Source organism: Podarcis cretensis (assembly GCF_951804945.1).
Source record: "Podarcis cretensis genome assembly, chromosome: 11".
NCBI lineage: Eukaryota > Metazoa > Chordata > Lepidosauria > Squamata > Lacertidae > Podarcis > Podarcis cretensis.
The window spans coordinates 13,409,019-13,678,065 of NC_137180.1; the positions used below are offsets into that span (position 1 = coordinate 13,409,019).

The window sequence follows — 269,047 nt, forward strand, 5'->3', positions numbered from 1 at the left end:
AATCTAAGCATTGCCTAGATCTTTTCCCCCACTGCCCCCTTTCCTCCTGTTAAGAAGAAAGTCTTTATTAGCATCAACCTTATTTATTTATTTATTTATTTCTCACTCACTGCCCTCCCATCATCTCATCCCTTCATCTAACAAAAATGGAACAATAAAAGCAAAAGTGGAACCCCCTATGCAAAATACAATACGCAATAAGAATAAACATTGCATTCTATAAAATGGTGTTGCCAGGGAACTGCCATCGGAGCTCAGGGTGGTGGAGAGGCTCTCGGATGCTGGGAGACCCTCGGATGCTGAGGAGGGAACCAGCAGGGGGAGAGCGAGAGTTTCCGCTGAAGAAGGAGGGAAGGAGGAGACAGCGTCGGAGGTGAGGCTCAGAGACGCTTCAAGCGAGACCATGGTGAGAGCTCAGGACCTCCCCTTGGAACGCCCACTCTGCGCAGAAAGCTGTCGCGCAGGGAATCAAGGAGGAGACTTTCTGTCAAAGAACTTTTATGTTGGAAGAAATTCAGGAAACGCCCACTGACGGATTCTGCCAGTGATTAAGGCAGCCACGCACTTATGGCTGTCCGGTTAGGGAGAGTTTAAAACTAACTACAAAACTGGGAGCGTTTTAGCGCTTACGCACAAGCAACCCCTTATCCCATTACAGGTGTCTTTCCGAAAGCCTTCCAGAATGAATTCATCTCAAACGGCCACCTGAGTACTCTGGGTTTCTGCTGCGATGGAGCTTCATCGGTGGGTGGCTGTCATTGAGAAAGCCCTGTCCCTTGTAGTGACGCCTCCCAAGCCACATTTCCTCAGGGCACCACAAGCGGGGTCTCCGTCGCAGGAACGCTGCCAACAGTGCATGGAGTTTGTGGGATGAGTGATCTTGCGAGAGTGTAGGGTTCTTCTGGCCTCCATGTATCCACCATGTATCCTCCAAAGAGATGTAGCCCCTAGCAGAAAAAATAGTTCCCAGCTCCTGTGCTACACTAACATCTCCGAAACGATCCCTGCTAAATACCTCTGTGTATTTGATTGCTGCCGCCTCATATCATGGGTGGCACAATTTTTTCCCATGCTGCTGGCAGCTGCCAACACAAATGCAATGCGCCTTGCACACAAACAGCAGCCAAGCTGAAAGCAGAACAATACCACAAATGGACTCATGCAGTAACCTAGCAATTCTAAAATATTGACGCGCTTTTACTCTCGCAAGATTGAATGTATTGCCCTCGGCTATACTTGAGGGACAATTCCAACAGATTCCATACAGAAAAACGCTTCTATCCCTGTGGAGATGGCAGTACCAAATCGGCTTGCACTCTGTTTTATAAAGACTTGCGGAATGAGATTATCACCCCTCTTTTATTGTCCATTCTGGGCCACCCAACCACTGCCACATTATCCTTTCTCATGGCAGATCAAGATGAGCAGGTGACAGCAAAGGTTGCAAGGTCTTTAGCTGGGGAAATCAGAATAAGAGCCACTACAGTGGTACCTCGGGTTAAGTACTTAATTCGTTCTGGAGGTCCGTTCTTAACCTGAAACTGTTCTTAACCTGAAGCACCACTTTAGTTAATGGGGCCTCCCGCTGCCGCCGCGCCGCCAGAGCATGATTTCTGTTCTCATTCTGAAGCAAAGTTCTTAACCTGAGGTAATATTTCTGGGTTTGCTGACTTTGTAACCTGAAGCATATGTAACCCGAGGTACCACTGTATTTGACTATCGATTCAAAATCCTAAAATGTATTTTATATAACTGACTTTTTATTTCTATTCTTTGTATATCGTATTGTTGTTTTATTGCTATGGCCGATGGCTGACGCAAATAAATAATTTTTTTTTTTTTTAAATCCTGCCCTTCCCAGCCAAAGCCAGGCTCAGAGCGGCTAACAACAATAAAAGTAACACAACATTCTAAAATCCATTCGTTCTAAAATCAATTCAAAATCAAATTAATGACAACCATTGGGCTAGAATTCTGTGAGGATTACCAAAGGAGGGGGTCAGACTGTGCCTTGGCCAAAATCCTGGTGGAACAGCTCTGTCTTGCAGGCCCTGCAGACAGATGTCAAGTCCCGCAGGGCCCTAGTCTCTTGTGATAGAGAATTCCACCAGATCGGGGCCACAATCGAAAAAGCCCCGGCTCTGGTTGAGGCCAGCCTAACTCCCAGCAACAAATGCCCCAGTCAAACTCCCTACCAGAGCAGGTTGTGGTGTGTATTTTTTTCTTTTTGTAAATCTACCGAAGAATAAAATAAAATGCAATCGGGATTAAGGGGTTTTCTCAAGACAGTGGAGACCGTGTGTGCCGTGTCTCACTGGTGAAGTGGTGACAGCACTTTCTCTTCTGATATGAAATGCTGGTGGGGGGGTGGCAAAAATAGGGGGTCAAGGAAGGTCAGTTGTGGGGAGGGGAAGTGAGAAATGTCCCTATTGTCATCTGAGGAATGTTGGAGGGTATGCCCTCGTACTGAAAAACGTCCCCCACCTCCACCATATATGTACTTCCACGGAAGCCAGTTTGCATGAACATCCTCAAGCATGGTCTACACAGTATAATAAAACACATTTTTCTCCCAAGCTTGTATCCCAGGCTGAGCCTCCACAGACCTCTGACTGCAGCTTAAGTCTCTCTTTCCACCCTACTTTGCTCCTATCAATAAATAAGGATAACGTCTTTTGGATTCCTTATGTTCAGTATGTCTCCACCGTGCCAAGTAACCTGTAAGAAATATATTTGACCAACAGATGGCAGCCTTTGAATGTATATTGTTTCTACTCTGCTTTTAATTCCAACTTTTGCTTTTTTTAAAAAAAAAGAACCACCACCACTCCGCTTGGTTAGTGGTCTATAAACTTTCAGCAAACCATGAATGCTTTATAAAAGCAATGAAGGCTCAAATACACAAAACAAGAATAAGTAACTTTCTGTCTATGAAACAGTATTGGAAGGCTTCCCCGATTCCCATAGCCATATATAAATATAAAATATAAATATAAATAATATAAAAATAAATATAGTGGTACCTTGGTTCTCAAACTTAATCTGTTCTGGAAGTCCGTTGTTCCAAAACCAAGGCACGCTTTCTCATAGAAAGTGATAGAAAACAGATTAATCCATTTCAGACTTTTAAAAACAACCCCTAAAACAGCATTTTAACATGAATTTTTCTATCTAACGAGACCACTGATACATAAAATGTAAGCAATAACCAATGTACTGTACTATAAAATAAGTAAGACAGTATTGTCAATGATAAAAATTAAAATTATTATTTTTTCCCACCTGTACTGATGATAGTCACTGTTTGGATGGTTTTTTTTTAATCCATTTCTACAGTCACACATCAGTCAATCAGTAGCTGAACTGGATTCCACACTGTCACAAAAACAAATTAACAGTGGACTCGTAATCTGGTGAACCGGGTTCGCTTCCCCGCTCCTCCACATGCAGCTGCTGGGTGACCTTGGGCCAGTCACACTTCTCTGAAGTCTCTCAGCCCCACTCACCTCACAGAGTGTTTGTTGTGGGGGAGGAAGGGAAAGGAGATTGTTAGCCGCTTTGAGACTCCTTCGGGTAGTGATAAAGCGGGATATCAAATCCAAACTCTTCTTCTTCTTCTTCTTCAAAAACAGAAAGGCAAAATAAATAGCAAAAACAAATACAGTGGCACCTTGGTTCTGGAACGTAATCCATTCCGGAAGTCTGTTTGACTATGAAATGTTCCAAAACCAAGGCACGGCTTCTGATTGGTGAAGGCGCCCCGGAAACAATAGCCGACAACCGCATCGGACTTTTGGCTTCCGAAAAAAATTCAAAAACTGGAACACTTACTTCTAGGTTTTCAGTGTTTGGGAATAAAGGAGTGCCAGGGCATTTGAGAACCAAAGTACCATTGTATAAATAAATGTGCACACACACCAGTTTAATGCATGCTTACTCGTAAAAACAAAACAAAAAAAAACCTCTTTGAAATCAGTGAGGCTAATTCCCAAGTAAGTGTGCACGGGCTCACACACTCACCAATGGAGTAAACCCCACTAGGCATAATGGGGCTTTAATGGCAGTTTATTCTGTTTTTCTGACACTTCCTTAACTGTTGCAGCGGTTCTCAACCTCTGGGTCCCCAGATGTTGTTGGACTACAACGCCCATCATCTCTGAGCTCTGGCCTTGCTAGCTAGGGGTGATGGGAGTTGTAGTTCAACAACATCTGGGGACCCACAGGTTGAGAGGCAAACTAAGGCCCGGAGGCCGGATCCGGCCCAATCGCCTTCTCAATCTGGCCCACAGACGGTCCGGGAATCAGTGTGTTTTTACATGAGTAGAATGTGTCCTTTTATTTAAAATGCATCTCTGGGTTATTTGTGGGGCATAGGAATTCATTCATTTACACACACACCCCAAAAGAATATAGTCCGCCCCCCCCACAAGGTCTGAGGGACAGTGGACCAGCCCCTGCTGAAAAAGTTTGCTGACCCCTGGTTTAAGGGGTACTCCAGGCAAGGAGGCAGGGAATAAAAAGGAGCAGGAATCAAATAATTGTCCCATGTGAGGCATGCTTCAGATGAAACATGCTTTGGCTCCAGCTGCACAGCCGCAATCTAATAGGAAGTGCCACTGTGTTCAACGTGGCAGACTTTTATTTGGGTGTCAATTTTAGCCGACATATACTACCGATTAGGCTGGCATGTACTCTGACAAGGGGGATGCAGTCGCCTGCAGTGAATTTTTCAAGGGGAACAGTTAGAACCAGAGTCCCTAGCTTGCAAGGTGTGGGGGTTGATGTCATAGGTGTGACGTCGCGCACGTGTGAATTGCGCCTGCCTCCCTAAGCGGGCAGAAACTTCCTGGGATTTGCGAAGAGGTGCCAGGGCTCAGACAGGATGCTGCAGCCCTCCTGCCTCCTTCCTCCTTCCAGAAACTGGGTGGGCTTTGGGAAGATGGCAGGACAGATCTTGGACCCACCAGAGCCTCGCACCTCCCTCCCTAAGCCGGGCAAAAGCTATCCATGCTTTAGGCAGGCAGAACATTTAGGTAAAGGTAAAAGGTAAAGGACCCCTGGACAGTTAAGTCCAGTCAAAGGCGACTTTGGGGTTGCGGTGCTCATCTAACTTTCAGGCCGAGAGAACAGGCGTTTGTCCACAGACAGCTTTCTGGGTCATGTGGCCAGCAGGACTAAACTGCTTCTGTCACAACAGAACACCACGACAGAAACCAGAGTGCACAGAAACACTATTTACCTTCCTGCCACAGCAGTACCTATTTATCTACTTGCACTGGCGTGCTTTCAAACTGCTAGGTTGGCAGGAGCCGGGATAGAACAACAGGAGCTCACTCCATCACAGGGATTCGAACCACCAACCTTCTGATCGGCAAGCCCAAGAGGCTCAGTGGTTTAGACCACAGCGCCACCAGCATCCCTTTAGTCCAATGACTGCATGCCACTGGGTGCATGAGGTATGTTTGTTTGTAAGCAGGCAATCCAAGGCAGCCTGTCTTCCAGCAATTATTTCTACATGCACATCTATAATCGAAGTTAGCAGAAGCAAAATGTTTGCAAATTTTGTTTGTCCTATTTTTCAGTAGCGCGCATCTTCTTTCAGAGTGATGTGTAACTGGGCTGCCCTACCACCTGCATAAAAACTAGTTTAAGCTCTTGGATTTTGTCCAAGAGGACAAGAACTTTTAAAAAGAATGGGGGGAAATTGTTATTTATTTAGGAGACCACTGTAAGCAGATGAAAACAATAGCAGGATTTTAATCATACTTGTAACAAAGACTACGGAAAATTCAGATTGATAAAAAATGTGGATAACGGAATGATATGCAGTTGAAAACGTTGACAATAGGACCCATGGAGGGGATGGGGGGAAGTCTTGAGATTCAGAGAAATCTCTTTCTATGATAGGTAATTGATTTTGTTATAAGTTTATATTTGTAAAATCAAATAAAAAATATTTCATTAAAAAAACAGTTTAAGCTAAAGGCCAGTTTTACAATATATGAGGACAGCAGAAAAAGTCACATTATTGTTGTTTTTATCATCATCATCATCATCATCATCATCATCATTGAAAAGAATTGTGCCAAACAGCTATTTCCAAGAAAGCTGATTGGTGAATTTTCAGTTTCCCATAAAAGCGCTGTGCACTTATAATCCCTGCCGCTGGCTTGGCCTGTATGATCTTGCCAGCAGCAGCTATTGGTGCATGCAATTTCCTTATGCAGTTGGAAGACCTCTGCAAAGCTGCTTCCATGCATATGAGGCTTCCCGGCTGGATCAAGACAAACACAGATGCATTGGCTGCAAATGTAGTGATGTTCTATATGCACAAATAAAAACAAAGCATTTTTTCATCTTCTAGGGATAATTTTGCCTGCAAGCTCTCAGCTTAGCAACGTAAGAACATCAAGGCACACGCAGAGTGCTGTGTTCTCAGACCCTGGATTAATTCCAACCATTTAAATGCCGGTTTGTGAGTCATTTTTGCTCTTGTTCCTGCTGTGAGTATGGAGTAGGAGAGACTAGGAAAAGGCGGCTATTGCTGGAAGCAGAGTCCATGGCCACTAGCAGCTATGAAATATTATGCTTGCTTGGCACTGAGCGCGTAAACAACACATGGATTTGACGTGGAAAGCAGAGTTCTCAGAAAAACGCTCTCTTGATTGTCTCATCTAGCGTGAGGGCTATTTTGGACAATATCCTATTATTTTCTAATTTACATGCGCTTTGCTTGAAGTATTGTGCAGGCAGCACATCATGTACTGAAGCGAGCAGCTCTAAGAATGCCTGCTCTGCGTTCCCTACTCAAGGAGCTCAGTCATAAAGCGCAAGGCAGATCTCTCGTCTTCTTTTTTTATTGCCCAATCTGTTCCTCTTTTCTTTCTCTCTTCCTTGCTGCTGTTGTGCAGCACAGTGCCGGATTTACGTATAAGCTAAACAAGCTATAGCTTAGGGGCCCCCAAAAAATGTAAAGGGGGAAAAGATAAAAAACAAATAAAATAAAAACTACATACAGCAACAGTGTTTTGTATTATGTAGGCTCCTGTGATGTAAATAATGTACCCTGTCTGCTAGCCTGCTTCCTAAAATATCACTGGCTTGCTCATTTCTATATACAGTGGTGCCCCGTAAGACGAATGCCTCGCAAGACGGAAAACCCGCTAGACGAAAGGGTTTTCCGTTTTGGAGGTGCTTCGCAAAACGAATTTCCTATGGGCTTGCTTCGCAAGACGAAAATGTCTTGCGAGTTCCTGCGGGCTTTTCCCTCCCCCCCCCCTTTTCTAAGCCGCTTATCCGCTAAGCCGCTAAGCCGCTAAAAGCCACTAAGCCACTAATAGCGCTAATCCGCTAAGCTTGCTTTTTTTCTATTTTGGTGTGACCTTATTCTTAGAAATTCTATACCCTTGGCCATACAGTGTGATTTATTTACTTTTTACAGAAAGTAGCTTTAATGCTTCATACACTTAAAGTACCTAGGCCTATACAATTATGTGTAACAGCATGTGAGGTGGCCTTGATTTAAACAGTTGACGTTTCTATTTTTTTATTTAGTACATCACCTCTTCAGATGTCTTCTAAAAGTCAGGTAGTTGTTGTTTTCCATGACAGCTGGTGGGAGAATGGTCCGCAGGGCAGGCGCCACTACCAAGAAGGCCCTCTGCCTTGTTCCCTGTAGCCTCACTTCTCGCAGTGAGGGAACCGCCAGAAGGCCTTCGGAGCTGGACCTCAGTGTCCGGGCAGAACGATGGGAGTGGAGACACTCCTTCAGGTATACTGGGCTGAGGCCGTTTAGGGCTTTAAAGGTCAGCACCAACACTTTGAATAGTGCTCAGAAATGTACTGGGAGTCAACAGAGATCTTTCAGGACCGGTGTTTTATGGTCTTGGCGGCCACTCCCAGTCACCAGTCTAGCTGCCACATTCTGGACCACCAATTTACTGTGAAACTGAAGTCAGTGTTTACACACTAACATTAAGAACATTTGCTGGGGGTGGACCATACTAATCTCAATCATCATCATCATTATCAAACCTTTATTGGCATCACATACAAACATTCAGAATAAATAGGCCAGTGCAATCTCATTGCCACTTCAACAGTACAATCATTTGCCGATGGGAAGAAGAGGCGAGCAATCTATTTCATCTCTGTGGGTCTCCAGCAAGGGCAGGATCCTGTAGCGTACTTCAGCGACAAAAAATCAAATAGAGGAACTTAGCTACTGTCTTGGTGAGCTCCTGGTCTCTCCCCTGTAATAAGAAGCGTATAACCTCTGTCTCTGGTTTCCATGTTGGAATACATAGATGGTCTAGAAATTGTTGGCAGAGATCATCATACATTTTACATTTAAGGACCATGTGAGGTAGAGTTTCCACCAGGTGGGCATCGCATGGGCAGATCCTATCTCCTTCTGCCATACCCACAAACCTATCCCAAGGGAGGTTAGAAGGGTTAGAATTGAACCTAGCCAGCGAAAAAGCCCTTCTTTATTGCAGGTTAAACAAAAATTGTAAATAATTAAGGTTATTAATCTTTGCCCAAGAGAGTCGAAAATAAAGAGGGGAACATGTTTTTTCCGCAGCTGAGAACTAATCTCAATAGTGCTGAATTCCCACTAGGACTTCAACCCCATGTGGAGTTCTGCCATCTCTTTGAACAATAAAAGGGAAGATGGTTTCAGGGAGGGGGACATTTTGAACTTCATACAGAGAGAGTTGCATAACCTAAAATCCATCGCAGAGACAGACCTTTCTAGGGAGATAGACTAGTCCAACAATAGTGACTCAGGGTGATTGTGGTTGAACACATTTAGACGGCTTTAGGGCCTATTCTGTGGTGGGGAAAACAGCAGAGGAATCTGACCTCTCTAATATTATTACATCTGCTTAGTGTTGCGTGTCGAGGTCCCCAAGCCACCCCCGAAATAAGTCACAACGCACACTTAATTTTTGTTTAAGGTTTTTGGCATAATTTTGGCCACAACTTTATTTAAATACAAAACCGTGAGTGGTTGTTTAGGCATTGGTTAAGACTATCTGTCCCCCCGCCTGGGGACAGAACTGACTTCCGGGCACCACCGAAAGACAGTGCGGGGGAAGGCAAGTCGGGGAGAAATGGAGCTGAGTCACAGATCCTCAATTCTCATCCGCATGCTCCCCGAAGGCTTGCCGGCCCTAGTCCCATTCCAGGGATTGGACGAAAAGATGGCAAGCCCCAGGATTCCTTTAACAGAATTCCGTTTCCACAGCAACCATGGAGGGGCAGGCCCAGCCTATCCTAACCCCTCCTCCACCAATTTATAACCAATGCCTAACCGCAACCTTACAAGTTGTGGCGATTTGCTATGCAGTAGGCAAAAACCAAATGGCCAAGCCAATCAGCCAGATGGACAAAATTCCTACCAGGCCCCTGCTCCAATGGCAGACGACCCCATGACAGGCATAGCAAGGTCAATGCAACAACCCCTTACTCAAGGGCGGGTGGGCGGGTGATCCGTTGCATGCAGCAAAGAGAAAGCTCTAAGCTGCATGCAGAGTATTTAAACATTTTACCCCTCCCACCCAGATTGCAACATAACTTTTACCCCAGCAACCCAGTGAACCAATCGCTGCCCCAGGGCATCTTTAGAGACTCTGCCTGGTAACAGAGGGGTGGCTCAGCAGACCCCACCACAACACGTGCTCTCCATGAAGGAGAACACGCTTTGTTCATTGGAGCTCTTCCAGGTATTCAAAGATCTTCAATGATCTGGCCAAGGCAATGGAATGATAGAACCATCAGTGGCCTGTTGTGACCACTTTTTGGATATCAAATTGCTCACATTAGCTCCTGGATAGACATTGGAAACAAGATGGAGAACGTTTATGGTGCAATCTGGAAACAGTCCAGCCTAAACACCTGGAGAGCAATAGGGAGTCAACCATCGTCAACATGGAGCCAGGCAAACTAATGGTCCTATGTCCCTATCTTGTTCCTGTTGTCTGGTTCCAAGGATGCAGTGGAAATTATGGTAGCAAATCAATAAATTAATAAATAAGGAACCCATGTTAGCTGTAATTCTGTAAGCAATGAACTGCCAACCCCAAGCAAGACTGCCCTTATTACCCTTCAAACATACTATTAGATGAGACTTCAGTAGCGCTCTGTCCATCTCTAATAGGTCTCCAAACCTGATCTGCAATTCCCTTATATAAAATTTCCGTGCTGCCTTGGAAGTAGGATTAAGAACAGGTACAGGTGCCCTAGAAATGGGGCTCAGGTGTGCTCATCCTTTAGAATTCTTTGGGGTACTTTGTTCTTTGTTTAAAGGCACTATCCCAAAAAACCCAGAGTCCTTTCTGTTCAGGATAATTCAGACTGAAATTCCCAGGTGTCAGAAAAGGTTATTTATGTATGCAACAACTGTGGCCGGTGTTTTGTTAGCCCCAAAATGAAAAATGAGCGAGGTCCCAACCAAAGAAGAAGGGTAACTTAAGTATGCACAACTTGCAGACTTCACATATAGAATAAGAGAACAAGAAGAACAAACATTTAAAGAAGATTGGAAAACATTTATTGAATATATAGGAAATCATTGTGTACAGCTGAAAAGGCTGGCAGCATTAAGATAAATTCAACAGTGTCAACAAGTTCTGATGGATGCAATAATGGAATACTGAATGGTATAGTTTTTGTAAAATATGCGGGGATTTATTATATGTAAAATGAACCATGGAAAGAGAAGAAGGGAAGTCGTTAATATCTGAAGGATGCAAAATGAGTATTTTAAATTGTAAAACAGAAAAATTAATAAAATTGATATTTAAAAAAATAAAATAAAATAAAGTATACCGTAATTCTTTGGGGAAGAGCTCTAGCTCATTGGTAGAACATTCACTTTCCATGGAAAAGGTCCCACATTCAATCCTTGACAATCCCATGTAGGGCTGGGCGAGATCCCCACCTTAAATGCTAGAAAGCAACAGGCTTACAGTGTAGATAACACAACAGTCTGACTCAATATAAGGCAGCTTTCTAAGTTCCTATGAATCAGAAACTTTAAGCAAAAGCCAGCATGTTCCACCAGCAGAACAACACACCATCTGTGTATTGTACAGCACTTTAGTCTTCAAAGAACAAATTGTAAAGCCCTCCAGAAAATGCTTTTATTAAAGGAGCATCACACAGAAACACAACAGGCTAGCAATAGACTTGCTCATGCTGCTCTCATGCTGACAATCTCACCGTGTTCCATTTATATCCAACATCACTGAAACAAAGTCATTTTCACATATCTTGGAAGTGGGAATGAGGAGGGCTTTTAGAATGGAAGCTAGCGTGCAAAGCCAACAAATGTCATTTGTTTAGCTTGCTACATTACACACGGGTAGCGCTGTGATCTAAACCACTGAGCCTCTTGGGGTTGCCGATCAGAAAATCGGCAGTTTGAATCCCCACGATGGGGTGAGCTCCCATTGCTCTGGCCCAGCTCCTGCCAACCTAGCAGTTCGAAAGCACGCCAGCGCAAGTAGATAAACAGGTACCATTGCGGTGGGAAGGTAAACGGTGTTTCTGTGCACTCTGGTTTCCGTCATGGTGTCCTGTTGCGCCAGAAGCGGTTTAGTCCTGCTGCCATATGACCTGGAAAGTTGTCTGCAGACAAACACCTGCTCCATTGGCCTGAAAGCGAGATGAGTGTCACAACCCCATAGTCGCCTTTGACTAGACTTAACCGTCCAGGGGTCTTTCACCTTTACCTTTTTTAATTATTATTACATTAGGTACTTCAACTAATTAAGTTTGCCAGGCAGCTATAACATTCCACATCACCATATCTGTACAATGGCGTTCAACTCCCTTGCAACAAGCAGAGCAACATGTTCTGCAAACCCCCTTTCTGCCATGTGCCTTCTCTTGGGTTGTGCGGCACACCGTGGGCCAGACTTAGCTGAATGGCACTGCCATTCTGGTCCTTTTCTATGATTCAGTGAAAAATCTAGGAATTCCGCTTAAATGCAGTTGCGTGCCAAGGCAACTGAGCCACAAAGTTCCCTGGGGAACAATAAAGCACATGAAGTATTTTGGTTTATGGGTTCAAAAAGACCACAACTTTATTGGTTACAGATGAGAGCAGTATGGCTTAGGCACTGGGGTGAAGCCAGGCTATACCTTGACTCCTGCCTGTCTGCAAAGAGTCAACTTAAGGATAAATCCGTGATAGGGGGTGCCCTATGACTTACATCAAATAGGGACACCCCGAGGGGTCCCTGTAGGAGCTGTGACATGGCCCTAGCCTACGCCCAGGCTTCAGACAGGATTCACACACTGGATCCGTTTAACAGGATACCCTTACTGAGGAGGGGCAGGCGAAGGCTACAACCTCCCTGAAAAACCTAAGAGTCCCGTTCAAATGCAGTTGCTGGCAAGCCAAACTTAATATCAGGAAGATAAAGGTGGGACATGGGTGGCACTGTGGTCTAAACCACTGAGCCTTTTGGGCTTATCGATCAGAAGGTCGGTGGTTCAAATCCCCGCGATGGGATGAGCTCCCGTTACTCTGTCCCAGCTCCTGCCAACCTAGCAGTTCAAAAGCACACCAGAGCAAGTAGATAAACAGTTGCTTTTGTGACATCACAAGAAACCCACAGCCAATGGCAACAGCTGAGGAGGCATCATTTTCATTGCTTTGAGCCTCACAATGGTGGGTGGACTTATCAGTGATTGCGTGGTCTAAACCACTGAGCCTCTTGGGCTTGCCGATCAGAAGGTCAGCAGTTCGGATCCCCGTGAGGAGGTGAGCTCCCGTTGCTCTGTCCCAGCTCCTGCCAACCTAGCAGTCTGAAAGCACACCAGAGCAAGTAGATAAATAGGTACTGCTGCAGTGGGAAGGTAAGTGGCGTTTCTGTGCGCTCTGGTTTCCGTCATGGTATCCCATTGTGCCAGAAGCAGTTTAGTTATGCTGGCCACATGACCCAGAAAGATGTTTGTGGACCAAAGCCAGCTCCCTCAGCCTGAAAGCAAGATGAGCGCTGCAACCCCATAGTCACCTTTGACTGGACTTAACCGTTCAGGGGTCCTTTAACTTTACCTTTTAACCTAATATCAGGAATGAGGAAACCTACTGGGGGAAACAAGATAGAATTTAGACTGTGCCTGCCCAGGCGCTAGTCACAGTTTCTATCTGTTACCTCCAGCTTCAGACATGTGAAGTCTCCCTATACCAGCTACAGGAGAAGACAATCAGGTGAGGGCTGCTGTGGTTATGCCATACTTGTGAGATTTCCAGGGGAATCTGACTGACCACTGTGAATACAGAATTCTGCCCTGACTGGGCCTTTGATTCGGTTCAGAAGTGTTTGTCTTATGTTATTAGGTGCCAAAGGCATGAATGATGAATTAGCCGTGTCTTCAGCAATTACTATCAGCCAGTTGACCCAGTGGAGGAAAACAATATTCCTATCCCTCATATGCAAGTACAATGTAGGATATTTTTGCTTATTAACCTACCATGATGCCATGAATGATTCCCCCAAGTGGTTTCCCACCCAGGCAGCTTACAAGGTCAACCCTGCTTTGAGAGCCATGTGCAAGATGGGAGAGAAACTCAGTTCAGCTCCCCATTAAAAAGGAACCTACATTTTCCTAAACAATATGTGAATCAAAACACAGACATCTGACAAAGTTCACCCTTCTCTGATTTTTTTCAGTACAGTTCTGCAGCCAAGTAAGGTGTGCAAGCATGCATATATCAAGGGAAGTAATATGCAAAATGTGTTATATTATGGGAAAATGCTTTGCCAAAAACATGTATATTAGGTCAAATTGCATACAAACATGTATAAACGGTCATACCTTGGAAGTGGAAGGGGTTCCCTTCCACTTCCAAAACTTTTGAAAACCAAATCGCGGCTTTTGATTGGCTGCAGGAAGGTTCTGCAGCCAATCAGAAGCCGTGGAAGCCCCATCGGATGTTCGGGATCCAAAAGAACTTTTGCAAACTAGAACAATCACTTCTGGGTTTGTGGCATTCGGGAGCCAAAATGCCCAAGTTCCAAGGCATTTGGGATCCAAGGTACAACTGTATTAGGAAGAATTCACCTCAAAATGCTGATGAATTTTTAAGCAGACTTTAATAATAATAATAATAATAATAATAATAATACTCTAACTGATGTGTGAGTGTATAGAACTAAACTGACTGGTAAAATGAGAAACTATAATGGAAGCATTTGCCCATCCCAAGTTGTGTGTTTTATCTTCAGTCCAGTCATTAGGCCTCGAGAGTGATTACATGCAAGTGAAGGACTGCAGAGGACTTTACATGCTCAAATGCATTTGGAATTAACAAGAGCATCCAAATCTTAACGACGAATCGTAAGAAAAATACATCCTCTTTTTATCATTATATTTTTCGACAAAGACTTTTTGCTGTACCACAAATAGAGAAGATTTAGCGGACGAAAGTCACAAATCATTTGGGAAGCTTCCGTAAAAAAAAAAAAAAAAGCTAAGTCAAAAGTAGTTCCATTGACAAGTGAGAGAGAGAGACAGGGAGAAAAAATAGTATTTTACGCAACTGTTTTTTGTGGTGGAATACCAGAGGCTCGCTTCTGGGACATCTGCCGGATGCAAGGCACCATTTGTGGGGGGTTGTCACAATTCATTTGCCCTCGCAAAGCAGATGACTAAAGCCACAGCCTAGGACCGCATTTCAGGTATGGTTAGATGGAGGGGGAAACACCCAAACCCAGCTCCTACAGAGCTGATATCAATCAAGTTGTCTGTTTCCATCTGACACGGATTTTGTGAAAAGCCGAGAATGCAAAACCAAAGATGTATGTGTATTTTTATATATGCCATTCTTGTGAGAAATGGAGGGATGGCCTTATCCTTGTGGTACACATGTCCAGAACCACAGCATCTGCAGCTCCTAATTATAGGAGAAATTTGATTTTGTTAGCAGGTGTGTGTGTGTGTATGTGTTTATTGTATAGATATGTACAGAGATAAATACATGAAAACACATGAATTATGTGAAACCACAGTGGTTCAACAGTCAAAATTCCATCCCTGGAAACACCTTTCTTGGCTCCTTAGAGCAGTCATTTTGTTTTTGTTTCTGCTTCACGGTTGCTTTATTTTCAGTGCAAAACTTGGAAGCAAATCCCACTGAACAGCAGCCTCCATATGTTGTCTTCTCCAATCAGCCAACTACAAAAGTGATGGAGAAACTGTGCTCTCCCCCCCCCCCAATATTGTCGGACTCCAAATCCCATCAGTCCTAGCCAGCATGGCTATTATGCTCACGGATTATGGGAGTTCCCTGATCTACAAGTATTTTACTTCTCTCCCTGTCTCCCAGCTCCAGTATAAATTTGTCTAGTTTGAAGAAGAAAATGATCTGCGTTGTCTGTGATATTTCAAGGGAGGCTGTTGAATGTTTTGGCTGCTTGATCAAACCACAGAAATTCCTAGCAAAGTGTGTTTTCACTTAAGGATGATATCAGCAATTTAGCTGAGGACACTTCAATGTACATAAGAGGACGATGTTTGAAGTGCAAATGCTTTGATTTGACACAACCGGGAAACATTTATGAGACAATATTGAGTGAAATCCTAGTTAGGCTTTGGTTGTTCAGTTGCTTCAGGGAATGATAGAATAATTACATTATATCTTACTTGAAGATGTGTAGTATACAGCTGAGATGATGCAGTATATTAGATTTTAGCAGGGTGGGACTGCAAAGGTCTGAAAATAGAGGGACCGGATATTGATTATAACTGTAATGCTGCAGAAGAAGAAGAAGAAGAGGAGGAGGAGGAGGAGGAGGAGGAAGAGGAGGAGGTTTGGATTTGATATCCCGCTTTATCACTACCCGAAGGAATCTCAAAGCAGCTAACATTCTCCTTTTCCCTTCCTCCCCCACAACAAACATTCTGTGAGGTGAGTGGGGTTGAGAGACTTCAGAGAAGTGTGACTAGCCCAAGGTCACCCAGCAGCTGCATGTGGAGGAGCGGGGAAGTGAACCCGTTTCACCAGATTACGAGTCCACCGCTCTTAACCACTACACCACACTGGCTCACACTGGGGAACCTATGGCCCTCCAGATGTTGATGAACTCCCACCATCCCTAGCTAGTCTGGAATATCACTTGAGTAATGTTTGTGGAATTGGTGTCAAATCTGAAATAGAGGTCCTACAAAATAAATTTATGAGGCAGATTTGGAGACTTCCCTGAGGGACACCAGCAGCCCACCTCAAAGCTGAGTTGGGCCTTCCCTCTCTTGCAGCCAGAATTGATCTAATCTATCTGAGATACTGGCACAGGCTAAATGCCTTCAGGGATCATACTCTTAACTAATCTGCTGGTTAGAGCAACTAAGGACAAGGGCGCTGAGCACAAAAGTGCCAAGATAAGTTTAGGGTTTATAATCTCCAAATGGAGAACTACTTAGCCCTTAGCCCACATGACCTTAGAAATTGGATTTTTTGATCAGGATGCCAACCAAGACAGAGCATCCATCACTGCTGCCCATTGCTCTACTTGGTACCCCCAAATTAAGACCTGTCACTCAAGGCCCCATTGCCTTGAGACTCTGACCTTCCCACAACTATGCAGGACCTTTGTAGAACTAAGATTCCAACAGATACCTTCAGCATAATTAGAGGGGAATTCCCAATATGGATCGCAAATGTATATACGGATGCATTCAGGTAGAGGACATCACACACTATCTGCTGATTTGCCCCCTGTATACAACACCCAGAGGAAAATTTATTTCGCCAATTTTTAATTGACTTCCAGGTTGATCCGCACAGGAAGTGACAATTGAACTCCTAGGGGAGAGAGAGAGAGAGAGAGAGAGAGAGAGAGAGAGAGAGAGAGAGAGAGAGAGAAGCGGGGGGGGGGGGGGAGAGAAGAAAAGCAAATAGTAGCATGGCTTCTTTTTTATAATTTTAATAATTTTTATTAAATTTTCTGTTTCACAATTCAAATACACATTTTACACTCTTAAGATATCAATGACTTCTTCTCTTTCTGTGGTTCATTTTACATATCTTAAATTCCCACATATTTTACAAAAACTATACCAATCAGTTTTCCATTGTTGCATCCATAAAAATATTTGCACTGTTGAATTTATCTTAATGCTGCTAACATTTTCAGCTGTACACAATTATTTTCCATATATTCAACAAATGTTTTCCAATCTTCTTTAAGCATGTGTTCTTCTTGTTCTCTTATTCTATATGTGAAGTCTGCAAGTTGTGCATATTATGTCAACTTAAGTTGCCATTCTTCTTTGGTTGGGACCTCGCTCATTTTCTGTTTTGGGGCTAACAAAACACGGGCCGCATAAATAACCTTTTCTGACACCTGGGGATTTCAGTCTGAATTATCCCCAACAGAAAGGACTCTCGGTTTTTTAGGAAAGAACCTTTAAACATTTTTTTCAATTCATTATAGATCATTTCCCAATACATGTCTACCACGTATGAAAGAATGTTCCCCCTGCCTCTTTAAAATTCCATTTTTGTTTCTTCTCAGTCATATGCATTGCCCAAACCCCATTATTATCTGAAATGGTGGTAACAGCATTGGAGATTTTGGAAGGCTTTGACTCAAGGTCTTTACTTTCCAAAACATACTTCTCCCTCCCATACATAATTCATTTCATGTCAATGCTGATTTTATTTATATATGTATATTTCACTCGTGTATATTATACCTTGCGTATATTATACTCAGAGTGGTTTATACCCAACAAACAGAAATATTAGAGTAGGAAAATCAAAACTAAATTCACCTCAATCCTGTGTGTGTCAACTCCAAAGTAAGGCCCACTGAAATCAATGGGAGGGACTCTCAAGTCAGTGTTTATAGGATTACAGCCAACATATAACAAGAATGGCGGACCTGTGACCTGCACTTCCAAGGTTGTTGGACTAACTGCCTTCATCCACAGCCAGCCTGGTCAATGGTCAGGGATGCTGAAAACTGTATTCTAGCCAACTCTGAAGGGCTACAGGTTCCCCACCTCTATAATATAAAGGTAAAGGTAAAGGTACCCCTGCCCGTACGGGCCAGTCTTGACAGACTCTGGGGTTGTGCGCCCATCTCACTTAAGAGGCCGAGGGCCAGTGCTGTCCGGAGACACTTCCGGGTCACGTGGCCAGCGTGACATCGCTGCTCTGGCCAGAGCCAGAGCCGCACACGGAAACGTCGTTTACCTTCCCGCTGGTAAGCGGTCCCTATTTATCTACTTGCACCCGGAGGTGCTTTCGAACTGCTAGGTTGGCAGGCGCTGGGACCGAGCAGCGGGAGCGCACCCCGCCGCTGGGATTCGAACCGCCGACCTTTCGATCGGCAAGTCCTAGGCGCTGAGGCTTTAACCCACAGCGCCACCTGCGTCCCACCTCTATAATATATCAATATAAATAATATAAAACTTCATAATACAGAATACAGCATTTCGATATTTATGAAAAATTCTCATTAAACGATTCAACAAAGTCTAGTTAAGCATAGGATCAATCAGACCCATAAGGGAAGGGCCATAGCTCAGTGATAAATCACATATCTTGCACGCAGAAGGTCTTAACGTTCAATCCCCATCATCTCTATGTAGGGCTGGGGCAATCTCCCTACCTGAAACCCTGGACAGTCACTGCCAGTCAGTGTAGACAATAATGAACTAGCTGGACCATTGTTCTGAGTCAGTATATGGAAGTTTCCTATGTTCCGAGCAAGATCAATCATACAGCAGGCCAACTTATAATTACTAGATCATAACAGCATCTCAAAATCACTCAGTTAAAGCCTAAAGCAAAAAGATCACTGTATTTGCATGTCAAGGTCCCCAGGGCCACCCCAATAACTCACACATCACACCAATATTTTTGTTTAAGGTTTTTGGCATAATTTTGGCCACAACTTTATTAAAATACAAACATGTGAGTGGTTGCTTAGGCATTGGTTGCGACCAGCTGCCCCCACCGTGGGGGACAGTCTGACATTCCGCATGCCTGCAAAAGTCAGAAAAGGGGAATACACTTGGGGCTAGCGACGAAGCAGGGAACCTGCCCTCAGCTCATCCCAAATGCAGCCAGGAGCTCTTGCAGTGGCCCGAGCCCCCTTGACTGGGTGGACAAGCAATAGTTAGCCCCCGATTCCTTTAACGGAATCCCTTGCAGCAGCAGCATTAGAGGGGCAGGCACAGCCAATCCATGCCCCTCAACCAACCAAACCATAAACCAATGCCTAACCGCAACCTTACAAGTTGTGACGATTTGCTACACAATAGGCAAAAACCAAATGGCCCCAGCCAATCAGCCAGATGGACAAAATTCCTACTGGGCCCCTGCCCCAAGAGCAGACAACCCCATGACAGGCATAGCAAGGTCAAGCGAACAACCCTAATTCTAGGAGGGGGGGACGGGCAATCCGATGCACGGGCAAAAAGAGGAAGTCCTAGCCTCGTGCAAAGAGTTTTAGCATTTCTGGCTGTCAATCAACAAATGGCAACATTAACTTCTTCCCAATGACAAGGGAAGCCCAATCGCATCAGTGGCCAACGGTCAATTAGCCCGCCCCACAACTTTGGAGTGTCCTGGCGGCCCCCACCGCAACACGTGCTCTCCATGAAGGAGAACACGCTTTGCCAATATAGCAAGAAGTACCCAATTCATGCAGATTACAATAACTGTAAATACATAAACCTAAAAGCAAAACATTAACAGCCTTATAAAGCTAGACAGTATATTACAGACAAGTTATGCCTAAAAGTTACAGGACTGTGCACAACCTCTGTTTACGCTTCCAGGCTGGTTAAATGTAACATCGTATTCTAATCTCCTTTGGTTCTATTATAGTCTGGGTTGTAGAATCACTTATCACCTCCATCTGAAGTAGGCTCTTAAATCTTTCACTTCCCACGATTTACTTAGCCGATTCTAATCAAAACAAGGATATCTGCATTCACACATTGCTGCCGGGTCAGTTTGCAACTGAAAGTAACCTCGGGTTGAAATCAGCTTTATTTCACAGTTGGGATTATCGAAATCGTTCCCAGATACAATCAGTCTTGCCATCGACACTCAGTGAAATTAATTAAGCTCCCCATTTCTTTAATGTGCTTTCTAATTAACCTAGTCTGGAGAACAGCAAAACAACGTCCAGATTCTGTGAGCCCTTTTAAAGTTTGGCACCAGGGAAAAGACATTAGAGTCTCCATATAATTAGCTCCCCCCCCCATCCGCTCTCCTAATTGCTAAATTAGAGGTCTTCCGCATAGCAATAGATGCACCGTGTTTAATATTACAATAAAAGCATGCATAGGAAGGAATGCCATCACATGCAACACCCAGAAACATTATTTCTTTAATTAGGATTGTAATTATGATATATTTACTACTTTATAGTGCATTTGGGGCAACAGCTTCCCTGCCTGCAGGCTTCTCCTCCCAATTCGATGGAGCAGGGAGTTTCAACACAGTCATGTGTCCCACTTTACAGAGGTCTGTCCTCTACTTGGAAGGGTGCCCAACGCCAGTCCTGTTATTTAAAGGCCTCTTTCTTCAAAGGGCTCTCTTAGCAGTGGAACAGTGGTGAATTATGAAGTGTAGGAGCTCATTGTGACACAGTTGCTAAAGCCACACTCACAAGGGCTGCAGAGTGTGGCAAAGAGCTGCAGTTATTAAAATTATTATTATTATTATTATAGATGACTGGGTTGCCCCAGCCACTCTGGGGTACATAACGTACTTGTCAGGGATGGGCTGGATGAGGAAGAGTGGTGGGCCTAGAGCCCCCCAGGGACGACACAGAAGATGACTGATGATAATAATAATAATAATAATAATAATAATAATAATTTATTATTTATACCCCGCCCATCTGGCTGGGCCTCCCCAGCCACTCTGGGCGGCTTACATAAAAACCAAAAATACAGTAAAATATCACACGTTAAAAACTTCCCTGAACAGGGCTGCCTTAAGATGTCTTCTGAATGTCAGGTAGTTGTTTATCACTTTGACATCTGCTGGAAGGGCGTTCCACAGGGCGGACGCCACTACCGACAAGGCCCTCTGCCTGGTTCCCTGTAGCTTTGCTTCTCGCAATGAGGGAACCGCCGGAAGGCCCTTGGCGCTGGACCTCAGCGTCCGGGCAGAATGATGGGGGTGGAGACGCTCCTTCAGGTATACTGGACCGAGGCCGTTTAGGGCTTTAAAGGTCAGCACCAAGACTTTGAATTGTGCTCGGAAACGTACTGGGAGCCAATGTAGATCTTTCAAGACCGGTGTTATATGGTCTCGGCGGCCGCTCCCAGTCACCAGTCTAGCTGCCGCATTCTGGATTAGTTGTAGTTTCCGAGTCACCTTCAAAGGTAGCCCCACGTAGAGTGCATTGCAGTAGTCCAAGCCCCCAGATCGTGGTGGTGGGATACTGGGGAGCAGTCTGGGGAAGGGACGAGCTGGGAGGTGCTTTAAACAGGAGGTTTGAGTGATCAAGGGGGGTCAGAAGGAAGACCTTTCAGGACAGGGCTGGAGGCTGAGAGTCTCAGTGTCAGCGCAGAGTCAGACAGGGAGGAGTCAGAGATTGCTCCTGCTACCTAGTAGCAGGGCAGTCCCAGTCCTTCTAGATGGGGGCTCTGACACCCCGCTTGACGAGAGTCCTTCACGTTGCCGAGCAACGGAGCAGACAGGAAGGGCCCATCTCCTCACCACTTGGGGTGAATCCCGAGGGAGAAGCTAGAGGGCAAAAGTTTGAGAGATTTATTGCAAGTGAAGTCTGCTAATACAGTGGTAAAAGGTAAAGGTAAAGGTACCCCTGCCCATACGGGCCAGTCTTGACAGACTCTGGGGTTGTGCGCCCATCTCACTTAAGAGGCTAGGGGCCAGCGCTGTCCGGAGACACTTCCGCGTCACGTGGCCAGCGTGACATCGCTGCTCTGGCGAGCCAGAGCCGCACACGGAAACGCCGTTTACCTTCCCGCTGGTAAGCGGTCCCTATTTATCTACTTGCACCCGGAGGTGCTTTCGAACTGCTAGGTTGGCAGGCGCTGGGACTGAGCAGCGGGAGCGCACCCCGCCGCAGGGATTCGAACCGCCGACCTTTCGATCGGCAAGCCCTAGGCGCTGAGGCTTTAACCCACAGCGCCACCTGCGTCCCAATACAGTGGTACCTCGGGTTAAAAACTTAATTCGTTCTGGAGGACCGTTCTTAAACTGAAACTGTTCTTAACCTGAGGTACCACTTTAGCTAATGGGGCCTCCCGCTGCTGCTGCCACACTGCCACCAGGCAATTTCTGTTCTCATTCTGAAGTAAAGTTCTTAACCCGAGGTACTATTTCTGGGTTAGCGGAGTCTGTAACCTGAAGCGTCTGTAACCCGAGGTACCACCGTAAATCTTGTGCCCACACACTTCCTCTGGAGTGAGTTTTGCAGAGTACACAATGTTGTTGGAAGCCGATTGAAGTCTGAACGCTGTCCTTCTGGAAGAATGAAGGAAAAGACGTCTTGAAAGCTACAACTAGTGTTTATTGTAGTAAACATTAATAAAGACATAGATTAGTAAATACAGGGTGTTAACAGCATGTACACTCTCTCAGCAAACTGCCATTAAACAATCCCTCATACTCTCTAACCACCACAGAAAGGCCAGACTCTCTCAGAAGAACACAGGCATATATATAGCTGCTCTGTTACAGTATAACACTGATTGGCTAAGCAGCATTTTTTTTATATGTGTCTAGATTCCACCGTTGGGACGTGGGTGGCGCTGTGGGTTAAACCACAGAGCCTAGGACTTGCCAATCAGAAGGTCGGCAGTTCAAATCCCTGTGATGGGGTGAGCTCCCATTGCTCGGTCCCTGCTCCTGCCAACTTAGCAGTTCGAAAGCACGTCAAAGTGCAAGTAGATAAATAGGTACCGCTCCAGCGGGAAGGTAAACGGCGTTTCCGTGCACTGCTCTGGTTCGCCAGAAGCGGCTTAGTCATGCTGGCCACATGACCCGGAAGCTGTACGCCGGCTCCCTCGGCCAATAAAACGAGATGAGCGCCACAACCCCAGATTCGGCCATGACTGGACCTAATGGTCAGGGTTCTCTTTACCTTTACTTTAGATTCCACCATGCTTAAAGGTAAAGGTACCCCTGCCCGTACGGGCCAGTCGTGTCTGACTCTAGGGTTATGTGCCCATCTCACTTAAGAGGCCAGGGGCCAGCGCTGTCCAGAGACACTTCCGGGTCACATGGCCAGCATGACGAAGCTGCTCTGGCGAGCCAGCGCAGCACACGGAAACGCTGTTTACCTTCCCGCTAGTAAGTGGTCCCTATTTATCTACTTGCACCCCGGGGTGCTTTCGAACTGCTAGGTTGACAGGCGCTGGGACCAAAAGACGGGAGCTCACCCCGCCGCGGGGATTCGAACCGCCGACCATACGATCGGCAAGTCCTAGGCACTGAGGTTTTACCCACAGCGCCACCATGATTATATCCCTCCACCATGCTTACATCCCTCCACCATGCTTACGTTTCACTAAGTTTCTGTTTGTGCAAGTGTTAGAAACTCAAGTAGGTTGCCAGTGCCACTCTGTGCCTGTTTACTCAGAAGTAAGCCTCTTTGAGCTCAGTGGGACATACTTCCAGGTAAGCATATAGAGGATTGCAGCAGGTGTCTACAAGATGCTTCATATATCTGTGCTTTAAACTGAACTTTAAACTGATTTAGGTCTTAATTCAACTCTGATTGTAAATTTTGACCCAGTCCTCTTTTGCATAGTTTGCTTCTCTGGGACACGGAGACCAATTTATCTTTCTCTAGCTTCCAATAAAGCTCCTCCACTACTTTAGTTCTTTATACTGTTCCTGACTGAAAAAGAAAAAGAAAATCCTGCTTTTCAAGCACTGTACACAAATTAAATATTCATATCCCTTAAAAGCAATTAAATTTACTGTCAAGTAATTTGCAACTCTAAACAGCAAATGTACAAAAATAATTAGCCTGGTTGAAAATCAGTTAGTTTTCTGATAAGCTCATAAGCCCTTTTAATTAAAATCACAATATTCTTTTAATTGCCAAAGGGAATATTTTGTTTATAACAGAGGAACATTCCTAAGTTTTAATTTAAGTTTCACACTGATATTCCTGTAATTGAGTAACACCCTCTGGGGCCACGAATACCCATCTAGCAAAATAATGTGCTTCCCATCAGCACTATAGAACGGCATGCATGAAAATGGACCGTTCTGAAAAAAGAAGAAAATAAAAGTTATTATAATAGATCTGGTCATTGTCGTGAGGATTTCCATGGAGTGCTGTTCATATTCGTTTAAGAGGTTTTCTTATTTAGTCAAAAGGTTGCTTTGTTATAGTTCAATAATCTGCTTTGAGTACAGTGGTACCTTGGTACTGAAACGGCTTGGCTTCCAAACAAATCGGCTCCCAAACGCTACAAACCCGGAAGTGAGTGTTCCGGTTTGCGAACATTTTTTGGAAGCCAAGTGTTCGACGAACAGACTCCCCGAACGGATTAAGATCAAGAACCAAGATACCACTATACTTTTAAACAGTAGTTTGGATAGGCTTTGCTCAGTCAGAACCTACAACTGAAATCCTAACGGTCTATTCATAAATAAATACATCGAAGGCACCAGTTACAAACCAACATTCCATGGAACGTTTTTGCAGGTTTCATGCCCTGATGTGGATTTTAGGATTTTTCCTTATGGACCAATGTTACAGCTACCTTGACTTTAAGTACAGTGGTACCTCAGGTTAAGAACATAATTTGTTCTGGTGGTCCGTTCTTAACCTGAAACTGTTCTTAACCTGAGGTACCACTTTAACTAATTGGGGCCTCCTGCTGCTACCGCGCCACCGCTGCGCGATTTCTGTTCTCATCCTGAAGCAAAGTTCTTAACCCGAGGTACTACTTTCGGGTTAAGGGAGTCTGTAACCTGAACTGTCTGTAACCTGAAGTGTCTGTAACCCGAGGTACCACTGTACAAGAGGTAATGCAAACTAAACAGCCAACATTCAGATTTCGGGATCGTCCATGATTGTGTTGCAATCTTTTCTTAGCAAGAAAAAAAGCAAAAAGCAAAAAAAAGCTCACACTATTCTAGGCTGCATCAACAGAAGTCTAGTGTCCAGATCAAGGGAAGTAATAGTACCACTCTATTCTACCTTGGAATACTGTGTCTAGTTCTGGGCACCAAAATTTAAGAAGGATGTTGACAAGCTGGAACGTGTGCAGAGGAGGGCGACCAAGATGATCAAGGGTCTGGAAAGCAAGCCTTGTGAGGAATGGTTGAAGGAGCTGGGTATGTTGAGCTTGGAAAAGAGGAGATATGATAGCCATCTTCAAATATCTTAAGGGTTGCCACATGGAAGAGGGAACATGCTTGTTTTCTCCTGCTCTGGAGGGTAAGACTCGAACCAATGGCTTCAAGTTACAAGAAAGGAGTTTCTGACTAAACATCAGGAAGAACTTTCTGACAGTAAGAGCTGTTTGACAGTGGAACAGACTCCCTCAGGAGGTTGTGGACGCTCCTTCATTGGAGTTTTAAGCAGAGGTTGAATGGCCATCTGTCATGGATGCTTTAGCTGAGATTCCTGCATTTCAGGGGATCGGACTAGATAACCTTTGGGTCCCTCCCAGCTCTAAGATTCTATTATTCTTCTCTCTTCTTTCTCTTTTTCCTTTTTTGTTTTGTTTTTGAGAGAACTGAATCATTTTGGTTAGGTAATATGTTTAGTTTCAGCTCATTCACACTACACCACCCTTCCTGTGGTCTCACGCAACCATGACCCCCCCCCCACTCCACACACCCCTCTCCTGACAGAAACCTTTCCTTATATACTGACAGCCACGTGTTTAGAGAATACAGGTCCCAAAACTAGACCTTTCCATTTATTACCTGTTGCTGGCATTTTACCAGGAGTAAAGGAGCGATGTGCTTCTTTCTATATGCAGTGTGTGAAATAGTTAATATACTTTAAAAGCATTACCGGTACGTTTGCATTTTTAGATTTGTGAGATAGGTGTAATTTGCAACTTTGGCAACAGCATAAATGGGCAAGCTTTGCTGGAAAATGCAGAAATTTGAAAGCCACATTTTTCCCAATAATGTTTGAAAAAATATTTTCAAGAAGCTTGTTAGGATATTGAACGGGCTCGGGAGCCTACCAATGATTTATTTACATCTCTATTCTGTTTTGTCAACATGGACATGGTCATGAAGCTCTGTGGTTACTGCTATGTTTTGTTTGGTTTTATTGAGTCATCTAATATAAAGTACACCATGTTTGTTCCAGGATTAAAAACCTTATCTGCAGTCTCTATTTTTGAGAACTGTTTTGCAGTTTTGCTGCTATACATATTCCAATTTGTCTCTCCTCAGGCTGCTAAACCCTCAAAGGACAGAGCCAGAGAATTTAAAGGTCGAGTTCCTAATTTTAAAAAGCACCAGGCATTCAACTATTGATAGAGAACATGGAAGATGTTTGGATCTGGATAGATGTGATCACATTTTCAAGAATACATGTTTCAGTCAGAAAAAGGCAAGGATAGCTGTAAGCCCATCAATCCAGTCAGAGATGGCCCAAGACATTTTCCTACCTGAGATGAGGGTGAAGGCGGTGTTTTTTCCCATTCCACATACGGAAGCTAACCATACTGGAAGTTTCATTGCTTGCCAGTGGGGTAGGAATCCATACCCTCCAACATTTCTCTGATGAAAATAGGGATGTCCCATAATGATAATTTTACTACAGTGGTACCTTGGGTTACAGACGCTTCAGGTTACAGACTCCGCTAATCCAGAAGTAGTACCTCAGGTTAAGAACTTTGCTTCAGGATGAGAACAGAAATCATGCGCTGGCAGCACGGCAGCAGTAGGAAGCCCCATTAGCTAAAGTGGTACCTCAGGTTAAGAACAGTTTCAGGTTAAGAACGGACCTCCAGAACGAATTAAGTTCTTAACCTGAAGTACCACTGTATTTATACCTCTTATTGGTGTGCCCCAGCCATTCTGGGCAGCTTCCAACATATATAAAAGCATAATAAAACCTTTATTTCTTTTTTAAAAACCTCCCCTAGACAGATTCCCTTCAGATGGCTCAGAGGTCTGATAACTCCGTACCCTCCAACATTTCTCCAATGAAAATAGGGGCGTCCTAAGCAAAAGTGGGACATTTCAGGATCAAATCAGGGACATCCCTAGAAAATAGGGACACTTGGAAGGCCTAGCATTCTAGCTTGGAGGGTACAGGGAGGGCTAAGTACCCACACACAATTTGCAAATGGATTTTTTTCTTGAAGCAAGCATGGAAACGAGTACAGTGAAACCTCGGTTTTTAAACGTAATCCATTCCAGAAGTCGGTTCGAATTCCGAAACATTCAAAAACCGAAAGATCAATACAGAAGCCTCAAAACAGAAAAATTAATACGAAAAACTCAATATGGAAGCCGCCTCAGAAGTTTGACTTCTGAGGTATGTTTGAAAACAGAAGCATTTACTTCCGGGATTATGGCATTCAAGTGCCAAATCGTTCGGAACTGTATTAAGCTTGCGCTACATTCCATTATAATTCCAGAAATTGCTTTTGCATCGCATGAAAGCTCAAATCTCATGCAGAACTTAACAGGGGAAAAGTCATGAACACAGAAAAAACTGCTATTTGAAAGCAACCTTGGTCAGTTTGTGAAGCACCACAAAAACTGGCAAAACAGGGACTATAGTAAAGTAACTGTGTATAACACAAGCAAAAAAATAAAAAAAATAAAAAGCTGTACTTTTAACCCTGTGGAAAAAAAGATCTATCATCTCTCTACAGCCTGGAATTATTCTTGCTCTCTTACTTTTCTTAGCTCCTCAAGAGAAACAAAATGGCTGGTCAGCCACTGCTGGAAACATTTCTTATACAAACAGAATTACGAAAATAGATACATGAAATGGAAGACTAAGCTTCATAAGCCAGCAGTCTTAACTGCATGTTCCTTCTGGGATAATCTGTTTAATATTTCTGATAAGGTAATCCTTTCTTCTCCCTTCCACTTGAAATATGTCCAACTTCATATATCATTAGACATTGCTGAGGCCTCGTCTCTCTAAAGGACACTTGGTGGCACTAATTCAACATCCTTTTGGCTCCAGCCATGACAGCTTTAGCTCAATCTATGAATGAGTTCTTGATCGCTTCAAAGGTGTAAATAATTCTTAAAATTAAATTTGTTGTGTTTGTCTTACTACTCAGTGCAGTGGTACCTTGGTTCTCAAACGCCTTAGTAGTCAAAGGTCTTGGTTCTCAAACAGCGAAAACCTGGAAGTACTGTATTTTTCGCCCTATAGGATGCACTTTTCCCCCTCCAAAAATGAAGGGGAAATGTGTGTGTGTCCTATGGGGCGAATGCAGGCTTTCGCTGAAGCCTGGAGAGCAAGAGGGGTCGGTGTGCACCGACCCCTCTCCCTCTCCAGGCTTCAGGAAGCTATCCGCAAGCCGTGGGAGAGCTCAACGCTCTCCGCAAGCCATGGGGGAGCTGCCTGTTCTGGGGGCTGGGGTCAGGGGAAGCTTGGGCTTCCCCTGCCCCAGCCCCGCGCGTGGGGGGGGGATTAATTTTTTTCTTTATTTCCCCCCCCCCAAAAAAAACTAGGTGCGCCCTATGGGCCGGTGCGCCCTATGGGACGAAAAATACGGTAAGTGTTCCAGTTTTTGAACGTTTTTGGGGAGCCGAACGTCTGGTGTGGTTGTCGACTATTGTTTCTCGGGCACCTGCACCAATCAGAAGCTGTGCCTTGGTTTTCGAACATTTCAAAAGTAAAACGGACTTCCGGAACGGATTAAGTTTGGCGCTTTTGTTTTTGCTATTTATTTTGCGTTTTGGTTTTTGAGCCTTTTTCGGTTAACTTGTTTTTGTGACTGTGTGGAACCCAGTTCAGCTACTAATTGATTGATTGATTGATTGATTGATTGTGTGACTGCAGAAATGGATAAAAGCCGCTCCCGCCCCCATCCAAACAATGACCTCCAAACAATGAAGCTTTTAATGTTTGACGGACTATTGTATTTTAATATTTTGTTGGAAGCCACCCAGAGTGGCTGGGGAAACCCAGACAGATGGGTGGGGTATAAATATTAAATTATCAGCAGCAGCAGCAGCAGCAGCAGCGAAGGTAAGGGAAAAAAATACTTTAAATTTTTATCATCTACAATACTGTCTTATTTATTTTATAGTACAGTACATTGATTATTGCTTTCATTTTATGGATCAATGGTCTCATTAGATAGAAAAATCATGTTAAATTGCTGTTTTAGGGGTTGTTTTTAAAAGTCTGGAACAGATCCATTTTGCATTACTTTCTATGGGAAAGTGCGCCTTGGTTTTGGAACGCTTTGGCTTTGGAACGGACTTCTGGAATGGATTATTTTTGAGAACCAAGGTACCACGTATTTAGTCTGAAATGAAAGGAAGGTCTGCAAAGCCATAGCACATGGGTTTCATACAAATTTAAATCTTGGGTCAGCATCCACAGCTGGATTCAGCATCTAGTGGTTATTTATTACTGTTTTCACTTCTGGCTTGCGCCTGCACTTAAAAAAAACCCCAGGAGTCCATTGTGGATGTTCAAATAGCAATCTCCCCCAGGCACACCTAAGATATGACTAAACAACAATATTTATTCAACAAATGAGAAAACTGGTAGCACAGGCAAAATGACAAACGTATCTCCAAAATCAAAACATTCCCCTCTCAAGGTCTAGATGTGCTGGTGAAAGATTCTGCTAGAGTACCGTGAGAGTACCGTACTGCAACATAAATTACAATCTTCCGAGTGGTGTAGCAATAAAACTGCTAGAACATTCACAAAGGTAAGCAGGGTCAAGCAGGGTCTCAGATTGGATGAGGAACCTCTTGTTGAGATTCCTGCATTGCAAGGAGTTGAACTAGATCTGTGGTTCCCAATTAAGGGTCCAGAGCCCCCTGGGGGTCTGCAGAATGCACCCAGGAGGTCCAGGCCCCATCCCTTGCCTCCCCCCAATATTATTATTAATAATAATAATAATAATAATAATAATAATAATAATAATAATACCCTGCCTATCTGGCTGGATTTTCCCAGCCACTGTGGGCAGTTTACAGTATATCTAAAAACATAATTAAAACATCAAGCATTAAAAACCTTCTAATACAGATGTCTTCTAAAAGTTGTGTAATTCTTTATCTCCTTGACATCTGCTGGGAGGGCCCTCTGCCTGATTCCCTGTAACCTCACTTTTTGCAGTGAGGGAACCAGCAGAAGGCCCTCGGAGCTGGACCTCAATGTCCCGGCTGAAAGATGGGGGTGGAGACGCTCCTTCAGGTATACTGGGCTGAGGCTGTTGGGGGCTTTAAAGGTCAGCACCAACACTTTGAATTGTGCTCGTAAACGTACTGGGACCCAATGTTATGTGGGTGTTATGGACCGCTGTTATGTGATCTCAGTGGCCACTCCCAGTCACCAGTCTAGTTGCAGCATTCTGTATTAGTTGTAGTTTCTGGGTCACTTTCAAAGATAGCCCCACATGGAGCACATTGCAGTAGTCCAAGCGGGAGATAACTAGAGCATGCACCACTCTGGCAAGACAGTCCACAAGCAGGTAGGGTCTCAGCCTGCGTACCAGATGGAGCTGATAAACAGCTGCCCTGGACACATAATTGATCTGCGCCTCCATGGACAACTGTGAGTCCAGAATGACTCCCAGGCTGTGCACCTGGTCCTTCAGGGGCACAGTTACCCCATGCAGGACCAGGGAGTCCTCCACACCTGCCCACCCCGTCCCCCCAAAACAGTACTTCTGTCTTGTCAGGATTCAACCTCAATCCGTTAGCTGCTGTCCATCCTCCAACCACCTTCAGACACTCACACAGGACCTTCACTGCCCTCACTGGTTCCGATTTAAAATAGATGTAAAGCTGGGTATCGCCCGCATACTGATGAACACCCAGCCCAAATCCCCTGATGATCTCTCTCAGTGGCCTCATGTAGATGTTAAAAAGCATGGGGGAGAGGACGGAACCCTGAGGCACCCCACAAGTGAGAGCCCAGGGGTCTGAACACTCATCCCCCAACACCACTTTCTGGACATGGCCCAGAGGAAGGAGTGGAACCACTGTATAACTGTGCCCCCATTTTTGCATGGCAATATGACACATTTTACCATTTTAGAGCTGTGCAATTTCCCCATTATTGGCCAAAATCGGTTTTGAAATCACACCGCGATAACAATTTTGACCCAGCAATAGGCAGCGATATTTCACTCCTCGCACGAGGGAGAGCAGGGCAGCTGATTTCAAGGCACCACCGATATTGCACGGAGATCTCAGCCGATATCGCTGCTGATATGAGCTGCCTTCCGTCACGCTGAGGGAAAACAGGGCGTCCGATTGCAAGGCACTGTCTTCCCCTTACGCTAATGGAGAACAGGGCAGCTGATCATCGTCTCTTCAAGGCACCATGGCACTACCTTCTTCTGGCACTGAGACAGAGAAGATTTTCTCAGCAGGAAAGCAGCAGCAGGAGCCACAGTAGATCTTTGCTGGCTGCCCCACTGACAGTGGCTTGATGCACCCCCCCAAAAAAAATCCTCTTCAATTTCAGGCATTGTGATATCTCAGAATATCGTGATGTTTAGCTGCTGATATATCACAATGTTGGAAACCAAAAATCACTCAGCCCTGGGCTGCTGTTTAGTATACCCAAAATCCTTTGCTTATTAGGGGCTACCCCACATTTTGTTCAAAAAATTGCTTTCTAGAGGTAACTACCGCAGAGTTGCCAACATTTTCAAAAGTAGGGGGCCCGTGGCTTGGCTTTTGAAAAATAGGGGGTCCTCAGTAATCAGCTAATTGGAAGCCCCTGCACTAGATGGTCCTCCCAGTGGCGTAGTGTGGGGGGTGCAGGGGGGCCGGCCGCACCGGGCGCAACATCTGGGGTTAGGGGGCGCAAATCCACGGGTTAGGGGGCGCAAATTACTTGCCTTGCCCCGGGTGCTGACAACCCATGCTACGCCGCTGGGTCCTCCATGTCCCTTCCAACTCTGCAGTTCTATGATTCTGTGATTTTATGCTCCAGCAGGTGGCAGCAGATAACTTGGGTGTGTTATGAATGCCTCAGGCATCCCATGGCAGCAGCAAATTTCTATTCCAATCAGCAGATGGCATATGTCAGGGGTCAGCAAACCTTTTCAGCAGGGGGCCAGTCCACTGTCCCTCAGACCTTGTGGGGGGCCGGACTATATGGGGGGGGGGGGGATGAACGAATTCCTATGCCCCACAAATAACCCAGAGGTGCATTTTAAATAAAAGGACACATTCTACTCATGTAAAAACACACTGATTCCCAGATTGTCTGCAGGCCAGATTTAGAAGGCGACTGGGCTGGATCTGGCCCCTGGGCCTTAGTTTGCCTACTCTGAAGCATCAGCCAATCGGAAATGCAAGCAAGATCCCATCTGTCCATGTGGCCCATGAACCAGCCATCCTAATTAGCGATTTTGGCCTGGAGGAAGGAGACTACTTATTCACGATTTCACCCTGCGGTCTTCACTACGAAAGTGAGCAAGTCTCTGCTGTGGGCACTCAGAAGAGCAACAGTTCAGCTCAGATCCACAAGAGAGGAGGGTGGTTTCTGGTCTTAATCTGCTTTGCCTCACCAGAGCTGCGTGTCTGAGTTCCCAGTGCCACTACTGCCCGGGAAGAAACAGGCTCCTACTTTTTTTTTTTTACTTCCTAAGGGTGGCTGGGGAGGGCGACTGACCCAGTACCTGCTTGTTGGTTAACGTCTTGTTGTTGGCATCCGTCTGCCTTGAGAATCATAGAATCATAGAATCATAGAGTTGGAAGAGACCACAAGGGCCATCGAGTCCAACCCCCTGCCAAGCAGGAAACACCATCAGAGCACTCCTGACATATGGTTGTCAAGCCTCTGCTTAAAGACCTCCAAAGAAGGAGACTCCACCACACTCCTTGGCAGCAAATTCCACTGTCGAACAGCTCTTACTGTCAGGAAGTTCTTCCTAATGTTTAGGTGGAATCTTTTTTCTTGTACAGTAGTTTGGAACCATTGTTCCGTGTCCGCTTCTCTGGAGTAGCAGAAAACAACCTTTCTCCCTCCTCTATGTGACATCCTTTTATATATTTGAACATGGCTATCATATCACCCCTTAACCTCCTCTTCTCCAGGCTAAACATGCCCAGCTCCCTTAGCCGTTCCTCATAAGGCATCGTTTCCAGGCCTTTGACCATTTTGGTTGCCCTCCTCTGGACACGTTCCAGTTTGTCAGTGTCCTTCTTGAACTGTGGTGCCCAGAACTGGACACAGTACTCCAGGTGAGGTCTGACCAGAGCAGAATACAGTGGCACTATTACTTCCCTTGATCTAGATGCTATACTCCTATTGATGCAGCCCAGAATTGCATTGGCTTTTTTAGCTGCCGCGTCACACTGTTGGCTCATGTCAAGTTTGTGGTCAACCAAGACTCCTAGATCCTTTTCACATGTACTGCTCTCAAGCCAGGTGTCACCCAACTTGTATTTGTGCCTCTCATTTTTTTTGCCCAAGTGCAATACTTTACATTTCTCCCTGTTAAAATTCATCTTGTTTGTTTTAGCCCAGTTCTCTAATCTGTCAAGGTCGTTTTGAAGTGTGATCCTGTCCTCTGGGGTGTTAGCCACCCCTCCCAGTTTGGTGTCATCTGCAAATTTGATCAGGATGCCCTTGAGTCCATCATCCAAGTCGTTGACAAAGATGTTGAATAAGACCGGGCCCAAGACAGAACCCTGTGGCACCCCACTAGTCACTCTTCTCCAGGATGAAGAGGAACCATTGATGAGCATCCTTTGGGTTCGGTCAGTCAGCCAGTTACAAATCCACTGAGTGGCAGCATAGTCAAGTCCAAATTTTACCAGCTTCTTTACAAGAATATCATGGGGCACCTTGTCAAATGCCTTGCTGAAATCAAGGTAGGCTACATCCACTGCGTTCCCTTCAATGGAGTGCGCCTCTGGAGATGAAGTCAAATTGCTGCATTAGCAGCAACGAAACGACCTCCCTAGGGTGCAAACCTGGGCAGAGTGTATGGAGGTTCTGGGCTGCCCAGATGACAAGAGCCCCCTCTCGGCTGCGCTGATGTAGTCCAAAGAAAAGCAGAGCAGTACGTTTGGCACCAGCTTGGCTGCAGGAGTTGCTGGAAGAAGGCATAGAAGACACCATGCAACTGCCTTAAGGACTCCCACTTAGGGTTGCCACCTTTGTTGTGGCCAAATACAGGACGGGGCAGGGCAGCTGGGGGATTTTTTTTTTTTTCATCTGATGCTGAAGTGACTTCAAAACAATCCATTAAGATGTATTGCAGCCTAATGGGCTGCCCCCTCTTGAATTTCTTTCTCTCTCTCTCTCTCTCTCTCTCTCTCCCTCTCTCTCTCCCCCCCCCTCTCTCTCTCTCTCACACACACACACAAACACACACACACACACTTATAGATCTGTCTCTGCTTGCCTACCCAGAGCTTAAATACATGACCTTTCACACACCCTTTCAAACACATGTGTTTGGAGGGGTCCCAAACTTGGCAGAAAGAGAGAGGAGAGAGGGAGACCTGAAATACAGGACAACCTGTATCAGTACAGGACGTAGCATTTTACACTGAAATATGGGGAAATCCTGTATTATACAGGACAGGTGGCAACCCTAACTCCAGATTGATTTACTCCTTAGCCTTTTCTTCTCCTGAAGACATCTGTTATAAGAATTCTAAGGTCCTACATATAAAATAAATGTTCATAAATGTACAAGGCAAACACATACCGTACATAAGTATACAAACCATGTCTCTGAAATAGTACAGGAGAGCAATCCTGAAGCCATTTTGACTCTCCCAAATTGGCCTCAAATATTTCTCTGCAAGGAGGAAGGAAATGGGAAAGGCTCTCCATTGTCTTTTGCTTACCTGTCTTAAGGGCATATTTGTGTATGAATAGGGTGAGCTGGATTCAGGAACCAAACATATTTACCATCACAAAAGCGTGGCCAGGCTGCCCAGGTAAAGCAATCAGTGACCATTAACAGATATCCTGGCAGATATCCTACAAGATTTCTGCTGTAGACCACCTCCTGTGATGCATTTCTTCTGTAGGCTGCCCCCTTCTGTGATGTTTTGGAGGGTGGTCTTAGGCTACAGGGATGTGGGTAGTGCTGTGGTCTAAACCACTGAGCCTCTTCAGCTTGCCGATCAGAAGGTTGGTGGTTCAAATTCCTGCAACGGGGTGAGCTCCCGTTGCTCGGTCCGAGCTCCTGCCAACCTAGCAGTTTGAAAGCATATCAAAGTGCAAGTAGATACAGTCATACCTCGGGTTGAATATGCTTTGGGTTGAGCACGTTCGAGTTGTGCTCTGTGGCAACCCGGAAGTAACGGAGCGCATTACTTCCAGGTTTCGCCACTCGCGCATGCGCAGACGCTCAAAATGCCATCACACGCATGTGCGGAAGCAGCAAAACATGACCCACACATGAGCAGATGCACTGTCGCTTGTTACGTTTGCTTCAGGATAGAAACGGGATTCCGGAACGGATCCCGTTCGCATCCCGAGGTACCACTGTAAATAGGCATCGCTCCAGCAGGAGGGTAAACGACGTTTCCGTGTGCTGCTCTGGTTTCACCAGAAGGGGCATAGTCATGCTGGCCACATGACCCGGAAAAACTGTCTGCGGACAAACACCGGCTCCCTCGGCCAGAAAAGCAAAATGAGCGCCGCAACCCCAGAGTCATTTGCGACTGGACTTAACTGTCAGGGGTCCTTTACCGTTTTTACCTTAGGCTACAAGGTGGGCAATTTCAAATGCCTATATAAGGGCTTGTGGACCATTGCTTGGGGTTCCTCCTCCCTCCTGCGTGTGGTGAGTGAGGCCCCTGCTGCAACAGTTTAATAAAGATCAGGCTTACTAGCTGCTTTGCTTCTCAATATTCTCTGGTTGGCCTCTGTTATTTTCTCCTACCGATAGGCAACCCACTTAAGGACTCTATACAGGCTCTTGGATATCCCATAAGGGAAAAGGAGCAAGTTTTTTTCTAGAAAACATCCCACAAGGCAGCAGAGATTTAGGATCAGAGTTTTCCTTCTCCTAGATGAGCTAACTTCTCAGGTTGACAAGTCCCATCTGCCTCTCATTTCCCTCTACAGAACAAGCAGAGACCACCAGCTTGACTTCTGACAATTCAGCACTGTGTTGCAGCTTTGTTCAACGTGCAGCTATTGCTTCCTCATGGAGCTGTATCTTGAGTTTCTTGCAACAAGTGTTTCTTTCAACACTACCAACCTACAGCACCTGCCATCTTGTGTTTTTCTCTACAGCTTTATGGTTGCACGTCACGATAGCAAGTTCCCATTCTGCACAAATTCAGAAATCCATTCAGCACTGTCAATTCTTCATTGAACGTAAAGGCCTCGGAACGGTTTTGGACCGTTTCCTTTCGCATCGCATCGGGGCTTCTTCTGTGCAATTCATTTCTCAGCTGTAGGGCTACGCGTTGCTCGTGGTTTCTGTCTTGTCAAGGAATGAAACGTGAGACTAAAGGTGGCTGAGATGAAATAGCATGACACTGGGTGGTGTGGAAAGTTTGGAGGGTCACAAGAATTCAAATGCTGTGCAAATGCATGATGCTTGTTAATCATAAGAGCAACTCAAAAAGTAGGTCGGCTCATTTATAGCCTGCTGGCAGTACTTGTTTATGATGAATCACTTTTGTGACTGGATCAACATCAGCCAAGGTGACTTTTACTCACGTTCTACCATGCCAAAGTAATCAAATGAATCAACCCACATAAAGTACATGGAATTTAGGCTAATACAAGCCTTCAAAATGTTCAGATAAGTATTCACATGAAGTTGTCATATGTTGAAACATGTTCAAATGTAGCCAATGTTATTAGATGCTTGGAACATTACATAGTAGACAGTGGGTACTTATCCTTTGTATTAAGTTTTATTTACTTATGGTTATTGCATTCAGACTGTGAAATTGTGGCTGCTGTTTGCTGTTATTAGTAATATTATTTATATACTATTTTGTCCTGTCCTCAATTTCTTATTTAGCTACCTAAATATGCATATATATATATATATATACACACAAAAATAAAAAAAACAACAACAATGAATACAACAAAGAAAAATATACACAAAACCAATATCGATTCCACAAAATGGGATTCTCTGAATCCCGTGACTCCCCCCCCCCCAGTTCCTTATAAATAGGCTTTTTCTAATCAGATAACGTGTACTCCTCAAACTGCACTCTAAAGGGTTCACACAGGCAAAATCCACACACAAAAGATCAGACTAAAACTGCTGCCTTGCAACAAATGACTTCTGGGCTTTCTCCTTTTCTGGAGGCTGAGCTAACTCATCCTTTCCATTATCCTCTGCTCTAGTTGCACATAAAAGAATTCAAATTGCATCATTTGAATGCCAGCAAACCACACAGAGGTCACAACGGAAGAGTTAAGGAGGCCTCAAACAGCAGCAAATTATCCGCTAGATGGCACCATTGAGGCAAATTAGAGCAAGATGCCTTTTGGAGAACCTCAGACATGAGAGAGGACAACTGAAAAAGCACTCCTAAAGTTATTATGAAAACATCTTCGCCCTGGCATTTTCCACGCTTGCGGCCAGATTGATGCGTAGTGTGATAATGTGGTGGATATATATTTCTAAACTTCCAAAGAGTCTGAAAGGGCTCAGTGACCTGGATCGGGGAAGAGCCATGGTTTGTATTAGAGGAAGACACTGGAAAAATAGGTCATGCTGCTCCCAGGACCAGAAAAGAAAGTCATCTGTTTCAGCCATAGTAAGTTTAGGTTTCTATAACTTCTGAGCAAATGAGACCTACTGGGCCATTATTAGCAGGGCACAGAACAAGGCAGTGCCTGTTGCTGACATACCCTCCAACATTTCCCCAATGAAAATAGGGGAATCCTATTCCAAAATAATTATTCCTATTACGTAACCACTGAGCCTCTTGGGCTTGCCGATCAGAAGGTCGGCAGTTCGAATCCCCGTGACAGGGTGAGCTCCCATTGCTCTGCCCCAGCTCCTGCCCACCTAGCAGTTCAAAAGCACGCCAATGCAAGTAGATAAATAGGTACCGCTGTGGGAAGGAGGTAAACAGCATTTCCGTGCACTCTGGCTTCCGTCACAGTGTCCCGTTGTGCCAGAAGCGGTTTAGTCATGCTGACCACATGTGGACAAATGCCAGCTCTCTCGGCCTGAAAGCCAGATGAGTGCTACAACCCCATAGTCACCTTTGACTGGACTTAACTGTCCAGGGGTCCTTTACCTTTTTACCTTAATTTTATTATTTATACCCTGCCCATCTGACTATTGCCCCAGTCATGCCGCACAGCTTCGAACATGTATAAAAACTTCATAAAACATTAAACTTCTTTAAAAAAAAATTCACATCACCTTGCCAACAAAGGTCCGTATAGTTAAAGCTATGGTTTTCCCAGCAGTGATGTATGAAAGTGAGAGCTGGAACATAAAGAAGGTTCATCGCCGAAGAATTGATGCTTTTGAATTATGGTGCTGGGGGAGACTCTTGAGAGTCCCATGGACTGCAAGAAGATCAAACCTATCCATTCTGAAGGAAATCAGCCCTGAGTGCTCACTGGAAGGACAGATCGTGAAGCTGAGGCTCCAATACTTTGGCCAGCTCATGAGAAGAGAAGACTCCCTGGAAAAGACCCTGATGCTGGGAAAGATGGAGGGCACAAGGAGAAGGGGACGACAGAGGACGAAATGGTTGGACAGTGTTCTCGAAGCTACCAGCATGAGTTTGACCAAACTGTGGGAGGCAGTGGAAGACAGAAGTGTCTGGCGTGCTCTGGTCCATGGGGTCACGAAGAGTCGGACACAACTAAACAACAACAAGGAGAAGTGGGACATTCCGGGATCAAATCAGAAACCAGGACAGCTTCTCTAAATCAGGGACGTCCCTGGAAAATAGGGACACTTGGAGTGCCTGACATTCTAGCTTGGAGGGTCCAGGGCGGGCTAAGTAGCCACATCTTACTGGGTTACACCAGCCATTCTGGGCAGCTTCCAACATATATACAGACATAATAAAACATTAAACAACTTCCCTATACAGGGAAGTTCCCTATACAACTTGCCTTCAGAGAGCTCGGGGGTCGGATAACTCCATACCTTCCAAAATTTCTCCAGTGAAAATAGGGACATCCTAAGGAGAGGTGGGGCATTCCGGGATCAAATCAGAAACCGGGATGTTTTCTCTAAATCAGGCACATAGCTGTCAACTTACAGATTTGAAAATAAGGGACCAGCAGCCTCGAAAATAAGGGATCAGCAGCCAAAATAAGGGATTTTCCGGGCACAGGTATGTTCAACTTCTGAGCCCCTCCGAGCCAAAGGCAGAAAGCCCAGCCAGCAGCCAAACGAAGCCTCAAGCGGTGGTTCCCACAGCACAGCAACCCGGCAAAGGGGATGCAGCAAGGAAAACCACCGTCACCTCTCTGCTGGGAAGCGCTGAGCAAAGGCGAGTCCCCAGGCAACACGGCCGATTTGATCGGCACAAGGCATGCAAGCTCCACCCCCCAGTCGTTCTTAGACTCCTTATTGGGTGAGCAATGCAGCCAAGCAACACAGTTGGAGCCTCCCTCCTCCCTGGCCGGCAGGGAGGGAGGGAGAGGAGCTGCTTCTTTTGAAACCAGGGAAATTTAAGGGACATCATCAATAAGGGACAGCAGCGGGACACGGCGCTTGGATAAGGGACTTTCCCGCCAAATAAGGGACGGTTGACAGCTATGATCAGGTACATCCCTGGGAAATAGGGACACTTGGAGGGTCTGCTTTTGCCATCTGAAATTATTTGCCCTGCTGGAGCTCTAAGCAAAACCCAGCGTTGCTTTCGCTCCATGTTTGGGTATTGGTTTCTTATGAATGCACAGGGATGCTAAATTTTCTTTCCTAAACAGGGGCTCCTTCAGGGGCTTCGGGGCCTTTAAGAGGTTGTTTTGTGGTGCCTCACAAGGTGAGAGCAGTTGGCTGTCGTTCAGGAAAGTGTGGAGGCCTGCTGCCCAGATTGTTTAGGGACAGCTATTCTTTGAAGGAGGACTCAGAAGGCTTCGTGGCCTCCGCAAATGCTATGATTCAACACTGGAGCAAGTCCCCAAACTTACAAAGTTCAAATTCTCTTTATACGCCGAAGTATATATGAGACACTTTTCTCCACTAATGGTAATTTTCTTCTATCAAAGCTGTTATGTACTGAGTCAAATAGGATCCAAACTGCAGCAGTCTGATTGGTCCTAGAACAATAGGATCCAAAAGGCAGCAGTCTGATTGGTCCTAGAACAATAGGATTCAGAATGCAGCAGTCTGATTGGTCCTAGAACAATGCAGCAGTATGATTGGTTGGCAGGAACCACCCAGTCATGCTCCAGATTGAAGTGAATCCACAACCTGATTGGCTTACAGTAGAATTCCGAAATTAGCCAATCATGTGCAGCCCATTGTGTAAATAATGTATATAAAGCAGATACTTTGAGGGGACATTCATTCCTCCTCACCACTATGAGCTGAATAAAGAGCATGAAATCACTTGCGACTCTGAGTATATTTCACTGGCGACGAGGATGGGATCCCGCTGAGCTGACTGCCACACACAGCACCGCAGCACCGCCACCTGCCGCACCGCTGCCTCGCACCGTGTATCCAGGCTTCAGCTCCGGGACACAAGGAACTCAGAATGGCAACCGACAGCAGCTTCTCGCCGTTCAACCCAGCATCCGGAGACTGGGAAGCGTACGCCTCCCGTTTCACCTTCCTCCTAGAAGCCAAAGGGGTCACCGATGAAGAAGACGCCAAGAAGAGGGCAATATTCTTCAGCGTTTGCGGAGAGGAGACATTTGAAATCGCCCGGGCTCTCCTTGCGCCTGAAGACGTTGCTACTGTTCCATACAAAACAATAATGGAACAGCTGAAGGGGCACTTTTCGCCACAGCCCTCAGTGGTAGCTCGTCGAAATGCCTTCTATGCAAAGCGGCAAGCCCCTGGGGAAACCATAACTGGGTTTGTGACCTCTCTCCGCCAAGCCGCCCGGTTCTGCAACTTCTCAGAGCTGGAGAACATGCTTCGTGACCGCCTCGTCGGTGGCCTGAGGGATGAGAAGCTGCAACGACGCCTCTACGCTAAGAAGAACCTAACGTTCCAGGTCGCTCTGGAGGAGGCCCTGGCAACGGAAGCTGCCGAGAGGTCGACGCAAGAGGCACGGCCGAGCCAGCCATCCCAACCGAGGGTCCACCACGAAGACCTCACCGACGACTCAGGATCTGACAGGGAGGAGGTGCACCGAGTACAGCAGCGCACTCAAGCAGCCCACATACCACAGCTGCCTCGACGAGAAGGAGGGAACTGCGCAAGCTGTGGAAAAAGTCACGAGAGGAGGACCTGCCGTTTCCGCAACGCAGAGTGCAGGCAGTGCAGAAAAGTGGGACACATCGCCCGGGTGTGTCGGGCTCGGCCCACCCGATGCCAGGCATCAGATGACCAATCCAAGAACCCCAGGTCCCGGGGCCCAACGCACCAAGGCAACTCGACGGAGCTCACGGACTTCCAGGTATACCAGTTGCCCCACCCCAACGTAGAAAAAATTTATGTAGAGGTACAGATAGAGGGGGCCCCATGCCGCATGGAGCTTGACACGGGTTCAACTCTATCCATAATCTCGGCAAGGACCTTAAGGAAACTGTGTCCTACTGGGGGTCCCAAACTCAGGCCGGCCCCATTCACCCTCCGGGACTTCCAGAAACGTAAGGTCCCCACAATGGGGGTGGGGACCTTCAGGGTGCAATACCGAGGGCGGACGCGGCAACTGGACTTACTTGTGGTCAAGGGCCCCTACATTAGCCTACTGGGATTGTCATGGTTTGGACCACTGGGGCTAGCTGTCACCGGGGTGAACCACACTAGCTTACAAGTGGACGTGGACGCCATATGCAAGGAATTTCCGGGGGTTTTCGATGGGAAATTGGGACAGTATACGGGCCCCCCCATTGCTCTACAGCTTGACCCCGCAGTACGACCGGTCAGGCTCAAGGCCCGCCGGGTCCCGTTCGCCCTGAAACCCCGTATAGATGAGGAATTGGACCGGCTCATGGAGCAAGGAGTGCTGGAACCGGTGCCTAATGCCCCCTGGGAAACCCCAATCGTCACACCTGTCAAGCCTAATGGTTCAGTCCGCATCTGCGCAGACTACAAATGTACTATAAACAAGGCCCTCACGGCCCATGCATACCCAGTGCCAGTGGTCAGCCATGTCCTTGCCACCCTGGCTGGGTCGAAAATTTTTGGCAAGCTGGACTTGGCCCAAGCATATCAACAGCTGCCAGTAGATGAGGCCACAGCAGAGGCACAGACGATTGTGACGCACAGAGGAGCATTCAGGGTAAAGCGGCTGCAATTCGGTGTCAGCGTGGCACCAGGCATATTCCAGAATCTAATGGACTCTCTCCTTAAAGGGATTCCTGGCGTCACCCCCTTCTTCGATGATGTGTTGATTGCCGGGCCCACACCAGAGGAGTTTGAGGACCGCCTCCGCACCGTTCTGCACCGTTTCCAGACAGCAGGTCTCAAGGTGAAGCGGGAAAAATGTCTACTAGGAGTGCCCCAGGTGGACTTTCTGGGATTTATGGTGGACGCAGAAGGGGTCCACCCGACTGGGGACAAGGTACGGGCCATTTGTGATGCCCCAGCGCCCAAGAACAAGACTGAACTTCAGGCCTTCTTGGGACTATTGAACTTTTACCATTCCTTCCTTCCCCACAAGGCGGCGGTAGCGGAGCCCCTACACAGACTCCTGGACAAGCGGGCCCCTTGGGTGTGGGGCCAGCGCCAGGAGGCCGCATTCCAGGCAGTCAAGGACTTGCTTGTCTCAAACTCGGTCTTGGCACACTTCGACGAGAGGCTGCCGGTGGTGCTAGCATGCGACGCCTCACCCTATGGCATTGGCGCTGTCCTGGGACACCAACTCCCAGATGGAAGAGAGGTACCGGTGGCATACTTTTCCCAGACACTCAACGCAACTGAGCGGAACTACTCACAAATTGACAAGGAGGGTCTGGCAATCGTGAAGGGAGTTAAAAAATTCCATGATTTCTTGTACGGGCGGCCCTTCACCGTGGTGACTGACCACAAACCGTTGCTTGGCTTGTTTGCCCCCGAAAAGCAGACCCCCCAAGTGCTGTCTCCTCGCGTCCTCAGGTGGTCAATTTTCCTTACCAGCTACCAGTATGCACTGATTCACCGCCCTGGGAAGGCGATGGGCCATGCGGACGCCCTCAGCAGGCTGCCACTACCGGAAACAGGCCCTGACCCAGCACCTGCACAAGAGGTTATGAGCCTGGAGCTGCTTCCTGACCGCCCCATTCAGGCACAAGAAGTTGCACACCATTCCAAGAAAGATAGGGTCATCTCCCGGGTCCTGGACTGGGTGTGGAGGGGATGGCCCAGCAGCAGCCCCGGGCCAGAATTCGCCGGCTACACAACCCGCAAACATGAACTGTCGGCCCACAAGGGGTGCCTGTTATGGGGAAGCAGGGTCGTTGTTCCCCAGCCCCTCCGAAAAAGGGTCCTCACAGCCCTACACGAGACACACCCTGGGGTAGTAAGAATGAAGGCCCTTGCCAGGAGTTATGTGTGGTGGCCGGGGATTGACGGAGAGATAGAGGCCTGGATCAAACACTGCCAGGCCTGCCAAGAATCCCGCCCAGATCCCCCAAGGGCCCCAGTCCAGTCCTGGGAGTCCGCCCGAGCACCATGGTCACGACTGCATGTGGACTTCGCTGGCCCCTTTCAGGGGAAAACATTCTTCATAGTGGTGGACTCCTACACCAAATGGCTGGAAGTCGCACTGGTACCGTCCACTTCTACGTCTGCAGCCATCCGGGTACTACGCAGGCTGTTTGCTACCCACGGGCTCCCTGACACTCTCGTCTCAGACAACGGGACTGCATTTACGTCAGGAGAATTCCAAACCTTCACAGCGCAGAACGCCATCCGCCACATCCGTTCGGCGCCATTCCACCCTGCCACCAATGGCCAAGCAGAACGCATGGTGCGGACCACCAAGGAAACCCTTCGCCGCATGACGCAAGGGGATTGGGAGTACCGCCTTGCCACATTCCTTCTAGCACAGCACAGCACCCCCAGCTCAACAACTGGCAGGAGCCCCGCTGAACTACTAATGGGTCGGCGCCTTGCAATCAGATTGGACCGCCTTCACCCCGATAGAGCTCAGGATGAGGTAGTGGTGGGGGAAGGCAGGAACCCCCGGACCTTCGAGGCCCAGGACCCAGTGTACGCAAAGAATTTTGGGGCAGGCCCTGCATGGGTACCCGCCACAGTCACCAGGGTCACTGGCCCCGTGTCGTACGAGGTGCTAACAGATGGGGGGCAATGCTGGCGCCGCCACTGCGACCAGATACGCCGACGATTCCCGGGAGAAAACCAGGAGGAGGAGGACAGGTCAGAGGAGTCCCAAGGGAACAGTGGGGCAGTGAGGCCCATAGAGCAGCAGGGGCCAGCAGGAGAGGCAGAATCAGTAAATACAGAGAGGACCCGTGAGGCTGAAAGGACACCGGAACCAGAACCACGACTGAGCGAGCCGGTTGCGCCAGACCAAACAGCCCCATCACAGCCAGCATCCTTGGAACACGAGCCAGAACCTGAACCCCGGACCAGGGAACACCCCAGGCCGCAACGCACACGTAGGCCGCCAGCGTACCTTGAGGACTATGAATGCGACCTCCCGGGCAGGACTGGAACTTAGAGGGGAGGGGTGTTATGTACTGAGTCAAATAGGATCCAAACTGCAGCAGTCTGATTGGTCCTAGAACAATAGGATCCAAAAGGCAGCAGTCTGATTGGTCCTAGAACAATAGGATTCAGAATGCAGCAGTCTGATTGGTCCTAGAACAATGCAGCAGTATGATTGGTTGGCAGGAACCACCCAGTCATGCTCCAGATTGAAGTGAATCCACAACCTGATTGGCTTACAGTAGAATTCCGAAATTAGCCAATCATGTGCAGCCCATTGTGTAAATAATGTATATAAAGCAGATACTTTGAGGGGACATTCATTCCTCCTCACCACTATGAGCTGAATAAAGAGCATGAAATCACTTTGCGACTCTGAGTATATTTCAAAAGCACTTTCAGTTTAGCAGAACTGAAATGCCAAGGAATTAACACCTCCCACACATAACAAAAGGGTCGTGCATTTGCTAGCAACTGAGATAACTTAGCAAGAGAAAAACATAGAATTGTAGCGTTGGAAGGGACTTCCTTCCTTATTATGTCTATATACCATCCCTCTGACAATACTGCCAAAATTAGTTTACAATTTAAAAGGCTAACTTAAGATCACAATAAAATTGGGCTGCTGGAAAGTAACAGAGGGAAGGGAGTTTATGCTCCAGTCTCAGTGCAACTTGAGGAGAGGGGACGCTGATTCCTTTCCAGACATGTGGCAGCTTCAGCTAAATTTGGGGTGGGGAAAATGGGGGCAACTTATTGGCATTGTAGGTGCCTTCGCACCAGCCCAGCCTTGCCTCTGCCCTGCTTTCCCAGGATGTGTCAATGATGCTACTGCTGGGAACCAGGTCCATGATGGTGCCTCTCTCCTCTGTCCGCTCCTACTTCTTCTTCTTTGGCGGTCACTTTTAGCCAAGTAAGATGGTCTTCCATAAACATGGTTACAACAGTGAGTCCATAAGTGACTGTGGAGGCCAATTCTGGATCCACACGTCCTTCCACAGTGGGGACATAGGTTTCCAGGTGGGAGTTCAACACGGTGAGGTTTTGCCAAGCGTGCCTTCCTCTTAGCACGTTTCTCCCTTTCGTCCTGAGATTGAGCGTCTTCAAAACCCATGACACATTTGGTCAAGGCTGTTCTCCGATTAGAGTGCTCGCATGCCACTATTTCCCAGTTGTCAGTGTTTATACTACATTTTTTGAGATTTGCCTTGAGAGAGCCTTGGAATCTTTTTTGTTGATTATGCATTACGCTTTCCATTTTTAAGTTTGGAATAGAGTAGTTACTTTGGAAGATGATCATCAGACATCTGCACAACATAACCAGTCCAACGAAGCTGATGTTGAAGAATCATTGCTTCCTACATACAATCCCTTTATAGCACATTCGAAGCACTTTATTACCCTCAAAGAATTCTGGACACTGTAGCTCAGCCCTCAGTGGCAGAAAAGTGCCACTGTCATTGGCACTGATTTTGGGCATGATCTCACCCCAAATCAGCACAATATTGCAAAATTGGATTGAAGACCTATACAAACCTATGAACTTGCATTTAAACACAGACTTACCATAGACAAATTCAATGATATTTGGAATCCATTCTGACAAACACTGTAATAGGTTAAGACCTGGTGAAGGACAATAACAACCTTGTAAAATATACAGTTTTGGGTTCCCCCCCTCCCCCTTAATTTCCCCTTCTACACGGTTCTGTTTCTTTTTCTCTTTCTTTTATTTATGTTCCACCATGTTTAGTGCACATATAATTATGTACTTTTTAATTTTCAATATAGATGTCTGGTAAATATATATATATTGCAAAAAAAAAGTAGAGTGCGCAAGATCTCACATGAATTTGGTTGCACCCAAATCAGCATGATCTTACCCCAAATTGGCACCAATGGTGGTGGTGTTTTTACACCAGCGGCTGATGCAACAGGGCGCATAGCAGCAGCAGAGCAGGCAAGCAGCGGCAGGTGATGGCAGGAGGAGTTGCAGGAGTTTTCAAAAAATGTTTTTCCGCAAGTTAAGACGTCAAGGGCGAATTGTTTGTCCTGTAATAAAAACCCTTCTGTTTCCACCACCAAACCTTTCAGAGTAGCGTTTACAACACTTTGGCACCATTTTTGACTGAATGGGATAACGTCAGATTTTTGGTGAAATTGTGACCGCGCGGCTTAGGGATTTTTTCAAAAAAAATGTTTCTCTGCAAGTTAAGACGACGGGGGCTAATTGTTTGTCCTAATAATAATAAATAATAATAAATTTTATTTATATCCCGCCCACCCCAGCCGAAGCAGGGCTCAGGGCGGCTAACAACAATCAAATAATCAAACTATCAAATAATCCAACATTTTAAAAACATTTCATTATAAAAATTAATTAAAATCAAATTGATGGCAACCGTTAAGCAAAATTCTGTGCAGGTTGCCAGAGGAGGGAGTCAGGCTGCGCCCTAACCAAAGGCCTGGTGGAACAACTCTGTCTTGCAGGCCCTGCGGAAAGATGTCAGGTCCCGCAGGGCCCTAGTCTCTTGTGACAGAGCGTTCCACCAGATTGGAGCCACAGCCGAGAAAGCCCTGGCTCTAGTTGAGGCCAGCCTAACATCTCTGTGGCCTGGGACCTTCAGGATGTTTTTATTTGCAGACCGTAGGTTCCTCTGTGAGGCATACCAGGAGAGGCGGTCCCGTAGGTACGAGGGTCCTAGGCCGTATAGGGCTTTAAAGGTTAAAACCAGCACCTTAAACCTGATGATAAAAACCCTTCTGTTTCCACTGCCAAACCTTTCAGGGGAGCATTTGCAACAGTTTGGCACCATTTTGGAGTTAATTGCAGAAAGTCAGATTTTTTCAGAAATTGTGACCCCAGGGCTTAGGGATTTTTCCAAAAAAATGTTTCACTGCAAGTTAAGACGTCAAGGGCTAATTGTTTGTCCTGTGATAAAAACCCTTCTGTTTCCACCACCAAACCTTTAAGAGGAGCATTTGCTACAGTTTGGCACCATTTTGGAGTGAATTGGAGAACGTCAGATTTTTGGTGAAATTGTGACTGCACAGCTTAGGGATTTTTTCAAGAAAATGTTTTTTCGCATGTTAATACGTCAAGGGCTAATTGTTTGTCCTGTGATAAAAATCCTTCTGTTTCCACCGCCAAACCTTTCAGTGGAGCATTTGCAACTGTTTGGCACCATTTTTGCGTGAATTGTATAACGTCAGATTTTTGGTGAAATTATGACCGTGCGGTTTAGCGATTTTTTTTTTTTAAAAAAATTGCAAGTTAAGACATTGAGGGCTAATTGTTTGTCCTGTGATAAAAAAACCCTTCTCCTTCCACCACCATACTTGGCCAGGGATAATTTTCAACTTTTTGAGTGAATTGGATAATGTCAGATTTTTGTTGAAATTGTGACCCTGCAGGTTAGGGATTTTTTCTCAAAAATGTTTTTCCGTGTGTTAGTGCACCGAGGGCTGATTTGTTTGTTTTATGGGGAAAATCCTTCTGTTTCCACTGCCATACTTTTCATGTGATAATTTGCAACATTTTGGCGCCATTTTTGAGTGAGTTGGATAACGTTAGGTTTTATGCTCATATTGCTGTACTCCATCATGCCTTGGGCGGAGCTAATATCCCATTGTTGTTTCAGAAGTACTCCATCCCTCTCTCTCATGCTTCATTGCTTTTACAGCAGCAGCTGTAAAAGTAACAGTGTCCCAATAAATATACTGTTTTCGTCATTTCAGTTTTTACAGGGGTGGCTGCTGACGACTAAGCATTCTGGCCGTAGCAGTTCATGATCCTGGGATTGCATCATTATTCTGATTGCAGTGTAATTTCCAGTATGTTTGTCAGTATCTTCTCTCTGTCCAGTGGTGGTTGGTGCTCATTGGCTGGAATGGTTGGAAGGCTGAAAGAGCAGCATTCGCTTAAACCAGAACCAAGGGCAGGGAGATTCAGAAGCAAGAAAGAAGTCCGGTGGAAGCAGGCTCAAGTTGTTTGGGCTATGCACTATTCCTACACTTAACTCTGACTGAGACATGCCTGGGCTTCCACTCTTGTTCCTGATCCCTGAACAGCCTCAGCCCAGTAGACCTGAAGGAGCATCTCCTCCCCCATCGTTCGGCCCAGACACTAAGGTCCAGCTCCAAGGGCCTTCTGGCAGTTCCCTCACTGAAAGAAGTGCGGTTACAGAGAACCAGGCAGAGGGCCTTCTCAGTAGTGGTGCCTGCCCTGTGGAACGCCCTCCCATCAGATGTCAAGGAAATAAACAACTATCTGACTTTTAGAAGACACCTGAAGTCAGCCCTGTTTTGGGAAGTTTTTAATGTTTGATGTTTTATATTTTTTTAAGTATTCTGTTCGGAGCCACCCAGAATGGCTGGGACAATATGAGAACTGACACACCAACCAGCATTCGGTAGTTGTCTGAATTTTGCAATGCAGGCAAGGGTTGTTGTTGTTTTTAATGCATATACCAGGGTAAAATGTGCATAGAAATGCACTTAGAAGTGAAAACAGCATACCCCAAAATGTGTTATAATAGGGAAAATTGTGTTAGAGCACAGGTCTTAATTTGTCTTGGATCTTGAGACATGGGTACAATCCTAAGAATGAGATTTTTCTTTTCTTTTCCAAAAGTAGAAAGAGGAGGAAAAAAATTCTGCTGCCAAAGTTTCCTAGCTTAAGATGCTCACCCTTCAACCAAGGACCCTGCAAAATTTCTCTTCAGCTCAAAGGCTTCCTTAGCAATTGTTTGCTCTCCAAATGAAAGCACCTTAGGCATTTTCTTTCCTCCAGCACACTGAACTGATAAACTCTAGGACAAAGGTACTCTTACAAAATATGGATCACAGTGACTTTTGCATTCTCGTTGACCTCAGTCAATATGTAGGTGGTTTGGAACTTGCCCGTGGGCTCACCAGATAAGTAAACCTTATATTGCCTGCGGTTGCTTAGCAATGAACATATTGACGATGCAAAGCAAGTGTACAAAATGTCAGAACTACAGAGAGATTAAGATTATTGGTCAGACTCTTATATCGAAATACTGTGCTTTGATCTTGGCTTAATGGCAGACATAGAAATGCTCTGTATGTATGGTGCCATGGAAATTAGTGCAAGTCTGTCACTATTAAATTGTATAAAAGAAGAGTATTGCCAATAGTGGTTCATACTGTTATGATTTGTGCCCCAATTTGCCAAGTTGTGAGAATGTAATTGCTTCAAGTAGCTAATGGCTGCCCAGGCTGAGTTCAAGGGACTGGTTTTGATTTAGAAAGCTTTATACAGCTTGGAACCAGGGTACCTGAAAGATAATCTCATTCCTTAAATTGCCCATTGATCGCTGCGCTCTGCAATTGAGGGAGCCGAGGCTGGATTAACCATTAAGCAAAATAAGCACATGCTTAGGGAATCAAGTAGAATGAGGTTCACAGCATAAAACACCCCAACAGATAGAGTCCACTGCTCCCCATCATATTTTCTAGGGGGAACATCTAGGAGATCTGTGATCTACAGAGTCACAATTTCCTACAAAGAACAACTCAGCCCTGTGGCCTTCTTTCATCCTGATGCAGTCTAAATCTGCAGCTTTTATGATATCATTACCTGCAGCACGGGTGGCACTGTGGGTTAAACCACTGAGCCTAGGACTTGCCGATCAGAAGGTCAGCGGTTTGAATCCCTGTGACGGGGTGAGCTCCCATTGTTCAGTCCCTGCTCCTGCCAACCTAGCAGTTTGAAAGCACGTCAAAGTGCAAGTAGATAAATAGGTACCACTCCGGCAGGAAGGTAAACGCCGTTTCCGTGCGCTGCTCTGGTTCGCCAGAAGCGGCTTAGTCATGCTGGCCACATGACCCGGAAGCTGTATGCTGGCTCCCTTGGCCAATAAAGCAAGATGAGCGCTGCAACCCCAGAGTCATCCGTGACTGGACCTAATGGTCAGGGGTCCCTTTACCTTTACCTGCAGACAGAAGGCAGCTGGGGGGGAGAAGGAAATGCCCCATCCCAGAAGGAATCTCCAATCATTGTATTTTTATTTTTCCCTGGCTACTGTCAGAGGCAGAAATAAAATAAAATGAGATTCTAACAAGCATCGGTCACCCCTAACCAATTTCACTGCTAGTAAATATACTAACATGGTTCATATGCAAGATATGTGATTACGCTTTTGTCCTGTTCCCACTACCGTGAACTAATAATCACTTGTAATAATCTCATGCACTGTCTTAAAACAAGCAGAGAGAGTTGAAATGTCAAGTAATGAAAGCATGCCCTTTTATACTAAAAAGAAAAGAAGAAAAAAGTGAAAGTCTAATTCCATTAAAAGCCTGATTTCCTATTAAGTTCAGCAAGATCCTAACAAAAACTCCTGTCTCTAATACCAGTGTCAGAAAAGAACACAGAACTGATCCCCCTAATAATTCCAAAAAGCATCACTAAGGATTCTGACTTTTGCCATTGTGCATTTAAAGTACTGTGATACCACTTTCAACAGCCGTAGAATCCTGGGAATTATAATTTGTTAAAGGTGCTAAGAAGTTGTAGAGGGGAGTTCTGGACCCCTTGCAGAGCTACAATTCTCCAAGTGGCTTCACAATCAGTCCCTCTTCACAAGGAACTCTGGGATTTGTAGTCTCCTAACAACTCTCAGCACCCTCAATAAACTAGAGTTTTCAGAATTCTTTGAGGACAGCCACAACTGGCATCATGGTGCTTTAAATGTATGGTTGTGCATCTTGTCACCTGTTAGTGCCACCTGCTAGTTTATATTGAAAGGGATGGTGACAACCTCTTTGTTCCATGTTTTCCAGACATCAGTGGATCTCAAACCACCACTGGATAAAAGGGAAATGGTAAAGGTAAAGGACCCCTGGATGGTTAAGTCCAGTCAAAGGCGACTGTGGGGTTGCAGCGCTCATCTCTGCTTTCAGGCTGACAGCTTTCCAGGTCATGTGGCCAGCATGACTAAACCACTTCTGGTGCAGTGGGACACCGTGACGGAAACCAGAGCACAGTGTTACCTATTTACAGTGGTACCTCTGGTTATGTACTTAATTCGTTCTGGAGGTCCGTTCTTAACCTGAAACTGTTCTTTACCTGAAGCACCACTTTAGATAATGTGGCCTCCCACTGCCACCGTGCCGTCACAGCGTGATTTCTGTTCTCATCTTGAAGCAAAGTTCTTAACCCGAGGTACTATTTCTGGGTTAGCGGAGTCTATAACCTGAAGCGTATGTAACCTGAAGTGTATGTAACCCGAGGTACCACTGTATCTACTTGCACTGGTGTGTTTTCAAAATGCTAGGTTGGCAGAAGCTGGGACAAAGCAACAGGAGCTCACCCCATCACGGGGATTCGAACCACTGACCTTCTGATCAGCAAGCCCAAGAGGCTCAGTGGTTTAGATCACAGCACCACCCGCACCCCACCACTGGAGAACGAGCAAGAAAAACACAGTGGTAGTACTCTAGCTTCAGTTATAGGTGCCAACTCCATAGGGCTGAGATGTCTTCAGCCCTTTCCCCCGCCAAAGTCTGTTGGGATGGGGTTGAGCTCCATCAATCTTGATGAGCCAAGTCTCACAGCAGCAGACCTTACCATATCCGGTGGCAGGCAGTGTGGCAATCATGACATGATACTGTGTGTCAATGCGTGAGGCATCACATGTGTGCAACGGGTTCCCCCGCAATGTTGGGCAGAACTTGGTTGGCCCAGAGTCAGCCACTGGAGCAGAAGCTGGGAATCTTAAGGCTGATGAGACTGTAGCCATTTCCTCAAAAATCATTTGTTCATTCATTTTTACAGGGAATCCAGACAACATAGATGCTAACCCCTTCCATTCTAGTGTTTTCCATGTGCTCTCTCTCTCTCTCTCTCTGGGCAGGGGTAAAGGTAAAGGTAAAGGGACCCCTGACCATTAGGTCCAGTTGTGACTGACTCTGGGGTTGCAGTGCTCATCTCGCTTTATTGGCCGAGGGAGCCGGCATACAGTTTCTGGGTCATGTGGCCAGCATGACTAAGGCGCTTCTGGCAAACCAGAGCAGCACATGGAAACACCGTTTACCTTCCCACTGGAGCGGTACCTATTTATCTACTTGCACTTTGACTTGCTTTCGAACTGCTAGGTTGGCAGGAGCTGGGACCGAGCAACGGGAGCTCACCCCATCATGGGGATTTGAACCTCCGACCTTCTGATCGGCAAGTCCTAGGCTCTGTGGTTTAACCCACAGCGCCACCCACATCCCTTCAGCAAAGCACTACTGACCCTTTTATTAGGAATTTCCTCCTTGCCCCTTTCTTTTAAGACAGCTTCTGGTCTTAATTACTTTCTTTCTATCAGCTTGTGTTGCCTCGGCATTCTTGAACAGGGTCTTAATTGTAATTACTTAGAGGGTGCTTTAATTACTGGTTTCCTCGTCGCAGCCAGAGCAACTGCCCGTTAATTCTTCCCCTCCTTCTCCTTGGATTGCATTTGTGAACCATGCAACCATTCAGTGGCGTAGCGTGGGTTGTCAGCACCCGGGGCAAGGCAAGCAATTTGCGCCCCCTAACCCTGGATTTGCGCCCCCTAACCCTATCCCTAACCCTAACCCCCAGATGTTGCGCCCGGTGCAGCCGGCCCCCCCTGCACCCCCCACGCTACGCCACTGCAACCATTTCAAGCTTTGCACCATCCCAACCAGTGGGTCAGTTGGTAGAGCAAACACACATGAGTTCGAGCCCCATGTTGAACAAAAGATTCCTGAATTGAAGGGTTGGACAAGATGACCCTTGTGATCCCTTCTAAACCTACTATTTTATGATTCACTTATCCAGTGGTACCTTGGTTCTTGAACTTAATCCATTCCAGGAGTCCGTTTGACTCCTGAAACTGTTCGAAAACCAAGGTGCACCTTCCAATTGGCTGCAGGACCTTCCTGCACTCAAGCGGAAGCCGCATTGGACATTTGGCTTCCGAAAAACTTTTGCAAACCAGAACACTTGCTTCCGGGTTTGTGGCGTTCGGGAGCTGATTTGTTCGGGAGCCAAGCTGTTCAAGTACAAAGATACCACTGTACACACTTAGCTGAGAGTAAGCTCACAATCATGGGAGCTGTAGTTTATCCCTCACATAGTTATAATTTCCAGCACCCTTAACAAACGACAATTCCCAGGTTTCTTTGAGGAGGAGAGGTGTGTGGTTTAAATAAATGATGTGCTCACAGTCCCAGTTGTTAAGTTGTGGGCGAACATATCAGATGACACAGCGATTCTTCAAACAGCTCTTGTTTATTCAAAGGCCAGAACAGAACTGAACTGAAGGGCTCAGTCAGCCTGCTTATATAGAGCTCCAGTACCTTGTTACTGTAACAACTTTCTAGAACTATCCAATCACTGAACGTCACTTTCGATCCTTCATTTGCATACAAACTATCCAATCACTGAACGTCACTTTTGATCCTTCATTTGCATAACTATCTACAGTATCCCCCTGCTAGCCCAGGGTGAGAACTTCAGTACATAACACCAGTGAACTCACTTTGGGCTTACTTTTGACTAGAGATGCATAGATTTGCACTTTAAATTCTGCTTCCATCTGATTGCAGCAAACAACTTCCCAGGAGCACACAGAGTCAGCCTTAATACACACCCAACTTTATCCATGGGCCCTTTCTGCCAAATCAGGGTGCTTTGTGTGAAATCTCCTGATAACAACAACAAAAAATCCAGCTGCTCAGAGGAATGGTCAGAAACCTCTGAGAAACCCAGTGTGAGGTGTATGAGGTGGCTATAGAATAATAATATGTTTTAAAAAGATAAGTATTTCCATCCAGGACATTTTCCTCACTCAGACTTCATGGCTCTTGCCAAATGCTGGTGTTGTACTGTTACCCAGGTCTTTAAATAGCTAGCTGGAGATCAAAGGGTGTGAAAAGATTTGACGGGGAAAATGTGTTTATAATTAATGATGGAGATATTGGAGGAAGCCCAACAATGAAAGCAATTCTTGTTTTCTAACCTAGGGAACAAGCCTTATATAAACACTCACGGAGAAAGGAGATTACCATAGTAATGAAGCAGAGCAACGAAGTGAAACAAGATACACATACTGTACTTGAAAAGGTCTCAGACTTGTAGCTATTCCCAGCCATGAGATGAGCCAGCCTGTGCACTTAGATTTTGGATGTGACACTGATGCATATCTGCAAAAGTAGGGTGGGTGTGGAGAGACCAAACAGGAAAAGAGCACGATTCGGTTGTTACAGTGTGAATATAGTCCTTCCTTGCCTGAGTGCTTTGCTCTTTCCCATCATTATTCCCGAAGGAGATCTTGCCTGTGAACAGTGGCGTAGCATGGGGGGTGCAGGGGGGGCCAGCCGCACCAGGCGCAACATCTGGGGGTTAGGGTTACGGGGCGCAAATCCACAGGTTAGGGGGTGCAAATCCACGGGTTAGGGGGCACAAATTACTTGCCTTGCCCCGGGTGCTGACAACCCACGCTATGCCACTGCCTGTGAAACCAGCAAGTGAAGGAAGCATACACACCCGAGTTGGCTTCTTAGGCGCCCGTGTTAGAAGTCCTGGCATGCACATCACAGACTTTTAAAAGCATAGCAATCGCTTCTTGCCTTCATCTCTTCAACTTAATGCTATTCTCAGATATGGAGCAGGCCTCTGGGAGGTTGGGGAGGGAGAAGGAACGGGGGCACATCTGCCCACATGGCTTCCTCTCAGGTGCCTTCAAAGAAACAACATTGCTCACCTCATGTCTCTGAGTGGTGGGGAATTCTAGGCAAGCAACACTTACCCCGGTTTGGTTTCCTGTGGAAGAAGGTCCATTAATGCATCTTGTAATATTTGAGTTCATTTAATGTTTTACATGTGGTTTCACTTGCATCGTGCTGATCTACGACCGTAATAAATGTCCAACAGGATATTTGACGGCAAATATACAGGCAGAGCATAGGAAGAGGCGTGGCTTCAACATTCCAGCAGACAGCTTTAGGTCTGTCATATTTCAAGAAGTGAAAATCCAGACACAATTGTGAGCTTTTTTTGAGCGATCTTCCAAAGTTGTTGTGCTTTTTGGGGGGCGACCGGCAAGTGCGCCAATGATTAAGTGACCTCTCCACAGCACTTCTGCTTCTGGCCTAGAATAGAGAAATACCCAGACATTTACTATTAAATTAAAAATTCTGCCCAGGTATGCAAAGATGGCAGCGAGAATGCTACTAGCCCAGAGATGGAAGGATGGAGAAGTACTAACAAAAAAAGAATGGAAGGCAGCAGGGGATTAAAAGGAGGCTGGAGAGGAGTAGGCGGTGGCAGGTGTGGAGGACTTGGCAGCAAGCAGTGGCAGCAGGTAGAGGTGGCGGCAGTAGTGGCAGGCAGGTGCAGGCAGGTGCAAAGCATTAAGAGCATCGGCTGGCAAATATCTTATAAGAAGCATGAGTTGCAAAACCTTCCCTCTTCACCTAGCATAGAAAAAGCCCACAAATTTGGAAAGTTGAAAAAATGTTTACTTACAAGCTCTCCAAATTCATGTGCTTTTCCATGCAGCATCCAGAAAAAGTTGCACAGGCAGTAAAGCTTAGTTTAGTTCCAAAGTGGTGAAAGTTCCTAAATTATTGGTGTACAAACTCAAGAGTGGCTTGCGAGTGCCATGTGGTCTGAACAGGGATAACCTGCTCAGATCTCCTCACGCATTGAGCTTCACAGGGTGGGAGGAGCCAAAGGTTTGATTGCCTAGTCCTCCTCAAGGGGAGCTAAGGCAGGACAGCTTACTCTATGGTCTTAACCCCTTCATGCTTTAATTAGACTTAAGCATGTTGGTTATATGAGGCTGGTTATCCCACACATTTATCATGCAATGCATATTATCTAATATTGAGCTATGGTCTTTCACAATGAATACATTCTATTGAAGCCAGTGGTACTTGCCCATTAATGTGTCATTTCAGACACAGTTGATCTTTTGAAATTAAAGAACTGTAGGGGCTTACTCATTCAGTTACACCTTTTGGATTCATCTGAATTTATTCTAGCCATGCTATGAGCAAAATAGGGCTGGCTGTTTCTCTTCAGTGACACAGCTTCTATTGCCAGAATGCGTAGCTCCAGCCAGTGTCAACCTTGTAAGTTGGCAGAAGAAGGAGCAGTCCTTTTCTTCCATTTATTTATATTGACACTGGAAATGTTTCTTTTGCCTTCCCTCAGCTGCAACAGTCATTTGTCTGCTGCAGCATATTTCTGCTCAGTAGATATATTTATGGCAAGGTCTTTAAATAGATGGTGTACCGGGGCTGAAAACTTAACAAAACAAAAGAATGTGCCAAAGATATCAGTGCCCATATTTCATGCTCCATTACTAAACCATGAATTCTACAAAAAAAAAAAATTGTCATTGCAAGCAGACAAACAGCAAATACTGTAAGCTGTGAGCAAGAGAAGACTCTTTGTGACTCGGCTGCAAATCTTTTGCAGATGAAGATGCCCTGAACTGAACACAGTGTGCAAATATAAACATGTTAGGGGCTGCAACCCCTGCTCAGCTGGCTCACTAGCCCCCCTGTCATTCACCCCAGTTTAACCCCATAGAACTTCCCCTTCCCAACCCATGCAAACTCTAATATCACTTTTCACCTTCCTAACCCCATTTCCAAAGTCGCTTCCCACAAAAGTGGTGTGATATTGTTTTGTGACATTCTGTTGGCATAGCTGCCTCTTCCAGGGGTGCCAACTACAGTGGGCAAAAGGGAATTCGGCATTCTCGGTGGGCCGGGGGTTGAGCTCCGCCAGTATTGAGGGGGACGACATTCCCCACCGGGGTAAGATCACCCTCCACCCATCTCACACCCACCTTGCGGCGTCATGTGACAAGTCATGTGGCCAGGCCCCCTCAATTGGGGGGGAGGGCAAGTTGGTGCCCCTGGTCTCTACACTTCATCGTAACCATATCTGTGTTGGTATCCCAGTACAAGACAGGCTGTGACCAGTTTACAACCAGTCAACACCCTTGATTGCTCATGTTTTTTGACCATTTTTTAACATGCCTCATCTCTAAAGCTGATAGGCTCTCAGATACGCCACATGGGTTCCTAAATATCCATATGGAGTGCAGGCCTCTATGGACATTATTCTGATTTAGAGAAAATCTATCCCTTAGAATTATTTGGACCTTGTCTGTGTCAATATGATGCATTTTGTCTGGTTGGTTAGCATTTTTCAAAAGCCATATTCAGTTAACCATAAACGCCCATGGCTGTAAATGCACTTTGCAGATTAATCCACAGGGAGGGCTTGGAAGCTTCTAAATTAACCCACAGACCTGGATAGCAAGTCTCTGGGTTAAGCATAAGTAGAAGAAGGAAAGCTGCTGCATTGAGGTTAATGAGATGCATCTAGGTTACCAAATCACTCTTGCCAGCTTATTGTATAAATCTGTCAACTGAACTAGTTAGTCATGTTGCCTAGCAGCATTTTCCAGTGGGCCAGGAGAGAGGTATACATCCCTCATTCCTTTCTCCAGGTTCAAATGTGCCTAACCAGTACGTGCCAGCTGGGCAAACAACTGCTAAAATGTGCAGTTTATAGGCTGGTTCACACCTTCCGGTTATTTTAGGAATTAAAATGAAATTGCCCATGGCAGTGCAAAACAAAGTGGGCCGGTGGCCAAGGCAGAGGGGAGTTAGGAAGTCCGACTTTGGGTTCTCTCTTTGCCCTAGGCTGCCCTAAGCTGCAGAGACCATATAACACCGTTCTTGAAAGACCTACATTGGCTCCCAGTACGTTTCCGAGCACAATTCAAAGTGTTGGTGCTGACCTGTAAAGCAGGGGTCAGCAAGCCTTTTCAACAGGGGGCTGGTCCACTGTCCTTCAGACCTTGTGGTGGGCCGGACTATATTTTTTTGGGGGGGAAATGAACGAATTCGTATGCCCCTTAAATAACCCAGAGATGCATTTTAAATAAAAGCACATATTCTATTCATGTAAAAACACCAGGCAGGCTCCACAAATAACCCAGAGATGCATTTAAAATAAAAGGACACATTCTACTCATGTAAAAACATGCTGATTCCCAGACCGTCTGCAGGCCAGATTTAGTAGGTGATTGGGCCGGATCCGGCCCCCAGGTGTTAGTTCGCCTACCCCTGCTTTAAAGCCTGAAACAGCCTCGGCTCAGTCTACCTGAAGGAGTGTCTCCACCACCATCGTTCAGCCCAGACACTGAGGTCCAGCTCTGAGGGACTTCTCTGGTTCCCTCACTGTGAGAAGTGAGGTTGCAGGGAATCAGGCAGGGGGCCTTCTTGGTAGTGGCGCCCACCCTATGGAACACCCTCCCATCAGATGTCAAGGAAATAAAAACTATCTGACGTTTAGAAGACATCTGAAGGCAGCCCTGTTTAGGGAAGTTTTTAATGACTGAGGTTTTAATGTATTTTTAATCTTTTGTTGGAAGCCACCCAGAGTGGCTGGGGAAACCCAGCCAGATGAGCGGGGTATAAATTATTATTATTATTATTATTATTATTATTATTATGGCTATAAATATATAAAGTAAAGAGTGTATTTGACAGGTATGTATTGTACAGAAAAAATCAGCAGAAAATGGCGGCCTTTTGAATTTAAAGTGCTATATTAAGTGTTACTAGCGGTAACACGGGCAGCAGGTCAGGTGAATCAACAGGCAATTTCACAGTGAGCTGAACTAGACTCGGCATGCAAAGCTGCCATTCCAAACTTGTGAAAACTTGTGCATTCAAAGTAAGGCTTTGTGCTGCCGCTAGCATCCCATAGATTTGCTCTGATAGCCATTGGCACATATAATGAGATGTTTGCACTCATTTCGAAACAAATAAAAAAATAGAACTGAACGGGGCCCCTGTGGCTACATTTTCATTTGTTCTTCAATGAATTCATTGAGTACCAAATAGGTGCATAATTTCTAGTCATCTCTCATTTATGGCATATTTATCCCAAGCAGCAACAATAACAGAGCTGCTTTATTCCCCTCAAATCCCCCAAACATTGCATCATTTTGGGACATAGAACTAGAGAATCATATAGTTTGACCCAAGGGTTATCTAAACCAGTGCCAGATTTACGTATAAGCTAAACAAGCTATGGCTCAGGGCCCCACTCTGAGCCATTTAAAGGGGAAAAAATACCTGGATGTACATTTCCAAAATATAAGATAAAAAACAAATAAAACAAAACCTACATACACCAACAGTGTTTTGTGTTGTCTAGGCTCCTATTTGTTATGTGCGAATGGCTTTAGATACCTATTAGGTCCATAAATTACCATATAGCATATATTCAACACAAAAAACAGTGACATTTTGTTGTTGATAAAGGATAGCTGGATATATAAAGGGTCCCATCACCTTCAGTAGCTTAGGGCCTCATCAAACCTAAATCCGCCCCTGATCTAGACCAACTCCTTGCAATGCAAGAATCTCACCTAAAGCATCCATGACAGATGGCCGCTCAGCATCTTTTTGTGTGTGAGAGCCAAGGGAGAGAATAGAGACTACTTTTTAGGTGCCAAAATACCAAAGGAGCAGAAAAGACTATTTCTGTATGTGACCACGGCTGCGTGGATGTTACTGGACCGAAGATGGAAAGAAGATAAAGTCCCTACCAGAGAAGAATGGCAGTTGAAGTTAATGGACTATGCTGAAATGGCTAAAATGACCGGAAGAATCAGAAATCAGGAAGACCAAAATTTTAATAAGGAATGGGGAAAAATTATAATTTATCTTAAAAACCATTGTAAACAGCTAAAACCATTAGTAGGATTAGAATAACACTTGTAGTTTAATGGTGAAATTTGGACATAATGGAGATGTATAATATATGCAGGAGGAAATAATTAGCAAAAGGGAGGAGGAAAGTCCAGGCGATTCTTTGAAATCTTGTTTTTATGTTGTATGTGATTGTAAAACTTTAAACTGAAAAACCAAATAAGTAAACTAAACGAGAGAGAGAATAGAGACTACTTTGTGCTGCTTTAAATTTTATATCATGTTATTTTCTGTGTTTTTTTAAGCTGTTTTATTGAGTTTTGCACATCACGAGACACATGTGGAATGGTGAATAAAAATAAATATATGTGGCATTCTGGGAAAATTCAATGGTGGTCATGAAATTTAGCTCTGCTGCTACCATAGGAAGACAAATGGGGAAAGGTAATTGTACAGTACCAAAAGATAGATAGATAGATAGATAGAGAGAGAGAAAGAGAGAGAGAGAGATGATAGATAGATAGATAGATAGATAGATAGATAGATAGATAGATAGATGATAGATAGATGATAGATAGATAGATAGATAGATAGATAGAGATAGAATAAAAAATTAACAAAAAAATAATAAATAACAGTAAAACAAAATACCAAAATAAAATGTAACTAACCCAACAAATCTCTGGAATACAATAGCATAGAGAAGACTGTTCTCACCACACACTCTCATGAAGTACACACGCTGTGTGAGTTGTTCTCATGGGAATAAAAAGGTAAAGGTAAAGGACCCCTGGACAGTTAAGTCCAATCAAAGATGACTGTGGGGTTGCGGTGCTCATCTCTCTTTCAGACTGAGAGAGCTGTCATTTGTCCACAGACAGCATTCCAGGTCATGTGGCCAGCATGACTAAACTGCTTCTGGCGCAACAGGACACCGTGACAGAAGCCAAAGTGCACAGAAACGCTGTTTACCTTCCCGCCGCAGTGGTACCTATTTATCTACTTGCACTGGCATGCTTTTGAACTGCTAGGTTGGCAGGAGCTGGGACGGAGCAATGGGAGCTCACCCCGTCATGGGGATTCGAACTGCCGACCTTCCAATCGGCAAGCTCAAGAGGCTCAGTGGTTTAGAACAGAACACTACCTGCATCCTTAACTTTTCTCATGGGAGTGCTGAAATGCAGATCAGGTAAAAGTTTTGGGTTGGACTGCATGAGCTTCAGTTCCCTCATAGTTCTATACAGTGGTACCTCGGGTTAAGTACTTAACTCGTTCCGGAGGTCTGTTCTTAACCTGAAACTGTTTTTAACCTGAAGCACCACTTTAGCTAATGGGGCCTCCTGCTGCTGCTGCGCTGCCGGAGCACGATTTCTGTTCTCATCCTGAAGCAAAGTTCTTAACCTGAAGCACTAGTTCTGGGTTAGCAGAGTCTGTAACCTGAAGCGTATGTTGTTATGTACTGAAGTTCTCACCCTGGGCCAGCAGGGGGATACTGTAGATAGTTATGCAAATAAGGGATTGAAAGTGACGTTCAGTGATTGGATAGTTTTAGAAAGTTGTTACAGTAATGTTGTACTGGAGCTCTATATAAGCAGGCTGACTGAACCCTTCAGTTCAGTTCTGTCCTGGCCTGTGAATAAACAAGAGCTGTTTGAAGAATCGCTGTGTCATCTGATATGTTCACCCACAACTTAACATATGTAACTTGAAGCGTATGTAACCCAAGGTACCACTGTATTTGCATGCCTTAACTAAGAAACGTAAATGAGTAATAGCTCACTTGCTCAAGGTAACGCAGTGAGTCATGGAGCTTTTCAGTGTCAACAATGCCCCAAAATGGCCCCGGTCCCTGAGAGATCCTGGGAGAAGACAGAGCTGCCTCCTTGGTCTGAGGGAAAGCGATGAATCAGGCTGACCTCAGCCTTGCACACACCCCCCCCCTTACATAATGTTATTCATAACGTTAAGGGGGGAAATAGGGCACCAAACTCCTCCTCTGGCCTGATGACTAACAAATAAGGCCAGGGAGGGCATGTAAGTCGGTGCAAATCGGCTACATGCCCAGCCAGTCGCATGTGTGCCCCAGATGGATTTATAGAGGAGCCAGAAAAAGAACAGAAAAACAAGTTAGAGAATCTACATGAAAAGGGGAGGGGGGACAGAAAGGGAGACAAAAGGAACTTCACAATGCAGATTACTCTGAAAAAGCAAAAACAAAGCCTTTCTCTCTCCCTTTGATAAGGCATTGGCTAATCTGTACATAAATAGAAATAACAGCCCTATGAAATGACAATGATTTGGTTGGAAAACATTAATTACAGGCATCCTGCAATTATCATTACAGCTTGGCGGCAGCTAAATCCTAAAATGCTCAGGTCTTTGCCATGTGAAAAGCAAAGCGTTCTTTGGGAGGGGAGAGGAAACCAACCAAGAACACTATATTTAAAATCTGTGCTTGGCGACATGAATGGCACTGTGTGCACATGTGTGCGTGCGTAAGGGCTGTATTATTGTACACGTGAGTAGCTCGAATCATGTCCTGCTCTTTCTCCCCCACCCACCCACCCACTTTGTTTGGATTATGCAGCCTGGCTGGGCAGCCATCCAAAAGATTCACATTAAATTCTAGCTATATTCAGCACAAAAAGTCATCTAGCATCAGAGGATCAAAGTTACATCAACCAACAAGCACTAAGGAATTGATAAGCTGCTAAAATTAGGTCATCTCCTAGCAGCTGCTTTTCATAGATGAAGTGGAATTTAGCCTCAGGTTTTCTATTTAAAGATCTGTTACAGCATCTTTTCCTGCAGCTACAAGGAGAAACACAGCAACGTATAATGCTTCTGATTAGAGGTTTAATCATTACTTGTTTGCTCTTCTGATTGTTTCAGCCCTGCCACAGATTCCTAGCACGTCACATTTGCAGCTATTTTAGCTACTTTGAACTCACACTGACATGTTCAGAAGGATTTTTAAATTACTGAGATCTAAGTCCATCAAACACTGTTTTTTCTCCCCTTCTTTGTTGGAGAGACGCTTTCGCAGAGTTTGTGTTTCCAAGAAAAGGCATCTAACGTCCAACGGTGACCTTAACAGTTGCCATAGCTTAAATTTTCCTTAATAGTGTTTCCCTTTTAAGAAAAGAATAATCTAATGCTCCATCACAGAGAATGTCTGAATGTTTTTTCTTGCAGACCTACTGGGTGAAATAGCTCTTGCGCTGTCATCTCCACAGAAACAGTAAGCTATTCAAGTGCTTTTGTAAAAGCAGATTATTAACTTTGAGATAACAGTGTTTGACCACAGTGGATTCGGTGTTCAGATTGCTGCCTCAGGGGCATGGGGTGGGCAGAAGGGATGCTGAGGCTGTAATCAAAGACACAATCACCTGGGAGTAAGTGCTGTCAAACCCATTGAGGCTTACTTCGGAGGACTGCACTGGGAGTCTTCCTTATAGTGGGGAAATATTTGCCTACTTGGCCATAAATCCTATTGGTTCCAATGGAACTCAGTTTGGTGAACCTGATGCTTAGGATTCCGTCTGAGGCACCAAAGGCATTGCTACTTTTTATACTCCTCTAGGGACGTGGGTGGCGCTGTGGTCTAAACCACTGAGCCTCTTGGGCTTGCCGATTGGAAGGTCGGCGGTTCGAATCCCCACAGTGGGGTGAGCTTCCATTGCTCTGTCCTAGCTCCTGCCAACCTAGCAGTTTGAAAGCACGCCAGTGCGAGTAGATAAATAGGCACCGCTGTGGCAGGAAGGTAAGTGGCGTCTCCGTGCACTCTGGTTTCTGTCACAGTATCCTGTTGTGCCAGAAGCAGTTTAGTCATGCTGGCCACATGACCTGATAAGCTGTCTGTGGACAAATGCTGGCTCCCTCAGCCTGAAAACGAGATGAGCGCCACACCCCATAGTCACCTTTGACTGGACCTAACCATCCAGGGGTCCTTTACCTTTTACCTTACACTCCTCTCAGTTTGTTGTGTTGCGTTTCTGTTCAGTAAGCACAAATCTGAGGTGCACACATCCACATTGGCAGAGAAGTGGGTATGAACGCATCACCAAACAAGCAAATGAGGACAAAAGAAGGTATCATTTTTGCATAAATTTTGTGTATGGTATGAATTTTGCATAAACTTTGCATATGAATAGATGCAAATGCAGAAGCAATTACTATAAATTAAATCAAAGCACCATACACCTAAACCATCAAGGGGGAGACTGTAACCGGGTGGTCTGTGTACCTGCTGAATCTGCTGCCCGGGTGCTGTTTTGGAGGCAATTTCAAGACCTTCCCTGCTCTCTCTTTCTTTCGTATTTTCAAATCAGACTATTCAAATCTAGTCCAACCACCTGCAATGCAGAAATCTCAGCTAAAGCATCCATGACAGATGGCCATCTAACCTCTGCTTAAAAACCTCCAATGAAGGAGAGTCAATAACCTAATATGTTCAAGAAACTAATATAATTGTCCATATGCTAATACATTCTGTGTCGAAAAAACGATTCTTCAACATCAACTTCGTTGGACTGGTCATGTTGTACAGATGCCTGATTATTGTCTTCCGAAGCAACTACTCTATTCTCAACTAAAAAATGGAAACGCAGTGCCAGTGGTCAACAAAAGAGGTTAAAGGACTCTCTAAAGGCAAATCTAAAAATATATAAGTATAAACACTGACAATTGGGAAACACTGGACTGCGAGCAATCCAATTGGAGAACAACCTTTACCAAAGGTGTCATGGACTTTGAAGACGCTCAGACCCAGGATGAGAAATATGCTAAGAGAAAGGCACATTTGGCAAACCCTCACCGTGAACCTATGTCCCCACTGTGGAAGGACGTGTGGATCCAGAATTGGCCTCCACAGTCACTTGCAGACTCACCGCTAAGACCATGTTCATGGAAGACAATTATAGTTTCTCCTCCAGTGATGAGGCTGCATTTTAATATTTTAATATTTCAATATTTTAATTGTTGTATTTTAATCTTGTTTTTAAGTTGTATTCATTCAACTTGTTTTTATTATTGCTTGTTAGCCGCCCTGAGCCCGGCCTTGGCTGGGAAGGGTGGGGTATAAATAAAAATTATTATTATTATTATTATTATTATTATTATTGGCTATGAGCAATCACCAAAAAAGAAAGATATTCTGTGTAAACTCTTTCCAGATATCATTGTATTTATCCAAAGAAAGTCTGCATCTATAAGCTGTCCGTTCATATGTTGCCAACGTTGTCATGCTGTCAAGGCATTGATTAAGGTGAATCATATCTCTGTTCTTCCAGTTCATCCTTATAAGTCTCTTGGCCACCACTAGGGCTTCATGGGTCAACATGAGACTCCTGGTCACCTCAGGAGGGAGGGAAGAGCACTGGTGGAGGTACGTTTTGTGAGGTGTGATGCAGCGGCTGCTTCCATGCTGATTGCCATATTTAACATTATACAATGTATTTATTTGTTCATTAGAACTCCACCAGGCCGGTCACAGCCTCTCTCCTCAGGCCACCCCTCTCACCAGTCCTGCTTCAGACCCTCTGGGAGTGTGTTTGCCTGGCTGAAATGTGTCCTTAAAACTCTGATCATGCCTTCTCCTTGTCTTAATGGAGGCTAGACGGGGGCTGTGGGCTGTGAGAAACTAGCTGGCTTCTCAGCATAGCTTCCAGTATACCTCCACCCCCATTGTTCAGTCTGGACACTGAGGTCCAGTTCCGAGAGTCTTCTGGCGCTTCCTTCACTCCGGGAAGTGAGGTTACAGGGAACCAGGCAGAGGGCCTTCTCGGTGGTGGCACCAACCCTGTGGAATGCCCTCCCACCAGATGTCAAGGAAATAAACAACTATCTGACTTTTAGAAGACATCTGAAGGCAGCCTTGTTTAGGGAAGTTTTTAATGTCTGATGTTTTATTGTGTTTTTAATATTCTGTTGGGAGCCACCCAGAGTGACGGGGTATAAATAATATTAATACATTATTATTATTATTATTATTATTATTATTATTATTATTACAGTGGTACCTCAGGTTACATATGCTTCAGGTCACATACGCCTCAGGTTACAGACTCCGCTAACCCAGAAATAGTGCTTCAGGTTAAGAACTTTGCTTCAGGATAAGAACAGAAATTGTTCTCTGGTGGCACAGCGGCAGCAGGAGGCCCCATTAGCCAAAGTGGTGCTTCAGGTTAAGAACAGTTTCAGGTTAAGAACGGACCTCCAGAATGAATTAAGTACTTAACCCGAGGTACCACTGTATTATTATTCCTATTTCTCCTCTCTCACTGTGCTGCAGCCTTGTGGGAAACTGGTGGCTGATGAAAGGAGGAGCCTGATGGAAAAAACTGGTCAACAGAGTCAATGGGGTGGTCCAGAGAAAGCACATCTTCAGACAGATAACTGGAGATTCTCACCCACCATTTCAGATGGGATGATGATCAGCAGAGGAGCTCAATTTCTGGTGTCACTGACTTTTGTGACCTTCAGATGAGCTGAATGAACCCACTGATCCTGCAAATCCTAAATGTAATTTTTGTGTTTCCATATGGTGCAGAAATACACATGTAGATTGGTTTGTTTGTTTGCTTGCTTTAGAAATAGATCCTTGTTCTCGCTCCTGTTATTTACCTAATATGGGCTTCTCTTGCCCATTTAAAAAGTGTTAACAGTTTTCCTCCAACCAAGGTTGGAAGGCATGGTGATGTGGAATGCCTGAGTGAGGCAGCATGCTAAATCTTCACTTACGAGTTTTGTGTTTCCTTGTTACATAAATCCCACTTTGTTCCTCCCACCATCATCTTTGCAAGGTTAATAGAGACTTGTGTCATGCAAACTTGCATGAGCCAAGAACCATAATTCAGGGATGGTTTAATGTGGGCGTAGACGAGGCAGGGAAGCATTAATTAAAAGGGATGAATAGCAAATGTATTATTTAATTGGATCGGTTCTCAGTACACAGTTGGATTAGCCTTTATGCTAAGTTCTCGGTAGTCTTGTTTCTTGATCTCCTGCCTCTTTCATAAAATTACTCAAGTCTGTTAACAAGTATCAACATTACATTTGAACAGATTTTGCCATGGAACACTATTTTTAAAGACCCAATCCCAAAGAGATGCTGAAGGAGGGCGAATGGCTTTCTAGTTTGCAGGATCAACTTTGCTCTTTACCAGAACCTTAAAGTCCACCAACAGGACCCAGATGCAAAACAGGGGCTGCAGGGAACAACATGGGGCTTCCAGATGACCGATATATTGAGCATCCATTCTTGATTTTTTTGCAGGGAAGTTAGGAGGTGTTGGATCAAAGCAAGCGTTATTCCACACTTCCCAGTGCATTAGGATTGCCATATTTAAAACAGTGAAAATCCGGACAGAAACGTTGTTGAGCTTTTTTAGGGGTAAATGGCAAAATTGGCACAGGCTGCCATACACATGGATTTTCCAGGACATTTTCACCAATTTACACCCAGACACTGCTGCCGATGACTTTCCCACCACAGCAGAACCTATTAATCTACTTGCACTGGCATGCTTTCTTTTTCTTTTTTAAAAAATGCTTTATATTGAATTTTTCACAAACATAAATAAAACTTAATCTTAATCTTTTACAGTCATCATTTTATGTCGTCTTATTTACACTGCGTAAATTCACGCCCAGACTTCCTTCCTTCCCTGCCTCGGTTTTCTTAGTATATATCTTCTCTTGCAGATTCTTATTTACCTTCTATACACACTGGCATGCTTTCAAACTGCTAGGTTGGCAAGAGCTGGGATAGAAAAACAGGAGCTCACTCCATCACAGGGATTCGAACCGCTAACCTCCCAATCGGCAAGCCCAAGAGGCTCAGTGTTTTAGACCACAGCGCCACCCGCATCCATGCTCGGTACCAGACCCCCAATGGCATGCTGATCTTTACATTAGGAAAGTGTAAGTAAGAACAGTTTCTTAAGACGGGGCAAGCAGTGTCCCCACTCACAAACCAAATGCAGTTCTGTGTGACTGCTTGTATATTTACTTGCTCGTGTGTGTGTGCATATGTCCTTCAGAGTACGCAGCAGATATCTGTGGGGCTTCCTAATACACTAAATTCATACTGGGATCCTGAACTGAAACCCAGCTTGTTTTCAAGTATTCACTGCTAATAACATCACAAAGAATATACATGTTTATTTCCAGACTTCAAATTCTCACTTGCTGCATTTGCTCAGTTGGTGTCTAATTACACACACACACACACACACACACACACACACACACTGGAAAGTAAGTTTCCTCTTGGCACATCTTGCATAATTCTGATTCCTTGCTGAGATGACAGACTTAACATTCCAGCAATCAGTGCTGCCCGGATCAATAGCTCCAGAACAGCGGATGCAAAACTGTGGCCTTTCCCTATCAACATCCATGGAAATAAAAGGAGAGAGAAAATATTTCCTATCCCCGCTTCCTTGGCCACATAGAGATCCGATTCCATCACTCCCAAATGTATAAGAATCCCCTTTCATATGCAAATAGCCCGTTTGCTTTATAGTTGCAGCCAAACAGTTGTGTGGCATTTGTCATAAAAGAGATATTTTAATCACAGGAGACTGCCTTTCCATTGTATCGAACAGGTGCCTTCTAATAGCGTCTGCATTGTGACACCCAAGTCCTGATAATGTGAGCACCCTGCAGGAGGAAAACGTTGCACAGAAACGGAGGCGTTCGTCTTGCAGTTGGGGTTAGTGGTTTCCTATGATATGTATAGCATCGCTGCCAGGACCAAACAGAGGAGAAGCTGGAGTTCATTATAGCAAGCCTGACTGATGTGGTAGCTTTTGGCTCTGGGGTTTTTTTAGGAGAAGATGGGAACACATGAAGGGCATTTCTGTGTGGCAGAAATGCAGCTTTGGGTGGTTCCACTGATGACTTGGCGCCATTCCGGTTCTGTTTCGAGGCAGCCTGAACAGTAAACCGGCTTGACCCCAACACATGCTGTTTGGGGACACTGGGGCTAAACATTACGAAACAGACACAGCCTATGCAGTCTGGTGCCATGAAGCAGATCAGGAGTGGGGAACCCCTGGTCTGCAGGCCAGATGTGGTCCCTGAAATCCCCCCATCCAACATCCCCCTGAAGAATAAAGACAGATTGGTTTAGAAATTCTTGGCATGTTGTATGCTGAAAGAAAATTGTATGAAAATGATGTATCTGTAGTATTTGTCTTCTAGTAAAGGTAAGGGGACCCCTGACCATTAGGTCCAGTTGTGACCAACTCTGGGGTTGCAGCACTCATCTCGCTTTATTGGCCGTGGGAGCCGGTGTACCGCTTCCAGGTCATGTGGCCAGCATGACTAAGCCGCTTCTGGCAAACCAGAGCAGCGCACGGAAATGCCATTTACCTTCCCGCCAGAGCAGTACCTATTTATCTACTTGCACTGGCATGCTTTCAAACTGCTAGTTTGGCAGGAGCTGGGACCGAGCAACGGGAGCTCACCCCGTCGCAGGGATTCGAACCGCCGACCTTCTGATCAGCAAGTCCCAGGCTCTGTGGTTTAACCCACAGCGCCACCCACATCCCTTTTGTCTCCTAGTAAGTTAGTGCAAATATATGACAAGTACAAATACCTGCTGTAAATGCAAAGAAAAAGAAGGTACCTTTTTATCATATGTGGTGGTCGTGTAAGGTAATAAAAACATTCTGGGAAATGATACATAATGAACTGGGGGAAAATGTTTAAAATAACCTTTGTAAAAAAACAACAACACCCAGAAGCCTTTCTGTTAGGAATTGTAGGTACCGACATCCCAAAGGTTCACAAAATACTTTTTGTGTTTGACAACAGCTGCACAGATGCTATTAGCCCAGAGATGGAAAGAAGATAAAGTCCCTACCAGAGAGGAATGGCAAACCAAACGCCAAAATGGTAAAACTGACCAGAAAGCTCAGGAACCAAGAAGACCAAAACATCAAGAAAGAATGGGAAACATAATTTCCCACTGTAAGCAGATGAAAACATTAGCAGGATTGTAATAACACGTGTAATTGTAACAAATACTATGGACAATATGGAGAGATATAAAATATGGGTGATGAAATAATATGGAGCTGGAAATGTTGACAATAGGACCCAGGGAGGGTATGATAGGAAGTCTGGTAATTCCGAGAAATCTCTAAATATGGATATGTATTTGGTATTGTTGTATCTTTACAGTTGTAAAAGCAAATAAAAATTATTATTATTATTATTATTATTATTATTATTATTAAAAAAGACAGATTGGTTTATATTTCTATTTACACACCAGAAATACTGAGTTGGTCCCAGCATTGGGCTGTCGTGCTTAGACCAACAAGACCTGACTTAACCAAATGGATGAGAGGACTCAACTTTTAGAGCAAAAGATGTGCATGGCTTCCCTCCCAGTTTCTGTCCACTCCCACCCCTTAGTAGTACCTGTGAGTAGTACGGAAAATTGGATCTTTAAATACCTTAATTTGACATCGAACGGGGAAGATTCAAAACAGGAAGTCCGCCTTCCCCTTTTGTAAATAGACTGAAGCAAAGAGCTTACAAGTTAAGGTCTTGGAAAGCCTTATGTAAAGGATTAAACTTCCATTGATTGAAATTATTAGACCCCCCTTGGAAGCAGGAGAAGAGGGGGGAAATTTTGGACCGTGTATCCTGCAGGAGAGAGTGATTAGAATTAAATTGCCACTGCTCTGAACCTGGGAACGGACTGACAGTGATTGACGTTTTGGGAGAGTTCATTGACAGCGAAGAGAACGGATGTTGACAGTCGGTTGAATAAGAGAAATATATTGTTTCCTTTGTCCGCTTCTGCGTTTAAAAGGGAGGAAAAGTAACTGAAAATAGAAACCAACTTTACTTTTTGAACTTTCTTTGAAAGGATTGATACAAGTGGAGACTGTTTCCCTCTAGAGGGAGTTTTTGAAACTGTTACAAGAGTGGAGCTGGGAAATCCCCAGCTGCTTGATAAGAAGTGTGGGAACTAGAGATTGACCTTGGACATTCGAGAATGTCGACAGGAGAAGCCTTAGTAACTGCATTTTGCAAGATAAACTATTTGTTGGAACAGCTTCATAAAAAAATGGATGTTATGATTACTAAAACTGACATTTTGGGACTAAAAGTGAGTACCAATACAACAATTATTCAGGATTTGACACAGGAATCTATTTTAGCAGGACAAATTGTTGAAAAGGAGAAGGAGAAAGTTGCTGTTGTCGAACCTAAAGCAATACAAGGGGGAGCCTTAGTCTTACAGAGGCAAATCGAAGACTATAAGTTGAGGCCCTTTATGATTGAAACTAGAAAAAGTCAGACTCTGAAGATTGGACCCTGGCCTGGACTGGAAAAGGAAAGTTGGAAAGATCCCTCTATGCAGGGATTGACTGACTTTTGGAATGTGGACTTGGGTCAGGAGGAGATTGGAGCTCGGGGGGCCTTTGGAGTTGGAGGAATTTTGAAATATGCCCTGAAATACTTTATGGATCCTAGCTTTAATTGTGGAAATTTGGCTGACCGATTGAGAGGGAGTGGAGGTGTCGTTGGATTGGAGTTTCCTCGAGATCTGCTCTTTAGCATCAAAGAATATGAAGAAGAACTGCAGAAGGGACGTGGAAAAGAGTTAAGAGCCTCGGACATAAGATCTCCAGGTTGATGGACTGTATGGAGTGGACGGAAGTGTCTGGCAGAGCCTGAGACCGGGAAGAGGAGATGGTGGAAGAAGATTGGAAGATTTAAAGTCTATATATAGAAATATTGTAAAATTAATGAGTGACAGGAAAATGTTGGAATGAATTTTTATGGCCTTAGTAGAAATGCTATAAGGAGTTAAGCTTAAATAAGTATACTAATTTTAATGGAAATAAGATTAAAAATATGTTAAGACATTTATATGATAGAAAATGGAGAAAGATGGAAAGGAGTTGCTAAAATAATTAATGGAAGTGGAATACAAAGAGGGAGGTGAGAGGAGGTCGATGATATAAGGGAATGAAAGTTAGAATATGGAAAAGGTATGATGTATGTTTTTAAATTCTTTTTGTTTTGTTTTGTTTAGTTCATTGTGTTGGGTGATGTGTTGAGGTTGTGTTTTGTATGGTTTATATATTGTATTGTATTGTTTTATTTTTGCTTGTTCTTGTTCTTTTTCTCTCTCTCTTGTCTCTTTTTCCTTTTTAAAAAGTAATAAATATTATATATAAAAAAAAGAATGGCAAAGCTGTACTGAGTCAGATTCTCAAACCTTTATTGGCGTACGGACCATACTGAATCTTTCTTCCCACATTCTTTCCTCCATTGCAACAGCCTCTCATGTTCCTGCCATCATTCCTGCAAAGTACAGGGAAAGAATTCACACTTGCTTCTGGCACTGCACATGATGTCCCAAGACACTCAACAGGGTGTACCTTCACAGCAAACAGATATGGGAAAGTACCACTTTTCCAAACTTCCCCGCCTGGCTCTACTGGTGAAATGAATACATAGTCGTGACACAATGTCCCTAGTTCTTGTGTTTAAAAGATCTGAAGTTACTGGGTTTCCTCTGGCAAGAGAAAGGATTTGAGTTGAGTGAAGTTCACATAACTAGATGCTGCCTTGTTGCACTGGTATACAGACAGTACTTAAGAATCGGTGTGGGAGCAACTTGTTACATTTAACAAGTGTGTATTTTGAATACCTGAGGTCACAAATAAATTAGCAAGCAAATTGGTTCTCCTTCTACCCCTTGTGCTGTTGTATTAATGCGCAGCATAGATTTGCACAAGAATGGAGCTTCAATAAGGCAGGAATGTCCAACTGCACAAGTCCGGTACAACCTCTACGGAAAGCAAACAAATAAAATCTTTTTTTTTTTTTTTAATAATATTTATTAACATTTCCAATAAGAACATACAAGTACAAACAGCAAGAATAAAAAAAAACACAAAAAAAAAACAACAAGTATAATTTCAAACCTTAATTTTCTCAACCTATTTTCCCCGACTTCCTCATACCTCCCCGTTTTGTATTCTAATTTCATTATCCAATCAGCAAATCCATTCCCTTGTTTCCCAAAAGTTTTTTACTAATTCCATTCCTTTTCTTAATCAAGGTCTCTGAAAACCACATTATTTTTAAACCCCTGTCAATCTAACATTCACTAATCTTATAGTATTTATTAAGGTAGTCTTTAAATTTCTTCCAATCTTCTTCCACTGTCTCCTTCTCCTGGTCCCGGATTCTGCCCGTCATCTCTGCCAGTCCCATATAGTCTGTCATTTTCATCTGCATTCTTCCGGAGTGGGTAGATCTGGTGTCTTCCAATACTTGGCAATAAGGATTCTTGCTGCTGTTGTGGCATACAGAAACAAAGTTCTATCCTTCTTTAACACCACATGGCTAACCATACCCAGGAGAAAGGCCTCTGGTTTCTTCAAGAAGGTATATTTAAATACCTTTTTCATTTCATTATATATCATTTCCCAGAAAGCCTTGATCCTTGGGCACGTCCACCAGAGGTGAAAGAATGAACCTTCATTTTCTTTACACTTCCAACATTTATTATCTGATAAGTGGTAAATTTTAGCAAGCTTGACTGGGGTCATGTACCACCTATAAATCATTTTCATAATATTTTCTCTCAAGGCGTTCCACGCCGTGAATTTCATACCGGTGGTCCACAACTTTTCCCAGTCAGCAAACATAATATTGTGTCCAATATCTTGCACCCACTTAATCATAGCTGATTTAACCGTTTCATCTTGCGTGTTCCATTTCAACAGCAAGTTATACATTTTTGACAAATTCTTAGTATTGGATTCTAACAGTTCTGTTTCCAATTTTGACTTTTCCACCTGGAAACCAATTTTTCTATCCAGCTTGTAAACCTCCATTATTTGATAATAGTGAAGCCAATCTCACACTTTGTCTTTTAGATTCTCAAAACTCTGCAATTTCCACTTATTACCCTCCTGTTCTAGGATTTCACAATATTTTGGCCATTTAGACTCCGTATTAAGTTTTTTCAATGCCTTTGCCTCCATTGGTGACAGCCACCTTGGAGTTTTATTCTCCAACAAATCTTTATAATTAATCCAGACATTATACAATGCTTTCCTGACAATATGGTTTTTAAAGCCTTTATGAACCTTAACCTTGCCATACCACAAATATGCATGCCACCCAAAAAAGTTATTAAAACCTTCCAAATCTAAGGTGTCTGTGTTCTCAAGAAGCAGCCAATCCTTCAACCAGCAGAAAGCTGCTGATTCATAGTAAAGTTTCAAGTCCGGCAGGGCAAATCCCCCCCTTTCCTTTGCATCAGTTAAAATCTTAAATTTTATTCTGGGTTTTTTGCCCTGCCAGATAAATTTAGAGATATCTCACTGCCATCTCTTAAAACACTCCATCTTATCAACAATTTGCAATGTTTGGAACAAAAATAACATTCTAGGCAATACATTCATCTTAATAGCTGCAATTCGACCAGACAAGGAAAGCTTCATGTTTGACCAAATTTCTAGATCTTTTGCAAACAAATAAAATCTTTAAGGGTGATGTGAATAAGAACAGCAACAACAACAAATAATCCTGTGACAGACATTGTGGCAAGAAAGAGCCCATATCAAAGGGATTATTTATAATCCAACATTATGCTACATCAGCTCTCTTTTTGCTTTCTATAGCTAAGGGATCCTGAATCTGCCATAAATATGTAAGGACCTTTTTGTGTCAGTTTATCTGTAGGACACGTGTATAAGCACAACCATAAATGCATTCATTTCCTTTTACTGCACAAACTCAGAAATTGGTTGGCGACACCCAACCAGTACATGTGGCTTTTGGAATCACTGTAAGAATTTTAAAAAACAATAATAATGTAGTTGTTTCTAGTCCTAAAGCTTTTGCAAGTTTGAAAAATGTGAGGGTATGTATTTCAAAAGGTTCACAACAACAAAAGAAGAGAATATTTAATTGTGTCTGCGAACCCAGGTTTCTGAAGCTTATTTCAATTATTTTAGCAGGCACTGTTCTTAAGGCTATTGAGCTTAACAATTTTGTGTTCCAGAACAAATGTGTTGCCCTGTTCGTGCAAATGGTCTTAATTTCGTGAAGCCAAAACAAGCAAACGATACACATTATAAATGTGTAAACAAACCTGGCACTACATTTTTACAAAGCGTTAAAACACAAATGTGGAACATCGTTACCTAGAAGTTTCCAGAGGCAGGGAGCAAAGTAGCCCAGAGATCCTTCATTCTATTGACATTTGACAACTGTGACCTAAGTATTGGAGACCTGCCTGGGGTCTACTAAATATGTGGCACTGAGGGCAGACCGACCCCTGTGAACCCCTCTTGCCTCTTTGGTCCACCATGTCCTGATCTCACCTCCTGAAACTGAGAGTAAATTTATTAGGATGATGAAAACACTGGCAACGGTTGTGGGCATCGTTAACATTGGGTCTTCGCTTCAAGGAATGACCTTATTGGTAGGGTATTAATTTGTTAGGTTGAGAGGGTTCGCTTGGAGTATACTTTAGGACACGGTCACTCTATCCCTTGCAAATAAGCCTTAAAATAAACAGAAACAGAGGCAGAGTTCCAAAATTATTCTAAAAAGCTGTTTCATAACTACTGTGCTTACCAAGCCAGATATTAAATAGTCCACAATGTTTTCTAAGGACATTTGAGAGGCTCTCCCCATCCCACCCTCTGCAGTGATCACAACTTACATAACAAGACTGTTCACCATACTGGAAGAACTGAGCCCCCAAAGCAAACCAGGTACACTTATAGACCACATAAGAGGATTTTTATTTTTATTTTTTGTTATGTATTCTTTCTTATGCTGGGTGAATCTTGGAATTTATTGTTTGTTAACACTTCAGCCAAGGCTAAATATACTCAGCATTTTAAAATCCACAACAGATTCTGGTTTCAAAACAAAGAATTGAAATTTTGTCATTCTGGGGAAACAATTGAGAATACTTATTCAACCAACTGACAATAAAAACCAGAAGGAGAAAGGGAACTGTATACAGCAACCTCATCCTTTGGGCACTGAACATCTTGACTCAGGTTATGTTGGGTTTTTGAGTCTAAACCAAAAACAGTACCAGCAAAATCATGAGAACTACAAAACATATCTTTACCAAAATGAAAGATGAGGTTATCTGGAGGCTAGACACTAGACCAGCCTGATCCCAGACTTGATGCTATATGGACTCAGAATGGGTGAAATAATCTCTGTTTCATTGCACACATGGCCAAAAAGCTTTTGACGCTGACTAGTCTGAACTCATGGGTAACTCGGATGGTACAGCTGCTCAGGGAACAAGACAATGTACAGCCCAGCTTCTATGAGGAGAGGAAATTCATCTGTTTGGCTAGGATTTAAACTTCACCCAGATGATGGCTTTCAACATTTCAATGAAAATAGGGATGTTCTATGGGCATTTGTCCCGGGATGTAGGGAAACTTGGAGGAGGAGGAAGAGGAGGAGGAGGAGGAGAAGAAGAAGAATTTGGACTTGATATCCTGCCTTTCACTCCCCATAAGGAATCTCAAAGTGGCCAACAATCTCCTTTCCCTTCCTCCCCCACAACAAACACTCTGTAAGGCTGAGAGACTTCAAAGAAGTGTGACTAGCCCAAGTGTGACTTCCCCACTCAGCTACTGCATGTGGAGGATTGGGGAAGCAAACCCAGTTCACCAGATTACGAGTCCACCGTTCTTAACCACTACACCACGCTGGCTCTCAGGGGACAGCAAACCAGCAGTGAGGATGCTGAAGGAAGAATACATAGTAGGCAGCATGCTAAGAAAGATGACTACACAATGGAGAGATTAAGAAGGAGACTTCAAGAAACAAAAATAGATGGTGAAACCAAAGAAACTTCACAATGCTTAAGATCAAGAAGGGCTCTATGCTATTGGGAGCAAGAGAGGAACACTAGGAAGCCTGGCTCTGGACAGAATCTCCTCTTTTGACCCAGATCACAGCTTGAGGATATCACTAAGTCCAGCACTGGGCATTCAGGTGGTGTTGACAGTTTGCAGTGACTTTCATGAATTTTGGCTGCCCAGAAGAGCATCTGTGAACCGTACCCTCAACTGATCTAAAATGTGGTGGACAGATTGACTGTGGTTGACCACTGAGAAAATGTCACACCAGAATGGAAAGCGCTTCACCAGCTGCCAATTTGTTTCCAGGTTCAATTCCAGATGCCAGGTTTTGCCTTCAGATTTGTAGATGGCCTGGCCCAGGTATTGAAATGAGTGTCTACTTCCACCTGAGCCTATCAATCGAGATCTTTTGAGAGCCCCACCTTCTACCATGTGAGTGGTGGCTGAAGCAAAGGCCTTTTGTGGTAGTACCCAAGTTTATGATCCAGTGTGGACTATGAGATCATCATCTTAAGCACTTCTCTGTGTGCCACCTCTGAGGACGGTCCGGAGGGTGGTGATGAGAGAATACGCCTTTTCTGCAGTTGCTCTCCAGGGAGACCCATCAGGCATAATTTTGTCATTATTTTGGTGCCAGGCAAAGGAGTTTTTGCTTTCCCCAACATTTTGGCTGCATCAGTGATTGAATGTCGTGTGTGTGTGTGTGTACTCTGATGATGTCTTTAATATGGTTATGTATTTTCATTACTGCCTTTTATCCTTGTTGCAAACTGCACCAGGACTTTTTGTTGCGGGAAGCAATTCGTAAGTTGAATAAACCTTGGTATTCAAAACGCCCACCCAGCAAAGCACTCACAGGTTGCAAGAACCATCTCTCCATGTACTGTTAGGCCAGCAAAGAAGGCAGAAGTGACCCAGGCAACCCTGTCAATGCTGTAAGGCATGATAGACTCACTGGTCCAAGTTTCCAGTGGGTAAGGTAATATTCCTCTGGAATGCTCTGCAATGAGTCTTTAACGAGACGACGTGCTGTCAATATGCAAGATGAGACTTGGTGAATGAAAAGCATCCAGAAAGAGCACTCTGCAGTGAAGCTATTTCTTTGAAACCTATGCCATTCCCCTAGGCTACCTTTGACATATCATTTTGGGTGGAAGTGGTAAAGAGACCCAACAAAATGATTTTGGTAATGCTTTTCTATCAAATGAGCCATGTTCCTCCAGCCTCAATCAATCCCTCCTTCAATGCTTGCAAACCAGCTCTTTGTTAACTCACTTACATTATTGTGCAGTCCTCCCCAAGAGAGCTTTCTGATTACAAATGGATTTCTTTTTTTACCCTTGGGCATTGTGTCAACTGACCAGCATGAATCCTGAATTTTGGAAAGAGTCATTAAGCAAAGCGGCAACCGAGCAGCTGGAACAGCTCCCCATCATGAGGAGAAGTAATATAGCATGCAGGGGGGGAGGGGCAGTTTCCCCAGGTGCAAATTTGTTAGGGGTGCAAAATTTCAACATCCGGTGCTGCCTCAATACAGCTGTGTGCTTCCAGGAAGTAACATCTGCAGACAGCGGAATGACTCTTCTTTTCTTATCTCTGCAGTTTCGATCTCTTGGGTGACATGAATGTCATTAGGCAGTTGAATGCGCATGCGTACTCCATCCATTTCCCTCTCGCCATGCGGCCCCGGGTACTGGCAACACACGCTACACCACTGATGAGGAGGACATTCTGCTAGAAGCAAAGGTGGTACTCAAAACCACCTTGAGGACCTGGTCTAAAATGCTGCACCTTCAAGGTGAGTGTAGGCAGGGCTTTTTTGGGGTGGAACTCACTAGAACGGAGTTCTGGCACCTCTTTGGTGTATTCCAGCACCTCTGTAGTACTGCAGCACAGCAGCACAGCGATTGGTGTGGTGCAGCAGAGGGAGCCATCATAAGGTGCCAAAACTGTTGGTAGGGTGAGTGGGTGAAGAAGAGATTACTTAGGGGCAATCTCTCCCCTCCAAATAAATAGCTCAACAACCTTGACTGGATGCTCAACAAAGTTTGGTTGGTTGGTCCCCCTAAAAAAAAGCCAACAAGTTCTGGAACCCCTTTTTCAAAATAAATAAATACTGTATTTTTCGCTCTATAGGACACACTTTTCCCCCTCCAAAAATTAAGGGGAAATGTGTGTGCGTCCTATGGAGCAAATGCAGGCTCCTTGGCTTCAGCGATAGCAACGCGAAGCCTCCGAAGCGCAGAGGGAACGCTTCCTCCGCACTCCGCAGGCTTCGCGTTGCTTTCGCTGAAACCTGGAGAGAGAGAGGGGTCGGTGCGCACCGATCCCTCTCACTCTTCAGGCTTCAGGGATAGCCACCTGAAGCCTTCAGAGTGCAGTGTGAGTTCCCGCTGCGCTCCGGAGGCTTCAGGTTCCTTTTGCTGAAGCCGGGAGAGTCTTGCTCTCCCGGCTTCAGCAGAGAGGGAGAGCTGCGCAGCGCCCCTTCAGCCAAGCAGGAGGAGAAATGGAAGGGGCTCCGTTTCTCCTGCGGCTTCGCTGAAGGGGCGCTGAGCAGAGAGGGGGAGATTTTTTTCCGCTTGTTCTCCCCCTCTAAAACAAGGTGCGTCCTATGGTCCGGTGCATCCTATAGAGAGAAAAATACAGTAAATGCCCTGACAAATAAACAGAAGTGTCAACTGAAAGCTTGAGGGATAGGAAGCAATGAGAATGAATTTCAAAGAAAGAGACCCAATGGACAAGTGGGAGGTTGAGGGGTATCACAATACAAACTACTGGAAATATTCCATGGGCACCTGATTATCCTGGAATTGTATGCAATTGTATGAGAAAGAGAATGACACAGCTTGGGGTACTTGGGGACAGCCAGAACAGCCCAAACTGGCATTCTGGACAGACTTCCAAATAACCCATGCTGCTTCCTTCTGATTTGCTCACTATATTCTTTCCTTTTGGCTGATGGGCGCATGATTGCAGCCTTGAGGAGGAACAGCTGCAACCTGAGACTCTCTGGCAGCGAGCGATACTGGGTAACTCAGGTTCATCTGCCTGACATCTTTTCCACAGGATGATTCACAGCCAGGCTGCCACCTCTAAAAAGGATTTAAGGAACAGTGGTCAGATATATCACAGGATCAAATGCGCAACTGTGGTCATGATGCCCATATGATTACTGCAGATGGAAGCTGGTTAAACTTCAGAGACATTATGGCAGGGCTCCAATATATCAAGCATATGTGGTTGGCAAGTAGTCGCCGGCCAGTCTTTGCCAGAGGGACCAATATTGGCAATTGGAGGCACTTGATTTTAACATTTCAAAACTTTACTCCATTCCCCCTCTTTCTGCGGTTCCTTAAATTTGCTTTAAATATCTTCGGCATATCCAAATTAACTTAATTTGCTCATTTATTCATCTTCTTTAAATACACACGCTTATGAAACTGCAGGTTATTACAATATTGCTGCCAATTTATCTGTAAATATTCAATAAACCATTTTCATTCTTTTATCGGTGTACTTTCAATATGGTAGACACCACTTACAAAGCAGAGTGCTTCTCTCCCCACATTTTCTGTAAAAAGAGCATCAATTTTGGCCTACCCCTTCCATAAGCAACCTGCAGGGCAATCCCTTTCACACTGGGTGAATAATAAGAACAATTTTATTATGTATACCCCGCCCATCTGATTGGGTTGCCCCAGCCACTCTGGGCGGCTTCCAGCATATACAAAAACATAATAAAACATTAAACATTAAAAAACCTTCTTATACCTTCAGATGTCTTCTCCTTCAGATCTCCTTGACATCTGATGGGAGGGTGTTCCACAGGGTGGGTGCCACTACCAAGAATGCCCTCTGCCTGGTTCCCTGTAACTTCACTTCTTGCAATGAGGGAACCGACAGAAGACCCTCGGAGGTGGACCTCAGGCTGAACGATGGGGGTGAAGATGCTCCTTCAGGTATACTGGACCGAGGCTGCTTAGGGCTTTAAAGATCAGCACCAACACTTTGAATTGTGCTCGGAAACGTACTGGGAGCCAATGTAGGTCTTTTAGGACCAGTGTTATATGGTCTCGGTGGCCGCTCCCAGTCACCAGTCTAGTTGCCGCATTCTGTATCAGTTGTAGTTTCCGGGTCACCTTCAAAGGTAGCCCCACAAAGAGCGCATTGCAGTAGTCCAAACAAGAAATTACCAGAGCATGCACCACTCTGGCGAGACAATCTGCGGGCAGATAGGGTCTCAGCCTGCGTACCAGATGGAGCTGGTAAACCCTGGACCCAGAGTTGACCTGTGCCTCCATGGACAGCTGCAAGTCCAAAATGACTCCAGGCTGCACACCTGGTCCTTCAGGGGCATGGTTACCCCATTCAGGACCTGGGAGTCCTCCACACCTGCCCACCTCCTGTCTCCCCAAAACAGTACTTCTGTCTTGTAGGAAGGAAAATCTGTTGGGGTAGACTAAAGGGTATGTGCAGAAAAGCCATACACACAGATGCATAAAGTAATGATGATAATAATAATAAAAAAATGATAATTTCATCCAAAATCAAGCCACATCCTAGTTTCACTGTTAAAAATCTCACTGTGTTCATTTAATACAGAGGCAACAGCACTAACTTACAGCACAATCCAAACCCAAGATCCAGCAGGATGAGAGAGTTTGGATTTGGCCGACCTTGGGCTTTCCTAGCTACGCTGGCCTGAAGTCTCTCACTGCAGCTCATCTGGGGCAACTGAAACCTGTGCAACTTGCACCAGTATAAGTCCCCCAAAGGGACATTGTGGCAGAGAGCTGAGGGCGGGACACAACAAACCCTCTTCTGCTCAGCCATGTGACCTAGGGTCCAACCCTCAAAACCCGGGCCCCACACTCACCTGCCACTTCTACTGGCAGTAGCCTCTCCCAGGGGGCTCCTGAACGGTGTTTACAATAGTCAACTCTGTCACTGAAGTTAGGAAGATACTGAAGAGCATCCATTAGAAGTGATCCAAAACAGTGCTAAAATGACACTTGCAAATCTCCCTATTGCAATAAATAAATGATGACTGTGGCCAAGATCTATCTGAAGTTCTGGACATCAGACTCTCTTACTGACTGGACTGCCTTCTCCCTTAGACTAGAGATAGGGAAAGGGAAAGGGAAAGGGAAAGGGAAAGGGAAAGGGAAAGGGAAAGGACCCCTGGACAGTTTGTTGTTTAGTTGTTTAGTCATGTCCGACTCTTCGTGACCCCATGGACCAGAGCACGCCAGGCACTCCTGCCTTCTTCTTACATTCCAGGTTCCTATGCAATATTTATCTTTACAGCATTGGACTTTCCTTTCGCTTCCAGGCATATCCACAACTGAGCGACCTTTCGGCTTTGGCCCAGCCGCTTCATCAGCTCTGAATCTACTTGTACTTGTCCTCCGCTCTTCCTCAGTAGCATGTTGGACGCCTTCTGACCTGAGGGGCTCATCTTCCAGCGTCGTAACTTTTATATGCCTGTTGTCTTTGTCCATGGCGTTTTCTTGGCAGGGATACTGAAGTGGCTTGCCGGTTCCTGCTCCAGGTGGATCACGTTTGGTCAAAACTCTCCACTATGACCTGTCCATCTTGGGTGGCCCTGCTCATAGCTTCTCCGAGTTATTCAAGCCCCTTCGCCATGGCAAGGCAGTGATCCATGAAGGGGATCACAGTTAAGTCCAGTCAAAGGCGACTATGGTAGAAGACACTCCTAGCCACTGAGGTAGATGCACCCAGGAGCACCCCCAGATTACTAACTTGCTGTTTCAGGGGAAGCATGACCCTAGCCAAAGCAAATAATCAACCCATTATCTGGACCCTTGGCCTTCCCACCGGCCCATTGAATGCCCCATTCCAGGGCTTTCCAATGGTTCCCACTGGCAGGGTCCCAGACAGCATCACTCCTGTCTGCCTGTTCAGTGAGTGGAAGGGGGAGCTCTGTGCCGGTGGATTGGCACACTCTGCTGCCAATGGGGTAAGCTGGCGAAGGTTACCAGGGCTGCCCCTCTGCCCAATGCCTCTCTCCACCCAAAGGGGATTTGCATTGCACAGTTAACTCTCACTTTCTCTCTCTCTCTCAATCTTTGGAGGATTTAATTCTGCAGGGAAAGCCAGCTGGTCCCTTCCCCTGTCATTAACTTCTCCTAAATCGATTGAATTAAAGATGGCCGAAGCCCGCCAGAGAAACAGCTCAGCTCAACCTCTCCCCCATTCGGCTGCTCGCTCCATTCAGCAACCGATCTGCCAATCACCCAAGTCGCCCTGTTTCCTCTCTCACACACCCCGGCTCTTGCTTTCCCAGCCATATAGGACATGTAAGCCTGCTTCAGTCTCATTCAACTTGACACCTGTTTCATTTTAAAAGAGGCTCCTATAAATAGAAGAGGGAATGCAAATCTCGGTGGCTTTGCACTGTATACTGGAAAAAGCAACTTGCAACCCCGTGGGAGGGGGGAGGGAAGCGGGAAGGAGGGGGAAAGAGACACTATCTTGCCTCAAAACATGGCAGCTCTATTTAAGGGCCGTTGCTTTTAATTTAAATGCTCATTTCTTTTTCTATTTTCAGATCCTCCCTGGGATTTTAGGAATGTTGAGACGTGCTGCTTATAAAGCCCTAAGTACAAGATGGTCACGGATGGCTGGAAGGAGGCATGTTCTAATGGAAACAAATCACTTGTCAGTGAGCAGCCTTCAAACTTCGAACAAAAGCTCAAAGGGCTCAGGAAAAGAGACATGTTGGTTGGCTTCTAAGGCCCGGGTGCACGTTCACAGCCCCCCTTCACCAAAAGCTCTGTGGTTATTTAATGCAAGGTTAATTTATGTCCACAATTTGGAAGAGGTGGTGCAACGTCAGCATTCCCTGTTAAAAGGGGATTTCCATCCTTCCAAGCTCAACTTGACTTTGCAAAACAAGATCGTGGCTCAACTGGAGTCGGTGTTTTCTAAGGAGTCTCTCAGAAATACATTTGAAACCTCCCCAAAACGAGTCCCTTCCTCTTGTTTGAAACATGCCAGCTGCTTTCCATTACAAAATCTTTCTTTCAGCTGTAGGGTCTTGTTTAGTATATACTGTAATTCTCTATGGTAGAACTGGGATGGGACGCAGGTGGCACTGTGGTCTAAACCACTGAGCCTCTTGGGCTTGCCGATTGGAAGGTCAGAGGTTCAAATCCCCACGATGGTGTGAGCTCCCGTTGGTCTGTCCCAGCTCCTGCCGACCTAGCAGTTCGGAAGCATGCCAGCAGGTTTGAGCCCCACATTTGGCAAAAGATTCCTGCATTGTAAGGGGTTGGGCTGGATGACCATCTTGGTCCCTCCCAAACTTGATTCCCTGATTCTGATTCCATGAAGCCAATATCCCTCCTCCCATGGATTTCATCTATTCATGAATATCTATCTTTCACACATCACATTCGTGAACATTTGAAACCCCCTCTCCCATTTACTCATGCAAACATATACTAGCCGACATCCAAAAACATGACACACCCTTCCAGCAGATGTCAAAGCGATAAACAACTACCTGACATTCAGAAGACATCTTAAGGCAGCCCTGTTCAGGGAAGTTTTTAACGTGTGATATTTTACTGTATTTTTGCTTTCTATGGAAACCGCCCAGAGTGGCTGGGGAGGCCCAGCCAGATGGGCGGGGTATAAATAATAAATTATTATTATTATTATTATTATTATTATTATTATTATTATTATTATTATTAATGCCCTGGTTTCAGTTCACAAAGATCCACTGGCTTCTGTTGACCGTCTTCCAAAGGTGAACTTCCATCAGCCGACATCCACAAACATCAGTCTGCTTTAGCCTTGTAGCCTCTATCGCTTCTGAATCCAAAAGCCACCAACATCTGCCAGCTTCTGTTAGGTCCATCATGAGACATCAGCCAGCTTTCAACCACAGATACCAGCAGCCTTCAACCAAGCAAACTTGCCTTATTATTGCTCCCTAGCATCCCACTGCCAGAGGATTGCCTTCTTCCATTCACCACTTTGCCTCCTCCAAGTGGAAGAAACCTGGGCAGTGCTGAATGTCACATCCATTGCCAGGTGTGTCCTGCTGGAAACAGAAAAATGCTTTCCCCCTGGCCTGCCTTTATATCCACTGAGTTCCCAAGTGCTTTTGTGACATCACAAGAAACCCACAGCCAATGACAACAGCTGGGGAGGCATCATCTTCATTGCTTTGAGCCTCACAATGGCAAGAGGACCTATCAGTGATTGTGTGCTTGTTTATTCAGGAAGCGGGTGGTCCTGTGGTCTAAACCACTGAGACTTTTGGGCTTCCCAATAAGAGGGTTGGTGGTTCAAATCCCCGTGACAGGGTGAGCTCCCGATGCTCTGTCTCAGCTCCTGCCAATCCAGCAGTTCAAAAGCACACCAGTGCAGGTAGATAAATAGGTACCATGGTGGCAGGAATATAAACGGCATTTCTGTGTGCTCTGGTTTCCGTCATGGTGTTCCATTGTGCCAGAAGTGGTTTAGTCATGCTGGCCACATGACCTGGAAAGCTGTCTGTGGACAAACACCAGCTCCCTCGGCCTGAAAGTGAGATGAGCACCACAACCTCATAGTTGCCTTTGAATGGACAACCGTCCAGGGGTCCTTTATCTTACCTTTTACCAGCTTAGGTTGTTGGGACAGCTATGGAAGTTTGTGGCCACTGTAATCCATGCACTGATAATGGCCAGGTTGAATTACTGCAGTATATTCCATGCGGGGCTGCCCTTGAGGTTGGCCCAGAAGCAGTAGCAAGTTCAAGATGGGGAGGTTTGACTGATCTCTGGGGCAGGATATTGCCACCATGTTATGCCACTGCTGAAGGAACTGAACTGGCTGACGGTTCAAGGTGCTGGGTTTGGTGTTTATTATAAATTTTATTTTTGCATTTTCTATTTTACGTAAACACACAAATTAAATACATAGACATATAATCCCCTTTGACTTTCCTCCCGCGCCCATTGTGGATCTTAATTGAATGATTTCCCCCTCTGCATCTCTTTCAGAACTCTATTCTTGTCAATCCTTTGTCAATCCATAGTTCAATTTTTTACTACAAGTTTTCGGTCAATCCTACCAATGTATGTAATTGTTTACAATACCTTTTCAAATAAATTATAAAGTTTCCCCATTCTTTATTAAAGACATCCTCTTCCTTGTTTCTAATTCTTCCTGTAAGTTTTGCCATCTCGGCATAGCTCATCAATTTTGTCTGCCACTCTTCTTTGGTTGGAGTTGTACCCTCTTTCCATTTCAGGGCTAACAGAATCCACACAGCTGTGGTCGCTTACATAGATTGTTTCGTCTGCTCCTTCGGGATCTCTGGTCCCATAATACCTATAATAAAAGCTTCTGGTTTCTTATGAAAAGTTATTTTCAACATTTTTTTCAATTCATTATATATCATTTCCCAGAAGTCTTTTATCATCTCACACGGCCACCACATGTGATAAAAAGCACCCCCTTTTTCTTTGCATTTACAACATGTTTTGGACTTTTATTTATACATCTTAGCTAATTTAATAGGAGATAAATACCAACGCTACATCATTTTCATATAATTCTCTTTCAAAATGTAACATGCTGTCAATTTTAATGACTGTTGTAATGTCTATTGTCCATAGTCTCTCCTACGTTGCTAATTCAATGTTATAACCAAAATCCTTGGTTTTGGTGTTGAAGCCCTACACAGCTTGGCAGGGGTGCCAACTTAAATAAAATATGGGGGGCGGGGGGCAAGTAAGCCCTGCCCCACATAATCGTTCACATGACATGGCAGACACACACCATTTGAATGGCAATGTCCATCAACTTTTGGGGTGCCAGCCCCCTCAAATATTTTATAGGGAGTCGAAGATCCCAGTGGGACGCGGGTGGCGCTGTGGGTTAAACCACAGAGCCTAGGACTTGCCAATCAGAAGGTCGGCGGTTCGAATCCCCGCGACGGGGTGAGCTCCCGTTGCTCAGTCCCTGCTCCTGCCAACCTAGCAGTTCAAAAGCACGTCAAAGTGCAAGTAGATAAATAGGTACTGCTCTGGTGGGAAGGTAAATGGCATTTCCGTGCGCTGCTCTGGTTCGCCAGAAGCGGCTTAGTCATGCTGGCCACATGACCTGGAAGCTGTACGCCTGCTCCCTCGGCCAATAAAGCGAGATGAACGCCACAACCCCAGAGTCGGTCACGACTGGACCTAATGGTCAGGGGTCCCTTTACCTTTAAGATCCCAGTAGTCCATTCAGCAAAATATAGGAAGTGTCTTCTGTGTTGTGGCACCTACTTCTTGGGATTCCCTCATTGTCTTCTTGGTGCCTACTGAAGACCTTCTTCTTCCCACAAGACTTTTAAGTAGAGCTCTTTCCCAGTCTGCATCTGTACTGGAACTGTCTGTTTTTACATGATTTAATGTGTTTTTGCTGCCCTTGGGCTCCTTTGGGATGAAGGGCGGGATATTAATTGAATGAATGAACAAATGAGTGACTGGGTTTGGCAGGATCTCTAGACTTGTGTACCTTTTGATTCCTTCTTCCCTTCTTGGTTTTCCAGTCCTACTTGGAGTGCAATTGCAAATAATAATTGGCTACATGAAGCGGCAATTTGTGGGTTGCCTCAAATCAGGACAGGGCTATCGCTGTACATGCTGGTGAAGGGGAGAGGAAGTGAGCACAGGCAAAATCACTGCTTAGCATTCATTTCTGAACCATCCCTGCGATCTTTAGCTCCAGTTCATGTTAAGTTACTTAACAGTGCCCTTCCTTCTTTTATTAGTGTTTGAGATTGTCATTTACTCAAATGTATTTTTGCATATGGTTCTCTGCCGGCTCCTACCCAAAGTTTGCCATGCCTTTAGCTTTATCTGACTTTGCAGGATGTTGGAACTATAATATCAGAAAGCTTTTGGAATACTAAATCTTTTACATGCAGCAGGAATTTTAAGTCTGGGAACAGTATCCTGAGTGATACCTTATTTTAATATTTTGTACATATTTTGGTCCGTTATTTATTGATTTATTAAATTTATATACTGAGCTTCATCTAAGGATTACAGGGCAGTTTACAGTATAAATTTATCATCAATATATATATTTATCAGTACATATACAGTATATATATATATATATATTAACATCACTACTGATGGTCTTTATTTGATTTGGTTTAATTTTACACAATAACCTACCTGAGCACCTGTTGAGTATTTAGAAATCTTATAAATAGTATTTTATATCATAATGTGTACCAAAAGGTGGTAATAATAATAATAATAATAATAATAGTATTTTATTAATATATTAATATATTTATACCCCGCCCATCTGGCGGGGTTTCCCCACCCACTCAGGGTGGCTCCCAACAGATTAAAAACAGAATAAAACATCATATGTTACCAGTCCAGTGAATGCAATTATTAATCATGGTGATAACAACAGGAGCAATTCAAGGTAGCCTGTGGCTGTTGGGTTAGAAATGATAGATCCTGAATCCCAGTCTTTAATATATTACAAAGAGCCGAACACAATATCAAACGCAAATAATAAAATGCAAATCACAGGACTCTCCCACCCTCAGCGTATGCAATCACTCTGTACCATACATAAGTGAACAGTTGACAATTTTTGCTTGGCTTAGCCAAGGCTATTAGCTGTACAATTATACTGAACAAACACTTGGCTTCCAGTAAATGACCAATCAATAAATATAAAACCAGATCACATGAGACTCCCACTGTCTCCTTCTCTGCCTGCACTGCCTTTGTAGGATTAATTTGAATTAACAACAATGCAAACTCTTCATTATATGTCTCTTTCTCGAGAGGCGTTTGGCAACGTGAGCCTTCAGCCACTTATGTTTGACTAACGTGTATCATATTTGCATAATATAAAGAGACAATTGAGCTCCATGATTGACTGCCTGGAGAAATGCACTGTTAATTTCCACTAAAATTAGCACTGTTCCTTTAATTATCCTAGCTTAATTGCTACTACGTCTGCCTTTTGAAGAAAAATATTTCAAACATTTTATATGCGAGTGTTTTCTTGTTTGTGACATTCTCAAGAGGGCTTGAAATGGCTTTTCTTTTCGGTTCCCATGAACTAAAGCCATAAATGGAGAATGTTATGCAAATATGAGTATTGACTTTCTAACATGATCAAGAAGCTTAATAGCTTTTGGTATACTGTATAATCAAGTTGCTCCAGTATTAAATATAGTAGGCTAAGTTGTTCTCTTTATGCATATTTATGGAGAGTTAAGATCCACTGTGTTAAATGAGGCTCTGTCCAGTTAAATTTTGTGAAAGAAGAGCAGTCTAACTTTATATTTCTCAATTCAAAGTATCCCTATGTATGGAAGGAAGGCTATAGTGTAGCACCCTGCTTGTGGTTAACGCTTAGCTGGAATGAAATATTCAACGCAGCAATAGAGAAATTAAAATAATAATTTATTTGTCAGACAAATAAATATGAGGCACAGTGGTATATGGTTACCAAGCTCTGGCCTGGCCTCTTGCCATTCTGGCCAGCACTTATATTTCCTTAATCCAGCCCCCTTGCTCCTCCTGTGGCTGCCTCTGTCCAATCAGCCTGGTTGAAATTCCTATTGGCTATTTGCTAGAACCAATCACAAAAGATACACCCATTTCCTCTTGTCCTTTTATGGGAATCAAAAAGCTATATATTCTTCTATCTATAAATGACAAATAAGTAGTAATATATCTTACATGTGTCTCAACAAGGAATCTTAATTACCAGCTCACCTCTTGCCCTCCTTGCCCTATTGCCTTCCAAAACAGATGGTTAATCTTGAATTTTTATCTTAAACATATGTCAAGGATTTTGAGTTCACATCAACATTGAGAGATCTCCTTCATTTGAAGGTTTCTAAACAAAAGGCCTGACAACCATATATCAGGAGGGCTCGATGGCGTCTCCTGTCTGGCAGGAGGTTGGTGGCTGATGGCTGACTTAATTTCAGGATAGTTACAACTCTTACAACTATATGAAATAAGAATCTAGCATTTCTTAAATCCTTTGCATAATTATATTTAAACTAATATATTTAATACATAAATAACCTTTTAAAAGGAAAAGAAATCTTAAAAGGATCTTAGTTTAAGAAAGAAACAGCTTTAGAAAAGACTTCCCAAAAATGCTCCCTTTCTGCCAGCCAGACCAGTTGCTTTTTCACTGCTCTTGACCTTTTTAACCTTAGGAAGAAGATATGGCTCATTTTACTATTTATCCACCCTTAATTTGTAGGGTCAGTGTAACCTTGGCTGTCAGCCTGTAATTCCCTTTTTACGACTTTGAGAATTGTTTTCTGCTATAAATCAGGGGGCCCTCTTTTCTAGGAGTAAAAACATTGCCAAGGTTCTTAGGCAGCTGGTCTTCTGCCTGGCATGAAACATTTGAAGATCTTTAAGCTCATTTTTAAAATACAAGCCCTGATTAAACATATAAGCTTTAATAAAAATGCAGGCTTATGATTAGATGCCTCAATAGCATCCTTGTATTCTGACAGCTGTGTTGTCAGCGATAATGTTCATTTCCACGGCCAGTTATTTATTTCATTATACTTATTTATTAAACTTCTAGATAGGCTGTATACACATTAACGTTCATTCTAGAATCAATGCACACAAAGCGCCTATTTTTTCTCCGTAGCTCACAAACAATATAGATCTATTGCTTTTTTCTTTTCTTTTTTTGCCCCTGAAAAATGCTGATTGAGAAACTGGGTTCATTTCAAAAAGTAAACTGATTGCAGATTGGTTCTGCAGCGGGTCTGTTTGAAGACAAGATATAGGCCAGGCATAGGCAAACTCCGGCCCTCCAGATGTTTGGGACTACAATTCCCATCATCCCTAACAGGACCAGTGATCAGGGATGATGGGAGTTGTAGTCCCAAAACATCTGGAGGGCCGGAGTTTGCCTATGCCTGATGTAGGCAATTCTGGCAACGGGGAGAGTTCGTGTTTGTGTTTCTACCTGAAGGCGCGTCTCCACCCCCATCGTTCAGCCCAGACATTGTAGTCCAGTACCAAGGGCCTTCTGGTGGTTCCCTCACTGCGAGAAGCGAGGTTACAGGGAACCAGGCAGAGGGCCTTCTCGGTAGTGGCGCCCACCCTGTGGAACGCCCTCCCACCAGATGTCAAGGAAAGGGAGTCCTGTTTAGGGAAGTTTTTAATGTTTGATGTTTTATCGTGTTTTTAATATTCTGTTGGGAGCTGCCCAGAGTGGCTGGGCAAACCCAGCCAGATGGGTGGGCATAGCTGTCAACCTTCCCTTTTTTTGTGGGAAATTCCCTTATTCCAGCACCGTTTCCAGCTGCTTCCCCTGCTATCACGGATTGTTAGGTATCCCATAGACTGTCCCTGGGACAGGTGAGGCTGCTGATCCCTTATTTTCAAATCTGAAAGTTGACAGCTATGTGGGTGGGGTATAAATAAATTATTATTATTATTATTATTATTATTATTATTATTATTATTATTATTATTGCTGTTGCTGCTGCTGTTGTTGTTGTTGTTGTTGTTGTTGTTGTTACTATCACTACTACTACCACATCTGCCCAGTGACATAGTGGGTAGGCATATACCAAGATTACAAACATCTCTTCCTTTTTCATTCATCTGAGGCATGAGGAAAAGGCATGGATAACACAATTGGGGGTGGGGTGCAAATGCATATCACGTAACCGCACCCAGCCCCACTCAGCAGGAGCTAGAATAAATCTAGATTGAAAGTGACATGTTGAAGACGAGCAGGCACAATTCTGGGTCGAGAAAAACGACACGTTTGTGCCACAAATGTGTCATTGTGTATGCAGTCTAACTCTTTCTTGATAGTGTTTAAACGCTGTAGCCAATGATTGCTATCCAGCTCTTGTCACACCGATTTATTCGTGATTGGTGGCCCCAGAATGGGCAGAATCTGCATCTGGCTATGCATCGAGATTGCATACAGTTTCCTGCTTCTGCACCCAGATCTCCTTCCACTTCCACTGCAGCATTTATCCTCTCCTCCTTCCTCTCCAACACCCCCCTCCCGATCCCTAGAATGTCAGGAGACCATCCTCAACACCATGGGATGTTGTTGAAGATTTCAAGAGAAGGACGATTTGCCAAAAATTGGGTGGGACACATTCAGGTTACCCTTTCCTGTTCAGCAGTGTTTCTTGGAGCAAGGAGGAATTATTGCACTCATGTAACAATCCACTTAGCATGGGTAGGCAGACTAAGGCCCGGGGGCCGGATCCGGCCCAATCGCCTTCTAAATCCGGCCTGTGGATGGTCCAGGAATCAGCATGTGTTTACATGAGTAGAATGTGTACTTTTATTTAAAATGCATCTCTGGGTTAGTTGTGGGGCATAGGAATTAGTTCACTCCCCCCCCCTCCAAAAAAAATATAGTCCGGCCCCCCACAACATCTGAGGGACAGGGGACCGGCCCCCTGCTGAAAAGGTTTGCTGACCCCTGATAGTGTTATGTTGAATGCAACCCTTTATGTGGACGTTAAACTGGACTGAACAATATTCATTCATTCATATACCACCCTATACCCGGAGGTCTCGGGGCGGTTCACAGAACAAAATCAATATAAAAACCACAATATATATAATCAAAATAAAAACAACCCAATAACCCACCCACCCTGAAAAAGAGCTACATTTTAAATGGGCATAGGATGTCAATCACATCAACCAAAGGCCTGGTTAAAAAGGAACGTTTTTGCCTGGTGCCTAAAGGTGTATAATGAAGGCGCCAGGCGGACTTCCCTGAGAAGAGCATTCCACAGGCAGGGAGCCACTGCAGAGAAGGCCCCGTTCTCGTGTTGCCACCATCCGGACCTCTGGAGGAGGAGGCACACGAAGAAGGGTCTCAGAAGATGATCTCAGGGTAGGTTCATATGGAAAGAGGCGGTCCTTGAGGTATTGCGGTCCTGAGCGGTTTAAGGCTTTATAGGTCAAAAACAGCACTTTGAATTGGGCCCGGAAACTAACTGGTAGCCAGTGCAGTCGGATCAGGATCGGTGTAATATGTTCAAACTGTCTGGCTCTGGTGAGCAACCTGACTGCTGAATTCTGCACTAGCTGAACTTCAAAGTCTCTCAAACTTCAAAGTCTCTCAGACAGAGTCCTCCTTTAAGCACTGTTCTCTGTAACACATGACCACCTTGGGTGCAAAGCACTTTCGTGCTGTTATGGTGACAGTGCATGGCTCTCCAGATACTGTACTTTGACTCATTGGTGTGCACCAACCCCATCAAACAGTTACATGTAGTTCATGACCCATGCGTTTCTTGCATGCGAGCAGCTAAACCAGTTTACATTCAGGTTCAAGCGAGCTGGGAAGCCTGCGGGTAGCTCGACTGCTTCTGCCTATGTGCTTAGAAAAAGGTGCGGTTCTTCTGCACGGGTTCCATTGAGTAATACCTAATGAATGAAATGCAGAAACCAGCATTCCAGCTGTAGCTTATCTGGCGCCTTATCAGAGCTCTATTAAAACCTGGACCAAACTAGAGAGGATTCCACGAAACGATGCAAATAGAGATGACCTCCTGTTCACCAAGTGTCGTCAAGAATGTCTTGATAAAAGTCTGTAATTTTATCAGGGCGAGTTGCCTGAAGCCCCAAGCAAAAAATGTCCCTGTCTCCTTGCCATACTCAAGGAGTATTTGCAACATATTGACTGAGTCTGGGTCACTGCAAAGCAAGCTTAGTACTATCCTGACCTGCTAGCATCTAAAAGGGAGATGGAGGAGTGAAAGTGGATATTTTGCCATTGATTGCAGGCATAAGAATTCCCTAATCCCAGATTTGTGTGGGCTGGTTGTGGTTCCTTGCAAAAGGCACTCGGATTCAAAGCTTGACTCAGCCACAGACTTAATGGGTGGCCTCTGGTTTGTGGGTGAGGTTTCTGGGTCTCTGAAGTAGATATAAAAGTGATTATCTCACAGATGGTAGGCTTGCTAAGATTTACAAGACAGAATCAGATAAGTGCTGGAAGTGTAAAGAGGTGGAGGGAACATTTTTTCATATGTGGTGGACTTGTAAAAGGGTAAAAGAGTATTGGGATATGATTTATAACGAATTGAAAAAAAATGTTTAAAATTACTTTCCCCCCAAAATCAGAGTCCTTTCTGTTGGGGAAAATTCAGACTTAAATTCCCAGGTGTCAGAAAAGTTTATTTACTGTATGTATGCAACAACTGCAGCCTGTGTTTCGTTAGCCCAAAAATGGAAAATGAACGAGGTCCCAACCAAAGAAGATTGGCAACTTAAGTTGATAGAATATGCACAACTTGCAGACTTTACATATAGAATAAGTGAACAAGAAGAACGTATGTTTAAGGAAGATTGGAAAACGTTTATTGAATATATGTAAAATAATTGTGTACAGCTGAAAACACTGGTAGCACTAAGATAAATTCAACAGAGTAAATAATTTTTGATGGCTGTAAAAGTAGAAAACTGATTTTGAATGGTTATGGTAAAATATGCAGGGATGTATGATATGTAAATGAACCAAGGAAAGAGAAGAAGGGAAGTCATCAATATCTTAAGCATGTAAAATGTTTATTTGAAATTGTAAAACAGAAAAATAAATAAATAAATAAATAAATAAATAAATAAATAAGTGAGTGATTACGGTATCTCAAATAGCTTCTAGTGAGGAGGAACATGTAACCACCATATGTTGCTAACCCAAGGCTTTCGGAACAAGATGGACTATAAAATACACAGACATGGAGCCACTCAAGTCACAATAATCCAAATAACCACATTGCCACCTGGTGCCCTCCAAATGTTTTGGATTACAGCTGCCCTCAATCTCACACGGCGTTGGTGTGCTAGTGGGGGCTGATGGAAGTTGTAGACCAAAGCAACTAGAAGGCACCAGGATGATGAACACTGCTCTGTGTTCCAGAATCTTCTTTTAGTATGCTTTCAGAAGAGTTCTTAATTCTAACATGGCCCATGTAGGTCCAATAGTGCCCTTGAGGACTTCTTTAAGTACCTGCAAACTCTCTGTCCCCACAATATTGATAGCTCCTTTCATCAAGAGGTGGTGTCAGTTTGCATTTCATAGTACAGAAAGTACTGATTTGATCTTTCCTATTCTAATAAATTCAAGAAGGTTCTGGAAGCTTCTCTGTGTGAAAGAAACAAGCAGAAGCTTCATGATGTTTGGGTTATTCCTTCAGAGAAGCTGAGTACAGCTAGCTTAAACTGGCTCTGTTTTCTCTTTCTGTCAAGGTCATGCTGACTGACTATAATAATAAGGCCAGAAGGAGCCTGAGTTTCACTTTCTCTTTCTATCTCTTTTTCTTCTGGTGTGGTGTTCTGTTCTGTACGCTATAGTGTTAAGGTTTAGACTTATTATAAGTTATTGTAAGTTTAAGTTAAGACTGCTGCAACTGGATTTCTTACGGACAGTGTCAATCCTGAATGTATTGGATTTGCAACCATTATGCTCATTTGCTTTCAGTAGCAGTAAAGCTCTGCTGGGTGAAATATAGTTGCCTCTGGTTTATTTTTTGGGAATTCTGCAATTCGTTTAAGTTGGAATCTGTTCTAGATCCATATTGAGTAGAATTTCAATGACAACTTTCTCCCAGGGCCAGTTCAACACATTTTGCTGCCTAAAGTAAAGGACAGGATGGTGGCCATCTCCCAAGGCACACCTGGAAGCCAACTGGATTAGCAGTTGTATCTGACAGGCGAAAGGGCAGTATCTTTTATTGTACTTGAGGGCTGCAGACTAGTGGTGCGGTTGGACAGAGTAGGGCTCATGGCACTTCACATCTCCAGCCACTGCTGCCTGAGGCTATTGCCTCATTTTGCCTGATTGTAGGGCTGGCCCTGTCTCCCCAACCCCCTTGAAAGTACATAGGAAGACGAAGTGGGAAGAGCTTTCCTTTTTATACAGTCTCCAAGACTTAGATTGGAAGCTGAGCAGAAAGTGGAACAACCTAGTAGGCTGAGAAACTCGGGAAAGAAAACCAGAGTGATCAGAGGGGTGGCAGAGAGCAGAAAGTGCTACACACACACACACACACACACACACACACACACACACACAGGCTAGATCCAGTAAAAGACATCCATTTGAAAATGCAAACCTAAAGCATGGATCACATCTATCTCCCTTGACTCAAGCACACAAAGCAGAGATGTGGTGCTTCCCACGGCACAAAAGATGAATCCTTATGGACCTCCACGAAACCCTTCTGGATTTCTGCGAAACCACCATCCAATCACACGCAACCTTTAGCCTGTTTAAAAAACTTGAGGATTCTTGACGGAGAGGATTCTTGACGGAGAATGGAACCCAAATTTGGGTGTCGCACAGGGCACCCCTGAAATTTGAAAGCCCCAAGTCTGCCACTATGTATGTTCAAACAAATGTGTTTAATTTTGTTGGATCTGACTTTTACCCAGACTCGTGGAAAAGTAAAGAACGTGTGTGTCACTTTGCCTGTTGGTCAGGGCAGCAGCGGAGGCATGGATGCAACCAGGGGTTGCCAGGGTGACCATGACACACTCTCAAAATCCCAAATGTGTTGACAGGCCCCAAATGGCTAGCAATTAGCACTGTAATGCCAGCAACTGCAAATGAAGAAACACCAGAAGGAAAAGACCATTCTTTCTGTGGGTACTTGTAGCTGCAATTGGTGCTGTACAGTGGTAGCTCGGGTTAAGTACTTAATTCGTTCTGGAGGTCCATTCTTAATCTCCTAACCTGAAGCACCACTTTAGCTAATGGGGCCTCCTGCTGCGGCTGCGCCGCTGGAGCACAATTTCTGTTCTCATCCTGAAGCAAAGTTCTTAACCTGAGGTAATATTTCTGGGTTAGCGGAGTCTGTAACCTGAAGCGTATGTAACCTGAAGTGTATGTAACCCGAGGTACCACTGTATATGCCAAAGGTAGGGATATCTGAAACTCTTGGTTCTGCTGCTTAACTTTAACACTCCTAACGGCAAGAAATCTCTGAAACAACAAGCCAAAATGACTCAGCAAAATACAGTTCAGCTAAGAAAAAGACATAGAAATTCAAAACACATCTCTCGTGTTTGCTTATATGCAAAAAAATATGCTTCTTATTATCATTTGTAAAAAGAAAAAAGAAAAAAAATCACATCTGAAACATTAACTTTTTTCTTCTTTTCAATTGGAGAAGAGTTATGTAAGTGAAAGAATTTAAAAATGAGGTGGTAATAATGAGTCACTGCCCTTTTTCGCAAACCGTGTTGCATAACCCTCCCAGCAATAAAGAAGCAAAAAAACACACCACACAACAACCCTAAAGCAGCCAGACCTTTAAAGTGAGTTGAAAGTTCTCTGTTACGAAACCTAAAGCTGTTTAATAAAAGCAGAACTCTCGCGCTTCCTTGAAAATTCACCACACCTACGTCTTGATGAAAGATTTGCCAACTGTCCAAAAATAGAAACTTGGAACACAATCAACATAGATACTGTGTCATCTGACAACTTCAAACAAAGCTCTAACACAACAAACGTGGAATTTGATTTATTTTATTATTATTTTTTAAAGAGGTAGGGGAGAGGGGTAACTGTGCAAGGCCAGAGTTCATGCTTGCAAAGCGCTAAGAAAAAGTATCTGAGTGGGAGCCAGTCTGAATCGGAGTCCTACTGAAGTCAAGAAGATTGGCTTGGCTCTGGCCCAGATATTCCTGTGCAAATGGCTTGCAGATCGGGATTTTACAGAGTGATAACATTTCTATTGTACAATAAAGACTTTGTCAGCTCTTGCTATTTTTGTGCTTGTGGCTGACCGTAATGAGAACAATTCTGAGCATCGTTTCTATTCACTGTGTAAAACCCCATCTAAACCGAGCTATCAACAAGCTGATGTAACATAGTTTATATAATAAGGCTGAAGTGCTTTGCTGCCTGATTATTGTTACAATTAACCACATGCCTTTTACGTACATTATGAAAGCTCTCGCCTGTCCCAGTTAATGAAACAAAGCCTGGCAAACTTGCTGGGGCTCTGCAGCAAGTTGCCTAAAGGGCTGAGAGACAACTAAGGTTATGATTGATGCCATTTTTGAAACGGCAGCAGCTATCAGCCTAAATGACCCAATTCATGGAGCAAACATTAACCTAATTCATGACAGATGAGAACCAAAGTTGTCTCTTCGTGTTTCAACACAGAGTACGAGAGGTGGCAAAGAGCCCCCCTCTTCTTATGGCCCAGATCTGCCTCACATTACATCACTTAGCGGGTGTCTAAACCATGAGCCTCTTGGGCTTGCCAATCTGAAGGTCAGCAGTTCGAATCCGTGCGATGGGGAGAGCTCCCGTTGCTGTGTCCCAGCTCCTGCCAACCTAGCAGTTCGAAAGCACGCCAGTGCAAGTAGATAAATAGGTATCGCTGTGGTGGGAAGGTAAGTGGCATTTCCGTGCGCTCTGGTTTCCATCACAGTGTTCCGTTGCGCCAGAAGTGGTTTAGTCATGCTGGCTACATGAACCGAAAAGCTGTTTGTGTACAAACACTGTCTCCCTCAGTCTGAAAAGTGAGATAAGCACCATACCCCCTAGGCACCTTTGACAGGACTTAACCATCCAGGGGTCCTTTTTTTACATCACTCAGTCCATTGTTTTACTAGAAATAGGACTACAGAGGGGCCCATACCCTTCAACACTTCTCCGATGAAAATTTGTTGTTGTTGTTTAGTCGTGTCCGACTCTTTGTGACCCCATGGACCAGAGCACACCAGGCACTCCTGTCTTCCGGTGCCTCCCACAGTTTGGTCAAACTCATGCTGGTAGCTTCGAGAACACTGTCCAACCGTCTCGTCCTCTGTCGTCCCCTAGCTGTCAACCGTCCCTTATTTGGTGGGAAAATCCCTTATCCAAGCGCCGTGTCCCGCTGCTGTCCCTTATTGATGATGTCCCTTAAATTTCCCTGGTTTCAAAAGAAGCAGCTCCTCTCCCTCCCTCCCTGCCGGCCAGGGAGGAGGGAGGCTCCAACTGTGTTGCTTGGCTGCATTGCTCACCCAATAAGGATCTAAGAACGACTGGGGGGTGGAGCTTGCATGCCTTGTGCCGATCAAATCGGCCGTGTTGCCTGGGGACTCGCCTTTGCTCAGCGCTTCCCAGCAGAGAGGTGACGGTGGTTTTCCTTGCTGCATCCCCTTTGCCGGGTTGCTGTGCTGTGGGAACCTCCGCTTGAGGCTTCGTTTGGCTGCTGGCTGGGCTTTCTGCCTTTGGCTCGGAGGGGCTCAGAAGTTGAACATACCTGTGCCCAGAAAATCCCTTATTTTGGCTGCTGATCCCTTATTTTCGAGGCTGCTAGTCCCTTATTTTCAAATCTGTAAGTTGACAGCTATGTGCCTGATTTAGAGAAAACATCCCGGTTTCTGATTTGATCCCGGAATGCCCCACCTCTCCTTAGGATGTCCCTATTTTCACTGGAGAAATTTTGGAAGGTATGGAGTTATCCGACCCCCGAGCTCTCTGAAGGCAAGTTGTATAGGGAACTTCCCTGTATAGGGAAGTTGTTTAATGTTTTATTATGTCTGTATATATGTTGGAAGCTGCCCAGAATGGCTGGTGTAACCCAGTAAGATGTGGCTACTTAGCCCGCCCTGGACCCTCCAAGCTAGAATGTCAGGCACTCCAAGTGTCCCTATTTTCCAGGGACGTCCCTGATTTAGAGAAGCTGTCCTGGTTTCTGATTTGATCCCGGAATGTCCCACTTCTCCTTGTTGTTGTTTAGTTGTGTCCGACTCTTCGTGACCCCATGGACCAGAGCACGCCAGACACTTCTGTCTTCCACTGCCTCCCACAGTTTGGTCAAACTCATGCTGGTAGCTTCGAGAACACTGTCCAACCATTTCGTCCTCTGTCGCCCCCTTCTCCTTGTGCCCTCCATCTTTCCCAGCATCAGGGTCTTTTCCAGGGAGTCTTCTCTTCTCATGAGGCGGCCAAAGTATTGGAGCCTCAGCTTCACGATCTGTCCTTCCAGTGAGCACTCAGGGCTGATTTCCTTCAGAATGGAGAGGTTTGATCTTCTTGCAGTCCATGGGACTCTCAAGAGTCTCCCCCAGCACCATAATTCAAAAGCATCAATTCTTTGGCGATTCTGATGAAAATAGGGATGTCCTATTCCATTGTAATAATAATTTTATTATTTATACCCTGCCCATCTGACTGGATTACCCCAGCTACTCTGGGCAGCTTCCGACATATATAAAAACACAATAGAACATTAAACATAAAAAAAAACTTCCCTACACTGGGCTGCCTTCAGGTGTCTTCTAAAGGTTGTATAGTTACTTACGGTATCTACTTGGCTCTAGGGTCACATAACTCCAACATTTCTCCAAGGAAAGTAGGGATGTCCTAAAGAAAAGCAGGACATTCCAGGATCAAATCAGAAACTGGGACGGCTTCTATAAATCTGGGCTGTCCCTGGAAAATAGGGACACTTGGAGGGTGTAGGAGCCCTGTTGTGAAAAATCAAGACCCATCTAGTCAGCATTGTGTTCTCACAGTGGCCAACCAGACACTGGAGTTGCCGGAGTGGGGGAAGAGAGAGGGAGAGAGGGGGGGACTGTAAACCTTCTTGGAATAGCTTTCTCAACGACCCAGCACCTGATTTCAGGAGTGCCCACCTTCTTGTTGTCCTCTTCACGTGCTCTTTATTCATTCCACCACTTTTGGCGACACAGAGTTCATGCAAAAATATTGTCCCTCCACTCTGACCCATTTCCATGTCCAAATGTGGAAGTTACACACATACACTTCTGCATCTCCCAATGGGGCAAGCAAGAGGAGCTCATGAAGGAGATGGCTTGGGGAGAATCCAGAGGATTGGACAGAGCAGTCTGTCTAAGGTTGTCCCCCCCCCCCCCAGTGCTTGAAGGGACTGGTTTGGAAAACTTGCACCATGTATACTGGTTTGCCCAGACCATATGTTTTTGAATCATGCTTTTTACTCACAAGAAGGCTGCTTTCTTTCAAATGCTGAGATTCAGCATTTGAAAGAAAGCAGCCTTCTTCTGAGTAAAAAACACGGTTCAAAAATACATGGTCTGGGCAAACCAGCCCAGCATGAGAAGTTTTTAAAAGTTTGTTGGCCAGCATACATTAATTGGCCACTGACCGACACTCCCTCTTCTCACACGTGCTTCCATCTGTGTTCAAATGATACAAACATGTTGTCTGCATAAAATAATACCCCAATCAATTTAAATTGAGCTTGCATGTATGTAGTTGCGCTAAATGACCCTTTGGGTCTCTTCCAACTTAACAGTTCTGCAACTCAATGAGGTGCCAGTAGCCATCTTCAAATACCGGTATCTTAAGAGCCATCACGTGGAAGATGGAGCACACTTATTTATTCCTCCTCTGGGAACCAATGGATTCAAGTTACAAGAAAGGAAATTCCAAAGAAACTTCAGGAATAACTTTCTGACAGGAAAAGCTGTTTGGAGCAGACTCCCTCAGGAGGTGGTGCACTCCTTCATTGGAGGTTTTTAAGCAGAGGTTGGATGGCCATCTGTCATGGATGCTTTAGCTGAGATTCCTGCATTACAGAGGGTTGGACTAGATGATCCACGGGGTCCCTTCCAACTCTATGATTCTATATCTTGATAAAGGTCCAATGGGTGCCAGCACAAAATGGCTGCCATTGGCAGCAAAAACAACAAGAGGGTGCCTGGAATGCCTACCAGTAAGTGCTGTCACAAAAAATTACATAAATAAAAACCTGCTCATGTGTAAGGGCAGTCAATACACTTGTGTATTGTACTTTGGACTCCTGTGTGCTTCTTGATCGAATGAAACATTGGAATATTCAGTAAGAGAATGCCAAAATGCATGCTGAAGTTTCTCTTCTCATAGGAGACAAATGAATTAGTTGCAGATATTCTAGATCACAGTCTGTGTGTTTTCAGTTGCAGAGGCTGTGCTCATGCAAAAGGCTGCTCTCTTTATCAAGGGTATCTGAAGAAATGCAGCAAACAAATAAAGCACAAATACAATAAATTATCAGTTCCAGTTTCACAGACGTTTCTTTTTATCTCCGCATGCAATGTGTAAAGCTTGATCCCTTATTTTTGTTTTGGGGTTGTTGTTTTTACACCAGAATAACTCTTCAATAGACTTCTCCTGTAATTCAGAGGGTGTCTGTTTTGTCCTCTCTAATTCATAGATGTAAATCCTGATTCTGCGCCTTTTTGCCTGTTATTTATTCAACTGACAACCACACGGAAGACCACCAAGATTATATTTAGAATGAATAAAAGCCTAGACACCCAGGCCACAAGCCACAATCCATAAAACATGTTTTTAGCGAAGGAGTGTTCACTGCTTTGCGGTCAATCGCCATTTTTTAAATTGAAATAGAAATGTTGGTTTAGAAGCCACAAGGTTAAAGTTATAGATTACAAGCCCAAAATCTGGCTCCCTGTCAACAGCACAAAAATAATTAGATTAACCTTCACTTTCAAAGTGCTTGTTGTCAATTGAATATCAAATCTCTGCTTTGTGCCTAACCAGGAAGCTGTGCACTTCGCTTAAGGCAGGGATGGGGGATCCCCCCCCCCCCGCATGACAACTGCTTTGCTTCTTGGGCAATCTTCTGTGTCAGGGGAAAAAGTGGATACACCCAAGGTTGTGAGATGCTTCCCTTTGTACAGTAGGCTACATTCCAGCCCTCACTCGCTGGATCATCACCTTGTCGTGGTGAGTGGGCTTGCACGTTCCTATGACCCTTGTGAGTGAAGCCATCGGGGGGTGAGAAATGTCCCTATTTTCATCCAAGGGATGATGGAGGGCATGGATACCATCCCCTGTAATGTGCTTTTTGAGACTGAGTATAAACACAGTTTAACGTTGCGGGTTAAACCACAGAGCCTAGGACTTGCCGAACAGAAGGTCGGCGGTTCGAATCCCCGCAACAGGGTGAGCTCCCATTGCTCGGTCCCAGCTCCTGCCAACTTAGCAGTTTGAAAGCACACCAGTGCAAGTAGATAAATAGGTACCGCTCTGGCGGGAAGGTAAATGGCGTTTCCGTGTGCTGCTCTGGTTCACCAGAAGCGGCTTAGTCATGCTGGCCACATGACCTGGAAGCTGTACGCCAGCTCCCTCGGCCAATAAAGCGAGATGAGCGCCGCAACACCAGAGTCGGCCACGACTGGACCTAATGGTCAGGGGTCCCTTTACCTTTACCTCTTTATAAACACAGACTTCATGGCTTAACATGGTTGTGTTTTTCTTGCTTTTTGCTTCACCTCCTGCATTGTGTAACATCTTGCTTACTGAAGAGTTCCTTTTTGTATTTTGTAACATTTTGGTTGGTCATAATAAAGGCAATGCCCAGCTGTGGATTTTGGAGTTTGGTCTCTTTCTTTCTTTCTTTCTTTCTTTCTTTCTTTCTTTCTTTCTTTCTTTCTATCTTTCTATCTTTCTATCTTTCTATCTTTCTTTCCACAGGTAAGTACAGAACATAAGGAAGCTTCCCTCCCTCCCTCTCCATGGTCAATCTGGCAGGATACCTATGGGCGAAAACCATACTCCTTTGTCATAGCATCTGACATAAAATATGACCATAAGGCACAAAATGTGTCTATTGGGTGTTCATTTCTTCTTGCCCAAAGTTCACAAGTCAGTTTCTCCATTAGAGCCAAAGTTCAAATTTTAAGCTCTCCAGTGCTTGGGAATGGTTAATTTAGCCACTGCAATAGGATGTACAATCAAATCTTTGGAAGGCAGTCGGAAACACAATAAAAATTAGAGAGGAGTGCAACGTTAGGATCAGGTGTGAGGTCATGTTTGGTTATGTGCGAAATTTCCTGGAAGAGAGCTGTTGTTTTTCTTATACCTTTGATATCTGTGTTTCTGCGCATGTATGCTTGGTGGCCTCTGAAGAGCTGCCTTTAGCATTGCGGCACTGTGAATAATGTCAGAAGCTGAATGAAATTTCTGCCAGATGAACTGGGAGGTTGAACTTTTTTCTTTTGCAGCTTAGTGATGGAGCATAATCTCTGCATGGAAAAGGTTCCAGATTCAATCTTTGGAACTTCTAGGTAAAGAAATGTGGCACCAAGACTAGGAAAGACCTCTGTATCTGCCAAGTGCCCTGGAAAAAATGGAACATCAGCACAAGATCACAGCAGCCATTTTGGATGCTGTGCTCTCACATAGCACTTTCGACCCGAAAAAGGAGGTTTTCGGGGTGAGAGTGAGACACAGGTTATGTGATTCACCTGGGAGTGCATCCCGGAAGACACATGTCCCAGTTTGGGGTCTAAAAAAAGTTGTGCAATATGGACCTCTATCCATAAGTCAGGTTGGCCATTACAAGTGAGTTTATAGCACTAGGCTAGATAGGGCAGTGTTGCCAACAAAGGTCCGTATAGTAAAAGCTATGGTTTTCCCAGTAGTGATGTATGGAAGTGAGAGCTGGACCATCAAGAAGGCTGATCGCCGAAGAATTGATGCTTTTGAATTATGGTGCTGGAGGAGACTCTTGAGAGTCCCATGGACTGCAAGAAGATCAAACCTCTCCATTCTGAAGGAAATCAGCCCTGAGTGCTCACTGGAAGGACAGATCGTGAAGCTGAGGCTCCAATACTTTGGCCGCCTCATGAGAAGAGAAGACTCCCTGGAAAAGACCCTGATTCTGGGAAAGATGGAGGGCACAAGGAGAAGGGGAGGACAGAGGACGAGAGGGTTGGACAGTGTTCTCAAAGCTAAGAACATGAGTTTGACCAAACTGAGGGAGGCAGTGGAAGACAGGAGGGCCTGGCGTGCTCTGGTCCATGGGGTCACGAAGAGTCGGTCACGACTAAACAACAACAGATAGGGCAGTGACCTCATCCTTTGTAAGCCGGCTCCTTGCACCATCAGTGGCAGGAATTTAACCATGAGCATTAAAAATAAAACACTTAAAAGATGGGCTGAGCTATTTAGGTTAAAGTAATCATCGAGTACTAGAACTGGCAACTAACTATAAATTTCTGTTAATCCCTTTAGGCTAAAAAGTGTCACACACTGAAACAAAGCTGGAACAGATTCAAGAGTAGTATCAATTTCCAGAAAGTTTGTGTGACTCCCCCCCCCCCCCTGCAGTTTACTCTGGTCTAGAAAAGTTTTCATTTTCTTCTGAGGCATCGGGAATTGCTACAAGAAGGGCCACACTGTTAACCTGAGGGAAAGACCCAGTTTAATGTCCTTTGTTCACAATTGCTAGATGTTTTTTTCTTGTGCTCCAGGTCTGATGGATCACTATACTTGGGGATCAGGGATATGTATATTTTCTTCTGGGGGTAGATTTATGGCATCCTGAGAAATCAGATGCCTTTCCATATGGCACAGTATGGGAATCTCAAAATTAAGAGGGTATATTTATCACCTCCTCTGTGATTGTAGCCTAAATAGGTTGAGTGATGGTCAAAGTTGGTAGATGATATTTCACCTTTAAGAAGCTGAACTAGCTGATAATACATATCTATGATACTAGTACATCATTCTGTAAGGTACAGAATGCTCCCCAATGGGAATGTTAGTTCCCCACTTATACTATGACATTCCATGGCAACTCACGTATCATTCAGTTTCTCTCCCAAACCTCTGAGGGTCTTCTGGCAGTTCCCGCACTGTGAGAAGTGAAGTTACAGGGAAGCAGGCAGAGGGCCTTCTTGGTAGTGGCACCTGCCCTGTGGAACATCATTCCATCAGATGTCGAGATAAAGAACTACACAACTTATAGAAGACATCTAAAGGTAGTCTTGCATCAGGAATTTTTTTAATGTTTGACATTTTATTTTGTTTTTATATGTGCTGGAAGCTATCCAGAGTGGCTGGGGAAACCCAGTCAGATGGGAGGGGTATAAATAATAAAATTGTTGTTGTTCTTCCACAATATACTTGACCATCGGCCCTGCTGCTTAGATGGAAGGAATCCACTCTATAAATAAATCTTTAGGTGGAAGATTTTGGAGGAACATAACCTGTTTTTCCTGACACAATCTGACATGCCGTACTGGTACTTTATGGTGTTCTTTATACAGAAACAAAGAGCACTTTCAGGGCAAGTGAGTTCTGCAACATCACTTTTCCTTATTATGAAATACTCAGCAAGGATTGCTTTTGCAACACAACTGGGTTGGGCAATGCAATGCAATGTGCCTGGTGGTTCCCATAGCACATAAGACGAGCCTGGCATCTTAGAATGGGGGAGTTGTCTGAGTGTGCAAGAGTCCCATTTTAAGCATTTATTACTGCATATTCTTCCATACTCCGATTTTTTACATCAAACCATATTGTCCATGATAATTGTTACACTACCAGCGTGATAAAAATCCTGCTAATGTTTCCATCTGCTTACAGTAGTCTCCTAAATAATTTATATTTCCCCCCATTATTTTATAAAGTTATTGTCCTCTTAATTTCTGAGTTTTCCAGTCAGTTTTGCCATCCGGGCATAGACCATCAGCTTAGTTTGCCATTCCTCTCTGGTAGGGACTCTTTCTTAGCATCCGATTGGCTGTTGTCGCATACATAAAAAGTCTCTTCTGCTCCTTTGGAACCTATGATTCCTAATAAAAAAACTCTTTTTTTTTTACAAAGGTTATTTTAAGCATTTTTTTTCATTTCATTACATATCATCTCCCAGAAAGCTTTTGTTACCTTACAAGTCCACCACGTATGATAAAAGGTACCTTCTTTTTCTTTACATTTCCAGCAAATATTTGTACTTGTCCCTTTTTTTTGTCAACTTGTTGTTGTTGTTTAGTCATTTAGCCATGTCTGACACTTCGTGACCCCATGGACCAGAGCACGCCAGGCACTTCTGTCTTCCACTGCCTCCCGCAGTTTGGTCAAATTCATGGTGGTAGCTTCGAGAACACTATCCAACCATCTCATCCTCCGTCATCCCCTTCTCCTTGTGCCCTCCATCTTTCCGAACATCAGGGTCTTTTCGTGAGGTGGCCAAAGTATTGGAGCCTCAGCTTCAGGATCTGTCCTTCCAGTGATCTGTCCTTCCTTTGTCAACTTAGTAGGGGTCAAATACCACTGGTACATAATTTTCATAGTTTCCCCCCAATGCACAATATGCCGTAAATTTCAAATCTGTTTTCCATAGCCTTTCCCAATCTACCATCTGGATATTATGTCCCAAAACCTCTGCCCAGTGTATCATTACCGACTTGATAGGTTCATCTGGAGCAGCGGTTCTCAACCTGTGGGTCCCCAGATGTTGTTGGACTACAACTCCCATCATCCCTGAGCTCTGGCCTTGCTAGCTAGGGGTGATGGGAGTTGGTAGTTCAACAACATCTGGGGACCCACAGCTTGAGAAAGGCTGATCTAGAGCTTTGTCTATCAGTTTGGCTTCCCACTCAGGATCACATGGCTAGTTCTGCCATTAAGATTTCCAGTATACCAAGACTGGTTGCTGGGACCCAATGGTGAAGGGCAGTACATATTGCATTGTCCACTATGTGCCTGTCTTTCTTCCATATTATATATAACAGATGGGGCAGGCAGAAAAATGCTTGGGTCCTTGTTTGCTTTTTGCTGTGAACTTTGGAAACTGTGCGCTTAAGAAAGATGCCACTGTTCCCAACCAAAACATGTATACGGCTCAGTTCCTTTTCTCCTTTCCTCGCTACAGGCACAAATAACGAGTGGAATAAATCTGCAAAGCAGCAGGATTCTAGCACTGTGAAGTACTTTGTCATACTATTGTCCCCAGTTATTAGGAGCAATGAAGTGCCATTACAAAGACAGCAGTTCTGCAATCCGTACATGGCCTGTTTGGATTTCAGTAAGGCATCAGTATAAACAAACCATAAGCCAGGCTGCCTACTGCAAAGGCCTTTAATACTCCGAGAGATCTTGAATATCCCAATATTTATTTGCTGCTTTAGAAGGCAAGAATTCCAAACGGCGAGCAAGACTGGACACTTTGGGTTAAGGTCCAACTATAACACATCTCTGTGTTTTCATTATAAGCTGTGCACCAAATAAGGGCTCTTTTCTCTGACAGCGAAGGGGGAGCATGAGGATACAACCTGCTCAGTGTGAGAGCCAAGATTGCTGGTTCCTGGGATTACAGCAAATCATTCTCTCTCTCTCTCTCTCTCTCTCTCGTGTGTGTGTGTCTTCTTAGCATTTGAACTTGCAGTGATGAAAATTAACCTTTCTAATTTTCTGCATGATAAATTAGTGGCACATCAATTCCAGGCTAAGTATTGTGCAGATGCAATGGATGAAATGCTCATTAAACAGATATTACTAATGACTGTAAAGCACCAGTGCAGATGCCCTAGGACATGAAGGGCAGACATTTAAAACACTTGATGTGCAATTTTCTTCACTAATCTCCCCTAACTACTGGCTGAATAGCTATGGAAAGATATTTAGAACGAGGGGGGGGGGGCTCACTGACTGCAGGAATGGATGATCCCCTATTTTGATGGGAGACTTTGAGGAGTTAGTACAATCAGACATGCAGTAGAGAGGAACATGAATTAAATCCACCCTCATGTTTCTATTGCAGCCCCTCGGCACCATTCCTAGCCTAGGTCTAGCTGGAATTTGCTACACCTTTGGCCCATGTAACCCAATATTCTGTACACTGACTGGCAGCAGCTGTCCAGTTTTTCTGGCAGGAGTCTCTCCCAGCATTAACCAAAAATATCAAGAACTGAAGTTGGGACTTTCTGCATGTGAAACAGATTCTCTGCCACTCAGCTCTTGCTTCACCCAATGGCAGTTCAGCTGTACAATAAGGAAGTATTAAATTGTGTTCTTATCTTTACATGTAATAAAAACGTAAGAATGTCGTCACGCTGCAGTTAGTTTGACCATAGACAGGTGGCACTGTGAGCTACAGCATGATGATATGTGGTGGAAGAGTAGCCCAGGCTTTGTTGGTTCCTCCATTTGCCCGGGCTGGGGCCCCTGCGCCTGGGATCCAGATAATTAGGTGAGATGGAAATACTAGCCAACTTTCTCCTTGCTGGTCAGCTTTCTTTGTCACCAATTACGATGAAGCATTGACCTGGAAGCATGAGCAGCACAGGAAGAAGTGAAGGCCAACCAGCTGACCTGATAATCTGCCACCACTACCACTTAAGAAGGCAAGTCAGCCCACATAAGATGGCAAAGGGGATACATCCTTTAAGAGAGAGGTCAGCAACCTAAGGCCCATAGGCCAGAAGCAGCTCATGAGGGCTGCTTAACCGGCCCATGAGCTGCCCCCAAACTGAGTCACCCCGCGTGCTGTGCTAAACCAGCGCAGCGCAGCAACTCTCTTCCGCAGCTCCGGAAATCGCTTCTGCACATGCCCAGATGCCGGAAATCGCATCTGAGCATGTCCGTGGCACCGAAAATTGCTTCTGTGCAGGCACGATTTTCGGTGTCTGGGCATGCACAGACACACTTTTCAGCGTTGTGCTGCGTCAGTCTGGCCCACAGAGGATCTTCACGGGAGTGATCCAGGCCATGCTGACCCCTGCCATTATATAACACGTCCATTTAGGTACCTAATAGATAATCCGCTGAATTTGTCATCAAACACTCTGAGAACTGCTCAACACTTTTACCAAAAGAGGGTGTAAAGGATTTTCAAAGGTCTACAATTTACTTTGCTTCGGCTTTCATAGCTGCATGCCTGAAAATCTGTTGCATCCATCTTCAAGATGTCGGTTTCAGGCTATTCAGACTTTGAAGTCTAATTCACATCGCTGCTCCTCGACATTAACCAGAGTGCTGACCTCATCAAGATGACAGAGAGCCTTTACAAGACAGATGGCAATTTGTTGACGCTTAACGCTTAAAAATGGACTCCATTACAAAGGCACTTTATTTAAAGAAACTATCTAAAGAAAGAAAACACAAGTACTCATAGAAAACGTAAATTGCTGACAGATTTGTTTTCAACTCAAGAAAGAAATGTGCTGACAGTGGGGTTTTGCAGAGTACAGTAACTTCCAACTTTTTTTTATTCTTTTAAATAATGAGACAAAAATAGTAACGAGGGGGTGTTTCGGGTTTTGTTTTCTAATTACCATCTGCTTCTACTCATAAAATCATGCTCAAAAGAATGGACTCCATAAATTGAAGAGCAATAAAAGACTGATAAGTATCTTTCCTCACCAGTAAGTCGCAACGTATTCAACTTCTATAGGTCATCCGAAAATATCAACTGCAAGGTCATTAAGATCTGAAATCCTGTTGAGTTTTGGAGTAAAGACTGAGAGGACTGACGTTTAATGACAATGGGATTGCTGCCTACAAGGAGAGGTCCTTAATATCATTCAGGTCCACATTTTCCTCCATCTCTTATCTTATGCATGCTTTAGAAGCCCTAAATGGTGTTGCTTCCTGACAGGTTAGGAACTTACTATCTTTAAGGACTGAGTCTGCATCCACATACTAATTCCTATACCCACATTTCTTCGGGAATCCAAAGAAACCCACATTTCTTCGGGAATCCACATTTCTTCAGGAATCCAAAAGGGAGCTCCTCCTGTCGCAGCCATTAACACTGCCTTTACTACCAAAATTTACTAACGAAAGCGGCATACAGGCAAAAAAGCCTTTGGGTCAAATCTACTGGAAATGTTTCTTGTTTGATTGCTACAGAAATGGATGGGCGTTTACACACAAACTTGTAGAAGACAGCATCCACCAACTGTACCCATTTCATGGGATAACTGGAAAACTAATACTTGGCTTTCTTTTGCTTCTTGATTTATGCTCTCTTTGTAAATATTTCCAATCAACTGTCCACATAATTCAGATTTGCGTTTGTGCTATACAGCAAACTCCAAAACATCTCAAAGCCCCTTTGAGGAGGCAGCGATTCTGATGTTCGCTGCACAAACACAAGTGGGGAGCCAGTGTGTTGCACTGGTTAGTGTGCTGAGCAAGGAAGACCCAGGTTTGAATACCAACTCAACAATGAAGTTCTGGGCAGTGACCTTTTGTCAGCCACTGTCTCTCAGCCCAACCTACATCACAGAGTTGTTTTGAGGGTAAAATGAGGAGGGGGCGGGGAGCAGTGTTCACCGCCTTGAGCTCCTCAGATGAAAGGAGGGATGTAACTAAACCATCAGTAGTACATTTATCTCTTGATGACTCTCAACTGCAAATGGAATAATCTCCGAAGAAACACATTGCACTTGACTTGAGAGAATGAAGTGGGAGAGCCTATAAGCTGTGTGAAAGAACACTGAAAGGACCTTGGAGAACAGACCATGGAGAGCTGTTGCATATCATATGACATGAAAGTTCCAAAAGCCTACGGAAAAATCTCAAATGCAAAATGCACTTCTTTTTTTTAACAATTATCATACAACAGGGGTGTTATTTCAATATGGATTCAATGGACAGAAACAGAATTGTTGGATTATTGCAACAACACTGTGAACGTAAGAGACCTGTTGCATCGGGCCAAATATCCATTATATTAGAAGCACCCTCTTCTAATAACGGCCAGCGAGAAGCCCAGTAGAGATGTATTTTCCCAGTAGTGATGTATGGAAGTGAGAGCTGGACCATCAAGAAGGCTGATCGCCGAAGAATTGATGCTTTTGAATTATGGTGCTGGAGGAGAGTCTTGAGAGTCCCATGGACTGCAAGAAGATCAAACCTCTCCATTCTGAAGGAAATCAGCCCTGAGTGCTCACTGGAAGGACAGATCGTGAAGCTGAGGCTCCAATACTTTGGCCACCTCATGAGAAGAGAAGACTCCCTGGAAAAGACCCTGATGTTGGGAAAGATGGAGGGCACAAGGAAAAGGGGACGACAGAGGATGAGATGGTTGGATAGTGTTCTCGAAGCTACCAGCATGAGTTTGACTAAACTGCGGGAGGCAGTGGAAGACAGGAGTGCCTGGTGTGCTCTGGTCCATGGGGTCACGAAGAGTCGGACAACAACAACAGAAGCCCATAAGCGGTACCTGAATGCAACAGCACTCTCTTCGCTTGTGATTCCCAAGAGCCGGTAATTCAGTGTTGAGATTATGTAAAAGTTAAGTCTCCACAGTCACATCCTGCGAGCCGACAACCGCAAAACCACAAAGGAATGAGCACACAAACTGCTCCTTCTCTCCTCTCCTTTTGTCCTGAAGACAAAATGTAATGAACCGGTTGCTAAAGAAACCTGATCAAATTGTGACAAGCTGTTTTGAAACCCTGAGAGGAGTTCATCTGAAACCTCAACATAGCCAGTGGCCTCTTATCTGCATACTATTCCAGGAAGAAAGGCATGACATTTCGTCATCACAGCTGAAAGCCTAGCTGGCTCCGCACGTAGATTCAAGGCAAATAAGGAGCACTGATACGATTGCGGTAACAAAATCTTCCTTTCCACTCGCTGCCGTTACTACACTGGAATGGAGGAAAAGACATTGCTCAAGTTCCCGAGAACACACTCCAAGTCAATGTTTAGCTTTTTATTTGCTTTTGGCTGAGCCTATCCTGCAGAATGGAACACATGAGGTAATATGGTAACATTCCTAAACCGCCTCGCCCAGCAGAATATGGAGGTCAGATCCTGCAGCTCTTACTCAAGTCGTTTACCTTTTCACAAACGGCTGCACTAATTCCTATGGACAACCCACATGACTATGTATTACTCATTCTAGTGAGAGTTGCTGCAGCAGACCATTTTCCAGACCAGACAAACACAGGGCTGGAGAGTGTATAAAATAAGCTCTTTTAGGTTAAAAGCAGTACTGTATTCTGAAGAGACGTGAAGGAAGGATGCCCATCGAATTGGGTGATCAGCTAAGAAGCATGCAGCTTCCTCCTCTGCTAATAGATTATGCTAACCAAGACAATCTATATACAGTATTTTTCCAAGATTCAAACACTGTTATCTTCTATTTCCATGTTGCTATTATATGAAATTTGAAGCTACTTGCTCTGCAGTATAAATAAAAACATTTTACATGAGACTTCAGTAGTGGTGCCAGCAGTATTTCTACTTCACAGAATGAAAGAGTTGGAAGAGACCCCAAGGCTCATTTAGTCCAACCGACTCTCAACACACGGTCCCCCATTCAATTTGAAACCATACCAGAACCTGCTTAGTTTTGCAAATGCGCTGGAAATTTTATTGCTGCACCATTCAGGAACTGTACTCATATCAGAACCTGCTGATAGTATAGTAACTTTTCTGACGGTATAGAAACTTTTCCAAAATCTGATTTTACACTATGGCATGTAAAAGGGGGGGGGGGGGGAGAGAGAGATTGTTCATTCCAACACAATATTTTAGCAAATGTCAGATGGGTTCTGGCAAAAGTTCAGCAAACTTACCACTTCCAATCAGGATTGATTGATTGATTGATTGATTGATTGAATTAATCTTGCTCAGCTTATGATTGAGAACCAAATTGCTCTTTTTAAAAATCAGATACTTTTGAGCATGCAGGGTCTGTTCTTCAGTGTATTCAAAAGTTTTTGCTTTTCTTTCACATTATTAAGGGCCAGTAACAAACACACAGCCAGTTTTGACCAATGCTTGCACGTACTTGTCCCAATATAAAAAGTGATTATTGGCACTGAATATATATGAGCCACTTTTACTTCTAAGTTTGGCAGTAGAACAATAAAAATCTGACTTGTTGGAGAAAATTGATAACATTTGCAGAACCAAGGAAATGCTGTTTTCAACTTTATTATTTTTTTAAAGCATGTGTGTCACTTTGACCCCTAAAAATAAATCATCTTTGCTCTTTCCTGAAATGGGTTACCCTATTTTCACCTCTGAAGCTGAAAACAGTTTTTAAGCACGTACACTACCAAGTGAAAAGTGTTTGGCTATTCCTGAAACATGAGTCCGAAGTTGTCTGAGCCTTCCATATTTATGTGAGTTATGTCATAAAGTTAATCATTCCCAGGATACAAACATTCAAGCTAATAAAAACTTCTTGTGCAAGCAGTTGTTAATCAGGAGCATAATATTGCATAATGCTTTCTAAAACGTGTTATGTGATCAGAGTACATGGCTGCATAATATATATAAAAAAGTGTGTTGACCTTTCCCAAGACAGAACTGGAAACATGTGATGTGCTGTTCTTGCCAACTGTTGCTTATTGACAGTAATTAAGCTTGATGATATGAAGGAGAAACTTGTCTTCTTTTCAAGTCTTACAAAGGAGCTTTGAAGTTCTTACTTTCTGCCATAGTAAACATAAAACCGTGGCCAATTTGGCATGGCTGTATTACTGTTGTCCATTAGGAATGTCTCCCATTAAAGCTGGAATCAAATATGCAGTTCAAGTGGTTCCTGGCATTTGTGTGTGAGAAAACACATGCATTTTTACAAGAGTGCTCGATGAGCCAAACGAGTATAAAGGTCAGAGGAACAAATGCCGCCAAAGGAATGCATGGGACATCAAATCTCAGCACATAACAATGACATCTGAAGGTCTTGAGCAATAACATGAGCGAGAAGCTCTTACTTAATCTCCTACCAGGATTACCGAAAAGAACATTTGCGAAACCTTTCAGACAAGCATGCTATAATTATAAGAAATATAAAGGCTTTTTTTTCCCTGCAGAAGACAATTCTGCACAAACACCTGAGGAGACATGGCCCAATTAGAAAGCAAAGAAAGCAATGTTTTTTCCAAAACGTCAGTGAACAATCTCAAAACCAACACAGCAGTAGTTTGGCAGTTCTCAAACTCCCCCCTTCTCTGCCGCACCACAGACCACTTGAAAATTGCTAGGGGTCTTCTCAGACCACTTAATGATTTTTCTGCCTGTTTTAACAACTGGAATGCACTGCGCTAGATGTCGTAAGATTTTAATTGTATTTTAATTGGTTATCTTATGTCTTATACATTGTATCTGATTGTGTCATAGTTTGAATTCCATAGAATTCGAGTTGTAATACAAGACACAAAAGAACAAAAGGAGTAAAAAATGCAATTTTAAATCAATGTGAATATTCTTTAACTACAAATTCACAGACATGCCGTGGACTACCTGCACGAAGCTAGGAAATATGCAAAAATCTGAATCATTGATTGACATATCTTTACAGCCTGTGAATATTGTCACAAGACTGTACCAATTTGTTTTTATGAACAGTTGAAATCAGGGACACAGTTACCTAAACCCATCCTATTTGAATGGATAGACACACACACTTATGATTAGATTGCAAACTGTATACACCAAGTTTTCACACACATATACCAGAATGCTGAGGCACACTCAGCACAACAAGCCTCCAAGCCAATATTGGTAAGTTAAAGTGTTTGGTCACAGAAAAGAGCATAGATATACGGGGCATAATGGAAACTTGGTGGAATGGAGACAACCAGTGGGACATTGTTCTCTCTGGACACAAACTCTAAAGAGGGGAACAGGGAAGGGCATATTAAGAGGTGGTGTTACTCTGTACATCAAAGAAAACATATAACTGAGGAGGTGATATTGGGCATGAGTAATTTAGTACGGAGGAACTACTGTGGTCTCCCTGACCAAAAGGCTGAAGGTGATCTTGGAATGAGGAATCAATTAAATTGCAGCATTTCACAGCAATTCTGCAAAATATATACCAGGTACAGTATTGGCCTGAATATAAGCCACACCCACAAAAGTCAAGGGGGGACGGACAGAAAAAAGGACAATACCTGAATATAAGCCACTCCCTTAAAATTGGGTTACAGGCTGCGGTTGGTAGAACTGTAACTCCAAGCCAATTTAAGCCTCTGATCTTGCAAGCCCACAAAAGTTACTGTACAATCGCTAAAATTGCAAATTGCTATTTAATTGCTACAATTCCGCAGGCACTCACACCCATAAATGGCAAATGAACAGTCTCACGCTCGCAAATCAGCAAGAAAACATTTTTTGTTCCGTTTTACCGTATGTCTGTTTCAGCACGGATATCGTAAAAGCCACTTTTTGTAAGGTTGTGAATTTAAGCCACACTTTAACTTTTCATGGTTGGAATTGGGGGGGGGGGGGAAGTGCCCCCCCCACATCATCTTTTTGTCCTGTCTGGTATGTTTGTGTGTCTGTTATCAAGTGTGAGTTTGTGATGTGTTGGGGTGAAGTATTATACAGTCAAACCTCGGTTGTCGAACGTAATCCGTTCTGGAAGACCGTTTGGCTTCCAAAACGTTTGACAACCAAGGCGCAGCTTCTGATTGGTAGCAAGAGCTTCTTGCACTCAAGCGGAAGCCGTGTCGGGCGTTCGGCTTCCAAAAATACATTAGAAAACCGGAGAATTTACTTATGGGTTTTCGGCGTTCGGGAGCAGAAACGTACGATAACGGAGGTGTTCGGGACCCAAAGTTTGACTGTAATGATCTGAGAACATGTGAATATGTGCATTAAGGGGAATGGTTACAGGACTGTGACTTCATGTTGCAACTTGAAGAAATTTATAAACAGCAAAAAAGAAGAGTTAGTGGTTAACAACCCATGTGCAGATTCTACTTGAGACTATTTATTTCAATGGGGGATTTTAGAATGCACTATAAAATTATGTATTACAGGAATATTCACTTTAAGGCAGTGGTGTCCAAATGTTTTTCAAAGAGGGCCAGATTTGATGAAGTGAAGGGCCGGATTAAACTGACCGGTGGGCCGGATTAGGCTCCCAAAATGGACTTTGGACATTCCTGCTTTAAGGAGATGGCTTCAACTCAAAAATTCAGCTATAGGAGCACAAGTAACTTCTGTTTCTGCAAAGGAATTGCTACTCTCCCCCATCCCATTTAACCTCCACCTCTGAAATTGTCTCAAGATCAGTGTCTGTAAATGTGCGAGAAGAGAATTAGTACCAAGCACATTCTATTCATAGAACAGAATCACTGGATCTGAAGTACCATTTTAAAACATGATTTTCATGCCAATGGGCTAATCACACCTATTATTCACGGTGAACGAGACACCAAAATAAAGGGAGATATACACAAGTTACTACTGTCTGATGTGCACAGGCAAAAGATGAGAAGACAGAAATAAAATTTAATAAATACAATGACCTGGAAACACTGAAATCCAGGAGGTGAATAAGAAAGCAGGTAATGTGTTCTTATGATGAGAAGCACCTCCTCCAATTATATAGTTTTATGAAAAAGGTTGCTAGCAGTGCTAATAAATCAATATGAATGTGATTTGATATAATTTCATCCCCTTTAATATAACATGAATTTTCTGTGCGATTTTTCCTCTGAAACTAGTTTCAGTAAGTACTACAATCTTTTTATACTCAGCAACAATCAGAATTAACAAAGGCAACAAGCAAATACAAAGAAATGGACAGGAGGTAGTTAAGTACCGGAAAAAGGCAATTTCCCCTGAGAAAAATAAATATAATGGACAAATAATTTCCTTATATTAAAATCAGTAATAATTAAAAACACAAGTGTTCTTCTGACAATGCCCAAAAGTTTCACTTTATCTAGTCAATATTTTGACATCCTACCAGTAATCTTGATGAAATAAGCAGAGACATTCCGCACAGAATTTATATTATTTCTGCATCCATTGGACAGGCTCAGTCCCACTTAAGTGAATGTACATAAGTGTGCATAACTGAGTGCAGGATCATATTATATTACAACTTGCACATTAAGAATAGCATTTCAAAATTTTTAGAGACAAAACAAAATAAGGAGCTTTGTTTAACTGTCAGGAACTGCTCCAGTTTTTACTTTAAAAACTATAACGCATGAAATGATCTTCCTAGCAGATTCATCAGCCAGCAAAATGATAAACCCACTGTACCATATATAATCAAAGTTCATATAGCTATATAGTTGAAGGTTAATTTTAATGAGCTCTTGCATTTCATATTGATCAGCTTTTACCACCATACAGCTAAAATGTAACCACATGCATGCCATGTTACTTTAACAGCAGACAATGCCACGATAAGTTTTTTTGAAATACTTGAAGTCATATTAATAAATTAAATCTTATTCTAGAATGTAAGAATTACACAACGGGGGCAGTAGTAGTCTCACTCCAAAGGCTTAGCATTCAGCTTTGGGTATCGGCCAAGCAGTTTTAAATCAATGCTCGGAGGCAGTGGTTTAACTGATCTGGTTAAAAAGGATAAAACTGAATTCAGAGCAAGTTCTCTTAACTAGTGTTCTGAATAAGATTAGCAGCATAAAGTGCCCATGGGTTCTATTTCCCTCCTTGGGAAGAAGGTGTTACTCAGGAGCAGCTTTTATTGCCTTTATCTATCTACGAAGGCTACACCCCTTCCTGTAGAGAGGGATTCTGATGCACCAATCTGCTTTCGTAACCTCTAGAGCAGTCTACTGTAATGCATTTTATGTGTGGCTTGGATTGTCTTGTACGTTCATCTAGCACAAAACGTCACTAACGGCTCCTGTTGGATACAGGGCGGCAGGAACACAATTCATCCTATTCTACAGCAACTGCACTGGCTGTTAGCTTCCTGGCTGAATTCAAGCAGTGAGTTATTCCCCTTGAAATCCTCAATGCCCTGGGACGCATATTCTTTGAATACAAATTCTCCCCATGTTAACCCAGTTCCTATATATGGTCTCTAAGTCAGACCCTGCTCTAAATACGCCCCCCATGCTCCCAAGATTAGGGAATAACTCATCTGAAGTGATATAGTTCTTACAGCTTTTCAGAAAGGACACAAAATTGACCTTCTCCAAAGAGATGTTGAGCAGGCATTTCTAGTTCTGTGCCTGCTGCTATTGAGTAACTTTTAAAAAGTATGTCATTAGCTGAGACTTTTTATTAGCAGCAGCAGCAGAAGCATTGTTTACAAAGTGAGATACAAACAGTCCACGTTGAACCATAAGTTCTAAATATATTTGAACTTAGGCACCTTCCTATTTAGGGTGCTGGGTGTTACATTATTATAAGACGGTCTTTAGCAGGTTTCTAATATATATTTGTAGATAAATGTTTCACCACCAGTTACTTTCAGATGCGGAGCCACTTTGGAAATAGCAGAGATCAAATATGGCAGCCCTTTCGTATTTGGACTTTTCCATGTCATGTGTGAGAATGCATATAGCGATGTTTCTGTGGGTTTTGATGACAAGGAATACATTTGTAAACATTAAATAGGGTTTAATGATATACATTTTTAAAGGAAACATTTCAAATGAATATGCCATTCCTGTCCAGTTCTCATATTTACCAAATAGTACGGGTCCTGATTATCTCAGGAAATGGGCCAACCTTCCCACCAGTTATCGGACATGAATAAGTTTAAAGATTAATGATTTGCAATGGGTCTATTCTGAGTAGGACTTAGTTGAACAGAAGCCCAAATGTAGAAATGATTTCTACAATGCTGCAAAAGAACGGCTTTTCACAATTTTCATTTCCCCCTTAGCTTATTTCATGTAGAACATCAATTAAAATGTGCTTCCACATGACACTTAGCTATGGCCTTAAGCAAACCTTCTGGTGACAACTTTAGAGTAGACATGTTTACTATCAAGCTATAATGGTGGTTATGATTTTTGTGTTTGTATAAGGCAGTCCTTACAAATATTTTTACATTATTCTATGAGGCTCTTTATTCTACACTGACAATACTCATGCATGCGCACTACTAGCCAAAAAGTAGCTCCAAGGTCCATTTGGCATCAGGTGTGAAAATACCACAATTCATGACCTATGTCGTGTTGCACTCAAATAGCTCTGAGAGGAAATCTAAGTTCAGTCTATTTTATTATTAAAATTGGATTAAAGCTGAACTTTAGCACAATGGTATTAACATAGCAAATCACCCTTTTACAACTGTGCAACACCACAATAAAGTTTCCAAATGGATTTCATATACCAACAGACTATATGAACAGCTGATCACCCAGTTGCTTTGCCTCATCAATTCAGCTAACTCTAATTTATACATTCAAGTAGAGAACAAGCATGTATTTTTAGTCTAAAGAAAGTTTCATTTAGAAACTTTATGCAGTCCATTTCACATGTTTGGGTGTGCAGAATTTTATTTTTTTGTTTCAACAGCTGAAGACTTGTACATCTGATGTTCTCTTTAGCTTTGTCTGCATTAGGCATTCAATATATTTATCTGATAAGGAATGCAATTCAAATATATGGAATAAAGTGCTGTATAACTCAATGACCTCAAAAATACACACAGAAGTTTTGAGAAATTGTTAAGGGTAAATATGCATCTGAATACGTTATAGATCAAAGTATGGGTGGTTAACATTTACTTTCCTGGTTGCGACATTCCAGGTTCTGAGGCAAAAAAAACACAGCTGAAAAGTCTTTCCTGTAGTATGTGTATTTCATTTGTTTTTCTAAAGGCGTATGTGTTGTTGTTGTTGTTGTTGTTTCTATTCTCCCTTGTAGCGAGGGGGTCTTTTTTCTTTAAAAGCAAGAAGACCTTCAATTCTGTCTTTTGTTGGAATAGTCTAGAATGAACAAAAATCATTCTCAGCACCCACATTTAAAGTTAAGTCTCATTTTCACGCACCTTCACCCTCTAGAGCTGTCACGTTCAATTCATAATATACATACAGAAAGCTAAGGAAACCTGCAGCTGTTATAAATCAATCACAATTCTCTGTAGTCACTCTTTTGCTGATTTAAACCAGTGGAAGGGCTAGCACATTGAGAGCAGTTTCCAACATTAAGATTATCCTGATGAAGGAACATGTAAACACTTATTTTGCCATAAGCATGAAGGCTGAGAAATGGCTTCCTAAATCTGGTACCTGCTGCAACGTTAAGAACTTTCATGCCGCACCTGACTGTGAAATTTCCCAGGCTTGACACAGAATGAGTTTACCTAAAAGAAGCTGATTTTGGCTCAACCCAGTACAAGCAAAAGTTAGCCTCATTACTGAGCTCCATTTGGGGGTAAATCTGCATGCATGGTGAAGGTGACAATGCCAGACTGCTATGGAATGGAAGAACAACTCTGGCCAAGAAGCTCCAGCTCATGACTGAAGTAAGCCTGAATGTATATTCTAGGGGTGCGCTCTGGCCAAAAAATTCAGATCTGTACCTGACACTTTAGAATGCAGCCTAAGTCACTCTGTGCTCGGTCTATATTCCCAGTAGCTCTGTGCTCTGTCTGATTCAAGTCATATTTTACATAGTTCTGTTTCCCACCATGGAGAACAAAAACCAGCTATGACATTTCCCCCTTCTGATGTGGGTGGAATTTGCAGGCACTCCAGAATAGATTAAACCTGCCAAATTTCATGGTGTGAGAGTAGGGCTCTTGTGCCTTTGACCAGAAAGAAATTCAACTATTTTAATCTTATTCTAGTACAGAATGTTTCACCTACATACACTCTGTCAGACAGCTTGTTACTTGTGTGTGACTCTTATTTTTGGCCTCCACCCCACCTGCAAGATAGAATAAAAGCTGCCCATGAAAATTTGGTGGATGAAGCAGAGGTCCAATCTAATTTCTAGGCCCAGAAAATCCTGGTGACCATGCTAGCTGGGGCTAATGGAAGTAGGGTGTCCAGCAACTTTTGAGGTGCACCATGTTGCCCAACCCAGCTTTAGTAACTTATGGGAATATTTACCATTCATTTTAACAGGGAGACACTAAGTGTGTGATGCATCCATTCAGCATAATGCATAAACAATGTATCTATTATTCTCACAAAAATATTGAATGCTTGACAGGTATTTCCAGATCTGAATTAACAAACATTAGCACTATCAATGGTAAAAGTAAGCTTTATATTAGGCCTATGATAATGCAAATCACTGACTACTTACATTTAGAAATGGAGAAATACTTACAATCTTTGACACAGGTGGTTTTTTGTTTTGTTTCGGGGTTTTTTTGCATAAATTTGAGGTACATACCTGAGCATAACAAGCTTCCTCAATTGCTAAACCGGTTAGCAGGTCCACCTATGAAACCGATACATGAAATGTAGTAAAAAGATTTTTACACCATAATCACTGCTGGAGACATTTAAAAAACTCAGAATTCTCAGAAAAAAGTAGCAAAAGTAACTCTCTTGAGAAACATTTCTACAGTATCTTAGGTCCAAATTTCATGTTTACATACAACAAGTTTACACATACCAGGCTTTGGCATATTTGATCATCATTGCAGGGTGAAATTTTTCTTCAGCATTTTACTATGTTGAAATTGCACAAGTGGATATGGAAAATTGGCTAATTTTAGTGGAAGCTAAACATTTAATCCTGTGTTCTGGTTATTTTTATGATCCTACATTATGTCTACTACATCCAATTTGGAGGTAAAATTGGTAAATTCAGTATTATTTTACAAAAACAGAAATCGTATTAGAAAAGCCCAGTGCCTGTCCAAGTCGTGGCAAGAGCGCATGGAATCTCAGGCACCCACACAGGGTCTGTGTCCCTTTGGAGAATGGAAGACACGACAGAGACGGTCGCACTTTAAGAAATACGGTTTTATCCACATATTTACATCTTCAGTCTGCATGGAGGGGGTCCAGATCTTACATGGCCCAAAACATTGCAAGCAGTCCTTCCTTCTCCCTCGCCAAGATGGCTCTCCCCATTCTTCCCTTCTTCCCAATACCCCCTTGCCATCTGTCAGAGCAGTTACCCTGGCAACCTTTCAAATCTCCAGTCTCTGGTCACACCTTGTCTTGTAAATGACTCACAATGGTTCTCTTAACAGCCCTAGTTTGACTAGGCTACCCAGGAATTCCTTTGCAGTTTATATTCTTTCTTCATATTACAAATAGTTCCAAATCCTAGCATTTATTAATTTCAGAGTTTAGGGGAACCCCCCCCCCCAGTTCTATAAATAAGATTACCAGACGTCCCTGTTTCCTGGGGACAGTCCCCAGATTTACAGTTTTCTCAGCATTCACATGTACGTAGCGAACAATAAGTGTCTCTGGATTCATTGAAAGAAATCTGGTAACCTTTCTATAACAACATAATGAAAACCTAAGCCCAGCAGTCCAGTGTTTAAGAACAGGTACTGCACAAAGGTAAGTGAAAGACAGTGAAATGTAATGCAACAAGAAGCAGTCTCCATTTAGACCCAGGAATATTTAAAAAGCAGTTTAAGAAATCAATTTGAGGGTTTTGATTTCAAGAAAATCTTATAAATAACTGTGCTGAGCACATAAAAGTGTGTTTGTGCACCACAACATGATATCCCAAAAGCCTCTGGAATAGAGTTCTTTTCATAGGTACCTTTATTTTAGATTTATTAAAAACTACTTTCTGTGAAAGGTAAGATAATGCTGCTACTTGGTGTTAATTCTTTTAATTTTTTACAGCCATCAAAAGTTATTTACTCTGTTGAATTTATCTTAGTGCTGCCAGAGTTTTCAGCTGTATAGTTATTTTTCATATATTCAATAAACGCTTCCCAGTCTTCTTTATATGTATGTTCTTCTTGCTCTCTTATTCTATATGTTAAGTCTGCAAATTCTGCAAGTTCTGCATATTCTGTCAACTTAAGTTGCCATTCTTCTTTAGTTGGGACCGCGCTCACTTTCCATTTGGGGGCTAACAAAACACGAGCCACAGTTGTTGCATACATAAATAACCTTTTCTGACACCCAGGGATTTCAGTCTGGGTTATCCCCAACAAAAAGGACTCTGGTTAAAACTGAAGACTGAAGATAGCTGCATGTCAAAATTTGCCGCCAATCCCCAGGGTATGTGTGTGCAGATCAAAATTAAAGTTGCTGCAAAGGTGGGCAGCGAGGAAGTGCCAAAACCTTCCATTCCAATGGACGTCAGAGACAATAAGCAACGCCCGCCAAAGAAAAATGATGGGAGAAGCAGTTTCAAAGGAAATGTTTGGCATACTTCCCCACCACTAATGCATTTGAAACAATTTCCCCACATCTGCTTTAACCAACATCAGATTGGGCTTCTGTCACATCTACTTTACCCCGTAATATAACTATAAGATTCCAGAGTTTGCTTTCCCCCCCTTTCATTCTGTGTCATGTCTATATTGCAAGCATGAGATCAGAGATCATCTTGCTTTTTATTTCTCTGGAAGCTGTTCTGGAAGCCTTTTTTTTGCTGAAGAGCTGGGTAACATAAATGTTTTAAATAACTAAACTGAGATAGCAGGCACGAACATGTTCTCTTACCTCCATTCCTTGATTGATGGCCAGTTTTGCAACTCTCATTGCTACTGGTCCCTAAAATTAAAAATATATTCAATTTAAGTTTTCCACATACAAAGGAGGATTTGTAATAAAAGAAAAATAGCTTAATGGCTCACTTTAGCATTCTCAGAATCTGACAGTAGTATTGATTACTGTGAGAAGAGCCAGATTTTCACTACTCTGCTAGACGTTTGGGAAAACACCACAGAACACAAGCACATTTGAGGGTAAGTGTTTGGGACCTCATAATTTTGGCATCCTGAGCTCAACAGTTCTACATACTGGTTGTGTCTGCTGTTCAAGGAAGTGCTTTTTATATCTCATGCCAGAGCACTGTATGAGGAAAATCAAACTAAATCCAAGTATGATTTTCTGCCTGAAGGATAGTTTACACAAGTTCTTGAAAACTAAGAGCTGTAAGAACTGCTATCAAACATACCAATTTAACATTGCACAAACTCTTCCATTAGTGTTTCCACAACCATTATAATATATATAGCTTAACACTCCTTCAGTAGTATTTGAAAACTGGCCTAGAGGTTGGCAACTGGATGGGACTGCACTCTCTTTGAAAAATCAAGTTCAGTGGTACTTCGGTTCTCGAATTTAATCCGTTCCGGGAGTCCATTCGACTCCCTAAAAGGTTCAAAAACCAAGGCGTGGCTTCTGATTGGCTGCAGGAGCTTCCTGCACTCAATTGGAAGCTTCAGACGCCACATCGGATGTTCGGCTTCCGAAAAACGTTCACAAACCGGAACACTCACTTCTGGATTTGTGGCATTCAGGAGCCAATTTGTTCGGGAGCCAAGCCGTTCAACTACCAAGGTACCACTGTACTCAGCGTCAGAGATCTTGGTGGATTGCTGGTGACTGCAAATGCCTTTTGTTAGCTTGGGATATGACTCTAGAAAAGGGGGAGGACTTTGCCTCAAATACTCATGCCCAGCTTATCTCCAAACATGACTACTGTATTGTGCTTTATGTGCTTTAAATACACTTCCTTTGGTATAGAATGCAGCCAGCTGAAGGCTTTGCAAGGCAAAGTTTTTGCTTCATTGGTTACCTGTTCACTTTGGAGGTCAATTTCATGTATTGGCATTGTTGGTCAAATACCTGATTGGCACCTGATAACCTGCCTGTCATCACTGCAAGTTAGATCAGCAGGCACAAGAGACAGGACCTTTTGTATGGTGGCCCAGTATCTGTGGAATTCCTACCAGATGCTTTATGTTTGGCTCCTTCCCTATTAAAATGGACTCCGAAGGCTTTTCAATTTTGACGTGTGTTTAGATAGGGCAGGAAAGTAAGTTGCTGCTGTTAAAGTGTTTAATTGGTTTAATCTGGATTGTTAAACTGGACTAGTCTGTATTTTATGCTGCTAGTTAAGCTCAAACACATACTGTTTTGTATTTGAATTGCTTTTATCTTACAGCTTGTGAGTTCTGAGGCTATTTACTCTGAAAAGTGGCATAAATATCCTGAAATTTAAAAAAAGGAAGTGAAAGTTTATTTAGTTTTAAAACTACACACTCTACCAGCTCATAAATTACAAGTGTATTAATCATTTCTATTATCTTGTAACTATCTTTCTTATTCTGGTTACATTTAGTGCATAATATTCTATGAATCTCAAACGTCATTCTCACATAATTTCCCCCAATGTGTTCTTTCCATACATGATCTGAGCGATTCTTTGATCAAGTGGGCATGTTCCGTGCCGTAACCTCCTATTTTCAGTTACTTTCAGCATTCATAATACCTTAGCATGGTGCACTGGATGCCTTTTTAGATTGCTATTGCGTCAAACTTGTGCAAAGTTTCATTAAACACTATCAGACAGGAAGGAGCATAAAGCAAGCCACAGATTTTGAAATTACTTCCTACAACCAGCATTAGCTGGACTCAAGTGTAACTGCTTGTCTCAGTGGGACAAAAGCAGTTAGATGTACTCATTACAGATCCAGGTTATTCTACAAATGCTTTTGAGTACACTGGTTGATTAATAAAGGTAAAGGTAAAGGTACCCCTGCCCGTACGGGCCAGTCTTGACAGACTCTGGGGTTGTGCGCCCATCTCACTTAAGAGGCCAGGGGCCAGCGCTGTCCGGAGACACTTCCGGGTCACGTGGCCAGCGTGACATCGCTGCTCTGGCCAGAGCCAGAGCCAGAGCCGCACACGGAAACGCCGTTTACCTTCCCGCTGGTAAGCGGTCCCTATTTATCTACTTGCACCCGGAGGTGCTTTCGAACTGCTAGGTTGGCAGGCGCTGGGACCGAGCAGCGGGAGCGCACCCCGCCGCAGGGATTCGAACCGCCGACCTTTCGATCGGCAAGCCCTAGGCGCTGAGGCTTTAACCCACAGCGCCACCTGCGTCCCCGGTTGATTAATACAGTTGGACAAATACAGCAAACAATGGCTTGGTTTGCACATCATGGTAAGCCAAACTATGGTCTATCGCAACACACAAACTTACAGGCTCCCAGGGAGAAGCTTGCAGCCACTTTGCTCGTCCAATTTTTACTTCCATGACATGCTGAGTGGTTTGGTTTAGCATGCTGTTTTTAATCTCGGCTTGTGGTTAAGCTCTCTCCTCGCTAACCACAAGCTATAGATCAAAAAAGGTTACGACCGAATTGGACAAACAGAAGAAACTAGGAAATGTCGGTATACTATCAAATGAACCCTTTACTTTGCTTTTAGTATTGGCAAAGCATTACTAAGGTGACGTAAAGAGCAACTACCATTATTTGAATTGTGAATGGGATGTATCTGGTGGAAATCAACTGGTAGATATAGCAAAATTGATAATGCAGAGGAATCTTTAAATGTGCTCTCTTGAGTCATGTGAATTATAGAAGAATTTTCAACCACAATGCCATTCTGTACAGCAAGACCAGAAAGTAACGAAATAGACAATTCATTATAAATATGTATAAAATACAATTTTAAAAGAATATGTAAAGCTACATACCTAAACACATTTACATGCATGCAAATCCCATCAGTTAATGGAATTTGCTTGTGTTTAGAATTTGAGCCTCCAATTACAAAGTGCCTGTTCAATACTTTTTGTTCATGCAGAGAATCTGTAGATTTTAGTTTGGAAAACTGAATAGGAAATTCTAGAGACAAAGAAATAACAAAAAATTGCCATAGTGAGAATTCTACTGACAGCCTCATAGAAACAAACACGGCTAGGCATGGATAACATGCATGGAAGGTTTAAACATAACAGTAATCTTTAAAATTTAGCCTTAAACTTTGTAAAAGTTACAACAAACAAAAATACATATGGATTTAAAACACAGGTATAATAATGGCAGAAGGAGGAAATGCTTAAGAAAGTTCTCAAGTAGTACCATGAGGAACTGATAATTTTGGGCTCCTATTTGTTTAAGAATTATGGTATTTAATTATAGTTTGTAGCAATCACGTGTTTAGCTTTTCCCCAGTTCTTTTCTCCACTCCACTTCAATGAAAATTGCTCATTTAAACAACTCTCTCAATTTGGATTGTACCTGAGGTAAAAATTCTTTTGCCAGAGCTAACGCCTTTCTATATGCAGCATCTCCTGCATCATTTTGTTCCACGGCGTGACCGACCAATCCTATCGATTTTGCTTCTTCACCATCAACTACACGTGCAGAAAAGATAAGTTCTTTTGCCAAAGATACTCCAATTGTGCGTGGTAGCCTTTGCGTCCCTCCTGTGGTTTAGGAAAAACAAGAGAGGAAGTGGAAACATTGATTCTGCAGTAATTTAGCTTAACCAAGTATTGCCACTAACAAACATTTATACCTCACATCGGCCACTATAAGGGTTATCAGAATGGCTTACAATAATTAAAAGGAACCCAGCTACACATTACACTCAACTGGCCAAACTTCATCCGTCCACTTTCACCAGCCAACAGGTACCTGCTCTCAGATTTCCAAAAATACTTAAAATATACAAAAATCTGTGAAACTGGCGCAGCTTGCAGTCTAGACAATTGTTACCTATACAGGAAGAAGAAGTTGAAAATCATGTTGTTCTGTCAAAATGGTAAATGAGCCTTTATATTACTGGAAACAAAATATATTTGCAATGGAAGGAGGCCTCCCTAGAACGGTATGCATAATAGTTCTTGAAATTTCCAAGGGGAGGAATTTTAAGTACAGAAATCATTGGTGATGTTGCAGGTCATTTGAACCTGATTCAAAGCAAACTTCACAGGTTCAGAAGACCTGCCTCATGGCCTGAGTACACACAGGATATGCTTGATCTCTTCAAGGATTCTGTCTATGCTCTCGATCTGAACAAACGAAGGAGTATCCAACAAAATGGGCAAGATGCCCCTATGAACCAGAAGCAAATAAGCATTCAAAGAGAAGCTCAAGCCAATGGAATCTTTAGCCACAATATCTCCTAGCCTCATTCTTGAATCTCCCTATATGTGTGGAATGGCAATGCCCAGCGCTTCTATCAGGTCACAACTACCCAGCAACCAACATCCTAGCACAGAATTATTTTTTTAAAAAAAGCAAACAAAATACAATGACACTGATGTGGTATCAGAATAAATCTCTATGGATTAATTCACCTATTCAATACAATAAGCCTATTTAATACAATAAGCCTATTTAATACAATAAGCAGCTCTCTCATCAATAATTAAGAGAAACACAGAAGCTGGTATTTGGCCCAACAGATACAGGTGCAAATTTTAGTTATTATTAAGCAACAGGCTAGTAAGCTTTCTAAAGAGTCTTATCAGCTTCAATCAAGCACAATCTGATAGTGTATCTGCTGCATGATCTGCAACGATAATGTACAAAAAGTGTGTACTTCCTGCCAACTGCAATCAGAAAAAGGAAGTTACACCCAATATATAAAGTAACTACTTAGAATAGACAATCCATCAAGAGATTGCAGATGAGTAGTTAATTTTTTAATTTTTTTATAGTGTGACATTACTGAATGGAATAGGAAGGCTATATTTCTTTAAAACAATGCTACTTTATTTTTAGGCCTAAAAGTGCAAGTTTCCAATTGTGGCAAACATTTCTATTGCCTCAGCATGACAATTACATTTCCACTAATTCTTAATCCACTAAATAGTCAATTAGGATAAGTCAGTACAGAAATAAAAGAAGCAGTGGACATCCAAATCCTCTGCACCATTGCCATTTAGAGGTTGGGGGAATATTACTGTTTAGTTCCATCTCAAGAAACAATGGAGAAACAATGGAGGTGGAAAATAATCTTTTAACTGTAACTGACTCAGCAATTAGTCAAATATTTACCCCAACATCCCTCAACATTCTCACCATTTTAAACTTCTTTCCTTCCTACCAGAACAGCGCAGGTTGGGGAAACAGTACCAAAAAAGCCCATAATATTCACTTGTGGCTTGGAAACTGGTACCAAGCACGCTGCAAACTCCTCTCTCCTTTACATTCCTTTTTTTCCTACAGGGCAGAAAACACTTTTGCAGGCTAGAACAGTCCCACATTCTTCCAGTTCCTGTAGCACCTCCATGGCAGTTCTCAGGTGGAAGTTCTGATGGACACACTCCCAGCCCAGATTGTGGCAAATCCTTTAGTAAGGTGTGCAATCTTGCAGTCACTGCAGAATTCGTACTGACACTGGAAAGTCCTAGAGTAGGCAGATTACAGATTTTTAGGGCAGGGTGGCTAACCTGTGTCCCTCCAGCTGTTGCTGAACCACAATCCTATCACTCCTGAGTATTGGCCATGCTGGCTGGGGCGACAAGTGTTGTAATTCAGCAACAAATGGAAAACCACTGGTTAACCACTCCCCAGCCACTCTGGCCTAAGGGAAGCCTTATGCTTTTATGTATGTAGGAAGATACAGGCGCCTGGGGACTCAGTCTTTCGCAAGTCTGGGCTCCACCATGCTAATTTTCACCAAATACATATATGAACAGCTTTTAAGAACCTCAAATTATTCTCCATGAAAGTAAACCTAAATCTAATCCTGACCAGAAGTTAAGGCACATTAAGAAGAAAAGCACAGTAGGGCATACAACTAAAAACAGCTATTCAGAAATAAATCAAAAGTTAAAGCAGTACAAGTTATAATTCAAGTAAAGCGTACAACTAAGAAATTTGTAGCTATGGAATAAACAACATATTGTATTTCTTCTACTCATAGTACCACTATGTCATAGTTGCGATGCCCCCTAGCCTCAGCACCCAAAGCAGCGGAACCAGTACCGCTGCTGTAAATCCACCTCTGAAATGTACCATGCTAATTAATACAATGAGTGGTGAGGAACTCAAGGCAATTCCACAAGGTAGGTTATATTTTGTTCAATACAGTATTGTGTAATTTATGGCTTTCCGACCACTCTTAATACTGCATCTATACGTTTAAAAAAGCATCAAGAACACTTTCCCAAGATAAATATAATGATAGGATAAATATTATGCATCACTAACAATAATTTTGCTCTAATCAAGCAGCTAGCTGCTTTTTATAAGCTGCCATAAGAATGATTCTTTCATAAAACACAAATACCCTATGTAGAGTATACAAGGATGGAATATAATCAGCTAACAAGATGACTATTTCCAGAGACGTAGCAATGATGGACTGCAATTAGTAACAGGCCAATGGTTAAATTATTTCTAGGGCACTTGGTGTTATGTTCATGAAATAAGAAGTGGCCTTGCTGCCAGTGCATCATTATTTCTATGACTGTGTATTTTGACCACCAAATAAATCTCATAGCTTGGACCAGCGCCCCAAACCAGTGACCTACTTTCAGTGGGGTGGGAAAAGAACGGAAAATCATCCTATGAGAGTAGATTAGCTGAAAGTCTTCATGTAGCAGAATACTAGCATCCTGTAAGCAGCTGTTGAACCACACACACACAAAAGCTTTCTATTCTAATTGATCACTTAGAAAAAGCTATTTTATACTATTTTCACATTCCAATACACAGCCTCAAAAATCAATGATTCAAATTTTTACTTTTAGGGGCAATAACTTGTTTAAAATATTTTTCTATAAAAATCCAATTTTGGAGTCAAACTAAAGCCGTTTTTTAAAAAAAGCACAAAAATTGCGTTACTTTATTAAACTGAGGAAAAGTTTTAGAAAAATAATAATTAAGTCCACTGTTCTCAAGACATCTGTGGGAGTAGCATGGTGAATAATATGAACACAGGCATCTGTCCATAATGACAGATCTGCAAACATTAAGGAATAACATATCATTTAAGAGATGATGCTGATATAATTCAACCAGAAACAAGGCCTACTAGCTGGTCTTACTTTACTCAAGAAGTTGACATTTATGAGCATACAGATAAGCACACAGCGGTTTGTAAAATGTTTCACTTTACTTTTTACACAATCAAATGTGTACAAATTAACCCTTCTTCAGAGGTAAGGGTTAATGTAACAAAAGCTTCATACAGATAAGCACACAGCGGTTTGTAAAATGTTTCACTTTACTTTTTACACAATCAAATGTGTACAAATTAACCCTTCTTCAGAGGTAAGGGTTAATGTAACAAAAGCTTCATAATCAGGTTGTTACAAATATTACCTTGACTTACCAGCAAGCCTCCAAATCTGGTTTCCACCAATTGCTTCCCATCAGCCCCACCTCCTGCCATCAACTGCCATGTGCATAGGCTTGGGTGGAGTTGGGGCTTGCTTTCATTTGGGAGGTAGAAAAGACTATAAATAGGAACAAATCATTATGTTTCCTACTCCCCCCCCCCCCCCGCCCCAAATCTCAGCAAATGCACATTAAGAGCTTGCCTTTCTCCCAAATCCTCCAGCATGCACAGAGGCTAAATTCTTTCACATTTGGTTTAAGAGTAGTACATGAAGACTTCTGCTGTATCTTACCTACTCTAACCACAATGCAAGCAAGAGTTTAGAAAAGGAAATATATACTGCCAGATGTCCTTCTTGCCAGAAGGCCAGGGGCATTTACAGATTAACAGTCTCTCACTTACAAAGTGCAACTCATATCGAACAGCTTTTCTATAAATATATATATACGAAGTGGTTTACAACTTCAGCATATATTGACCCTAGTTCACACATACCAAGTGACAGATCAAAATACTATGCATTAGATTAGGCTTTGAAAACCAGGATTTTAATATTGTTCTCCAATATTCATATTGTGTCTCTGATGCATCAGCTCTAGAAATATTTATCAAGCAAATTACAAAGAGATTCATTTGAATTAAGTCTTATTTTAACTACTTCTTAAAAAAAAAAAAGATGTACAAACCACAGTTCTCTGTAATTTACAGAAGCAGAACTAATCCACCTATTTCTATTAACAATGTGCATACTTAGTTTAATTACTTGGAAACCAGGGTGGCTGTTCAAACAGCTGCTTTCTACACTATTAACAATTTCCCTGGAGGCTATTTATTTAAAAAGAAACATAAAATAATTATTACCTAATATTTTAAATTCAAACAAAACCAAATATTCAACAGACTGGCAAAGCTGAGAAATAACATTTTATTGCAAAAATATGCCCTTATTTAAATCTCAGATTCTGATGCCAGAATCTACAATTAGTTGGATCTTGCATAGAAATATTCAAACTTCAATTTGACAATACAGATATTTGTTATTATCTGAAAATGAAAAATTAAGATCTCAAACTCTTCATCGGTCAGGTTGATAAATGTAAAATGCCACACACTTCAGTTGTAGTAGGGAGAAGAGAAAGGTTTCCAAATTTTTCTACATATATATACCATATTTTTCGCCCCATAGGACGCACTTTTTCCCCTCCAAAAATGAAGGGGAAACGTGTGTGCGTCCTATGGGGCGAATGCAGGCTTTCGCTGAAGCCTGGAGAGCGAGAGGCATTGGTGCGCACCGACCCCTCTCGCTCTCCAGGCTTCAAGAAGCTATCCGCAAGCCTTGCAAGCCCGGCGGGAGTTCCTGCGGGCTCACAAGGCTTGGGGGCAGCAGCCTGCAGCCCCGGCGAGTGTCTGCAAGCGATGCGCGCCCGCGGGAGGTCCCGCCAAGCGCGCAAGGCTTGGGGCGGCAGCCTGCCGCCGAAGCACGTGGAGCCCTCCGGAGGGCGCCCCGTGCTTCGGGCGAGCGTCTGCAAGCCTCGCGTGCCTGGCGGGAGGTCCTGCCAGGCGCGCAAGGCTTGGGGCGGCAGCCCGCAGCCCGAAACACGGGGAGCCCTCCGGAGGGCTCCCCGTGCTTCAGGCGAGTGTCCGCAAGCATTGCGCGCCTGGCAGGAGGTCCCGCCGGGCGCGCGAGGCTTGGGGCGGCAGCCTGCCGCCCGAAGCATGCGGAGCCCTCCGGAGGGCTCCCCGTGCTTCAGGCGAGTGTCCGCAAGCCTTGCGCGCCCGGCAGGAGGTCCCGCCGGGCGCGCGAGGCTTGGGGCGGCAGCCTGCCACCCGAAGCACCCGGAGCCCTCCGGAGGGTGCCCCGTGCTTCAGGCAGGTGTGCACAAGGCTTGGGGTGGCAGCCGCGGCTGGGGGGGAAATAATTTTTTTTTTATTCATTCCCCCCCCCCAAAAAAATGAGGTGCATCCTATGGGCCGGTGCGCCCTATAGGACGAAAAATACGGGATATATATATATATATATATACACACACACAAACAACAAAAGCAAGCCCGTGTGCACACACACACACACACTCTATCTTACACTTAGCCAATAAAACTAAACAGGATTATAACTGACTTAATGCTTCTTCAAACTATAGTAAGATGACAATAGTTAGTGATTCTATAAAGCAGCTGGCACCACACCTTTAATATTGGCAACAATTAGCCACCAGTAATGGGCACCAGTGCAGCCAAAGGGAATAATAATCAGAAAAACACAGAACCCTGATAAGGGCTTACATGCCCAGGATTCCACTGATCATCTTTCTCTAGTGAATTTCCATTCTTCACTTCAAAAACCAGTTCTCCTTCCCCCTAATACTGATTTAAATATAAAGAATTTTCATCTACAACAACTTATGGGAGCAGGTAGCGCTGTGGTCTAAACCAGTGTTTCCCAACCTTGGGTCTCCAGCTGCTGTTGGACTACAATTCCCATCATCCCTGACCATTGGTCTTGCTAGCAATGGATGATGGGAGTTGTAGTCCAAAAACAGCTGGAGACCCAAGGTTGGGAAACACTGGTCTAAACTACTGAGCCTCTTGGGCTTGCCAATCAGAAGGTTGGCGGTTCGAATCCAAGCAACGGGGATGTTAAAAAAATGTGTGATAGAAACTTAACTTAACTTATCCTGGGGCCGAAAAGCACTTCCTAAGCATGACCATCTGAGTAGGACCCGGACCACCACAAAGCAGTGCCACCCAGCCCTAACTCAGCCACCTGCTCCAGAAAGATACCCTGGTTGTATCAAAAGCTGCTGAGAGGCAGAGGAAAATTAACAGGGACACATATTCCTTGTCTTTCTCCCAACATAGGTCATCCTACGAGGCGACCAAACAGTTTCTATGTAAAATGTAAGCTGATTTCTAAAACCTTGCTTAAACACCCCAGAGATCGTTTTGATGTGTTTCAGAGGATATTAAAAGAAATACATTTTAATTTTTAAAAGGTTTAATTTACCAACAAAACCAAAGACACATGTAACAATCGAAGCTTATTATATTACTATTAGAAGATTTCATACCTGCACCAGGAATGATAGCTAACTTCGTTTCAACAAGACCCATTTTTGCAGAAGTGGCTTAAAATAAACAAACAAACAAACAAACAGACCAATGTTAGTTCTTATAAAATTTGCATGGGGCTTTAGAAAAAAGAAGCCTATATGAAATAAGCTGTTGATGCACTGAATCTGCTTTTTTTTTTTAAAAAAAAGTATTTAAAGAGGCATTTATATATTTTTATGTATAAAAAATTACAGCGAAGGCACCTGATATCAATAGGCAGGAACTTCCTAATATGCATACATTACACCACGCTGAATAAATATGCTTGCAAGTTGGAACCGTCTTGTGAAATACACTTTTTCTTCTCTTTTTCAACATCCGTGATGTTTCTGCGTGTAAGATGGAGGGGCTGCAGAACCAACAGACAGGATGTATTTTGTTCATTAGTCCAGGCTTCTTCAATACAATAACACAGGAAGAGTGCAATCCCATATATACGTACAACTACTCAGGATTGTCTGGACTAGAGAACAATATGTATAGCAAGCTAGAAGGCAGATCTGCTTGACAAGTGAACCAAGTGAAACACATATGACACGGGCAGGATGCAGAAGACTAGCTAACAGGACAGTAATAATCTCCATCATAAGAGAGAAGCATGGTTATGTATTTTGCATCCTATTCAGGATCTGTTAAGAGAAGAGTGTTTGCCATAATCTTTTGGCAGCCAGTGTGACATGTTAAAAGTAGGTTAACTTTAAATCCCCACCCAGATGTAATGATGACTAGGTAGCCTTGAGCAACACATTGCTTCTCAACCTAATCTACTTCCACATTATAGTTGTGAGAAGCAGAGGGGAAGAAATCTCTTTAATAAATAAAACAGTGTGTGAATAAAATGGGACAATCCCACTTATTCTGTGCTCCTTGAGAGGAAGAGTGGGATCCAGATGTGATTCTGGTAATTCTATTACTCTTGAATAGTATAAAAAGGGCAGGATCAGTGATTACATTTTAAAAAGTCAAGGGATACGTCATAATGATTACATTTGTAGTCTTCCCTAATCTGCAAGTTTAGAGCAGTTTGTAGAACTGTCTAAGAACCAAGTATCTCTAATTATTGACTTAAAAAGGTAAAGGTAAAGGTACCCCTGCCCGTACGGGCCAGTCTTGACAGACTCTGGGGTTGTGCGCCCATCTCACTTAAGAGGCCAGGGGCCAGCGCTGTCCGGAGACACTTCCGGGTCACGTGGCCAGCGTGACATCGCTGCTCTGGCGAGCCAGAGCCGCACACGGAAATGCCGTTTACCTTCCCGCTGGTAAGCGGTCCCTATTTATCTACTTGCACCCGGAGGTGCTTTCGAACTGCTAGGTTGGCAGGCGCTGGGACCGAGCAGCGGGAGCGCACCCCGCCGCAGGGATTCGAACCGCCGACCTTTCGATCGGCAAGCCCTAGGCGCTGAGGCTTTAACCCACAGCGCCACCTGCGTCCCACGACGTGCGTCCCATTATTGACTTACAATCAACTAATTATAAAAGGAAACAAAACAAGCCAAAACAATGAAACGTAATACAGGTAACTCACAACTTACACTTATTTAACATATGCACTTGCAGTTTTATGTGCATTGCCAAAAAAGTACAGTATATATATATTTTAATGATGCAAAAATGGTATGCCAGGGGGATGGAGAAAGGAACCATTTTTAGCTGGTGAAGCAGGAACAGCTGGCAATGTTGGTGCTGTTTTCATTGTTCTTTCTCCTCTCAGGAATTACAGGGAAACACCAAGAACACTTTCAACTTAATCCTGTGCATGCCTACTCAGAAACAAGCCCCAGGTAGTTCAATGGAACTTATTCCATGCACAGGACTGCAGTCTCATTGGGTTTCCCCCCACAACTAAGTAATATGTGGCAATTCAGGTAGACAATTGCCTGGGAAAGGCTTTCCAGCCAGCATCTTATGCTGAAATGCTATAACCTCTTATATGGGAATTAGTCCAACTGAATATACAAGAGGGTTGCACCATTAAGCCTGCCCCCTTATCCTCTAACTAGCTTGTTACCTACAGTGCCAAAAATTACCAACCACAGTGAGTTTATCTACTCCAGATGCTCTCCAAAGAGTAAGAACCTCATGAAAGTGCAACCTTTACTAAAGCGAGAGAAAAACGCTAAGCTTAAGAACTGTGTCATCTTAATGTTCAAAATTACGTAAAATTAATTCAGTATTGAAAAAACAAGGTCTCCTTGGTAACAATTAAACAAACCTCCTACAATATTAAGAGTGTTAACTGTAAAAAAAGAGAAAGCCTTACCTGCCACTCTTATGTCACAGGCTAAAGCTAATTCTAGGCCACCACCTAATGCAATGCCATCTATTGCAGCAATAGTTGGTACTGGAAGGTTAGCTGAAAGGTAAAACAATAATTAACAAAACAAAGATATGGAATTATTTGCATAATGCACTTCATTCATCCCCCAAGGCAATTTTTTCGTAACACAAAGTTGATTCAGTGAAAAAATGTTTCTGTAGGCAAATTATGCAGCCTGTTTTTTCTATACAGTATCTCAATTGTAATCTAAACTCTGACCACAAAGACATTCAGAATGCTAACAGCAATGAAACACTGAATGGTAGGATGATTTCAAACTTCAAGGTAAGTGAACGTGCAGTATTCAGTTGACTCTGCTTTTCACCATAATAAGCAACAGCTGCAACTACAGAAGGATGATCAGTTTGTTTCCAGTCTGTGTCAGTTTTGCACATGTTCATTCATAAGTTCATCACATCCCATTTCAGCATCAAACTGCTTTTGTTTAAAAACTGCACAAAATTTGCATTATTTCATGATACACATCTTGGTACTTTTAAACACAAAGTTGATTCAGTGAAAAAATGTTTCTGTAGGCAAATTATGCAGCCTGTTTTTTCTATACAGTATCTCAATTGTAATCTAAACTCTGACCACAAAGACATTCAGAATGCTAACAGCAATGCAACACTGAATGGTAGGATGATTTCAAACTTCAAAAGAACTGTATCGTAAAGTTCGGAGAGATGTAAAAACCAAAGGGAAAAAGTGTTCCAATATGCCATATATCCAGGAAGAGTAAATCATGTCAGCTTACTTCAAAATCCAGAACAAACAAAATCCTTGAGCATTCCTATGAAACAGTTGTTGGATCTGTTAATACACTGCTGAGGATGTAAGTGAGAAGTTGCCTACTTGTAATGTAGGAGAGCCTACATAGCCAAATCCCAAGGTTTGCAAAAACAGTTGGTTAATAATGGTCTCTTAAAAATAGAAGTTGGTAAAGCCAGCTACTATTGATTTTATATTGTTACTGGAAAAACCACGACTTTGAGCTGAAAAGAATAACTTCCTTTGCAATTTAATTCCACAAAAACTTGGGTTTGCTTCTTTAGGTGGGGAAGACGACAAAACTTAGCTTGTTCGGTAAACTCACAATACATAATCATTTATTTAAAAAAGATAAATGCAATTATATTTTAAATTAGAAGCAGCAGTAAATCAAAGTCATGTCTGGAAAACAGCCCAATGTTCCATGACAGATTTCAATCTGTTAGTATTTTACAGTGTTAAGCCTCATTGATAGAAATATTTCACAAAAAGGAGTATATTCGCAATCCAATACTACTCACCTTATTTTTTAAGTTACACACACACACACACACACAGAGAGAGAGAGAGAGAGAGAGAGAGAGAGAGAGACTATTAACAAAGGAATGTTTCTACAGTCACAGCTAGCTGTCTTTACACCTTCAACCACATCCTGTGCATCAGCAGGAGAGGTTAAAACTGATCCAAATAATCAGGAAATTGAAATCTCAAACTGACACAAACTGAAATTTTGCCCTCTGGTTGGGCACAATCATTTAGAGCAGTGGTGGTCAAACCTGGCCCTCCAGCTGTTTTGGGACTACAACTCCCATCATCCCTAGCTAACAGGATCAGTGGTCAGGGATGATGGGAATTGTAGTCCCAAAACAGCTGGAGGGCCAAATTTGGCCATCACTGATTTAGAGCAGTGTTTCCCAACCTTGTGCCTCCAGCTGTTTTTGAACTACAACTCCCATCATCCCTGACTAGCAAGACCAGTGGCAAGGGATGATGGGAATTGTAGTCCAAAAACAGCTGGAGGCACAAGGTTGGGAAACACTGATTTAGAGTACAGTGGTACCTCGGGTTACAGACGCTTCAGGTTACAGACTCTGCTAACCCAGAAATAGTACCCCGGGTTAAGAACTTTACTTCAGGATGAGAACAGAAATCACGCGGTGGTGGCGCGGCGGCAGTGGGAGGACCCCATTAGCTAAAGTGGTACTTCAGGTTAAGAATGTATTAAGTTCTTGACCCGAGGTACCACTGTATATAGAAATGTTAACCAGTCTATGTGAGGGTAGTTGAAGTCACCCATTACTACAATGTTTCGTTTTTGGGATGCTTCTTTGAATTCATTCTTCATCTCAAGATCTCCCTGAGCATTTTGATCAGAGGCACCAAAACAGCACATTCCTAGTACTAAATTACTCTTGGGGCTAGGTATGATTTTGCGAGGAGTCTGCCCTTTTGGCTTTTCTAGCTTCTTGGACTCAATGCTCTCTCTGACTCACAAAGCTACATACCGTATATACTCGAGTATAAGCCGACTTTTTCAGCACATTTTTTATGTTGAAAAAGCCCCCCTCGGCTTATACTCGATTGAGGTGGGTGACGGCGGCGAAGGGACAAGCGGCCCAAAAGCGGCCCTTTCTTGCCCCTAGTCCCACCGCTGCCGGCTGCCTCTCGCAAGGACAGGCACAGGAGCCGCAGTTGGGAGAGGCGATGCGCTCTTGCGAGCGGCAGAGGCAGCGGCGGCGGTGGAGGGACCAGCGGCCCAAAAGGAGCTCTTTTGGGCTGCTCCTTCCTTCTCCTCTGCCCTTGCTGCTGTCGGCGGAACAAGGAGCCCTTTTGGGCTGCTTGTTCTTCCTCTGCTGCTGCCACCACCACCAGGTTTGTGGTGTGGTGAACCGGCTTATACTCGAGTCAATAAGTTTTCCCAGTTTTTTGTGCTAAAATTAGGTGCCTCGGCTTATATTTGGGTCAGCTTATACTCGTGTATATACGGTAATCTCCAGTATGTCCTCCTCTGTCCTTCCTATGGAGTTTATATCAAGAGATAACTGTGTCCCACAGGTTTTCTCAATTTCACCAGTTTTCCATTAAACCCACTACATTAATGCCATTCTCTAAGACCAAGCACTTGCCTTGGTAGCTTCTAGCATTTTGATCTGTGCTGCTTTGGCCCGCTTGAATTGCTGTCTTGTGTCCCAGCACTTACAATGCCTAGTTCTCCTCCATCATTTTTAACATCCCTAATATTTTAAGGTGTCAATAATTTTCCTTTAAAAGCCACATCAAAGTTGATCATGGCTGCTGTTTTCTTATTTATACTAACTGCAGGACTGATATGAAGAATTATTTCTCCAGAGGTTCAAATAAGCAATGTTTCCTCACTGGATATTGTAAACAGAATGATCTATTAACGTTCTGTTTTACCAAGTACTTTTAACATTAAGTGCAGACCTGCATCAGTAATGGAAATCTCAATGCAGAAAATGAAAGTGGACAATTAGTCTTGGTGTTCCTGTGCGGCAAAGAACGCATCTCTAATTTTAGCGTAAAAAGCAATACCAAAAATAGCAGGCTTTGATGTTTTCCCCCAGTCTCAGTGTCCAGGATCTATAGTTTCCAGCTCAGTACAAAATGCTTATTTTTATATCAAAGTGATGTTTAGCAAAACACCAGTACTTTGACAAGAAATAAAATCAAGTAGCAATGCAGGGAAAACACAAAACAGCAAACAATTGTAAGATATTGATTGTTGGAAAATGGTTGGATCTTAAGTTATCAAAGGCTGCATTCTGACAATCATATATTGACTTAACAAGCCTAGGTATGAATTAGCCTTCTTGCTATACACACAGCCCATTCTCCTTTCACACAAGTGAGTAGAACAAGCCAAGATGTTTTCTGGAGTTCTCCATTTTGTCTGAATTACAAAACAATGTTAACAGCTTCAGATCAAGAATAGTAAATGATAGTTTGATAGTTTGAAGTTGACTTAATACTCTGGTTTGTTCCAAAACAGGAAACTATAGTTTATTGCTTGCTTGCTCCTCTATCAAGCAAAGGAGTTTACAGCCAAAAGCCTCACTCCTATCTCCAGTTATTAAGCAGACACGATCTTCCAAACTCACCCAGTAACTTCCATCATTTATGAACATTAGAATAGTGGATGCAGACTCAATTTTTTTTAAAAGACATACGAAATCTAACAGCTTACTTTTAATAGTAATTAAACAACAAATACACAATCTAGAGAAGTGATGCATGGACAAGAACCAACTCTGTTGGAGAAAATACATCGTAAAAAGACAACATCTTACTGCAACATTTGAAAATATTTTTCCAGCAGGAGTGGTATAATTTAGAGTAATAGTGACTAACAATCCTTAATAAAAAAGCCAAGCTTGTTAGTATACTTTTTAGTACAGTTTAAGGCATAAAGTATTATTATTATTATTATTAAAATTTATATACCACCCTATAGCTGCAGTTCTCAGGGATGTTCACAAGATAAAATTACAATATAAAAACACAAAATACATAATCAAAAATAAACAGAAACAGCCAAAGAACCCCCAAAACACATAAAAACTATTTTTTTAAAAATAATTTAAAAACACAATTAAAAAGCAGTTTAAAAGAATGTATACTGTTACCAAGGTTTTCTGGTTTGCTGTCATTTTAAATACACTCCTTAACACCTCATCTCTTAAGTCTTGCTTTGTAAGCAACTGCAAAGCAAGTACTTATGCAGCAGAACAGAGGAAGTGAACAGTGAACTAGCTATCAAACAGGAGGTGAATTTACCTTTGTTCCCTACGGGGCTGTAAGAACTTCAGAAATATGCAAATATATCTACACACAGTCACCATAAGAATACGCTTTTATATGGTCACAGAATAGTCCTAATGAGAATACTGACAAGAAAGTATTGTCTCTTCCAGTAAGATAATCGCCAGTCAGTAGAATTAGTAAAGCTTTGTGACTACATCCAGAGTTTGCACACGAAACCCTGAAAGAAAGCCTAGGATGCTGTCCCAGGATCTCTCTTCAATTTTAAAAATGGAACCCGCCTATACTTTTCTACTATGACCTAATTATCTTTTGGTGGGAAACTCAGAGTACCACAGATTATATTCTATTCCTTTGTCTCAGTCAGCCTTCCTTTTCTACCTACTCTATTTCATACCCTTGTTTGTCCTCTGTATCTGTTATTTTCTCTGGTTTAGTTAGAAACCTAAAGGCAAGACATGGCCTTGTGTTTCCCTTTCAAGCCACATCTCCTTTTCAGCATTTAGAAATTAGAAATTAAACTGTAGTTTTGCAGGACACAACTTGCCTGTATAGCTCTCATCTGAATGTCTACTGACTTTGCATATGTGCCTCCTAATTCTCAATTGCTGTTACTTCAGGTGAAGTACCAAATTACATTATAAACTGGATCCTTTGTTTATTCTCTTAACCTTCTGTCCTACACCTCCCTGTGGCCCAAACCCAGAATCATTTACATTTCAAATTTGCCCCTTAGCATCTAGATCTCCCTCATCTCCTGCCAGATTCTTAGCACTTTTCTTTCTCCTTATATGACAACAGTAGTTTTTCCCACCTCTGTGTTTATCTGCCTTCTTTCTTTTCTGCCTAACTAAACTTATAAGCTGTGTTTCAGGCACCATCTTGTGTGTGGCTCTCATCTGTATTTGTACTCACTTTGAATGTACTCACTGCTACATGCATATAGAGAAACCTCCCTATTACACACTGTAACTCTGGGTGCAAGATCTGAGCAAAAACACTTCTGGAGGTGACATATCCATGCAAGTATGTGCATGTGATTGGGCACATGTTAACAACACAACCTGTGAATGTGGACATTCTATTTAGCATCTTACCCCAAAGAGCTAGAAGTCTTATTTCAGAAAAATACCTTATTACAGTGCAAGAGATTCCGGAGCAATGATTTCCCCAATACTGGACAATATTAGAACTTATCCAAGTAGTAATGCATTCTCCATTGCTATTATTTCAAGAAGGTGAAATATTGAAGTTTTATACATTTCTTAATGTTTTAGAACTGTACACTCATAAAATAGGAAGTAAAAAAGGTAGCATTTAATAATACATTAGTGGTGGTTTTATTAAGGTATACATTTTGAAGGAGTTTTTGGAGTCTGTGTTATTCCTAAAAGAAAGACTTCAAAGCCTTATGCATAAACCATTAACTCTCATATTATGATTTCATAATATCTGGACAGAGCATTTCATATAGCATAAAACCTTCAAACCCTCAGACTCGAAACAAGCTATTAATAATATACTGTTGTCTATGAGCAATGAGATTTTCACTTACCCATTTCATTAATAGTTGCCCTTGCTTTTGAGACAAAAGAGCTTACTTCACTAGAATGCATTTTGGCTCTTTCTTTAAGGTCAGCACCTGCAAAGGACATTGTCTGGTTACAGTCATATTCAGGTTTTATAGTAGTATCAACTCAAAGAAACCATAAATGGCATCATTTATACTTTCCAGAAAAGCAACTTGAGCATTTGCAGGAAAACCTATGTGTATGATTAGCTCCTGACAAGATCAGGGGCTCCTAACTCACCTCTTTTTATAAAACAGCGCATATTATGCATGAAAATATTTATATAAATAATTTACTGAGAACTTAACATACATTAGGCACAGAGAGATAAAAGAAAGGAAAAGATCTGACACACAAAGGCCTGGTACAAGCATAATAACCCCAATCCCCAAAACATGGCTAGGATATTGAAAACACCTTGACGTCTCCTTCTGCCAATCACGTAACTCTCACAAGTCAAGTCACTCCTTCCTACGCTTTTGGGAGGTGATCATAACACAGTGTTACACCTGAACTAACATTAACCCTCATTAGCATCAAACCAATGAAGTTTGCAACCAAGGAGACCGGGAAAGCTGTCAATGCTGGATCAAGAAAAAGAGATGCACTCTTGATCATTTAGAGAAGGTCTAAAATCTATCTACATGTAACACAATGACAAGGGATGTAAAACAATACAACACTGGACTCAGCAAGTACAACAATGAGAAGGTAATGCCCTATCACCCCTTTTATTGCAATTGCCATAACCCTTTTGTGAAGGCAGCTGTCAGGAGGAAGTATGATGAGCTAAAACAGAGGGAGGTAATCTTGGCCCTGCAGTGGCTATCAAACTCCCAACTCTCTTCAGCCAAAATGTTAAATCTCAGGATGGCCGGAGTCATCGTCTAACATCAGGAAAGCCGTAAAATCTCAACCCTGGACTAAAAGATTCCTTTTGGTTTCTATAAGGGTGAGTCATGGGCTGTCACAGGGTGTCATGGAGAGGAGAGTGAGTCATCAAAAAATAAACCAAGATTAGTACCAGGTGGATGCAACTCTTCATGTAGATACCACATTACCTTGAAAAACAACCTCTGACCACAGGGTTCCAAGCACTATGATATTGAGAGGGGTACATTTGCGGGCAACATATTTTTTAAATCTAAAATATAAATGGTAAAGAACAAGGCCATCCTAAAGTATAAATGAGATATGTGTCCAAGTTACAGAATTTATCCAGGCAACAAAACAGATTTTGTTTCAAATTTCATTTTTTAAAGTTTTCCCTCAGGAAGAGCACTCCCTAACAGCTGTTACAAGCTTCTGTACTTACAATTAGAAAAAAGCTCACTGAAATGAACACCAGCTACTGAAGTATTTTTACCTAGTCTAAAAACAAACCACTTGTCCGCATAATGGGAAAAAACATTATGCTTTGTAGACCAAATGCACGTGTACGCATAATTAAGTGTGACTCAAATGTTTCATATAATCATCCCACTCACAGTACTGAAATAGCTAATACATATATTAAAAACCAAAGATGGCAAAAATCTAGTGATGCTTTTCTTCTGCCAAGAGAACATAAAAAGCGTGTTTAACAAGTGAAAAATAAAAATAAAATGAAAGCATGTGTCAGAACTTGAAGAAAAAGTGGCTTTTATCATTTTTCAATAATACATCATATCTACATCAGGAACTTGCAGCAGGCAACATTTTTAAAAACAATTTTTAAAATTAAAATAAGCTATTTGTACCGTAGCAAACCCACTCCATATGCCCTTATCCAAAGCAACAAAACTCAATCCATTTCTTATCTTACCAATCATCATTACTTCAGTGTTGGCTAATTAGCCTTCAATTAATTAGCTCAAATTAGCTCCCCTCCTATGACCTAAAACTGGGTATCCAATGTAATGAAAGGATTTTAATCAGATGAAAATGAAATTTAATGGAGTCTTAATACCTGATATTCACTTATCTACTCCCCACCTCAGTGCTACATGATTTTGTCCAATAGCCCTACAGCTATTAAATGATCTGGTGAGGTGTTGACTTTCTGTCCATTTTCAAACTTATTCAGCAACACCACAGCAAACAGATGCCCTTCACCTCCAGTAGATAACAAATGTCCCCAGATGAGCACTTGCACAAACTGCACTCGTTAGACACAAAGTGCACTCTGCAAAATGAACCAACAACACAGCCACCATGGCACTGCCATTTATCAACGACCCATTTGGACACATGGCTTTATCCAAGCCTTCTAGCTTCAAAGAGCTACTAGTATACAATGTCATAGCAGCAACACAGAATACATATCTGAACACAGACTCTCAGCACACTTTCATAATGGCACAATGAACATGGTATTTATAAAGTAATAAAAGTATGCAATCATGTGTTCAGTTCACAATACTTTTCATATGAAAAGTGCAACAGATTTATCAGTATAAACAACTATGAAAATTCTCTCCTCTAACTGGCTAAACTGAAAATAGCAGAGACGGTGTTCAAGAGCATGCATGCATTCTGGCCTTGAATGCTTGATGTCAGGTACTGTGATGAATTTTCTGTATTTATCAATGCTTTAATAACTGTGAATTTTGACCATAAGTAATACTCAATGGGAGCAAACTTGAAAATGTAGTTTATTTAGTATTAATCAATAGAGAAACTGATTAACTTAGCTTAGAATCATTGCAGACCAAATAATATGTGCTCTCAACACACTGCTAAACATACTCAACTATACCACTAACATTTAGAAACACCCCCGTCAAAAAAAGTTCTAAGACCTTCTGTGTCACTGAAAATTATAGCACTTTATTTCTCTAAGGAGTACAGCAGATGTTATATAAATAAATAAAAATCCCCAAAAGGCTGAATTTGCTAAAATAAATTTTGGAGTCTCAGTCATTTCTACTGATTTTGATTATGTATTTCCAAATGGATAATAAAATTAAATTTGCATACCAGCACAAAACACCCCAGGAACTTCACTTCGGAATATAACCGTCCGTACTTTTTTGTCACTTTTCAAAGCTTCCATAACTTTTGACATCTGTAGAGAAAAGGTGTGCAAATTGTCAACACTTATTTTCAACACTTCACGTTCATAGAAGACAAAGTATTCATCCACTTACCATTTTTACAAGGTTTTTATTAAGTGCATTTTTTGCATGTGCTCTGTTTAGTCCAAGTACTACAATTCCTATATACAGGAAGAAAAGAAAAACTGAAATCAGTAGTGTGCATAAGGTTTATCCCACATTTTAAGAAATGTACCTATGTTATCTACTGACAAAAAGCCAGCCTACTTAGTGTGAATAACTGTTATTTAGCATGAAACATGATTATCTCTCTAGTTGATCTATGTTAGTAATTGCTTGAATTAAATCAGATGCACTAAAACCCATTGATTTTATAGAGTCTACTATGAGTATGATTTTTGCAATTAGTGCACTAAAATATTTGAAAACACTCTTCTTAAGCACCAACAATAGTTTATGTTTGGAAAATTAGTTAACTACTAATTCTTTATCACTACAACAAAGCTACTGTGTACACTAACAACAGAGTTGATAATGTTAAGTCAACAGAAAGCAACAGGCACAGACCATATGCAATACCTTTGTCCATGTTATTTTTAAATGCAGAAATATTTCAAATATGGTAACCTGCCTAACCAAAAAGAATTACTGTTTTTAAGACACAGTAATATCTGGCAAATTTAAGGGGCAGTTTAAGGAGAGATTATAAATTTGGGCAGTAACAGAAAGAGCTCCTGGGTAGGAGTGGTTGGGTGAGTGCAGTTAGACTGCAAGCTGAAGTACGCTTACTAGAGAGTAAGTCTCATTGAACTCAGTGAACTTCTAAGTAAACATGTTTAGGATCACACTGTTAATAGATAGGATTCTAGAGTTTTCCTTTTCCTCCCCTCCTCTCATGCATTTCTTAGGGCTTTCTAGATAAAAAACTATGGTTATATTAAACACATATTAGCCAAGCTACTGGGCTATGAATCTAAAAATGCATAGAAAAACTATTCATCCATATAAAATTTCAGTATGTGAAGTTCCAGTTACAGAAGATTGTAATAGGCACTATTTCACTAACCCTAGGGGTTTTCCTAGGGACAAAGTCTACAAACTACATCACTGCATTTTATGTGGTGGGTTTGATGGGGTCACATAGATTTACTCCTATATATGCATTGTGCACTTGAGTCCTTTTATTCCATACGAATACAGAAGAACACTGTCCCAAACAGCAGAATCAAAACTCCCCCACATTTTTGAATCAAACAACTATTCAACCAATACTGTGCCTACAATGTATGTTTTCCTCTCAGTAGCTAATACCTCTGGACACAAGTTGCATTAGAATTTAAACTTTCCTCTACTTTATGTAATTTGGTTCCAATTCTCCCACCTACTTTTAGCAGAAGAAAAATGCATCAGGAATGGTCAAGCCTCTAAGAAGAAAGTAAAAAGGTATGTTTAATCATGCCTTGAGTTCAGAATCCTCAACTGCCTCAGTCAATGCAGCAATAAAAGTACTGAAGTGGCAGAAGACAGTACATTATGCCATATGAACGGAACTGAAATCAGGCTGTGGCATGTTAAAAGAACATCACTAGGAAATTGTGATTCTCACTAACTTTAATTTCCTTCCAGCTGTCCAAGGTGCTCAAGCAGGCATACATAATTGTGTATTTGACAACCCTGCGAGGTAGATTAGGCTGGGAGATACTGATGGGCTCAAAGACACCCAGTGAACTTCAAGTGCAGTCAGGGAGGGAGCTGAATGCAATCTTCCAAATCCTCATTCAACAATCTATCCCACATTGGCTTGGAGAAGTGATGGCAGTTCCTCACCCTTTATTACGAGTTGTCCCACAAGAGGCCAGATTATGCTTTCAGATTTTAATACAGTATTGAATTGAAAATTTGAAGCACAAGCCTACTGATATTTACTCAGAATTAAATCCCATTGAGTTCAAGCTGCTTCCTCCCAAGGTGTGCGCCATATTACAGCTTTAATGTGCAAAATACAGAACTAATGTATTCTATAGAATTAGGTAAAAGATAAAGGTAAAGGACCCCTGGATGGTTAAGTCCAGTCAAAGGCGACTATGGGGTTGCGGCACTCATCTCGCTTTCAGGCCAAAGGAACGGACGTTTGTCCACAGCTTTCCGGGTCATGTGGCCAGAATGACTAAACCCCTTCTGGCACAATGGGACACCGTGATGGAAACCCGAGCACACGGAAATGCCATTTACCTTCCCACTGCAGTAGTACCTATTTATCTACTTGCACTCGTGTGCTTTCGAACTGCCAGGTTGACAGGACTGCCTAAAACAGTGTTTCCCAAACCTGGGTCTCCAGCTGTTTTTTTGGACTACAATTCCCATCATCCCTGACCACTGGTCCTGATAATTAGGGATAGTTATAGTCCAAAATAGGTGAAGACCCAGGTTTGGGAAACAGTGGTCTAGATCAGGATCCCTCAACCTCGGCCCTCCAGATGTTTTTGGCCTACAACTCCCATGATCCCTAGCTAGCAGGACCAGTGGTCAGGGATGATGGGAACTGGAGGACCGAGGTTGAGGAAGCCTGGTCTAGATCTAGCAGCAGTCCAAATGAGAATCTAATGCTATCGCTGTGGGTTAAACCACAGAGCCTACGACTTGCTGATCAGAAGGTTGGCGGTTCAAATTCCCGCGACGGGGTGAGCTCCCGTTGCTCGGTTCCTCCTCCTGCCAACCTAGCAGTTTGAAAGCATGTCAAAGTGCAAGTAGATAAATAGGTACCGCTCCGGCGGGAAGGTAAACACATGACCCGGAAACTGTACGCTGGCTCCCTCGGCTAATAAAGCGAAACGAGCACCACAATCCCAGAGTCGGCCACAACTGGACCTAATGGTCAGGGGTCCCTTTACCTTTACCTAATAGTCAAAACATGTGTGCATGCACACTTCTTCAGATACCATGCACACGAAAGCTCATACCAAGAACTAACTTAGTTGGTCTTTAAGATGCTACTGGAAGGAATTTTTTTATTTTGTTTTGACTATGGCAGACCAACACGGCTACCTATCTGTAACTTTACCTAATAGTGACTCCAAATAAGGTGCAACTAGCATCTTGAACTTATATCTTGCCCTGGGCTGGTGCCTATGTGTACGTGGGAACTAGATAACTAAGAAATGAAAATAAAATGAAATGAAACAAGCCCCTTCGAACACAACGACAGAATTCAGCATCCACTGGAACTCATTTGGGGGAGAGATGGGGGAATTGAGCTGCGCATGAGCAGTGGAGATGAACCGGCACGCACGTCGCTGCTCCCGTCCCCCCCCCTCCCCATTTAAAGGGCCAGCCGCCCAACGTCATCATCTCTAATTTGACAAGCCGGTTGGCGCGTCAGGAGGAATTTCCGCAGCGGGCGAACGGGCAGAGCTCAACGGAGCCCGAGGGAAAGAGAAGCGCCTCCCCGTTACGTTCATACACGCTTCCTTTCCGGGGCGTCAGGATTCCTTGACACGTGCCGACGAGGATCCAGCCCCTCACCCCCCCGCACCCCCGTTATAGTCACCTTTGTGCTCGTCGTCCAAGTAGCGCACCCGCAGCTCCTCCTCGCCGCCCGCTTTCGCCTCAGAACTGTAGCCTCTCGAGGGCGGCAAGGCCGCGAAACTCCTCAGAGGCCGCGAGGGAGAGCAAGAAGAAGACGACGACGACGAGGAGGAGGAGGAAGCGGACGGCGAGGAGGAGAAGGAAGACGAAGCGGCGGTCGCCACCGCGGCCAGACCCGCTCGGCGACGCTGCAGGAGGCTGAGCGCCGCCGCCGCCGCCGCCGTCACAGTCGCCGCCATGTTGCCTTGTTTACAAGCGCGCGCCGGGCAGCGGCGGTGGCGGCGGCCTCTCCGGCCTTCCCATTGGTAGTGCGCTCGCCACGTGGCCTCCTCGCGGCGGCACGTGATTCCCTCCACCCCCCCCATCCGAGCGCGCGAAGTCGGAACGTTCCGTCGTCGCCGCTCCGTTAACCGTCGTCTCCTCAGCGCTTCCCGCCAAGAAACGGCGACCTTAAGTTAGCGAGGGTCTCAGGGGGGCCTTCCTCAGGTAGTTTAATCGGTCGCGGGGTTGTTTGTTCGTTTTTATCCACGTCAGGCGACGCGGTACGGTTTTGGTAAAGGTAAAGGTACCCCTGCCCGTACGGGCCAGTCTTGACAGACTCTGGGGTTGTGCGCCCATCTCACTTAAGAGGCCAGGGGCCAGCGCTGTCCGGAGACACTTCCGGGTCACGTGGCCAGCGTGACATCGCTGCTCTGGTGAGCCAGAGCCGCACACGGAAACGCCGTTTACCTTCCCGCTGGTAAGCGGTCCCTATTTATCTACTTGCACCCGGAGGTGCTTTCGAACTGCTAGGTTGGCAGGCGCTGGGACCGAGCAGCGGGAGCGCACCCCGCCGCAGGGATTCGAACCGCCGACCTTTCGATCGGCAAGTCCTAGGCGCTGAGGCTTTAACCCACAGCGCCACCTGCGTCCTACGGTTTTGGTAGGACTCGCCTAAACTCCCCTTTTCCAAAAAAAAAAAGTCCCTTCCATGGTCAGTTAAAGGGAGGTGGGGCGGGAATGGGGCCGCGGAAGGTGAGCCTCTGGTCTTGTCGGGATAGCTGCTGACTCCACATCCTTCCCCCAAACTGGAAGCGTAGGAAGCAAGGTCCTATCAGCTCCAGTAACAACAACAACAACAATAATAACACCATCACCACCACTAATAATAATTTTATTATTTGTATGCCGCCCATCTGACTGGATTGCTCCAGCAATAATAATAATAATAATAATAATAATAATAATAGGAGCCAAGGTCCCATCAGCTCTAACAACAATTTTATTACTTGTATGCTGCCCATCTGACTGGCTTGCCCCAGCCATCATCATCATCATCATAATAATAATTTTATTATTTGTATGCTGACTCCACATCCTTCCCCCAAACTGGAAGCGTAGGAACCAAGGTCCCATCGGCTCCAGTAACAACAGCAATAATAATAACACCACCAATAATAATAATTTTATTATTTGTATGCTGCCCATCTGACTGGGTTGCTCCAGCAATAATAATAATAATAGGAGCCAAGGTCCCATCGGCTCTAACAACAACAATTTTATTACTTGTATGCTGCCCATCTGACTGGGTTGCCCCAGCCGTCATCATCATCATAACAATAATAATTTTATTACAGTGGTACCTCAGGTTACATACACTTCAGGTTACAGACTCCGCTAACCCAGAAATAGTACCTCGGGTTAAGAACTTTGCTTCAGGATGAGAACAGAAATTGTGCTCTGGCGGCACGGCGGCAGCAGGAGGCCCCATTAGCTAAAGTGGTACCTCAGGTTAAGAACAGTTTCAGGTTAAGAACGGACCTCCGGAACAAATTAAGTACATAACCCGAGGTACCACTGTACTTGTATGCTGACTCCACATCCTTCCCCAAAACTGGAAGCGTAGGAGCCAAAGTCCCATCGGCAATAATAATAATAATAATTTTATTACTTGTATGCTGCCCATCTGACTGTGTTACCCCAGTCATAACAACAACAACAATTTTATTACTTATATGCTGACTCCACATCCTTCCCCAAAACTGGAAGTGTAGGAGCTAAGGTCCTATCGGCTATAATAATAATAATAATAATAATAATAATAATAATAATTTATTACTTGTATGCTGCCCATATGACTGGGTTGCCCCAGCCACTCTGGTGCGGCTCCCAACAGAATATTAAAAAAAATAGGTCAGGGGGCCAGTCCCCCCAAAGTTGATGGGCGTTGCCATTCAAACGGTGTGTGCACACTGCATCATGGGATTGATTGTTTGGGGCTGGGCTTACCTGCCCCCCCCCCATATTTTATTCAAGTTGACACCCCGAATGGAAGATATTCTTCCTAATCTCAGGCATAAAGAAGGAGGGTTTGGGTATTCCTCAGGTAGCTTAATCAGTCGTGGTTTTGTTTGTTTTTCCCACATCAACTGACGCAATGCAGTTTTCGTATGACTCGCCCAAACTCCCCTTTTCCAGAAAAAAAGTCCCTTCCGTGGTCAGTTAAGAAAAAATAAATAAAATGGGGATGTGGGAGGTGAGCCTCTCTTCCTGTCGGGATAGCTGCTGACTCCACATCCCTCCCCAAAACTGAGAGCGTAGGAGCCAAACTCCCATCAGCAATAATAATAATAATAATAATAATAATAATAATAATAATGATGATGATGTTATTACTTGTATGCTGCCCATCTGACTGGGTTGCTCCAGCTGCTCTGGGCAGCTCCCAACAGAATATTAAAAAAATAGGTCAGGGGGCTGGTCCCCCCAAAGTTGATGGGCATTCAAATGGTGTGTGCATGCTGCATCACGTGATTGATTGTGTGGGGCTGGGCTTACCTGTCCCCCATACTTTATTCAAATTGGCACCCCAACTGGAAGATATTCTTCCTAATTTCAGGCCTAAAGAAGGAGGGCTTTGGGGCCTTCATCAGGTAGCTTAATCAGTTGGGTTTGTTCAAGTCAGCGGGGTTTCTCAAACTGTGGTTCCTCTTCACCTGTTTTGGGACTACAACTCCCCATCATCCCTAGCTAGCTTATGGCCTCAAATTCTCTTTATCTTATATACTGCTTTATTACAAAAATGATGACTAGACTACTGATCCTAAACTGAATACAGTGGTGCCCCACAAGACGAATGCCTCGCAAGACGGAAAACTTGCTAGACGAAAGAGTTTTCCGTTTTGGAGGTGCTTCGCAAAACGAATTTCCTATGGGCTTGCTTCGCAAGACGAAATGTCTTGCGAGTTCCTGCGGGTTTTTTTCCTTTCCCCCCCCTTTTTCTAAGCCGCTAAGCCGCTTATCCGCTAAACCGCTAATAGCGCTAAGCCGCTAAGCCGTCAATGGGCTTGCTTCGCAAGACGAAAAAACCTCTAGACGAAGAGACTCGCGGGACGGATTCTTTTTGTCTTGCGAGGCACCACTGTAGTTAGTTGCCCAGCCACACCCTTCAGAACCCGCTGCTCTCAACTGACTCTCAACTGCCTCGCATTCAAACTCACTTTCAAATCCGCATCCATTCATCACTCACCACCAGAATTCCACACTCTTATTTTTGCCCTCCCTCCCCCCCTTAACATTCTCATAATAATTCTGATACAGTTAGCTTAATAACCCTATTACATTCAATATTTTTTACACATAACTCCCTATAACCATACTGTTAGAAGCACTTGAGCTTCCCTTTCCTGTTTCCTAGGAAATGGGATGAGCAAACTGCAGGTTCTCCATCCCTTTTCTAAAAACCAGATGTCTTCCACCAAATGATCCTGGGAATTGTAGTTTGTTAGGGGTTCTGGGATTGTAAGTCTATGAGAGGGAAGCCACAATGGCACAAATCATTTCGGGGGAAGTCATGTGCTTTAAAGGTGCATTGGATGCTCTTTAGAACATAGCATCATAGAATTGTAGAGTTGGAAGGGACCCCAAGGGTCATCTATTCCAACCCCCTGCATTGAAGGAATCTCAACTAGATGACCCATGGCCGATGGCCATCCAAGCACTTCTTAAAAACCTCCAAGGAAGGAGAGTCACTGTTTCAGGTCCTAAGGCCCTCTGGAGCAGGAGAAAACAAGCTTGCTCCATGTGACTGCCCTTAGGCTTTAGTTATTGAAAGGGCTGCATGGTGTGGATCTCATATCAGTGTTATGCGAGTGTAAGCAACACATTTCTCTCTCCCCTTTCTCCATACTATGCAGAATTGCAATGGTAACCAGAAGGCTGGAGTTTGGATCCCAACCAGGGCTGGCTGTGGGCAGGATCCTTGCATTGCCAGGGCTTTGATTAGATGATCCTTGGGATCCCTTTCAACCCTGCCATGCTATGATATCAAGCAGCTAAAGGAACAAAAAGATGCTTCTGAAACATTTGGAAATCATAGGAACACTCTTCTCACCAGTGGCTTCTAGACAGAGCTTGCATCTTCCTTAGGATAGAGGCAGTCCAGAACAAGGGGGAAAGGCTCAGAGTTCAGGTAGGTGGAAATGCCAATTGAGTGCCCTATACTATAGGAATGCTTCCTTCCCGTGTCCCCCACTCTCATGCGCCAGACTGATGCTAGCATGGCTGGCCAGATGTCTGCTGCTTTCTCCATTTTCTTTGCAGGGAGGGAGCCTTTCCCCAACATATACTTTGTTCTGGCAAATCCCTGGAAAGTCGTGACGACCCTCAGATACTGGGGCAGAGGGAAGGAAAGAGTCCTTGTGAAACACATTTGGGGAGTGTGTGGCTTCCAGCAAGTGCTTTTCAGAAGCATTGTTCCCTCCTGCAGGGGAGGCTGAGCATAGCCATCACGGCTAATTGCCTTTGATAGGTCTCCATGCAATTGTCTAACCCTCTTTGAAAGCCATCCCATCCAAGATGCTCTTGTGGTACATCTGATTCTCCTATGCTTCCTTGCTCCTGCAAGGAGATGACTATTGTGAGATCCTTTGGTTAACATCTGTCTGGGCTGGAAAATGTTAAAGAATCAGAGGACTAGTAAGCTTCCCTTGAAGCACAACTGATCAAAGGCAGGCAGATCTGTTAGCATCTTGATAAAGATGCTCAAATGTCAAAGGATGCTATCATACCCTGCAAACATCTCCGAAAAGCTCCCAAGCTGATGGAGAAGAGAGCAGTTAAGTGGTCAGTGGGGCTCCAGGTTGCTCTTTCTGGATCCCACCATAGCCCTTCCAAGTTGCCAAAGAAATCAATGTCACAACAGTTTTTTCCTCGCACCTCCTCCCCATGATCCCTTCTCAGACATATGCTGTGTCTGAACCAGCAGATCCCACCAAACCAAGTAATCGAGGACCCAATCAGAAAAGGAGTGTGTGCAGTCATACCAGAAATAAGCAAAATAACTAAACAGGTATGAGAAGTCACCCCAGAACTGGCCCTACTGAACACCTTCCAAGATAACAATGCCAATTCACACTAGAAAGAGCTCTTAACCCACCAACAGCATTCGATTGAATATGCCTAACTTAAGCCGACAACCCCCCTCAAACAAATACCACTGCAGCCAGCCAAAGATGATCAACCACACCCTAGGCCACCCCAACCTCTCTCCCCACCAAGGAAACATAACAAGCAAATACTGTAGAAAGAGAACTTCCCCAAGTGATGCTGACAGAAAAACCCCAAGCATACACTAAATAAAAAAACTTGAGCTTTGCCACCCCAGTCCCTCTCTCCTGTCCCGTCCCGTCCCCCCCCCCCCCCCGCCGCCCCCTGAGCAGAGATTATTGCTTTTCAGGACTGAGACATGCATTGCAAAAATGTTCTGTGTTTTGCTGTGTTGCGGCTCCAATGAAACAATAGTTTCTTTTCTGTTGGTTGGACTGCTTTGTTCCTTGACAGAAAAAAGGTGGTTGGGATAAAAAGAGGGGTTTTTTTGTTGTTTTTTGAAGGGAGAAAAAATGCATGAAACTAGATGCAAATGCTCCTCACATTTTAAAATTTTTGGGTGTTGGTTTAGTTCTTTTGGCAATGGATGTGTAGGTGTAAACAATGTATGAATTCAAAAGGTTATGTCATGTATGAAGTCAGTCTTGTCTGGAAATCATACATGGGTCCTCTTTCATAGAAGCACTTTCCCTGACCATAGATGTGCAGAGGATAATTGATGTTTTTAGCAAGGCAACTGACACTGTGCACATGTGTAATGGCACCCTTTCCTATGTAAGAAACAAAGTTGTGAATTTCCATGGGGCTGGCTACTACTTCAGCTTTATTTGCACTTTTCTTTGGTTATGGAAAATGTTTAATTGCAGCTAAGCATGTGCAGTTTAAAATATTCATTGCTCATAATGTTACAGTATGACAGTATGCAAGTAAATTAATGCATAATGTATATAATTTACAGCACATCTTCTCAGAAGTAAGTCCTATTGGGTTCAATGCAGTTTACTCCCGAGTAAGTGGGAGCTGTAACATATAAAGCTGTAACATATAAAGTATTCATACAACCAATTAATAAAACATATTTTTGTGTATACTGAATATTCTTGATAATACTGTACACACTGTGAATAATACATTTCTTTGTCAGAGAATAATCCCCTAGAAAAGCCTGCTGTATGTTGCTGTTTTTAGTGTCACATTGCAGTTTTCAAAATGCCCAGCAACTCCTCCTGTTTCACTGGCATTTCAAGTATGAGTCAGAAGATTTGGATGAAAGCAGAGTTTTCCATATACAGAACTCCTTCATTGTTCACTGTGGTTTATTTCATCCCACTCATTTAAAAGCTAGTATGGGGGGGTCATTTTGTTGTAAATATTTTCTGAAGTCATAAAAATTAATTTTAAAACATTATTGAAACTGCCTGCATCTGATGAAAGAGGGTATTTATTACCCGGTAAGGAGACATTGAGTAGCTGTTAAGTCACAGGGCTACAGTCACAGGGAATGTTTTGCTGGTGAATTATATAGCTGTCATGCATCTACCAAAGGAAAGAGCCTGGTTTGTTGGCATCCATCTGTCATATTCCAACTTCCGTTTACCTTTTTTACCACTCACTCTCTGTGTTAAGTTGAGATAGGAATTTATAAATATATTGGGTACTGAGCATTTGAACTCCTGCACAGCTGAGTGTCCTCAATTTGTGGATTAGGTGGTTATTGGAAGAGGAGGAATTTGGATTTGTTAGGCCCTTGGAATGTTTGGGGGCAAGCCAGACCTATACAAGAGGGCCAGGATCTACCTGAACTTAGAATAAAAAAGGTGGCAGGAACACCTTATAACATGATTACAAAGGGAACATTGACAAGAGCTGAGGAATGTCTGGTTTAACTTCTGTGGAATAACTTCCACAGAAGAGGGTGGAAAAGTTTTATGTTCATTCGGTTGGGAGACGGGTGAAATTAGGTATTGAGAATGCTGGGGCATGTGATAGCAATTGACAGTTAAAACGCATGTGCCAAAGATATTTGGCGAGAGACACCATGTATAAGGTGTTGGTTCTCGCTACAAACCTCTGTGCCAAGATGAGCAAGGTTTCTACAGCCCTGCATTATCCATGTTAGTCTGTTGCAACAAAAATTACAAAGCTTGGTTTTGAGGTGCTCTAAAGATTTAACAAATTATTACAGCATAAACCTTTGTGAATTTCAGTCCACTAATCAAATGCAAATGATAAAGTGGGCTGTAGTCCATGGAAGTTTGGGGGCTTTCTGTGTGCTACCTCTGGTAGAGATCCCAACAGTGGGATTTTTGCTCACTCACATATTCAGTGGACAGAACAGGGAGTCCCATACTGGCAGAGCAACAAGGGCACTGGAAGCCAATGGAGGTCAGCACTACTGAGTGTTGGGACACTTCCAGCCAATCCCAAAAAAACCCTCAGCCCAGTGCAAAGGAGGTTTGGACCGCAGCCTAAGGAATGAAGTCATATCAAATAAACACAACAAGCATAATCAGCTACATAATAATGACCCGCAGACTCAAGAATCTGTCATATATTAGATCTGTTTTCCCTACAGCAAAAGGTTGTGATGCACAGGCTGTGGGGTTTTTTTATGTATCTGTCAGGGGCTCAGGAGCAGAGGCACAGGGAAGAGAGGAGATGGAGAGCGAAGGGGAAGAATCCGAGGGGAGCGTAGGAGAAGAGGACAGTGGACCGAGGGATTCCATGAGCCTCTCCAGCGAATCGGAAGATTCACAGAAGGGGGTGCCAGTGGCCAGGGGTAGGGGGTTCCCAAGGGGAACGCCCCAGGAGCAAGGGGGCAGCAGGGACTCCCAGAGCAGTAGTTGGAAATCAGGACCAGCTTCCCCACCAGAGCAGAGTGGGGGGGAAGAGTCCCAAGGATCGGGGCCAGTGCATTCCCCACCAGGGAGAGAAGATAAGGCAGGGCTGACCACACCTCCATCGGAGAGTCAGAAAACGGAGGGGAGGTCAGATCCGGCCAGTATCCCGGAAGAGGGAAGCAGTGACAGAAGTAGTGTAACGGTCAGGAGGAAGGTCACTGGGTTGGCGCGAGAGGCAAGTTCAAATGTACAGGAGCGCGGGACAGCAGAGAATGAGGATTGGGAACCGGGTCCTAAAGCCCGCCGGAGGCAGGGGGAGGAGTTAAGTGACTCAGCGTCAGAAGAGTCCAGAAAGGGGGATGCCCCAGCGGGCAGGAGGACCCAGAGGAGGAGAAAGCAACGGAAAAGGTGGAGCAGGGCTAGGATCTTAAACTGGTGTCAGAGGGGAGGAGATTCAGACGGGACTTCGCCGGTCTAGGGTTTAAGACGTAGAGCTGCGCGCTGCGGCTTGGAAATGGAAACTGAACCTCAATAAAGACTTTTGTACATAACGACAGCCTCGCGTTGGTCCTCTGTGAGCTGGGACCTAGGGGCAGCTCTGACAGTATCCCAGTGAAACATGCTACTAAGAGAGACATTTTGATGTGTTCAGTGAGGCATAGAATGAGGCACTAGTGCAGGTGGTACTAGTGATGATAAACAGTTGCACCAGAATCAAGAAAGACCAGGAGATTCCTATGAGAGGGTGACCTCCCCTGTAATGGACTTTGGGAACAACAGAAGATGAGGAAGATGAGTGAGTGTGGCCTGTTCTTCATAAGCGTAGCCCCTTCTCATTCCACCCACTGGTGCTTGGGGCCAGAGGCGCTGTAATTCTGCCTTTCAATAAACACATGTTATGTTAATAGACATTGAAGAGTGAAAATGTGTAATAGCTAGAAATGCTTACCCTCTGAGTCATTGTGGTAGCTATTCAGATGAAGCCACTCATGCATATCTCACAATGTGTAAATTTGGTGCCTTTGTGAAACTGGTTTCTGGGTTCTTTTTTTCTTATTATCAGTGGACTCCAGGAGCTGTCTCTTGACTAGCAATGCTTATTAAAGTTCTCAGTATCATACCACCTACCTGGAGCTTTTATGTATTTGAATGTATTCATTTTTGTTTGCCAAGAAAGTATGAAATAACGCTGCAGTTTGCTTCTTTGTTGTGTTCAGTTACATTTTGTTACCCTGGGACTGACTTTCCCAATCCTGTTTTCAAGCTTTTTCAATGTCTTCTCCGGTTTTCTTTGTTTAAACAAGCCTATGACAGAAACATATTCCTTAATTGTTATCAATCATTCATAAACAAGCAGCACACATGGCATTCCCCCTTTGGCACTCTGCCTCTTTAGTGTATTTCAAAGGCATCTGTTTCCTCAAATTGTCTATTCCCTTTGTTTAGTGCAGCACTGAGTTTCTAAGACTAAATAACCCCATATGTTGATTGGAACATTTTCTTTTTCTTTTAAAGGTTTCTGCCTTTTAAAGCTCTGCATCCCAAAAGCACAATTTTGGTAATAATTTCCTAGCACTTTTATTCCCAGCTTACGGGTAAATGAAATGGATGTAAGTGTGTTAGTATCTTGGACCCAAGCACACTGCTTAGAAGCAAATTGCTTTGATTTAAATAGGATTGAAGTGTACACTGAGGACCAGTCCTAATATTAGACAAAGTGAGGCAGTCCCCTTAGGTGGCATATGCTGTGGGGTAGCATTCTCCTTTATTGGAGGACAAACTGCCCTGCGTTCCCTAAACTTACCTGCTGCCCTCATGTTGTGAAGGATACTATTCATGTTGTGAAGGATACTATTCTATTTCTGGTGTTGAAGTAAAAATCAGTTGCCAGCCTACTTGGCTTCTGTATGTGGAATTGTAGTATCTTTGGTTGTGTTGAATGCTGTAATTCCAGTTGCGCAACAGAGATTCACTTATGCAGTAGAACTCCACCCTTCTATTCTCTGCCCTACATCTTCCTGAACACCCTCATAATCGGCTCCTGAGGATTGATTGAGGACCTTCCAGAGCAGGTTTTGGGGCATGAGTGGAGCTCTGTGTATGCTGCTTGGATACAACACATAGTCTGTTGCCTCAGGTAGTAAAACTGGCCAGGTCCTGTGTACCCTATATGGTGTTCGAGAATTCTTCTAAGAGAGATGATTGAATCAGTATGGATAATGGGTAGCAATGGGACTTGAGGCTGAAGGGCAGGTAATAAATAGCAACAACAATGAGAGCCAGAGGATGGGTAAGTGGGAAGATAGGAAGGAGCTGTTTTCATCAAATTGATACTGTATAACAATTCCCTTTTGACTAATATGAGCACAAGCAACACGTCTTGCCACATAGGTTCTTCCAGAGTGTTAGCTCCTTGTGGAGAAAGAAAGAATCTCAAGACAACACAGAAGACATGACTGCCCTGGTAACTGAACTGAGAGAGGAGAAATCTGTCCTTTTATATCTCAATCTTATAATAATATTATGAGATAATCACTTACAATTTATAAATATTGTTTGTTGGAAATAACTTTTTATAGGAATCGAATCAACCAAGGATTTTTCTGGCGTGTTAAACTGCAGCATGGCATAATTACATTTCTATTCTCCTGCTTTCTTTACATTGATTCAACAAGAGTAGGCAATTACTGAGTTCACAGTGAGTGAATGGATTCTACTAGATGCCATGAAGTTTAAGATAATATTTACCAAATTGTTAAAGGGTTACTTTTTTCAACTGAAATCCAATTTTGGAGCTATTATTTGAGAACATACTATATTTTGCAGAAATGATTCTTAAGTGCAATGTAGTGGTATAATAATGGAAATGTATTTGCATTTTTATCATGTCATATAATGTTTGTATTTCCAAAGCTATAATAAGTATTAAGGGACATGCCACATTAGGGGTTATTTTGTCATTGTGCATGAAAAACATTGGTAGACTTACAAAACCTTGCAGAAAATTGGGCAAGGCACCCATTTCAGAATCACTCAAACAAAGATTTATAATTTGGCATAATATTTGAACTTTGATTATTTTATAATTTGGAATGTTTTTAATGTGGCTTTTATTGGATCATTAAATTGGAAAACTTTATAAATATTATTTTTTTAAAAAAAGAGACCCACAATTTCAATATACACGTGAGAGAGACAGCATATGCCTGTTCTATCCCCTATACATCTGGAGTAAGTCTTAGCTTGGTTACTATTTTCCCTCCTTGAAAAGTGTATGAGCCAAAGGAGGAAGTTGTATGAGGAACACTTCCCACTTCCTGTTTCAGTTTTTTATACTCTTCAGCTTTATTTACTCTTCAAAGCTCAGATCAGCACCTGAGCTGCCAATCCTTTTCTCACTTCCCCTTTCAGCTCTATGTGCTATTCAAGGCTCAGATTGGCACTTCAGTAGCTGAAGAGTGATACGGAGGGGGGGGGGCATGCCTTCTTCACCTTCTTCTTCGCTACAATATATCCATTTATTTCCAATTGTCAATGTCAAAAGGGACTAAAATCTATAAAATTCATAGAAACTCAACGTGCCAATTTGCTCAATTTCTCTAGGACTCCATGACACCTCCCCTGTCCTCCATAATCCCTCAAGCAAGGTGTCAAGACCCTAATCCTGTCAAATCACTCTGCCAAGCCTTTCCTCCGGGCAATGCCAGGTGACAGACTATACGTACATGGACCATTGTCTTCTCATCACTGGTACTCAGGATGTGCTTATCTGCGCATATCTCCAGCTCTGCATATTCCCCCTCCCTCCTCCATATGTTAATCCTGTGTAACCAAACCTTTTCTTAATGTATTCATGATGTAATCTGTGTAACCCAATCTCTTCTTAATGTATTCATGATGTAACTGGGATGTATTTTGCACTGTATTCTGGGACATGGAGGGAAGTTTCAAAAGTTCATGCCACCCCTTTCTTGCTGTTCAATCTCGCCTTGAATCTGTTGCGCAATAAACTTGGATCTTCTGCAGCTTGCTCCTGTCACCGGCTGAGCTCATTTTCCTCCGCAGGGACCCGTGGACTTAGTCCGACGAGCTGGGTGGCAGAGCAGCCTTGCACCCAGATTTTTCCGTAACAAGAGAAAGAACAGCTAGTGAGTGGTAGTGGATCTGGGAAACCAGGGGATGGGGAAGGAAGACAGTGACTGGGTGAGGCAAAGAGGGGGTTAGGAGGGAGGGGGTGTTAGTAAGAGAAGGCACACACATACACACAGATCAAATGCAATGAAATTGCATATTTTTATGGGTTCCCTCCTCCAAACCACCATCAAATCACTAGTCACATCTGTTTCTATTCCCTGAACCTTTAATCGCCAGTGCTTTGTGTTATCAGGTGCCATGCAAATGTCATAAATAAATCATTGAAATCTAAAGCTGTAATGAGAGATGCGGAAGGTAAGATTGAGGGATTACAGTGGCCCAAATTAATTTATTCCCCCCCCCCCAATTTAATTATTTATAAGGTGCACTTTTTAAAAAAATAATAATAATAGTAAAGTGGTATATAACATATCAGAATAAAATCAGCAAATCAATTTCCCCAAACTCATCATTTAAAACATTAATACAGTGGTACCTTGGGTTAAGAACTTAATTCGTTCTGGAGGTCCGTTCTTAACCTGAGGTACCACTTTAGCTAATGGGGCCTCCCACTTCGCCACTGTCGCACGATTTCTGTTCTCATCCTGAAGCAAAGTTCTTAACCCGAGGTACTATTTCTGGGTTAGCGGAGTCTGTAACCTGAAGCATCTGTAACCCGAGGTACCACTGTACTAATTGTATGATTACTTGAGGACACTGTAGAGGCATTTGAAGAAAGACTTTTTTACTACCCTTATTGCCATATTGTAGGTGGGATTATGTGTTCTAACCAGGGCTCCGTTGGCCTCAGATCAAGGTTTATGCCACTGGTGTGCTCTCTCTCTCTGACAGTCAGTCAATCAATCAATCCAATCAATTTCTATACCACCCTATACCCAGAGGTCTCAGGGCAGTTCACAGAACAAAATCAGAATATAAAACCACAAAATATATAATCAAATTAAAAACAACAATCCAATAAAGCCCCCCCAAAAAACAACAACCCACATTTGAAAAGGGCATATGCTCTAGCCATCAAACATCCTGTTTTGTTACATGCAACTTCCTAGAATACCAGTATGCACTGCAGATTCCCCAACACCAGAGAGGGCGCTCAGAAGCGATCATGCCACATCTCCCCATTCTACAGCAGGATGAGAAACTTGACAGGATCACCTGTTCTGTCCACTGGAAAATCTCTCAAAAGCATTCAGGAATCCATCAGGATCTGTAAGTCTCCAATGGCAAATAATCTTAATAAACTCCACCCTTACAGAGGAGGATAGCTGTTGTGAGCTGAAACTTCACTGGGAAATTTACCTCTACCCTGCTTTTAAAAAGGGATATACCATTGCCCCACACATTCTTGCAATTGCGCCCGTGGATTTAATACTCTGGGGCTGAAATTGCTGGTTTAGTGTATGTTCAAGAAAAGATTGTGGGGTATACCCGTTTAAACTCTGGGGCTTATGGGAAGTCTAGTGGCAGTATCCTATTTTCCCCCTGCAACTGCAACTGATATTCATATTGCCTCTGATGCTGGGGAACATATAGGCAGTATCACTAGCAGCCATTGTCCTCCATGAATTGGTCTTTGTAAGAGCCCTTTTAAAACATTGATTCTTAGTGTTAGCATCATAGACAACTTGGAAGTAAATATTTACTTTTCACATAGCATCTGTTCCTGTGTCTCTATATGCAGCTTGGATCCGTAGTCCTTTGTCTGGAAGGTACAACTGGCAAGTTTGTAGCTAGCTGGGAGAAGGAAATTGTATCTGCTTTGGAAGAAATTAGATCCCGTGTTTTGTTGGTTCTGGCAGCAGTTGGCAAGTTAGATTTACACCACCAAACACCTTATTAAAGTTAATGAAGACTGTGAGCAATAAGAGTAGATTAATTGGTTTTCATATGAATTTTGTTGTAAACTTTCAGTGTGGCATATTATCCATGCACAGTGTTTATGCACCACTTTTGAGCAATTTCACTGTAATTTCCCCTTAAATGAAATCTGCAGAAGTGGTTAGACTCTGTACAATATGAACTACCCAACAATAGATAGTATGGGTAATGCATAAAAAAACATCCTGTGTATTTTTCTGGTCTAGAGAAAATGAGTCATAGGCATAATTGGTTGAGCAGGTCAGTATCAGCTACTGAACTGAACATTTTAAACGTGGCTTTAGAGTTATTTGCTCAGAGGATATTTTGGTAAATCCTGCTGTTCCTATGAATTAGCTTATTTATTCAGAAGAATTGAGTGTACCATACCCTGCTTTGCATATATTTCATTTAGGAATAGGGCCATTGCCGTTCAATATCCTATTTGATTCCGTTCCACTTTTCAGCCAGGAAACCTGCTTAGAAATAAAAATTGCCCCAATATGTGGAGTTGTCTGTGGCAGTCCTTTCTGATCTTTGACTGTTGATGTCAAACATTTCCAGGCTCTTATCTCCACTGGCAGGGGGAAGAGGGAGCTGCAGGTGTTATTCAGGGGCCAAGACCCTTGTATGAACAGTTACTGGGTATGAATTACAGCTCCTAATGTTTTAGTTGTAGGCACTTTTTCAATATTAACCTTTCTGTTTTGCCTGATGGAGAGTTCTGTCTCGAAAGCTTGTGTAAGCCTACACAAAACGAAAGATACCTGAATTATTTTGTGTCTATGATACTTTGTAGATAATAATTTGCAATGCATGACAGAGGGAGGATATTATTCGTCTGCTGAAGCAGCTGTGTTGGGCTAAAGACAATGCTGGACCTGAAGTTGAGCAAACCTGAGTGCATCCAAATGTTCATACTTTGAGTGGTGAAGCCCCTGTGTGAATGCACTCAAAAAGTGCAATTTTCTCTCCAGGATCAAGAAGAACAGTTCTGTATGATTAGGGCAGAAACCAGCTGTGTACTGTGTACTGTGCTAGGATGGGGTGGAGAGCCTTTTTCAGTCCGAAGACTGAATTCCCTTCTGGGGGTCACATGCCAGTGGTGGGTGTGGCCAGAAGCAAAATTGGGTGGAGCAATGGATGTAAATTTTAGCTTTAGTAGCTAAAATTTTACCTTTAATTGTAGTAGGCTGCTTTCTACATGCATTCACACAACCACTTCTCTGTCTTCCCACCAGGCAAGTGAGAGGCATTATCAGAGTTCACAGGCACATTTTAACCAGGCGAAGCATAGCCAATAGGGGTTTGGTCTAGGGAGTATCCTGAGGGCCTGGCAGAGAGGTTTTGAGGGCCAGATTCTCCTCTCCAGAGCACTTGTGATGTACTGTACTGCACTGTTGTTGTTACTTCACTCTTCTGCCAAAGACCTTGGGATAGCACATGAGAAAAGGCCAGTGTCAAAATATAAGACTATGATATAATATGCAGTTGAAAACATTGACATTAGGACCCATGGAGGGGATGGGGGGAAGTCTCGAGATTCAGAGAAATCTATATGGATATGTATTTGGCTTTGTTATAAATTTATATCTGTAATCAAATAAAAACAATAAAAGGCCAGCGTCAGATGTTGGTACCATCAGGCAACTGCCAAGGCCCCAAGCAGAAACAGAGGATCCCCCTTGCAAACCCAGAAGACTCTTGGTCATAATTTCTTCTCCTCCCTGCTCTCTCTGTTCAACTTCCCTTTGGAAGCACTGACAAGAATAAGTAGTAATAGCATCAGAGCCAGCCTAAGACATTTTGCAGGAACAAGGGGGGAATCAAGTCAACCTTGCCTGATGGTTGAAGCACGCATCAAAGGCTGTTTTGGGTGGGCGCACTCTGAATCACACTGAGCAGGGGCAGAGCCCAGGAGACCCCAGAGGGCAGCCCTGGGCATTTCCTCTCTAGGGGTGAGAGGAGACCAGCAGTGCCTCCTATTCACCAAGAGGCCACTGTAGAGGCGGCATGTGGGGGGGGGGCTGCCAAGGAGGCACATCTGGCCTCCAAGGAGCACGCTGTAACCATTATTGTGGCAGCGGGCAATGCTTTCCTTGGAGGCCAAATCTGCTGCCCTTGTGGATTTTGCCACCCAAGACAGTCACCTCACCTTGCCTCATGGGTGGGCTGGCCCTGAGTAGCATCCTCCACTTGCTCTGCTCTCCTACTTTGGAATGTGGTACAGGTTTAGCTTAAAGGTAAAAGCCAGGAAAAAGGCAGGAATAGCACTGGTGAGGAGGAAGTAAGTCCAGTCAGGAAGGGGACCTCACCAAGGGCATCTAGCTCATATAGGGAAGTTTTCAATGTTTGATGCTTTACTGTGGTTTTCTAATTTGTTGGAAGCAGCCGAGAGTGGCTGGGGCAACCTGGTCAGATCAGTGCATATAAATTATTCTTATTATTCTTATTATTCTTATTATTTCCTTCCCCTCCGTCCCAAAAACAAGTTGATACAATGTGACCTAAGGTCACCATTGTGACCAAATCTTTATATTCTAGACTGGTCTCCACACATCTGGGTGTGTTTTTTAATGGAATTTATTTAAAAACCCAAAACAAATCAGGAACCAGAAAACATCACTTTCGATCAACGTGTAAGCAGCATTTCAATAAATAAAAGGCAGAGCACCTGCCTCTAGCACTTAGGGAGGGGAGGTCAAGCCCGGTGACTTTAAAGCATTAGATTCACTATCTAGCAAAAGCATTGAGAAGACAGAGTAACTCTGTTTATTCCACATCAGTTTTAAAAATATGGCAAGCCCACTTCTTTATTATTATTTTTTGAAGGATAGCTATATGCACTCTTGGGTTCAAACCCATGCTCAGCCATGAAGCTTACTGGGCATCTTTGTGTTTTTTTATCTAATCTGCCTCACAGGGTTGCTGTGAAACTAATATGGTATAATTCCCCATATGCTGACTTGAATACCTTGGTAAAATTGTGGTGCTTACTGCTGTTGGCAGTCCAATAGGCTTTGAACATGGAAAGGCTCCATCCAAGTTAACAGTCATGTTAGCTTCCATCAGAACAGGATGAAACATGATAAGATGACTTTATATTTAAATCTAAGCCTGAAATCCTGAAACCATTTGCTCAAAGAAATACCATTGAGATCATTTAATTGTGTATTTGTCTCAGTGCAACTGCTGGTGACTTAAGTCTTGTGGGCTTGTGGTTAGGTTAGCTAAATACTGGAGAAAATGTGTGTCTGCCCTCTTCCCCTAAACATTCCAACACTGTTAAAGAAGATGAGACTTAATTAGTTTTGTCCTCAAATTTCTATGATTCATACTGTGGAATTTCAACTATTTGTCTGAGACAGAATTCTTTTGAAAATAATGAGCTCAGAAAATTGCAAATGGTTTTTAGAAACAAGGATCTCAGTTTGCAGCTTGAGATATTGGCACATTATTAAGAAGCTGACTGAGTTGATCTTTTTTTTTGGGGGGGGGGGAACTTTTCTGATACAGTTTGGCTTTCCACATCATAAATCACCTTTAAAGTACATTTATAAGCTCAGTTCTGTTTTATCTTCACATTTGAAAGACATCAAGAACCAGATCTCTCCTAAACTTACCTGCATAGCATATCCAGAGAAACTAAGAAGAGCAGTGAAGGTTTTCTAATCTGCAATGCAATAGAAATATTACCATACTTTTCCATGTATAAGACGAGGGTTTTTTACTCTAAAATTATGATCAAAAACTTCCCTCGTCTTATACAAGGATAGTGAATGGGGTGGATGGGTGATTGGCTATAGCTGCAAGCAGGAGCTTGTCAGCGACGATTGGTGACTGCTAGAAGGGCTGCTTTGGATTGGCTGCTGCTTCTCTAATTGGGTTGGTGATTGGCTTCTGCAGCAAACACTGCTGTTGATTGGCTGTCACTGCCACAATTGGTGGCTGCTGTTTTGGGAATGTGCGCAATTGCCAGTGGACAGCTTTTCTCAGTTGGGTAAGAATTTTTTTGCTGAGGAAGGGTCTGTATGCAATTGGCTGTTGCTGTGGCAAGTGGGCAATTGTCTGCTGCCAGCGATTGTCAGCGTCTATGCTGCATGTGAGCGATTTTTGGCAATCCCCCCCCCAACTGTAAAACTCTGGCCAGCCCACTCAAAAAAGCTCAACAACTCTGAGCCATCTTCCCCCCCCCCGCCACCATTTTCTTAAATTTGAGTCCCCCAAAACAGGGGGCATCTTATAGTTGGGGGAGTCTTATAGATGGGAAAGTATAGTAATTGATCCCAGAAAATGCCGTTATCAAAGACAAAGGCTGGGAGTATGAACAACTATAGCATGGGTACAGATTTTGCTTGTAGCACCAAAGCTGTGGGGTGAGTGGGTATTCTGTTGCTTGTAATGAGTCCTAGTTCTTTGGAAATAGCAAAGGACCTCAAGCAAAAACACTGACAAGCATTTAAAGGCTCAAGCCAAAGGTTTCCAGGTACCAGCTCAATGCGTTTGGATGAGTTTCCTGTCTGACGCTGCAGAATGGTACAGACATCATATATGCTCTTAAGCCTTTTGTAGTTAATTTTCACATATCAGAAGACCCGTCTAAAGTTCATTGCTAAACATTTCTTGCACAGGAAGGTTCCTGGCTCTCTGAAGGAAGCAGTGGTTTGCCTTTGATTAAAGAAACCATCATTTGATCCAGATTATTAAAACTGAGGTTTGAAGTCATCTGGTTTCTCAAGTTGATCATTCTTTGGCAAAGTGGTCTTCCACCATGGCTCACCACAATAATAGCATTCCTACTTAATGAACATTAAAAACCTGAGCATAGTGTTAACTATAATGCTGATACAATTGGAATTCAACACATTCTTGATGTTTCTTCAGTTGCGTCAATACTCTGTCTAAAAAGACAAGCTGGTTGATTCATGTTTAACTAAGGCTGAAGTTCTCTCATCCTAACCTACCTTTCACAGGGTTGTTGGGAGGATCAACTCAGTAGTATCACCAGAAAAAATATTAGGCTAAGGAAAGGGAAGGAAGCAATATTTGTTTCACGTGTTTCGTTTGTAAAAGAGAAAAGCATCCAAATGGTCTATTCTCTACTGCCAATTTTCTCTTAAGTAAATCCTATTGATGGTGATAGAATTACTGTATTTTTTGCTCTATAAGACTTCACGTTTTCCCTCCTAAAAAGTAAGGGGAAATGTCTGTGCGTCTTACGGAGCAAATGCAGGCTGCGCAGCTATCCCAGAAGCCAGAACAGCAAGAGGGATTGCTGCTTTCACTCTTGCTGTTCTGGCTTCTGAGATTCAGAATATTTTTTTTCTTGTTTTCCGCCTCCCAAAACTAGGTGCGTCTTGTGGTCTGGTGCGTCTTATAGAGTGAAAAAATATGGTAACTTTCAAGTAAGCATGCTAAGGATTGCATCTTTATTTTAATTTCTAGTTTTTCTGCTTCTTCTTTGGCAATCACTTGCAGCTGAGTAAGATTATCTTCTATAAACATGGTTTTAACAATGAGTCTGTAAGTGACTGTGGAGCCCAATTCTGGATCCACATGTTCTTCCACAGTGGGGACATTGGTTTATGGGCAGGAGTTGATCACGGTGTGGATTTGCCAAGCATTCCTTCCTCTTAGCATGTTTCTCCCTTGTGTCCTGAGTTCAAACTTCTTCAAAGTCCATGACACCTTTGTTCTGCAACTGGAGCGCTTGCAGGCCAGTGCTTCCCGGTTGTCAGTGTTTATACTGCCTTTTTAAAAATTTGCCTTGAGGCAGTCTTTAAACCTCTTTTGTTGACCACCAGCATTACACTTTCCATTTTAAAGTTGGGAATGGAAGTAGTTGCTTTGGAAGATGATAATCAGGCATCCGCACAACATGACAAGTCCAATAAAGTTGATGTTGAAGAATCATTGCTTCAATACTGGTGATCTTTGCTTTTTCCAGTACACTGGTATTAGTTTGCCTGTCTTCCCAAGTGATGTGTAAAAAAATTTTGGAGACACCATTGATGGAATCTTTCGAGGAGTTGGAGATGGTGTTTATAAATGGTCCATGATTCATAAGCATATAGTAAGGTTGGTAATACAACAGCTTTCTAAACAAGCATTTTGGTTTCCCTGCAAATGTCCCAGTCCTCAAACACTCTGCATAATGTCTGTGTGAAACTTTTTTTTTTCCTTTTAGAAAACATAGGGCTCTGTGCAGTGGGGGTTGGGCTACTTTTTAGGGGGCTTAGTGCCACCTATAAAAATAAAAATGGAAGTTGTCATGTACAGTCCTCTGAATTTGAAAGCAAGATAAGAATGATGTAAATAAATAAAAATGTAAACTTTCTTAGTTATCATCTTGTTCTGGAATTGAGCTCATCCTCATCTTGTTGCTGCAAATCCAGATTGTCACATTGCAGTTGTAACAGATTAATCTACCCTGCCTAAAATCTTACTGACTAGCAACTTTTGTCAAGTGGTACATGATTCCCACCCCCCTTTAGTACTTCTAACAGGTCTTCGAAAAATGTTGCCGTTTGAAGATACGGAATATAGTAGTAAAGTGCAATATGTTTTGCCATTCAATAAGGAATAGAAACATATTTTGATTGCCCCTCAATATAGAATTAATAAAATAAAGGAAGATACAATTTATTTTGAATAATACTACAATCCCATCTGCAAGCTTCCGCTTCTGGTGAATAATGATATTATTAAAAAGAAAAGCTGAAACAAAATTAAACTTTTCAAAAGTCTAGGGTTTGTTTATGTCAAATGAGTATTTGTTAAGGGACCTGATTTTATTCACTAGAAGGGAAATTGCCACACATGAGATTTATTTGTCTCGAATCTAGCTTTTCAGTCTCTTAAGGGGAACATCTGTGAAACATACGGGATAAGACTTGCTAAAAGATTGTGGGAACATGAACGTATGCTTCCTGTTGCAGAAAATTATTTATTGATTTAAATGCTTGTGCAACAGTTGGCAGGTGATCAAAAAATGTTACAACCTGATGTGTTGACAGCATTTGAAACGCAAAGTCCATCTTCCACTGACATCTGCCATACAGGCCAAAGGCTCCCCACTCCCCCCAGTGCCGCCTCCTCCTCCTCCTACCTTGCGGTGTTGCATGTGTTTGTGGTTTCAGTTTGACAGGATCTATTCCAAATACTGCACTGAATTCAACAGTTTGCAATGGAAGCGTTTTGTGGGAATAAAAATAGCCATCTCTGGCCACTTTCCCTCGTGTAGTTTTTTCCCATGCCTTTCTGTTTACTTAACTTTCAACCCAATGTTGCAGTTAATCAGCTATGCTGAGAGAAATCCTTCTGATTTCATTACATTTTTGTTGCCATTTACCCCCCCCCCCAGCTTAATGTTAGTTCCCATAACCTTTAAGTGCCAGAATTAGTCAAACATCAGAACAGAAGAATTCCCAGTGCACTAGTGGAAGTTAGGGAAATGTGCTCAGCTAAGGCTTAAAACAAACAACGGGATGATTTCAACAGCCAGTGTAATTTGTTTTTTTCTGGGACAGGGTGGGTGCTGGTAGAAATGACAGCTGGTGGACTTACAGAAGTACACTTTAAGATTTATATACTAGCTCAAACCGCTATAAAGCATACTGGGTCAAATTCTTAAAACTACATATAGATCGACACTGTGTATGTGTTCTTGTGTGAGATTTATATATAAATATATTTCCCCTTAGAGCAGCTCATCAGTTCTCAGGGGAACTGCATTTTCATTTGCATTCCCAGCATTCTCAACGGTCTTGCTACATCTGCATTTGTAATTTTGCCATTTTGCACGTTGAGCAAGAAAAAAATGGCTTGGATCACTTTTCATGATATAAATAAACCGGCAGCCGAGTAGACCATAACATATCCAAGAAAAACATTTCCTCTTCCAACCTGTCCTCTTCCTTGCATGCCATGTGCTATTCTTCCCTTCCCCACCGCAAGTCATTGCCTGCCCACTCCTTAGTCACAAACATTTAACAACAGTTCCCACTTTGTCTTATTTCCCCCCCTCCACCTTTTCTCTGTTAGTTAATTGTCAGCCCATACTTCAAGATTAAACTTCCTGCTAAGATGCATCCATTCTTCAAACCCAGCCTTTCCCAGCTAAGTGCTCTAAAGATGTTTGTGGGTTACTACCACCATTCCTGAGCACTGGACATGCTGGCTGAGGCTATTGGGAATTGTAGTACAAAACATCAGAAAGACACTAGGTTGGGGGAGGTTGCTTAACTCCATTACTTGGGTGTGTTTCAATTAAGGTATTTAATTAAGTTGAATTTAATTAAGTTTTATTGAGAAGGTATGACAAGACTCCCTGTGCTTTCTTTTGAAGAACGGATTCTTTAACAACCCAGTTTTTCCAGTTGCTGAGGTATAATTTTGCAATGGTCCGAAATGCAGAAATATTTCTAAAAATCATCACTGTTCAATGGGAGGTTTATATATTTGTATACTTTGTGGAGGGGGTGCGGGTGGCGCTGTGGGTTAAACCACAGAGCCTAGGACTTGCCGATCAGAAGGTCGGCGGTTCAAATCCCCGCGATGGGGTGAGCTCCTGTTTCTTGGTCCCTGCTCCTGCCAACGTAGCAGTTCGAAAGCACGTCAAAGTGCAAGTAGATAAATAGGTACTGCTCCAGCGGGAAGGTAAACGGCGTTTCTGTGCGCTGCTCTGGTTCACCAGAAGTGGCTTAGTCATGCTGGCCACATGACCCGGAAGCTGTACACCGGCTCCCTCAGCCAATAAAGCAAGATGAGCGCTGCAACCCCAGAGTCGGTCACAACTGGACCTAATGTTCAGGGATCCCCTTTACCTATACTTTGTGAAGAGCAAAACATTTATAGTGATAAAGAATAGCAGTGTGTAATATACATGGCATTAAATATGAATAAATCAAAGTCAGAAAGCATATGATGGGAAAAGTCTACCATTATAACAGACCCTCCAACTGTCCCTATTTTCCAGGGACAGTCTTGGATTTACAGAAGCCATCCCAGTTTCTGATTTGATCCAAGAATGTCCCACTTTTCCTTAGGACATCCCTATTTTCATCAGAAAAATGTTGGAGGGTATGGAGTTATCTGACGCCCGAGGCATCTGAAGACCCCCAAGAAATCTGAAGGCAGTTTTAAATGTTTAATTTTTAAAATGTTTTTGTATGTTGGAAGCCACCCAGAGTGACTGGGCGGGGTATAAATAGTAATATAGTAGTAGTAGTAGTAGTAGTAGTAGTAGTAGTAATAACATTTATACCCTGCCTATCTGACTGGGTGAGGTATTATTGAATAGGATGTCCCTATTTTCATCAGAGAAATGTTGGAGGGTATGTTATAACAATAATCTAGCTTAGTAGTTAGAACACTGCATCAAGTGTGATTAGCTTGATGCTTGTTCCCTCTTTCAAGCTGCGGAGAAATTACCTGAGGGCCAAGTAAGACCAACCATTGGTCCATCTATCTCAGACCCATCAACACTGATTGATACCATTTTTCCATGGTTTCAGGCCAGGTTCTTTCCCAGCCCAACTTGGAAATACCAGAAATTGAATCTGAGACCTTCTGTGTGCAGCTTGTGCTCTAGGGCTGAGCTATGGTTCGTCCCATAAATACCATTGGAAATTCAATTATTTTATCTGCATGTCGTTAAGTTTATACCGTCACAAGGCAAATTAAGTACACCATATAATAAAACTAGTGTTGAGCATTTTGACACAAAGCTTCTGAGAATCCGTGGGTGGTTTGCCAGAAGATATGAGTAATGTATTTTGTAAAAGTTATAAGCTTAATGCCCTTTCATCATGTAATTCCTAGTGAGCTAATTTGCAACCAGGCGTAGCCTGCTTCTGGCACTGCTTCCAAAGTACTTGGTTAGATTTTTGCAGTCTTTTCCAGGTGCCTTATCATCCATAATAGATTATTGTTCTTCTGCAATGAGAGGAGGATGTGCAGTACAATCCTCTGTATGTTTACTCAGAAGTAAATTCCACTGTCTTCAGGGGGGCTTCCTTCCCACTAAATGTGTCTAGGAGTGAAGCCTTAATGTGCTAGTAGCTTTTTGCCGCTAAGGATTCTAGAATGATATTCTAAATTCAATTCTTTACTGTATCTCCTTGTGACACACACAGCTTGTAAGAGAGATCCTCATGGTCATTAAGTCCAAACCTTCACACACAACTCCTTCTCAATCTATGGTAATTCCTTTATTTTTTCATGTTATTCCTGTCCTGGAAAAGAAAGTTGAGTTCCCCTGTTCTCTTGCAATCACAGAGACATTCATTTCAGAATTCTACACTGAATAAGGATTTCAGCACTTGGCCATGTATCATTTCACCCTTGGACATGATGTTCTGTACCAGAACTTTCATGCTAGTTCACTTTTGCAATGAAAACTGCTTTCTCGTAATCATGTGGTTACCCAGCTCGTGTTGTGCAATGAGCTGTAAGAAGTATTTTTAAGACAATACTGTGGTAATAAAAGCCATATTTTAAACTTAGGGCTCCACTAATTTTAATCGCATTCATCTGGTAGTACTTCTTTTCTTTTCATTTTTTCCCCATTTCCAAATGCATTTTCATACATTACTATGAATAAGCTAAAGGAAACTCTGAAATTTTGAAACCATTTCAGCTAAGAAAACATGGCTTACCTCAAAGTGTAAGTGATACACAAGTACCTAATCAAAATGTGGCTTTTGTCAGTTCAGATACACAGGAACCTCCCCCCCCCCATACTTTCCAACATAACCGCTGCGTTAAGTGGGGGGACATTGTTCTAGGCACCAGGATTTTTAAGAATCCAGGTATCCTGAGAATCTCATAATGCTCAGCAATCCTGACAGCCACCATTGTTGCTGCAGAAACTAATGAAGGCCAGAGCAGAAGTCTTTTCCACCAGAAATGTACCTAGCACCACTAAGTGTTAAAGGGCAAGGAGCCAAACTAACTGAACTGAAACTGAAATTTAGAAAGGTTTGGGTTTGCCTTGTGATTAACCTAGAAATTCCAAACTAAAACTCTGTTAAACTCACTTCTAAACTCTGGGTTCATCATTTACTGTTTTCTATTATGTTTTCAAGTTGGGCTTGTGGTCTTTTGAATCATCGCACCTTATTTAAAGGTAAAGGGAAAGGTACCCCTGCCCGTACGGGCCAGTCTTGACAGACTCTGGGGTTGTGCACCCATCTCACTCAAGAGGCCGGGGGCCAGCGCTGTCCGGAGACACTTCCAGGTCACGTGACCAGCGTGACATTGCTGCTCTGGCAAGCCAGAGCCGCACACGGAAACGCCATTTACCTTCCCGCTAGTAAGCGGTCCCTATTTATCTACTTGCACCTGGGGGTGCTTTTGAACTGCTAGGTTGGCAGGCGCTGGGACCAAGCAACGGGAGCGCACCCCGCCGCGGGGATTCAAATCGCCGACCTTTCGATCGGCAAGCCCTAGGCGCTGAGGCTTTTACCCACAGCGCCACCCGCGTCCCACACATACGTAGATGTGTGCTTCTCTGTTCCGCTGAATTTCCTGTTTGACTATTGTACCTTTGAGGACTGGGGGATGAGTGCACGAACTGACTCCACTGAAATACATTGCATATGACGTGATATGTGGATATATCAAAAGTTCTGTACATGGCAATACAATGTGAAATAGCCCTTGGTGCTAACTTTGATGGGATGTTAACAAATAAAAATGGGAGGGTCCATTCACGTGTGGTTTTCGAAAGACACTGAAATAGGCAGGTAATGATAGAGAGACAGAATGGTATTAATAGATTTTTCAAAGGGAGCCAGTGTGGCATAATCGTTAAGAGTGTTGCACTCGGACCTTATAGTTGCTTGCGCCTGATGGGAGCCCAGCATCCTCAGGAAAACCATAGCTTCCCCACCCCTAAGATAAAAGGAGATCCAAAACTTTCAGCAACCACTTCTAACACATTCAGGACTTAGTTTATGAAACACTGGAACTTATAAACCCTAGAAAGTGCAGTTCAAGGGATATCCGGTGCACAGGTTATTAGTAGGGATTGATAGTATAAGTCACTATGTGGGTATACCCGTAGCACATTAACCTGATCACATGAAAAAGCGTCAGTCTGTCAGTCACCACAGATCATGCCTATTTTTACATAACAGATGAAACCAAGGGGAAAGATGGCAGGTTTCTTATAGATTTGTTTTCCATTATCATCATGTCAGATGAATTCGAGAATTCTTTTTGTTACAATAGGACATGTCAGCGTTCTCTTAAGATGAATGTGTACTTGAGGACCAGGGGAGAATCTACGGTATATTATTTAAGAAACAGAAAATCATCTAAGGAAAGGAAAATATGGGTTCGGAAGACTGCAGTGGCTCTTAAATGCCAGACTATCCCTGACTATTAAACAAAGTAACTAGAACATGAATTCTAATAAGCTCTGAAGAATGTGGCCCACGATACTGCAATTCATTTTGATGTCAAGTTCCTGTTGAAACAGGTTTGCAACAGACTGTATGACAAAGACCACAAGTCGTTCTTGAGTGAATTAAATCCTTTGGTTGTAGAAAACAAACCTCTCTTACAACAAAATGGATTACTAGCATCTATATTTGGTAAGTGAAACAAAAATATTAACTGAGTTTTATTGGAGGCAGGAATAGATGTCTAAATGCAAAAGTGGGGTTAAAATACATACAAAGAACAACATCATACTATATAGATAAGATGTCTTCTATACGTAAGCCACTAACAGCTACTGGAGACTGCAAAAAAAAAAATGTTCTTTGCAAATAAATAAATAAATAAATAAATACCCAATTGATAACTGTGCTTGGCAGGTGAGGGCCTCCTACAGATGACATCTTACCAGGAGATCTTTTCCACACAGGAAGGAATTGGGTCTTTAGTTTTGTGGTACCCACCCTTTGAAATTCCCTGCTATCTCTGTTGTCATTTTGGTGCCTACTCAAGACCTACCTCTTTCAACAAGCCCTTTAAGTTGAGATTTTTCCAAGTCTACATCTGTATTGCAATTGTTTCTAAGATGTTTTGATTGTTTGTTGTTTTCTACACCAGGGTTCTTTGGAACGGTGGGATACAAATTTAATAAAACATAAAATAAAAATAAAACAAGTAAAACTATGATGACTAAAATATTTGCCTGCTAAAGGCTTCAGGTTTCAGCTTCTCATTTTCTTGGATTACAAGAGCATCTCTAAACCTCTTAGGTTGGAGAACATAGTTTGTTTCTTGTCGCACCCATTCTGTCAGACAGTTTTAGCACAATTCAAAGTGTTGGTCTGACCGAGGTATACTGGCCTCGGCCCAGTATACCTAAAGGAGCTTCTCTACCCCCATCATTCAGCCCAGACATTGAGGTCCAGCTCTGAGGACCTTCTGGCAGTTCCTTCACTGCGAGAAGTGAAGTTACAGGGATCCAGGCAGAGGGCCTTCTTGGTGGTTGTGCCTACCCTGTGGAACACCTTCCCATCAGATGTCAAGGAAATAACTATCTGACTTTTAGAAGAGATCTGAAGGCAGCCCTGTTTAGGGAGGTTTTTAATGTTTGATATTTTATCGTGTTGTTAATATTCTGTTGGAAGCCACCCAGAGTGGCTGGGGAAATCCAGCCAGATGGGTGCAATATAAATAAATAATATTTTGTTGTTGTTATTGTTATCCAGTCCCTGTAGAAAAACCAGTATTATTCCACCATCTCCCCATTTCTGTGTGTCAGAAATGGCATTTAATTTTCAAAGACTTTAAAAAGCAGCTTCCCAAGCAGCATAGGGGAGCATAGGGCTTTGCCATGGGCAGGGTGGGAGAGAAACACTCTTCTCTTATAACTAATACATATATCAAGACACCTATAACTAAGATAATGGAGATGGTTCTCAGGACTGTGGTGGGTATTTACATGTTAATGGAAATGGACCGACAACATACCAGTTCTGTGCTTGTCACCAATTGTTTATTGGAACTGGCAACTTTCACACTTTATAGTAACAGAACGACAGAAAAATAATGTTCACTATATACAGCCTTTGCACAGGCTACTTAACTATACACAAGGCATAGTGATCATGACAATCTAGTCTTTATAGTCATCTGTGCACGAAAAGACACCATCAGACATCATGTGAACATTACAGTGAAATGACATCACAAGTCCAGTGAAAATTCAGCATAATACAAAACATATCAATCTACTGCAAATGACATCCTTTAAAACAATAAGCATTTATTCAGTAGTCATTTAGCCAGAGTCTGAAGCAGAGATGTGTTGTGTAGTTATAAGTCTTTTAAGTGAAGCAACCTCTGCAGACAGATTTGCTATGCCCTGCTTCAAATACAAGTTCTCTGTCTCAGACACTTTGTAGGAATTGTCTTTAATGTCAGCCGCTCCCGTTTTGCAGCCACTCTGATTTTTTTCAGTTAATTCCTTTTGATGGTGCCAGTGCTCTGGTTTCAGAGACCAGTCTTGAATATTAGTCACTTGGACAGAGAAAGGAGTGTGAGAAGTATGTACCAAATTTTGCACATTGTGCTTTTCGAGTTCAAAATGCCTTTTAGATGACATATCAATTGGTGACGTTAGTTTCTGGGTAGCATCATAGTCATTATCCAATGATTCCACTTTGATCTGCATGGCCTTAGCCTTAATTCTAAGCTTATGAGGCAGTGCAGAAGAGCTCACCTCTGGGACTTTAACTGTGGCATGGTTGCTTTTAAGTTCAACAGGAGAGTGGATTGGGCCTTTAGGTACCTGCTGCTCATCTTCTCCATCTGATGACTTTCCGACAACACCGTCATCAGCCTCTGAAGTTCTTGGAGAATTACTAGAGGATCTGTTAACTTGCAACAGTGGAGGGGAATGCGAGTAGCCACTAAAGTTGCTCCCCATGAAATTTGGATACATGGATGTTGTATAGGAGCCTCTTTCATCTCGTGAATCCCTTGCATAGTTTTCCAGTTCCATTGGCTCCTGCTTTATGAGCTGGAACTTATTTTCAGGATTTTTGCAATTATTTTGTATAGGGCTCACTTGAGCATGATCTACTGATGACACTTCAGACACATCGGATAAAGAGCTTTGTGGCGAGTGCTTAATGACAGATATACAACTGCTGCCCACCATTGGTGGTTCATGGTCATCAATGAAAGAGTTAATACTTGATTTGGCATTCTGGTACTCCTGAAAATAAACAGCTGTTGAATTGCTGAGCTTCTGAACCTCTTGGGCATATGCTGAAGAGCTAATTAAACCAAACTTTAGCTTCAGTGAAAGTAACTCAGCTTTTAAAGTGGCATTTTCTTCTCCCAGTGCAATTAGTTTGTTCTCCAATACAAGGTCGTTTAGCCGCCGCTTTTCACGAGACCTTTTGGCAGCTTCATTATTTTTCCGCCGTTTTTCCCAATACATGGCATCTTTCTTTTCATCAGGAATGAATTCCCGCTTTCTCCGGCATGCTGAAGACTTGTTTTTTGCAATGCCTCCTTCACTGAGTAGCATTTCATCGCCGGTAGCTAGGTCATCAGATACATCTCCTAATGTAGAACTAAGTGCCATAATTTTGTCCACATTGCTACTTGTATCAGCGGGTGCCTGTTCTGTTTTAATGGACTGCATTTTTCTCAGCTGCATCAGAAGCAATTTTTAGTAGGTGTGCAAATAGTAACAGGATAAATTAATCTTCTAGGACTTCTTGAACCGTAACAACTGGATAAATACAGTAATTTTAAATCCATAAGCATTCTCCCATTTGTTCCATCATCTCAAGCATCATGTCGTCTTGGTAAAAATTGCTTCTGGGTAGGTTCAGCCTACAATCTTCAGAAAACACCTGTGGCACACAAAAGAATAATAATAATGATTAGTTTCTTGATTTTACAGTCTTTAAAATGTATGTGTGAATATTATTCAGAGTATCTTTTAGTTATTCATTCAGGAAAGAAAGCTCAAGTCATAAATCACTGAATGGCTTTACCATATTGGGCATATCTTAATAAACAGATAAACAGGTATATAGTACTTGCATACCTTTAAAGAATTAAGATAATGTTAATGGGAAATTATATAAGCTCTAACCACATTCACTTGTAGTGACTTAATATTTTCCCAGGCTATCTCCCACCCAGGCATTGATCAGACCTAGACCAACTTAGCTTCAGCAAGTAGATTTTTTACTGCTGTGGAAAACACCTCATGCCATACCACAAACTGGAATGTGTAACTATGACTCACTTGAATTTAATCTGTATTGTTTACTCTTTCTCATTTTCCACCCAAAATAATAGCGACATACGGATTACTGATATATAGGTCAGTATAGCCTAACTATATTTTCCTTGCCTGACTTTCATATCACCTTTGGGCCAGAGGGGTGGTGGGATGGGACAGATTTTCACTCAGAAGCAGCTATAATTAACTCATAGAAGCCGGCTCTTTGTGCAAACTATGGGCCTAACAACATGTAACATCAATGACATGGTTAGCTATCATATTGTGGGTTGCTTAAAAATTAAAAACTCACAAGGTGTGGAGCAGCAATTGTTATCTGCAGCACCACAGTGCACGAGAAGGCGAGGGGAGGAAGGAATAGCTAAGACCACAGTAGCACCTCCAACCATTGAGCATATAATTAATAGGCGAGACGTAAGGAAGACAAGGGACGCAGGTGGCGCTGTGGGTTAAACCTAGGACTTGCTGATCAGAAGGTCGGCGGTTCAACTCCCTGCAACGGGGTGAGCTCCCGTTCCCGGTCCCTGCTCCTGCCAACCTAGCAGTTCGAAAGCACATCAAAGTACAAGTAGATAAATAGGTACCACTCCGGCGGGAAGGTAAATGGCGTTTCCGTGCGCTGCTCTGGTTCGCCAGAAGCAGCTTAGTCATGCTGGCCACATGACCTGGAAGCTGTACACGGCTCCCTTGGCCAATAAAGCGAGATGAGCGCCGCAACCCCAGAGTCAGTCATGACTGGACCTAATGGTCAGGGGTCCCGTTACCTTTACCTTTACGGAAGACAGAATACTAATAATCACTATGAATTCCAGAAAATCCTTTCTGTTTTGCAGATTTTAGTTAGTCACTTTCCCTGCTATGCTCCCCTACTGTAATTCGTATGATTCTGAAATCACTTCACTTTTCACTGGAAAACTTTAAATGGATTGCTGGTGACTGATTCTGCCCCGTATGGGACTGTAACATCAATACATATCAAAGTTCCTAACAAGTGAGCAAGAGTGCATAGCTGGGCTAGCAGGAGTCACTTTGCTTGTCATCATTTCCATGAATACAGTCATCGTGGTCCCCTGCCAAGAGTCAGAAAGAAGGCTTTGCTTTTTATAAGTTTCAGCTGTGAATTCTGCAGTCTGCATAACAAAGGGTATGATCTTCTCCTGTGCGGGTGTTGTACCTGAGTGTGGAAGGCATGGGCATAGCCAAGGGGGGCTGGGGGGCAGCTTCCCCCCCAAATAACCAATCAAAATAAATGCAAATCTGAGGTTCTGCCCTCCGTAACAAAAGCCTGCCCCCCAACAAAATTTGTGGCTACGTCCCATGGTGGAAGGTACAACAGAGTTCAGATTTCTCCACCTTCACCATAAGCATACACAGCCATTTGCTGTGTGGTAAGAGCTGTGGGCATATGTTTTGCAGATTCATTCTCTGGTGGGGCTGGAGAAAACTCCTGTCTAATCTCTGGAGAGGCACTGCCCGTCAGAGTAGAGTCTACTCAGCTATATGCACTAATGCTCTGACTTGGTATAAAAGCAGTTTCCAGCATTTCTAGAAGACCTTTGTGTGCCTCCAATATCCCTGTTGAGCCAGTTTCCTTCATTCAATCAACTCCACATTACATGGCAAAGTCATTTTAATATGTAGTACTATCCCATTTCTGTATGGAATTGCATTCTACTCTGATGTTTTCCAGTGAACAATGAACTAATATTGGGTTTGATTCCACAGTCTCTCTCCTAGAGCGGAAGATGAGCTCTTTTCATTTGTAGAGGGAATCAAAATCTAGCAGAGGCTCTCTGCTGGAAGAAGGAGAGAGAGTTGATTCCCTCCCTGGAACCCAAGAAAAAGCTCCCAGGGTGATATAGAGAATCCCACAATCCTCCAGGGCAGTTTTACAGGGGTCTGCATTGGGATGGATCAACAGAAATACCTCCCTGCTCCCTTTCTCCAGCATGAGTGGAACTCCAGTGATCACACTCGTTACAAAGGTATTAAATACAAAGGATGGAGGTAGAGAAGGAAAAAGGCTAAAAACTGCACAAGTAAGACTTCTGTCCTAGGTATTTTACACAAGTTCAGGCAATCTAAAATATTAAATAAGTCAGTATGCTAGATGGAGTACTATTTTCTGTTCCTTTTTATTTGTCCAAATTTATGTTCCGCTCTCCTAAATAAATGCTATTTTTGTTAGTTCTTTCTTTTGTGGTCAGTGTACAAGAGCTGCTTTGAAACTTTGGTTGCTTTGAAAGATTGTACTGGTGACAGAGGAAAGTTAAATATCAGTTTGGAAAGCCAAGTACATTTTTAAAAAGTATGCAGAGAACTATGTCAAGTTTGATGCCCGCATGAAACCTAATTTACCAGGTCTCATTCACAAGGTAAAAGTATGCTTCATATTAATTTATCAAATTAATTCATATCAGAATGGCTGGTGTCAGTTATGGAGAGCAGGCTCTAGTGCACCTTTTTTACCAGGTGGTGGTGGTAGTGATGATAAACCATTGATTTTGTTTTATTTTTAAGCCTGCTTCCTTGATCTGAAAACATTGCTGTAGCAATTTACAGCTACAGTAACTTAAGAAATCTTTCTAAAGATAGACATTATAAATTATTTACATAGTACTTTTATATCTAAGACATGCAACATCAGCAAAAAAATTCCTAGGAAGACATCTCCCAATTTGTCCACCAACATCATTTTAAAAAGGAAAAGCATTCAATCTTGTTGGTATTGCAAGGATGTTATAATGGCAGTGCAACTGCTAAGTCAGAGCAAATGTTTCAAAATGAATTGTCAAAGTCTGAAGTGGCTTGAAGTCCTTATTTAATGCATCCCTATATAAACTATGTAATAATTATTGTCATTTTCAAATTAAATTCTGAGGTAGGTTCTGCAATATATCAAAGGCCACTCATGAGTTTGTGGTCAACCTTAGATTTGAAGCCTAGGTTCTCAAATCCACATCCAAAACACCATTAAAGGGGACCAGCCTTTTCTGGTATTGTAACCACATAATACTTCTATATTTGGTAACTTTAAAAGCTCCTATTTCAATGTTTCTATTCTCAGTTTCACCAGATGGAGCAACATTCGAGGCATTAATCTCATCTGCAGTTCATACCAAAGGGAAATGAATGCAATGTATTAACTCAGGTTGGCTCACTCAATAAATGACAAGACTGTTAAGTAATTAGTGAAATAATATTCGTCTAACAACAACTTCTGACACTGTATCCAAATGACAAAAGTTATTCTAACGCAGGTTTTTTTCATACCTCAAAATCTACTCAAAATGGGAATAAATATATAAGCTATCAGTCAAGGAAAACAGTCTAAGGATGCAACAGAATGTGAAGCAGGCCAAAGTAGTCTCTCCTCTGCCCGCAGGGTGCTTTTGCCATTGGTGCACTACAGCTCTGCACTAAGCCACTGAGCCTCTTGGTCTAAACCACTGGGTCTCTTAGGCTTGCTGATCAGAAGGTCACCGGTTTGAATCCCTGCGACGTAGTAACCTGTTGCTCTGTCCCAGCTCCTGCCAACATAGCAGTTCAAAAGCACACCAGTGCAAGTAGATAAATAGGTACCACTGTGGCGGAAGGTAAACTGCATTTCCGTATGCTCTGGCTTATGTCACAGTGTCCCATTGTGCCAGAAGTGGTTTACGTCATGCTGTCCACATGACCCGGAAAGCTGTCTGTGGATAAATGCCGGCTACCTCGGCCTGAAAGCAAGATGAGCGCCACAACCCCATAGTCACCTTTGACTGGACTTGACTGTCCAGGGATCCTTTACCTTTATAGCTGTACCAAATGCATTGACATGCCAATCCCTCTAATTGAAGGACCTTCCATAGTACATATTACAGGATCCAACAGCTTGGCACTACCGTAGGACTCTGGCATGCAACTGTTTGCAAGAAACAGGAGCAACTCTGCTCATAGAGGCATGGGCAATGACAGACTCTTGGGTTCCTTAAAGTGAAATGTGGAAGGCCTTCTGTTTAAATGGATGGTCTTACCATGACAGTGGCACCCTGTGGAGAAAACACTCTGATGGGGAACGGGTACTTTAACATTTTACATAAAGGCCACTTCATACCCTTAGGCCACTTGAAGCAGATGCAAAATAGCAACCAACACCATTAATTGCAGATATTACCTGAATCAGATTTCAGTTTTTAACATGGCATTTTTTTCTTATTTATCCAGTATCTATGCAAAATTACTTTTAACTGCCACGGCATCCAGCATAATGTCCCCTTGAAGCCCCAAGGATGTGGGGATCCAGCTAGCATGTCCGTTGAGGTTATTAGACTGAAGCAATGTGTGGAATATCTAGTAATTATAAGGGGAACTCAAGCATTATCATTATGGTGATACAGAAACCAATGGTCCACACTGTTTTGTAGATTTAGGCTGTACACTGCATTCTTTATTTCAAAGAGAGGGGTTTTATTTTGTTCCCCTGGACCTTTCAAAAATAATTGAAAGAACGGTGAGGTGCAATTTCCTTCCTCAATGAGAAAAGTATTCTTGAGGCTAACACGGTTTAAATTTCTGATAACAAAACTAATATTTACACTAGCCACAGACCTTAAGTGGTTTTGTTTCTCACACAATGCCTTTTAAAAGGGTCCCTATTCTATATAACATGCTAATGGTACATCCACCAGACACAGGCAAAGCTACAATAGCCTTATCAGTAGCTCCCTTGAACAGTTTGTTAAGCCAGCATTTATCCAAATGGAAAAGACAAAGTCTTATTTGTTAGTCACACTGTGTGTGTGAGTCAGAATTTCATCTGACAATAGGATCAAAATGCATTTAATAAAAAACAAGCTAATTTTACTTTGGCTATTTCTTATAATTTCTCTGGAAAGTATTAGTATGTACGGTCATGACTCCTACTGTATTTCAAATTCAGCCCTTTCCCCCTATGATTAATCTTGCAACTATTTTATCACTCCCTCCCTCAAAACAAAAAAAAAAAAGGGGGGGGGGAGTCTAAAACCAACTTTGAATGCTGCCTTACATTAGTCACTCTTGAAATTTCAGGTGCTTTTATAAACACTTTGGAAGTTGTTTGTAGCATGTTGTGTGCCAATGAAACAATCAATACACAGCACTGTCTGCTTCATTATACAATTGTAACCACAGATTTATACTACTAATGCCTTTTTTTTTTAAATATGGCAATGGCCTGATTGTAACTGGATAAGTATTTGAGTAGGGACGTGTTTTGATCTCAGGAGGGGGATGCCAAAGAGCTGTAAAAGGATTGGCCTTTGGGAACCAACTATCCTCTCTTTTGCAACAATATAGCTGCAGCTTATCAACATCCCAGCTTTGAATATGTCAAAATCTCTCTTGTCCTCCCTGCTTCCACCACAAGCACAATTAGACTGTAATCCCATACCCACTTATCTTCAAATAAGCCTCATTGAACCCAGTGGGGCTTACCTCTGAGTATAGGATTGCTATTATGTATTATTTTCACTTGAATCGGTTGTGGAAAGGATCAGATTATTATTATTATATAACACTTGGAGTAAAAGAAAATAGAAGTGACTTCCCAAGACCAACTCTGATAAATACCCAAGCAGTAAGAAAGTTTCTAATGGATTCTATTGACGGAGCTGACCTTGCAGTCTTTACTAATTCCTGCACAACCCACAAAATTTTCACTTCTAAGGGGCAAAACACAGAGATCTGGTTCTAAGCATGTGAACAGTTTCAATTAACATCAAAGGAGCTAACAAAGTTGTTTTAGTTGGCTATTCTTCAGTTCCAAGCTCCACACTTTATAGGACAGAAGTCACAACATTTTAGAGACTCTTTATATTACAGTTGGTAGAGCATGGAGACTGTGAATCTCAGGGTTGTAGGTTTGAGCGCCACATTGGGCAAAAAGATTCCTGTATGGCAGGAGGTTGGACTTGGTGAACCTCGTGGTCCCTTCCAACTCTTCGATTCTATTCTATCCCTTTAAACTGAGCTGGTGGCTTAGCTGCACTACTATTGGGAAACATTTTTTATTGCTCTTCAGCCTTCTAACATCAGGTGTTAACATTTTCTCAAGAATAAGTGCCTTGTAAAATGCTGTTTATATTTCAAGTCAGAGTTACAACCATTATCATGACAGTACCTCCGGACCATTTTAAATCAACTAAATTAAATTTCCATTGTTCCTGTGTTCAAGACAATTGCAGTCATACCTTGGAAGTCAAACAGCTTAGTTCCCGAACGTTTTGGCTCCCAAGTCACTGTTCCGGTTTGCAAACTATAATTGGAACCTGAATGTCCGATGGGGCTTCCGCAGCTTCCTGCAGCCAATCAGAAGCCGTGCCTTGGTTTTTGAACATTTTGACGTCAAAAGGACTTCCGGAACGGATTCCATTTGGCTTCCAAAGTACGACTGTATTATCTCAGCTGGCTGAACTGAGATTGTTATCACCTTTTTTGACTATTCACACTGAACACAAATTCTGGTTTGCAGAACATCTCAGCCTCAGTTGCCCATCTGTAAAATAGAACTAAAGTTGCCATCACAGGGCTTTTAGGACTCAATAAGACGGCTTAATAAGTAGGCTGCTTTTTCATTCTTACTGAGCCCATCATTCTAATAATCCTGTGATGAGCTATTCTAAAAAAAAAAAAAAAAAGGCTATGCAAGTGATACATTATCATTAATATGATTTCTACACTTTTCAGAAAAAGGAGAAACACCGCCATTCCTATTTTTCAGATAAATGGAGAGAAAAAGCTGAGTACACTGCTTTAGAAGTGAGATCGCTAGCCCAGCAAAGAAATGTGGATAAGAGAATTATCGTGCCTAATATGGAGGTGGGGACAAAAGCTGGAACAGAGATACAACCAGCTATTAACAAGATAAACTCTATGTAACCAAAAGACTACTTGCTAGGGAAGCCTGGTGCAACAGGTCTGTAACTTTAAGTTAAATTCTACAGAATTTAGACTTTAAGTGGCCACATTGGAAATGCAATGTTTTATGTTACAACACAGAGTTTCATTTTGTTATTGGAAGGCATACAAATGCAGCCATCATTTTATGATTGAGGGCTAAGCCACACTTCCATTTGCCCGTGCTTTCTAGGCAGATTGATGTTTGTATAAATTCAGCAGTAAACAGCGGGTTTTCCCAGAGAAAGAGGCAGGAGAAAATAAAAACCACTTGGAGCCATCCCTAGTAAGCATGGGACCAATGGAAGTTTGGATGAGCCCCGAGTCCCTGATTTTGTAAGGTCCTTTGCTGCTGAGGTTACACCACTCACACGTCAAAAGGTGTCAGAAGTGTTCAGAGGTTATAGGGTCAGCATATAATTAAATTGTAGGTCAGTAACACACATATGCAAGAGATTTCTTCTCCATACAAGCTATGAAAATAAAATAAAGAGGAAAACCTTAGAAGAAAATGTCATCTACTTAATATGTGTTAGAGAATCACATTCACAAAGGAATTCTCAAGCATATGAGCTACATGCAGTGCTGCAATATTTCTGTTTCTCCCAGAGGAAAAGCTGGAAAGTGATGTAATTGTCACCATGAATGAGTAGTACAGTTATTGTTTGTTCTGATAATTACAAATTAATTAATAACAAATATACTTTCCAAAGATAAATCACACAAATTATCACCATTTTCAGATCAGGATTGTCTTAAAAGGCAGTTTTCACATCACTTACATTATATTGTTTCAAAGAATGCAATGGAACAACTGTTGCGTAATTTTCTCTCTCTCTCTCTCTCTCTCTCACACACACACACACACACACACGGGGGGTATTGAATTTTTCTCATTTTATTTTCCTATGGTTATTTGGCATTTTTTCACTCATAAAATAGTTTGGGCTCTTTCTAATGAAAGTTCCTCTTTGTTGTTTTTCTCCTCGAGAGCAGGTGAAAGGATAATGGAATTTTAAAGCTGATCCTCAAATAAAGTTTCTATTCTATTTAAAACAAATGGCTCACTTCTGGCTTAGCTTTGTATATTTCCATCTGCTCAAAAGGCTATCCTTAGCACAATGCCTCAGCTACTGATCTCATAGTTCCAGTTGATTTCTATGGTGTTTGTGTGGAAGCAGCACCAGGTGGATTAATTAGTGTACTCTCAAATGACCACATTGAGGTCACTGATGCCACTGATTTAATACAAATTTAATAAATAATAAAAGAACGATAATACTTGCAAATCTAAGGACCTGTCTTTTTGCTTTAACATATTTACATCCCTTCTAAATAGCACTACTGTGTACCATATGTTTAATTTAAGTAGGCCAAGAAACTCTATTGACTTCAACAAGTCATACAAACTACATCAAGAATTGCAGCTCCCAGAATTTCATTTGGGTAACTTAAAATGCAAATATATGCTGGGCAATTCCACAGCTTTCCGGTTAATCCATTGGGCTAATCCACAGCAAGTTAAAAATACAAATGGTGGATCAGATTGATTCATTGTTGACTGCAGGTGAAATCTACCTGATATGGAGTTAAGACAGGAGCAATCAGACTTCCTGATCACAAATTCTTCTGTCCAAAGGCCAATTCTATAGCCTGTTGTGAGATGGGACCACTTGATTGTCATGTAACTAAAAATCTCACATAACACTGCTCTCTACAAATTCACAGACTTAATTTGTGCTAATAGTCACTCATTTCCATCAATGGATATAACTGGCACTGTACAGTGGTACCTCAGGTTACATACGCTTCAGGTTACATACACTTCAGGTTACAGACTCCGCTAACCAAGAAATATTACTTCGGGTTAAGAACTTTGCTTCAGGATGAGAACAGAATTCATGCTCTGGCAGCACGGCAGCAGCAGGAGGCCCCATTAGCTAAAGTGGTGCTTCAGGTTAAGAACAGTTTCAGGTTAAGAACGGACCTCTGGAACAAATTAAGTACTTAACCCGAGGTACCACTGTATTTCATAATATAATCCTCTCCCAAGTCAGGGGTTGTCAAAAGGACCATTTCCCAGTGCAAAGGTCTCTTACATAATATGCTAAACATTAATTCAGGGCTAATTTGGGCAAAGAACAATGAAAGTACAGTTTGGGCAGTCCAACTTCTCATGCCAAGTGGGCCACAAGAGTACTTTGACACCGAACCCATGGGCCGCACACTGCCTTGTGCAGGGGGTCGGGGAGCGAAACAGGGTCCTAGAGCCCTGCCACCTCCTTCCCAAAGCTGAGGAAACACTAGCTTGGCTTTGGGAAGAAGACAGGAGGCCCCAAAGTCCAACACCTTCCTTACCTAGCTTTGGGAAGGCAGGATAAGGGCTGCAAGGAGGGGGGGGGATGGCGCCACAGGCTGCCCTGGTTATTTATTTATTTATCATTCATTCATTGAACTTATATACTGCCCTACACCTGGAGGTCTCAGGGCAGTTCACAGAAAAGAGCACAATATATAAAATCAAAATAAAAACAATAACCCAATAACAACCCCCCCCCCAAAAAAAGAGCTGCATTTTAAAAGGGTATAGGATGTTGATCAGGACAACCAAAGGCCTGGTTAAAAAGGAAGATTTTTACCTGGCACCTAAAGGTATGTAATGAAGGCACCAGGCGAACTTCCCTGGGGAAAACATTCCACAGATGGGGAGCCACTGCAGAGAAGGCCCCGTTCTTGTGTTGCTACCCTCCAGGCCTCTCGAGGAGGAAGCACATGAAGGAGGGCCTCAGAAGACTATTATTGCAAATTTTCTAAATAAAAATAAAATGTAATTTCTATTGCTTCTTACTTAGAATCATAGAATTGTAGAGTTGAAAGGGACCCTAAGGATCTTCCAGTCCAAACCCATTAGAAAGCAGGAATATGCAGCTATCCTATACAGTGGTACCTCAGGTTACATACGCTTCAGGTTACAGAGTCCGCTAACCCAGAAATAGTACCTCGGGTTAAGAACTTTGCCTACTGATGGGAACAGAAATCGTGCTCCAGCAGCGCGACGGCAGCAGGAGGCCCCATTAGCTAAAGTGGTGCTTCAGGTTAAGAACAGTTTCAGGTTAAGTACGGACCTCCGGAACGAATTAAGTACTTAAGCCGAGGTACCACTGTATGGGTATCAAACCTGCAACCTTGGTGTTATCCACACCATAGCTTTCGGCTACCAGTGTTGATTAAAGTAGCAAGTTTTTCTCTTGATAAATTTGTGACATTCAAACTAAAAGTACTAATGGTTTAAAATCATTTGAACTTTCACCTGAAGACCCATAGGGTTTCTCTCACACAAAAGGCTGTGCACCTGATAGCAAGGTCATCAAGAAGAATCTGTAAGCTGATGAGTCAGATCTGTTGCTTAATGTTTTTTTTATGCAACAGCCCTCAACAAAACATTTCATTGTTCAGGTTATTGCATCACTGTGATGTTATAATAACCGTAGATTAGGAAAAAAATAATTGCAACAAGGCAGCCATCTGGGGAAAAAGAACGTCATTACATAAATGAAGTTTGCACAACCTTTAGCAAAGGGAGCCCAGTTTAAAATAAGCAAAAGATAAAAGCGCAGCAGTGATTGATTTCCTGCAGAGATTACGCATGCATGGCTAGCACTGTTTTCCTTCACAGGAGAAGATAAACTGCAAGAATCCTGAGTAAGCTTTTGCAATTGTTTATGGGAGGCTGTGAGATTTTTAACAACTCTCTAACCGTTGCCTTAAAACACACACACACACACACACACACACACACACGTAACCAAGATCTTAAAACATACTAATTCTAGAAAACTGGACAGTATGAAGACTAGTTAGCAATCCCTGAAATAATAGATGGAAATTAAAAATAGAAAGAAACCTGTTAATACATTGGTGTAATACATGCTGGCACGCTGTGGATATTAATATATCATTAATCTAGACCCACTTTTCCTTCACTTTCCCTGACATTCCATGAATTTTGGGGTTGGGGGCATACAAGAATGCATAAAATTGCACACGGTGAGAAAGTAACACCAGTTTCAAGCTCCAGGGTGGTTCTGAAGCCAAAGAACCTGCCCATGTCACCTTGGGCAACTTTGGACCCAAGTTACTTTGAATTTAGAGGCAAGCTGAATGTCTCTGAATAATAATAATTTTTTATTTATACCCCGCCCTCCCCAGCCAAGGCCAGGCTCAGGGCGGCTAACAAGCAATAATAAAAACAAGTTGAATGATTACAACTTAAAACTAAATTAAAATACAACATTAAAATATTGAAACATTAAAATATTAAAATGCCTCATTAAAATGCCTCATCTCAGGAGGAGAAGGAAAAGAAAAAAGAAAGAGAGGGAGGGAGGGAGGGAGGGAATCAAATTGGCTCCAAGCCAAAGGCCAGGCGGAACAACGCTGTCTTACAGGCCCTGCGGAAAGAAATCAGATCCTGCAGGGCCCCGGTCTCATGAGGCAGAGTGTTCCACCAGGCCGGAGCCAGAGTTGAAAAGGCCCTGGCTCTGGTAGAAGCTAATCTAACTTCCTTAGGGCCCGGGACCACTAGGGTGTTGCTATTTATGGACCTTGTGCTTGGTCCAAAGCAAATGCACAGCCTTAGTAACTGGATCAGTATCATTCCTGAGAGCCAGCATTGGCCGGCAGAAATGACCGGCAGAATCCGCGACCAAGAGAAAGAGACTGTGGAAGAAGACTGGAAGAAGTTTAGAATATATCTTAAGAGTTACTATAAAATTGAGGAGTGCTAAAATGCTAAGGGAGAGGAAGATGTAGAATTACAGTGGTAAATTTTGCTTAATTTAGGGTGAAATTGAAAAGGAGAATGAATTTATATTTAATTGGCTAAAAGGGTTGTTGAATAATTGTTAAAAAAAGGATGCAAAAAGGGGAAGGTATGGGGAAGTCCGAGAAAAGAGGCTTATGGAAATAAGGTTAAGAAATTATGATTTTTTGTGTTTGTTTTCATGTTGTTATTGTTGTGTTTGTTAAAAATTGGAAAATTAATAAAAAAAAATTATTAAAAAAAAAAAGAGAGAGAGAGAGCCAGCATTGGCCAATTTATTTCAGGCCCATATTTTCCGCCCATCTGACTCATGCTCCGAGGGTAGCCTTGGGCAAATCATTATTTCTCTACCTCAGTTTCAGACACGATCAAAATGTGATGTTTGTGGCAATAAAATGAGGTGAAACCTTACATAATGAGAACTCTTCATGATTTGAATAAATTTCCTCACAATACTATTTAAATCTTGGAGCCAAAGTCTATAAACCCTATTCAGGATTACATATACACAGGCAAAGTGCTGGCCAGTTTTTTTAGTACATACGGAAAGGGCACCAATTAAAGTTCAGATTAATATTGATCAATAAACCTGTGTGTGCTGCTGGGCTCAGAATAAAGATTTCCAGGGATGCCTAAAGCATCTCCTATGCCTGAAGAAAGTTCCTTAGTTAATCTGTAGCTAATCTCTGAGGCTTCTGTATAAAAAGTCAAGGGTGTATTTAACAAACAATCCTGAAGCTTGTTTGTGATCCATTTTGTCCTGAATAAATAATTACAGGAGGAAAATTAAAGTTAAAATGTAACTGAAATTGTTTCAATAACATTGACACAATAACAGCTACAGTGAATGAGAATACTCAGCAAATCCTCAAAACGTATGTGGTGCACACCACATATTATTAAATCAAGTACATAAATTATGACATGGCTTGAGGAAAATTCAATAGTCAAGTAAATCAGTAGTTATCAGAATATATAGCATCGGAGCTAGTATTAAGCAAATTTAATCTGCTTTAAGACTTTATCTGTCATTTCCTTGAATTTTTTCTTATTTGCTGTTTATTAGCAAGGGCACAAGTTGTTTTAATTCATTTAATTTGTTTTTTGTAAATGACTTGGGAGTTTCATTTGAGGCTAGGGAGGGACTAGCAAATATAACAAATAAATCCACTGACTATTTGAATGTTCTTAGCATATGTATCACTCAAAAAAAATAATTAAAAATAAGTCTACTCTTATTTCATAACAGTCATACCGTGTGTTGCGTTCCGCTCTTGTTACGGACTTTCAGCTTACGAACACGGCAAATCCGGAAGTGTTTACTTCCAGGTTTGCCGCATGCGCAAAAGCGATCTCCGTGCTTCGCGCAGAAGCGCTCAATCACGCCGCGCACATGCGCAGAAGAGGTGCTCTAGTTGTGGACTTTTTGGGGTGCAAATGGCACCCCCAAACGGATTAAGTCCGCAACCAGAGGTACCACTGTATTTCCAGCAACTGATGGAAACAATTAAAACCTGCAACTTGAAAACAATTGAAATCTAAGAATTTTTGACCTAAGTAAATTTTTATTTGTCCTTCTGCTGCATTCATACACTATGGCATGCTGGCAAATTTTGGGTGTATGAACAATACAATTCTATACATGTTTACTCAGAAATAAATGCTATTGACTTCAACGGGGTTTACCGCCTTGCAGGACATCTTCGGGAGAAGAAAAGGCTAAGGAGTAAAAACACACACAAATCTGGAGTGGAGTTCCTAAGACAGTTGGATGGTGTCTTGTACGCCTCCTCCCAGCAACTCCTGCAGCCAAGCTGATGCCAAATATATTGTTCTGCCTTCCTTTGGACCACAACGGCGAGGCCAAGAAGGTCTTCACAGCCCAGGACCTCCATACACACTGCCCAGACTTGCATGGGAGGCAGTAGTTACAAGTTATCAGTCTCTGCAGCCACAGCATGCTCTGTGATTCTCCATAGGTCTGACCTCACCTTCTGCCCTGGAGGCACATTCCATTGTCTCTCAACAAACAACAGCTAGGTAAAATGACTACAGGATTGCAGCTTGCTTATTCCACTGACCTAGCACTCTGGAGCCATTTAATCAATTATATGATGCACTAAGTATTGTGTTATTTCATCTTACCACAACACTGCATGCGTAAATGTAAATATGTTGGGTGAGGACGTTTTAGAAGCCTATTGCCTGTCATGGTTCTTTGTCTACACATGTATTATCTTTCAAGAGATGCACATGAGGCAACCCACATTTTTTCTTTAAAAAATCGCTTTGTCTACTAAGGAAGTTTAGTAATAAGGAAACACAGTTATATGGCTCTACGTTTATGTTCATTGCGTGCTCCGAAGTCACCTGAGTACACATTTAAGAAAGTCTGGTCAAAGGGAATCTAAACAGGCCTACAGTGAATTTGCCATTGGGTTATTTTGCTACCTTGTGATGAATTTCCAAGGGGAAATGGGGAAATCTATCAATCTTTTGTTTTAATCTATGGTTCCACTAACTATAAACTAACTGAATTTTTAAAAATATATATTCTCAAAAGTTACCCTTAGCCAGCTGGGTTGTGACCATTAGGAAAAGGTATGAAATCATGGCAACATAAGGGACTAAAATTTAAGACTCCTGAAGAGTAGATACCATAATTCTGGGTGGTGAGGTGCAGCATCTTCCTCTAAGGATGCAAATAGCTTTAGAGTACATATATACTATGAGTAATCCTTGCTACAATGGGCACAAAAGCTGAGCGTCGGGGGGGGGGGGGAATGTTGAGGCAGGAATGAGCAATGAACAAAAGCGTTAACAGTGGCAAGGCAGGAAGTGAGTGGCATCACCAAGATTCTCTGTTATCTCACAGACCATTGTGGAAGCTTCTATAGGGATGAGATGGTGGTGTGTATCTATTCCATGGCAATGCAGAGCTGGGAGAACAGTGGTGATGCATCATCTCCAGACTAATGGTGACTCCAGCCAAATTGATCGTGGTACACAGGGTTATTATCCTTGGCCTTGAGACCACTGTCCAAGCATGCTGTTGCTTCAATCCTCAGGTTTTCCAACTCTTTAATCAGTATGCCTGTATGTTACACGTGTTTCTCAACTTCTGAAATGTCCCACTGACAGATTACATCAAGTTCTCTATGTGCAGAAATATGGGTACTCATTTTAAAAATAACATGAAAATGTGGCCATAGTAATGCGACATAGTCATATTTTCTCTCTCCTCGCTCTAAAAGGTTGGAAAAATTAGCCCTAAAGGTTTAGCCAAAAATACATGCTTTTAAATAGCAACACATTAACATTTGTTTCAATGTCATTATTTGGGTGCCTGACTCAGAACTACAGCCTTCAGATTGGCACCAATACAATGAAGTCAGCAGTGAAGCTGCCTACTCAGTTTCAGCAAGCTTTGGATCAGCCCAGAGACATAATGGCAAAGCATTTGAAGTCAAGACTTCCTAAACTTCTTTGCAAGGTTATCAGCACTGCCAGATTTCTGTGAAATGAGGGGGGAGGGTGTTAAACTGCCAGGAATTCTTACAACAAAAACAGGGAGCATCAGACGATAGAAGGGGGAAATAACCCAAACATTTCTAATCCTTATAATGGGTGAGAATACAGACTTAAAATGATAGGTAAAGTAAATATATATATATATATAAGTGCAATGCTGCTGGAGTTTTTCTTAACTATATACACTTGTGTGGTAATAGCTACAAAGGTTAATAACCCCTGTGACACAACACCTGAGGTCATCTGTCACGACTTGGCTGTGTAACATTTACCACTGGAATTATTCTCTGATCATAAGATGCTCCTCATACTAAGTTAAACCATCTATACTGGCTGGAAATGTCTCTCCAGATTATCAGACAAGCAGCTCTCCACAGATGCCCTGCCACTGTATTACAGCCCTTCATTTCTTCCTTCCACCAGTAGAATACAGTTGTTTTGAAATCATGGAAATGCTTTGACTTGGGCAACATATATAACTAGACTAACTGCTGCCATACTTAGTCCCCAGTCCTTTAGGGCCTAATCCCCAGGATTTGCCTGGTCCTCGGCACACTAAGGCTGTGTATACGCTAAACATTAAAGTTGAAGCACATTGCTTCTCTCTAAGGATTCTGGGCACTGTAGTTCACCCCTTACCAGGTTACAATTCCTGGCAACTCTTAACAAACTACAGTGTAGGGCTGGGCAATATATCAGTGCATCGTCCAAAATCTGTTTGGAGTCCACATTGTGGTAACAGCTTCATAATATTTGGCATGACGATATCTTGTGAACAGTAATGTGTGTGTGTGCGTGCTATGTAAAAAAATGCAATGTGAGAAAAAGCGTGAAGCCGGTCTTCGCTTCTCTCATTCCTGCCACCCCTGTTGCTCTGTACTACAAAATAACAGTTGCAACACTATGTTAAAGGTAAGTAAAAATGTATCCATTTTAGACTCCTAAGTAGTAGCAGTTGCCCAGACATTACCCCATTCACCACTACATAGTTCCATCCTTTTTTGAGACATCATGATATATCGGTACATCCAATAAACAGCTGGTGATAAATCACGATGTTGAAAACTGGACATTGTTCAGCCCTGCTACAGTGTCCAACATGCTTTGAGAGAAAGAGTGTGTTTTAAAGGTGAAGTATGCAGACAACCTTCATGACCTGGGAGTAAGCTCTACTCAACACAAGTACCATCCGTAAGGCAGGAATTACCTCTGAGTAAAAATGCACTGAAGTGTGCTGGCAAAGCTTGTTTTCCTGGCAGCAGTTAACAATAATTACTTTATAGCTACTGTAAAAAACCAAAACCCAGCAGCACTCTTGAATATGCTGGGAAATTACCAAACTAATAACACCATTGGCAACAGTAGTTAAATCCTTTCCTTTCTGGAAATGCCACCTGCAGTATGCCACCTTACTTCCTTTTTTTGGGGGGGTAAGAATCTGCAAATGGATATGAGTCTCATCACACATCCCTGTTGTTTTAACAAGTAATTATTCCACCTCCAGTAAGCACCCCTTACAGGAATTAATGCTGCCCCCATTCCCCCCGTAACACTGACCTGGTTAAGATGTCTGAATTGTGGAAAATCTCCGAGGAAAGGCTTGGGCCAAGGAAAGGGGAAGGGGGGCTGGGGTTTTTTGTGTTTTTACTTAGAAACCACCATGCTATAGGGGAGCTAAACAGGCATCCTTTATACACACGATGGGGTGTTTGGGACTTTTCCGCAGAGTTTACATGAAAGGTAATGAGCGCGCGCGCAAACGCCCATACGCTTTTGCGCAAGAGCAAAAATTCTGGAAAGAAAACTCGCCAGCCAATTGCGCCCAAGGAGGGGCGGCATTCCGGGCTGCCCAAGGAGGCGCAAAAGCGGACGGGGTCGCCGTCAAACACGCGCGCGCCCGACCTTCGCTCTGTTTCGGGAGGAAACGTGAGAGCTGCCAGCTCCGTTGCCAAGTCTGGAGGGGCGGAGAGAAAGCGGGGCCCGGGAGGGTGGAGAAGCCAGAGCCAGGAGCTCTTGGGCCCGCCCCCCGTCGTTGCAACAGCGAGTACACACACTACGTGACTGGAGCCGCATCCCTCCCCGGGGCCAGCTTGTTCTGCTCGCGCTCCCTGTCCGTGCAAAACGACCGCTCTCCTGCCTTATTTACTCCTCTCGCCGACTCCGCTCCAGCCCGCCTGTCTCCTCCTCTTGTGCGCCCTCTCTCCCCGCCTCACTCCCCGGAGCTCGGCCTCGCCTTCTCTCCACCCCCCCTTCGCAGAACAAAGGAATGCAAAGCGCGGCGGCGGCAGCGCCATCCAGACCCCTTCCAACGCGCGCTCCGGCCCCAGTCATAACAACCAACGCCTAAGGCGGCTCGAGAGCCCTCGGGCGGCAGGCGGGCAGGCAGCGCAAGCTCCCTCGTTGCCCGACGCCCCCGGCCTGGGAGAAGCGCCGGGCTCTCCCGAGTCCAGAAGGAGTTCTTCCCCTCCCGGCTCTGCACCTCTTAGCTGTCCTCTGAACGCACAAACGCACCCGAATTACGCGCCGGTTACTTCTATGGGGTCGCAGTGGGACCCTTGTTAATCTGGGCAAGAGCTCGGACTCGAATACAGAAAGACCTCGCTCTCTCTCTCATTAAAAGAGCCACTAGCAGAAAATCAACAATTGTCGAACCCGAACTCCTCGCCACCCCCGCGCAAACCTTGGATTTCTGAACCTTCTTATATTTTTAGAGTGATTCAGCATCAGGATTTCTCTCCCCCCCGCCTTTTTTTTTTTAGAAAAAGCAAGCCCCCACCCCCACCCAGACGGGTTTAATAGTTGCAAAACGACACGATTGCGAGAGTGGCATAGATTTCGATCGCACGCTGGGATTCTGGCCATCTGAAATGTGCTACTGACCTAAATCAGGCTGGGCATTGTTGTTGGGTGTGTGTTTTGCAACGTTACGCCGACCGTCACATATGTTGAAATAAAGACTCCGCACCCCGCGCGCACCCTCCCCCTCCGCCTTTCGCCCCCCGCGCCAGCCCGACTTTGTCGTTCTTGGTTGCAAATTGCAGGGGCTACGACGAAATCAGAGGCACCTCTCACTTTTCCCCGAAATGCGTAACAAGCTTGTGTGTGTGTGTATGTATGTATGTATGTATGTATGTATATATATCTCTATGGAGGAGGGTGAATCATGTACGAAAGCCAACACCTACCAAGCCACTTGATGTGTGAGCGAAATGCCTTCCTAAAAATACCAGCCTTATCAAAACGTCTCCCAAGGCGTGTAGTTGAAAACGCCAGCAAATGTCCTTGAACGTCTATTTGCACAGCTCTGGAGAAAAGACCAGAAATAGCCCACGGAGCCACAATTGCTCAAATGTGATAGGGCTAAATATAGACGTGCACAATTTTCGTTTTAAGGGACGTGGCACACATTCAACAAGCCGAGCTGCCTTTCCCCAACTTACGCAGCAGCGATCTACTTTCCGACAGGGGAGGGAGATGCAAGAGCGATGACATTGGAAATCGTGGTTTTATTTTAAGGCCGAGATTGCTCTAGTTTCTTTGTGGCGAGATTTATCAAATCGCGTAATTAGCTGCCTAACCTGGCCGCCAGCGAATGCCGTGGTTGCATAATGCAACATTTCCAGGAACGATCAGGAAACGCAGTGCCTGAAAACCAGCTGCCAAGAGGGAGCAAAAGGCACGGGCCAATATAAACCGAATTCTCCCCCACCCCCACCCCCACATACACATAACATACATCAGAACAGCCCCGAATCAGGCGATTGTTACGTGTCTTCCTTTCTCTAGCAGCTTAAAAGAACGCAGCGTAAGGAATAAACAAGGAATCTCACGCGCAGCACCAGTTCATCATGGGGCTTTTTTTTTTATTCTAAAAAAGCAGACCTTCCCTAAGATATCCAGAAATAGATGAGATGTGTAAATGGGAACCGTATTCCCTAACGCTGCACCAAAATTACCAAAGCACTGCACGCTCACCTCCTCTGAAGCGCTCGCCAATAACTCGCCGTGGACCGATTATGCAATGCGCGGAGATGAAATAACAAGCCCCGCGCTTCAGATGCTCCCCAGGGGGAAACGGGTGCGTTTCAAATAACTCTTCTTCCAAGGCGCATGCCACTATTAACAAGGCATTTCCCTAATCCTTTGCTGCCCGTCAACGATTCCTTCAGCCAACCCTCCCATCCATGTCCTCGCTTACCATCCATCTCCCCACCCCCACCACTCCCTGCTCATACAAGAAGGAATGGTGGCAAGATCTCTGAGCTTTCCTCCTGCTCCCTAATTCTGATTTCCCTCCACCCCGGAGGAGGCATCTTATTATGTAAGCGCAGCGCCGAGCTCTGAGCCAGCCGAGCCGGGGAAGCTGCTCCGAGGGGGGCTGCAATCAAAGCGGCCGCCTTCAGGCGGCGAGTCCCGGCGGCGCTGACGTGCCAGAGGGCGAGAAAAGTTACTGCTAGGTAGACGGGCGCATGGAGAGGGTCGAATTTCTCCGACGAACCCGTGTCTAGAGAAGGGTAAACGCACCCCAGGACAGAGTGAGTCTCGTCGGAAAAGGACCGAGGGAAGGTGGGCGGGGTGGGGGGGGGGGAGAAGGACCCCCTTCAGACGAGCGATTTCCCCGACGGAAGCTTCCTGTACCTGGGCAAGCTGCTCGGGCCGAGAGGGGCCGAGCGCGCGCCTCGCTCGCCGGAGATCCCGTCCGCATCTGCTTCCCGTCGGAGCCGGTCGCTTTGGAGAGGGGCCGAGAGGCGAGCAGGTCCTTGACTACAACCAGGCAGCGAGAGCAGGGGCCAGGCAGGCAGAGAGAGAGAGAGAAAGACCCTCGCAGCAGGAGCAGCCCGCAGACGTCCTCCCCGTCGCGCGCCAGGAGGAGAATGTGCGCTCGGGAGAGAGTGGAGAAGCCGGGCGCAGCCGAGGAACGCGCCTTCTGCCGACGCCGCAGCCGACGCCGCTGGAGAGAGATCTGTGTTAGTAGGTCAATACTGTACGCTCCTCACAACGCACACTCCTCATGCCAGCTTGGGCGGTGAGTGGCGGCTGCCGGGCCCCAATCGGAGCTCTCCGCTTTCCCGGGAAGGGCCAATGGATGCGCCCGGAGTGGGGGGGAAGGGACAAGGGCAGGGCCAGACTCGAAGTGAACCCCCTTCCCTGCTCCGCCCTTTCTTCCTCTCGCTCTCTCCTCGGACGCTTCCCCTCCTTCTATGTGTTTGTGTGTGCGTTACAGTGGATGTGCGCGCTGCTGCTGGGGATTGCATAACTAGGCGAAACTGGGGGTGGGGTGGAGGTGGGGAGGGGTGAGAGAGAGGAGGAGAAGGAGGGAGAAAGGAGAAAGCTGCTGGCATTTACGTAATGGCCCAATGGAGAGCCGGAGAGGCTGGAGTGAAGGTGGAGACTCGGCCTACTGCTTGTCGCTGGGCTCCCAGGCTGGCGCTGCAACGCGCTGGGCAGGGTTGTGGGTCGCATTGCAGGACGCCGGTGGGTCGGAGCCACCCACCCCGATTGCAACATAAAAGGAAAGCCCTGGCGGCGGCTGCTGCGCTCCTTGAACGTCCGCGCGAGGGAGTCGCTGAAGTCGCTGCCAACGCGCGCGCGTAGAAATATGTGATCGCCAAGTATTTCCGACTACTTCAGAAGATCGCCAAGTGTTTCAGCCGCGAGATGTTGGGAACGGAATTGCGAAAAGCGGCGGCGGAGGGAGGGGAAAGAGATGCCCATGTGTGTGTAGGGGGGGAGAGAATTATGCTTTGCGTTTCCAGAGCTCAGGGCAGGAATAGATGTTGGCTTGCAAAACAAGGGAGCTCTCAGGGCTGGTAATACACACAGTTGCCATCTAAAGGGGCATTTTCTGTAGAACTATTCAGTCCAGAGTCTAAAATTCCACCATCGTGTAAAATGGGTGGGTGTTGGATATGGGCATGTACTGGTTCTGCTTCCCATCGTGTGAAAGAAAATGTTAGCTCCAGAAGCAATCAACCAAAACGAGAGCAAATGGAGCTTTTGTTTTATATTCTGATCCTTCTGTTTAACATCCAAACTAAGTTTAAAAAGGAACCCAAATGTCACTACCTAGAATATTGGAGCATGTGCCTGTAAACACGAGACGGAAATTATATTGCAAGTGAGAAATTATATTGCGCAAGATGCTGCACTGCATGGTTTGTCATTATCAACGCATATTTGCCACCAAGGCAGGGCAGATGGGTAATCTGCCAGTGAATTAGGTTTACCTTTGGTTACCAAAGAAGCCTACTGAAGATAGACTGCTTGGTGTGTTTCCTGCTGTTATGTCAGCTGGCACTTTATGCTACAGGCGAAAAAGCCTATAATGTATGCAAGAGAGTAGACCTAGCGTCTTTATTCAGTGAACTACAAGGATGAAGGATTCTGCTAATTTAAGTTCCACTGACCTAATTTCTCGCAACACAGCCATTACATTTGCAGAATGAAAACATCATCACATCACTGAGCTAGGAAATCAATGCATATTGTTAATTTTGTGATAGGATCCTTTTTTTCTCCCTTTAAAAAAAAAAAAGGCAGATGAAACCCCAATCTGCTATGGTTGTACAGTGAATCACTCACTAAAATGCAAAAAGATAATCTACAAAATAAGATGGTGTCATCTGGGCCTGCATTTCTGTTAACTTTCCATTTTGAAAAATGTCATAAAGCAAAAAACACCCCATACTTGGAGCCTTGCTTGCGTGAGCAATGCAAGGTTCCTCCGCCCAGTCTTGGGGCTTCCCCACTCCCACTGGGACATGGCTTGCAAAAGTTCAATACAACCCCAGAACATTAAGGAAAGCATGGCAGTTGAAGGGTTGGTTGTGGCAACCTGAAAGGGACCACATATTGAATGAGCAGGAACAGACAGCCCCTTTTGGACTCACAAATATTGTGTATTAAGTTAACTGCAAATCTATTTTGAGTGATGCTTTTGTACATCTTTGTGTTTAGAGAATGACTCATGAAGGCACTAACTTCTATCCTGGGATCTGGCATGTGAATCACTCCCATGAATTACTAAGAATTGTGTAGACGAGGGATTGGAACCGGTATGTGAAACTTCAGCATTCTCAGTTACTAGTGCAAATCAATCCCAAATGATGTTTAGTATTTAATTACCGTATGTTGGACGCATAGGTTTAGCTGACACCAGTCAAGCCATTCAACCTCTTAAACAGCATTGCACTGGGGAAAAGTCATTATTTTAAGCAAAGGGTTTCGTTTCTTTTCTCTAATTTAGCATAAAGCAGCCTTGCCACTAATGCCTTATAAAAAAACATGGTTAGACCAGCTCATTAGGACTAACTGATGATGACTTTGCATGGCAGGGGAAGCACACCATCTTCTTCCTCTCTCCCAGCCTAATGTTCCTCCCACCAGCTGCTATGACGTGGGTGGCACTGTGGTCTAAACCACTGAGCCTCTTGGGCTTGCTGCTCAGAAGGTCGGCAGTTCGAATCCCCACGAAAGAGTGAGCTCCTGTTGCTCTGTCCCAGCTCCTGCCAACCTAGCAGTTCGAAAGCATGCCAGTGCAAGTAGATAAAGAGGTACCGCCATGGCAGGCAGGTAAATGGCATTTCTGTGTGCTCAGGTTTCCATCACAGTGTTCTGTTGTGCCAGAAGTGGTTTAGTCATGCCCGACACATGACCCAGAAAGCTGTCTGTGGACAAACGCCAGCTCCCTTGGCCTGAAAGTGAGATGAACGCCATAACCCCATAATCGCCTTTGACTGGACTTAACCATCCAGGGGTCCTTTAACTTTAACTTTACCTATGAAAATGGTGGCTGCAGATCTACAATTCCTTTTGCTGCAGCCAACGTTTGCCCCTAGAACCATCACCTCCAGGACTAGTCAGAAGGCTGCAAAAGCATCCCTTGACTGACTTTCAACAGGAGCACATTGTTTGGCAGTAAAATTAATTAAATAAATAATCTGATGTTCCTGTGGTGCCTGCCGGATCTTAAATTTAGTTCTGCTAAAGAAGGATAGAAAAGATGCAGCATAACAGAAACCAGCAAAACTGTGAAAGGATGTTATAATCTAATGGAAATCATACTGAAGCTTCATACAAATGTAGCATTGCATATACCATGAAGCATTTACTTTCAAGTCTCTTCATGAAAATTATATGCTGAGAGGATACCCATATTTATAACTAGAGAACATTATGGATTTATGTCACAGATGTATTGTGTCTCCAATATTTAGTGTATTAGTAGTAGTGGTGGTGGTATTTATTGAATTTATATACTGCCCTATACCCTGGGGTCTCAGGACCATTCACAAAATAAAATCAAGATAAAAAAAACCACAGAATACATAATAAAAATAAAACCATCCAATAGCCCCCCCCCCCCGCCCAAGAAACACATTTTAAAAGGGCATAGGATGTCGATCAGGACAACCAAAAGCCTGGTTAAAAAGGAACATTTTTGCCTGGCACCTAAAGGTGTATAATGAAGGCTCCAGGCGAACTTCCCTGGGGAGAGCATTCCACAGATGAGGAGCCACTGCAGAGAAGGCCCTGTTCTCGTGCTGCCACCCTCTGGACCTCTTGAGGAGGAGGCACATGAAGAAGGGTCTCAGAAGATGGTCTCATGGTCCGGGTAGGTTCATATGGAAAGAGGCGGTCCTTGAGGTATTGCGGCCCTGAGCCGTTTAAGGCTTTATAGGTCAAAACCAGCACTTTGAATTGGGCCCAGAAACTAATTGGTAGGCAGTGCAGGATCTGTGTAATATGCTCAAACCGTCTTGCACCGGTGAGCAACCTGGCAGCTGAATTCTGCATTAGCTGAAGTTTCCAAATCATCTTCAGAGGCAGCCAAAGGTATAACGCATTGCAGTAATCTAACTTTGAGGTTACCAGACCATAGACAACAGTAGTTAGGCTAGATAAGGGCATAGTTGGGCCACCAGCCAAAGCCGATGGAAGGCACTCTGGGCCACTGAGGCCACCTGAGCCTCGAGCGACAGCAAAGGATCCAGGAGTATCCCCAAGCTACAAACCTGTTCCTTCAGAGGAAGTGTAACCCCATCAAGAGCAGGCAACCTCCTAGCCATCTGGTCTAGGGAACCACCCACCAACAGTGTCTCTGTCTTATCTGGATTGAGCTTCAGTTTGTAGGCTCTCATCCAGTCCATTACCGTAGGCAAGACACTGGTATTAAAATGACTGAAGGTAACCAACTTTCTCAGGCAATCCCCTAACAAAAATGATTCCTAGCATTACGGAATAAGAAGATGTACGGCTAGGAATAGCATTCCTTGCATACAGCCAACTGCAAATTGACCTGGTCTAACAGTTGTTAATGTGGGTTAAAGCCTCAGCGCCTAGGACTTGCCGATCGAAAGGTCGGCGGTTCGAATCCCTGCGGCGGGGTGCGCTCCCGCTGCTCGGTCCCAGCGCCTGCCAACCTAGCAGTTCGAAAGCACCTCCGGGTGCAAGTAGATAAATAGGGACCGCTTACCAGCGGGAAGGTAAACGGTGTTTCCATGTGCGGCTCTGGCTCGCCAGAGCAGCGATGTCACGCTGGCCACGTGACCCGGAAGTGTCTCCGGACAGCGCTGGCCCCTGGCCTCTTAAGTGAGATGGGTGCACAACCCCAGAGTCTGTCAAGACTGGCCCGTACGGGCAGGGGTACCTTTACCTTTACCTTTAACAGTTGTTAATAGGATTAATCATAGCATCAGTCCACATCTGGAACACTGCTAAAGCCAAATGGGTACTGTTTGTACTCTTAATGTATATTTACTAGTAGCAAGCCGAAATAAATTGATGGTTACATTGTAACTGAACCCAGTGTACATGAGGCAATACTTGTTTACTGGGGCTGCTGAGTGTGAAGAAACATCAAACATTGCACAATAACTGCACAGAATGAAAAAGGAAACCCTGTATCTATTGATATGCGCTCTCCACTTCCCCAAGCGTGAGAAATTTCCTTTTGGATAAGAAAGCACAGGGGACATATGATGGATTTGTGATACCTACAAATATACATATAAGAGAGCATCCAGACTGATGACACTAAGTTGCAAAGTAGCAACAGCACCCCAACACACAAAGTGCTGGTTAATATTGGCCATCACCAATTTAAACAGCTCAAGCTTTAGTTGATGAATCTGCTGGTTCAAGTTTGCAGTTTAGTTTTTTCTCTGGCAGAGGCAAAAACTAAAAAGAGTAAAATGAGGCATTATTCAGGGGGTAGAGATTTGGTGTTCAGCCCTCCTTTAACCAAACTATTTTACCTCAGCCTCTGGCCACCTGCTGAATTCATGTGTGCTGAATTTTTCAACTTTCAAATTCCAAAAATGATGGGTGCTAAAAAGTTGTTGTATCATGACTTGGGAATTCAAAATGTATTTTAGTTGAATTGGTATAAATCAATATAATGTAGTGTTGCTTGGTAAGTAAAATGTGCATAGAAATAATTAAAAATAATTGCAAAGTACTTGCACTTATATATTAATATATTTATTTATTATTATAATTATTTAGCATTACCTGACATTTTCAGAAGGTAAAATTTAAATTCTTTGGTTTTCCAAAAGCAGTTTATGTGCTTCTTCCCCAAGCATTGACTTACCAAGCTAAATACTGTCCAATCACAAATATACCGTAATAGCAGATATGAATTCCTCAGACCCAGAAACATATTTTTTTAAGACCCCTTATAGGAGAAATTTGCAAAAAAAATCACCTCCTAAATGCGGTGGGCAACACTGATATTGAGTCACCAGAGGGTCAGTAGTTTTTAACATTTAACATGGCAGTGGCGAATTGTGTCTGGTTATTAAAGTTGTATGTTTGCTTTTCATTGGTCCACCCTGAATTTACAAACCTTTAAACCTCACAAATCATTTAGCCATGTAATTCTCTGGGAATTACAAACTCAAGACGAACAAAGGTTTGCAGCGCTGAACTGCAGTAATTAAGTGCTTTTGAATTTGCACCTAAATGTTTGGCTTTCTTTCACCCTTGACCACCGGAGTAAGGAAAGCAATTTGTCTAATGACGCTAGATGTGTGGAATAATTTTTAAAGAGCAAACTCATTTAATAACATTTGTTTATAAGCCAGCTATGGCGGGGAAAGCAAAGAGATTGGCTTTTAAACTGCAATAGTGGTCAGATAATCATTTGCTGGAAGCAGAGGCAGTTTTAGGGTAGCATGACTGGTTCAGCTGCACTCGGCCGTGGTGCCACAGGGGGCGACACAAGCACAATGTCAAATTTTAGCATCACACAGAACACAGCTGAAATTTGAAAGCCCAAAGCCCACCACTGCTGAAAGCTATGGCTGCCATTCATCAGAAAGTCCCCCTGGAATAACACTCAGGAAATCGTCCCAGGATATTCTAAATTAAGGTTACCAGATGTCCCCATTTCCCAGGGACAGTCCCCAGACTTACAGATCAGTCCCCTGACAAAATCCTATCATTCCTACTGAAGTTGAAAAGTGCCCCCGGATTCATTGAAAAAAATCTGGTAACCTTAATTCTAAATTATATACCCTCTTGAATTATATACCCAGCTCATGGAACCTTACAAAAGGACAATAAGAATGGACTCTCAGTGCCCTTACCACAGCAAAAAGACTGATACTGATGAACTGGAAAAATAAAAATGCGTCTCCCTTCTGCGATTGGATTGAAGACTTATACAAACTCTCAACATAGGAACAACTTGCATATAAACACAGACTTGCCATGGACAAATTCAATGATATTTGGAATCCATTCTTACAAACACTATAATAGATTAAGATCTGGTGAAGTACAGTAATACCTTTGTAAAGTATACAGTTTTGAGTTTTCTCCCTCCTTTATTTTCCCTTCTACGCGTGTGCTGTCTCTTCTCTCTCTCTTTTATTTACATCTCACCATGTTTAGTGCAGAGGGACACGGGTGGCACTGTGGGTTAAACCACAGAGCCTAGGACTTGCCGATCAGAAGGTCAGCGGTTCGAATCCCCGCAACAGGGTGAGTTCCCATTGCTTGATCCCTGCTCCTGCCAACCTAGCAGTTTGAAAGCACATCAATGTGCAAGTAGATAAATAAGTACCGCTCCGGCGGGAAGGTAAACGGCGTTTCCGTGCGCTGCTCTGGTTCGCCAGAAGCGGCTTAGTCATGCTGGCCACATGACCTGGAAGCTGTACGCCGGCTCCCTCGGCCAATAAAGTGAGATGAACGCCGCAACTCCAGAGTCGATCATGACTGGACCTAATGGTCAGGGGTCCCCTTTATTCTTTCCTTATGTTTAGTGCACATATACCGTAATTATGTACTTTGTTTGTTTTTTGCTCGACACACAACAAAAAAGCACAAAGTAAACCATAGAGAAAGTACCATCAGTCATGCCATACATAAAGAATTAATAAAAAATTCATAATTCTTAAACTGTAAAGGTCTCTTCTTTTTAAACCTGACTTCCCATCTACTCCATAATTCGAATTACCATTCTTTACTGCCAATACATGTTGTTACTGTTATCTCAAATCACACCAAAATATGTTAAATCTCATAACTGATGAACGATGTTGCTGGAATTATTCAAAAGCCTCTACGGATTTTAAGTCAGTATTATTAATTTTCAAATATATTTTAAATACTTCCCATTTTGAAATGAATTCTTTCCTTGGTTTGTTCTTTAGTTTTTCGGATAGTCTATCTAATTCGGCATCATTTTTTGGACCCACTTAATTATGTACTTTTTGAACTTTCAATAAAGATGTCTGATTTTTTTTTCCTTTAAAGAAATCATTCCTGGACACTTCCAAGCACTAGTGATTGAGGACACCATCCCAGATACCCCAGATTTGACTTTCACAGCATTGCCCATGATTATTAACAAGCCAGAATGACTTTGTACTCCTGGAGCTTGGATGTTAATGTGTAGCTTACCCCAACCCACATTTGAATGTGCCTACAGGAGGCGGGCAGCATTGCATCCACTTGTGTCTGTTGCTGCCTTGCGCGCACATTTGGCCAAAGTTGGGAAAGGGTCTCCATATGTTCAAATGGTGCCTGCACAGACTGCAATCGTGTGATCAGGAACCCTGCAAAGATTCCCCAATAGTGCAGATGAAGGCGACATGTGTACGGTTTGGGCATATGAAATCTCTTTCACACCTTCCACTAAATGTGCACCTGGGCCAGCAAAAGCAATCTGATCCCCAGACTTAAATTCAGAACTCGTAACAAATCTGATAGAATTGTCAAGCTGGCTAGGAAGCTCTGGTGCCAAACCAAACTGATTTCCGCAGGGATGAAACCAGCAAAGGGTGTTTCTGTGCCTTGGTCTTGCATTGTGTGTTCCTAAGAATTTTTGGCGTGAAAATCTTACATTGGCATTAGGAAAAAATCGTGATATGGAATTACGAAAAACATTGATGATGATGAGAAGCAGGACTATGATGTTGAAAGCGCTTCGGAATTCAGACCATGGGAGGCCAAAACAAAAATTATTACAATTTGGAAGACAACTGGACTTTTTTATTTTTGTTTTTTACTTCGATTTGATTTGATATGTTAATTAGATGTTCTTATTGGAAAATTAATAAATGCTTTTTAAAAAAGAGAAACTCTTACATTGGCATTGATAAATTAACTATATGGCATGTCCAACAGGTGTATTGTGATCTACCGATAGACCACTGGACGTCTGTGCTAGATCACTGGCTCCCCCCAAAAAACTCAACCACCTTGACCTGAACCCCTAAAAACAGGGCTTTCATTCCTAAAAAAAAACCTCAACAACTTTCACCTGAACTCCCCAAAATGGGGTAGATCACTGCCAGCTTGTAACTCTGTGAGTAGATCATAGTCTCTTGGGAGTTGGCCACCTAATGCAAGCTTTGCATTGTCTCCAATTTATCTTGAAATGTTTCTCTCTTTCTTTAGCAAGATAGTAGCCTTAGGTTGCATGAACACAATACCTTTAAAGTACATGGCTTTCTCCAAAGAATCATGAGAACTGTTGTTTACACCTCACAAGGCTATAATTCCTAGTACCAGTGGCATAGTGTGGGGTCTACAGGGGCAGTTCCCTGGGTGCGAAATTGTTTGGGGCGAAAAAATTAGACACCCGGTGCTGCCTCTGTGCGCTTCCATCACTGGGCTCGGTTGAAAACGGCTTCCATGCAGGCGTCCAGGAAGTGACCTCTCCAGACAACAGAATGACTCTTCTTATCTTTGCAGCTGCAATCTCCTGGGTGACCTAGATGCCATTTGGCAGTTGAATGTGCATGAATACTCCGTCCATTTCTCCCCCTTCCCCCCACGTCTGCACAGTCCCGGACACTGGCAACCCATGCTACACCACTATCTATAGTTCCCAGGATTCTTAGGGGGATCTCATGTGTTTTGAATGTATGGTGTTTCCACAGCCTTATTCAGACAACATATCCATGATTATGGATTGTGGAAGAGCAGGCTCATGCAAGGTGCTGACATACACACAAACAAGCACACTGATATTTATATATCCATTAGAAACTGTATGTTGTATGTTATATCGATGGGACCTAACACCGAGCAACTTGGCAAAAATGTATAAATCAAAATCAAATAAGTGCTGGAAATGTAAAGAGAAAGAAGGTTATTTTTATCATATGTGGTGGTCTTGTTAAAGCTTACTCGGAAATGATATATAATGAATTGAAGAAGATGTTTAAAACGATGTTTGTAAAAAACCCCCAGTAATCTTTGTTTTAAGAATTATAGGGACAGAACTATGCAAACTATAGAAATTTATTCATGTATGCGACTACAGCTACAAGAATGTTACTTGCCCCAAAATGGAAAGAAGAAGAAGTCCCAGCAAAAGAAGAATGGATACAAAAACTTATGGAATATGCAGAAATGGCAAAACATACCGGGGGGGGGGGGGGGGGGGAGAGAAATCAAGGTAACAAACTTTTGAAAAAGGAATGGAAATGGTTTGTTGATATTTACAAATAAACTGTAAACAGATAAGAACATTGGCAGGATTGTTGCAATAACCTGTAGTTTTATAAGAGTATATATTTAAAGTAGATGAATAAATGAGCAAAATTAAGTTAATTTGGAATATGCAGAAAATATAAGAAATAAATTTAAGGAACCGCAGAAAGGGGGGGAAGAAAGTCAAGTTTTGAAATGTCAAAATGATTGTAAAATTATTGAAATGTATAAAACTGAAAATTATAAAGGAAGGAAGGAAGGAAGGAAGGAAAAGAAAGAAAGAAAGAAAGAAAGAGAAACTGTATGCTGTGCTCACAACTTTGGACAAACCTGTCATTACTCTTCTTAACCCCACACTCCATCCCTGCATTCATTTCCACAGAAACATTATTTGTATTGGGGTAGCATAAAATGAGTCATCCTGATTCACTTTGAAGTAATACTATGTACACTTATGACATACTTTCATAGGACTTCATGCTTGATGTACCTAAGATCTAGAGCTCAGTTTGAGTCAGAGCTCTCTATTACTTATAAACATAGTATTATAGACATGGAAGGGACCGCAAGGATCATCGAGTTGAACTTCCTGCAATGCAGGAAACATTTGCCCAATGTGGGGTTCGAACCCATAACCCTGAGTTTAATAACCTCCTGCTCTACCAACTGAGCTATCTCAGTAGTTTGCTTTCAGGTGTCAATGTTTTGGAAGTGAGACTGAAAAATGAACATGAGATTGAATTGGAGCATGTTCATTGAATACCCACCGTCGCCTATCTGATCAGGGATGAAAGATTGGGGAGAAATTATGCTGGATCAGAGGGCATGACTTCACAGCAGATTTGATACCCCAGGTGTTTGGGAAATGAAGCACCACACTACTGCCTCCACTGCTCTTTTTATGTAATGTCAGTGATGTGCTTTCAACAGAGGAATGGCACAATCCTTGCCCAATGTGCAATATAAGACAGGGATGCGGGTGATGCTATGATCTAAACCCCTCAGCCTCTTGGGCTTGCCGATCGGAAGGTCAGAGGTTCGAATCCATGCAATGGGGTGAGCTCCCATGGCTCTGTCCCAGCTTCTGCCAACCTAGCAGTTTGAAAGCACACCAGCGCAAGTAGATAAATAGGTACCTCTGCAGCGGGAAGGGAAAACTGTGTTTCTATGCGCTCTGGTTTCCGTCACGGTGTCCTGTTGTGTCAGAAGCTACTGTTAGGTCCATCATGAGATGTCTGCCAGCTTCCAACCACTGATACCAGCAGTCTTCAAGCAAGCAAACTTGCCTTATTATCGCTGCCTAGCATCCCACTGCTAGAGGATTGCCTCCTTCCATTCACCAGTTTGCCTCCTCCAAGTGGAAGAAACCTGGGCAGTGCTGAATGTCATATCCATTGCCAGGTGTGTCCTGATGGAAATAGAAAAGGGCTTTCCCCCTGGCCTGCCTTTATATCCACTGAGTTCCCAAGTGCTTTTGTGACATCACAAGAAACCCACAGCCAATGGCAACAGCTGGGGAGGCATCATCTTCATTGCTTTGAGCCTCACAATGGCAGATGGACCTATCAGTGATTGTGTGCTTGTTTATTTGGGATGGAGGTGGTGCTGTGGTCTAAACCACTGAGCCTCTTGGGCTTGCCAGTCAGAAGGTCAAAAGTTCAAATCCGTGCGACGGGGTGAGCTCCCATTGCTTTGTCCCAGCTCCTGCCAACCTAACAGATGGAAAGCATGCTAGTGCAAGTAGATACATAGGTACCGTGGCAGCGGGAAGGTAAACAGCATTTTCATATGCTCTGGTTTCTGTCACGGTGTTCTGTTGTGCCAGAAGCGGTTTAGTCATGCTGGCCACATGACCCGGAAAGCTGTCTGTGTACAAATGCTGGCTCCCTTGGCCTGAAAGCAAAATGAGCACAGCAACCCCATAGTCGCCTTTGACTGGACTTAACCATCCAGGGGTTCTTTTCCTTTACTTTACCTATAACTTTACCTGAAAGAGCGTCTCCACCCCCATCATTCTGCCCAGACACTGAGGTCCAGTGCTGAGGGCCTTCTGAGGGCCCTCACTGCGAGAAGCCAAGTTACAGGGAACCAGGCAGAGGGCCTTCTCGGTAGTGGCACCCGCCCTGTCGAACGCCCTCCCACCAGATGTCAAAGAGAAAAACAACTACCAAACCTTTAGAAGACATCTGAAGGCAGCCCTGTTTAGGGAAGCTTTTAATGTTTAATAGGTTATTGTATTTTAGTGTTCTGTTGGAAGCCGCCCAGAGTGGCTGGGGAAACCCAGCCAGATGGGCGGGGTATAAATAAATTATTATTATTATTATTATTAGACAGTGATGGAGGAAGGCCCTGAAACACACTCAATTAGTGGAGGAGAAGCAGGTTAGGAAGGGTTAATGTGGTCCTCAAAAGACTTTCCTAAAGGAATCCATATGGATGGAAAGGGATTTGAGATTGCCTAGCAAAAACAAATGGGAAGGCTAATCCCAACTGAAAGTGGAAGTGAGGCTGCCATAGATCCAGAAGAGATCTGACAGACTTGTTTACTTTCTTTTTTTCCTTTTGGTTTAACTGATTCATTTAATTTTGTTCAATATTTTGCTGGCAGTGTAGTGGCACTGTTCCATTTTCTTCAATCTGTGACTCAGAGGAAGTGCTGGGAATAGAGATGGAAAGAAACCAAAAAGCTATACAGTAGATAGTATTGGTTTGTGTGTGTGTGTTTCTCTTCATCCCCACCACTGGATTAGAGGCAGAAGTCCCTTGTGCCTTTAGCAAGGAGCTGTATTGGTGCCCCCAATGAAAAAAATTGCTTTACCACAAGAGCCACAGTAGAAATTACTGGTGGAAATGTAAGGTAGTAAAAGAATTTTGGGAAATGATATATAATGAGTTGAAAAAAAAATGTTTAACATAGCTTTTTCTTAAAATAAACCCCCGAAGCCTTCCTTTTAGGAATTCTAGGTGCCAAAATCCCAAGGGAGCGGAAAAGCCTATTTATGTTTGTGACCATGGCTGCACGGATGTTATTGGCCCACAGATGGAAAGAAGATAAAGTCCCTACCAGAGAAGGATGGCAGATAAAGTTGATGGATTGTGCCGAAATGGCAAAAATGACCATAAGAATCAGAAATCAGGAAGACCAAAATTTTAATACTGAATGGGGGGAAATAATAATTTATCTTTAAAAAAATTGTAAACAATTAAAATCGCTAGTAGGATTGGAACAACGCTTGTAGTTTAATGGTGAATTTTGGACACAATAGAGAGGCAAAAGATTTGGATTATCATAAAAGATGCAGGAGGAAATGATTCACAATAGGACCCACAAAGGGGAGGATGGAAGTCCAGGGTGAGTGATTTTCGTCAATTCCCCCTTAAAAAAAGCTCAGCAACTCTGGGCAATCTCCCCCCATTTTCTTAATTTGGAGCCCCCAAATTATACATGGGGACGTGTTATACATGGGAAAATACGGTATTTTTAAAAAGGTTCCTGCAATAATTTTTTAAGTGTCAAATTTAGAACAGGTTTCATTTTTGCACTAACTGCAGTAACTGTAATGTAAGGAGATTTTTGCTGTTATAAAGCCACTGGAAAAATAAACACCCTCTCAAATAGCCTTCACCTGTCTAAGGTAAAGGTAAAGGGACCCCTGACCATTAGGTCCAGTCGTGGCCGACTCTGGGGTTGTGGTGCTTATCTCGCTTTATTGGCCGAGGGAGCCAGCATACAGCTTCTGGGTCATGTGGCCAGCATGACTAAGCCGCTTCTGGTGAACCAGAGCAGCACACGGAAAAGCTGTTTACCTTCCCGCCGGAGCGGTACTTATTAATCTACTTGCACGTTGATGTGCTTTCAAACTGCTAGGTTGGCAGGAGCAGGGACCGAGCAACGGGAGCTCACCCTGTTGCAGGGATTTGAACCGCCGACCTTCTGATCGGCAAGTCCTAGGCTCTGTGGTTTAACCCACAGCACCACCCTGGGAGCTCACCCTGGGAGCTCACCCGTGCCCTCCAAATGCTTTAGACTACAATTCCCATCAGCCCCAGTCAGCATGCAGTCCATTTCCAAACCTATGGGAATCTACCCCTTCTTAGATATATGTGACCACTATTTGTCTAGAGATTTTATGTCCAAGAATGACTCTATTCTGCTGATCAGCAAACCAGTAGATTGCTAACATCCCCACTATTTTTCCTTTGGCACCAGACACTTCAGATCACTCTGCATGGCATTGTAGTTTCTGGTATTTGCATATAATCACCTGTACATGTTGCGTTCCATTAAATGCCCCATTGGTGTGTAATTTTCCCTCTGACACTTTCGCTCCCCTTAATTTCCATGCGCTCGTTGCCAGAGGACACATTGCATTGAAGATCATCATCTCTAATGAATGAGTCATTTGGAACCAGATGTTCCTCAGCACCTATCAGGTTTCCTCCAGAGATCCACAAAATTGGGAGCATCGTTTAAATCACCATATGCTTCCATTATCAATAGGCTTCTGTCAAGTTCAACCTGTCTCAAGTTGGCTAACAAAATATAACTATGAATTCTTGAAATAGGGCCTTGAATGTTAAGCAGACTAGGTGTAGAGAGCTGGTTTCAAACACTCACTGTACCAGTGTGGAATCAAGAGTGTCTAAAGGTGCTTACAGATAATCACTTAATATTTAATACAAATATTTAATATGAATTTAATAGAGATAATCATTTAATTTTTTAATATGAATGGATGTCATTAATATTGCAGTTGTTGTATAAAGGATTGCTATTTTGACTGGAGGGTAATTGAGATGAATAAGATTTTGGGATGCAGAAATAAAGTAAATCATCAAACTATCAAATCTAGCACGTGGGAGGCCACCTAAATTAAATTCTATAATTTGGCATTTGAATGATTGGGATTAGTAACTGTATTATAATCTGGCATTGCTAAAATGAGGCTATCATTGGATTGTTGTAATTGGAAACTAATAAAAATTATTGTTAAAAAAAAAGGTGCTTACAGACGAGGGTTTAATATTGTAAATGTGTTGCTCAGGTATTGCAAACAGTTAATTTGCAATGGGTTGTTCATCAGATATTCCCTGGAAAGGTAAAATCCAGATTTTAATGTTGTTGTTGTTGGGAGACACTGGCATTGTGTGGACACTGCAAAAAAACTTGTCTGTACGAAGAGCCCACAATAAACAGCCATCTGGAAGCACCTAAACTCATAAGCCTGAGCCTTTTCATGTCCTCATCACCCTCCAAAACAAATGCAGTAATGGAAGAAAGAAATCCAAGTTGGTCCTTTTTTTTCTTGAGAACATCTATGACACTGGCACAGTAAGACCAGAGAATGGTTTCTATATGTTGTGGATGCAGAAATTTTATTATTTATTAATTTAGGTAAAGGTAAAGGAACGCCTGACCATTAGGTCCAGTCGTGCCCGACTCTGGGGTTGTGGCGCCATTTACCTTCCCACCAGAGCGGTACCTATTTATCTACTTGCACTTTGACGTGCTTTCGAACTGCTAGGCTGGCAGGAGCAGGGACCGAGCAACGGGAGCTCACCCCGTTGTGGGGATTCGAACCGCAACCTTCTGATCGGCAAGTCCTAGGCTCTGTGGTTTAACCCACAGTGCCACCCGTATCCCTCTTTATTAATTTATATTCCACTTAATACCAAATTAGGCTTCTAAGCTAATTGCACAAACATTAAAATATAACCGTCCATAATTAAAATACTCAACAAAGCAGAAAAATACACAATACAAGGATTAGGGCAATTAGCGCCACAGCTCCGTTCTTGGGTGCTGGGATCAGGCCAGTTTTGGGGGGTTGTGGAGAAGACATTAAAAAAAGATTATAATGACTGGAAATGTGATTATTTAATCTGTGTGAACTGGCAGATGTGTTTGCTGGTGAACAGATGCTGCCTGCTGCTGATAATAATCTTTTCCCTTTGAAAAAAAATACAGCACCATGCTTTTCTTCCTTGAGTGCGTGTGTCCAGGGTAGGCCTGCTCCTTAGAAAAAAAAATAGTGAATGACATATGCATTTTTGAACATGCACAGTGTGGAACAGTGTGACATCATAATGCAGATAACAGAAATATGAAAACAACAATAATGACGCCATAAATGGGCTCTAGGGTTTTTGAAAATTAAATTGACATTGTAACTTAAAGACCATTGTAAACAGTTAAAATTGCTGGTAGGATTGGAATATCACTTGTAGTTTAATGGTGAATTTTGGACACAATGGAGGTCAAAGATTTGGATTATTATAAAAGATGCAGGAGGAAATGATTAACAATAGGACCCACAAAGGGGAGGAGGGAAGCACAGAGATTCCTTGGAATCTTGTTTTTATGTTGTATGTTGGACATGTGACTGTAACATTTTAATCTGAAAAACCAAATAAATAAATTTAATAAAGAAAATTAAATTGATGATTGTTCCATGTCCTGTTGAGGCATCTGATCAAGGCCTGTATTTTAAAATGAGTTTAAAGATATATTTGCAAATGTTTGTATGTTTCATGCCAGGCAGAAACCAGCTGGCTAAGTACTTTGGCAGTTGTTTATCTTCCTGCTCTCCTGAACAAGGGCCCCCCTGATTTATAGCAGTAGCAGGAGACAAGTTTCTCAAAGCTGTAAAAGGGAATTACAGGCTGGGAGCAAATGTTACACTGACCCTACATATTCACAATCAAGCTGCAAAAACACTAATTAAGAGTTGGTAAATAGTAAGATTTATTGTTTAACAGAAAATAATACCATGTGCCTCTCATCAGACTCTAGCCATATTTTTCTAAGGTTTAAGGTATACTGAGAGAGTTAAAGGGCAATAAATTTTGGGAAGAGCTAATGGGAAAAGCAGCTGGCTGGGAAAGGGGGGTGTAAACTGAAGAGGCTTCTTTTGAAGCTGTTTTTTACTGAGTTCCTTTTTACTTTGCAAAGGCCTTTTCTTCTAAAAAGCTATCTGTGTTATGTATGAGATTTGTTGGCTTAATGTAATTAGGCAAAGGATTTAGAAAGTAAGAAATGTTGTATTATGTTAGATTCTTATTTCATTGATGGTGTGTGAGAATGTGAACCCAAGATCTCTGTTTAGATAGAATTTAATACCACGAGCCATTTGTTTTAGCCATTTGTTTTGGAATGCAGGGGCAACAGGGGGAAAAGGTGATCTTGTAATTAAGTGTCTTGTTGAGGCAAATGTAAGATATATGGCTACATGTCTGCCATTTATGGATAGAAGGAAATATAGCTCTTTGTCTCCCATAAAAGGTAATAGGAAATGGGTGTATCTTTTATGATTGGTTCTAGCAAACAGCCAATAGGAATTTCAACCAGGCTGATTGGACAGAGGCAGCCAAAGGAGGAGCAAGGGGGCTAGGCTGAGGAAATATAAGTGCTGGCCATCAGGGCTGGAAGGGGGCAGAGCTTTGGTAATCATATACCACTGTGCCTATCATTTATTTGTCTGACAAATAAATTATTATTTTAATTTCTCTATTGCTGCGTTGAATATTTCATTCCAGCTAAGTGTTAACCACAAGCAGGGTGCTACCCTATTGATGCATTCCTTCTGGGGGAGAATACTAATGTGAGTGACCTGTGAACCACTTCTGTTCTATTTGAACATAGACATTATTTATATGAGTTTAACTAAATTTGGCTAAACGGGAAGATCTGCAGTCCAGTCCACAAACCACCTAAATGTGTGTTGAACAGTAGCACATGCACACACACACACACACACACACACACACACATACACCCGCCACAGTTTCTGCCAAACAAATCAGATGAACCATTGGACCAGAAGTTGGGCTGAGTTGGGAGGCAGAGGAAATGGTTACCCCAAACATAAACAATTATGTGCATTTGGTCAAAGGTATCTTGGTCCATATATCAGAGCCAGGGACTATACTGAGCCAGACCGATGGTCCATTTAATCCAGAACTTTCAAACAAATCTGTACATGATGGTCCAAGTATGAATCTGTGGCCTGACAATGTTGTTATTCTCTTACAGAGAGATACTGGGCCCTTTGTCGATATTGCTGGTCTCTAGAAGTACGGGCGGATTTCCTCCAACTTTTTCATCCTAGCAGTATGGATGAAAATGTCCTCTTTACAGACAGAGAATGACATGGTTTGGTGTTACGATGTGGAATTAGTCCTTTTTTAATATATTTTTTTATTAGTTTTTTTAACATATCATTTTCAACAGTAATTAAACATACTTTTACATCTTATTCAAATTTTTGACTTCCAATCAATTCTGTCTGAAAATTTTCCAATCTAATCTCTCAGTATGCATTTCTTATCTTCCCTATTACATTTCAAACTCATAACCAATATCTCTATCTTTTTATACTTTGTAACACTTCGTATATTTCTCCTGACAAAACTCTTGTAGTCCTACTAGCGTAATTTGTTGATTACAGTTGCTTTTCAAATAGTTTATATACTTCTTCCAATCTTCTGTAAATCTCTGGTCCCTCAGGTTTTGAATCCTTCCTGTCATTTTGTCCAATTCTGCATAGTCCATTAATTTCGTCTGCCATTCTTCTTTCGTCGGAATTTCTTCTTGTTTCCATTTCTGGGCTAATAATACTCTTGCTGCAGTTGTTGCATATAAAAACAATTTAACATCTTGCCTATTAATGTCCTGACCTATAATACCAAGTAAAAATGCTTCTGGTTTTTTTAAGAATGTGTATTTCAACATCTTTTTCATCTCATTATATATCAATTCCCAGAAGTTCTTTACTTTTTTACATTCCCACCACATATGATAAAATTTTCCTTCTTTTTCTTTACATTTCCAACACTTGTTATTTGTCTTATACATTTTAGCTAATTTCACTGGTGTAATATACCATCTATACATCATTTTCATCATATTCTTTTTCAAAGCATTGCAGGCTGTAAATTTTATCCTTTCCTTCCACAACCTTTCCCATTCTTCAAACTGTATATTATATCCAAAGTCTTTTGCCCAATACGATGTGGAATTAGTCCTATGCCATGCTGCACCTTGTGGCTGCTCTAAGCATGGAGGGGACAAGGTAGCACCCAAACATTGTTTGCAAACATGACACTAGATTATCTAACAGCTCCCCTGCTGGGATGGACAAAGACATTTGCTGCTTGAAGCACAAGCCAAGGTTCATGACATCTGAGGCCAATCCAATTATTTTGGCACTTGAGGTAGAAAATTGCACAAGTTCCTCTCCTCCTCCCTGGCAGTAAAAATACAGTGGTGCCCCGCAAGACGAATGCCTCGCAAGATGGAAAACCCGCTAGACGAAAGAGTTTTCCGTTTTGCTGGTGCTTTGCAAAACGAATTTCCTATGGGCTTGCTTCGCAAGACGAAAATGTCTTGCAAGTTCCTGCGGGTTTTTTTCCCTCCCCCCCTTTTTCTAAGCCGCTTATCTGCTTATCCGCTAAGCCGCTAAAAGCCGCTAATAGCGCTAATCCGCTAAGTCGTCAATAGGCTTGCTTCGCAAGACGAAAAACCTGCTAGACGAAGAGACTCGCGGAACGGATTAATTTCGTCTTGCGAGGCACCACTGTATAACAGTAATTCAATAACAAACATTTTGCTGGCCTTTCCATGTCACCTAAATCTTGTCGTCTGAGGCGGCTATCTCACTCTGCTTAACAGTAGGGCCGGCCCTGTTCACCTAGAAAGCATAGGTCAGGTATAGGCAAACTCGGCCTGCCAGATGTTTTGGGACTACAACTCCCATGATCCCTAGCTAACAGGACCAGTGGTCAGGGATGATGGGAACTGTCGTCCCAAAACATCTGGAGGGCCAAGTTTGCCTATGCCTACCATAGGCGACGTGGAGTTCCATCCAGGTAAGTTTAGCAAGTTGGTAAAGGAGGGATGAATTGTTCCACCCTTTCTCTGCCAGCCCACTTGATTTCCATGGTAGCTGCAGAGGAAATCTAATAGTTGGGAGGAGGGAATGAATCACACACTCCTCCATTAGTTGACTTGGTAGAAGGCAATTCTTGTAAAAGGCGCTAGCCTCTGTTTACACCCTGGAAATGAAGCTACTGGGCTTTTAGCAGGCTGGCAATTTTTTGAGTAGGCTAGCAACTCTGTGGGCTGCCCTAAAATAATGCAGCTTAACCACTCCTAGGCATTTTTCAGGATCACTGCCATGCTGCTCATATCGTATTTGATTTGGGCTTCAGATTTTAAGATACAAAACACTTCGCAGCACCGAGCTACAGCTCTTCCCCAGTTGGAATACATTTTAAAAATAGAATCATAGAACTACAAGATAGCAGACAGTCATCGCCAACTACCTGCTAGAAAGCGGCACATCTCGCCCATCAATCCAGCCTGATTAAACCACTTGACCCAGATCACCATGCACCAGAATCAGGAAGCAGAAGCAAACAACAGACACCATCTCACACCAACTGTGAACAGTGATTAGTTTGTATGTGCCATGCTGGCTGTAGCGCCACAGCTGAGTTAAACAGTTTGTACTGTCTCATTTCAACTGATGAAAGGATATAAATTGGCTTCTGACTTCTGTTGTTTTGCTTTACTTTCCCTGCATGCAGACTCTGTGCTTCCAACCACAAGTTATCAAAAACTGAGTTCAAGTTTCAGCCCCCCCACAAAAATACAAGTGGAATGCTCCTCTCTCTTTTTCGAGAGAGTTTATGTAATATTGGTTTTCTAAGGCTTTGCTTGAACGATGCTAACTAGTTTTTATATGTAGTGCTCCTTGACAGTAGCCAATGTTCGTGTTCCACTAACACAAGAGTCTTCCGCTTGTGGAGTGAAGCAGATTTCGGGGAGGGTGTGGAGATTAGCAGCCAAATCTAAGAAATGCATATTCTTGCTAGTTAGCATGAGAAGGGGCTCAGTCCACAGAGCTGTAATGTTGACAGGCAAAAACTCAGACCATAGAAACACAATTGGTAGAGAGGGCTCTGTGTGATGTCATTTCGCCTGGAGAGGAAGGAGCATATAGTACTTCCTATTCTTTTCTCTTTTCTTTCGAGCAGCCGTGAGTGTTCTGTGCTTGCCCAGCTTCAGGCACAAGCTGGTTATACTGTAAATATAATGTTACGGCTCGGTCAGATGCAGCTCAGCATTCAAGACGCAGAGACAAGCTGAAATGCTATCTCTTTATTCAAGAAAACAGCATACAAGGCAGCAATGCCTAAAAACAGGAATGGCCTCTATAAAACAGTTGCTAAGACTGAAGATCTTTGCATTCTACTTCCCCCTAAGTCTCCTCCCCAGCCGGATGTTTTCCAAGCAGCCTCAAACTACGCCAGGGGGTGGGATCTGTGCCCATTGTTCTACTACCATGGGTAGGCAAACTAAGGCCTGGGGGCCAGATCTGGCCCAATCGCCTTCTAAATCTGGCCCATGGATGGTCCGGGAATCAGCTGTTTTTACATGAGTAGAATGTGTGTGTTATGTACTGAGTTGAATAGGATCCAAACTGCAGCAGTCTGATTGGTCCTAGAACAATAGGATCCAAATGCAGCAGTCTGATTGGTCCTAGAACAATAGGATTCAGAATGCAGCAGTCTGATTGGTCCTAGAACAATGCAGCAGTATGATTGGTTGGCAGGAACCACCCAATCATGCTCCAGATAGAAGTGAATCCACAACCTGATTGGCTTATAGTAGAATTCCGGAATTAGCCAATCATGTGCAGCTCATTGTGTAAATAATGTATATAAGGCAGATACTTTGAGGGGACATTCATTCATTCCTCCTCACCACTATGAGCTAATTAAAGAGCATGAAATCACTTTGCGACTCTGAGTATATTTCAGTGTGCTTTTATTTAAAATGCATCTCTGGGTTATTTGTGGGGCATAGGAATTCGTTCATATTTTTTTTTCAAAATATAGTCCGGCCCCCCACAAGGTCTGAGGGACGGTGGACCGGCCCCCTGCTGAAAAAGTTTGCTGATCCCTGTGCTACACACATAGTCCTCTGTGTCCTTGGAGACAAAGGCGTAGGGGAGCTTAGTACAGTAGGAGTAGCAAGTGCCTGGGATGCTTCCTCCTCCTCCTCTGCTTCATCAGCTGACTCTGAACTGCTTTTTGCATCCAGCTCCTCTTGCTCACTAAAGCCTGTTGCCTCTTCAGCATCCAACCATTCCTCTCTTCCTTCTCATTCTGACCTGTCCTCAGTGTCCCACCACCACTCCCTGGGCTCTAAGCCTTCCTCCTCAGAGGCTCCCTTAGAGGGTTCCCCAGCTGGTGCCTCCCTACACTCCTCTTCATCCAGCCACTCCCTGACATATAAGTATTTTACCTGCATAGTTTTTACTGCTGCCACTGCGATGCACCAATTCATGATTATAAAGTAGGCAAATCTTATTTTTAAGCTTACTTTGCAAGTTGTTGCCTTATTATTTGTTAAGCAGGGTAAGAAGGGGGAAGCCAGAATGCTTTGTTAGCTGGACTTGCTCAATACAATGTTTTTTAGCCTTATTCCTGTGCTTTCAATTTTGCTGCCTAGGATGGGATTTTGGAACTCTGTTCAACCCATACACATGGGTGCCTGGAGGGATAAATTCCAATCAATATATTCTCCCCTACCCCATAAAACCCATCCCACAGTGGGGAGGAAGGGGAAATTCCATTGCATAAGCAGAGTTCTGCTCGTGGAGAACCCAATTCACTGCCACCAGAGTTAGTAAAAATAATTCCTACTGTTTTGCTTAGTCCAGGGGTTGTTAACCACCAGCCCAAGCTGCCCTCCACTAAGCAAATTACTCCAAAAGGCCTCACTTATTTTGGCAGTGACAAGGAGAAAAAGCAATAAAACCAATATGGGACAGGGATGGGTGGAGAGGTTTATTGCCCCACTCTTGGGTCATCAGACTGGTTATTTGATGAGCAAGGGGGAGGTGACAATCCCCATATTGCGCTGATCTGCACAAATCAGCTAAGGAGCGAGCCCCAGGTCCTGCATGCGCATATATGTGTCCTACACATTTGTGTGTGATGTGCAAGAGGTCACACTCACCCACGATTGGCCTGCCACCAGGTGGAAAAGAAACACTTCCCCAAAACAGAGTTAGATAAAGCAAGAAAGCGAGGCAGACACATTTCTCCCTTCCTGTTTATTTATTTTGAAAATTGTTTACTGCCTTCATCATTTTTGGATTTATACGTAGGCAGCTGGGAAGGAACGAATGCCTTTAAGGAAAGCAATTATTCAAGCACGAATCCCGAAAGGTGGCAAATGCCTTTTGATGACGGCAGTACAAGTTACAGAAATGATCCCAGCGTTTTTTATTTTTTAAAAAAAGCACAAGAGGTTTAACTTGGAACTGAAACAGGGGAGGGGGGAATCGTTTTGGTGAATGACAGAAAAGGTCACCGTGACTGTAGCTGTAGAGTTCTAGTTTGCTGTTGAAAGCATCCACTTGAGGAGTGATGACTCAGTGCTGGCTGGCGGCGGGTGGGGCGCGCGATGCAGCCTGTGTGATTGGCGATGAGTAAACTCACCTCATCTATGAAATCATCCGCGCTGCGTGGCTGAAAGAGCATCTGCTGCATAAAATCCAGGGCTTGTTCCAATATGCCACAAAACACTTTCTCTTTCCTTTTATTCCCCCACCCCCCACCCCCAGTCTTGGCAGGGGAAGAATGAGAGCTCTGCACATGTCTCTAATATTGTAGCTTTTAATAATAACCCTTGTGGGCAAGCAGCACTGCTAATATCGTCTTGGTGGGATCTTCGTCTCAGACGTGCTGTCAACTCATCCCGTGTGATTCATACAAAGATGATGAGGCAAGGGAGGAGGAAGGAGGGAGGGGAGGCAATCAAAGCCTCTTATTTATGATATTTCCACCCTTATCAAGAAAGCCGCATGCTGGCACACCGTCAGCTCTGAATCGCACTGTAGTAAAGTCTGTTCTAAAGGGCTGCCTGAAATAACAGCAAAATCATTGTGTGTGTCTCTCTCTCTCTCTCTCTGTGTGTGTGTGTGTGTGTACACCATACATGCCATATCAGTATATTTAGGATGCTTCTCTGCCTCTTATATGGGAGCAATTGAATGAACAAAAATACAGCTACAGCTATACAGTGGTAGCTTGGGTTACATACGCTTCAGGTTACAGACTCCGCTAACCCGGAAGTAGTACCTCAGGTTAAGAACTTTGCTTCAGGATGAAAACAGAAATCGTGCTCCAGCGGCATGGCAGCAGCCGAAGGCCCCATTAGCTAAAGTGGTGCTTCAGGTTAAGAACAGTTTCAGGTTAAGAACAGACCTCCGGAATGAATTAAGTACTTAACCCGAGGTACCACTGTATATCCTTTTCTTGAGAAACAAAATTAAACCTTCTGCCAATATATTATTAAAAGGTAAAGGTAAAGGTACCCCTGCCCGTACGGGCCAGTCTTGACAGACTCTGGGGTTGTGCGCCCATCTGACTTAAGAGGCCCGGGGCCAGCGCTGTCCGGAGACACTTCCGGGTCACGTGGCCAGCGTGACAAAGCCGCATCTGGCGAGCCAGAGCCGCACACGGAAACGCCGTTTACCTTCCCGCTGGTAAGCGGTCCCTATTTATCTACTTGCACCCGGAGGTGCTTTCGAACTGCTAGGTTGGCAGGCGCTGGGACCGAGCAGCGGGAGCGCACCCCGCCGCAGGGATTCGAACCGCCGACCTTTCGATCGGCAAGTCCTAGGTGCTGAGGCTTTAACCCACAGTGCCACCTGCGTCCCTATATATTATTAATAATATATTATATATATTATATATATAATAATAATATATTATATATATATAATAATATATTATTATTATTATTTATTAAATGTATTAGTCACTTTATCTTGCCCAGGGCGACCCAAAACTACTTACAACCATTACCCAAAGATTACCCCAATTCTAGGGCAAAGGTAAAAGCTGAATTGCAGAAACTGTATGCGTCATGCAAATCAGCATCTATGACCTTATTTTGCTGAATTCTGCTAGTCGTAAGGGGAGGGACAAAGTGTTACGACACACTAGGATTCCTTTTTGGCTCTGCAGCTTGCTCAAGCTTCAGCGGGCATTGCTAGTTTTGGACTACAGTGGTACCTCGGGTTAAGAACTTAATTCGTTCTGGAGGTCCTTTCTGAACCTGAAACTTAACCTGACGTACCACTTTAGCTAATGGCGCCTACCGCTGCCGCCACACCGCTGCCACACAATTTCTGTTCTCATCCTGAAGCAAAGTTCTTAACCCGAGGTACTATTTCTGGGTTGGCGAGTCTGTAACCTGAAGCGTCTGTAACCCGAGGTACCACTGTATTGTTGTATGCTTAAGTACTAGGAACTTGATTTTTAGAAATCTAGAAAAAGAGGTGCCAGAACTCACCATGAACTCACCCTCATTCTCTTAGAATGGCAATCTTCTTCTTTGGCGGTCAGTTGTAGCCAAGTAAGATTGTATTCCAGGAACATGGTTTTATCAGTGAGTCTGTAAGTGACTGTGGAGGCTAATTCTGGATCCACACGTCCTTCCACTGTGGGGACATAGGTTTCCAGGAGGGAGTTGATCACAGTGAGGGTTTGCCAAGCATGCCTTCCTCTTAACACATTTCTCCCTTTTGTCCTGAGTCTGAGCATCTTCAAAGCCCATGACATCAAAGGGTAAAGGCTGTTCCACAACTGGAGTGCCCGCAGGCCAGTGTTTCCCAATTGTTGGTGTTTATACTACGTTTTTTTTTAAAAAAAAAAAATTGCCTTGAGAGATTCTTTAAACTTCTTTTGTTGACCACCAGCATTATGCTTTTGATTTTAAAGTTCGGAATAGAGTAGCTGCTTTGGAAGACGATAATCAGGCATACAAACAACATGACCAGTCCAACGAAGTTGATATTGAAGAATCATTGCTTCGACACTGGTGATCTTTGCTTCTTCCAAGTACAGTGGTACCTCTAGTTACGAACTTAATTCGTTCTGGAGGTCCGTTCTTAACCTGAAACTGTTCTTAACTAGAGGCGTGCTTTCACTAATGGGGCCTCTTGCTGCTGCTGCGCCACTGGCACACGATTTCCATTCTCATCCTGGGGCAAAGTTCTCAACTTGAGGCAACTCTTCCAGGTTAGCGGAGTTTGTAACCTGAAATGTTTGTAACCTGAGGTGTTTGTAACTCAAGATACCACCGTACACTGGCTTTAGTTTGCCTGTCTTCCCAAGTGATGTGTCATTTTTTGGGGAGACACCATTGGTGGAATCTTTCGAGGAGTTGGAGATGGCATTTATAAGTGGTCCATGTTCCACAAGCATACTTCAAGGGGGCAATTGCTCCCCCTTGTAGTACATGCAAGGGAACTTTCCTGCACCAGATCCAAGGACTGACCTAAAGTTGTGCCATTGACTGGGACCCAGCCATGATCTGGAGGAGGAGCATGGGATGTGGTGTAAGTCTGCTCCTCTCCTGTACCCACCCATGTCTCTCTCCTGTTTGGGCTGCTCTCCCCCTAGTGTATCTTGGCTAGTTCTGCCATTGGAATGCTCCACTGCCATATTGGAGGAGTTCCATTGGCATAGCTGCAATGCCAGTGGCATTGTGCTGTCACAGTGGAGCTTCTGCAATATCCGAGGGGCCCTCAGCTGGCATAACTGCACCGCGGGATTTCACCCTCAATATCTGATATACTGCTCTTTTTCCCCAGTTTAAGCAGCTGTCTCGTTCTCCTTTGCCACTCTCTTATTTTTCAAGCTTTTAATTGTGCTCTAGGTCTCAGAATCATTAAGTTAGCTAACCAACTGCGACAGACCCAGGCTTAATTCACACTTGTCAGACAGATGGTCCTGCAAGCTTCGCTTTAATGGGGAGGAAAGTGAGATACTGAACAGAGTTGCAACTCGGCAAACCTATCAAGTTCCCTTTTTATCTCTCATTTCCTCGTGTGCGCTCCCTGTCCCGCGCATACACAAAGTACCTTGCCAGGGATGAACATGGGTGTCCACAGGGAGCAGGGCAATTGTCCCCCTGGATCATCCATAATCCTCAGATTCCCAGCATTTTTTAATTTAAAGTATTGGCTTGCCCCAAATTCTGACTGTGAAAAGTTAAAGTGCGGCTTATATTCGCAACCTTATGGTATGCAGCCAGGAGCATGGGGCAAACATCAGGAAGAACGGACAAAATTTAACGATTATTTAGCTAAATTTGTTAAGTTAAACTAATTGGAAATAGCTTGCAGGCAACAGATGGGCTTAGGAATTTATATAAGTTAAGTGATGTTTAACATGCACAATTTTGAATTGAAAAGATATAAGGATGTTAATGGAGTAAGTTAAGTTTATAAGAATTAGGATTTGGAAAGCCGTTATAAGGATATGCATGGAAATTCAACCAAGGGGAAGCGAGGAAGTCACAAGTTAATAAGTGTAATTTTAATAAGGTTATGATTTATGTTTGTTTGTTTGTTTGTTTGTGTGCTTTGTTCGTTTATAATTTTGTGAAAATTAATTAAAAAAAATGGCGGGGGGAGGAGCATGGGGCAAACAGCACCAGGAACGTGGCAAAGTGGCTCCTGCCCCACACGTAGCCCCCCATCCTCTCCCCCAAGGCTGGGAAGGGAGAGAGCGGGGAAGGGGAAAGGCCGCCAGCAATGCAGTGCCCCCCCCCCAGTATGCAGCCAGGAGCAGCGAGGAATGGAGCGCCGTATATTCGGGTATTTCTTTTCTTTTTTTTCTTCCCACCCCCTCCAATTTTAAAGGTGCCGCTTATATTTGGGTGCGGCTTATACATGAGCCAATACGGTATTTCTTAAGGAGAGTGAGTGTCCAGCATTTGTAGAACCTGCGGTAAAGTACTATTCTTATTGTTTGTGAGAAAGTAGCCTGCTCCCCATTTTCTGTGTTTTACTTTGCCTCCCACCCCAAAATATCCTGTGGACATTTGTGGGTATCACTAAGCCTCTGCTCCACCACATAAGCAGGGAGAGGATAGAAACTGTTGTGCAACCCCTAGAATCTATCAGTTCCGATGCTACAGTGTCTCATCTCTCAAAGCTAGTTCAGCTCTGCTTTGTAGCCTCTGAAGTCATCCACTATTGTCCTAAGCCAGGGGTAGGCAACCTAAGGCCTGGGAGCTGGATGTGGCCCAATCGCCACTAACCCAATCGCCTTCAGAAATCCAGCCTGCGGATGGTCCGGGAATCAGCATGTTTTTACATGAGTAGAATGTGTGCTTTTATTTAAAATGCATCTCTGGGTTATTTGTGGAGCATAGGAATTCGTTCATTTCCCCCCCAAAATATAGTCCGGCCCCCCACATGGTCTGAGGGACGATGGACCGGCTCACAGCTGAAAAAGGTTGCTGACCCCTGTCCTAAACAATATTTCCACCCCCCTCTTTCCCCCAGGCTTTCCCTTTTCTGGCTTGCATTCCAAGCGTTGTCATTTTTCTGGCACTCTGGGGACACAGACACAGACACCCTGCCTACATGGGCTTCTGCCTCTATCAGGCCCATAACTCCTTAGCCATTGTGTTGGGCAGGGGGACCAAAAGGGACCAAAAGGGGGCTGTCTTTCATCCACGTCAGTGAAAAGAGCAAATATGAACCAGGAACTTTTATGTAAACTGCTAGGAGGCTTTGATAATTAAGTGTTATTCAAATCCTGTTAAATAAAAATTATGGAAGTTTGGACATAGGTGGCCTCATACTCACCGCTGCATCCTTGAAGTTGGCAAAATCATGTTGTTGGATTATCTGGGAGCGGGTGATATATTTTCACAGAGAAATATATATATTTTGCAAATGTCCATGAAACAAGGTTTGTGCCAAGACCTTAATAGATGGCTTGTCTGCAAGCACAGAAAATATCTCACCGACTCCTCTTTACAGGAGTCTGTAAGTTCATTATTCTGGTATGTGATGACAGAAAGAAGACAGGGTCACAATTTGAGGCAATTCAAACACTGACCGGCTGAAAATGTTTGCAGTGTGATCGTTTTACCTGTGGAGAGTCAAAAGCATACAGTGTTACATGTCTAGATTCACCACCACAGAGAGAAGGCTTGGAAATCGACGTTAGCAGCCGGATAAGATTGAAAACAACTTTTCTGCTGAGGTGGTAGGACCCCTTGGACGGTTAAGTCCAGCCGAAGGCAACTATGGGGATGTGGCGCTCATCTCGCTTTCAGGCCAAGGGAGCTGGCATTTATCCACTGACAGCTTTCCAAGTCATGTGGCCAGCATGACTAAACCACTTCTGGTGCAACGGAACACCATGAAAGAAACCAGAGCACACGGAAACGCCATTTACCTTCCCGCCATAGCAGTACCTATTTATCTACTTGCACTGGTGTGCTTTTGAACTGTTACATTGGCAGAAGCTGAAACACAGCAACAGGAGCTCACCCTGTCACACGGATTCGAACCGCCAACCTTCTGATCGGCAAGCCCAAGAGGCTTAGTGGTTTAGACCACAGCGCCACCCCAGTGCTGAAGTGGTACTGACCCATAAGATGGTTATATCTTCTTGGAGTATGACTGTTTGAATCAGCCCATGGCTGTCATGGAATGATATGTATTTAAGACTAGACTTTGGATAGGACTGGGGTGGGGCACGGCGATGCTGAAGTCATGGCCGTGTGGGTATACTGGAGACAGAAAGGGGCCTTTGACCATCACATGGGCACCTCCTGGCCAGTTCTATGAAACTCCTGAATCTGAACAATGCTAGTTTTCCTCGTGAAATTTACCTTTTAGTCAAGAGGCGTGCTGCGTGACAGCCATATAACTCATCATGGTCTATGTACTTAACAGCGTGATAGGACTTCCCAGTGTGCAAGCAGTACGCCTTGTAAAACAGTTATGAATGTATTAAGTAACGAACTTAATTAGGTATGTTACTTGCATATTAGCAGTGTGCATGACTCATGAGGAACTGCCTACACGAGTTTTTAAAACTTCTTATGTGGTTCACCACATTCTTTTTCAGTCTTAGAGTTTTGCTGTTCTTAGAAGGAAGAACATGAATCAATCAGCAGAGAAATTGCCATTGCTCACAGGTTAATATAAAACCAGTCTTCAACAGATGGACTTTGCTTTCACTCCTAAAATTGAACCACTCACCAGATTCTGGAGGAAAGGACAGGAAAGACTTAATAGTCTTCTCTTCCACCAATCACCACCGTTGATTCACTTGTATCAGATAATATGGTGTCTCTGGGTTTTTGTTGTTGTTGGATGGGTAGTTTCATATTCTTCTGTGACTTGAGCCATCTGTAAATGCTAGCCCTAAATTATCTCAATAGTGTATGGCACACCTTGCTGTCAACTTTTGTTTCATGATCAGCTGTCAGAATTGCCTCCCCACCAGCCCATGGCAGTAGATAAGCAGAACAAAGGAAAAGGAGTCTTCTTACCAGTTAGAAACTCTAATAATCACAGTGAGAGAACAAAGAACGCATCTCCTAGTAATGGCGGTGCTCCCAATTAAGAATCCCACCCCCTTATGTCCCTATTAATCCACGTCATTCCTAGTCTTGTAATCTGATTTTGTACCCTCTGTACTTTGTGTGCTTTCTGTTCTGCCTCTTTCTGAGCTCTTCTTGACCTTGGGGAGGACAGAGGAATGCTGTCCAGAGACAGTGAATCTGTTAACCTTCTTTCTCCCATTGTTTCCTGTTCTCCTAGCTGTTCCCCATCCAGTATTTCCCAGCTTCTGCCTTCTGAACAATGTCCCTCTGCAAACCACTGTTCCAAATCTATACTGTCCTCCTGCTCCTGTGAAGATTCAGGATCTGGATCTGGATCATGAGCAGGTGGAGGGGGAGGGGTAGGCTCCCACCATTCCTCCCCAGTGCAGCCCTCTACAGCATGGTCCCTGACATCAGCTATGATTTTGTCCAGGTATGGAATTGTGCAGGTACAGGACTTGAGTACAACAGCACTCTCTCTCCCTGTGGTTTCCAGTGACCAGTACTCAGAAGCTTTATTGTCTCAAACTGTGGAGGCAGAGCAAAGCCATTGTGGCTAGTTGCCGTTGATATCCCCCATGAATTTGTCTAATCCTCTTTTGAAGCCATCAGAGTTGGTGGCCTGTTGTGAGAGCAGCTTCCATCTTTGAACTGTGCACTGCATTGAATACTTCCTTTTGTCTATCCCAAGCCTTCCAACATTCTGCTGTATCGGATGCCAGCGCATTCCAAGAGAGAGAAGGAGCAAAACATTTCTCTATAGCCTTTTCTCTGCACCCTGCAAAATTTTATTCACTTCTCTCATGTTGCCTCTTACTCATCTTTTCTTTAAAATAAGAAACCCCAAATACTGTAACCTTTTCTAATAGGGGAGTTTCTCCATTCCTGACTCAGTTTTACTTAGAATTTCACATATGCACTGTTTTGTTTCATCAGTCAGAGCTTTAATTCTGAAGGCGTGTCACAAAACAGCAAAGCTCCTTGACTATTTCTGAAAGCATGTCGCAACTGGGACAGATTTTCTATAGCTGCAGCTACATCTCCTGAAGTGGGCACCTGTACTGAGCCCTTCAGTGATCTTTCAGCAAGCACTTCAACTTCTGCCTCCAGATTTCTCCAAAAAGCGCAGCCTTGATACATGCCATGCAGATGCCAAACATTATGTCAAATCTGGGACTTTTCATTTGCTTGTATTGTAAATGCAACGGCAAATGATAAGTCACAATAATAAGCATACCCTCGGCTATTTTGACAGATCTCTTCATTATTTCTGTACAATCTGTAATGATGTTTGGAACTGGTTGATTTCCGGAGGGTTTTGTGATTTCCTTTGGAATGCTAACAAGCCCACGCTGGAATTTCCTATATATCAAATGCCAGAAACACCATCCACAAAGTGGATGAAAGCTTCATAATTTTCCAAAATCACAGATCTTCTGCCTTCATCAAGTTTACAAATGTGTGTTCTTTGATCTTCATCGTCTTTTTCTGTTTGGCCCCAGTTCCAACAAAAAGCTGTGGTATCTTTTAATTTTTGCTGTTGAGTCTTGAGCATTTTTCTTCTTCAGAGAGCTCCCATGCAACATGTTGAGAACAGATATCAGCTGCGGCATGGACAGTCCTGCTGCAGCAGCACAACTGGATGCCTTCATCTGCCCCAGCTGCAACAAAACATGTCTCTGCTGTATTGGCCGCTACAGCCACAGCAAGTGCTGTAGCTCTCCAACAGGTTGACTTCACCCACAAAGGCACACTCTTCCATTGTCTCCAGAGGCAGACGGATGCCATCATTTCTATCAACAGTGTCAACTTGGGCACCATAACTTGCCCATGCAACTCTCATTACAAACTTTGTTGATAATTTGATTCCTTCTTAGGTAGCCTGCTGCTCATCAAATGGTGCCTAAGGATGGGGAGGAAGTATGATTCTGTTCACATTTATAGGCTAACATCTCTAAGTCACACCTTCCAAAATAAAACAAGAATAAAATCTCATCAAAATGCATATATTAGTATGGACTATGCTGATGACTGGAACCAGGAAGACCAAAATTTTAATAAGGAATGGGGAAAATTTATAACTTATCTTGAAGACCATTGTAAACAGTTAAAATCATTAGCAGGACTGGAATACCACTTGTGGTTTAAGGTTGAATTCTGCACACAGTGGAGATGTAAAGAATTTGGGCTATCATAAAAGATGTGGGAGGAAATGATTAATAATAAGACACACAAAGGGGAGGATGGAAGTCCAGGAGATTCCTTGGAATCTTGTTTTTATGATTTATGTTTGATATCTCTGTAAAATTTTAATTTGAAAATCCAAATAAATAAATTTATTTCTTAAAAATGCATATATTAGTAAAAATAACACACACAAAATTAATTTGGAAAATGCTTTCCAAAAAATGTAGCCAAAATTGCACACAAACATGTGTATATTAATAGAAATTCACACTAAGATGCTGAGGAATTCCAGGAATATTTTGTTTTTAATGAAAACTAATGTGCAGAACTGAACTTGACTGGAAAAAGTAGAAACTGAGAGAAATGAAAAATGACAGATTCACCCATTCCTAGTTGGTACATAACTTGATTCAGTTTCTGTTTCTTCAACCCAGTTGTAGCTGACACAATGTCTCACATGATTTAAAACAGTTAACTGTATCTTCAAAACTTTTCAGACCAAGGACACACCCTGAAATCAAACATGTATTGGGGACCCATTTCTTAATTACAATGTAGTTGTGCTCCTGTAGGATCCACCTTGGATTGGGTTGTGGGTCCCAACATATCAGTTGAAGACCAGAGATTTAGAATTCCAGGAACCTTCCCATTCCCACTGATCCTTCTCCTTGCAACCATCACCAAGGGAAATATGTTTTCATAGCTTCACATGCCCATTGTTACTGCATTTGTACAATGCAGTATAAGGTAAAGGTAAAGGTAAAGGTAAAGGACCCCTGTATGGTTAAGTTTAGTTGAAATTGACTATGGGGTTGCAGCTTTCGTCTTACTTTGAGGCTAAGGAAGCTGACGTTTGTCCACAGACTGCTTTCCAGGTCATGTGCCCAGCATGACTAAACCGCTTCTGGTGCAACACAACACTGTGACGGAAACCAGAGCGCACGGAAATGCCATTTACATTCCCACCACAGCAGTACCTATTTATCTACTTGCACTGGTGTGCTTTTGAACTGCTAGGTTAGCAGGAGCTGGTCCAGAGCAACGGGAGTTCAGCCCATTGTGGGGATCTGAACTGCCAACCTTCTGATCGGCAAGCCCAAGAGGCTCAGTGGTTTAGACCACAGTGCCATCCTCATCCCAAATAAACAAGCATCACTGATAGGTCCTCTTGCCATTGTGAGGCTCAAAGCAATGAAGATGATGCCTCCCCAGCTGTTGCCATTGGCTTTGGGTTTCTTGTGATGTCACAAAAGCACTTGGCAACTGAGTGGATATATAGGCAGGCCAAGGGGAAAGCCCTTTTTTATTTCCAGCAGGACACACCTGGCAATGGATGTGACATTCAGCATTGCCTGGTTTCTTCCACTTGGAGGAGGCAAAGTGGTGAATGGAAAGAGGCAATCCTCTGGCAGTGGGATGCTATGGAGCGATAATAAGGCAAGTTTGCTTGCTTGAAGGCTGCTGGTATCTGTGGTTGGAAGCTGGTGGATGTCTCATGATGGTCCTAACAGTAGCTTCTGGCACAACAGGACACCGTGACGGAAACCAGAGTGCAAGGAAATAACCATTTTCCTTCCCACTGCAGAGGTACCTATTTATCTACTTACACTGGTGTGCTTTCAAACTGCTAGGTTGGCAGGAGCTGGGACTGAGCAACAGGAGCTCACTTTGTTGCGGGGATTTGAACCGCCGACCTTCTGATTGGCAACGCCAAGAGGCTCAGGGGTGTAGACCACAGCGCCACCCGCATCCCCTCCTGGCAGTATATCTGACTCTTAACATGGAGTGACAAAACAAAATAAAATATGGTTACCTCTCGCACCACAAACAAACACAAACAAGCATGCTTGATTTCTCCTGCTCTGAAGGGTAGGACTCGAGCAGGGGCTTAGGAAGGGGGGTACGGGTGTCATCCCTGAGGGGGTGACAACACCGGGGGAGGTGGCACTTACCGCAGGGCCTGGGCTGCAGCATGCCATGGGAGTGACGTGGTTTCTTGGGGCCCTGCGCTGCCCGATCACTGTGGCACTCCCATGGGTGGTTCGCCCCGCCACCATTGCCTCGGGTGCCGAAGCAGCTAGCTGTGCTCCTGGACTCCAGGCAATGGCTTCAAGTTACAAGAAAGAATATTTATTTTGGTGGGTCTTTTATTTGACTCACACACTAAATGTACAAAAAGCACAAGCAAATGTTCCGGAATTTTTGCTTCTCCCTTTATTGCATCTTTTACTGTTATCGACTTGATGGCAAAGATGTCATGACAGCGCTCAGAATTTAAGAAGAAAAGCTGAGTCATGAATGGATATTCATGTACTCTTTTCACTGGCTGCTCCCTGTACAGCTGCTTCTAGCTTCACACTGCTCTCAAAGACTAATAATTAGTTTTAATTAGTTTTGTGTCTTTATTGGCTAAGTGTGCCATTACCTTACAACGTTACCTAATGACTGGGAAATGATTGGTCGTTTGGTGTTGAAATATAAGGGGTTCAATGATTCTGTAAAGTCTGAAACCCTGGCAGGTACAGTGGTACCTCGGGTTAAGAACTTAATTCATTCTGTAGGTCTGTTCTTAACATGAAACTGTTCTTAGCCTGAGGTACCACTTTAGTGATCACTGCAGATGGTGACAGCAGTCACGAAATTAAAAGACGCCTGCTCCTTGGGAGAAAGGCGATGGCAAACCTAGACAGCATCTTAAAAAGCAGAGACACCACCTTACCAACAAAGGTCCGTATAGTTAAAGCCATGGTTTTCCCAGTAGTGATGTATGGAAGTGAGAGCTGATCGCCGAAGAATTGATGCTTTTGAATTATGGTGCTGGAGGAGACTCTTGAGAGTCCCATGGACTGCAAGAAGATCAAACGTATCCATTCTTAAGGAAATCAGCCCTGAGTGCTCACTGGAAGGACAGATCGTGAAGCTGAGGCTCCAGTACTTTGGCCACCTCATGAGAAGAGAAGACTCCCTGTAAAACACCCCGATGTTGGGAAAGGTTGAGGGCACAAGAAGAAGGGGACGACAGAGGACGACATGATTGGACAGTGTTCTGGAAGCTACAAACATGAGTTTGACCAAACTGCGGGAGGCAGTGGAAGACAGGAGTGCCTGGCGTGCTCTGGTCCATGGGGTCACGACTAAATGACTAAACAACAACAACCACTTTAGCTAATGGGGCCTCCTGCTGTCACTGTGCTACCACTGCGCAATTTCTGTTCTCATCCTGAGGTAAAGTTCTTAACCCGAGGTACTATTTATGGGTTAGTGGAGTCTGTAACCTGAAGCGTCTGTAACCTGAAGCATCTGTAACCCGAGGTACCACTGTCCTATGTTTGGCCTAATCATTCCCAATAATCTTCTTCTGACTGAAGAACACCCACACCCAACATGCTTAGCTGCTGCCTGTTTTACCTATCCTTTGTGTTGCCTTCAAAATTACACCCGACACTCCTTTCTCAGTTCACACCCAAGAATCAACTGTGGAAGTTAAGACAAGTCTTAAGTACAGCCCATTCAAAACCCCTTTTAACCTTTAAAGCCCGTTTTAAGCATAGTTGTCTTAATTCTGTTTTGATAGAAATGTGGGCAGCACTACCAATATTCCTGGTATTTAGCCTGCTTCTTTCAGGGCTGGCTCTGGCCCAACTTTTTTTTAATGTTTTATTTTTATTTAAGAGCACTGAATAAACACTGATGCAATGCGTGCATTCTGGCACACACAGTGCTGTTTTTGTTGGCATCAGCACAAACGTTTGAAGTTGAGCGTCTCTCGGCATCTTTCATGCCAGCTCTCTGTTTGTAGCTTTCGACTGAGAGTGACATTCTGTAAAAATAGGGTTGCCGTATTTCCCCAAGTGAAAAGATGTTGAGTTTTGTTGTTTGGTTTGTTTTTGCTCTAAGTTGTTGAGCTTTTTTGGAAAACATCTCCCCCCAAACTCTAGGTTTTTGGCCTTTGTTGTATTTTTGCTATAATTTTTATTATATTGTCTGTTTTACATTTAGAATATTCATTTAAACAACCTTAAAATATCAATGACTTCCCTTCTTCTTTCCATGGTTCATTTTGCATACCATAAATCCCTGCATATTTTTCATAAACCAAACCATTCAGTATTCCATTAATACATCCATCAAAACTTACTTATATTGTTGAATTTATCTTAATGCTGCCAGTGTTTTCAAGTGTACACAATTTCCCCCATATAGTCAATAAACATTTTCCAATCTTCTTTAAACATATGTTCTTCTTGTTTTCTTCTGTATGTTAGGTCCGCAAACTGTGCATATTCCATCAGTTTAAGTTGCCATTCTTCTTTAGTTGGGACCTCGCTCATTTTCCATGCCTTTTTTGTATTTTTAAATGCTTTTCCTGAAAATATTATCACTCCTTGCCCCACGTCCGAGTTTCCCCGGACATTTTTGTCTAATTGCCGAAAATCGGAAAACCTGGATGCATGGCAGCCTTAGTAAAAATCATGCGGGTGGTTCTGTATTTTGTGCTATATGTAGACCTGTGGTTTAAAGCAGCAGTCTGCAGCCTTGTCAGACCCTGACCCAGAATGGACTGCATGGCACACAAAGCTTTGTCCCCCAAAAGAAGGGTGGTGATAGGGGAGAACAGCTAGAGGGCTTCCACCACTGTTCTCCACCTGCCTCCTGAGGCTATCATCTCACTCTTCCATTGGTGGGGCTGTTATCCAGTCATGGGATGCGGGGGGCGCTGTGGTCTATACCACTGAGCCTCTTGGGCTTGCCAATCAGAGGGTCGGCAGTTGTCGGCAGTTCGAATCCGTGTGATGGAGTGAGCTCCCGTTGCTCTGTCCCAGCTCCTGCCAACCTAGCAGTTCAAAAGCATGCCAGTGCAAGTAGATAAATAGGTACTGCTGCGGTGGAAAGGTCAACGGCATTTCCATGCACTCTGGCTTCCATCATGGTGTTCCGTTGCACCAGAAGCGGTTTAGTCCTGCTGGCCACATGACGCAGAAAGCTGTCTGTGGATAAGCGCCGGCTACCTTGGCCTGAAAGCGAGATGGGCACCACAATCCCATAGTTGCCTTTGGCTGGACTTAACTTAGGGTTGCCAGACATCCCTGATTCCTGGGGACAGTCCCCAGATTTGCAAATCTGTCCCCGGGAAACGTGGCAGCGGCAGTCTCAGCAGCCTGGTAGTGCAGTTGGCTCTGGCTGGCTTCAGGAGCTGCTCACAGCTCGCTGCTGCCGCCACTGCTGAAGAGGAACCGGGGAAGTCTGGCAGTACAGACCTCCTTCCCCCTTCCTCCTTTGTTTTGACAGATTAGAGGAGGCTTGGGAGACGTGGGAGGGTGGCCGTTGCCCAGGAGGGGTTCAGGGCACGCGGTTTCTCTGCCAGGCAAGGTGCAATGCCCTTCTTTCACACCCTGTGAAACATAAATGTGCAGAGTTTTTAAAAAACTGGTCAACGGCCGCCTGCCCACCACTCCTGAGCCTCCCCCGATCTCCTCCCCCCTCCCCCTTTTGTTTTGCCTGATTGGGGGAGGCTCAGGAGTTGCAGGTGGGTGGGCGTTGCCCAGTTTTTTTTAAAAAAAATCCTGCACATTTATGTTTCACAGGGTGCAAAAGAAGAGCTTTGCACCTTTATACAATATGCATGTGTGCTTGGGCCCAGGGTCTTTTGCCTCACCATCTCCACTACTGACTCCCTGTTGCTACTCAGCTTCAAAAAAAAAAAAAAAAGTTTCCCCGGATTCATTGAAAAAAATCTGGTAACCATAACTTAACTGTCCAGGGGTATCTTACTGTTTTTTATTCATTCATGGCTCCTAAATAGGGGTGTGGGATAACTGTGACAAAAATGGAAACAACAGCAGAAATGGCCACATATTTGTCCCATGTCTGAAAGGGAAACTAATCCACTGAATGCAAACGGCTCTCGCTCTTGTTGTTGCTTTCGGTCTGCAAATGCCACGCAATTAATGACACCACGCTTTCCATTGGAATCAAGCAACAACAATGTAATCTATTGCAATTGATTATATAAGTTATGTAGCTTTGCCATCGCAGGCAGCATGGCAAACGATGCTTTCTTTTTGGGTGGGAGATGAATTGCAGTGGAAAGGAAACAGTGCCGCATGCAATGAATAGAAAGCAGAACCAAATGGGATGCCTTCTGACATCTCTTGTTCGCACCTACTAGAAGAAGACTCATACTATAAGAGTAAAGTGATTTGCTGCCATTGTCAATAAGTTTTTGATGTCAGTGGATGGTTTGGCATGGTATTTGATGCAGGCGGATGACAAGTATAATCAATATACAGCATGGGGACCTTGGGAAGGGCTTCCTTCATAGTCCCCTCCATTCTACTGAGGTACATCTGACCTCTTCATTATGTGCTTTTAGAAAAGAGATTAAGGCAAACCTCTTTCAGCTGAGGAAACATACTATTAGCTTTTTACAGTCAGATTTATGCAGAATTGATTAACAACTCAATGCTGCCATTTAAAATATTATTCTTTGTGTTGGACTCAAGGAATTGTTTTAATTATATTTGATTTGAATTCTGTTGTACTGTTTAATGTTTTTTACCAATGTAAACATCTCTAGGGCCTACTGGTGAATAGTGGCATAATAAACTCTTAGACGCACTGGGACCTTACAGCGAACGGCTGGTAATAAATTGAAATTATACTAACACTACACTAAAATGAGGAAAGGCTTTTCCCTTGCAGACAGCCACACAAACAGGGCAGATGTAGTCAGGCAGCATGCTTGATGCTAGGGGAAGGGCCACACCCCTCAGTACTCAAGTAACGCCCCTGCAAATGAGTGGCAAGTGAGAACTAGGCTAAAGATGACCAAGTGCTAAAAAGGTAAAGGTAAAGGACCCCTGGACGGTTAAATCCAGTCAAAGGTGACTACAGGGTTGCGGCGCTCATCTCACTTCAGGCTGAGGGAGCTGGCATTTGTCCACAGACAGCTTTCTGGGTCATGTGGCCAGCAGGACTAAACCACTTCTGGTGAACCAGAGCAGCACACAGAAACTCCATTTACCTTCCTGCTGGAGCAGTACCTAGGTTGGCAGAAGCTGGAACAGAGCAACGGGAGCTCACCCCGTCGCACGAATTTGGACTGCCAACCTTTCTGATTGGGAAGCCCAAGAGGCTCAGTGGTTTAGACCACAGCACCACCCGCGTCAGGACCCCCCAAAGAGGACATGTCCAGGAATTCCTGGACGTATGGCAGCCCTTATCACCACAGCCAATGGTCATGGGAGTTGTAATTCAACAACATCTGGGGGCCCCGTGTCAAGTATGGCTCTGAGAAACACAGGGAAATATGCCCATGTCCTCCTCGTTCTGGATCTGCTGGGATCTCATAAGGTTTCAGTTCTCAAGTCTGCTAGCGTCTTACATCAGCCAATGCTTCTAGATTCACTTAATGAGCAGCAATTAGGCTTTGATTAAAAGCAGTGTTGTGAAAGCTTCACCTGGGCAAGTCTGTTGACTGTCTCGCCATTTCAGTCCGGTCTGCCCTAGTTCTTAAATGATGCAAATAAGCAGAGCTCACTCAAAAAGATTTCTAGATGGTTGAAATGTCCCTGGTTTGAAGGCCTTCCAAATTAGACAGTTTAGGCTGAGGGTCTACTAACAGTGACATGCTAGATTAAGTAGATGGGATTGAAAAAGACCAAGAGTTAAATGGGCATTTAACCAATGCACCATCTTCTGATATATTTACATCTTTTTGTTTTATGATATGAGAGAGAGGGAGAGAGAGAACAGTATAGTACTATTTTCATATTTTGGGTCGTTGTTTATGCACTATTATCTACGGATCCCTCATTGCTGCTCACCATTAATTCATAATACTCATTAGTGAGATTGGAATAACACTTGCAGTTTTATGGTGAATTTTGGGCATAATGGAGATGCAAAAGATTTGGATTATTATAAAAGATGCAGGAGGAAATGACTAACAATAGGACTCACAAAGGGGAGGAGGGAAGTCCAGGAGATTCTGTGGAATCTTGTTTCTATATTGTATGTTGATATGTTATTGTAAAATTTTAATTTGAAAACCGCAAATAAATAAATGTATTTAAAAATAAATGTATTTTAAATAAATGTTATTTATTTTTAAAAATAATTTTTTAAAATAATAATAATTCATAATGCTCCTTCATTCCTGTGAGCCGATCCACCAAACAAATGAGGAATCCATCAAAGAAATAGGACAGTGTGCACTTAAGGTGAATTTATGCAACCATCATGATTTCAGTCCAGATTCACTCAAACCATTTGTTGCCGCAGTCAGTCAGAGATTGATGATGGATCCTTTGCAAAGGTGTAGACACCATAATAAATGTGCTACCATCTTTTTGTTGTTTTTCATGCAGCATTAAAAAGTGACTTCCCATCTTCAGCGGGAGCTTATTTAGAAATAAATGTATGTTATTTAGAAACAAAGTCCAGGCATTGCATTCTTTGAGAATTATGAATTATGAGCTCCTCCTCTTAAACTAATGGGCATTTGACAATTGTACTGCTGAAAAGTGCAAATAACTGTGAATTGTGCTTTGCTGTGATGGAGACCAAGGGAAAGTATTATGTATCTTTCAGAAGGTACACTTTGAGACCATTATCATGGCAAGAATGCTGTTGCTGCTTTCTTTCTGCTGCATGTTTGTTGTGTCTTTTCCAAGACCAAACTGTTCTTTTTTGGCTCAGGCTGTAATCCTGGATGTACCACACACATCTTTGTGTACCTGGAAAGGGCACAGACGAGTTGTTGAGGAATGTGTGCTAGAGATAAAGAAATGTGGCAAGAGATAAAGATTTTTGGCAGAAGGTAACTGAAACCATCAGCAAAACTGAAAGGAACAGCCTTACATTTACAGAGCAAAATATCCTCTTGAATTATGTACACAGTACATGGAACCTTACAAAAGAGCAATACGAGTGGACTCTCCATGCCCTTACCATAGCAAAAAGACTGATACTGATGAACTGGAAAAATAAAAATGTGGCTCCCTTTTACGACTGGATTGAACACTTACACATAGGAATAACTTGCATATAAACACAGACTTGCCATGGACAAATTCAATGACATTTGGAATCCATTCTTACAAATACTGTAGTAGGTTAAGATCTGGTGAAGTACACTAACAACTTTTTAATGTATACCGTTTTGGGTTTCCTCCCCTCTTTATTTTCCCTGCTAGACTGGTGCTCTCTCTTTCTCTCTCTCTCTCTCTCTCTCTCTCTCTCTCTCTCTCTCTCTCTCTCTTGTGTCTCATGATGTTTAGTGCAGTTATAATTATGTACTTTTTGAACTTATAATAAAGATGTCAAAAAGGAAGGAAGGAGGAAAGAAAGAAAGAAAGAAAGAAAGAAAGAAAGAAAGAAAGAAATGTGGCTTTAGAGCAGGAGTTAAGAAGCATGTCCACATGGGTAGCTCAGCTTTGCAAAACCTAAGAATAGCAAGCAAAGCTTCCTGCAGCCATCTCTAGTGAGGCGGAAACCAAAGATTACATTTTCAACAATATTGTGTAGGAAGAAGACGTGGGGAAAGAAGTCGTCCTGACCCCAGACATATTTGCCCAGAAGACCTATAGATTTCAGTGAAACTTATTTTCAAGTTCATGCACTCGGGATCGCAGTCTAAACACCCAGGCTGTTTTGCAATGTTTAGGTCTCTGACCGGGAAGGGTGAAAGAAATGCTGAGGCCACTGTACTCTGAGGCTAGTCTAGACATTTCTCTCTCTGTGTATAAGCTGTTTTCAGTCAGTACACAGTGTACTAGAAACTCTGGAACAAACCACCTGTCAGCAGGACACGCTCCTAGTGTTTCCAGCTTAACATACCTGTTGAGCAGAGACTGATCATTTGCATTATCTCATTAATGATGAGGAATACAAAGGATGTCAATATGGGCTAACTGGAAAAGTCCGCCACGCCTCCTGCAGTTGGTCAGCTTCTCTTTTTTCTTTTGTGTATCATTTTTTAATTAAGTTTTCTAATTTACAATTTAAAATATTCACTCAACAACCTTAAACGTCAATGACTTCCTTCTCCTTCCATGGTTCAATTCGTATAGCATTAGTTTGCCAGTGTGCGTGGAAGACAATCTTACCAGGCTACGAGTCATCGCCAAAGAAGAAGATCATCACAATAACAAATGATTTATTTTATTTTATTTTCTTAATAATTTTTTATTAGATTTTCCACAGCGATAACACAAACCACAAAGCAAAATGATACACAAAAACAGAAAAAGAAAAAAGAAGAAAAGAAAGAAAAAGAAAAGGGGGGAGAGGGGAACAATAAACAGATAACAATTACAACAAACTTAATTCTTCACAAATCCAACCTTTCAAACATCTTGGTTGACTTCCTCAAATCCCTCCCTTCTGAGTTTCCTTGTAATTAAAAGTAACAGCTCTCCAATATCATTATTAAACTAAAACAATTTCCAATTATAGTCCATTTTATTCACTTTTCTTAACATTCTAAATCCCACTTATTTAATTATAACTTAATTTAATCCTAGGCCTATTTGTTTCTTTCAAGTAATTTCTAATTTTTTATATTACAATATTTATTCAAATAGTCCTTGAATTTCCTCCAGTCCTCTTGAAACTTCTCTTCTTTCTGGTTGCGGATTCTTCCAGTCAGGTCAGCTAGCTCCGAAAAGTCCATCATCTTCATCTGCCAATCTTCCACTGTTGGTAGTTCTTGTGTTTTCCAATTTTTAGCAAGTAATATTCGGGCGGCCGTTTTGGCATACAAAAATAATTTAACATCTTTCTTGGGCAATTCTAAACCTGTTATTCCAAGAAGAAAGGCCTCTGGTTTCTTAATAGATGTATATTTCAACATTTTTTTCAGTTCATTATAAATCTTCTCCCAGAAGTCTTTCACCTTGGGACAAGTCCACCACATATGGAAAAAAGTACCTTCTTTTTCTTTTCATTTCCAACAAAGGTTATCACTATTGTGATAAATCTTTGCTAGTTTTACAGGGGTCAAGTACCATCTATACATCATCTTCATAATCAATAACAAATGATTTTGCTTATTCTGGACACTAACTGAATCAAGAGATTTACAACCTCAGATTATTCAGGCCGAAAGCAGCTGCTATCAACAACTCAGCAAGGACAGACTCAACAGTTCTCACTGTTGATGGGAGTTGATGGGACAGACTTGAAGAAGTCACCAGTTCTCCATTTGTCAACCAACTCCATAACAGGGAACCATCAGTTGTCTTCCTGTTCACATATTGTTTCAGAAAGTGCAAACTGGATAGGTTTGAATTTTAAAATTCCAACCAAAGTAAATTTCTCCCCCATGCCCTGCCTCGTCACATGATTTGCTCTGGTCTATTGCAACTCAAGCTCTTTCTTGCAAGTCTTGTAGTAGGTTGTCCGGTAATCCCCTCCTTGAGAAAATTCTCATGGATGACTCACAAGCTAAATCCTTGACTGATGTGCCAGAGGCTCCAGACTTACTGTAGCTCAGTTGCATACAGAGAGATAAGACTACAAAATATTCCAGATCCCATTTTGTTGCTTCTATCTACTCCAGTGTTTTAACTGGCTTGATTCACACCATCATTCAAGAGGGATTTGCCTCGGTCTGTAGTAGAGGAGGTCAGGAAGCGGTTGTAACTGGGATGTGGTTATAGTTTTACCGTAGATGTTACTCCAGAAGAATGTTGGTAGAACTACCAGTTCTATGACATCAACATTTTCTTAAACCCTATGGAGATTTTCATAAACACAGCTAAGCTGTTTTATCCAAAGGTCTTATCTATTTCTGTCGTAGCCCCAATCCCTCAACTATTTCAGACACTTCAGAGCTTGCTGAAATGCTAAATTGACTAATAATATGTTGAAGGAGACTGTGCCCAGCAGCACAAAGCCTGATAGTTGATGTCTCTGTGAGATACCAGCAGAGAAATCTGAATACTACATTTCTGCCCAATGTATAAGGATCTTATATCTCTTGTCAACGATATCTGTCTGCCTTTTTCAGCATGTTAATATGTTCTGCTATTTCCATCACTGCAGACTCACTGCAGACTTCTTTGTAATGGAAATTTTTTTTTGGGGGGGGGTAAGGTCACCAGAGGTTACAGCAGTTTCTGGAAAACCCAATGGCAATACAAAGGGAGTGTTTTTGAAACTGTACATCCTACAATACTACACATTTCAATCACCATTTTGCAGGGGGAAACCATCTTCCAAAGTCCTAGTAATGGGGCCAGGAATTTTCCAAAGGAATTGAACATTTTACAAGAAAATAATGCACAAAGCACAGGGCGGGGGGTTGCAATAGCTCAGAGTCCCATAAATCCTGCTTTGTAAAATTCCACAACCAAGGCCAAAATCAGAGAATAATTAGCTTCTGCCACTTTACAAATTATATTTCAACGAGAAACACCAGAGCTTTAGCGATGATCCCATGAACTAGCCATTCCTGTTGAGGACATCGGCCTTCAAAGGTAAACCAGAGAAAGGATTATTATTATCCTTTCTTATTGCATAAGATTACTGTTTGTGCCTTGTGGCATTGTACAGAGGAATGAAACTATTCAGTTGCAAACTTCACCACTGACTTTTATGTTAAGCCTTTCTTATCAGAAGAAGACAGAAGAGTTCTATTTTCAGCATAAACACTGGACTTGTCTTCCCATAGGCTAGCACAGACAACATGGAAACAGAGATGCTGTGTTTAGTTCCCATAGATGGTGCTGGGGGGCAGGCAGGGGCACAAACACATACCCCCCCCACACACACATAAGGAGCTTCCCCCACTTGCCCCGTCCATTTCTGAACTCCTGTCATTAATAGGTGCTGTTATTTTTCTTTCTTCCCCACTTAGAAATATATATTGCCCCTTCTGTGCCACCTCTAATAATCCCCCCCCCCATGCCGCTACTGCCAGTTCCATATGTTGATGTTGGGTTCTGCACCTAGTCCCAGATTCGGTGCTCCCTCCCAGCACTCCCCTGAACATGCACAGAAACAAGGAACTCACAACTTACCATCCAGTGCTCTTGATTCAGCATTCATAGAATCATAGAATCATAGAGTTGGAAGAGACCACAAGGGCCATCGAGTCCAACCCCCTGCCAAGCAGGAAACACCATCAGAGCACTCCTGACATATGGTTGTCAAGCCTCTGCTTAAAGACCTCCAAAGAAGGAGACTCCACCACTCTCCTTGGCAGCAAATTCCACTGTTGAACAGCTCTTACTGTTAGGAAGTTCTTCCTAATGTTTAGGTGGAATCTTCTTTCTTGTAGTTTGGATCCATTGCTCCTTGTCCGCTTCTCTGGAGCAGCAGAAAACAACCTTTCTCCCTCCTCTATGTGACATCCTTTTATATATTTGAACATGACTATCATATCACCCCTTAACCTCCTCTTCTCCAGGCATTGTAATGGGAAGCAAATTTTGGAAGCCAAAAGTGCCCCAAGGCCAGGTTCAGAGCATCCTTTCACTTTATGAATTGTGCCATCTGCACCGATGACCCACAATTACACTTGTCTGCCATTATTAAGAGATTAGCACAAGCCACTGTTTCTGTGTAGATTGCGGGGAACCGACAGACTGAACCCCATCCCTCAAAGCCCATATTAAGATGTCTTAGGGATGATTAAGAGCTCATTCATGTACAATTACTTATGTACCTGTTATACACACTGACGATATGTACGGCTTCTGGATTTTTTAATACTTAATAATATTTGTGTACTATATTTTTCGGGACACAGGTGGTGCTGTGGGTTAAACCACAGAGCCTAGGACTTGCCGATCAGAAGGTTGGCGGTTCGAATCCCCTCAACGGGGTGAGCTCCCGTTGTTCGGTCCCAGCTCCTGCCCACCTATCAGTTTGAAAGCACGTCAAAGTGCAAGTAGATAAATAGGTACCGCTCTAGCGGGAAGGTAAACTGCGTTTCCGTGTGCTGCTCTGGTTTCGCTCTGGTTAGTCATGCTATCCACATGACCCAGAAGCTGTCTGCGGACAAACGCCGGCTCCCTCGGCCAGTAAAACAAGATGAGCTCCACAACCCCAGAGTCATTCACGACTGGACTTAACGGTTAGGGGTCCTTTACCTTTACTATATTTTTCAGTACTATATTTTTAGTAATATTCACTGTTATTGTACCTTGGATACCAAATATTGTATTACCATGCATTTATTTATATTGTATAGATTTAATATGAGCTGAGGAAGCCCTTTGGGGTGAAACAAGGGAGATATCCAGAAACCCTGTTCTGCTCAAGTTAGCAGTTTGCACCTGCACCAGCCAGCTTGTGCCAGCAGTCTACATCAGCTGTGTTGTTCTTGTTACCTTGAGGACTTTTCTGTTTTCACCTAAGGATTGTGTTATACAGAAACTTACAAGAAGAAACAATAAGAAAGCCTAAGGACTGTGATATACAGGAACTTACAAGAAGAAAAAATAAGATAAGAAAAGAAGAAATGTATTAATATTATAATTAGTCTATAGGTTATATACCGTACATAGAAACTGTATATGTTGCACATACTGGGCTAGACCTTTACGTTAGGAAATAACGAATAAAATTTTTACAGTTATTATTATCCAGCCTGTTGCACTTTGTGTATTGTGATAACTGTATTTGTGTAACAAGGTATTGAATTTGTTTTGACATACTTCCATTCCCAGCAGGCCTAGTCAGTATGGTTAAGAGTCATGACTGATGGGTGCTGCAGAACCAGGCATTGAGCTTCCCATACCTCAACCCATATAAATAAGAGACCAATAAGACTGGTTTGGGGTCAAAACAGGCCACAACTTTATTGAATACGGATGAAAGAGGTTTGGCTTGGGCATGAGGCAATCTAGATACTTCTGGCCTGCCTGCTGGAAGTGACATGTGGTCAATCCAGGCAGGGGTTCCTAAGACTTACATCAAATAGGGCGACCCCCGCAGGGACCACCATGTGGGGGAGTATCTTTGGCCATCTGGGCACGCAGACATGGCCACTCCTCCCAGATCGCTTTAACGGGATACCCCAGCGTTTGGAGGGGCAGGCAGAGACTACAACCACCCCTCCATCCAAAACACAGGATTGCCCCAACTCACAAATACTCTTGTCCACCATTATTAAGAGATTAGCACAGGCCACTGCTTCTGTGCAGATTGTAGGGAATGGATGGACTGAACCCCTATCCTCCAAAACCCATATTAAGATACCTTATAGATGATTAAAATCTCCATTCTTATAGACTACAGGTAGAGAACCTCCAAAGGTGGTTGTACTTCAGTTCCCAGCAGCCCTAGTCAGCATGGTCAATGGTCAGGATTGATGGGTGTTGTAGTCAAGCAAATTCTGTAGGCCCAGAGGTTCCCCATCCCTTTTCAGACATAAGCTATTTCTGTAGAATGAATGTTCATGCAGGAGGCAGGTTTTGCCCCAATTCTCTGCTCATTCAAGCATCTATGGCAGTGGTTTCCAAACTTTTTTCAAAGAGGGTCAGATTTGATGAAGTGAAGGGCCGTGAGGGCCACCAAAGTTGCTGATCTTTTTTTAGGGTTGAAGTTTTTGAGCATTTTTTAGGGTTGAAGTTGTTGAGGCCCCTGAAACAGACTTTGGACATTCCTGATCTAAGGGGAGCCTCCCCACCTATAGCTTTCCTAAAGACATTCCAGTATACCTGAAAGAGGGTCTCCACCCCCACCATTCTGCCTGGACACTGAGAGGTCCAGCTCCGAGGGCCTTCTGGCGGTTCCCTCACTGCGAGAAGTGAGGTTACAGTAAACCAGGCAGAAGGCCTTCTCGGTAGTGGCACCCGCCTTGTGGAATGCCCTCCCCCCAGATGTCAAGGAAATAAACAACTATCTGACTTTTAGAAGATATCTGAAGGCAGCCCTGTTTAGAGAAGTTTTTAATGTTTGATGTTTTATTTTGTTTTTAATACAGTGGTACCTCGGGTTACTTACGCTTCAGGTTACATATGCTTCAGGCTACAGACTCCGCTAACCCAGAAATAGTGCTTCAGGTTAAGAACTTTGCTTCAGGATGAGAACAGAAATTTTGCTCTGACGGCATGGCGGCAGCAGGAGGCCCCGTTAGCTAAAGTGGTGCTTCAGGTTAAGAACAGTTTCAGGTTAAGTACGGACCTCCGGAAGGAATTAAGTACTTAACCCGAGGTACCACTGTATTCTGTTGTGAGCCGCCCAGAGTGGCTGGGGGAAACCCAGCCAGATGGACAGGGTACAATTAACAAATATTATATAACAAATGTGCATGCGGGAGGCAGGTTCCACCCCAAATCTCTGTGCATTCAGTATCAAACATCTAAGGGGAGCCTCCCTACTTATAGCTTTCCTATAGACATTCCAGGGGCGGGGAGTTGAGCCTTTCCCCATATATTTGTTTTGTACAAGTTAACACCCGAAAAGGGCTCATGAAAGGCTATTTACACACACACACACAAACACACACACACACACACAGAGAGAGAGAGAGAGAGAGAGAGAGAGAGAGAGATCCATGAATGCATGCATGCAATGGGGAGCTGGTGCCATTCCCAAACTTCCATACATTCAGCCAAATCTATGAACACAGCTGACACAGGTAAACTTCCCCAGACTTCACCACAGCTATACGTTCATGTAAAGTACTCATCGGCCTCGTCCTAAACAGTTTCTGATTAAGAGCCCTTCATTCCACAAAATGCAACATGTTCATTTGTAAGACGTCATTGCACCGTAAAGCTAAGCTAAACGTGCAAAACACAAGTACAGAACACTGAGCATCCCAGGTATTTTGGCTTTCACTTCTTAAGAGAGAGCTCTGCACAGTATTTTTGTAAGCCAAACAAAAGTTTCCCAAGAGAAAATAAACATAAGAGGCAGAAATGGTGTCTTTTTACAGGGAAACCAGAGGAAATTAGGATTGCGCCCTTTTGACCCATTTCAGCGAAAACGCGCCCATCCCTAGCAACTATATTTTGGTCTGTTCCTGGCCTGACCTCAACAGCGAACCCAAAAATTATGAAAGCCACACTGTTCAGATTTCCATTCCTTTGCTGTTCATACTGATCTTGATTCAAAATAGGCAGAAAGTACATTAAGCTTCTTCAAATACTGTACAACTTGCAGCTATTTTCGGTTTTTGATCTCCTTCCATCTCAGAGAGTTGTAAACACAACAGCCTATTTAACATTCCTGGCAGGGTGTCTTATGCTAAGCAAACACATATGACATACACAGCATTTCCAGTAGCGATGTAGTGATTTTTAAATTCACTCAACAAATGCATATTAAATAACGGCCTGATCCTAAGGCTCACCATGGCAGCATGAAATGTGTAGGATAGGATGTACCACATGATTAGCTATAACATTGGACGCATCATCATCATCAATTTATTTATTGTCTTAAAACATAATTTGTCTCTTTCTTCCAAAGCAAGTTCCCAACACGCTCCCAGTTCCTCTTTACCAGCAAATAAGTGCTAACGTTAGGGAATCCCAGCTGCTTTTTCAGTGGATCATCGCAACGCACAACAGCTTGGTTCACACCACATGCGAAGCCAAATCATGGCTTAGCACGAACATGCAAAGGCGTGGGCTCCCAGAGAGCAGACTGTAGTTGCTTTGCTCCCCTTCTCTGCTGCTGTACAGTAATCCTGCAACATACACATGTGTTATGTTCTGGGGATCGTGCCTAAAGCCAAAATCAAGTGTAGCAAAATAAAAACAACCATTGGGTTCAATGGCAGGTGGAATTGCCAAAGTCTTCTTCACCAGATAGCTGTTCACTTTTGTCAGAGCTGCCTCCAGGTCCCAGCTCACAGAGGACCAACGCTAGGCTGTAGTTATGTACAAAAGTCTTTATTGAGGTTCAGTTTCCATTTTAAAGCCGCAGCGTGCAGCTCTACGTCTCGACCTTAGACCGGCGAAGTCCCGTCTGAGTCTCCTCCCCTTCCACACCAGTTTAAGACTCTCGCCTTGCTCCACCTCTTCCTAAGTTCCTTTTTCCTCTGGGTCCTCCTGCCCGCTAGGGTTTCATCCTTCCTGGACTCCTCTGACGCTGACCCTGATGATTCTTGCCCCTCCTTCCGGCGGGCTTTAGGACCTGGTCCCCTATCCGGGCTACCTTCTGTGCCGCTCGCCTGTACATTTGAACTTGGCGCGCGCGCCCAGCCTGCAACTTTCCTCTTGACCATTCCCTCGCTCTCCGATGGAGGCGTGGCCAACCCTGACTCATCTTCTCTCGCTGGTGGTGCATATGTGGGCTCTGATACCTGGGACTCCTCCCCCCCACTACGCTCTGGTGGGGAAGCTGGTCCTGATTTCCAACTGCTGCTCTGGGAGTCCCCGCTGGCCCCTTGCTTCTGGGGTGTCCCCCTTGGGTCGCCCCTTGCCCTGCCCATCGGCGCCCCCTTCTGTGAATCTTCCGATTCGCTGGGAAGGCTCATGGAATCTATCGGGCTGCTGTCATCTTCTCCTACGCTGCCCTCGGATTGCTCCCCCTCGCTCTCCATCTCCTCTCCTCCCTGCGCTCCCGCTGAGTCCCTGACAACTTTTCACCCCCTTTCTTTCCTTATTTTTGTGATGTGCGTAAAACTAACTGCGCACAAGTTAAATGCACATACAATGAAAAATAACATTTAGAATATACTGGTCCCCATTACGTTTGTTTGAAAATGGACTATCTAAGGTGTCTAACTGTTGGAGATGCAATAGGGATAATGCTTCTCTAAGACGTGTTTTTTCATTGTCCTATATTGAAAGATTTTTGGCAGAATGTAACTGAAACTATCTGTTTCAATGGAAACAACCTTACATTTACAGAGCAAAATATCCCGTTGAATTATATACCCACCACATGGTACCTTACAAAAGGACAATATGTGTGGACTCTCTGTGCCCCTTCCACAGCAAAAAGACTGATACTGATGATACTGGAGAACAGGCGAAGTCCTGGCAGACTGGAGGAGGGCAAATGTTGTCCCTATTTTCAAAAAGGGGAAAAGAGAGGACCCAAATAATTACCGCCCAGTCAGTCTGCTATCAATACCAGAGAAGATTCTGGAGCAGATCATTAAGCAAACAGTCTGTATTCCTAGAAAGGAATACTGTGATCACCAATAGTCAGCATGGGTTTCTGAAAAATAAGTCATGTCAGACTAACCTGATCTCGTTTTTTGACAGAATTACAAGCCTGGTAGATGAAGGGAACGCAGTGGATGTAGCCTACCTTGATTTCAGCAAGGCATTTGACAAGGTGCCCCATCTTTATCAACGACTTAGATGATGGACTCAAGGGCATCCTGATCAAATTTGCAGATGACACCAAACTGGGAGGGGTGGCTAACACCCCAGAGGACAGGATCACACTTCAAAACGACCTTGACAGATTAGAGAACTGGGCCAAAACAAACAAGATGAATTTTAACAGGGAGAAATGTAAAGTATTGCACTTAGGCAAAAAAAAATGAGAGGCACAAATACAAGATGGGTGACACCTGGCTTGAGAGCAGTACATGTGAAAAGGATCTAGGAGTCTTGGTTGACCACAAACTTGACATGAGCCAACAGTGTGACGCGGCAGCTAAAAAAGCCAATGCAATTCTGGGCTGCATCAATAGGAGTATAGCATCTAGATCAAGGGAAGTAATAGTGCCACTGTATTCTGCTCTGGTCAGACCTCACCTGGAGTACTGTGTCCAGTTCTGGGCACCACAGTTCAAGAAGGACACTGACAAACTGGAACGTGTCCAGAGGAGGGCAACCAAAATGGTCAAAGGCCTGGAAACGATGCCTTATGAGCAACGGCTAAGGGAGCTGGGCATGTTTAGCCTGGAGAAGAGGAGGTTAAGGGGTGATATGATAGCCATGTTCAAATATATAAAAGGATGTCACATAGAGGAGGGAGAAAGGTTGTTTTCTGCTGCTCCAGAGAAGCGGACACGGAGCAATGGTTCCAAACTACAAGAAAGAAGATTCCACCTAAACATTAGGAAGAACTTCCTGACAGTAAGAGCTGTTTGACAGTGGAATTTGCTGCCAAGGAGTGTGGTGGAGTCTCCTTCTTTGGAGGTCTTTAAGCAGAGGCTTGACAACCATATGTCAGGAGTGCTCTGATGGTGTTTCCTGCTTGGCAGGGGGTTGGACTCGATGGCCCTTGTGGTCTCTCCCAACTCTATGATTCTATGATTCTATGATTCTAACAACCTTGTAAAATATATAGTTTTGGATGTCCCCCCCCCTTTAATTTTCCCTTCTACACGGTTCTGTTTCTGTTTCTGTTTCTTTTATTTACTTCTCACCATGTTTAGTGCACCTATACTTTTTGAACTTGGGAGAGAGAGAGAGAGAGAGAGAGAGAGAGAGAGAGAGTGTTAAATGCACATAAGCTGCAGGCTTACTGCACTGCCATGAGCTAATTTATGACTTGGAACGGTCTAACTTGGAAGGTTGTGAACTCTCCTTCCTTGGAGGTTTTTAAGCAGAGGTTGGATGGACATCTGTCATGGATGCTTCAGCTGAGAATCTTGCATTGCAGGGGGTTGGACGAAATGCCCCTTGGGATCCCTTCCAACTCAACAATTCTTTGATTCGATGACTTGGCTGAGCATGTTGTCTAAACCACGGCACATGGTTTAGCTCTTCCGATGCAAGCGGTAAACCAAGAACAAACCTTGGTTATAGCTTGTTAATCTGGAGAGAACTAAACCACAACCTCGCATTCAGATGGCATGGCTTAGCTTAGCTTCGTACAGCACACAATGGCTGGGGAGGAGAAAATAGCCGCAGTCTCCTCCCTGGGAGCCTGTGTACTCACGCTAGGCCAAAGTTTGCTTTAGCGTGACATGTGAACCAGGCCAATGCTAAACCAGGGTTTGGGGGCACAGTGCAGTGGCATTATAAATTACATTATGCATGCCCCGATTCTCCAAGCGGTGAGAACTCCAGTGGTATAGTTTGTACCCAGGTTCCTGAAGGAGACTCTCCACACCCTTCATTCACTGAGGTCCAGATTTGAGGGCTTCCTGGCGTTTCCCTCACTGTGATAAGTGAGCTTACAGGGAACCAGGCAGAGGACCTTCTTGGTGGTGGCGCCCACCCTGTGGAACGCCCTCCCACCAGGAATAAACAACTATCTGATTTTAGAAGACATCTGAAGGCAGCCGTGTTTAGGGAAGTTTTTTATGGTTGATGCTTTATTATGTTTTTAATATTCTGTTGGGAGCTGCCAAGAGTGGCTAGAGAAACCCAGCCAGATAGACGGGATATAAATAATAAATTCTTCTTCTTCTTCTTCCTTTTTCTTTCAGTGAGGTCACTGGGTCTGTGTGTATCTCTGCCTCAGTCTGTTCTTCTTTGTGACACGCATAAAGACACCTAGATTACATCACCACCACCTACAGGACAGAGCAAGAAGACAGGGGAAAGTGCCTTTAGCAATTTGATGAGCAACATATTGTCTCCAGGTTCCCTAACTGTCATAGTCCTCTGCTGCCAGCCATGGCAGAGCTCAGTGGAGGGAGAAGCCAGCCAACCAGTCGAGTCTCAGGGGGGTTCTTGCCTGGAGGCAGAGTCCGTATGCAAGGTCCAGTCCTAAGGTCAGGGTATCTCAGTTCACAGTCAGATGATCCAGGGGTCAAGAAATCCAAGGGTCCAAGGCAACAAGAAGCAAGAAGCAGCGAGGTCTGGCCAGGAACGCCAAATGTTGTTCCTAGCAACCGACCGAGGCTGAAAACTCTGATTAAGAATGGCCGCTCACCAGGTCCGCTGGTGGCTGCATTTGGGGCATGGCACATGGCTTCTCCGTCCTCTTGAGACCACACTGTTCTTCCGGCTGTTGCTCTGCTCTCCTGGCCACTGAGGTGCCTCGCAGGTTCCTGCCAAACCTGATTCAAATTCCAGCCTATCCATGGCGCCTGGGGGGCGGGACAACAGGAGCAGACCGTCTTGGAGCAGGCTTTGCTCTGGTCTGCTCCAGAGATACAAAAGGGGAGGTGGAGCTAGCACTAGCAGGTCAGTCGGCTCCAGAGTGACTTAAGAAAGCTAGAAGCATTTACGACATGTTGTACACTGAAGGAAAATTATATGAAAATGATGTACCGGTGGTATTTGACTCCTAGTAAGTTAGCAAAAGTGTATAGAACAAGTACAAATACCTGCTGGAAATGTAAAGAGAAAGAAGATACCTTTTATAATATGTGATGGTCGTGTAAGGCAATAAGAGCTTTCTGGGAGATGATATATAATGAAATAAAAAAATGTTTAAAATTACTTTTGCTTTAACACTTATCTAATGAGACAAGGTTCAACAAGCAAAATTTGGTTGTGCCTAGAATAAATCCGTAAATAGAAAAGATGTTTCCTTATACCACGATGAGGACATGAATTGAAATACATTTTAAATAAAAGGACACATTCTACTCAAAAAAAAAAAACACCGTATCAGATAGAATGAATTGCGGTGAGGTAGATGGAAGTCGAAAATAAATAGAATAACTAAAGATATCTATTCCAAAAGGGGAAATATTTTGTTTGAGAAGTGATGTTTTTGGATAGTATTGTATAGTTAACTTCACTTTATTTTTGTTCCTGATTTTGTTTTTCCTTTTCCCCCCTTGTTGTTTTTTTGCTTTGTTTCTTTGTTTTCTGTAGATTTGTTTGTTATGTTGAGTCTTGTTTGTATTTGCACCAAACTCAATAAAAATTCAATTAAAAAAGAAGAAAAAGTTTAAAATAACTTTTGTTAAAAAACCAAAAGCTTTTTATTAGGAATTATAGGTACTGAAATTCCAAAAGGAAAAGACTTTATGTGTGCGACAACAGCTGCACAGATGCTTCTAGCCCAGAGATGGAAAGAAGAAAGAGTCCCTACCAGAGAGGAATGGTGAACTAAGCTGATGGACTATGCCGAAATGGCAAACTGACCGGAAGGCTTGGGAACCAAGAAGACAAAAAAATCAAGAAAGAATGGGGGAAATTTTCAATTTATTTAGGAGGCCACTGTAAGCAGATGAAAACATTAGCAGGATTTTAATAACTCTTGTAATGTAACAAGTACTATGGACAGATTTAAAATATGGACTATAAAATAATATGCAGTTGGAAATGTTGACAACAGGACCCAGGGAGGGGAGGGGGGAAGTCGTGAGATTCAGAGAAATCCCCTTTTATGGGTATGCATTTGGCATTGTAATTAATTTGCATTTGTAAAATCAAATAAAAATGATTTCAAAAGAAAGCTGGAAGCAGTTGGTTCTCATCAGAAGCAAGAAGGCTGATCAGCAGCAGGTAGAGTCACTTCACCTTCTGCTCCTTCAGGCTGCTGCTCCGCAGGTGAAGCTGACTCCTGACCTATGACACGAACAAACGGGACACTTAACTACAGTGGTACCTCGGTTTACGAACTTAATCCATTCTGGAAGTCCGTTCTTAAACCAAACTGTTCTTAAACCGAGGCGCGCTTTCCCTAATGAGGCCTCCCACCGCCAGTGCCCTTCCACCGTTTGGATTCTGTTCTTAGACTGAGGTAAAGTTTGCAAACTGGGACACTACTTCCGGTTTTGTGGAGTTTGTAAACCAAATCGTTCTTAAACTGGACTGTTCTTAAACCAAGGAACCACTGTAGACTGAAGGAGAATGTAGTTTAAAAAGCACTGACCTAATTCACACCTCCCAGGTGGTTACATAGATTGGACTATAATTATGCTTTGGATTTCACACTTCTTAAAAAAAATTAATCTACAGTTTATTAGTTTTTTCACATTACTACAACAGTATTTTCACCTCTGAGGCTCAGTTGTTTAGCATGTTATACAGTATCCATGACTGCACACTCAGATAAGTGTTAGGATAAATAACTTCACTTCCACTTGTCCCACCATTTCCCCCCAGGGAAAAACCACTCTTTACTGCTGAATCAGAGCAAACGTCAATTGGGTTTTCCATGGATTGTTGTGTGTTCCGATTCAGCAGTAAAGAGCAGGTTTTCCTGGGGGAAGTGGCAGGGCAAACAGGAAACCACTCGGACCTGTACCTTCTGACCATGGGATTAACATCCCATGATTAACATCCATTCAGTTAGGGAAGTTTTCATCCCTACATGTTACAGTTCTCAGGTCAAAAATACCAGACTATTTTAAAAATGAGCATTTAAAGAAAAGTGTACATAGAGATAAAATATGATTTAAATACATATTTTGGGAAAACATTTGTATGTAAGTACTGTTCATATTTAAATATGGATTTTTTTTGGACACACTTCTTTTAAAAATACGTTCAGATTAATGCAAAAACTTAGATGGAGCAGATTTATGAATAAGCTGATGTAAAATTGACATGGACCAGAAACAGATGACCCGTCAATTTTTTACATTTAGCAGACCTGACCTGGCCCACTTATTTAAAAAACAAAAGTGATTTGACCATTGTAGTAACCTCCCTCTTTTTTAGTTCCCATGGATCAGAGGTAGGAAAACTAAGGCCCGGGGGCCGGATGTGGCCCAATCGCCTTCTAAATCCGGCCTGCGGATGGTCCAGGAATCAGTGTGTTTTTACATGAGTAGAATGTGTCCTTTTATTTAAAATGCACCTCTGGGTTATTTGTGGGGCCTGCCTGGTGTTTTTACATGAGTAGAATGTGTGCTTTTATTTAAAATGCATCTCTGGGTTATTTTGGGGGCATAGGAATTCGTTCATTTTTTTCCTTCAAAATACAGTCTGGACATGATCTGAGGGACGGTGGACCAGCCCACAACTGAAAAAGGTTGCTGACCCCTGCCATAGATCTACAGGAAATCACAGGGTCAGAGGGGACTCCTGACATCATTTAGTCCAACTCTAATCCTGTAGCAATAATAGCTACACCATAGTGAAAATATAGGGGCTATACCTGTGAAGTTTGTCGATGCAAAGTGCTGTATGTGGTAGTGTAATGCAGTATAGAGTTGTTGGAGAGGTTTGACTATTTGCCACTGTACAATGTATTTTTAGTATTATTATTAAGAACTCTCTTAACAGCGTACAGCAGCTAAATAAAAATAAAGAGTATAAATATATGATAAAGCCATCAACACAGAAGTGAACTACGTCATACTGAGGCAGATTACGGAGGAGCTGTTTCTGCATATTTGGAAGGTGAGTCAAAATGAGCCATTGACGAAAGCAGTCGCCGTTCTCTGGTTCCCTTGAATGTCTCAATTGCGGCGTCAACAACTCATCTGAGACTGAAATGTGTGTGCGCATGTGTGTATGTGTGTGTTGGTGTCAAGTCTGACATCAACAGTGAGGCAGTTCACTTTCTTTTTCCTGCTCAGTGCTTCGTCTGATGAGAACATCAAAGATTTAAAGAAACACACAAGTCAATTTATTATTAATATTTGAAGCTTGTTGCATCTCAAGCATCTCGGTGGTCTTCTTCCGCTGTCCCCTCTTAGTTGAAGCTCTAGCAGAGTAAATTCTGGATAAACTAAATATTTTGGACATTAGAGATATTTAAGAAATGGCACTGAAGCTATGTCTTCCAGGATGCCACAATCTTTGTTGTTTAATAACGATTCGTGCAATTCCAAATAGGACCCTGAGCGGCAGTGAAGCAGATGATGTTCCGTAGTTTGCGGTCCGATCAAAGGGTTGAGCATGTTCCAGGAAGATTTCAACTAGCAGTGAGAACTGATAAAGTATCTGTCATCAGCCAGACAAGAACTAGAGAGAGAAGTGTCTGCTGTGTCTGATCTAATGGACAAATTTTTGACTGCAAACTCTTCAAAAACTCAACTGCTGCAGATGCCACTTTTACAGTACCATATGCACTGACAGGCTGATAAACAGCAACAACAGCAAACGCCTGAAGTCACTGAGCTATGATGGGAGTAGCATACAAATCCCTGCCCTTCACTTCAAGTTATGGCCAAGTGGAAATCAAAAGAAACAAGCTATTCCTTTCCAAAGTCTTCAGCACTTCTTGCCCATTCCCATTTAATCAGCTTCTTGGAGACCACATATTGTCCCACCCCAGGCTGGGTTCTCCTGGAACATAGGACCTACAGGACACACGAATGAGCATTTTTCCCCAAGGTTACTATGTCCCAGGAGTGGCATTTTTAAACAAGTTATTCTGCCACTTCATCAGTGTCTGACAAACTTCAATCATATCTGGGGCAAAGTCATTAGATGAGGTCACTTTTTAGGATGCTGAATAAACAGAGAAAGAGAGAGAGAATGCAATCCTGTTTCAAAGGAGCTATTTATCTTTAAAAGCTAATAAAGCAAAACAAAACAAAATATGAATTCAACATCTATGGAGAACAAAGGATCCAGTCCGAAGATCAAAACTTACTCAGTTAATAGGAACGTCCATCTTTAACAATGGCAGATACCCTCACAAATATCTCTAAACCTCCTCTTTTATACTATTATTAAAACACAGAACATTTCCTAAATCAAAAGAGCAGCTTAGGTGGCAGAGATAACTGGCACACTTATTCAGACGGCAATCCTGTCCTCACTTACCTGGCAGAAAGTCCCACTGAACCTAATGGGATTACGTTTGAGTAGGCACACACAGGAGCAGACTGTTAAGTGGTTTATACGTCTCCAAAATTTAAGAGCAACGGCGGAGATCATTCGGAGCTAAGATGCTATGCCATTTGCAGATGTCGTCGAAGCTCTATTACATAAAACTCCTCGTTATCCAAATTTGCTCTATCCGCCATTTAGCTCAATGTCACCTTTTGTAAACAGTTTCCTTTTCCTCGCACCTGATTACTGAAATGTTTTGGACATCTTCCAGACCAAATGAGACACCGCCGCACGCCCTCACTACTAACTAAAGCTCTTGGCATGGTTTAAGCCTACGGTAGCCAAAACAAACTACATCCCAAGCAAAATATTGTTGTCAGCTTTAAAGCATGGAAAATCAAAATCTTTCCACCCATCTCTGTGCTTCCAAATACTTTGGCAAATGAATTGGAAATATGGATGAGCCTCTTCAAGAAGAGGGATCAAACAAATTCATGCTAAAAGGCCCATGTAAGAGGAAACATCTAACAGGGCATGGCTGCAGTGAATAATAATAATAAAAAAATCATTACATCAGTAATTACAACCGCAGCTTCATGCCAGGTCAAAAGAGGTCATGTGTTATAAGGACAGAAAGAAATGAGGATTAAAATTACTTTTGCAGCAATTACCTTCGGAGGAGAGGTGCTTGTATTCCATGGGACCCTAAAGCAAATATGGGCTTTAGTAAAGGAAGTAAGCAGTGCCAAACATTGACACTTGCAAACATTAAGATGCTCTGGAGGAAAACATGTAGCTATGAGCTCCAGCCCCATTGGTAAGGCTTCACACATAACATCATTGGCTTTGCATAAGTCAGAAATAGCACCGGGAGTGTGTATTGCTTTTGCCTTCTACAAAAGCCCCCCACAAAAATAAATCCAGCCTTTCCCTTCAGTCCTCTGGATCTTGTGGCTGTAACCATGCAATAACAAATGGAATCAGTTCAGGGTCAAGCCAACTTGACGTTCTAACCTAGGGATGAGAAACCTGGGCTGCTCCAGGTATGTTGTCCCCCCTCCACCTGCTAACTCAGATGTATTTATTTATACTTTTCAAGTTTATGCATTTCACTACTTTTATACATTTCACTAATTTTACATTCATTTTCACATTTCAAAATGTGACTTCCATGCCCCTCTTTCTGCGGTTCCTTAAATTTGTTTTTAATATCTTCCGCATATCCAAATTAACTTAATTTGCTCATTTATTCATCTTCTTTAAATATATACTCTTATAAAACTGCAGGTTGTTACAATACAGTGGTACTTCGGGTGAAGAACTTAATTCGTTCTGGAAGTCCGTACTTAACCTAAAACTGTTCTTAACCTGAAGCACCACTTTAGCGAATGGGGTCTGCTGCTGCCGCTGCGCCGCTGCTGCACAATATCTGTTCTCATCCTGAAGCAAAGTTCTTAACCCAAGGTACTATTTCTGGGTTAGCGGAGTCTGTAACCTGAAGTGTCTGTAACCCGAGGTGCCACTGTAATCCTGTCAATGTTTTTATCTGTTTATAATTTATCTGTAAATATTCAATAAACCATTTCCATTCTTTTATAAAGTTTTGTTTTTGTTATCTTGATTTCTTATTTTTTTCCGTAAGTTTCGCCATTTCTGAATATTCCATAAGCTTTTGTATCCATTCTTCCTTCGCTGGGACTTCTGCATCTTTCCATTTGGGGGCAAGTAACATTCTTGCCGCTGTAGAAGCATACATGAATAAGTTTCTATACAATTTAGGTAGCTCTGTCCCTATAATTCCCAAAAGAAAAGCTTTCTGGGGTTTTTGTTTTTTACAAAGGTTATTTTAAGCATCCTTTTCATTTCATTATATATCATTTCCCAGTAAGCTTTAACCTTACTACAAGACCACCGCATATGATAAAAAGAACCTTCATTCTCATTACATTTCCAACACTTATTTGATTTTGATTTATACGTTTTTGCTATCTTACTCGGTGTTAGATACCATCGATATATCATCTTTATATAATTTTCTATTAGACCATAACATGCTGTAAAGTGGTCCAGGTATGGTTGGTCTCCACCTCCCATCTGCCCCAACCAGCATGGCTGATGATTAGGAATGATGGGAGTTGTAGTCATCTGGAGGGCCACACATTGCCTATCCCTCATCCCACCCATGCAATGAATTAGGGTTGGATGCTGTATCAAAGTTACTGAGAAGTCTCAACAGTGTGGGAATGTTGTGGATAGTAAGAGAGGATATATTGATTAAACATTATCTTTCCTTACTCACGCTAGTGAGCTAGTAGCAGAGCACATTCCCTTGTAAATAGCAGGAAGCTAGTTGATTCATTAGAACCATTTGAGTTAAGCAATCCAGTCTGGCTTGTCCAGATTGGATTATTCCTGGTAAATCCCCTTTAGTTCCCTCTTAAAAACAAGAATGACACAACAGTCTTCCTTAAGAAAGTAATGATAAGGTTTATTTCCGCTCAGTTCACAGGGTGATCCTGAAGGCAGGCTTTAGCTTGTAGTTACAGTTACAGAGAAAAGTGTGGGTTCATCCTCTGAGGGATGAGCCCATGTGCTGTTGGCTGAGAGCCAGCAGACAGCAAAAGGCAAGATGGAATAAGGGGGAAAGAGGAAGATGGCTGCGTGACCAGCTCTTTTATAGGATCTACCAGGGTCATGCCCATCTACCTGGTCACATGCAGGGAGAGGAAGCTCCAGACCAGGTGTGACAGGAAGTCCTCCTGGCTGGAGCAACATCCCCCTGTGTGTCCACTCTGGGCAAACAGGAAATGTTGTATTTGACTGCTTCAGTGATGTTACATCCCATAAACAGGAAGGATCTCTCAGGTGCAACATTGCGGCAAAGAGGCTGCACAATGAACGAAACTGAATTTTGCGTTTGCCATGACGGAGCACACATGATGACACGCTAACTCTCAGGCTCAACTGCTCATCTGTCGTGACCCAGGATTATTTTCCGGTTGACAATTGTAGCTGAAGAAGTTTAGCTCACTATATAAATGTTATTAATTTTTGTGGTTATGGCTGTTGCTGCTGTTTTAATTCCCTTTCCAGATACAGATAATTCCATTAGAACGACCAAATGTATCTCCATTGCAAAACAAGGCATGAAACTAGGTTCTTATCCAGAATGCTGGTATTACTTTGCCATACTCTTTCAATATTTTAACCATTCTCTGCCCTCCTCGAAAAGGTTTTTTTTTATAAACTAAAACCCAGCTCATGGACATCAATCATATAAGAAATATGCAAAACAACTAAGCAAGTATTAGAAGTATTTCCAGAACGGGCCCTCCTAAACATCTTCCCAGATAATAATGCCCACTTGCATCACAAAGAGCTCATAACCCACCTAATCTCAGCAGCCAGAAGCATCATAGCCAGACACTGGAGAGACCTGTCAGGAATAAGCATGGACCAATGGTATCAAATAGTATGGGAAACAGCCTTTTTAGAAAAACTAACCAACAAACTGAAACTGACACGGGGACAAATAAAAGAAGACGCCTTCACCCCGGTATGGTTCTCCTTTATCACATAGACAGCCCAACAAGACAACAACAAAAACCTGTCAACAGTATATGAATCAATCTGGCTAAGCTGATCCAAACACACACACACACACACCACTCACACACAAAAACAAATTTCACTACAGCCAATCAAAGACAAACAACCACACCCTAGGCCAACCCCAACCTCTCACCACCAAAGGAATAGCTGACACAAAAGCCCACACATATACTAAATAGCTGACACAAAAGCCCACACATATACCCCACTCACCATTCCTCCCCCTACCTCTTTCCCCCTCTTTTCTTCCTAACAATGTAAGCAACGCTAATGTCTCACAACAAATGAAGCTGATCTGTAAAAAGCGCAACTTGAAAAAAGAGACAATGCACATTTTTTTTTGTAAATTAAGAAATCTTTAGTAAAAATACATTAAAAAACAAAACAAAAACAAATATCCCATCCCCAACCTGATGATGATGGCCCTATATTTAAACATGAGATAAAGCAGTTCTTCAAAGTAAGCCAATTAAAAGATAAAATGGAAGGATGTACCTAAAGATATTTTAAAGGGCACTTGGTGGAGATAAGAAACTAATGTTTAATTTAAACATAATGGAAAATGTCATGTTGTCCCTTTGAATAAAGGTGGCCTTTGAGAGACCACATACAGATTGAAAAGACAATAATGCATTCTAAAAGTTCCAAAGGCACAGTTCAAAGAAGGCGATGACTTTGATGTGGAAGACAGCCATTTTTGCATTAAGAGCAGGTATGGTATAGTAACGACGAGCATGAGCTATGTGCCAAGAAGGCTCTGGCTCCGATCTCACGTTGGCCACTCGGCAGCCTTAAACAGGTTCAACTTTGCAGGATAAACCACGGGGAAATAATACTGGCCTACTTTAGAGGGTTTAATATGACAGAAATAACGTCCACAAAGTCCTCTGAGCACAGACAATGATAATTGTGTCTAGGGGAAAGTAGTCGTGTTGAATCAAAGCACCCAAAGGAAAGCACAGAAAGTAAGGAAAAAACCTTGTCATTTAAATAAACTTTGCAAAAGGCAATCAAAGCGACTTTGAATGTCGGCTGAAATAATTTGGAACGTGAATGCATCTCCAGGAACAGACAGGTAATGTGGTGAGGGAGGACAAAAATTGATGCCATCCTCCCAAATTCTTATTTTCACAATAATTCCGGCACTGACGCCTCTCGGTCCTTTTGAGTATAACTCAAAATGTGGAACAGTGGCTTCCAGAATGCTAACTTATATAGGAAACTGTCATGGAATTCTACTCAATATTGATCCAGAGCAGATTCCAATGTATAGTTAGCAGATTAAAAACTTAAACACATTGCAGGATTTCAAAAAAATAGACCAGAGGCAATTAATATTTCACCCAGCAGAGCTTTACTGCTACTGAAGGCAAACGGGCATAATGGCCACAAATCCAATACATTCAGGATTGGCACTGTCCATAATAAGCCCAGTTGCGCCAGACTTAACTTACAATAACTTATAATAAGTCTAAAACCTTTACACGAAGCATACTATGTACAGAACACCACACCAGAAGGAAAGGAGATAGAAAGAGAAAGTGAAACCCAGGCTCCTTCTGGCCTTATTATTATAGTCAGTCAGCACGACCGTGACAGAAAGAGATAACAGAGCCAGTTTAAGCCAGCTGTACTCAGCTTCTCTGAAGGAATAACCCAAACATCATGAACCTTCTGCTTGTTTCTTTTACACAGAGAAGCTTCCAAAACCCTCTTGAATTAAGTAGAATAGGAATAGGAAAGATATCTATACAAGAGATAAATACTTTCTGCACTAAGAAATGCAAACTGACAGAAACACCACCTTGAATTGTGGGGCTTGGTCTTTCCTCAGATCTTAATTTGCATCTTTCAGCTTGCGCCCAGCTCGGGCTGTAATCGGACTGAGGCTTGTGACTTGTGAGTTAATGAGCATGGAATTGTGCTGTACTGAGGCTAGTTTGCCTCTGCTGCAGGAGTAGAAATACTGTCTCAGTTTCCATTCTCCATTGATTCCATGACACACCGACGACCCAAAGAACTTACCAAGGCAGCCTCCAGCTTGTGGTCCTCATTAGTGCAAGGATGTGGCTCTGTTCTTGACACCTAGGAGCTGCTTCTATTATTATTATTATTATTATTATTATTATTATTATTATTACAGTGGTACCTCGGGTTAAGAACTTAATTCGTTCTGGAGGTCCATTCTTAACCTGAAACTGCTATTACCCTGAGGTACCACTTTAGCTAATGGGGCCTCCTACTGCCGCTGCACTGCCACCATGTGATTTTTGTTCTCATCCTGAGGTAAAGTTCTTAACCCGAGGTACTACTTCTGGGTTAGCGGAGTCTGTAACCTGAATCATCTGTAACCTGAAGCTTCTGTAACCCGAGGTACCACTGTATTATTACTATTATTATTATTATTATTATTATTAGAGTTTATATACCACCCTATACCCAGAGATCTCAGGGATGTTCACAAAAAAAATCATAACATACATAATCAGATTAAAAAACAACAACCCAATAACACACACACACCAGAAAAGAGCCACATTTTAAAAGGGTATAGGATGTCAAATAGATGAACTCAAGGCCTGGTTAAAAAAGAATGTTTCTGCCTGGCTCCCTCAGCCTGAAAGTGAGATGAGCGCCACAACCCCATAGTCACCTTTGACTGGACTTAACTGTCCAGGGGTCCTTTACCTTGACCTTTTTCTTTAACGTGGCTCTCTTACCCATTGAGAATGATAGAGGGGGTGGGGGGTGAGCTGGTCCAATCTCCACTTCCTCCTCCACGCGATTTTATTCATGTAGTGAAAGGAAGGTCTGAAGAGGTCTCAAAATGTTCAAATATGCAGCTGAAGACAACATGAAAAGCATCAACAGCAATTCTGAGTCACTCCGTCAAACAGTCATGGCACACTGTGCAGGGAAGGGGAAAGTTAAGAAGCTGGCAAATTGCTCCTAACCGTTCTCGTGAATCACAAGTATAGGTTCTCACCTGGTTTGTGGATTCCGATCTACTAACAAGCTGCCTATTTAGCATGATGCAACCTACTGAATCACAAGTTCTTCTACAGCTTCCCCCATCAGTCATCTATCAAGAGGTAACTGGAAAGAGACAGAAATGCCATGGACCTTGTTGAGACACATCCAAGGCTGAGAGCAAATACGGATGACTGTACCCTACATTTTATTTCACGTGTATGCATCTCTTTGATTGAATTCAAGTTTAAGGGAAGAAAAGACTTGCTGGGTCTGGCTGCAGTGTGGATCTGAACTGTATGCTCACATTTCAGACTTTCCAGTTATGATAAGTAGACAACACATCTCATAATATTTTAACACCATTGTAAAACCACAGCGGTATATCTGACTAAGTACTAAGTAAAGCAGACCTGTTGAAAATAATGGATCCTAGTAATTATGCCTATTAATTTCAATAGGTCTGTTCAGGGTGTGACTAACCTTGAAGAAAACCCAGAACATGTAAATTGGCCCACAGTTACTGCTGGAATATTTTGAAGACTGGAAACATGCCTTTTGTATTATAGGTATATAAAGGAAATCAACAGAACAGAACAGAACAGAACAGAATAGAATAGAATAGAATAGAATAGAATAGAATAGAATAGAATAGAATAGAATGGTCTTCAAAAATCTTGAAGGCTAGAAACATGCATTTTCTATTTTAAGTATATAAAGGAAATGCTCACAAATCGAAATTCTGGATTAGACTCCAGATTTTATTCCAAATACTCTGGAAATACAGAAAATAACCAGCCTTCCTTACATATAGTTGTGCAAAAATATCATACTTTTCTTAACAAAACACGGAGGAGTCAACTGCAGGAGAATTTCCAAGTCAAATTTAAGAGTGTCATGTCTCTGCTTTGGTTGATAAGCAGTACATTTAGAAGGCGGGGAGAATAAGCGAGTGGGCACCATGACTTAAGAAAGGCTGTTTCTCAGAACAAATAATGAGTCACTATAATACAGAAAGAATTAGTCATTGCCTGAACTGAGCTACAAGTGGAGTCCTTTCATGAGACGTATCAGAAGCAAGCCAGCAATAGCAGCTACATGGTTAAGAAAGATATTCAGTGACTGCTCACCAATTTTGTCGGTTTTGTACAAGGGGTAGTCAAATCCCGAACGAGGCATTGCTCCGGCTTAGCCAACTCAGTAGGGCCAACCTTTAAAAGAAGGTACTCCCCCTGAAAGTGCCGACATCTCATTGGAAAGGGGCACATCTTTCTCTGAAAACCACTATTCAGAAGCAATAAAACTGGAATCACTTCTGCGTAAGCAGGAAGCAGAGCTGGGTCCTGCTTCTGACTCGAGCTACTTTAAATTCCAGCAGATCTTAGATTATTAGAACATATACCGTATTTTTCCATGTATTAGATGCCCCCATGTATAAGACGCCCCCTATTTTTGTGGACTCAGATTTAAGAAAATGGGGGGGGGGGTGATGTATCCATGTTTAAGACGCCCCCTATTTTTGACATTGTTTTTTAGAGGGGAAAAACCTAGTCTTATACACGGAAAAATACGGTAACTACCGTATTTTTCGCCCTATAGGACGCACTTTTCCTCCTCCAGAAATGAAGGGGAAATCTGGGTGCATCCTATGGGGCGAATACAGGCTTTCGCTGAAGCTTGGAGAGCGAGAGGGGTCATGCGCACCGACCCCTCTCGCTCTCCAGGCTTCAGGAAGACATCCGCAGCCTAGGCAGCCCTGCGGGAGTTCCCACAGGGCTGTCTAGGCTGCGGATAGCAGCCTGCTTCCCGGAACGCCGGGCGTGCTGAAAGCAGAGTGCCCGGAGCTTTGGGAACACATCCGCACCCTGGGGAGCCCTGCGGGAGTTCCCCACAGGGCTCCCCAGGCTGCGGATAGCAGCCTGCCACCCGGTGGGCGGGGCGCCCTGAAGCAGAGCGCCCCACGCGCCAGACAGACATCCGCAGCATGGGGAGCCCTGCAGGAGTTCCCCGCGGTGCTCCCCACGCTGCGGATAGCAGTCTGCCGCCCGGGGGCGGGGCGCCCTGAAGCAGAGCGCCCCGCGCGCCGGACAGACATCGGCCAGCCCCACAAGCTCGGGGGACAGCAGGGAGGCACAGCGCCGCCATCCCGCTGTTCCCCGACCTGGTTCGGTTTCCCCGACCTGCTTTTGGGGGGGAAATAAAGGAAAAAATTTTTTTCCTTTATTTCCCCCCCAAAAAAACTAGGTGCGTCCTATGGGACGGAGCGTCCTATGGGATGAAAAATACGGTAATCTTTGAAAAGCAGTAACCATGCTTCCAAATCGCATGTGC

The 269,047-nt window shown here is 43.1% G+C and overlaps 2 protein-coding genes and 5 long non-coding RNA genes across 17 annotated transcripts; 4 read left to right on the forward strand and 3 right to left on the reverse strand.

Annotated features, from left to right (window-relative positions):
* The first annotated feature begins 76,245 nt into the window (after window positions 1-76,245).
* On the forward strand, window positions 76,246-84,601 carry LOC307226868. Its single transcript, XR_013843624.1, has 3 exons — window positions 76,246-76,358; window positions 79,083-79,278; window positions 84,052-84,601. It is a non-coding gene; the product is annotated as an uncharacterized lncRNA (long non-coding RNA).
* Window positions 84,602-112,416: 27,815 nt separating this feature from the next.
* On the forward strand, window positions 112,417-120,736 carry LOC307226935. Its single transcript, XR_013843715.1, has 2 exons — window positions 112,417-115,944; window positions 115,996-120,736. It is a non-coding gene; the product is annotated as an uncharacterized lncRNA (long non-coding RNA).
* On the reverse strand, window positions 120,167-150,586 carry AUH (AU RNA binding methylglutaconyl-CoA hydratase). Of its 3 annotated transcripts, XM_079995746.1 has the most exons (10): window positions 150,293-150,585; window positions 146,839-146,906; window positions 146,669-146,756; window positions 143,695-143,781; window positions 137,532-137,624; window positions 135,229-135,285; window positions 128,104-128,291; window positions 124,568-124,618; window positions 122,313-122,360; window positions 120,167-120,895 (listed from the first exon to the last, which is right to left on the reverse strand). In XM_079995746.1, exons 1-10 carry the CDS (start codon window positions 150,567-150,569, stop codon window positions 120,818-120,820), a joined length of 1,035 nt encoding a protein of 344 aa, XP_079851872.1. In that variant the 5' UTR covers window positions 150,570-150,585; the 3' UTR covers window positions 120,167-120,817. The 3 variants fall into 3 exon arrangements, 2 of the variants coding, with proteins under 2 accessions (XP_079851872.1, XP_079851873.1); XM_079995747.1 differs by lacking the exon at window positions 143,695-143,781 and having other exon boundaries at window positions 150,293-150,586; XR_013843560.1 differs by lacking the exons at window positions 120,167-120,895; window positions 122,313-122,360 and adding an exon at window positions 127,557-127,707 and having other exon boundaries at window positions 150,293-150,586.
* On the reverse strand, window positions 140,577-143,688 carry LOC307226944. Its single transcript, XR_013843724.1, has 2 exons — window positions 143,051-143,688; window positions 140,577-143,020 (listed from the first exon to the last, which is right to left on the reverse strand). It is a non-coding gene; the product is annotated as an uncharacterized lncRNA (long non-coding RNA).
* Window positions 150,587-150,683: 97 nt separating the features above from the next.
* Window positions 150,684-190,088, forward strand: LOC307226854. Of its 8 annotated transcripts, none has more exons than XR_013843588.1 (4): window positions 150,684-150,816; window positions 154,506-154,780; window positions 163,822-163,901; window positions 187,486-190,088. It is a non-coding gene; the product is annotated as an uncharacterized lncRNA (long non-coding RNA). The 8 variants fall into 8 exon arrangements; XR_013843593.1 differs by lacking the exons at window positions 150,684-150,816; window positions 154,506-154,780; window positions 163,822-163,901 and adding exons at window positions 181,775-181,921; window positions 182,726-182,816; window positions 184,629-184,718; XR_013843589.1 differs by lacking the exon at window positions 154,506-154,780 and having other exon boundaries at window positions 163,742-163,901.
* NFIL3 (nuclear factor, interleukin 3 regulated) lies at window positions 178,485-200,974 on the reverse strand. Its single transcript, XM_079995674.1, has 2 exons — window positions 200,687-200,974; window positions 178,485-180,379 (listed from the first exon to the last, which is right to left on the reverse strand). Exon 2 carries the CDS (start codon window positions 180,178-180,180, stop codon window positions 178,792-178,794), a length of 1,389 nt encoding a protein of 462 aa, XP_079851800.1. The 5' UTR covers window positions 180,181-180,379; window positions 200,687-200,974; the 3' UTR covers window positions 178,485-178,791.
* LOC307226880 lies at window positions 200,944-210,531 on the forward strand. 2 transcript variants are annotated; one of them, XR_013843648.1, is made up of 3 exons: window positions 201,009-201,074; window positions 203,006-203,103; window positions 210,254-210,531. It is a non-coding gene; the product is annotated as an uncharacterized lncRNA (long non-coding RNA). The 2 variants fall into 2 exon arrangements; XR_013843647.1 differs by lacking the exon at window positions 203,006-203,103 and having other exon boundaries at window positions 200,944-201,074.
* The last annotated feature ends 58,516 nt before the right edge of the window (window positions 210,532-269,047 follow it).

Bases quoted from the DNA above. Each gene is read 5' to 3' on its own strand.
- AUH (XM_079995746.1), bottom strand. From the start codon at position 150,569: ATGGCGGCGACTGTGACGGCGGCGGCGGCGGCGGCGCTCAGCCTCCTG. The intron at 135,286-137,531 runs GTAAGGCTTTCT...GTTTATTTTAAG, and splicing joins CTGTGACATAAGAGTGGCAG to CCACTTCTGCAAAAATGGGT. The intron at 124,619-128,103 runs GTACAATCCAAA...TTTTAATTTTAG, and splicing joins CAAAAGAATTTTTACCTCAG to GGACCAGTAGCAATGAGAGT.
- NFIL3 (XM_079995674.1), bottom strand. From the start codon at position 180,180: ATGCAGCTGAGAAAAATGCAGTCCATTAAAACAGAACAGGCACCCGCT.